The sequence below is a fragment of the Pinus tabuliformis genome, chromosome 3_2, assembly GCF_031772625.1.
Source record: "Pinus tabuliformis cultivar Carrire ecotype Pingquan chromosome 3_2, CPIR1, whole genome shotgun sequence".
In the NCBI taxonomy this organism is placed as follows: Eukaryota; Viridiplantae; Streptophyta; class Pinopsida; order Pinales; family Pinaceae; genus Pinus; species Pinus tabuliformis.
This window is the reverse complement of record NC_142302.1, coordinates 1256273903-1256562260: the sequence shown is the minus strand read 5'-3', so window position 1 is coordinate 1256562260 and position 288358 is coordinate 1256273903. Positions and strand designations below refer to the sequence as shown.

The following is a 288358-nucleotide window of genomic DNA, read 5'->3' as shown; positions in this document are numbered from 1 at the left end:
TCAGTATGTCAGTCTTTTGGAGACCAAAATTTCTTTTAGTGGGAAGGCATGATCCAAAATGGATCTTGGATAGGCTTCTAAGTCTAAAGTGTTCCTCACAGAGGAAAATGAAAGTCCAAGGATGCTCATGGAGATAGTCCCATTGCAGAGATCTTTTCATTCTAAATCTACTGCAACTTGAATGGGCTAAAACGAACTTCGGATGATGAAGTTATCACAAAAAGAAGCTTGTCTTTGTTCCTTTCGAAAGGAGGCAAATTCTTCCAAAAATGGCATAAAAGGCCTTATAAAGGAAAATCACATCGGAAGGGTTAAGCGAAGGACTTAAAGCAAGGGCATAAGGAACCCCCGACTGCAACCTCCAACTTATCACATCGGAGGTAGGCCTTCGCCCGATATTGGGACCCCAGGCATAGTGACATGCGATTGGGTGATATGCGATATGCGATGGAGCGATTGCAATATTAGCGTCGGCAGATCAACGTTGGCGTATGCCATGGTATAAGGGAAGAACCCCTGGGCCATAGCAAATGTGACATGCCGATAGCAACGTACAATCTCATCCGTCTGATCGGGAAAAGGGATCAACGGTCAGGATTTAATCGGCGATCCCCGATGCTAGGGCCAATACGATTACAATAAGCGATAAAGGGCCGAACCCGACAGGTTTATAGACCCGATTTCATAAATTTTGAAATCCGGGAATTTGGGATTTCTGTGTATTCCCGTGTATTGAGATTTTTAGACCTCCCGCCTATGCGATTGCACTATGCCGATGAAATGCAGACCCGATAGGGTTTATAGGGGCGATTTCATAGAATTTGAAGTCTGGATTTCGCGCCCGATAGTGTATTTCTGGTAAAACTCTATGTATTGGAATTTTGTTCCATTTTCAGGTTTTGCCTGAAGGAAGGCCCCGATTCCTTTGTAACTGCCCCTGATCATTGTGCCATGCTGCAAGCGGGCATTTTATAGACAATGATACGTTGTAACGCAGAGAGAGCCACAAAGCCAGATGGCTAGTCAAAGAGACAAGGAGCAAAAGAAGCCACAAAGCCGCAAAGGAATGATTACACGCAGAGAAACGGCTAGGGAAGCCGCAGAGCCGAAAGGATGGCTCAAGAAATCCAGAGAGCTCAATTGACGAGGTAGCGGGAAGCGCAGGCAGCTGAGGGAGTTTTTGGAGTCGCTTGGAGGTCGAGCGAAAAACCAGAGAGCTGAAATTTGCTGAGACAGTCACTTGGAGGTCGAGTGAACTGCTGATAGCTCACAGAGCTAAAGCCGAGAGCCGAGAGCCAAGAGCTAGAGCCAAGAGCCAGAACCAGAAAGCCAAAGAGCTTCAGAGCCAAGGATAAGATGGTGTTCTAAGCCCATTGTGTTCTGTGTAAACCAATGGAGTTGAGCGTGGAGCTTGTAAAAGAACTTGTGCCATAATCCCAGAGAGCCTAGTTGAGTTGACTAGAGCTTACAGAGACGTAGCCCAAGAGTTTTGGGTGAACCCCTAAATAAATTGTTGTCTTATGTGTTTGTTATTTGTTGCACTGTTTTACTGTTACATGTATTCACATATTAGCATAAACAACAGAACTTAAGGCATTTGAACAGTTTAAAAATAAACATAAGCATACACCTATTTTCAAGCACATTATTAATTCCCCAACTGGTTAATCATAAGGTCTTAGGAACATTTAAGCTTTAGAAGTGGGAGAGGTTCTTATAAGCTAGACAAGAAGCCTTTAGTGCCCCATTTTCAGTTCAAGATATCTTCATTGCTTTATATCTGAAAAGGGTCAAATGGTTGCCTCTCGTTGAATGGTGGTATAACACTTCCTTCCATACTCTAGCAAAAATGACCCCATTTATGGTGCTTTATGGATATCATCCACCGTCCAAAACATCATATTTAAAAGAAAATTCTAAGGTTCAAGCAGTGGAATATCACATCGAGCATCAACAAAAAGTTCTCCAACTCTTAAAGGATAACCTCACTTTGGCGCAGAATAGAATGAAACAACAGACAGATCAACATCGCAGCGAAAGAAGTTTTGATGTAGGTGACTGGGTATTTCTACGGCTACAACCATACAAACAAATGTCCCTCAAGTAAGCTAAGAAGGATAATAAATTATCACCAAAGTATTAGGGTCCGTACAAGGTGTTGCAAAAGATTAGTACTATGGCATACAAATTGGAACTTCCTACATCTTTCCGAGTGCACCCAGTTTTCCATGTTACATGCTTAAAGAAGTTTATAGGTGATAAGCTCCCAGTTCAAACAATATTTCCAAAGCTTGATGAGAAAGGAAAAATCATATTGGAACCTGAAGAAGTCACAGAAACAAAAACTCGACAGTTGCGAAATCGATCAATTTCAGAGTATCTCATCAAGTGGAAGAACTTACCCGCTGAATATTCTACATGAGGATGAGAATTTTATACAGAAGCATCTAGAACTACTCAAGCGTTGAGGACAACACTCATTTGAATGATAGGGGCATGTTAGGTACATATAATACTATTGTATTCCCTTATTGTTATTCTCATTGTACCCCTTATTGTTATTGTTATGCCCATGTTGTCCCCATATTGTTATTATTGTGCCCCATAGAAGCCCACTATCGTTATTGTTGTGCCCTTACATTATTATTATTATGTAGGCTCTAATTATATTGTGACCCCTTAGACTCCTATATATAGAAAGGACGTCTTGTCATTTGTATCATCTAAGAATGGTTCATTTGTGTAATGTAAAGGAGGTTGCCCCCTCAAAGAGGCTATGTTTTAAGTCATTGATCTATCTCTTTCTTCTATTTTGTGAGCTGGTTGCATAACAGAACTAAGTATCTTTGTTGGTCATCTTATTTATTTTTTGCTTACAATCAATCTTAGATATTACATTTTGCAAGCATTCACTTTATTTATTCTAAAATTCCATGGTATTTCCTCAAACCATAGGCTAGGAACTTGTAGCAAGAAGTTGTGGGCATGTGGAGAGTATGTCAACCTACTACGAGAGCATGCACACGAGAAAGTGATTCATTCACATTGGTCATACAAGTCTACTAACATGGGGTTTGAGATCCAATTTAGTTTGAACATGATGAAACATACAACATGAGTGCCCTTACATGCTAGGATACATGATGTCCTACCACATATCATATTTTGGAACAAAGTTGTATTAACTACATATAACTTTGAAAAATTTTGGTTCCACTCCCCAATTGATGATTTTTTTGTGTAGATAAATATATGATGTATTGGTATATATGTCAAGACCCTATGGAGGGCATATATGGGGTTCAATGCACATCTAGTAAGTGTTGGCCTAATAAACGGCCTACATGTGTAATGGGTTGGGATATGTATATATAGAGGTCAATATAATCATTATGTAGACATAAATGTACAATTCGGTTAAATGGATCTATCTGGGTTTTGGAGGTTTTTCTCTTAATGTATAAGGAGTTAGTGCATATCTCCTATGTATTGTCTTTTTCGATCCATGCTAAATGTTCACATTTGTGTACATTATGTATAGGTTTATTATGTTATTTTGAGGATTTCGTACATTATAATATACTTAAATTGCAATGCTAAAACAATGAGTGGAGATCAAAGAGATTTTCAATCTTATACCATGATTTCACCTTTATTTTTCTATAAATAATTCTTGGTTGTTGTTAGTTTTGATTTTCAACCAAACAACCACGATATAGAAAATAGAGTACCCATTAATTATATCCATATCCCATGTTACCAATTGTTGCCTATCCAAGGTGCTACCATGATGTATTGCATTTGAAACTAGTGATATCCCATTCTTGTGATAAACTAGATCAAGGTGGATTATAACCATATTATTCATACCATCAACAAAAGTAATAGAGTTTGTCCTCTAAAAGGATATTGGACTTTGATGTCACAATGTTGTTGTGTGGTTAAACTAATGTGCTCCAAGCACACATATCCCTTGGGTTGATGGCATAGTTACCCATTCGAAGCAATTAATGGATCCCATAATCGAAGAGAATAAATTTTGTCAATATCTCGATGTCTACTACTTTAAGGTTAATGTCAATATGTTATTCATGTATGCCTTGATTTCCCTACCTGTAAAGAGTCAGTTGTTGTTTTTTTATCAAATCTTCCCTCATATTTCTCTCAACATTGTGAAGACCATCTCCTATTTATAGTTCTCCCCATCCTTCATTTTTTGTAATATCTAACCCAAATTACCATATTCTCCCTAATATATGCCATGTTGGTAGTTATATCTCTAAAAACTTCTAGTATTATGTCCCCAATGCCTCATTCCATGTTTATGATCCTCTCAAACACTTCCCTTGTCGCAAGCATTCTCCAGGTCATGAAGGGAAGAATAGAGGGACCCTCCATGTTTTCTTTTGTTAACATCATTCTCCCTCTCACTCCAACATTCATGAGTTCCTTAACTCTTTCGTGAACGTGTAATGGGCGATGCATTGCATGTGCTACTTTAATGGCTTTAACCCTTCTAGAGTAACAAGATGAGTTTTCTTTCTTTCAATTTGATCCTCCCAATGGGATTGTTGGTACCTTTGATATGTTATCCTTGCCCTATATTAAGTGGTTTGATATCACTTATCCTTAATGGTAGAGCATCCTTTATTCTAGGTGGCTTATCTCATCCTTTCTTAGTGAATTCCCTATTGGTTGTGGTAGATTACAAGGGGTCTTCTTAAACCTTGTTTTCCACTTTTGTATTTGAGTTCGGTACTACTTGTCGTATTTGCTTCTCCATGATGCCAATTTAGGAACGTGTCAAACATGTCTATTGATTTTGTATGTACACTACCCTCTCTTCCTCTGTAGAATATGTCCCCTTTGTGCTCCTTACCGAAACAAATCATTACAAAAATTTCCAACAACTCCTTGCAAACATCTCCATAACTTGCCCATCTTTCTTGATCACTTCATCCAAATCGTTCTCATGTTTCTTCGACCATCATCACTTAATATTAAAAGCAATGGAGGTGGTTGTGCCCATTGTTGGCTCCACCTCCTTCTCCTTTGATGAAAACATTTCTCTTTAATCTTTTGAACACTAGCTACCTCGCTAAGTGTGCCTTGCCTTATCAACATGCCACTCTCTATGTTTGTTGTATCTACTGATATGCTGATACTACATGCCACCAACTCCTTTTTTGTGATGTGACTTCTATTTACCATCTTTCTCTTCACAATGTTGTTCTGACAAATTTAGGTAGCCCAAGCCACCTTATACCTAACAACAACCACATTGTACTTGATGTTGTTAAGGTTCCTTTAGTGCTTTCATAATGGGGCACAATCGTGGCTTTCACTCCCATGTTCCCTATTTCTCTCTTTTGCGACTAACTTCAAGTTAAAATGATGATGTTCTCATTCCTCTATTTACTTCCACTATGATAATAAAGGTTCGTTATCCAAATCAACTTCAATAAAAACATTGAGCATAGTCTAAACATTCTACAAATTTGCCCCCTTTTTATTTCGGGTAAAATTTTCTATTATTTTTACTTGAAATCTCGCAATACTTTGTTGGAATCGTAATTTTGAGCTATGGAATTTGCATAATTCAAGTGTCTCAAGGGTTTTATACGGTGCCGAATCCATTTATACATTTAAAAATGCAATTCAAACAATAAAAATGTATGATGTCATCGTGATCTGTGTCACCGGATTTCAACCAAAAAAATAAAAACATCGAACACTTAGAGTGCACCTAAGTATTGTCACTTTCATATAACAAAGTAGATTACTGCTTTATTAATCATCCATTACTAAAATATAAATAAATAACTTAACATATAAAAATATATAACGTGGATACTACACAATTAATGAATGATTATTCAATTATAAATACACATATTTTTAGGGGTGGCAAGAGGGGGAGGGGTCCTTTATGAGCTTGGAGATATCAAAGTTTTAGAGTATTCACGAGGCTTGGGGAAAATGACAAATAATCAGGAGGAATTTTATGGTTTACTCCAAGGCATTCTTCTCGCCAAAGAATTTCGGGTCTCTTCTCTCATTTTATTGGGTAACTCCCTTTTAATAAATAAATATTTGATCAAAGGATCTTCCCTTAGAGACAAAGTTATGGATAATTTCCCAAATCATATTATGAAGGTATCAAAAGATATCCCAAAGATGAGTTTCAAGCACATCCTAAGGGATAATAACTAGGAAGCAAATCAATGTGCCAACCATGTTGGAATAATGTCAAAATGATGAGTCTAGATAGAATTGATGAGGTGTGACCTTGTAGTTAGTGTTTGAATCTATCTATCATGAGTTGTGTCTTCGTAGTTTTTTTTGTGAGTTGGTGATCCAAATTATTTGGATCTAGATTATCCTAGAAGTTGTCTATGTGTGCCTATATAATGTACTGGTTGTCCAAGTAGTTTGATCAATGAGAAATGGTTTCAATCTTGTGCATCTCTCTGATTCTCTAATATGGTATCAGAATTAGAGGGGGATATCTAGACAACTTCAGATCTGACATCCAGAAGGCCAAGATATGTGATGGTTGTAAGGTTGTTTGGTACATGTGACGTTGTTTGGTCCCTGTTGTTTGTAAAGTGGAGTTTGCGTCTACCCAAAACCTATGAAGGAGAGATCGAAATTATGATGGGTGAGATCTCGATTATTCGTCTTGATGCAATTCTTTGTTGGTTATAAGTTGTCAGTGAATCTGCATGTAGTTGTTGCAAATTTACAAGTCATTGATCTCCAATTTTTTATATCGTTGGCTAAGATCGTAGTCAGATCTCCGAATGGTGTTGTCCATTGCTTTTGTAAGGGCCTTAATTGCGAACCTTCATCGCACAGGGTCGTGGTTCATCGCTGCCATCTATATTAAATGTTGTGGATCAATGATTTGCAGAAAATTTACAAGATCAGGTTCATGGTTGCAAAGGTGTGATCAGTCTAGTGATTCTTTGCGACATAAAATTGTGGACAGCTTGATCCATTTTGTTGAACCAGGGGTGGTGTGAAATTTGTGGAAGATATTTTTAAACCTCCACGTACATTGTAAAAGGTGTGAGAAGTAGTTGTATATTTTATTCAACTCTTATTCTTTCCGCGATGGTGAGTCAAAAGTTCGATTTCATGTTTCCAAAACCAAGCCAATCCATAAAGTGAATTTTTTTTTATGAAGATTATAGTGCGATAGATTAAAGGAATTATAAGGGATTAGTTTTTTCATGGTGAAAAGAATTTACGAGGTATAAGGAGTTAAATATCCTTTGTTTTATTTGCAAGAGTAAAAAATTGCTAATAAAAAGGTGTATTTGAATAAAAAAGGAAAAATAAAGTTTTGGAAACAGGGGTTTGGTAAAAAAGGAGAAATAAGGAGTGTTTTTTTAAGATTTTATAATTAGCTTTCTTTGAAGTGAGATTGAGTTTTTATTTAGATCTGATACATTTGGTTTTGTATCTGGTGAATTTGGGTGCAGGTCTGGTGGATTTGGTTGCATTTTGTTGATTGGAAAAATATTTTTGTCATCATGTCAATTTTTTTGGCTGAAACTTATTTGAATGAATCCACGAGACTTGATGGAGGAAATTATCCAAATTGGAAATTCAAGGTATTAACAATATTGGAGGGAAATAATTTGTGGCCCATAGTGAGTGGGGCAGAGCCCAAGCCCATTGTTGCTGCAGCCATTCCAGATTGGAAAAAATTGGAAGCAAAAGCAAAAGTATTGCTACGAATGTCAGTTAAGGACAACATCATTCCTCATATTAGGGACTGCAAAACATCCAAAGAAACATGGGACGTTCTCAAAGGCTTGTATGAAACGTTTAATACCAACCAAATTTTATTCTTAAAGACCAAGATTTTGTCAATTAAAATGAAAGCCAATGAAAGTATAAGCAATTTCATTTCCCGTGTCAAACAACTAAGTGATAAGTTAGGAGACATTGGTGAAAAGATGTCCAATACTAACTTGGTCACCATCACATTAAATGGCTTAGTGCAAGATTATCAAATTTTTGTTTCAAGTCTTCAGCTAGAGAGAAACCTCCTACTTTTGATGAATTGGCAAGTATTCTTCTACAAGAGGAAGAGAGGATGAAGAGCTTCAATTTGGGCTCAAAAAGTTCAGGTTTGGCATTGGTAGCCAGGGGTAAGCAACCATACAAAGGCGAGCCATGGGAAATGAGGAAAGTTTCAAGCAAAGCAAAAAGGTATGGCACGATCTAAATTTCCAGTTCATGATAAGAGAAATGATGATTGTTATTATTGTGGAAAACGTGGACATCATGCTAAAGATTCCTTTAAAATAAAATATAATGAGCCTAAATAGAGAAACATAAGGTATAATAGGAATTTTGTGGACAAAGACACCTCAATCAATGATCGATTTAAAAACCTCAGATTGTTTGTTTCTGATGTTGCATTGTTTGCTGAGACTGATGATGTGAATGCTTGGTTCATTGATTCTCGTGCATCACTCCATATGTCTTGTAATAAAGATTGTTTTGATGAATATCATGAGAACATTGATGGAACATGTGTTTATCTAGGAGATAACAGATCCCTTAAAGTTCAAGGTTATGGAATAATAGGTGTGATGTTGCCTAATGGACAAGAGAGATATATCCATGATGTGATGTATGTTCCTGGTATAAAAAAAATAACTAAATTTATGTTTATACTATTGTTGATAAAGATCTAAAGGTGCAATTTGTCAAATCACAGTGTGTTGTTAAAGACATCTAGGATTGCTAAAAGGTTATTGCCACAAGTACCAGAGTTGGAGGCTTGTATAAATTGGATGTGACTGGGACAGGGCATCAAGCATTGGCATCTATAACAATGTCAACTGGAGAGTTATGGCATCAAAGGTATGGACATTTAAATCACAATGACTTAATGTTACTTCAAAGAAAAACAATGGTTGAAGGTCTTCCTGATATGATGAATAATCATGTTCAATGTGATGCATGTGCACTTGATAAGCAACATGGAAAGGAATTTCTTGTACATGAAGAAAAAATGCAAAGAAAAATACATGAATAAATTCATATTGATGTATGTGGACCTATTCAAACTAGATCTCTTGGAGGAGCATTGTACTCTCTTATTTTTGTTGATGATAGATATAGATACACTTGGGTCTATTTCATAAGAAAGAAAAGTTATGTTTTTTAGTACTTTAAGGAATTCAAAAACATGGTGGAAAAAAAGGGTTGGGAAGTACATCAAAATTCTCAGATCTGATCAGGGGGGAGAATACAAATCAAGAGAATTTAATCAATATTGTAAAAGTAATGGGATTCTACAATAGTTTACAGTGCCTCATACACCTCGGCAAAATGGAATTGTTGAGAGGAAAAACAAAACATTAGTGGAATATGCACGAAGCATGCTTCAAGGTAAAAAAATCTCTAATGGATTTTGTGCTAAACCCATTAATACTGTTGTTTATTTGAAAAATAGGAGTCCAACCAAAAGTTTGGATCTGAAAACACCTTTTGAAGCATTTTATGGATATAAACCAAAAGTGAATCATTTAAGAGCTTTTTTATGCAAGGCATTTTCTCATATTCTAAAAGATGTAAGAAGAAAACTTGATGCAAAATCAATTAAGTTCACATTTGTTGGTTATTGTGATGATAAAAAATCATACAATTTGTTTGATCCCAGTTCACATAGATTTCTTGCAAGTAGGGATGTGGTGTTTCATGAAAATGCAAATGAAAAAACGAATAACACGTGTATGGCATGATATTGATGATTATGTTAAAATAGAAGCAATTTTTGAACGGGAACATGAACATGTGCAAGAACAGGAACATGTTCAAGCGTAGGAAGCATCTAGCAGTCATGACACTCCAAGAAGAGAGCAAGAGACTCCACAAAGCAGAAAGAAGGATGAAAGCAGTAAAACTCTAAGGAGGACATCACATCAAATTCATCCACCTAAAAGGTACAAATATTATGCATTGATGTCTCATGTAATTAATGTTGTAGAACCTTCAAGTTATGAAGAAGCAAAAGAATATAAAGAATGGATAGATGCAATGGATGAGTAATACAACTTTCTAATGAAGAATGGCACATGGGAATTAAAAGAATTTCCCAAACATAAAGTTCCCATAGGATGTAAATGGTTGTTCAAACCAAAGTTTAATATTTATGGAAATATTGATAAGTAGCTAGATTGGTTGCAAAAGGCTATTCCAAAAAAGAAGGCATTGATTTGAAGATACTTTTGCACCTGTAGCTAAACTGAATACAATTAGAATTATGATTGTATTAGCTACAAAATAAAATTGGAAAATGCATTAATTAGATGTCAAATATGCTTTCTTGAATGGTGTTAGAAGAAGAAGTTTATTTGGTTTAGACTGAAGGGTTTGCAAAGGAGGGACAAGAGAATCTTGCTTGCATGTTAAAGAAAGCTTTGTATGGTTTGAAACAAGCACCAAGATCTTGGTATGTGAAAGTTGGTTCATTCTTTTCTGAAAAAGGTTTTGGTGAGAAGCAAAAGTGATCCCAACTTGTACATCAAGAAAGATGAAGAGGGAAATATTGCCTTGATATTTTTATATGTTGATGATCTTATCATTGTTGAGAAATCTGGGGCATGGATAGTTAAAAGATTTCTCTTCTTGATAATTGTTTGTAATATACTTTTACTTCTTATCTTATGATATTTTATTCGTTATGTTATTATTGTGTTCTTTTCATAAAGACAATTACCAATATGCACAATAAAAGACAAGTGACACAATATGTAGGCTTGTCAGGCAGGGCCAAAACCTCTCACCACTTGAGAGGAAAACCTGATCAAAATTCTTCTTCTATATCTTCAATTGACAAATACCAAGACCATGACATAGACCCTTGACTCTAGTATCATCTCAAGAACCTTGTCACTATCCTTGATGCTCTTCCTGTTCCCTTCGACTTTCTTTCTAGATCTCGAACTGCTCTCCTTGGCTCCTTTTAGAGAAACTTGGTCTCTATTCTTCACACTGCTCCTTTTTGGCTTCCTCTAAAGAATCTCAGTCTCCAGGATTCTACTGGTCTCCTCTAGAGAAACTTGGTCTCTAGATCTCGGTCACCTAGAAGAATCCTTCTCTTTCTACCCCAGAAGAAACCCTCCTTTGCTTGCCCAGAAGAAACTTTTCTTTCGTTGATCCCAGAAGAATCTCTCCTTCGCACTACTCAGAAGAATCTTCCCTCTGTACTGCCTAGATGAAACCTCCTTTGTACTACCCAGAAGAAACTTCCTACATATTTCCCAGAAGAAACCTCCTTTGTATTGACCATAAGAAACTTCTCTTATCCCTTTTCACACTTCACTTGATACCTTTTTCTTCGCACTTCTTCTTCAACGAATGCTTGTCAAGTTTCTTACCTTCAATGGAGGTTGAGTGTGGTTGTACATGAACCTCCACACATGTCCTTTAAGCTGAAATTCTCCCTAGAGGTTAGGGAGACTTCTTCTGGTATGTTATTCCATCGTTTGTAGGCTGACTTGAAGATGATACGTGACAAGTTCTTGGAGGACACTTTACATAGACAATATTGACCTTTTACAAAGTGTAACATGACTTCATTACATGAAAATGAGTCTATCATTTTATGACAAAATTCCTAATGAATCTCAATGGGAGTCTTGACTCAAAAACAAAACCCCTTGCTCATGAAACCCATGAAGCAAGTTAATATAAATTTATTTTTTTTCTTTACATCACATTACATAAAATAATAATTACATGTCATTATGAAGACCGAACCTAGTTACACTTTTCAACACCCCCTCTTAACAAGGGAGGTATTCATAATGGTTCTTGGACTTTCTCAATCTAAATAATTTCTCATAACAAGAATTCAAATTGGTAACTCATTTGTATAGCATTATATCAACCAACATTGTTACATAGAAAGGCTTTGACTAACAACTACTTATCTCCAAAAGATATGAATCCAATGTTGGTGAGACTAATGATTTATAAACACCCTCATCATTGTCTCTCTCAGAACATACCCCACCCAGGTTCTCTCAGGGTATGTTCCATGAGGACTATTCTTATCTTGGACTCCCCATCCCTCAAAGAATATCGGTCCTCCACGACTACTATTTCTGTTGGATGCCCTATCTCATCCTCAAAGAGCATCAAATGTCAAATGATTACCCAATCTTCCATTCTGTCTTCCCAGGTGAAGACCCAAATGTCATGTCTATCTCTCGCTTTCAAATAGGGAGGTCATATTCCAATAAGGAATGTACTCATTCCTACAAAAGGATTGTACTTAAGCTCCCCCTTAGCTTAGGAATTTCCAAGTTTATTCCAAGTAATAAACTTCTTTTTCCGGCTTCCTCTTAACTAGGAACCTACAACAGCTCCTCATGTGGAACAACCAACTGCCTGAAGAACTCCTCTTTTCTTCGATGTCATCAATTTCTTTTTTCATAGTCTTCATCTTTCCTTAAATTCTTGATAGGGCACAAACCATCCATCAATTTCATCCATGAGTTAGTCATGTCCTCATCTCATCACAAAGTGATCCATCAAATTTTTCATCTGCCCTTTGATTTATGTTATTATACCTTTATGCCATATTTTTTAGAAGGATGTTATATCCTTCAATATGGTCCTCTTGGAAGTCATCCACAGATCTTCCCTTTGGAAGTCCTACATAAGCCCATCCAGATATTAGTTCAAAAATAAGAAATGAACATTTAAATCAAAATTACCTTTGTAATGGTATTTCATCATGACATCTTCCTGTAGGTATCAACATCCTACATGCAGATTGACACATTTCCCAAAGATATACTTTGTCAAGGGTCTCCATCTTTTTCCGACTCCTATCAGAGTCTTCATATCTTTCTGAGAGATATTATAGTAAACTCTTCTTGGTCTCGGATGTTGAATGCCTTCTACCTTTGTTGCATATGATCGCTTCCTTTCTTTTCACACTTCATTCCCAGGTGCTTCCAATCAAAGTTCCTCAATTGTAGTTAGCTTCCTCATGATTCATATGAGAACATATTATGTTGATTTCATCTAGCGTGACTTATGCCTTTCTGCATTCTTTTCAGAGGAGGAGATCCCTTCTTCTCATGTTCATATTTCCCAAGATGGAAATAGTGATCATATTATCTGAAACCATATGACATGACTTTCATAATAATCTATGTAAGCATACATAACTCATATTTCCTTTCGGTCATCCAGACTTCCTATAGCAGCTTTATTTGAATGAAAGAACTTTATCATTTTAGACTTGCTTTCCTGTTGTGTCATCATACCACCATCTCTTGAATCCCATGAGTTGGAATTCCTAATGAAACTCTTGCCTTCCTTTTAGATTGGTGAATCCTTTGATAAGGAATATGTCAGGGAAACTTGAGGATCTTTTATATCCTCACCCGACAGATGTTTCTTTATTGATTATTGTATGTTGATCCCAATCATTGATGGCCCATACTTTTTTCTATAAGTATCACCTAGGATTTCAGTGAGGTTTCCAAGAGCTCTTATTCTTGGTACTCAATAGAATTTCTCTCAGACATTATTTATGTTACTCATGTCATGAGCTCTTACTTATAATGCTTCTATCATGTTGCTATTTTCTAATCTGTTTCATCCTACCTTATATACATTGTTTCCTATCTATGATTTTGAAGTGAAAAGTACCTTCTAATGAACAAGACCATCTCAGTCATAGTAGAGATATTTTACTTCTTCATTTTTACACTTCTTTGACTCGGGCTCTTTCACTCCTTCAGTAATGTGGGCTTCTTCCCTATTCTTCTTGTCCTTACTACATTTAGAACAATATCTTCTATAATGACCGAGTTCTTGACATCCATAGCATCTTTCCTTTGCCATGTTCTTCTTCTTTTTCTTTTGAGCATCAAACTTTCCAAATTTCCCTTTTGGTCTTGTCATTGATTGATCCCTTCTATCTGAGCTTTTGTTACATTCTTTCTTTAACCTGTCTTCTTTCGTCTTGTAGAGATGCCATAAATTGATGAATGGGATAGCTTCCTCTTAACTAGTACATATGAGGTTACCTTGCTCATCAGTCAATGCATTTAGAATAACGAAGATTATCTTGTTATCAGATACCATTTCTCATAGAACCCGCAATTGAACTTTTATTTGAGATGATTTTGAGAGACATGATGATATCCCTTCATCCTTTGACACCTTCAATGTATATATATAATATCTAAGTGATATGATATTTTCTATTGTGCTTTTAGAGAAAAGTTTTCCCAGCTTTTAGAGAATATTTTGAGCCTTGAGATCCCTTTCCCTGTATTTAGATAATGCTTGTTCTTCGAATGGCTTGGAGACCTTTCCATTTACATGATTAGTTACTTCATTTACTTCGAGGACTTTGTTTATTCTCCTTTTCCATACAAGGAAGTTTGATATCCCAACCAGCTTTTGGTTCTCCTTGAAACATGAAGTCATTTTTATTAGAATAGATTATAATAAAAGGTACTTACTTGTGAATATAGAATCTTCAACTTGATGATGAACTTATTGCTTCAGATGATCCCTTTCGAGTGATATTCTTACTTCAATAGAGAGAAGATTGCCTTTCGATCTAATCTTCCTTATATTTGAAGAGCTTCCACTTCTTTGGTGATGCATGATATCTAGAGTGCTTCTAGGGTTTCGGTCTTTCTGCTTACTTCCTTCTTGTAGAAGATTTCAAGACTCTTGTTGGTGTAGATTTCTTCGATCTAGGGTTTTGAATATATTTCCCTTGGTAGCCCTTGGATTTTCTATGATCCTTACTCAAAGCTTGATTTTTCGTGTGTCTACTTGCTTGAATGCCACTCACTTCAACACCTAACCTTTGATTCCATGTTGAGAAATCTAGGGCATGGATGATTAAAAGATGTCTCTGCATAATAATTTCTTGTGATACACTTTGACTTCTTAGCTTATGATATTTTCTTCGTTGTGTTATTATTGTGTTATTTTCATCAAGGCAATTACCAATATGCATAATAAAAGACAAGTGACACAATATGTAGGCTTGTCAGTCAGGGCCAAAACCTCTTACCTCTTGAGAGGAAAAGCCAATCAAAATTCTTCTTCTAGATCTTCAATTGACGAGGAACAAGACCATGACACAGACCCTTAACTCTAGTATCCTCTCAAGAACCTTGTCACTATCCTTGATGCTCTACCTCTTCCCTTCGACTTTCTTTCTTGATCTCGAACTGCTCTCCTGGCTCCTTCTAGAGAAACTCAATCTCTATTCTGCACACTGCTCCTTCTCATCTTCCTTTAGAGAATCTCAGTCTCTAGGATTCCACTAGTCTCCTATAGAGAAACTCGTTCTCTAGATGTCGATCACCTAGAAGAATCCTTCTCTTGCTACCCGAGAAGAAACCCTCCTTCGCTTGCCCAAAAGAAACCTCCTTCATACTACCCAGAGGAAACTTCCTTCGTATTGCCCAAAATAAACCTCGTTCTTATTGCCCAGAAGAAATTCTCTTATCCCTTTTCACACTTCACTTAATATCTTTTTCTTCGCACTTCTTCTTCAATGAATGCTTGTCGAATTGCTTACCTTCAATGGAGGTTGAGTGTGGATATATATACACCTCCACACATGTCCTTTAGGCTAATATGATCCCTAGAGGTTAGGACGACTTCTTCGAGTATGTTCTTCCATCATTTGTAGGTCGACTTGAAGAGGATAAATGACAAGTTCTTGGAGGATACTTTACATAGACAATATTGGCCTTTTACAAAGTGTAACATGACTTCATTACATGAAAATGACTAGAAGACAAATAATTCCTAATGACTCTCAATGGGAGTCTTTAATCAAAAACAAAATCCCTTGCTCATGAAACGCATGAATAAAGTCAATATAAATTAATTTTTGTTCTTTACATCACATTACATAAAATCATAATTACATGTCATTGTGAAGACCAAACCTAGTTACACTTTTAAACACTCCCTCTTAACTAGGGAGGTATTCATAATGGTACTTGGACTTTCTGAATCTAAAGAATGTCTCATAAGAAGAATTCAGATTGGTAACTCATTTGTATAACATCATATCAACCAACATTGTTACATACAAGGCCTTGGCTAAAAACTCCTTATCTCCAAAATATTTGAGCTCAATGTTGGTGAGACCGATGATTTATAGACACCCTCATCATTGTCTCTCTCGGAACATACGCCACCCTAGTTCTCTCAAGGTATGTTCCACGAGGACTATTCTTATCTTGGAATCCCTAACCCTCAAAGAATATCGATCCGCAACAACTACTCTTTCTGTTGGATGCCCTATCTCATCCTCAAAGAGCATTAGATGCCAAATAATTAACCAATCCTCCATTTTGTCTTCCCAGGTGAAGACCAGAATGTAATGTCTATCTCTCCCTCTCAAATATGGAGGCCATATTCCAATAAGGAATGTACTCACTCCTGCAAAAGGAATGTACCTAATCTCCCTCTTAGCTTGGGAATTTCCAAGTTTCTTCCAAGTAAGAAACTTCTTTTTCTGGCTCCCTCTTAACTAGGGACCTACAACAAATCCTCATGTGGAACAACCAACTACTTGAAGAACCCTTATTTTCTTCAATGTCATCAATTTTTTTTATCATGGAGTCTTCATCTTTCAAGGACTTCTTCATAGGGCACAAACCATCCATCACTTTCATCCATGAGTTAGTCATGTCCTCATCTCCTCAGGAAGTGGTCCATCAGATTTTTCATCTGACCTTTATTTTATGTTGTTATGCCTTTATGCCATATTTTATGAAAGGACCTTATATCATTCAATATGGTCCTCTTGGAAGTCATCCACATATATTCCCTTTAGTAGTCCTACATAAGCCCATCCACATATTACTTCGAAATAAGAAATGAACATTGAAATCAAAATTACTTTTGTGATGGGCTTTCATCATGACATATTCTTGTAGGTATCAGCATATTGCATGCAGATTGACACATTTCCCAAAGATATCCTTTATCAAGGGTCTCCATCTTTTTCCAACTCTTATCATAGTCTTCATATATTTCTGGGAGATATTCTAGTTAACTCTTCTTGGTCTCGGATGTTGAATGCCTTATACCTTTGTTGTGTACGATCTCTTCCTTTCTTTTCACACTTCATTCCTAAGAGCTTCCAATCAAAGTTCCTCAGTTGTAGTCACCTTCCTCGTGATTCATATGAGAACATATTATGTTGATTTCATCTAGTGTGACTTATGACTTTTTGCATTCTTTTCGGAGGAGGAGATCCCTACTTCTCACAATCATATTTCCCAAGATGGAAATAGTGATCATATTATCTACAACCATATGACATGCCTTTCATAATAATCTTTCTAAGCATACATACCTCATCTTTCCTTTCAGTCATCCAGACTTCCTGTAGTAGCTTTATTTGAATGAAATAACTATATCCTTTTAGACCCGCTTTCCTGTTATATAGTCATACCACCATCTCTTGAACCACACGAGTTGGAATTCCTGATGAAACTCTTGCCTTCCTTTTAGATCAGTGAATCATTTGATAAGGATTTCGTTGGAGAAACTTGAGGATCTTTCATATCCTCACCCGTCAGATGTTTCTTTATTGATTATTGTATGATGATCCCAGTCGATGATGACCTCTACTTCTTTGTATAAGTATCACTTGGGATTTCAATGACGTTTCCAAGAGCTCTTATTCTTTGTACTCAATATAATTTCTTTCAGACATTATTTCTGCTACTCATGCCACGAGCTCTTACTTCTAATGCTTCTATCACGATGCTATTTTCTAATCTAATGCATCCTATCTTATATAAATTGCTTCCTATCTATAATTTTCAAGTGAAAAGTACCTTCTAATGAAGAAAACCACCTCAGTTATAGTAGATATCTTTTACTTCTTCATTCTTACACTTCTTTGACTCGGACTCTTTCACTTCTTCAATAATGTGGGCTTCTTCCTTATTCCTCTTGTCCTTACTATGTTTAGGACAATCTCTTCTATAGTGCCCAAGTCCTTGACATCCATAACATCTTTGCTTAGCCATGTTCTTCTTCTTTTTCTTTGGAGGATCAAACTTTCCAAATTTCCCTTTTATTCTTGTCACTAATTGATCCCTTTTATCTAAGCTTTTGTTACATTCTTTCTCCAACCTGTATTATTTTCTCTTGCAGAGAGACCATGATTTGATGAATGGAATAGCTTCCTCTTGACTAGTAGATATGAGGTTACCTTCCTCATCAGTCAACGCATTTAGAATAACGAAGATTATCTTGTTATCATATATTGTCTCTCCTAGACCCTGCAATTGACCTTTTATTTGAGATGCTTTTGAGAGACATGATGATATCCCTTCATCCTTTGATACCTTCAACTTATATAGATCAAATCTAAGTGATATGATCTTTTCTATCGTGATTTTAGAGAAAATTTCTCCCAACTTATCATATATTTCTTTAGACGTCTCCAACTCGACTACATAGGATATGAGAGGATCTTTGATAGACTCCTTAAGAATCTTTTGAGCCTTGAGATCCCTTTCCCTGTATTCAGATAATGCTTGTTCTTCAGATGGCTTGGAGACCTTTCCATGGACATGATCAATGACTTAATTTACTTCAAGGACTATGTCTATCCTCCTCTTCCATACAAGGAAGTTTGATATCCCAACCAGCTTTTGGTTCTCCTTGAAACATGAAGTCATTTTTATTATATTAGATTATAATAAAAGGGACTTACTTGTGAAGATAGAATCTTCAACTTGATGATGAACTTGTTGCATTAGATGATCCCTTTCAAGTGAGATCCTTGCTTCAATAGAGAGAAGATTTCCTTTCGATCTAGCCTTCCTTAGATTTGAAGTGCTTCCACTTCTTTGGTGATGTATGATACCTGGAGTACTTCTATGTTTTAGTCTTTCTGCCTGCTTCCTTCTTGTAGAACATTTCAAGGCTCTTGTTGGTGTAGATTTATTTGATCTAGGGTTTTGAAGATCTTGCCCTTGTGTTGACGGTGTTGGACCTGCCAACATTCAGGGGATCACCCCGGTATGAAGTCCCAACTAGACCTCACACCATTTTGTGAGTGATTGCCATCTGGTATGATGGCCCGGTTGTCCTTGTCTTAAGGATTTGCCTCAACTCTTACTTGTCAGCACAGGAGAGTGGTTTGCTTTGTCTTCGAGAAGTGATGTTCGCGTGCCTAGTGAATGCTAGTGTACTTGTGTCAATGGTTCTTTCACTATAAAGGGAGAGGGTCAGAGTGAGTCCCAAGTTGGTTGGGATGAAGTCCCAACTTGGCTAGGAACACACAACACAATAGGATGCACACAGCTTCTGGAGGAGCAGTCCACACGGATGCGATAGTCACAACACACAAGGTAAGATAACACGTACAACACTCAGAGGATGATTTCGCACGAGTGTAATGATTGTTACAACAAGTTTTATGTGAAAGGTTTTTCTGTCGTCCGGGAGGGTAGCCACCACAGGCGAGACAACGTTAACAGCATGAAAAACGCATTTTCATTAACATATTATGTATTACAACAAGTGAAATAAGTTCAAGTGTTCAACACAGGTTAAAGCAACATGCATTACAAGTGTTCAAGATTAGTCTTACAACAGTTACAATACATGTGAGAAAACGTGCTAGCATGTTAGCAGGCTTCTAAATTAAGCAAAAGTTCCAAGACACATCGTTACACCATACATCACTAACCCCGAGCGCGGGGCGTTGAAGCCACTACTTACTCCTCAAAGAAAAGATTACAAACTCTCTCGGCTATGTGGGAGGAGCTGAGGTGAAAAGTCCTTTCCATGTACAAATGAGGGGGTATCTATAGCCAAGGGTGAAACTAACCCTTGTGGTTGTTCAACTACCCTCATGACTGTTTGACTTCCATGACTTTTCGACTTTACATGACTCTTTGTACAACAAGTGGGTCTCTTGGACTTCCATGTTACATTACATTGATTTGACAACATGGCCCATAGTGGAGATGTGGACAACATGACTCATGACATGACTCGACATGCAGTGCTGGTACATTCATGTTGTTTATGGAGTGAATGTTGAGCTACAGTGCTGTTGGGTGATGGATGTCTTCATGGTGTATCAGAGCTTCACCTCTGCATGGCAAAGTGCACGGAGTCTTTGATGGTCATTGGTTCACTTGATGTTGCTTTGGCACGTTGCTCCTTGCTTTTATGTTGGAAGGCTTAACAGGCTCATCTATTCGTGAAAGGTGCATGTTCTTTCGTTCGTCCGTCCATGAGCACATCTTGCATGTTTTCTCGTCCATCCATCCACGAACACATCTTTGCATGATCATCCATTCGTGAGCACATCTCTTTGCATGCATCGTTCGTTCGTCCGTTGGTGATCCTATCCTTCTGCATGTGCTCCCTTTGTTCATCTCGTTCGTCGTCACGCCATGTTTGTTAGTGTACCTGTGCTTACTCATGATGAGACGACATCAAATCCAAAAACCTCCCAGTCTACCATGACACATGATCATTTTGTATGCAAGTGACCGAGAGACGCAACAAGGTTGTGAGGCGGGATGATGGCTCTGGGCACTGCTAACGAAAACTGCGCAAGAGTCACTCGGTAATGAAGATCGACAATCCAAGTTGACAGTGACTATTCACGAGGTCTGGCTTGGATAGAAGGAAAAATTGCGCAAATTTTGGGAGGGATAGTTCGAGCTGTAGGAAGGCAAGGCAAACAAAATCTATGCATTTTCCAGAACGAGCGGGCAGCAGTAGCTGCAAGGCAAAATTTGCGCAATTTTCTGGGGGAATAGGTCAGGCTGCATGGATGATCAACACATAGAAATTGCGCAGTTGTTGGACGAACTGGCCGGGAGCCTGGCAGCCAAAACTGCACAATTCCCAAAGGGACTGGCAGTTGGCTACTGGGTTACTGGTAGCATAAATTGCGCAATTCTCAAGGGGAACAGGCAGTTAGTTGTTGGGAGCTTAGAAATAGAAACTGTGCAATTAATGGAGGGAACTGGTAGTCTGTTGCTAGGAGCTACTGGCGAGAGAAACTACATTGAGGCTAGGAGATTGGCCTACTGTTCATCTCTGCACAATTTCTGAGCTGAGCGGACTGTTGGGTAGCAGAAGGTATGCTCATGAAAACTGCACAATTTCCTCAATGAGCAGTCGGTTGACTGTCGGGAGGACTGACTGGAAAAACTACGCAATTTTCTGAGGGAGACAAGGATGAGCACTTGGTGTCTGTCTGACCTGTATGCACAATTTCCTCAATCAGCAGAGCGGGCAAGGTCGGCAGCCTCTACACACTTTTTTAGGGGAGTCTGTCCCAGGGTGACTGTCGGGTCCGACCCTCTGGGTGGCTAGCATGAAAGTTGATTGAATTGCTTGTGATCAGCGCTGCTTGGAAAGACTTGTTTGGTGCTTCTACGTTGTTCTGGGTGACAATTGATCGAGTCGATGGCAAGGTGATGGTCCAACTGTCAGAGGGAAGTCTGGTCGTCAGAACTGAGCAAGTTGACTAAGTGTGTGAATGAGTGAAAGATGCAAATGTGACCTTACAAACACACACCAACATAACTTGACGACATGACGACTCAAACCAACCAAACACACATGTTCAACATGACTGACCGATGGTGCAAGCGACAAGCGCGACACTCGTGATTGATCATTGATCGACCGTGACGACGCTTGCACGACAGTGAATGTGACTCCATGTGTGAGCACGACAGATGTTTTCATAGCAAACATAACATGTGCACATGAAGCGAAGACCTTGAGCATGACTAGAACATGGTTGCAAGCACGACATTGACATCAACATGCAAAAGCATGAATGGAATGAACAAGCAAGGGGAATGCTAAGACTCCCATGAGCTCATGGAGTGAACCCGAGTGTGTGCAGCCATCAAGTGAAACACTCAAGGGAGGCTCCAAAATTGGGTGCGGGCCAAAATTTTGGACGGTGGTTGTAACCGCTACAACACCTTGGTAGCCCTTGGATTTGCTATGATCCTTTTTGGAAGCTTGATTTTTTGTGTGTCTACTTGCTTGAATGCCCCTTCTTGACTTCAACACCTAAGCTCTGATTCCATGTTGAGAAATCTAGGGCATGGATAGTTAAATGATTTCTCTACTTGATAATTGCTTATGACATACTTTTACTTTTTAGCTTATGATCTTTTCTTCATTATGTTATTATTGTGTTCTTTTCATCAAGACAGTTACTAATATGCACAATAAAAGACAAGTGACACAGTATGTAGGCTTGTCAGCAAGGGGAAAAACCTCTCACCTCCTGAGAGGAAAACCTGATCAAAGTTCTTCTTCTAGATCTTTAATTGATGAGTACCGAGACCATGACATAGCCTCTTGACTTTAGTATCCTTTCATGAACCTTGTCACTATCCTTGATGCCCTACCTCTTCCCTTCGACTTTCTTTCTTGATCTCGAACTGCTCTCCTTGGCTCCTTCTAAGGAAACTTCATCTCTATTCTTCACACTGCTCCTTCTCAGCTTCCTCTATATAATCTCGCTCTCTAAGAATCCACTAGTCTCCTCGAGAGAAACTTGGTCTCTAGATCTCTGTCACCTAGAAGAATCCTTCTCTTGCTACCCCAGAACAAATCCTCCTTCGCTTGCCCAGAAGAAACTTTTATTTCGTTGATCCCAGAAGAATCTCTCCTTTGCACTACTCAGAAGAATCTCTCCTTTGTACTGCCTAGAAGAAACCTCATTCGTACTGCCCAAAAGAAACTTCCTTCGTATTACCCAGAAGAAACCTCCTCCATATTGCCCATAGGAAACCTCTCTTATCCCTTTTCTCACTTCACTTGATACCTTTTTCTTTGCACTTCTTCTTCAATGAATTCTTGTCGAGTTTCTTACCTTCAATGGAGGCCGAGTGTGGTTATATATACACCTCCACACATGTCCTTTAAGCTGACATGATACCGAAAGGTTAGGCCGACTCCTTATAGTATGTTCTTCCATCATTTGTAGGCTGACTTGAAGAGGATAAGTGATAAGTTATTGGAGGATACTTTACATAGATGTTGTAGCGGCTACAACCACCCTCCAAAATTTTGGCCTGCACCCAATTTCAGAGCCTCCCTTGAGAGTTTCGCTTGATGACTGCACACACTCGGGTTCACTCCATGAGCTCGCGTGAGTCTTCGCATTCGCCTTCCTTGTTCATTTCACCAAGTCTTACATGTTGATGTCAAATTCATGCTTGCAACTATGTTTTGGTTATGCTTCAAAGCCTTAGCTTCATGTGTACTTGTTGTGTTTGCTATGAAATCATCTGTCGCATTCTCACATTCTCTGTCGCACAAGCATCGTCACGATCGACCAACGATCAATCACAAGTGTCGCGCTTGTCACCTACACCGTCGGTCAGTCATGTTGTACATATGTGTCTAGATGGTTTGAGTCGTCTCGTCGTCGAGTCATGCAAGTGTGTGTTGCAAGATCACATATGCATCTTTCACTCGTTCACACACTTAGTCATTTTGTTGAAGTTCTGACGACTGAAATCCGCTCTGACAGTTAGATCATCACCTCTCCACCGACTCGATCGACTATCACCCAAAACAACACAAGAGCACCAAGAAAGTCATTTCAAGCTGCGCTTACTACAAGAAAATCAATCAGTTTCCATGCTGGTCAACTAGAGAGTTTGACACGAGAGCCACCCTAGGACTAACTCCCCTAAAAAATTACATAGAATCTGCAAGCATTGCCCGCTCCGCTGACTGAGAAAATCGCGCAGACAGGCCATATAGACACCCAATGCCCGTCCATATCTCCCTCAAGAAATTATACAATTTTCTAGCCAGCCCTCCCGACAGTCGACCGGCTGCTCATCCAGATAATTGTATAGTTTTCATGAGCAAGCCCTTTGCTGCCCAAAAATCCGCTCAGCTCATAAATTACGCAGAGATGATCATAACGTTGGCCTCTCAGCATCAGTGTAATTTCTCTCGCTAGCAGCTCCCAGCAGCAGAATGCTAATTCCCTCTAGGAATTGCGTAGTTCCTGCTGATAGTGACCAAGCAACTAGCTACCATTTCCCTCCAGGAATTGCGCAATTTTCGCTGCCAAGATCTCGGCTAGTTCCCCCAAAAAATTGTGCAATTTATGTCTGCCAATCCTCCTTGCAGCCTGGCCTGTTCCTCCAAAAAATTGCGCAGTTTTTCTACCCAGCCTCGCTGCCCGTTCATTTCAAAAACTGCACAGATTATGCCTGCCTAGCCTTCCTGCAGCCCATACTATTCCCCTTAAAAACTGTGTAGTTTTGTCCTCCATCCGGGCCAGATCTCGTTGATAGTCATTGTCGATCTGGATTGCTCATCTCCATCACCTAGTGACTCTTACACAATTTTCATCACCAGTTCCCGGATCCTCCATCCCGCCTCGCAACCTTGTTGCCTCTCCCAGTCGCCTGCATCCAAAATTGTCATGTACCATGGTAGACTAGGAGGTTTTTGGTTTTGATGTCGTCTCGTCATGAGTGACTGTAATAACAGGTACACAAACAAACATGGCGCGACGACGAACGGGATGAATGAAGGGGGGTACATGCAAAATGACAAGTTCACCAATAGACGAACAAACGATGCAGTTAAATAGATATGTTGCTCGAACGGATGATCATGCGAACATGTGTTCGCGGATGGACGAATGAGTGAACATGCAAGATGTGCTCACGGACGGATGAACGAATGAACATGCACCTTTCGCGAACAGACGATTGTCACACATTCCAACATACAAGTAAGGAGCAACGTGCAAAAGCAACATCAAGCGAACCAACGACCATCAAGGACTCCGCGCACTTTGCCTTGCGAAAGTGAAGTTGTGATACACCATGAGGACATCCATCACGCAGCAACACTGCAGCTCGACATGCACACCAGCAGCATGAATGTATCAACACTTTCTTGTCGAGTATTGTCATGAGTCATGTCGTCCACATCTCTATTGTGGGCCATACTGTCTATCAATGTAATGTAACGTGGAAGTCCAAGAGACCCACTGGTTGTACAAAGAGTCATGTAAAGTCGAAAAGTCATGGAAGTCAAATAGTCATGAGGGTAGTCGAACAACCACAAGGGTTAGTTTCACCCTTGGCTATAAATACCCCCTCATTTGTACATGTAAAGGACTTTTCACCTCAACTCCTCCCACATAGCCAAGAGAGTCCATTATCTTTTCTTTAAGGAGTAAGCAGTGGCTCTAACACCCCTCACACGGGGTTAGTGATGTATGGTGTAACGATGTATCTTGGAACTTTCGCTTAATTCAGAAGCCTGCTAACAAGCCAACATGTTTTCACACGTATTGTATTTGTTGTAAGACTAATATTTAACACTTGTAAATCATGTTGCTTGAACCTGTGTTTAACACTCGAACTAATTCACTTGTTGTGACACACACATGTTAATGGAAATGTGTTGTATATGTTGTTAACGTTGTCTCGCCCGTGTAGACTACTCTCCCGGACATCAAACAAACATTTCATGTAAAACTTGCTATAATAACTGTTGCACTCGTGCGGACTAATCCACTAAGTGTTATACGTGTTATCTTCCCTTGTGTGTTGTGATTGTCGCATCTGTGTGGACTATTCCGCTGGAATCTGTGCATGTCCTGTTGTGTTGTGTGTTCCTTGAAGAGTTGGGACTTCTCCCAACCAACTTGGGGCTCACTTTCACCCTCTCTCCCTCTACAGTGAAAGAACCATTGACACAAGTAACACTTACACTCACCAGGCACACGAACCTCACTTCTCGAAGACAAAGTAGACCACTCTCTTATGCTGACAAGAAAGAGTTGAGGCAAATCTTTAAGATAATGGCAACCGAGCCATCATACCAGATGGGACTCCCACACCAAACAGTGTGAGGTCTAGTTGGGACTTCATACCAGGTTGATCCACTCAATGTTGGTCGGTCCAACACCGTCAACATTTCTGGTGCTAGAAGGAGGGCAGTCAGTTATATATGGTTGAATGTCCTCTCACACTCATTCATCAACCATCTGGTCAAGGCAGTAACTCGCACTCCCTCTCACCTACGCGTGACTCTGTAGTTGGTTACTCCTCACCTCCCAAGACTGAACACAAAATTCCATATCGCCGCCTTCGCTCCATCCATCCCATCACTTGCCAGTTCGCAAAAGTAGTCGGATTAATCCCAGGCATACAACAACTTCCATACATGTCAAAAAAGCCAAAAGCCACTCTTGTAGGGGTTGTTGTATCATCAATGCAATAGGCAATCCTTTCCACACTTGAAGGTATGGAAGAAGTTATTGAAGACAGAGAGGAACCTCTAGTCTTCCAGCAAGGCGAACAAGACACCCTTGTGATCTTGGGATCAGAGTCTGGTATAGGAGGTAGAGAGGGAGGAAGCAGAGGAGGCAGAGGCGAAGACGAACCAATGGACTCAGAGTCGGAACTGTTAAATTCTGAAAGAGAGGAGGAGCACGAAGAAGAAGAAGAGATGGCTCACCCAAATCTGGAATGGATGACTCAGGGACCATTGGCTCTCCCAGCTATTTTGCAAAAAATGCCAAAGAGAACAGAGAGAATGAACATCAAGTTCAACATAGTGAAGGTAAAAGATCATTTGGACAACTTCTACCTGCAGCTACAAACCCTTGAGGTACGACATGACGACGTAGCTTGTAGATTGTTCCCATGCACCTTGCATGGTCGCTCGGCTACATGGTATCACAGCCTTCCACCAAACTCTATACAGAACTAGGGTGCATTCAAACTCATGTTCCTTGAAAATATCGTTGATGACAAGACCCCAGCTATGTTACTGAAAGAACTGGGTAGCCTGAAGATGGAGGGGAAATAAAAGGTAAAAGACTTCAACCAGAGGTTTACATGCATATTGAACAAATTTGCGGTGGACACCAAACCTCATGACTCCATCGCTGTTGATTACTACATGTTCGTACTGCCGACCAGCATTGCGTAGTTCGTCAAGCGAGTTGCGAAACCAACACTCTTGCAAAACTGCAAAGAGGCTATTACTGTAAAAAAAGACCTGTTGTGATTGGAGTCATCAAGGATGATGAACCAACAAAGGACTCCAGAGATGGAAGCAGGAAGTCCTAAGTGATGGCGAGAAAGGGTAGAGATAAGGAAGCAAATGATATTGAAACCCTCACTCGCCTCATCAAGAACTTAACAACAGAAGTGTCCAAGCTTAAACAACGGAAAATGAACACATTTGCAAGTAGTCATCTGCCTAGACAGAGACAGGGAAGTAACTCATTATGCAGCAACTGGTGCGCTAAAAAACTGTGCAGAACTCTGTGTTCAATGTCGATAAGTGCGCAGATCCCGAGTTCTGTTCATTCCACGAAGAACATCAACCCAAGAACTTCTGTTTGGACTGGAAGAAAGTCGCAAACTCAGTATACAGTCATACACTCGATGCAAAGAGCAGTATGCAAGAGCAGCCGTATGATAGAGATAATGATGAAGGTATTGCACCTGATGAAGCATCAAGTTCTGGGCATGTGGTGAACACATATCAGTTCTCGCAAGCAATGTTAAAGACAAACACCGAGAAGAAGCCCCAAGACAAAATGATAGATACAATATTAGAAGTAAAGGGGCTCCCCTTATGCTTGGGGAAGTACAAGAAAAGATAAGACTGTTAATGAGGAAGGTTGATCTACCAGTCGCCCCAAAACAGAAGACACAAAACAAGTCCGGGAAGACAATGGCGGGCAAGAGTACCTCCATGAGCAGCAAACCGCAGAACACTCCGCTGGACAACGCGAACATCAGTCTTACCCCACATACCTCGATGAGTATTCCACCTATTGACTACAACATTTTAGATGACATGAAGAAAACTTGAGCGAACATCAGTTTTTTCAAGTTAGCTAAGATCCAAAGTCAGTGAGACATCTTGGTGCATCCATTAGAACATATGACAATGGACAACACAACCTCTACTAGCAACGGAGCAAGCACACCTCCCGGATCACTTTCTACTGTGCTCAACACACTCTGAATGGAAGAAGCAAACTCAGGTTGCCCTCCATTCTTGCTATCATTTGAAATTTTTAACTGCAATGTTCACAACTGCTTAGTTGATTCTGGCACGGCAGCTAGCGTCATGCCGCTCTCCATTGTGAAAAAGATCAATGCACAATGGAGCGAGACATCCACGCGGATCATCCAACTTGATTGAACATCGTTACCAGCCATTGGTGAACTATGAGACGTGATCATCCGACTATCTCATGATGGTCGAGTCTACCAATGCATCAACATAGTTGTTGTGGACATATCGGAACCATACAGTCTATTAATCAACAGAGATTGGTTAAGCAAATCCTAGTAGTGTTCGAGAAATATATGAAGCACAATGTCACTCCCCTTAATGGTGAGAACGAACTGTTGGCCTTCGCAGAACTCATGTTTGGCAACTAGCTCCTATAAACAACATTGGAGTGTTATCCATCACGACTAGCTCCAACCCCACCAGACACGCAATTGGAACTCCTTCCTTGCCCAACTGATGGTAATGAAACATGTATAGTGCATTGTACCAATAGTAGCAGTAGCAGTAGCAACAGTAGCAGCAGTAGTACTAGCATGCCAAATGGTCCGTGTACAGATAAGTTGTGGGCCATGGATTTTGATGAATCAAAGACACATGACGGCTCAAGGACCGGGTGTATCTCAGTCGCCCAAAATAACAAAAAATGCATGATTTCAAGCTGTTTGAAGTTTGAGTGCACAAACAACATTGTTGAGTATGAAGCACTCGTGTTGAGCTTACAAAGGACCATCAACCTCAACGTGGTCGCACTCAAAGTGATACTACACCCCACAGACAATATTGATGCTTTCAAGGACATAACAACTGATGAAGTTAAGCACGAGTAGCCCCTGAAAACTACAGTTGAGGGCAAGAAAGGCAACCCCAACCCCAAGGGTGTGATTTCCCTCAACAAGCCTTATGATTTGTAGAACTTTTGTCGAGGGCCAAGACACAGCAAAACCCACGGTTCCACCATTACAAACGAATAGAGAAACCTAGGAACCAATCACAATCTGAAGATAGCCAGTCTCGGTACAAACTACACACCGCAACAACAACAAGTCTTTGACCGCTTGATCAAATAGTACCGGGATGTGTCTACATGGGCAGATGATGACCTGAGTACACACTACACGTGAGCAATCCAACACGTGATTCCAGGTAAAGGAGGAGCCAATCCATTGCAACAAAGGCTAGGTAAAACATATGTGTCATTTGAACTCCTTATATAGGAAAAATTGACTAAGATTTTGGATGATTGGATTACTTGCAAAGTTCGTTATCATATTTGGGTTTCTAATTTAAATCTCGCACGTAAGAAATCTGGGGAAATCTGTTTATGCATTGATTTCAGGAACTTGAACCGTTCCCGAAATAAGAACAACTACCCCGTGCCATGTACATAGTCTGCTTGTTGCTTGTTGTTTTCATCTTGTTTGCTTTGCTTAATATCTTTGTTTTCACTTTGTTTGTTCTGCTTGCTATTTTCGTTTACATTTGCTTTGTTTGCTTGATATATTACTATTTTTGTTTCTGAACAAAAGTGCTACCAACTACTACGTTATGGCTTTTGAATAGAGTATATGGTTGAAATATGAAGAGACTTGTGACACTACAACACTTGGCCAATCTTGTGTCCATCTTCTTTGTGCTTGGTTACAACCTTCGGCTGATGAAGTCTTGGCGGAAAATACGAGCCGTCTACAAGGCAAGTTTTGGTCCAACCACGAGCTTGTGTCCACACTGGGAAGCCTCATGCCTACACTCAGCCTTCTGCTATGTGTGTTCAAGCTCATCCAACTAGTATAAACGGAGAAGGGGAAAATCTAAATGAGCAAACCTATGTCAGAGGTCTTACATTCTTCTCTGAAGGAAAAACCTCTTCTTCTCTCAATAAGTCGGGATCCCTCTTTCGCCCCAAAAATAAATAAGTGCCTATGCACAGTCCTCTTGTAAAATACAAAGGCGAAAGAAGAGAAAGGATTCCCGCATAGAGGTGAAGCATGCAACTCCACTAGGGTGCTGACCAAGCTCGCTGGCAGTGGAGCAATGCATGTGTTCCTGCGTGACTTCGCTGGGGTGCAGTCCAAGCTTGCTGGCAGCAGAGCAACACCAGAGATGAAAACTTATACTTTGGAAATCTTCAATTCGCGAGCTAAACTACCCTTCACGAATTCGAAACACTGTAATCAAGCTGAACTTTTGATTTTGTTTGACTGATTTGGAAAAAGGTGAACCATGTATGTCCATGGGGTGAATGGGGAAGCCGAAGTAACTCGCACAATGATTCAATACTCCCGAAAGACCAAGGCCCTGTATTGTCAATGAACCAAAACATAGAAGCTGGAATTCTACCAGTGTGTCGTCAAGTCTTGTAACAGCTACAACCACCCTCCAAAATTTTGGCCTGCACCCAATTTTGGAGCCTCCCTTGAGAGTTTTGCTTGATGACTGCACAAACTCGGGTTCGCTCCATGAGCTTGCATGAGTCTTCGCATTCACCTTGCTTGTTCATTTCACCAAGTCTTGCATGTTGATGTCAAAGTCATGCTTGCAACTATGTTTTGGTTATGCTTCAAAGCCTTTGCTTCATGTGTACTTGTTGTGTTCGCTATGAAATCATCTATCACACTCACACACGGAGTCACATTCATTGTCACACAAGCATCGTCACGACCGACCAACGATCAATCAAAAGTGTCGCAATTGTCGCCTACACCATCGGTCAGTCATGTTGTACATATGTGTCTAGATGGTTTGAGCCGTCTCGTCATTGAGTCATGCAAGTGTGTGTTGCAAGATCACATATGCATCTTTCACTCGTTCACACAGTTAGTAATTTTGCTGAAGTTTTGATGACCGGACTCTCCTCTGACAGCCAAACCATCACCCCTCCATCGACTCGATCGACTATCACCCAGAATAACATAGGAGCACCAAGCAAGTCATTTCAAATTGCATTGCCTGCAAGCAAATCAATCAATCTCCATGCTGGTCAACCGGAGAATTTGACCCGGAAGCCACCCGGGACTGACTCCCTTGAAAATTGCATAGAAGCTGCAAGCATCACCCGTTTCACTGACTGAGAAAACTGCACAGATAGGCCGGACAGACACCCAGTGCCCATCCCTATTTCCCTCAAGAAATTGCGCAATTTTCTAGCCAACCCTCTCGATAGTCGACTAGCTGCTCATCCAGATAATTGTGCAGTTTTCATGAGAAGACCCTCTGCTGCCCAGCAGTTTGCTCAACTTGGAAATTGTGCAAAGATGATTAGAAGGCCGACCTCTCAACATCAGTGTAATTTCTCTCGCCAGCAACAGAATGCCAGTTCCCTCCCGGAATTGCGCAGTTTCTATTGCCAAGCTCCCGACAGCTGGCTGCCAGTTTCCCTCAAGAATTGTCCAATTCCTGCTACTAGTGACCAAGCAACCAGCTACCAGTTCCTTCTAGGAATTGTGCAATTTTGGCTGTGAGGCTCCCGGCCAGTTCCCCCAAAAAATTGCACAATTTTTTCCTGCCAAGACTCCCTACAGCCTAACCTGTTCCTCCAAAAAATTGTGCAGTTTTGTTGCCCAGCCTTGCTGCCCATTCGTTCCGAAAACTGCACAAATTGTGCCTGCCCAGCCTTCCTACAACCCAGACTGTTCCCCTAAAAAATTGTGTTGTGTTGTCCTCCAACTGGGCCAGAACTTGCGGACAGCCACTGTTGATATGGATTGCTCATCTCCATCACCCAATGACTCTTGTGCGGTTTTCATCAGCAGTGCCTGGAGCCTCCATCTCGCCTCACAACCTTGTTGCCTCTCCTGGTCACCTGCATCTGAAATGGTCATGTATCATGGTAGACTAGGAGGTTTTTGGGTTTGATATCGTCTCGTCATGAGTGACTGCAGGAACAGGTACATAGAAAAACATGGCGTGACGACAAACAAGGTGAACAAAGGGGAGCACATGCAAAAGGACAGGTTCACCAACGGACGAACAAACGATGCAGGTAAAGAGATATGCTCGCAAACAGATGATCATGCGAAGATGTGTTCGTGGACGAACGGATGAGCGAACATGCAATATGTGCTCACAGACGAATGAACGAACAAACATGCACCTTTCGTGAACAGATGAACCTATCAAGCATTCCAACATACAAGTAAGGAGCAACATGCAAAAGAAACATCAAGCGAACCAACGACCATCAAGGACTCCATGCACTTTGCCATGTGGAGGTGAAGCTATGATACACCATGAGGACATCCATCACCCAGCAGCACTGCAGCTCGACATGCACACCAGCAACATGAATGTACCAGCACTGTCATGTCGAGTTATGTCATGAGTCATGTCATCCACATCTCCACTGTGGGCCATACTGTCTATCAATGTAATGTAATGTGGAAGTCTAAGAGACCCACTTGTTATACAAAGAGTCATGTAAAGTCGAAAAGTCATGGAATTCAAACAGTCACGAGGGTAGTCAAACAACCACAAGGGTTAGTTTCACCCTTGGCTATAAATACCCCCTCATTTGTACATGCAAAGGACTTTTCACCTCAGCTCCTCCCACATAGCCAAGAGAGTCTATTATCTTTTCTTTGAGGAGTAAGCAGTGGCTCCAACGCCCCTCACACGGGGTTAGTGATGTATGGTGTAACGATGTGTCTTGGAACTTTCGCTTAATTCAGAAGCCTGCTAACATGCCAACACATTTTCACACATGTATTATATTTGTTGTAAGGCCAATCTTTAACACTTGTAATGCATGTTTCTTGAACCTGTGTTTAACACTTGAACTAATTCACTTATTGTAATACACATATGTTAATGGAAATGTGTTGTATATGTTGTTAACATTGTCTCGCCTGTGTAGACTACTCTCTCGAACATCAAACAGACCTTTCACGTAAAACTTGCTATAACAACTATTGCACTCGTGTAGACTAATCCGCTGAGTGTCATACGTGTTATCTTCCCTTGTGTGTTGTGACTGTTGCATCCGTGTTGTGTTGTGTGTTCCTAGCAGAGTTGGGAATTCTCCCAACCGACTTGGGGCTCACTCTCACCCTCTCTCCCTCTACAATGAAAGAACCATTGACACAAGTAACACTTACACTCACCAGGGACGTGAACCTCACTTATCGAAGACAAAGCATACCACTCTCCTGTCCTGACAAGCAAGAGTTGAGGAAAATATTTAAGATAATGGCAACCGGGCCATCATACCAGATGGGACTCCCACACCAATGGTGTGAGGTCTAGTTGGGACTTCATACCGGGGTGATCCCCTAAATGTTGGCGGGTCCAGCACCGTCAACAATAGACAATATTGACCTTTTACAAAATGTAACATGACTTCATTACATGACAATGACTCTATCATTTTATGACTAGATGATAAATAATTCTTAAAGATTCTCAATGGGAGTCTTGACTAAAAAAACAAAATCCCTTGCTCATGAAACCCATGAAGCAATCAATATAAATTTATTTTTCTTCTTTACATCACATTACATAAAATCATAATTACGTGTCATTATGAAGACCAAACCTAGTTACACTTTTCAACAATCATAACAAGTAGTGCATTCAGGTTGATTGAATAAATTAAAATTCAGTTGTCACGGGTATTTGAAATGAAGGATCTTGGTGAATTGCATTATTGTTTGGGTCTTGAAATTTGGAGGGAATATGGTAAGAAAATCATCACACAAAGCAAATATTCAAAGACAATCCTTGAAATTTCCATATGTTTGAATGCAAACCAATGTCTACTCATTTGGAACCAAATGTTAAGTTGTACAATGATGATGGATCTAAAGAGGTGAATGGAACTTTGTATCGTCAATTGGTGGGGAGTTTGAACTATCTCACTACTACCATACCAGATATAGTGTATTATATCAGCGTCCTTGGTCAGTTTATGGTTAAGCCTTGTGAAAGCCATTGGAAAGCAACAAAGAAAGTCCTTTGATATTTGAAGGGAACACTTTATTTTTGTATTTTGTATATTGATGAATCTGATGTTGAGTTGGCAGGTTTTTCTTATTTAGGTTGGGCTGGGAAATCCTGATGATAGAAGATCAGCCTCTGGATATGCATTCAATTTAGGATTGGGGATCGTATCATGTAGCAGCAAGAAACAACCAATTGTTTCTTTGTCATCCACATAGCTAAATACAAAGCTTTGACTAATGCAACTTATGGAGTTATTTGGTTAATGAGGATTCTTGAAGATGTTGGAGAAAAACAAAGAGGACGAATAAGCATCAAATGTGACAACGAAAGTTCCATGAAGCTCACAAATAATCCAATTTATCATGCTAGAACTAAACACATTGAAGTCCAACATCATTTTATAAGGGAAAAGAGACAATCAATTGAGATTCATTTAGTCTATTGTAATACAAGTGAGAATGTAGTTGACATCTTTACTAAGGCTCTTAGAAAGATGAACTTTTAAATATGTAGACAACAACTAAGCATTGTTGAAAATCCATTTCTCCATTAAGGGGGGATGTTGGAATAATGTCGAAATGACGAGTCCAGATAGAGTTGATGAGTTGTGACCTCGTAGTTAGTGTTTGAATCTATCTGTCATGAGTTGTGTCTTTGTAGTTTGTGTTGTGAGTTGGTGATCCGAATTATTTGGATCTAGATTCTCCTAGAGGTTGTCTATGTGTCCCTATATAATGTACTAGTTGTCCAAGTAGTTTGATCAATGAGAAATGGTTTCATTTTTGTGCATCTCTCTGATTCTCTAATAAACCAAAGTTGCAATTTGAAGTTTGGAGAGTTAATGCTTGGTATCGGCTATATTCCTCTCCAGAGGATAATTTTGGTTCTAGAGTCTGTCGATGATATTGAAGATGGAAGAAAATCATAATGTAGCTCGTAATGTACAATAATGATATAAGCACAAATTTGCAGTTAATACAAATATTCTCATTACCGTAAAAATAAAATAAAAATAAATACACATATTTTAATTAAAAATGTCCAGATTAATATATATTTAAAAAATAACATGTTAATGTCTATTTGGCCAAGCCATACACAAAATTTGTGTATGGGACAACTTGTTTATGGGATAAGGACCACCTGTGACTACTATAGTATGGGATAAGGACCACCTCCCCTTTAGTGATTTGACTACTAAAGTTACGAAGATATCCATATATATTTAAATAAAAAATAATATAATTTATCCATGATTATTAAGCAAATCCAACTTCATTGAAATAATTTAACATAAGCATAATATATGTCTTAAATATTACAAAATTAATAAATAATTATTTAATTATAAATATACATTTTTTATTAAAAAAATCATATTAATATATATTAAAAAAAAAATATTAATGTTTATTTAGCAAAACCAAATCCTGAATCCCCATATGAGAACCCTTGTTTGTTTGTGAGACAAAAAACCTATCTCCCCGCAATGAAATAAGATAATATTTCAGCCTGAGAACACCATGGCGTCTCTCAAGGCAGTCGAGAAGCGTTACCAAGAAGCGAAGGAGATTGCGTGCGAGAAATTACAACAAGCCAGAGATGAAGTTGTGGATCGATCTGCCGTCACTGGGGAGAACATATCCAAGAAAGCGACTACCGCCAAGGAAAACACCGCCGAAACGATGAAGCAGGCAAAGGATGCGGCGACGGATCTCGCCAACACTGCCAAGGATTATACTGCTGAGAAGACCCAGGTTGTTAAAGATTACACGATTTCGAGACTGCAACAAGGGAAGGACGTTGTTGTGAACCGCGGGCATGGGGTTTTGAGTTACACTGTGGAGAAGAGAAAGGAGGCAAAGGATACCATGGATGAATAGGTCCAAAAGGGCACTTTTGTTTCCGTTGAGTACAACAGGAAAAAGAGCAGGGATGCCTACGATGTTGCTGCAAGGGAAAGAAGCTGCTGCCAATACTAAATGTTTAAAATGTTAAAAATGACAAGGAAATTTTAGGTTTTGTGGAAACAAATAATTTGGGTCAAGTCAAAATTGATTCAACAGAAAAAACACGAAAGTGGATTTGGGTAAATGCAAAGCAATATCAGGGTATTTTAAGGCGTGGGCTTGCTCTCCTTAAATGGGAACAAATGAGAAGAAAATTGTTCTAGAGAAAGAAAATAAATAAGAGAAACAAAAATAAATAAAAATTAGTCATTTACAGTCCCACATCTACACCTCTTACTTGGTCATCAGATCTATATGTCGAAGAACTGATGAAGGTCATGACAAGGCAGGAGATTTTGGAAGCCAAAGAACAGGAAAGGGACCGCAAAAGAGATCACAATTGCAAACCGATGTTTAATGGAAGGTAATAGAATTCTAAAAGAATAGGTAACAATGTTACAAGAGGCTCTAGAGATAGGAAAAAAAGAATGGCAAAGCATGAAGACAACGTGGCAAAGCATGAAAGAATTAATAACAACAAACATGGATGTGATGATTTATAAATAAACTCAGGTAGATACACAAGTATCTCAACAAACAAACATTTCTAAAGAGAAGGCAAAAAGGAACGTTGGGAAAGATAGTCCAAAAGAAAACAAAGCTAGAGCTCAAGACCTTAATGGTTACATAAGGATAGAGGAAGAAGAAGATGCAAGTGCTTGTAGAGCACATGAAATAGAACACAAAAAAAGTCAGGGCAAGGAAACAAACTTTATTATCAGGGGAATAAGAGATTATGGGAAGAATGAAAGTACTCTCAATGTGACAAGAGACTTTCTGAAAGAGAAACTACATTGGAAAGGGAAAATTTGCCAAGAAAGGAGGGTTGGGAGGATATGTTAAGAGAGGCCTCGACCCATAAAAGTCACCATGGCAGGCGTACAAGACAAACACCAACTTTTGGGCAAAAAGAAACTCTTGAAAGGCTCACAGTTCTTCCTCGATGAAGATTTAACCAAAAAACAACAAGAGGAGAGAAGGGATGAAGTGGAGAAAATTAGAACAGCAAGAAATGAAGGGTAAAGGGCGTGGTTGTACAATGGTAAATCTGCTATTGTAGTGTTTGGGCCTTCGGGCAAAACAAGGAAGCAAGCTGGCAGTAAAGAAAAACAAAGAATTCGATAATAGGGACAAGAACAACAAGAGCAACGTGGATGAAAAGGGGTGAAGACTCAAATTTGAGTCTTATGCACCAAACTGCATAACAACAAATCCTACCTAGGTCTACCTAAGTTTAGCTTGTTGGAATTGTAAAATTTATCCTTGGAGGAGGGGACCTGGGTTAGGGCCTATTGCAGAAGGTAGAGACATAAATTGTCTCACGGAAACTCATGAGCATGATGGTTGCAAAACTCCTATGTTTGACGATTATTTGAAGTTGGCAGTTTGGAACAAGGTAGCAGAAAATGGAAAAGGGTATGGGGGAATACTAGTTTTACTGAAAGAAAAAGAAGGCCATCACATTCAGTTAATTAAAGAAGATGAAAATAAACAATATTTATGGTTGAAAATATAAGAGAAAGAAAATCGCATTTGCAACATGCTATTTTGCCCCTCAAGTCTAAAAAACTTACAAAAATAAGTGGCTTGACAGCAAGGATCCGTATGCAGCTTTAAAATAAGATATTGTCGTGTACTCTTAGCAGGGAGTTCTTTTAGTGGGAGATTTCGATGCTAGAACAACAAATAATTAAGCTAGTATTCTTTGCTGCAAAGAGGATAACAATCCTATTTGGCTCACTAAAGAGGAGAATCCCCAATGGGTGAGGTGTTCAGAAGATGACAAAGTTAGCAATCATTTTGGAGAGGAGTTTCTTACACTGTGTGGGGTTTTCAACTTAATTATTTGCAATGGTCTAGATAGATGGAAAAGGTCTGGGAACTTCACTTGCAACACATACAATGGGGCAAGTGTCGTTGACTATGTGATGTGTTCACAAAGCTTGATAGAAAAGATAGACAAAGTTAATATTGGAGAGCATATTTGGGACTTAAAATCAAACCATAACCCAATTTATATAAGGTTATCATGGTTAGAAGAAAGGCAACATAGGAGGAAAACCCAATGCTCTCAACAATCACTATCAAGGGGAAAAATTCTTCTAACACAAGAAAATTGTACTATCTTCAAGACAATGTTAGAGAGATTAATTCAGAAGGAAAAACTAGCTTCAAAAGCTTCAACAGTCACGAGTTAACAAATATAATTCAAAGTGCACTTGAGAAGTGCAAAAGAGCAAAAGATAGGAAATCAGAATCAAATTGTTTTCCTGTAAATGCTTAGTTTGATGAGGAATGCAAAATGGCAAGGAGAACCTTGAAAAAGGCAGGAAAGGAGAAGATGAATATAAAGTTATATAAACAAATACTAAAAAGGAGAAAAGATGAGTTCATGCAAACAAGGAGAGAAGAGTTGATATATTTAAGCAAGAAAAATCCAAAGCTTTTCTGGTCGGAACTGCAACCAAGGAGGAAGCAAATTGAAAATAATATGCAATCAATGGTTTGAATATGCAAGGCAACTCTATGAGAAAGAATCTTAGGCGAGGCCCCCCTAGGATCAACACAACTTCAAAGTTCTTCATGTTACAAGAGGTGGAGAATGGAATTAAGAAGCTGAAAATACGAAAGGCAAAGGACTTGGTTGAACTTCAAGCAGAGTATCTAAAATGGGGAATGAACGCTCTTGCATCGCACATCATGGATATATTCAACAAGGATTCCTAAGAGACTCGACAACTAGCCTAGCAATACCCCTTTTAAAATTGGAGACATGAATAATCCATCCAACTATAGAACAATTATGATCAATCCTTTGTTTGCAAAGCTTTTCGGCAGCATGGTAGAAAACAAAATTAGTAAGTGGGTAGAAGTAAAAGAAAAGAGCGCAAGAGGACAAGCGGGTTTTAGGTCGAAGCATTCTATAGTGGATCATGGTATCACATTGAGACACATTGTTGAAAAGGTTTGGGAGGACAAAGAAGAAGTATTTTGCTGCTTTGTTGACTTCAAAAAAGCATTTGACACAGTCCTTAGGGATAAGTTGTGGCGTAGAAAGGAAGAACTTGAAATTCTTGTGCATTATAGAGCAGTTGTCCATAGAATTTATGAAGAAGTGAAAGTCAAAATTAGAACCTCAGTAGGTATTTCAAAAAGCTTTAGAAGTGACATTGGAGTCAAGCAAGGTTGTCCTCTATCCCTACTCTTTTTGGTTTATATATTGCTAAATTGGAAGAATGGCTAAATCTGCAAGGTGGAGATGGTGTTCCGTTCGGGGAGTTTGTGATAAAACTTCTTTTATATGCTGATGATATTGCATTGATTTCTAAATTGACCCGTGGATTGCAAATGTACTTATATGTCCTTGAGCATTTTTGTAGAGCAAGGGGGATGCAAGTCAATACTAGCAAGGCAAAAATAACATTTCTCTCTAATCAAATGATCCAAAATGGACTCAGTTTTGCCTCTGGATCAAAGTCTTCAAATGTAGATGAAAGTGGAACCAAGTCAACGGTCAACAATCAATGCCTACGTCAGCAGGACACATGGCAACTCGGGAAGGAGTCACGGGTTCTGGATGATGTCATCAGAGAAGGTGACGTGGCAATTTATGATTGGTTCACACGGGTCAATTCGATGTTGACACATAGCAGCCCGGATTTGTCCAATGCTGGCATGAAATCCCAATGTTGCGAATGAGAAAGAAATTTAGCAGACTGCTAAAATTGACAGAAATCACCGAGAAGTGGTGATCGTCTGAACAGAGGAGATCAACACATATCACATCAGAACACACAAGCAGATTAACATTCTAAACGGACGCGATGTGGTTATTAAAAAGAAGTTTAACTTCTTTGAGTTCTAGCAGGAAAATGGGAAGTGGTATCTCGCATGCCCTAGCGTACTCTCGGTCTGATATCGATCGTGCAAGATTTCACGCGAGATTGCGTGATAGTCGTTCGATTGAATGGGTCACATCGATAATGGAGATCGTCCGAGCTAGTTGGCGAGCGGATGACACGATAGTTGTTGGATCAGATGGGACAAATTGACGGTGGAGATTTGGAGGATATGATAAACTTGTATTTATTTTGGTGTCGGTATTTCCGCCGGAAAAAGGCCGGATGTCGGGGTCAACCCCACGACCGTCGGTCCTCTGATTTTATGTTATCACATTATCCCACATTCACTGCAGATTGCAACTACATGTGGTATATTAATACCATATCACCGAAAGATAACAGACGATTATGGTTTTGGACCATTCTAGGGGGTCTGGAGGTCACAGTGGCCAAATATGGTCAAGTTTATACTCATTTGACTTGAAATCTCGAGCTGAACATAGTGGTGATGTTCATTTTCTTATTTGAGACTCTGTTTTCGAGCTCATACCTGTAACAACAATTTGAAGACAAAATAAAGAGGTCAGCACTGGAAGCGAAAGGACCAGGAGACGTAGCCAAAAAGTCTGGTGAACTCCTTTATTAAATTTAGCCGTGTTGATGTGTTTGAATGTGTTTTCAAATTGTTTATGTGCTTATGTTATTCACAATCTTTTTGATCTGTTGCACTAAGTAACATAAGCAAACTCACACATAGTCTATAATACCTTTTTCATTAATGGATCAAGTGGTATCAGAGCGCAAGGTTTTTAAGGTTTGACAAGTTTGTGTGGAGATTTGAATGCTTACTAGGTTGAGGCTCGGACGAGGTGAAGGTGAAATTGTTGAGGCAAATCCAGAGATTGGAAGGGTATTTTCACAAAGAAGGATGGCAGATCAAACTCCACTTGGGTCAGAATCCCAATTCTTGGATAATTTCATGACGATACATGCAATGGTGGAAGAGATGTATAATGAGTTTAAAAAGGGTAAAGGTGAAGGCACTTCATCACCTAAACTAGACAAAGGAACAGAGGAACCTTTTCTTTTTGTTCCTCCAGATAAAGAGACAAGGGAAAAGCTTCCTCCACCATCTCCTCCATCATCACCATCATCGTCATCATCGTCTTCTTCTCATAAAACTAGTTCTTCTAAAAAGAAAAAGAAGAAATCCTCTTTGATCAAATTAGATGTAAAATTTGATTTGCCAATTTATGATGGAGAACTTAATGCTGAAAAGCTTGATAATTGGATAAGACAAATTGAAGTATATTGCAGGGTGCAGAAAGTTGTTTCAGAAAGGAAGAAGATTTAGCTTGCTAGCCTTTGACTTGGAGGAACCACACTTGTATGGTGGGAAGGCAAGACACAAGCAGATCTCCAAAAGCATGGTAAAATCATTTCAACTTGGAATGAATTTGTTTCTGCTATTAAAAAACAATTTTATCCTTTGGCTTATATGCAACAAGCAATGATGAGTTGGCAAACACTACGTCAATTAAAAGGTCAAAGTGTTCAAAGTTATACTCAGGAATTCCGTAAGAGAGCTTTAACATTAGGCATATCATTGGACTCACTAGAGACATTGTTGAAATACATAGGTGGTCTTCATAGTTATTTGAGGCATACCATACTTATGTTTAATCCAACTAGCTTAGATGATGTATCAGTTCAAGCAACTCATCTAGAAGCTAGAGGTAAAAATGTAACCCAAGAGGTTGGGAAATCATTCAAACCTATTGAAAGCAAGAATAAAGGCAAGAATAAGCTTAAAAGGAAGGAGAAGAAAACAAACACTATGAAGAAGGATAAACCTTCATGCACTCATTGTAAGAAAGAAGGACACAATGAGGCACACTGCTTGTCATTGCATCCGGAATTGAAGCCTAAGAAGTTCGGGAGTAAAGAGCGAAGGAATGTTGCTGCTATTCAAAAGGACTTGGGATCAAATTCAGGTGACAAGACAACGGTTACAACTACAAGTATAAAAGGTAAAGATTCTAAAGCATCTACAAGTACTTCTTCGCATTCTGTTGATAATGATGAGAGGAAAATAAATGAGCTATTTCATATTAGAGTCATTTCCAAGCATACTAAAATTGATACATTATTTGATAGTGGGTCACAAGTTAATTTAATTTCTGAAGCAATTGTAAAGAAGTTGGGTCTAAAAACAAAACCTCATAAAAATCCATATCCATTAGGTTGGGTGTGTGATAAAACTAAGCTACAAGTTACGAAACAATGTAAACTTCGTTTTGCTATTGGGTCAGAGTTTGTAGATGAGGTTGAGTTAGATATAGTCCCATTGGACATATGTGGAATTGTATTAGGAAGTCCATATTTGTACAATAGAAATGCTATCTTCTATCGAACTGAAAAATAAGTATCAACTCACTAAGGATGGAACTGAATATATTGTAAGGGCTCATAAACTCAAAGATAATTTCTCTCTCATAAATTCAGGACAGATGAAAAGAATTGTAAATTCAAGTAAACAATTTTTACTTATGATTGTAAAAGCAAAGGATATTGATAAATCTGATGCTTTCCAAGGCTGTAATCCTAAACAGAAAGCAAATCTAGTTAAAGTTGTTTCCGATTATGATATTCTGTTTCAAGAGCCTAAAGGGCTTCCACCCAAGCGAGAGATAGAACATGAGATTTATTTGCAGCAAGATGCTCCACTACCTAACATTGGAATGTACAGGTTATCAGCTCTAGAGAATGCAGAGATAAAGAAGCAGGTACATGAGTTGCTCGATCAAGGGTTTATTCGACCAAGCACATCACCATGTGGATCACCTATTATGTTAGTGCGAAAGAAAGACTGTCCCTGGAGAATGTGCATTGATTTTAGAGCATTAAATAAAATCACAATAAAGAATCGTTTTCCTCTTCCTCATATTGATGATTTGTTAGATCAGTTAAAAAATGCAATTTACTTCTCTAAATTGGACTTGCGAAGCGGCTACCATCATATCAGAGTTGCAGAGCAAGATGTATGGAAGACTGCTTTCAAAACGAAGCAAGGACTCTATATGGATGGTTATGTCTTTTGGATTAACTAATGCTCTAGCTACATTCATGCCAATCATGAATGATGTATTTAGACCATTCATTGATGATTTTGTAATAGTCTATTTAGATGATATTCTTGTTTTCAGTAGAACATGGGATGAACATGTAAAGCATGTAAAACAGATTTTAATGTTTTGAAAAGAGAAAATATCTATGTAAAACTGTCAAAATGTGAATTTGGTAGAACATCTTTGAATTATTTGGGTTATATTGTAGGGGGTGGTGAATTGAAGATAAATCCCTCTAAGGTCGAAGTCATTGTAAATTGGCCTAAGCCCAATACTGCTACAAAAGTTAGAAGTTTCTTAGGGGCAATGCAATATTGGAGAAAGTTTATTGCTAAATTTTCTTTGATTGCATCTCCTTTACATGCTTTGACAAGTGTGAAACATGTGTTTCAGTGGGGAGGCAAACAACACAAAGCCTTCGACACATTGAAAGAAAGGATCAGTACAACGCCAATACTAGCACTGCCAGATCTTCAACATCCATTTGAGACCAAGACAGATGCAAGTGAATATGCCATGGGGGCAGTGTTGATGCAGCACAAGAAGCCTATATGCTTTCATTCTGAGACATTCACATCAGCAATAGTTAACTATCCTACATATGATAAAGAATAGTATGCATTAGTTCAAAGTGTTAAAAAGTGGAAACATTACATAATGGGTAAAGAAACTATCATACATACAAATCATCAACCACTATAATACTTACACTCACAAACTAAATTGCAACAGTCATGACATTACAGGTGGATGGGTTTTCTACAACAATTTCATCTTGTTATCGAATATAAGAAGGGCATACATAGTAAGGTTGCAGACATGTTATCAAAACCAATTATAAATGCATCCATAATACTTAAGCATAATTTGGTAATTCATGAAAGTTACATCAAACAATATGCTCAAGACAAAGATTTGAAGGATGTATATGCAACTTTAAGTCATGGCAAACAGGTAGAAGAATTGCATTATTTTATAAAGGACAAACTCTTATATCATTTGGGAAAGTTATGCATTCCACAAATTGAAAGAGTTAATATAATTCAAGAATCACATACTTCTCTCATATCAGGTCATTTTGGTGTAAGTAAAACAATTGCACAATTACAAAGATTTTGCTATTGGCCATGAATGAATGAGACAGTTTCTAGATATATTAAAGGATGTACTATGTGTGCTACAAACAAGCCAAGTAATAGAAAATTAGGCTTGTATACTCCACTTCCAATTCCTTCTCGTCCTTGGGAAAGTGTTTCCATGCATTTTGTTGGGGGATTGCCAAAGTCTAGAAAGAGTCATGATTATTTGTATGTAGTTGTGGATAGGTTTATTAAGATGTGTATTTTGACACCATGTAATAAACATATCACAGCTGAACAAACTGCAAAGTTGTTCTATCAAAATGTATGGGTTCATTTTGGGTTACCCACTTCTATTGTATCCGATCAAGATTCTCGATTTGTCAGGAAATTTTGGTCAAGTCTATGGGAGTTAATGGACACAAAGTTAAAAAAGAGCACGACATTTCATCCGCAAATAGATGGTCAGACAGAAGTGGTAAATAGGACAGTGATACAATTGCTTTGAGAATATTGCAGCAAGCATCCCAAACTTTGGGACGAGCATTTGTGTTATGTGCAACATGCTTACAACCATGCAAAACATTCTTCTACTCAGAGATCTCCTTTTGAGACTTGTTTGGTTTTATACCAAAGTCTCCCTTGGATTTTATCTTTGGTAAAGACATAACAGTTGATGGACACAGTGATGTGGACAAAGCAACCAAGTTCATTGAACAAATCTAGGAAATTCACCAGGCAGTACAGGAACAACTGGAAAGAAGCCAAGCAAAGTATAAGGCTCAACATGACAAGCATCGAGTTTAGCATAGTTTTCAAGTTGGTGATCAAGTATGGTTGTACATAAGCAAAGAAAGACTGCAAGAGGAAGGTAAAAAGTTGAAACCAATTAGATATGATCCTTTCAAAATACTTGACAAAATTGGTGAAAATGCTTTCTGCTTAGATCTACCAGCTTATATGCAGATCCATTCCGTCGTAAATGTTGAAAACTTGCGGTTGTATGAACCTTCATTGATTGAAGATCCTGAAGAGAAAGGTCAACTACCTTCCATTGAAGATATTTTACCTCAGTATCTCAATGAGCTACAGGAGGACATAATTATTGACAGGAGGATAAGGACTTCGCGACGAGGAAATGTTGAGTATCTTCGAGTTGGACTCAAAGGTACAAATCCAAGTAAAACACGATGGATAGAGATTGGAAAAGTGAAGGAATTTTATCCTCACTTACTCGACAGCTAAAACCAACTTTTGGTGGACCAAAAGCTTCCAGTGGGGAGGAGTGATCCAAAATGGATTAAGTTTTGCCTCCAGATCAAAGTCTTCAAATGCAGATGAAAGTGCAACCAAGTCAACGGTCAACAGTCAATAGTCAATGTCGACGTCAGCAGGACACGTGGCAACCGGGAATGATTCACGGGTTCTGGATGATGTCAGCAGAGAAGGTGACGTGGCAATTTGTGATTGGTTCACACGGGCCAATCTGGTGCTGACACATGGCAGCCCGAATTTGCCCAATGTTGGCATGAAATCCCAATGTGGCAGATGAGAAAGAAATTTGGCAGACTGTTAAAACTGATGGAAATCGCCGGGAAGTGGTGATTGTCCAAACAGAGGAGATCGACGCATATCGCGTCAGAACACGCAAGCAGGTTAATGTTCTAAACAGACGTGATGTGGTTATTAAAAAGAAGTTTAACTTCTTTGAGTTCCAACAGGAAAATGGGAAGTGGTATCTCGCGCACCCTAAAGGTGGTAAATGATTTTTCAAAAATTCACACGATTAACCTTAGCGTGCGACACGTAGCATGAGAAAACCACTTTTCTTGCGTGCTCTCGGTCTAATATCAGTCGTGCAAGATTTCACGCGAGATTGTGCGATAGCCGTTCGATTGGATGGGTCACATTGACGGTGGAGATCGTCCGGGCTAGTTGGCGAGCGGACGACACGATAGTCGTTGGATCAGATGGGACAAATCGACGGTGGAGATTTGGAGGATATGATAAACTTGTATTTATTTTGGTGTTGGGATTTTCGCTAGAAAAAGGCCGGACATCAGGGTCAACCCCCACGACCGCTGGTCCTCTGATTTTATGTTATCGCATTATCCCACATTCACCACAGATTGCACCTGCATGTGGTATATTAATACCATATCACCAAAAGATAACATACGATTATGGTTTTGGACCATTCTAGGGGGTCTAGAGGTCACAATGGCCAAATATGGTCAAGTTTATACTCGTTTAAATCAAAATATCGAGATGAACACAGTGGTGATGTTCATTTTCTTATTTGAGACTTTGCTTTCAAGATCATACATGTAACAACAATTTGAAGACAAAATAAAGAGGTCAACACTGGAAGTGAAAGGACCAAGAGACATAGCCAGAAATTCTAGTGAACTCCTTTATTAAATTTGGCTGTGTTGACGTGTTTGAATGTGTTTTCAAATTGTTTATATGTTTATGTTATTCACAATCTTTTCGATCCGTTGCACTAAGTAACATAAGCAAACTCACACATAGTCTATAATACCTTTTTCACTAACGAATCATAAAAGGAAGCAGAGCCAACATACTTTCTTCTTTGAAGACAACATTCTTGAAGAAGTAGATGAGTAAAAGTACCTTGGGATTGATTTCAACAACAAACTTAATTGGGAGGACTGCAGAAAGAAGAGAATTTTAGGAGAGTGGAAAGCATTATATGCTCTTCAAAACAGATATAAAGAGGCAAAGTTATGGGATTGGAAAACGATTAAAGTGCTTTATGGACTCCTAGTTTGTCCAGTGATGCTACATGGGTGTGAATTGTGGGCTAACAACACCCCCGTCTCAAAATGGAAACAAATTGAGAAAATCCAAAAACACTTGATCATGAGCAAGTTCAAACTAAAAAGTTTAGTACCTTATGAGATAATGTTGAGTGAAACAGGAGCAACTCTCGTTGAAGCAATTGCTTTGGTGCGGCTCATAAGATATCCAAAAAGAATTGAGCAAATGAGAGTAGGTAGATGACCTAATGTTATCTTCAATGAAGGCACGAGTGAAATAAAAAAAAACATGGATGAAACAAAACTACACATGGATGCAAAAATGGAATATCTACCTCAATGCCTGTCCCACAAATAGCAAGGAGCTAAAGGATTTTGTTATGGAGAAGTTTCGTAAAAAGGTATGGGGAAAAGAGTTGGGTAGAAAGAAGAAATATTACATTGAGGAATTCAACCCTACGTGTGATCTACAACAAAAAGAGTTCATTAGAGCTAGCATTTTGTGGAGGGAAAAGGTTCTTATTGCTCAATTAAGGACCAACTCGCATCAACTTCGGTGTGAAACAGGATGGTGGAAAAGGCCTAAAGAAGCTTGGGAAGAACGAGTGTGTACATTTTGCACGTCTGGGGCTGTGGAATCGGAAAAACATTTCATTTTGGAATGTGATGCATTCAAAGACATCAGAGAAAGTTATGAGAACATGTTAGCATTAGTTTCTTGGCATTATCTTTTTGGCAAGGGGATTGTTGGAAGGTTGGGCCAGCTCATCATCAATTTGAATCGGAAAAGGATTGAATTGCAAAAAACGAAAAATAGAAAACTAATGATCTCATAGACTATTTTTAATCTCGTAGACCTTAAAATATCATTTCATTTCATTACACAAACCCAATTTCATTGAAACAATAAATATTATGCATTTAAAAATACAAAAAACATAGGTTGTATACCATGTTTTACCAAATCAATAACCTAGAAAAAAAAATTTGAAACACTTAAGTTGTCCACCATAAAAACATAGGTTGTACACCATGTTTTACCAAATCAATAACCCCGCAAAAAAAAAAAAAAAAAAAAAAAAAACAGAAACACCTAAGTTGTCCACCATGTTTTACCAAATCAATCACCAAGGCAAAAAAAAAAAAAAACAGAAACACCTAACTTGTCCACCATGGTGTAACCCAAATCCAACGCTAAGGGAAGTAAAGTGGATAAGTGGGTTCAGTTTTGCAAATTTCAGTTTCGCAAGTTTCAGTTTGACCCCAGAAAATTGTAATACCTTCAAAATGACACTAGAGAGACTCTTTGAGAAGGAGAAAATTACAATTCACAACCTTCATAGTCATGAATTAACACATTTAATTCAATGCGCACTTGCAAAGTGCAAAAGAACAAAAATTAAGAAGTCCGAAACAAATTGCTTTCCGGTTAATGCTTGGTTTGACGAGGAATGCAAAAAGGCAAGGAGAATGTGGAAAGAGTCAAACAAGGATAACATAAAGCTCAAATCTTACAAGCATTTATTAAGCAAGAAAAAGGCTGATTTCATGGTTTCAAGGAGGGAAGAACTAATCTTCCTTGGGAAAAATAATCCCAAATTATTTTGGAAGGAGCTCCAACCGAAAAAGATACAAATTGGAAATAATATTACAGCTTCTAAATGGTTTGACTATGCAAGACAACTCTATGAGTAGGTTCCCAAGGTTGACCCTCCCCCCTTGGTCAACACTGATACTAAACTCTTCATGGTACAAGAGGTAGAGACGAGTATCAAGAAGTTGGGTGTTGGAAAAGCAAAAGACTTAGCTGAACTCCAAGCAGAATATCTAAAGTGGGACTCAAAGATTTTTGCACCTCACATTACAAAAAGCTTCAACAACATCATACAACAAGGGCTCCCCACAGATTGGACAATTAGTTTGGCAATACCTCTTTTCAAGAGCGGCGACATCAATAATCCCTCCAATTATAGGACCATCATGATAAACCCTTTGTTTGCAAAGCTATTTGGAAGCATGCTAGAAAACAAAATTAGCAAGTGGGCAAGAAGAAAGAGATAAGCGTGCTAAAGGGCAAGCAGGTTTTATACCTAAGCATTCCACAATTGATCATTACATAGCTTTAAGGCACATCATTGAAAAAGTTTGGGAGAAGAAGGAAGAAGTCTTTTGTTGCTTTGTTGATTTCAGAAAAGCGTTTGACTCGATTCCTAGGGATAAACTTTGGCAAAGAATGGAGGAACTTGGGGTTCCTAAACATTTGAGAGCAGCTGTGCATAGGCTGTATGAAGAGGTGAAAGTCAAAATTAGAACTTCAGCAGGCATTTATAAAAGTTTTAGAAGCAATATCGGGGTCAAGCAAGGTTGCCCACTGTCTCCTACCCTTTTTGGTTTATATATCGACAAGCTTGAGGAGTGGTTAAATTCGCAAGGGGGTGATGGTATCTATTTGTGCAAGTCTGTTATAAGGCTTCTTTTGTATGCAGATGACCTTATTCTGATTGCTAAATCGGCTCTTGGTTTGCAAGAGCACTTACTATCCCTTAAGCATTTTTGTAGAAGTGTGGGGATGCAAGTCAATATCAGTAAAATGAAAGTAGTGGTCTTCTCTAAGAAAAGAAAACATAACCAACATACGTTCTACTTTGAAGGCAACATTCTGGAAGAAGTTCCGGATTACAAATACCTCGGAATTGACTTCAACAAAAGTCTAAGCTGGAATGGTTGTAGAAAGAAAATAACTTTGGGGGGTTGGAAAGCATTTTATGCTTTTCAAAATAGGTGTAGAGAGGCAGAGTTATGGGACTGAAAGACCACTCAAACTCTTTTTGGGCTTCTAGTGATTCTATATGGTTGTGAACTGTGGGCTAGCAATACTTCCGACATGCAGTGGAGACAAATTGAGAAAATTCAGAAGCGTTTGATTACAAACAAATTTAAGATTAAAGGTGCAGTTCCTTATAATATCTTGTTAAGTGAAACAGGCACTGCTCCTATTGAAGCAATTGCTATGGTGCGAGTCATAAGGTATTTTAAAAAAATTGAGCAAATGGAAGAGGGTAGATGGCCTAAGGTTGTCTTTAATGATAGATTGTGCAAGAGCAAAAAAACTTGGATGCAACAAAATAACAAATGGTTTAGTAAATGGGATATTTGCTTGAACGCGTGTCCCATAAACAACAAAGAGATAAAAGCTTTTGTTATGGAAAAGTTCCACAAACGTACTTGAGAGAAGGAGCTAGGAAGAAAGAAAAATTACTATATTGTAGTGTTTAATCCCACTCATAATCATCAACCAAAAGCATACATAGAGGCCAATATCTCTTGGAGAGCCAAAATTCTTATTGCTCAATTAAGAACTAATTCTCATCAACTCCGTTGTGAAACAGGGCGCTGGAAAAGGCCAAAGGAAGTGTGAGAGGAAAGGGTATGCATTTTTTGTTCTTCCGGAAAAGTGGAAACATAAAAACATTTCGTTGTAGAATGTGAGGCCTTCAAAGACAACAAAGAAAGTTATGCAGATACGTTGGCAGCTAGTTCTTGGGATAATCTATTTAACGAGAGATTTGTCGAGAAGATGGGAACATTTATTGTGAAGCTTCACAAAAAAAGACCGAATACATCAAGCATATGAAGAAGCAATCTGTCCCATAAACTATCTTTAGCCTTATAGACATTAAAATAATTTCTTTCGTTTTTATTTTAAATGGCCTATTAAAGAGGCCCGAAAAGAGCCAGTCTCATGTTTGCGAAGATATAGGGAAAGGTTGGAGGGATGCGACGCGCGGCATAGGACAAGACTAAAAATAGAGACAAGTGAACATGTCAAAGCTGAAGGCTGGAGAAAGAAGACCCTCGTTTGTTCCGTGATGGGCAAAGGAAAGCCAGTATATAATTTGTTTGAACGGATTCATTCCACTCCCCAAACGAAAGCGTAAACGACGGAGATTCGAAAGGTCGGGAAACGACTCCGTCGTTGTGGATTGATTCATAGGATCCAGCAGAATTATGGCTCCAGGATTGGACGTTCCTGTGAACGTGGCAAAACAGGCGGAATTACTGAAGCAAGATGGCAATACTTACTTCAAGAAAGATCGTCTATGTGCAGCCATCGAGGCTTATACACAGGTCTTTGCCCTTCTGCCTCTAATCTCACAATGAGAATTGCGAAGCTTTTATGTTATCATAAGCTAATTGCCCCACTATTTCTGCGCAGGCTATAACTCTATGCCCGAATGTTACCGTCTATTGGACTAACAGAGCTCTTTGCCACAGGAAACGCGAGTAAGATAGCTATTTATTGCAGTTGTGGTGATATTTTTACTTATTTAACAGTTTTTTTTATTGTTATCCGCTTCACTTGTCTCCGGCAGCGATTGGGAAAAGGTCGAATCTGATTGCAGGAAAGCTTTAGAGCTCGACGTCAATTCTGTCAAGGTCAGTATTAACGCTGTTTTGAACATGCCATCAAGGAGTAAATGACATTAAATGCTTTCAGCCCTTGAGATTGGCTTTGAAAATATGTAGATGGCGGATGTAGGAAACCCTAAATGGGCATCAAAGGGTTAGCAACAGTAAGCTATACATGGAATGCAGAGGATGTATATGAAGTACATTTAAAAAAATATATTGAAAAACATTTGCTACTGTCAAATATCATGGATATGGTTATAAATTAATGATTTACTTTCTACGCAGACAATCCCAAAAAATGAGTTCTCAAATGTTTTTCATTTTTGTATGTTGTAGTCAATGCTGATCATTCCCATCTATCCGTTTACTCCCTTTTGATTTGCTTGCCTGTCCTTCTGGGACAAATTGGAGGACATATGGGAACATGTATTTAACTTATCCGCAATAGCCTTATGGAATTACATTTGGCTTTGTCCAAGAGGCTTGTTAATGCCTATAGAGTGCCATATTACATTGTTAATATGGATTTTTGCAACTTTTGGGTTGCATCAACCTTCCTGTCTATAGATTTCTATTTGTTTGTGCCCTAGATTCCAATTTGTTGGCATTGATGTTGTGATGCAGTGTTGATGGTTTACATTGATGTCAACCTAATAGCATGAGTTGTGGGTACCATGTGATGCAACATTGATATTGTGGTGCAGTGTTGATGGTTGGCATTGATGTCAACCCGATAGCATGAGTTGTTGGTACCATGTGATGCAGAGGTGGTTTGTGCATTGGTTGCAGACCTTAGTTCAGTGGTTGCAGATGATGGTGCAGGTATTTGGCTTGTATGTTGATGTCTTTGCGGGATGTGGAGATGCTACACCTAGCTGATTTTGATGGAGACTGCCAAGTCATGTTTATGGTACTTGGTGTGGATGTTTTTGAAGGCTTTTAGTGAGTGTCATGATGTTACAAAGTCATGGCCAAGGTTGTCTCAGTGTACCAAGTATCCTTTTGAAGCAGGGCTGCACAATTCTTTAGAGATTTCAGTTTTGGAATGTATATGCTGTTTTGGTGAAGGAAACTAGCATGCATATGCTAGTCTTGTGAAGGAAAAAATTGTATGCCACCTACAAGTGATTTTCCCCGCATTCTTCGCGCTTGTCAGCTATTTTTGGTTTTTCCGGCAGTGTTTTTTCGGGATTTTTAATGTTAAGGTCAGAAAAGGTTGAGGAATCTCTAAAAGATTATCAAAGTTGAAAATATCAAAAGGCTAGTGGAGTAAGTGACTTGATTTGGTCAAGATGCATATCTCAATCAAATATGAAGCATGTGAAAAGGATTTGGGTGAGCTCCATCATCTGAAAAATTTATTGATTTAACCATTTCCAAAAATTACAAATATGAGAAGAAAGGTTGCTCATTGGGTTGGTTCTCTTGTGTGAGAAAATTGTCATAGTGTTTTGGAGAGCCAGTGGTGAGGAGTGTGAGTTTGCTATAGTAGAGTGTGCATGGAGGGGTAGATTTTTTATTTGAGTTTATATATGCTGCTGATATGATTGTGATAGATTGGCTACAGTAGTGTTTCATGTTTTTATATGGCAATTATATATTGCATCATTGAGTTTATGCATCTAGTTTATTTGCAAAAAATGTATTGAGACTATATGAGTTGAGGATGATGTATGAAAGTGAGAGATGGCTATGATTTGAGTTTGATTCAATGATTGATGTTTTTGTTTTGATTATGTGCTATGAAGATATTGTTGTTGTGATGTTCATGTTGAGCAGCTCAAGGGTTCTAGTTTGAAAATGTATGAAAAGTGAACCACATAGAGAAGTGGGGTGGGTGCTCCGACAAAACAAGTATTGAGAACAAATTTCTTCATAAGTCCAATGGGTGTTGGGAAAGGCTTGTTGATCAGATGGGTGTCTGTAGAGTCATGAGATGGAGATCAAAGTTCCTTTCATATAGTTGTCATATTGTACTCTCTATGTAATGATTTGCTTGAGAGATAATAAAATATATTGAGTAGCACAACAACAACAAGGGTGGTTTTTGACCTGGAGGGGGTTTTCCACCAGATATCCTGTGTTCATATGTGGTGTGATGATTTGTGTCTCATTGTGCATTTTTATTTCACATGTTATGGCTCTTATGTGCCGATTGTAGTTGAAGCTGCATGTTCAAATATAGTGCTAATTTGTTAAGTAATGAATGGATTAATATATTGGAGAAATAAGTTTAAAATTGTGTAATTGTTATCACTACTAACACACCCCCCTCTCACTAGTGATCCTAGTTCCAACACAATTTTGTATAGATCATAGATTGTTAGTTATTTCAAAGTGTATATATATATATATATATATATATATATATATATATATATATATATATATATATAAGATCATGGAATCATTTAGCGACTGTTAACATACTATTGACTGTTACTTTCATCAACACGAAAAATTATGCAAACCTTCAACTAACATTGTCCATGTGATTCTATATGTCCTTTGATTGGGGTGGCCGCAACCCAAAAAATTATTAAAAATTAGAAAAGAGAAAAGAGCTCTAAGACAATTTTATCAATGTCCAACAAAATTAGGTCAATGGGTCTAAAGGAGTACATCCAGTGTAGATGCAAAGTAGGTCAATTAGACTAAAAGAGTACATCCAGTACGAAAGTGGCTCCTAAATAATATTGAAAACAGGGAAAGATGTTAATATTACCAATATTTATAGTTACACAATTATATACTATTTAGCAAATTAGCAGTCGTGACTCGTGACAACTAAAATTTGTATGACTTAAGCTATGGAGGACGAAAAACATTTACTCCTTAATTGCTCAACCTACTATCCCATTAGAAATATATTAGAAAACATTAGCATTCATAACCCTCTCCAAGTTAATCCCACCAATACCAATGCGAACTAGGAAGTTTCGTAATTGAAATATTCAACTGGAGAAACGAGATCCTAAAAACCTAGAATTCTTGTTCAAAATTTTGATTAAATTCATTTTTCAATCTCTATCTCAAAAATAGATCCTTGTTGATGTTTGTAGGTCATGCAGGTATTTTTGCATAGGCCTAAGTGTCTAGGCATGCAAAAGTCACCTAATACACCCTTAACCTTATAATTACTTTCATGTACTTTAGTGATTAAAGTAATTTCATTTTATAAGACAAAAGTGAGTTAATCTAATGAAATGAAAGGTTTTTTGCATTAATGAAATAGATGAATCTCAACCGTCGATCTCAAGTGAGGTGAAATCAAATCCCAATTGTCAATCACTTTGGAGATTAGGGTTGTGGATTCAGTCATAACTTGAGTTTATAAAAGCAAGAATAGGCTAAGAGAGAAGACACAAAAGACATCTTGAGCACGAGACACAATGAGAATGAGATCTCAGTGGTTGGATGGAGGACTTCCATTCAAGTATGTTGGGTCTGAGGAAGGTGCAAGGAGTAACAAGGGAGATCCATATGAGCCAGGACAGATTGAAAGATTGATTTAGGGCTTGATCAACTGGATAAGATCTAAGTTCATTGTTGTATATGTAACTTCCTCAATGGTTCATTTCCCTAGTAAGGGAGCTCCAGTAGTTTCTGAGTTATTTTAATGAAGAACTGTTGATTGGGCAGAATATTTGTGTGCTTATGTGATTGGGAATGGTTGATTTAATTTGCTTCTATTGAATATTTTTCTTTATGTTAAGATCCCAATCGTGCTTTTATTTAGTAAATTTGAGATAATATGCTAGGAAATAAGTTACATAAACATAAAATAGCAAATACCATATTATCTGTTTTATAATTATACATTTGTAAAACATATAGCAGGTAAGGACATGAAAAAATGGAAAAAGTGGCTCCGAGGTTCTGTGGAGGCCCTTGTGGCCTCACTCTCCTTGTCCACAAACATATTTTTCACATCGAGGACTAAAGTTTCTTTTCTTTTGCAAAATCAAGCTGGATTTTTGGGTATACTGTCTTTGCTTCACTGGTTTATCACTTTTGACTTTCCATTCTTGGGTTTTACTTTTTTATCTTCCCACTGGGCCTGGCATGGATGATCTTTGTTAACATGGAGTATTGGGGGGTCGATGAGGTGGTCTACTGATCTAGCCCCATTTCCTACCCCATCTTTGTATCTCAGTAGGAATGCACGTCACACCTTTCACTTTCCTCGACATGTCCTGAGGAACCTTCGCTCGTTAACATCCTTTTGCCTCTCTCTACGACAATTGTCCATATTTTGGCTTTCACCCTTTCCCCCTCGAAGCTCAGGTCTTCTTCCCTCCTCAACCAGCCTCATTACTCCTCTCTAGGCTCTGCTCCCCCTTTCGCTCCTGCCACATAGTCACATTGTAACCCTCCTTCTCCCCCTGTCTTCTCTGCCATCCTTGGTTTGTCTCCTACACAGGGTCCAAAAAGTGACTCGGGAAGGCGGAAAAAGAAATTTATTTAGCGTTGACAAGACTAGGTCAGTTTTTAGTGGGCAAAGATATCTCCCTTACCCAGGTTTTGGATTTCTTGAGTAGAACCCTAGTGTGGTGTTTTAGTGGAAGCCCCATAAAACTATTTGGACTAGGGAAATGGCTCGCTGAAAACTGGAAGGCCTCCCTTGGATACCTCCCAACCTTTCATCTTCTTGCTTAGGGGTGGTTGGTTATTATTTTTTGCTCGGTGGAAGATTGCAATATCATCATGGGGCGCCATTGGTCGTGGTGTAAAGCAGGACTCTCCCTCCATCCTTGGACTATCCACTTTGACCCTTTTAGAGAGCCAGTGAAATCATCCATTGTTTGGGCTATCTTGCTGGAGTTGCATCTTCCCCTTTGGAAAGATGACATTCTTGCGGCAATTGGAAACAAAATTGGTACCTTTATTGGTTTGGAACCTGCCTGGGACACAAAGGCCGATCGTAGGTGGCCATGGATACAGGTGGAAGTTTATTTAAAGGAAGGTCTCCTGCTAGAATTGGAAATCGATCTGGAAGGACACAGTTGGACTCAGAAGATTGATTATTGGAAACTCCCTTTCAGGTGTTTTTGCTGCAATGAAATAGGTCATCTTCAGGAATATTGGCAGTCTCGGGGCTCATATTCAACTGCTCCTTTGTGTAGAAAACACATTTCTAGATCAATGCTCTCCACTTCGGTAGGTCCCCCTCCTTCCAGGGTTGTTGCACAGGAAGTTTTGGTTGTTTCTACATCAGTTAGAAGCTCAACAAGTTTGACTCCCGAGGCATCAACTCCTCTAGGTATGTCCTCCTCTTTTCCCCCTTTGGTTCCCTCTCCCCCCAATTCCCTTTTCTCACCCTTCCCTGTCACTTTCTCCTCTGGTCTCTTCTGTTTCCCTCTCCCTTTCTCTTTTTTGGTCTCACTCCCTCCCTTCACCTCAATACTTGACTTGCCTGCTTCCCTCTCTTCCGACCCTACCCCTATATCTATTCCTCCCTTTCCTCCCCCACCCCTCAAATGGAGGAGAAAAGTACGTACGTTCTCCATTGCAGATCTAAACATTAGGGGTGTCGCCCTGTAGTAGAGGTCTTGCTTTTGACCCCTCAATACCTAACCAAGTTGGATGAAAATCAAATCAAAATCAAGAAAGTGAAGCAAGGTCCCATCTCTAGGGCCCTTAGAGCTGGAAGAGCCCCTTCTTCTATGACCAAATGATCACCCTCTCTTTTAACGCTAGAGGGTTGGGGGGTGCTTGAAACTACTAGCCATCAAATGAATGATTATCAGACATGAGCTATATGGCATTCTTATTCAGGAGACTATGTGTCAAAGTGATAAAGCAAAGACAATTCTAGCGAGTTTTAAGGAATTGGTCAATTTGCCACCTGGATGTCGACGGACATTCTGGTGGCCTCATCTCTGGATGGAGCCCTTATTGCTTAGGGATTTCCTCTTATGTTCTTCAGTATGCTATTCTTCTCAAGTTAAAATACAAGGATCTCAATTTTGATTTATTTGTTCTTAATTTATATGGGCCCTATGTTGATTGGACTACATATTGGGAGGTATTGGAATCTGAAGGCACCTTTGTGGACCCTTACACCATTGTGGGTGGTGACCTAAATTTCATGACCTCTTTGGGGGAAGTATGGGGTCCAAACGCAAGGCTGGATCCACAAAGTGACTTCTTTGGAAACTTTATCTCCAACCATGGCTTAATCGACATAGAGCTTGTTAATTTCATGTCGACTTGGAGCAATGGTTGTTTAGATGACAATGAAGTATCAAAAAGGCTCGACCATGTCCTCATCTTGGAGGGCCTTTGGAACACTTGCTACGCCTTCAAATCATTAGCTGAATTGGGGGGTCTCTTTGACCACAAGCCTATTCTTCTTTTTGTTAGTTCTATGGGCATCTCTCAATCCTACGCTTTCCGGTGCAATTCCTCTTGGTTCCAAGAGGAGGATTACCATTCTCTCATTAGATCAACTTGGAGGCACCTGCCCCCTAGGCAGGGTTTGACATATATGGCTCAATTTATGGAAAATATTCATACTATCAAGGAGACGTCTCGCACTTGGGCCAAGGCACACCAAACAAATTTGGACAAAGAGATATTGGAAGTGGAAAGGAAGCTTTTGTGGAGCTACAAAACTCATTTGACACAGAGCTGGTCCCCTTGGAGTCCCTTCTATAGTTGTGCTCACTCAAAGAAAGGAGACACTCTTTACTACTCCTAGAAGAGGAGCGTTGGTGTCTCAAAAGTTGTGCTATCTGGCTTGAATCCAGAGATAGCAGCATGAAATTCTTTCACTAATATGCCAAATATAGGAAGTAGAGGAATACAATCTGGGAGGTAAAAGCTGAAGATGGAGTCAACTTGCATATTTTGGAGGAGAAAGTAGAAGCAGGTGCTGGATATTTTCAATCGCTCTACCAAGCGCCCCTTGGTTGCCCAATTGAAAACATTCTTCAGGTGGTCTCCCTTTTCCCCTCCACTATCAATGAAGACTCGAATGCTCAATTGACTGAAGAAGTCAAGGATTTAGATATCTTTGCAGCTCTGAAATCTATGGAGAAATCTAAAAGCCCTGGCCCGGACAGATTCGCGGTCGAATTCTATTTGGGTTTTTATGATCTCTTAAAAGATGACCTGTTAATAGTTGTTAAAGTATCTAAGGATCATGGCAGAATCTTGGGCTCAATTAATGCCATCTTTCTATGCCTAATCTCAAAGACTCAGGAAGGCATTACTTTTGCTGATTATCGGCCTATTGCATGCTGCAGTGTTATATACAAGCTCATATACAAAATTATAGCTGGGAGGCTCAAGCCCATTCTGAGCTCGTACATTTCACAACAACAATTTGGTTTTCTTCAGAATCAGAACATATTGGACGTTGTGGCTGTAGCTCAAGAGGTTATGCTCCAAATCAAAATATAAAAAATAAGTGTGTTTCTCTTTTGGCTGGATCTTTCCAAAGCATTTGACCAGGTGGACTGGATGTTCATACAGCGTCTTCTCTTACAGATGGGTATGTTCCTTCCAGCAGTTAATTGGATAATGGGATGTATCAAATCCGTTTCCTTTGCAGCCCTTATCAATGGGGCTCCTAGATTTTTCAATGCTACCAGAGGGCTCCGCCAAGGATATCCCCTCTCTCCTTTATTATTTCTGCTTGTAGCTGAAGCTCTCAGCAAACTTATGGAATCACACAAGTATGCTGGTGACATTAAGGGCATTCTCTTCTCTGAAGCAATTCATGTCTCTCACCTACTCTTTGTTGATGATGTACTTATTTGCATACAAGGTACAAGAAGAAATATCTCTGCTTTGAAATTAATTTTGGACTCATCTTGTCAGTTAGCTGGTATGATCATCAATTCACAAAAGTCTGGCACTTTGGCTCTTGAAATTTTTTGTTATTCTGTTAAGTCACTGGAGGAGGGCCTCAAATATCTTGGCTTCTCCTTGGAACCCAACAAATATAGAAAAGTTGACTAGTCATGGCTCATAAAGAAGGTCGAAGCCAGAATTTCAGTCTGAACTCATTGTCTCCTTTCTCATGGAGGTCAACTCATCCTTTTGAAATTTGTCTTAGAAAGCATCCTGGTCTATTGGATTTCCATTGCTCTGGTTCCCAAGGGCATTCTTAACTGCATTCATAGACTAAGTTTCAGTTATTTAATGGACGGGTGCTAGAGACAAACTTGGTATTATACTGGTTAAATGGTCAAAGATTGTGTCTCCAAAGGAATTTGGGGGATGGGGCCTTAAAAACCTTTTCCTATTTTGCTAAAGCTCTAGCAGGCAGGAATATGTGGAGAATGCTGACTGGGGATTCTCTCTGGACGAAACTCACTTCGTGTAAATACTTCAAAAGCTTATCCACTTTTGAATGGATTTAGCTCCCTCATAAATCCTTAGCAGGCACAAATGTATGGAAGACTTTGGTGGCATCCTTCTTTTTGATTGGTAGGTGGATAATTTGGAAAATTGGCAATGGATCCCAAGTCCGAATAGGCAGGGTGTTATATAAAAAATTTAGTATTTTGTAAAACTATTAGTTAATTAGGGCATAGGGCATGATCAAAGATCATGCTGTTTCACCAAGAGGCTCGTAGGGCTGTATTTAAGCCTGAGCCTCTCACTTTGTAAATCATCCTACATTCATTATATATATATATATTATGATACATTGTTGAGTTATTCTACTTCATTTGGTATTAGAGCCGGTGGTATCCAGTGTTGTCGTTCCCCTTGCCGCAAATAGCCGATTCCTTTTCTGGTTTCAGACGCTGCTTTCACCTCTTCACCATACCACGACGCTGTCACCTCTTCATCCACTTCATTTGGTATTAGAGCTGGTGGTATCCAGTGTTGTCGTTCCCCTTGCCGCAAATAGCCGATTCCTTTTCTAGTTTCAGACGTTGCTTTCACCTCTTCACCGTACCACGATGCTGTCACTTCTTCACCCACGCAGCTGTAACCATTCCGCTGTTCATCTCTGCTTGTCTGTGTTCATTACGTCCGACCCGCTTATTGTCATTCCTTGTCTTCTCTCCACTGTTTCACGTTGCCATCGACTAAACCTCATTTCACCTTCGATTTCTGCCTGGAAACTCTGTCGTCCTTCGTTTTCCCTCCCTGCCGCTATCTCTGCCACCATCCTTCCTCCAGTCTCTGCACCGCCCAAACCTCAATCCCCGCATCCAAGTGTCTCTGTTGACCGATTGCTGCCATTAACCCTCTATTCGACTTCCAATCTCATTCGAATTTCACTCCATTAGCGATTAACCTTTATAAAAGTATTATATTATTATTATAAAGTATAGTAATAATATAATTATAATTTATATAATTAAGTTATATATTATATAATTATAATTTAATTATAAAATTAAGTTATATAATATATAATATATAATTTAATTAAATAAAATTTGAAAAAAAATTTATTATTTAAAATATATATATCTATATATATATATATGTGTGTGTGTAACATTGGATAAGTATACCCCACCTCAGACTCGCTCAATGGCTTCATCAATAATGATGGCCGATTTCAATAAAAGACTAGTAGACCTTGAGACTAAGGTGACCGGGCAGGGCGATAAAATCGAAGAGCTCCAAAACACAACAAAGGAAATAAAGAGTCAGCTTGAGGAAAACAAGAATGACTTTAAAAAGGATTAGGCAGACTTTTCAGTTAAGGTGGATCAAGCTATGGTGATGTTGGGTTGTATTTTTACTAGCCTAAAAATTACATCCGATCAAATACCCCAGAATCATGAGGCTACTCAGCATCTCAATTCTCCAAATTCATCAAGATCATCAGACGCACATGAGAAACTTGAGTCTTTGAAGACATCTTCCACACTTAATCAAGAAAATAGTAACACAAATTTTCAAAATAAGCAGCTCGGGAATCCCTGCACCAATATTTTGTTTTCAAATCAATACCCCTTTTTCACTCTGCCAATAGCGACATATCAACGTAGAGCAAAAATTGAGTTGCCCAAATTCGACGATAATGAAAAATGCAGCGTTGCTTGGCTCAATAAAGTAGAAGAATTATTGAATTGAGGCTTCTGTGATCCATATCAATTTTTGAGATAAGTTGGTTCGAAAACACACTTGGATAAACCACACTTGTTGGTTCGAAACGCGCCGACAAATGAATTTTGATGTGATTATCATTGAAAACTTGTCTAAAAAAATAGAAGAATATTTCGAGATTTACGATATTGACAATGATGACGAAAAGATCAGGGATGCCTCCATGAAAATGGAAGGCGAAACATATAATTGGTATATGTGGTGGAAGAAGACGACACTTTCTATTAGTTGGAGGAAATTTAAAGATGCGTTCTTTAAAAGGTTCCAAGGTGTCAAGGAAGAAGAGTTCTTCTCAACACTCACCAAATTACTACAAAAAGGAGATGTGGATGAATACACTCGAGAATGGGAGACTTTAGCAACACGAGTACCTGGATTGTCAGAAACTCGTCTCATTCAATCGTACACCTTGAGACTTAAACCCCATCTTCAAGCAGAACTTGAGCTTCATGACATTATGTTGATAGAAGTAGCAAGACAAAAAGCAAAAGCTGTTGAAAAGAAATTTGACATGATGCTGTGGTCAAAGGCTGAAAGAGTATACATGAGACGAAGATTTCCCCAATCTGCGAATACAGATAACACAAAATATGTTCCACCACATCTTCGTGAAGGAGAAAAAACTAATGTGGAAATGCAAAGGATGAAAGAGGGCAAATGCAAACACTGTGGCGAGAAATGAGACACTAAACATAGGTGTGCTAAAGGAAAAGAGACCAAAAACCTGTATAAATGTGAAGCAACTAATAATTCAAACAATGATGAATCAGACGTTGAAGAAATCGAAGACGCCCCAGAACCCTCTCCAGAACTAGATGACGAGAGCATTCCGCAAGTATCATTATCGACCATGACAGGTATATCACAACCCCAAACATTAAAATTAAAAGGACATATCAAGAAGAACAATGTAATGGTTCTCATCGATATCGGTAGCACCCACAATTTTTTGGACTCAACCATGGCGAAGAGACTCAACATTTTCACATTTCCCATGCCCAACATGAAGGTTATGGTAGCTGACGGTAAGAAAATCGAAAAAGTAGGGAAATGCCATAAAGTCAAATTGTAGATTCAAGACTTTAATTTAGAATCTCTGTTCTACACGGTACCATTAGGAGGAGTGGGTGTGGTCTTAGGTATCCAATGGTTACAAACCCTCGATACTTACTCGACCAACCATCAAAAGCAGTTTATAAAATTTAAATGGGAAGGGAAGAAATACAAATTATATGGGTTCCAAGCACCTGAGAATCAAATCGTATCGTCATCCCAAATGATGAAAATGATTCGAAGAGGAGCACCAGCCTATGTAGTACAATGTCACCAATTAGAAATGTTAACTTCAAAATTGATCAGCGAAGAAGCACTAGAAGTACATGAGCTAATTCAGAAGCATGAAAAAGTATTCCAAGACCTGCCCAAGAAAATGCCTCCTAATAGAGAAATCAAGCATACAATAGAAGTCAAAGCAGGATCAAACCCCGTTAACATCAAACTGTATCGATATCCCCATCATAAAAAAATGGAAATTGAGAGATTAATCCAAGATCTTTTAAAGTGTGGCATCATCTCAAAAAAGTAGAAGTCCGTATGTTGCTCCAGTTGTATTGGTGCGGAAGAAAGATGGATAGTTCAGATTATGCATCGATTATCGAAGACTAAACAAAATAACAATCAAAAACAAGTTCCAAATTCCCTTCATTGATGAAATGCTGGATGAACTACATGGCGCTAGATATTTCTCAAAATTGGACTTAAGGTCAGGGTATTATCAAATTAGAGTAAGGTTGGAAGACATACCAAAAACTGTGTTCCAAATACATGAAGGTCACTACGAATTTAAAGTAATGCCTTTTGGGTTAACTAATGCACCAACTACATTCGAAGCCACTATGAATGAGTTATTCCGTCTCTATCTAAGGAAATTCGTGCTAGTGTTTTTTGATTACATTTTAACTTACAGTAAAACTTGGAAGGAGCACCTACAACATTTGGAGAAAGTTCTTACACTATTGGAAGAGTATCAGTTCTATGCCAAGAATTCCAAATGTACCTTTGGGAAGGAAGAAGTAGAATATCTCGGACATATAATATCCAAAGAAGGAGTTAAAGTAGATCCTAACAAGATCAAGGCTATAAGGGAGTGGCCCAAACCAACTAATATCTCCAAGCTAAGAGGATTCTTAGGGTTGACCGGATATTATCGAAGATTTATTAAAAACTACGCCCATATAACCGCACCCCTATCAAACCTTCTAAAGAAGAACTCATTTTGATGGAATGATGAAGTAGGAAAGTGTTTTGAAGATTTGAAGGAAGTTATGTCTAATGCCCCTGTATTAGCAACTCCAGACTTCTCAAAACCATTTGTAATTGAATGTGATGCTTCAGGTTTTGGCATAGGAGCAGTACTAATGCAGGATGGTCATCCAATCGTGTTCGAAAGCAGAAAGCTCAATAAGCACGAACATCTCAAGTCTACATACAACAAGGAAATGCTTGCTATTATGCACACATTAGCCAAATGGAGACAATATCTCTTGGGAAGTAAGTTCTTAATACAAACAGATCATAATAGTCTTCAACATATTCTCCAGCAGAAAACACTATCTACAGAACAACAAAAATGGATAGAAAAAATCGCTACCTTTGACATGGATATATTACACAAGAAAGGGAAAGATAACGTAGTAGCTGATGCCTTATTGAGGAGAGACGAAGAACCATCGTTACTCGCAATGTTAGTGGTTATTCCCGAATGGCTTAATGAGATTCGAAGCAAATACACAAAAATCCAGAAACAAGTGCTCTAATCAATAATCTTCCCCAGAATTCAAAATTTGAATGGAAGAATGATATTCTATGGTACAAGGGAAGAATTTATTTGAATGCAGATTCCAAATTTAAAGCCAAGGTTCTCAAAGAGTCGCATGATTCACTGTCAGCCGGACATGTAGGATACTTTAAGACCTACTACAACGCACACAAATCCTTCTTTTGGAAGGGAATGAGCAATGATATTAAAAATTATGTAGCCGAATGCAATAAATGCCAGAGAAATAAAAATGAAAATATTATGACACCCAGATTACTTCATCCCTTAAACATTCTGAATCAGAAATGGGAGGAAATATCAATGGACTTTATTGAAGGTTTACCTGTGTCTGATGGTAAGGATAAAATTCTTGTAGTAGTCGACAGACTCACCAAGTATGCTCACTTTATTGCAATGAGGAAATCAGATTCAACAAAACAAATCGCTGAAATATTTTGCAAAAATGTTTACAAATTACATGGATTTCCCAAGGTTATTGTGAGCGATAGAGATGCCAAATTTAAGGGTAATTTTTGGAAGGAATTTTTCAATCATATAGGAACCTACCTCAACATGAGTTCTGCTTACCACCCTCAAACAGATGGCCAAACTGAGGTTGTCAATAAATGTGTGGAAGCCTACCTGCGTTGTTATGCCACAGACAAACAAAACAAGTGGGCTCAGTGGTTACATCTCGTCAAATGGTGGTACAATTCCACTTACCACACATCAGTGAAAATGACTCCCTTTCAAGCTTTGTACGGTTACGAACCTCCGAAATGGAAGGACTTTGCTATCATTGAGACGAAGCTGCTAGTTGTTAAAAACCAGTTAGAAGAAACCCAAAAAGTCGTCCAAACTCTAAAAGAAAATCTGAATAATGCAAGGAATCGTATGAAACAACAAGCTGATTGAAATAGAACCGAGAGAGAATTTGAAGTTGGAGATTGGGTATTTGTCAAGCTCCAACCATACAAACAGCTGTCCTTAAAACAAAAAGGAAAAATAAATTGGCACCAAAGTTCTATGGACCATACCAAATCAACAAAAAGATCAGCCAAGTTGCATATAGTTTAAGCCTTTCGGATAAAAGTCGTGTCCACAACGTCTTCCATGTATCTTGTCTTAAAAGGGCACTTGGTGACCATCAATCAGCACAAACAACGCTTCCATCCTTAGATGATGAAGTAAGGGTCATTTTAGAACTAGAAGGTATCATATCCATGAGGGAAAAGAAGCTCTGATCACGAGTAATCAAAGAATACTTGATCAAGTGGAAGGACTTACTAGAAGAAGAAGCTTCTTGGGAGACTGAAGCATTTCGTCAACAACATCTGTCGTTACGTATGCTTTGAGGACAAAGCATCTTTTTGGGAGGAAGGCAATGTTATATAAATAGTATTCTGTAAAACTATTAGTTAATTAGGGCATAGGGCATGATCAAAGATCATGCCCATTCACCAAGAGGCACGTAGGGCTGTATTTAAGCCTGAGCCTCTCACTTTGTAAATCATCCTACATTCATTATTATATATATATTATATATATATATATATCTTATGATACATTGCTGAGTTATTCTACTTCACAGGGATCCGAGGTGTGCGGCTGGCAATGATTATGAGCTCTCTCTTCCTCTCCTTCAGTTTCGGGAGGCTGCTAATGTACAACACCTTGCTGATGCCATGGTGCAGGTCCCTCAAGTTAGAGGACAGGCAGGTTAGAAATTGGCAGGAATTAGGATTGGCGGGTGATTTGGCGGAGGAATGGGACCGATACATACTTCTCCTATCACAAAACTTTATCATTCTCCATCCAGACTCCCGGGACACTCTCTGCTGGTCTAAAAATCCTAGATCAGGTGCTTTCACAGCCAAATTGGTTTATAAGACGTCAGTCGAGGACAAGTTTGAAGGCCCAAAGTTATGGTGGTGGAGGGCCCTCTGGAAAGTTAGAGCTCCTCTTAAATCTAAAATTACTGCCTTGCTTGCTCTCAGCAACAAGCTGCTCACCTGGGAGGTTCTTATCTCTTGTGGATGGCACGGGCCCAGCAGATGCCCTCTGTGTAAGGGGAAGGTTGAATTCACGCAGCATGTATTTGTCAACTGTTAATATGTGACACTGGTCTTTACTTGTATTCAGTCAGAATTCTCCCCCAAAGCTCGCTGGATTTCAAATTCTCTTGCAGGCTCAATCAGACAGTGGATGTTAGATAAATCTGTCTGATATTTTTCAGGCCTCCTGTGCATCATGATTGATTACATTTGGAAAACCTGCAATGCACCTCTGTTCCTAGACAAGGCTATGACTCCAGAGTTGTGTGCTTCCAAAATTATTGCCCTGGCAAAGGAGCGTAGGACAGAACAGAAATCCTTGCCACAGTGTGTCCCCAGCATGCCAGAATTGATTATGCTATTTCATGGGGGTTCTTTAATGGGACCTGTCAAGGTCACCTGCCTTGTTGTGGAGTTGGTGTGGTCGTTTATTTTAATCAAATTCATTTCTTCTACTGTAGATACTCCTGGCTGAGGATCCAATAATAATGTGGAATTTTCAGGGCTCTGTTTACTTCTTGAGATTGCCAAAAGGAAAAACATCAACAGGATCCAAGTTTTAGGGGACTTGAAGTTAGTTATTGACTGGGCCAATGGGTGGGCAACAGTCCAAAACATTGGCTTAGTGCCATTTATGCAGGAAATTCATCAACTAGCCTCTTCTTTCTTCTTTTGAATGGATGACATACTGTCACATCTTGAGAGAATTAAATGAGGAAGCCGATGCCCTCTCCAAAGAGGCTCTTGACCTTCCTTCAGGATTCTCAGACATATATGAATTCAGCAATGGACAACTACTCGACGCCATGGATTTTCATATGTAAATGTCTGTTTCTCTCATGGCTCCTTTGACTTTTTTGTAAGCTTTTGTTTATGTCTCCCATTTCAGACTGAAGGGAACAATAGAAGAAAATGACAAAACATAGAAGCTGGAAAATGAACAATAGGAAGAAAAGAGAATGTTGGCTACAATTAAGGCCCAAAAGGCACTCGGCTGGTACAGACGGCATTATATATATTGAATTTTATGAATATATAAGTTTATTTTCTTTTGAAAAAAATAAAAAAATATAGCAGCTAAGGACAGCCATATATTGTAAGAATAAAATAGTGAATATCATATGAAAATTTCAGTTCAAGTATTAAACTGAAAACTAACCAACATGTCCGATGGATGCAGTCTCAGCAGTGAACATAGGTAGGAATTGTAGGAGTTACTTGAAAGGCGGAAACCTTTTGAATTCAAGTGATCTGTTTTCGTGGGCAATCAGCTTTTTAATCGACTATATAGCACAACAGTCAAACCTTTTTTTGAGTTAAAGCTTCCTTTAAACTCTATTATTAAGTAAATAAAACAGTGTTTACGACATTTCAATGTTAGTTTTTGGTAGCATTGGATGTGCTCTAGCCATGAAAATTGGTGGAGAGGCTAAGACACATGAGTTCTAAAGATTTAAGAAACCGTTTGGTGAAATTCCACCCGGATTGTATTTTTATTAAAATAATTAATATTTTTAATGGGGTTCCTTAGTCTAAACTTAGAAAAATTAAAATATTAATGAGTATTAATTAAAATATGGGTGAGAATGTTCTAGAAAGCGGATCAAGTCATGATTTAATCTTAGCCGTTGATTAGAGACTTAATCTCGATCGTTGATATCTCAACAAGAAACACATAAGGAGGCTTGGGGTTCATTTGTAACACAGAGAGTTGATCAATTAGTTCGATATTCCTCGGGCAGGGTTTGCTAAGGAATTCGAACAAGTGATCAAGCAGTGAGGATCAGAGACAGTACTGGAAGGAAGTGATTTCCAGTCCCAGTGAATATACTTCAAAGAAGATGATGAAGGATCAAAAGAGCCAGTGCAGTGCCAAGGAGGGACAACGCAGTAACTGGAGGAGGTTGACGCAAATTTGCTGGGGGATAGCAGATGCCAGAGATCAATGTCGGGAATCACTGTGGGTGATGGGCAGGAGAAATCTCGATTTCTCAGTAGCAGAACCAACAATAGCTAGGGTGACGCAGTTAGAGGGAGTCTCCACGCAGAAGCCACATAGTGACTGCATAGGCTCACGCAGAGATTGCGTAGTGGGTCATCCAGGGGCTGGGGCCAATGTAAAATCTCCAGGTTCAGCGTGAGAAAATTCTCACTATTTATCTATCAGTTTTCTTCTCTGAGTGGATTGCCATTCTAGGGCATCTAGATTTTATTCAGAAATTTACTGCCAATAATAGAAACCCTCAGATCTGCTGCATTGGTTTTCCCGCATTGGGTTTTTCCGTGGACGATTGTCCAAAAACAAGTGTGTCAATGTGATTGTTCGTATGTTGTTGTTTCTCTTGCCTATTTAATTTTCAGTTCTTAAATTGTGAAGTCTGCAGCTGAATTTATTTTTTTATTTATTGAAGCATTCGTAAATAACTTATTATTGTAAATAAGTAGGAGAAATAAATCAATCACTGTAGCAAAATTTTCACATGGTATCGGAGCGAGGTTCAGGTAAGATGGAGCAGAGAAAAAGAGCATGGAGAACAATAGGGATCATAATATTTACGAATTAGCTTCCAGGCTGGAAGAGGAATTTGCTTGTTTATCGAGTTTTGCATCAGCTGAGAATTGGTACATTGATAGTGAGGCTTCAACTCATATGACTGGAGAAAGAGAATATTTCTCAAGCTATCAAGAGGAACAAATGAACTTCCAAATCACAATGGGTAACAGGACGAAATGCATCCCAGTAGGAAAGGGAACCGTTACATTCCAAAATCCAAACAACAACAGGAGATAGTCTTTGGGCTACTTACGTAATACATGTGGTAGGTATGGGAATGAATTTGATTTTTGTATCTCAATTACAAGATAACAGATATGATGTGTACTTCATCGGTAACAAAGTATATGTCAAGCATCCTAAGTGGAAAAATAGGGCCCAGATTCGAACTCGAAGCAACAGGGTATACAAGTTGCAGTTCGAGTCTCCTATGGCACTGATAAGCAATAATGTCAGTGGAGAAAAAGACTTCAATGAACTGTGGCATAGAAGAATGGAGCACTTATATCATGGGGCATTAAGGATGCTCAAGGAAACTGTTACGGGGGTTCCAGTGCTTACCACTGTTTTAAAATTCGGCCGAAACGACTACGAAACGACCGAGCCAGACCGAGTCAAAGCCTGGTCGGGTCGGCTCGGTGGCCAGCTCGGTTCGGCTGGCCAGGTTGTTGCCGAGCTGGCCGAGTCGGTTATCGACTTGGCTGGCTCGGTAACAACCCGGTCGGCTCGATCGAGCTCGAGCTAACTTGGCCAACTCGGTGGGCGCGGCCGAAAAGTGGATTTTTTTTTGCTGTTTGATTTTTTGGGGACCCCAAAGCCCATTCTTATATGCCTTTTGACGCAGGAAAAACCCTGCAAAACCCAGAATCTCTCCATTCTCATGCATATACAAAATGCATCTCGAATAATCGCCCAAATAATTCTTCAATGTCCGAGCAATTTCACAAACTATCATATTGCACATGGAAGCTCTTCAACATATGTTCACAAAAACCATACTCTCATAAGCGGAAGCTAATAACATCTGTTTCAACTTTTATGGTTTATGGAAACCATACTTAAATACACAAGGTTCTTTATTAAAACCCAACATTCAATTAACTCATGCGAAAGAAACCATACCCTCAACTATCACCTTTTCATGTGATTAAACCCCTCAATGCATATCATGGAATGAAAATGTTTCAACCTTGTGAATTACATTTCAATAACCATGGATTCCCAATTTATGCAATCCACCATCTGCTTAAGAGTTCGATTTGAACAAATTATGCCAAATGCATATCATTTAAAAGAACATCGCCCACACAACATTACACGTTGACTATTGGAATAACTATGCAACATCAAATTCCATTTGAGCCAACGCTTATGCAAATCCATAATTCACCTTTCATCTATTCAGGTTTGACGAATGCTTCCACACATCGGTTTTCACTATGGCAATTACCAACTCAGGCTATGGTTAAAAATCGAATGCTAACAACAATTGAACCACGCACTTACCATTCCGCCTCTACGCCGCATGTGGACTTGGCAATTTATCACAATTCTGTTCCAACTTCTTACACGCAGAACAAATATACAGAGAATCTGCAATTGATTGCTACCACGACGCCTTTGATTTGATAATCAAACTGGGTTTTAAAACAACATTACCCTTTGTTTATAGACCGGTACTCTACGCCAGCGTTTGTGTAATTGCATAGTTTGCATATGAGACACGTACTGTAAAGAATCGATTTACACAGTAGTTACTCCTGCGTACACTCCACCCACAACGTTCTCACTGTTCGACTCAATTTCCACTGAATTGTTTATTGTTGCTCCTCCACGTTGATATCGACCACCAGCTGCATCAATCGGTTCACTGTTTGATCTGCTCAAAATAGACAGTGCTCAAAACGAGCTCTACGCCCTTTCACGTATGTCAGTCATTCAAGATTATACAATATCAAATAGAATTCAAGAAACCATCCCTACACAGAGAATGTAGACTCAAATTTGCACTGGGCATTGACATTCAACAATAAATCAATTACTCCGGCAACAGAGGTTTAAACCATCGATTCATCCATCGCTTCACTGTTGAACTTGGTGTTTGCGCAGACTCACTGAAAATTACACAGCTATGTACTCAACACAATTTCTTTAACTTAGATCTCGTAATTGAAGTTCGATTTGATCTTTCTTATATGAAATCAATCATTCCAATGATCGATACAACAAATGATATACCTTTCAGCTATGTATACAGTCTCAACAACTTCAATGGCATCGATCCAATCAAGCTCAAGACTAATTTATCAATCACACAATATACAATTCACACAGGAATTCTAAAACCAAAATTCTTCATCAATAAAACCAAATGTAACAATTTCAAAAACCTCTTAGTTCATGACCAGATTTTCAAATCGATGGCCCTTTACAAATGCCCAGAGGCTTACAAACTTTGGTTGTCCAAGCCTCACCTCTCCTCTCTATTCTATTCTACCTTCTCACAAAAACCACTCATATTTATACATAAATAATGAATTTAATTCATTCCAAAAATCTCTCCACCTAATCCTCAACTAAATCTAATTTAAATTCATTTTAGGTGTGGACTCAACTAAGTCTCGTACATAGCATCCCTACTACCTAAATTTTCTACCTAATTCTATTTTCTCTCATATCCTTTTAATTAATAAAAGAATATTTACAAAATCCTCACTTTTATAATTTATCTCCTATTTTATTAAAAATTACCAAATTAATTAATAAAACAATTAAAATGTCACACCCCCTTTATAAAAAATGAAAATTGGCCTTGATGCTCCTGCATCACCTTTGGGTTCTTTGGGGTCCATTTCCCTCTCCCAAACCCTATAAAACCTACCCAACCCTTCTCATTACCTCATAGCCATCTCATTGCACTTGAGTGAGAATTTGTGAGGAGTTTGTGAAGAGTTGTGGAGCTTGTTTTTGGAGCAGTAGTGAGGAGTCTTGGGCAAGCATTGGAGCAAGAGTGAGGAGCTTCTTGGGTAGCCATTGGAGCAGCATTGAGGAGTTGGTTTGTTAGAGCAACTTTGAGGAGGCAGTTTGTGCCTAGAGGTTTTTTTTTTCACTTCTAAAAATCTATTTTTGTTTTTTTTTTTTTTGTGTAAATCTAGAAATTGAAAAGAGTGTTTTTTTGTGAAAGAAATGAATATTGAAGCAATGCTATTTTTTTTTGTTTTCATTTTCAGAATTTTTCCTTTCATTTCCAAGTCAAAAAATGGCTCCTAGAGTGAAAGATGCTGCTTGGGCATATGCTGAACTGGTTGATAGTCAAATGCATTACAAATTTTGCCATAGAAAAATTAAGGATTGTCCTAGGGGCATTAATAGGCTGAAACAACACTTGGCAGGGATTAGAGGCCAAATTACTCCATGTGAATCACCACAAATTGGGGAGATTAGAAAGGAGTTGTTACATTACCTTTGAGAAGTTTCAAGAAGAAAAAGCCAGGCAAAAAGAAATAGAGGATGAAATTGGGAGGAAGAGGAGTATACAAAAAATGATGGCTACCAACCCCCATTTTGATTTTGAGGGTTTTTCTTCTATCCCTTGTATTGATGCATCCAACCCCTTCCGCTATGTTCCTCCCTCTTTGGAGTCTATTCAAGAAAATGGTAAGGATAAAATGAAAAAGAAGGGTGATATGAATATCAAAAGTTATTTCACTGTCACACTCTCCTCTCCATCAGATGCACATGGTCTTGAAGCTAGTAGAACTTTGTAGCCCACTTTAGATGACCATTGGAAGAAAGAATTGAGGGAGATTGCTTGTGATTACATATGTAGATGGTGATGTGATGCTGAACCTATGTTTCATGCCATATTTGTTGCTGGAAAAGGCTGCAAAGGCCCTGCCCTACTATGCATGAGATAAGGGGGTATCGTTTGCAGAAAGAAATTTCCTCCATTAATGAGTATTTGAAAGATTTTAAAAAATTCATGGGCAAAAACATGATGTACCATCATGTCAAATGGATGGATTGATCAAAGGAACCATACCATCATAAATTTTCTTATCTTCTGCCCACAGGGAACCTTGTTTCTAAAATCAGTTGATGCATCTAATAGGGTGAAAGATGGACAATTGTTGTTTTAGCTATTGGCTGAGGTTGTTGAGGTGGGGGTGGCTAATGTTGTTCAAGTCATCACAGATAATGCCTCTAATTATGTTCTTGCTGGTAAACTGTTAGAGGAAAAGCACAAAGCCATCTTTTGGACCCCATGTGCTGCACATTGCATAGACCTCATGCTTGAGGATATTGGCAAATTAGATTGGGTCAAAAACACTGTAGATCATGCGAAAAGCATAACAAAATTTATCTACAACCATTCATGGATTTTGAGTCTGATGAGCTAAGTTGCACGAAACGGGGAAACAGGTACGAGTTTCCGAAACGGGCACAGGTACGAAACGTGACCCCCCCAAATTTTGGAAACAGGGAAACGCAATATATATATATATATATATATATGTATGTATGTATGTATGTATTAGGACATTTAAGAAATATGTGCAATCATAAAGCATATATGATACATTTTAATTTATTACATTATGATTAAATTGTCAATTGTCAATGCATAAACTATAAGTCTCTAAATTTACATCATATTTACTCATGATTCGATGAATGATCACATAATGAAAATAGCAATATCCAAAATCAGCCATGAGAAATTTCTAATTTCTTGTCTCGTGCTTGATTGGGAGTCTCCTCCTACATAGTCGAACGACCTTAGTGCTCTTGATTAAATACAAGTTCCATACCCTAGTATCCTACGTGCTCTTGATTATTGGGAGTCTCCCTTGCATAGAGGGCTTGGTTCTCTTGATTAAATACAAGTTCCATACCCTAGTACATGACAAAATCCAATGGAAACATTGCAATCCCCCCAATCCTGAAATCCTGAAAAACAGATAAGTCTGCTGGATTTTGAGTGAGATCTAAAATTCTACTTTCTCCATATGAAATCCAATGAAGGTGAAACCACTCTCAAACATTCTGAGTCATTTCATGGTAATGTTAAAAATTTAAGTAAACAGATGAAAATGAAAAATAAAGGAGAATGTCACTTTTATTTTAAGAATTTAACATTACCATGAATTGCATATCAACACTAGGGCCATAGGCTTGAACATTAGGCTGCCCCACTCAAAAAAATCCTCTTTTTTGTAACTTGAGAGGCATCCAGAAGATATTTTAGTTGCCCAATAAAAAATTAGAAGCGAAAAAATAAAAAAAAATACAAGAAAAAGTCAAATTAGAAGAGGAAACTCCGTCGTACAGCCTGGAAACGCGTTTCTGGCCGTACTGGCCACGTTTCCTCCTCGAGAAACGGGCCAATACGGCCGGAAACGCGTTTCCAGGCCGTACGATATGAGTTTCCTCGTTTCCGGCCGGAAACAGACCCTTCTCCAACGTTTCCTGCAACTTAGCTGATGAGGAAACACACAGGGGGTAGGGATATTATTAGGCCTACCATCACTAGATTTGCAACTCATTTTTTGACATTGCAATCTATGCTTTCACAACATAGAAACTTGCAAAAGATATTTTCCAGTGATGAATGGAATCAAAGCCAGTGGTCTCTCAAATAGGAAGGCAAAGAATTGAAAAAGAAAGTTAATGAAGAAATATTTTGGAGAAAGGCAGCAGAGATTGTGAAGGTTGCTGAGCCACTGGTTAAGGTGTTACGGTTGGTGGATGGGGAAAGATTGGCTATGGGCTTCATTTATGAGGTTATGGATCAAGCAAAGGAGCAAATAAAGAGGGCATACAAGGATAGAGTGGCTAAGTATGGGCCCATTTGGGCAATCACTGATGAAAGATGGAACAATCAACTTCATTGCCCTATACATGCAACTGGGTATTATTTGAACCCACGGTATCATTATAAAGCTATGGCGGTAGGAGCTTTGAGTGGGGAGGTTACATATGGATTGATTGACTGCATTGATCGCATGATCCCATTGGAGTGTGATCAGCGGGAGATAAATCTACAGATCACAACCTTCAGCAAAGCCACAGGTACCTTTGGCAAGAACCTAGCAAATATTGCAAGGGAAGCAGATGAGCCAGGTAAGCAAAAATTTCAATTTCAAATTCTTAATACTTATTTTGTTAAATTGTTTATAATTTGAAAGTTGGATATAATTTGTTGAAAGTTGAAACTTGAGCTAACTCATTACACTACTATGTTTTTTGCAGCACAATGGTGGGAGGCTTTTGGTAGCCATTGTCCTCAATTGCAGAAGTTTGCAATTCGTATTTTGAGTCAAACTTGCAGTGTTACCGGGTGTGAGCGCAATTGGTTTGTCTTTGAGAGGATTCACACGAAGAAGAGAAACCATTTGGATAAAAAATGGTTAAATGATCTAGTGTATGTCCAATACAACCTGCGGCTCAGACACAACCAATTGCTAAACAAAAGCCTTGATTCAGATCCCATTGTGTTGGAAGATATTGATGCAACATCAGATCGGGTAGTGGAGAGTCATCCAACAGAGTTTGATTCTGATGAGGATCTTGATTTGGATTTACAGGCAGTGGCATCACTTCAAGAAGATGTTCAGTTGAATGTAGATCCACTTGTACCAGCCTCAGGCCCAGCCCCAAGTCCTCCAGTTGCAGGCGCTTCCTCTGCTCAACCACGACGGAAGCACATATCTTGTCTATCTCAACGTCCAGTTGTTGCACATCCTGCTAGTGCTACCAATACTACATTTGCAGTTGGAGATGTTGATGAGGAGGAGCCATGGGTCTAGAAAAGAAGTCAATGACCTAACAAAATCGAGTTTTTTGAGGAATGGTCCAAGATAGTTATTTTGAATGAGAGTTTCTTGAGAAAAATAAAGAAAATATTGTAGTGGTCCAAACCAATTCGGGATCAAAGTTTTGGGTCAATCCAACATCTCTTTCAAGGCAAACATTTACCCTCCTAGAGATCTGTGCAACTCATCAAGGGATCAAAATTTTTTGGCTTGGACCTACCCGTTGCCTCCTTGGATCTAGCTATTTTCACTTGGAGAGGGATCTCTATCTCTAATTTTCTATTTAAAGAGGCTCTAAGCTCCTTATTGTATGATCAACACAAGTTGTAATCAAGCTCTTGGCTACTGAAGCTCTGCTTTGTACTAAATTTTTTTTTTGAGTTAATAAAAGAATGTCTTTGGGGTAAAATTTTTGTGGTGTTATTCCTCCATAACTATGGTAATACTTTTCCAATTCTCTATGCTTAATGTTGTACTAGTGCTATAAATTGTTATTTCCATTTGTTATTTGAATTTATTGGTGTATAGTTATCTTACATTGATATTTGGATTAGAGAAATACTCTAGACATGGAAGCGCTAGTGGGTTTTCGGTTGAACCCCCAGTCTTCCTTTTCATTTTACTATCTAATCCCAATTGGGTTTGACAAAATATTTCGGAAGCATGTAGAAATCTTTTTTATGAATAAGATCTTGAGTGTTTGGGGATCTTTTCGGTTGAACCAATCAAGTCTCAAGGCATAGAGGTGGAAGAACCCACTTAGATCTGTCTCAAAGACCTATCATAAGAATATTTTGAAGGGTTTTCTTGGCCATCTAATAATATATTCTTCAAATTTATTTATTTATGCATTTTAATTGTCAGATCTAGCTACTTAGAGCTTGTATTTTTTGTACCCAAGAGCGAAGTTGTACTCACACTCTTTTAGTTAGCAAATTTCTAATTTTTGTAAATATTACTAAACCCTCTTGTATATAAATTTTATTTCTTTTATATCTATATATTGGGATTTTCTTGCTTAATGTGTGCACATATCTAGTTGAGGGATGAGGTTTTGGGCTTGGAAAATTGTCTTGAATTAAATTTTTGCAGGTGGATGCTTTGGAAATTAAGGAAACAAATTTTTGGAAGTTAAAGATCACCTTGCTCGTGGATAAAACCCCTCCATTTTGCAGACTTTCCTTTCAATCCTAGACGACAAGGGTTCTAGGGCTGTTCATTTTTGATTTTCTTTGAAGAGATCCATCCTCAAAACTTGATCGAAATTTTTGGGAGGCCATTTGCATTTTGAGGCCTATCTCTCCAAGGTGCAGGCTTGGGAAAGATCTCCCCTTTTCTCTCAAGCGAATTCCTCTCAAGGGTTTAAATAATTTTTTTTGAGGTGAGATTCAAATTTTGATTTTGGAAGAAGAGCTCGCTTGAGGTTGGGAAAATATTTTTGTGGAAGCTGTCTTAAATCTTCGAGCCATTTTCTCCTTAGCCACAAGCACAAGGGAAATTCCTCTTTTTTTTCATGAGCAAGAATCTTTAGAAGATTTGAGGGATTTTTTTTGAGAATTATTCAAGTTCAATTTTGAAGAGATCAAGCATTTTGAGATTTTGGAATTTAATATTTAATATTTTGAGGCTTCCATTTCCTAGCGACAAGGTTTCTCTTTCATCCCTTGCATAATTTTCCTCCTAGAGCTTGGTCATTAATTTGTTGGAGCGAATTTCATTTTTAGGAAAATCGATTCCCTTTTTGGAGAAATTTTCTCATTATAAATTTTGTAAAATCGTTATAAGAATTTTCTCTCATTGGTATCTTAAGGAAGGATGTTAAAAACTCCATTTTATAAATCCTCCTTGGGGTTTTAAAACCCTCAGTCTTGTCTAAGAGGATTCTCTTCGTAATTTTAATAAAAGAAGTTTTTCCTTGAGGGAGCTTGTGGTCTCTTCCCCATGGTATCCCACCTCCTCCTTTGGTAGGAGGATCTCTATTTAATCACTAACTTACTAATGTAGCTATTAGATCTCATTGCTAACTTGCTCATTTTGTAGTTATTAGTTCATTGCATCTCATATTTTTGTAATCACTTATCTTCTACCTTGATCTAACTATTTGGTGGTTTCACTAGCTATTTAGTTTAATTTGCATTTCAATAATTTGATCTAATTTGCTAATTGGTATCTCCATTTAAATTGTTCTATCTTGCCATAGATCCAATTGACATTGCTTCATTGATTAATTTTAACTTGCTTCATTAGTCATTGACATAAGCTAATCTCATTATAATATATTAAATTGTGCTCAAAGTGCTAATTTCTAAATTGATCATCAAAGTGAAATGGTATTTACTAATTGATAAATCATAAGATTTTTCATTTTTGAAGCACTTCCCTTAATTGTATCCTTAGTCACCAGGTTCGAGTTCGAGTTCGAGTTCGACGACCATGAAATTCGAATAAAGTTCGGCAACTAAAATTTTGTCGATAAAATTCGACATATAGAAATTCGAAAAAAAAATGTATATATATATATATATATATATATAATCAATTTAAAGTCAAATTCAAATAAATTTTTGGCTTAGGCTTTAGCAAGAGAACAGAGGCTAGACTCCATATGAGAAATGGTATGGCAGCAAACATCCTATTTCACATTTCAAAATTTCTGGATCTGCTGCATCATGCATGGGCTTATGCTCCTAAATTTGCAGTTGTGGCCAAATTATACGATATGAGCATTTTCCACTCAGACATGTCACCTGCAGGCTGCAGGCTGCAGCCTCTAGATGCCATGCAATCTTCCCTGCTTCATCTGGAGGTAAAAATTGTATTAAATTGATTTAAGTACCATTAAAAAATGATTGGCAAAAGGTGTTTTAAATTCAACTCACATTCCAAAATATTGCATGATGATTGCATGAGAATACATTGGAAGTTGGAACCCCGGTAAAATCAAGGAAAAATGAAGCAATGTATTATGTATCGACACAAAATGTTCAGGCACAAAAAAATTTAAAAAAGAAACTCTCCGTTAATAACTAGGCCCTTGCTTTTGTCAATGGAGATTAGAATTAAAAGCCTCAATATAAAGACGTGTAAATTCTTGCCTTATGAATCTTCAAAATAATTGTGACTTTGGGACATTTCTTACAATTTATGACCACATAAAAGAAAATGATAAATCAGACATACAACCTAAAGAATTCTGATAGAGACAAAACTGAAATTCGAGTATGAAAGATCGCTCAAAGAAAGCAATTTATTTATCAATTGTAGACTGGACTGTTTGCGGTGAGTTTGGAGTCTGGACCGCAATGAAATGAAACCCTTCGACGTTCGCACAACCAAACAATGAAACCGACGAGCAATAAAACCCGCGGGCTAAAACGCGAGAAAAAAACGAACCGAAATGAATTTCATCGAACATCAAGTGAATTTCATCGAACTTCAAACAATTTTGTTCGGAAAAAAATCGAATTCGCCTTGAAATTCGAGTTCGCCATAAAATTCGGCGAACTCGAACGAATATATTCATTTCTGCTTAAAATTCGCCGAATTTCGAATTTAATCATTGAAATTCGCTGAATCTGGTGACTAGGGTTGCAGGGTTGCTACAACTGAAAATATTTAACTACTGGGCATGTAACATTAATTAATAACTTTCCCTTTTGAAATGACTATAGCCTATGGGGTTAGATAGGCTACTATGTCCTTCCTTGGGCAATTAACTCGAAGAGGACATTATAGTCCTAGACATTGCTTGTTCTCATGCAACTGCGAACTAGGGTGTTGCAAGATTTGTTCTCCTTCCCACGTGGCATGCTCCTTGGGAAAATATTTCCACCTGATAAGGTATTTTGAGATCATCCTTCCCCTCAATCTCCTCTCTCGGACAACCATTTTAGCTTCTAGAATCAATACTAACTACCCCCCTCGTCCAAAGGGGGTAGCTCAACTGAATTAGTAACTAGTTGACCCATTGCCTTCTTGAGGTATGATACATGGAAGAAATTGTGGATTGTGCTCTCCTCTGACAATTCCAGCTCATAAGCTACTTCACCAATTCGTTTGATTATTTTGTAAGGCCCATAAAAATGTGGTTTTAGTTTTGCTGCACCACTTTTGTTGATTGAAGACTGTCTATATGGCTACAATTTTATGAAAACTACTCCTACCTCAAAGCTATGCTCTACTCTATGCTTGTTCGCATATATCTTCTACTGGTTCTGGGCGTTTTAAGGACCTAAAGGATGTCGCGACTTTTCTGTATCCAATATTTGGCTTTTGGAGCCTTGCTATCTCAAAATGCCAAATCGACAAATGATGGAGCATTGTACCCATATAGTGGCCTGAATGGGGTCATCCCAATGGATATATGGCAAGTGCTGTTGTAGCAATGCTCCTCGATATGTAACCATTTGATCGATGCCCTTTGTTGTCCTGACACATAGTTACACAGATACCCCTCAACCCACTTATTCACAATCTTTCTCTAGCCATTTGTTTGCGGGTGATAACTGGTACTAGGGGTCAATTCCGTGCCCAGCAATCTGAACAACTCTTGCCAAAATGCACTGATAAACTTGTTGGTAGCTCGTGGAGTCTAAACACCTCCTTGAAGAACAACTCTGCCACTTGTGCTGCTTCATAATCTACTGGAGTCGCAAAGAAATGTGTGAGCTTGGTCAACCTTTCAAATATCACTTAGATGCAATCCTTGCCATGTGACTTGGGTAGACCCATGATAAAGTCCATGGATATGCCCTCCCATTTGTTATCTGGAATTGGCAAGCGCTGTAGCAATCCTGTATGAGTATGCTCGAGCTTGTTCTGCTAACAAGTCATGCATTCCCTTATGTGCCACAACACATAATGCTTGAGGCCCTTCCAGGAGAATTATCTCTGATTTTCCCTTAAGTTTTGAAGAACCCCTGGTGCCTTGCTAGTGCTGTGTCATGTGTGACCTTCAAGATCTTCTTTGACTGTGGATTTAGGGACCAAAGAAAATTATTTATAGAAGATGACCCCAGGGCCCATCTACTATTATGTTCCTATCATCATAGATATGATCGTCCATTAACTCACAAGCAAACGTGCATTAACCACAACATTCTTCTTTCCCTTCATGTACTTGATATCATATCATGGGCTTGAATCTTACTTACCCATTTCTGCTGTCTTTCATTCAGGTCCCTTTGTTCTTGGAAGTGCCATAAGCTGTTGGGATCTGTCATGACCACAAACCTGCCCCCTACCAAGTACTATTTGAACTTCGCCAAAGCATGCATCATGGTGAGCATCTCTTTGTCGTAGATGGAATAGAGCTTCTTTGGATCTTTGAGTTTTCAACTTTCGAAGGCTATCGGGTGTTTATTTTGCGTCAACACAGCTGCTATCCCTTCACCCGAATCATCACATTCTAATACGAAGGCTTGGCTGAAGTCAGGAAGTGCCAACAATGGGCAGGAACTCAAATAAAGAATCTCGGTCGTCCTGAACTCACACTTTGATTCCTTGTCATAAAGTGACTGCTCTTTCATAATACCCAAAATCTCATCTAAATGTCCCAAATGCTTCTCCCATGTTTTGCTGTATATGAGGAGGCCATCAAAGAATACCAATAAGAACTTCCTCAACTGTTTGTTGAAGATGTTATTCATGCATGATTGGAAGGTGGCAGGTGCATTGGTTAATCCAAATGGCATGACCAAAAATTGAAAATGTCTATAGTGTCACCTGAAGGCTGTCTTATGCACAGCTTGCTCTCAGACTCAGATTTGATGATAACCCGATCAAAGATTAATCTTCGAGAAATACACTCCTCCATGCAACTCATCTAGCAGTTCATCAATCCTAGGAATGGGGTACTTGTTTATGATGGTATTCTTGTTGAAGGCTCGATAGTCAATGCACATCCTCTAGGTACCATCCTTTTTCTTCACCAAAACTACTGATTGTGAAAATTCCGAACTCTGGAATCCTACTACAGTAACTGATATTATCTCTTCTATTTGTTAAATAAATTAAACAAATTATTTGCAGTTTCTTACAACAAATATTGAAATAAATACACTGCAGCCTTCACAAATTAAATATTGAGGAAAAATAAATGCAAGGAAAATTAGAGAAATGCTAGCACACATATAAGCATATTAACACAATTATTTTTGGACAATTGTCCCCCGGAAAAACCCAATGTGGGAAAACCAGTGCAATAGATGAGGGTTTCTTTCTTATTCTTCAGCAGTACTTCATTTACAAGATATTGGACAACAAAAATAGAGAAAGAAACACTGAGAGAAATTTAGTATTAAATTTCTCACTCTCCACAATGATTCTCCGACCTCGAAATGGCCCCTTTGCCCTTACATTGGTCTCACTGCGTCATCCTCTGCGTAGTCACTGTGCAATGCACTGATGAAATACGTCCTCTCTCATGCTGACCCTTCCAGAATTTATCCTGCACCCTTAGACTACTGCTGACGCCCTCTCTCTCTCTCTCCTGCAACTCACCCTCTGGCTCTATCTTCTCTTGCTGAACTTCAGCTACTGAGAAAATCGATCTGTCGGGGCAACTGAGTGTCTATACTGGTGTATTCTCCATCTAGCCATCGACTTCTTCTTATAATCTTATGTTGGAGCACCAATGGTCAAGATTAAAACATAATCGATGGCCCAGATTTATTCCCTGTCGATCCGTGTGAGTTTCTAGATGATTCTCACCACACTCAATTAATACTGATTAATTAACCATATTCCCTAAGTTTAGACTTAGGAAATAATTAAAAAATTGGTTAATAATCTAATTGAGACACTTTTGGGTGGAATTTCCAAAAACAATTTCTAGGTTTTGGAGAAGTCATTCATTCGAGCCTTTCCACAAATTTTCGTGGCTAGAACACATCCGATGTTACAAAAACTAACATTGATGAAGCAAATGGACTCGAACTAGGTTTGATGTGGCCTATGGTTAGCAGTTCTTTGATGGCCTTTTCTACCTCATCCTTGAATTTATTCGAATGACTGTAAGGTGTGGTGATCACTGGTTTGGCTCCCTCCTCTATCTCTATGGTGTGCTTAAAACCCCTATCAAGGGGTCTTCGTAGGGGGATCTCTTCAAAGACCTAGTCATGCTTATTCAACAATAATTGAATATCTACTTGATACCATTGGCTACTATTTGACGACTTTTGACTTGTAATTAGACATTTTGCTGCGCAAGCTATATCTCCATGCCTGAGCATAACCTCCATTCTTTTAGCTGATGTAGTTCGGGGAGCGCCATTGGACATACCCCGCAACACTACCTTATTGCCATTTGAGGCCCTAAATTCCATCTCCATTACTTGGTAGTTCATCGAGAACTTCCCCAGTGAGTATAACCATTGTACCCCCAATCCAACATTGGTGTTTGCAAGATGCAATACATAGAAGTCGTCAGTGAATGTGTAATTTCCCAATGTCACGTTCAAGCGTGGAAGCCTCTGTATGCATGTCATGTTGTATCCATTTGACACCCTAATGTTAAAACCCTCAAAATCTTCTGTGGAAATGCCCTCTTTGTCACCAAGGATGCATCAATGAAGTTGTGAGTTTCCTCACTAATGGTCAAGGTTGTGACTCGTTGCCCCTGTATGACCCCATTGATCTTGAAGGTGTTGTATCTAGGGACTCCAGAAAGATTGGTGATAGTACCACCCATAATCTACGTACAATGCCTCTCATTTGCTTTAGCTTCCTCACGGTCCACTCCCTATGAAATGGCCTCTTAACTCTGTTGGAAATGTTGAGGGGGGGGGGGTGAATTAGTATTTCTTAGCAATTAGCACTTTATTAATCTTTTCAGAGCATTAGTTAATCTTCAATTATTATTATTATTCAGTAAGAGCAATAAACAATAATGCAAAAATAGAGACAATGGCAAAATATTTTCAGGTGGAAAATCCCCTCCGGGTCACAAACCAAAGAATGCTTTTCTAATAAGTTCTTTAATCTTCAGCCCCAACTGAAAAGAAAGCTACAACTTCCTAGAACTCTAGAAAAACATTCTTCTCCAGTGCCCACTGGAAGGACGCCCCAATGCCCTGGTTTTATCAGCAGTGAGTTGAATGGATGCCCCAACACCCTAGCGAGCCTCAACTCGCCCTAGCACCACCATACCACCCTGAAGTGTTTACAGGCCCCAACCTGTAGGTGACTTCATTCACCTGCCTAGCACCACCCTACCACCCTAAAAGACAAAATAGAAAAAGATGTGGACTCCTGTACAAGGGACAATGATCCACGTTACAATGATGTTCAATACATAATAAATAACACTAGGACCAAACCCTTTATCCCGACATACTTTGACAATAAAACTGACTTTCCCAACAATGCCTTTTACAATTCTTAGGCAATTTGACTCTTTTACAAATATGGGCTCTCATACCAGAGATAATGGCCCAGTTACATTGGTTTGACTCTTGAATTTTACACTGCTTCTTAATACATGGATAGCTGTTGATGATGTGACAAGATAGCTGTTCTGTCTTTAAGAATCATCTCATTGTAATGCTTCCTTCAAGAGATGATGATTTGTCTCTTCAAATTCTTGAATGTCTTCTTGGATGTCTTGAGTCTTCTTTTACCTGCATGCAAATTTTCCCAAACGAGATCCAATCCCAAACAAAAACAAAATACCCTTCAACTTACCTTGTTTGCAATACACATGTAAGTACATAATAGTGAAAGTACAAAATTAAATCATTACAATACGTACCTGAGATGTGCTTGTGTTTTGAGTATGTCCCTTTTGTTCTTGACTTGTTGCAGCAGCCTACACTCTTCTTATTCAACTAGTTCTTAACCAAAACAGACCACGACACTGACCTAGATTCTAAGCAGGACTAGACACCAATGAAGACTGTAGCTATAAGCCTTAGACACAATGATGACAAGGCAGTCTAGACACACTTAGGACAGAACTTACAATAGCTATCAAACTGAACACAACTTACAGTACTAATTCAACTGCAGCTTAACTCAAAACTAGCCTACTACACACTACTGTGCAGTCCTCAATTTAATATAACAACAGTCATTAAAGTACACAATGAAAGGAATTTAAATATGTACAAACCTTGAATTTTAAATACGAGGCTCAAAAGAATTGTCCTGATGCAAGACATGAACTGAGACTTGTTTCAAATACAACTTGAACACAAATTGTATGCAACACAACTTACCGAAATTGGAGACTAGTGCCACGAATATTTGCTTGCAGAAGTTCACATGTATTTCAATGAGGACCTGTGGAAGACCAAGACCTGAAACAACCTTTGGATACCCTCACTGTCCTGAAATAATGCAATTTCCTAAGTGCTGAGACCTTTAGGTGTGCTGTTCCTTGTAGTCCATTTGTTGAAGACTGTAAATAGATTTGTTAACTGGCTTGTTATCCTTCCTTCGCTCCTTTTTGCAGGATAACCTTTGCTGTTGTAAAAATCTGTAATTAGACTTGCATCATGGCTGCTTACAACATGCTCCAAATGACTTCGCTTTCCTTGACAGTCAACAAATATAGAATTTTTGTGACAAATTTTCAAGTCAAATTACAGGTCCGAGTCTCTAGTCTTGGCTGTAGGTTCGCTCCAAAAATTGACTGTGCTCATGCCTTAAACAAAATATCTTGTTACAGGTCCGAAACCCTTGAAGACCATCCTAAATATGCCTTGAGGAGTCTTTTAATCCTTCGCTGCTCATAACAAACATACCCTGCAATAAATCGAATCTCCAAGCAAATCAAAGTTACCAAACCCTATCCCTTAAGATACCTGCGTTAATACTCCTGTAGGGTGACCAAAAAGTTCAGATAGATAATTTTCACAAAGTCATTCGTTTTTCTTCCATCACAATTAGGCAAGACAAAGCTTCTTTTTATAGATTACAAGGATTACTGTTAAGGTTTAGGAAAGGGCTTTATAGGTAACCGTTAGATATTAGAGAGGGAATAGGAATTAACATATTAAAATATTAATTTTATTTATGTCTGTGTGCTAAGGAAGGGAGGCCGTGAGCCTTATGGGAAGAGATAGTATTTGTTAAGGTAGGAGGGATACTTTTTATGGGATAGAATTAATTTAAAATGCTTCCTAAGATGATGCTTTCATAATTACCCTTAATTTAATTAATTACTAACGCTTATTAATATTTATCTAGAAAAATTTTCAATTCCACTAAAATTTTGAAATCAATGATTGGCTTAGTGCATATGGTCCTACCCGAGTGTGAAGTCAATGATTGGTTTACTACCTTTGGATCTTGAAGTTATTCAACTTATACATTGTGAGATTACGGTGAGAATCCCTGTCATATATTGACAACTGTTGGTGAATAAGGTGTCATATCTCTACCTTCTGGGGCTTTAGCCGACAAAACTGGGTCTTCAACTTCAACCTCAATTTCTTCTCAAACCAGGATGAACCACGAGGCGTACCATATATCAACGGAAACATCTCGTCGAGGAGAATCTATCTAGAAGGATCTTGACACAAGATTCCATGAATTGCCATGTCAAATTTGCCATGGAAGATCGGGGTAGCTCCTGGTGCTGCTTGGGTTGACATCAATGACAACCACCTATCAACAAACTATGTTCTTCTAAGTGATGAGTGGTTTGGATGGAAATTTGGCCTTCGGATCTGCATCCTCCATGTCTCATGTCCTTGTGATGGCATCTTGTAAGGTGGTGGGTTTGAAGGCCTTGACTCAACCACGCAGTTGTTTGGCTAAACGTTCTGTGAAGAACATGATCAACCTCTATTCATATATGTCTGTCACCATAACAACTAGTTGAAATTTTGAAATGTAGGCATCTGGTGTTTTGGTCTGCTTGAGTTGTGCAAAGTCCCTGAAGTGTATCTCTTGATCTTTCCTATCAAACTGGCCTATCAACCTTTGTGTGAAGTCCACGTAAGAAGTAATGCTGGAATGTCCTAGGGTGATCAATCTGTGGTACCACCCTTCATGAGCTTCTCCTTCCATATGCAGGGTGGCAAATTTGACGGGCTTTGCTTCCAACATCGGGTTAAGTTGGAAATAAGTGTCAAACTTTTGTACCCAAGACCTTGTCGAGTATTTTGATGGCCCGTCAAAGGATGGGATGGTCAGTGTCTCAACCTTGTGCAGTAGATCAAAATTCTGCTGTGTGCCCCTATTATGATTCCTGGGCCTATTTCTATACTTAATGTTACCGAATTTTGTAAAGCTCATAGTTGCTCGAACATCGTCTCCTAGTGACGTATACACTGGGAAATATTATGGAAATTCTTCGTTTTGTTTTAGTGGCCCATGGTTTCGTGTGCACTGTCAATCCAAAAACTGGGGTAATAAAGGTCTAGGAGTTCTAACACTGGTTGCCCCTATGCTAATTGTGTTGGGATGTTAAAAGGAACATTATTATGGTTGTTGCTTCCCTCTGCCTGACTGCGGTACCTCCATTAGCACCATTGTTTTTTGTATTATTCAGATTTGCCAAAATTTGGGTAAGGCGTTGTGCCATCTGCTGGTGCCCTTGTGCCATCTCTTGAGCCATCTGCTGCTGTCCTTTTGATAGCCCGCCCAGGACGTCCATGGGGTTAATTTCTGGTGGCTGTTCTTCCCTGTCTGCCATGATTGAATCTGTATAATTGTTGTGACCCTTCTTTTTTTGACTGTGACATTCCCCCTATCCTCTGGAAACATCTAGGAATCCTATACTCACAGGCTGGTAGGATGCACAACTTTGATATCATTGTAATATCCCTCTTAGAGAGATTACTGTTGGGATGAAATTCTGAGTTAGGGTTTCAATAAACACATGGCAAAATTATATTTTATAATGGTGTTGCAGTACTTCATCAATTTTGCAGTAAAAAGATCCACAATTTCCTAATAGAGATATCAACACACGCGTAGTTTCTAGACTTACAAAACTGTATGCATCAATAGCTGGGGACACAAATTGCCCTAACCCTTGATTAACTAATACTGCTCAGCTTACTGCTATAATCCTCCAGTTTACTGCTTAGACCCAGAACCACCCTGGTTGAACAAGCAGCACTCTTATGACCCTGTCTTGGCCTTGTGCTGATCTGCTGCCACAAAATCACACCGGTAACCTGGCACCCTGAACTCACTCCTTAGACGCTCGCTGCCTCATCCTTCCACCTGCCACAACCTTAGACATGAGCATGGCCCATTAGGCCACTTGCTGACCTGAACTTTGCCTTATGTCAGTTCGCTATTGCAGGAGACTAGAAACCAACCCCCCGCTGCATCAGACAGTCCACTGCCCTTTGCTGCCTTAGACAACCCAATCTGTTGCCCTTTACTTGCCGTTGCTGCCTCAGGAAATTATATTCCAGCCATCCCTTTTCTTGTCATCCCATCAATGAAGTTGCGATAGTAGTTTGCTCCACTTTTAGAATTAGATTTCATATGATGACAATAGTCACTGTAAAACAATTCCAACTTGTTTTGAACTCTCCATTAGCCTTTTGCAAATTTATTCCTGTGCTGTTTAAATTTACCAAGCATACATTCCCCACATAAACTTTTATCTTCAGAAATGTTTCGTAAACCATAAATCATATTCATGGTAAATTTTGCAACGCAAGAATAGCTAGGAATTTGGACAATCCATTGTATTTTTTAGCTTGTGCTATGACCTTTTAATTTTTTAATTTTTGTCTTCGATAAGACATTGAGGGGGAGAATAAGTAGCATAACTACGCTTCTTCACAAGTGGACATAATTGTTACTAATGATGATAGTTATAAAATATTTTTTGACAACTCTTCAAGTGGGATGTTGACAAATAATCTAGCATCATGTGTCTTTTTAGGAATGTATTAATAAAATGTTTGGTTAAATTGTTATATGCAATTTTCTTATTCATGACATATTCTAGGGATTGCTGATTTACATAAAATTTAAAAGAAGTTGCCGATATAAAGCGTGTGGATTATTGAATGGCTGTATTTATTCTGTAAACATCATGCTTAGCATTATTTTATTTTCTAAGCCATTTCTAGCTTTTAAAAATGAATTTCTGGATCTAGATGTGCATTTTTTGTGGATTTAGTACATATAGATACAGTGACTAGCTTGAAAATAGATGTAAAAAGAACCTCTGTGTATGTTGATATGTTTGTTTAGTTGTCATATTGACTACATTTTGGCATTTGGAAGTTCATGCAATTTTTTTAATATTGTCATGCTTTTTTGCATTATACTTTCATTACAGTCGTATAATCGTATTACAAACCTAGATTTTTTTGGGTCTTGTTTATCATTACCTCTAGATTTCTATGTATCATATCTAATGTTATATGTTTTCTGGTTCCCATTGTCTCTTATTATTCAACATTGGACACCTTAATAGGTTGAAATGCCAGTAGGGGACAAGGTGCAAGTGATATTTTTAGCTTGAAAAGATAATGGGAAAAACTTTCTTATTTTCAATAATAACTAGAAATGTGTTTCCAAGCAACAGTAGTTTCCAAAGTAATAGGATGACAAGCTTAAGATATTATACAAAAAATGTGTAGAAATAGAAAATTATATTCATGGTTTTAATTGTTGTCAGTTGTTGAAAAGATGTTAGCTGCATAAACTGATTGAAGGCTGTCATTAGAGACTGTCTAACCTAAATTTAATATTTTTGGTACTTGGAAGTGTTACAATATACGCAAAGGCATTTTTACTTAACTATTTTTAATTGTTTTCCAGGCTCATTACATGTTAGGTCTTGCATTGCTTCAGCAAAAGCAATATGCAGATGGTTTAAAACAGCTTGAAAAGGTAAGAGTGCATATCAATTTTCAAATATATTTATATGTGAAGTACTTATATTGTTTGAAGAGTTCATTATATTTTATCGCTTCTTTTTATAATGATTCTATATAGTGTTGTTGAGGATTGGTGTTCTATTGTGAAATATGTAACTGGGCATAATTATCTCCTTTTCTTGTAAAAGCATGGTAAAGAGTTATGTTAAATCAGTAACTCAAAAAAGTTCAGGGAACTTGAGCAAGCTATATACATAGTATGCCTCTCATGACAAACTGTCAATTTTCTTATGAAAATGTATTTTGAGAGATAGATGATATAAGATAAAATATTTATATTAATGTTCGACGAATGACCACAAAAGCAAGTCAATGAGACTGAAGAGTACAACTAGTATGAATACAATGTGGGAGCGCAAGCACAACTATTAGAAATGCTGAAAAGAATATAAAGAAAGAAACCTACATAAGTATATCCTCAAATCATATGTAAAAACACTATTAGAAAGGTGTGTTTAAACTTTATACATCTCAGGAACCTATCGAGAGAGAGAGAGCGAGAGTAATATATGAGGGATTCTCCTAGGATTTGAGGTCAAAAGAAGGAAACTCGAAATGGATCTCAGGGTCTAGGAAGTACTCTAACAGGCGAGAAGTGCTCTACTTTGAATTCATTTGGAGATGATCTCTCTAACGCTCTGAGATTGTGTAGCTTGATGTACAGATTGGTATTGCCAAACTGGTCTTGATAATATCATTTGGCTTCTTAGGGGGTAGGCCGAGGAGAAACTTGGGGTCTCACCATTCTGCTGTTCGGTGCACTTTGGAGATCTAGTATAGGATTAGTGTATAATATACGAAGCCCTAAAAGAGGCATATGTAACGCAGGGCTTTAAGATGTAGATCAACAAAGGAATATCTAGGCTTACAAGTGTTGAAATATGTAACTAGGTTTGGTCTTCATAATGACATATGTATTCATGATTCTATGTATTTGATGTAATGAGAAAAATAAATTTATTATTGTTATTCTTGAGGCATGGGTTTCATGCTCAAGGAAATTTATTTTATAGGTCAAGCTCCCATTGAGAGCTTCTAGGGTTTATCATTGAGTCTACAAGTCAAGAGAGTCATTGTCATGTATGAAAGACCCTTCTTGGGCATGTTACATATTGTAAAAGGAATTTATTTGAGTCAAAATCAAGTCAAAAGACCCTCCAAGACCTCGTCATGTTGCAAAGATCAAGTCGGCCTACACAAGTGGACAAGTCGGCCTAAAGGGTGCAATTTGACCTAGCAGAAGGCCTATATATAAGTGAGATTTCGACCTCACTTTAGGCACTCAACTCATTCACTAAAGTTTGATCACAAGAGAGAGAAAGGTGCGAAGAAAAGGATGAGATTTTTGGATTGGTTTTGGGCTACTTCTCTCCACACTTGCGAAAGGATTAGTGCAATTATTGCAGCATAAGAGGCCGAGTTGTCGAAGTCGAGTTAGGGCATCACCAAGGACACTTTGCAAGCCAAGTTCTCTAGGAGAGAGAATCAACTCAACCGAAGAGGAAAGGTGGAAGAAACCATCATAATCTCCACATGTGCTAAGGCTTGGGTTTTTGCAGAAGAATTTATTGGAGGTCGAAGTTGCAAAAGGTTCTGCTGGGGGGTCGAAGTTGCAGAAGATTCTGCTAGGGGTTGAAGTTGCAGAAGAATTTGTTGGAGGTCAAAATTACAGAAGTTGCCAAGGAATTGTTGGAAGGAAAGTTCATCAAGAAGGAAGGATTTGACTTGGTCTTGGAGGGTCTTGGTCAAGGGTCATAGGTCTTGGAATTCGTCAATTGAAGTTCTATAAGAAGAGAAGAATTCTTGTGGGTTTTCCTCTCAAGTGGAGAGGTTTTGGCCCTAGATGATCGCCTACATCTTGTGTCCTCTTGCCTTATTGTTCTTTATGGTTTGGTCGCTGTTTAATGAAAATAACAACAAATATAATCAGAAAAAGAAGCTAATTAAGTTAAGTAAAAACACATCACAAGAAGTTACCAAAGTAAGAGAAATCACCTAATCTAGCCGCCCTTGATTTCTCAACATGGTATCAGAGCTAAGGTGACTACATCAAGGAAAGGCAACTTGAAGAAGGACCATCAAAAGGAGTATCAAGAAAGGTCAAGGTATCAAAGAGGACATCGAACCATCAAGAAGGGATACTTAAGGACCAAAACAATCTAAGGATCATCAAGGAGGACCATTCATCATATTTCAAGGATCATCACATCTCAAAGAGAAGAAGACCTCAAAACCCTAGCTCATTCAAAGAAAGGTTCTACACTTGAAGCATTCTTAAGAAGCTCACACAAAGAAGATCTCAAGGACCCTACCTCCACTCAAAGAAGGACTACACATTGAAGCATCTTGAAGTCTCTACATCCAAGGGAAGCAAGAAGAGGCATTATCATCATCATCAAAGAATCAAGGTGATCTCCCTTTCTTTGAAGGATTACTTTTGAAGAAAGACATCTTCAAGAAGACATCTTTTCAAAAAAGGCATCAAGTTGAAGATATCACCATTAGGAAGCATCTTCACTTGACAAGTAAGTATCTCTATATTTATGTCTGAATCTGCTATCAAAATGACTTCATTTTGCAAGGAAAGCAACAAACTGGTTGGGTCAACAAACTATCATAGAAAAAGAGGACAGATTTGATCCTCATAGAAAATGAAGTCATTGATCATGTTAAGGGTTTAATTGTCGAACTGCCAAAAGAAGAAGCTCAAGCTCTAACAAAATACATGAAGGGGGAAATAAGGGCTCAAATAATCCTTATAGAATCAATCAAGGATTCTCTCATTCCATATGTAGCGAAATTGGAAAAGTCAAAAGACATCTATGACAAACTGGTAGAGCTATTCTCTGTAAGTACTGTAGGAGAAGTAATATCATTGAGAACCGAGCTCTACAAGATGAAGATATCAAAGGAAGAAGGAATAGCCTCATACTTTATGAGAGTATCAGAAATACGAGATCGATTGCAAGAGTTGGGAGAAATAATGTCTGATAAAGAAATGACCACTGTGGTGCTCAATGCACTACCTGATGAATGGGGCAACTTCATATCAAGCATCTATGGAAAGAAGGAAGCCACCCCATGCAATGAACTCTGGTCATTGTGAAAAATTGAAGAAACCAGATTAAAAGCAACAAGTGACGTAGGACCAAGCCAATAAGTTCAAGCATTTATTGCGATGGCTAAGAGAAAAGGAAAGTTTGGGAAGTTTGGTCCTCAGAAAAAGAAGAAGATCAATATGTCAAAGATCCAATGTTATGGCTGTCAGGAATATGGGCACTACAAGAGAAATTGTCCTAAACTCAAGAAGGACAACAAGAAAAGGAATGAAACCCATATCAACGAAGAATTGGAAGAACCTCAGAAGAAGAAATCAAAGGAGCAAGTAAGAGATCTCTACTACGACTAAGATACTTTCTTTCACTGTGTTCTTTTTTTCAGTTTTCATGAAAGATAGCTATCATGGTAAAAACATTTTAAGAATGATAGGATGCATCATATTAGGAGATGGCATCATATTAGAAGCATATGATTGAAGCAATAGCTTGTGACATCCTTATAGAAGCTTGAAAGATCATTGAAGTAGAAGTCTATGTGAATGTAGCAGTCATCATAAAAATGGGAAGAAGCTCTTGGTAACTACATTGATAGATAGTTTATATGGTTGAAAGAAAGTAATCTAGCATGGTAAAAAGAAATCATCATACATCATCATTAGGAAGGAGTATTTGTAGGATAAGGATAATCAAAGATCCTTTGTTGGAATATTCATTAGAAGGTTCACCTCTCTTGGAAGAAGCAAGTGTCTTGCTGATCATTTCACCTTGTGTGGAATCCATTGTTTAGAAGGATGATGGTATGGTGACAAAGGAGTGCAACATGTCAAGATGGTTGAAGTACTTTCAATCAAGGAAAGGAAGTTGTCGAAGGAAGTCTAAATGACCAAAAGGAGAAAAGAGGTATGTATATGTTTAATAGATTAAGTCATGTCATCATATAGTTGCAGACAGTATGGGTAAATGCTCTACCTCATGAGCATGATCAAAGAAAAGGGATATCTTCCTTTGGAAAGATGCATGAAGGCATGATTCACATATTGACAAGATGAAATCAACATAATATGTCCTAATATAGAATATGAGGTAGTTGATAAAAATGACAGAACCTTGTATGAAAGTTTTTGGTGGAGCAATATGTGAAGAAAGAAAGAAGAGATCGTGAAAGATGCAACTATGGTCACATAAGAAAAGGAAATCAACATCCAATGACTAGAAGAATTAGACATGACATCTCCATAGAAGGTATGAAGACCCTGATAAGGTCTATAAAGAATGGAGACCCTTGACATTGAAAGTGTTGGAGATGTGTTTATAAATATGCAGGATGTAGATATTGCAAGCAAGCAAGATGTCATGATGAAAGGCCATCACAAAAGGTAACTTTGATTAGATGTTCATTTTTGAACGACATCTGGATGGGTAGATACAGGGCTATCAAAAGAGAGTTGTAGATGTCACCTACAACTAGCACTCATGTGGTTGGATGAAAGATCCTAAAGGAAACATGACTTGGAAGAGGTAGTTTTGTATTAAGAAAAGCCAGGTGTGGATTGGAAGATCACTTTTTGATGAAGAGAAGGATGAGATGATTGATATGGTTCGTGAAGGAAAGTGATGGATGGCTAGTGCCCTACGAAAGATGAAGGTCCCATAATGAAGAAGATGAAATTCATGACATCGAAAGAAGGTGCCCCCAAGCCACTGATAGTACCATGATCTCCGCCAAAGAGCAGAAAGCTGCTGGAAGCAAGTCCCTATGTTAAGAGGGAGCTTGGACAAGTCCCTAGATAAGAGGTGTTGGAAAATGTAATTAGGTTCGGTCTTCATTTAATGTATTTGAGTCATCTTGTAATGTACTTGTCAAAAGAATAAAGAAAATTATTATTATTATTATTATTGTGACTTATTAAAGCATGGGTTTCATGCTTGGGTCACCATGTTTTAGGTCAAAATCCCCATTGAGGACTTCTAGGATTTATTTTGAGTCAATAGAGTCATTGTATTTTTAAAGAGACCCTTCTTGGGCTTTTGAATCATGTAAAAAGGTTAAGTATTGAGTCAAATATAATTTATGTATCCTCCACATCAAGTCGGCCTAAGGACCCTAATTCGACCTCACATGGAGCTTATAAATACAAGCAAGTCGAATTCATTTGGAACATACTCTCTCACAAGAAGTTCGATATCTCTTGTATTGGAAAAAGTGTGAATTCTGAAGGCGGGAAGCCAAAATAAGTGCGAGTTGGGTGGAGTCTAAGGGAAGAAGAAAATCAAAATTTTGGTGCCTCTCTCTCTCTTTGTTTCGTGCCTAGATTGGGAGATTGTTGTCTTCCAAGTTTCACTGTTGCCGGAAGCTGTTGCCTAGTCGAAGTTGCTGGAAAGGGGTCGAAATTCTAGGAAGCTGACTTGTTGTGGAGGGAAGGTGTGGTCTTTGTCTAGGGTGAAGAGTTTCAAAGAATACTATTTAAAGGAAGAATTTCTTGATTGGTTTTTCCCCTCGAGGGGGCTTTTGCCCTGGCATAGTGCCTATTGGTGTCTATTGTTTTAACTTTTATGTGCTGCTGCTTTGGTAATTTGCTTGATGAACTAAAAGAAAGAAGATATAATGAATCATAATAACAAGAAACATCACAAGTAATTATCAAGAATAAGAAAATCTTTTTGCCTTTCTGATTTTCTAACATGGTATCAGAGCTTTGGTGAAGAAAGAAGAAAAAGGCAGTCTCAAGCACTTGATCAGGGAACCATTCAAAAGGATTATCTCAGGGAAGGAATCCACTATATTCAAGGAAGATGTCTAACACAATCAAGGGAGAGAACAAACTCGAAGGAGCCTCAAACTACATGTCTTGGAAGAAGAGGATTGACCTCATCCTTGAAAAGAACAAGGTACTAGACTTGGTCAAAGGAAAAGTAAAGAAGCCTACAAAGGATTCCAGTGATGATGACAAAGTGAAATTCAGGGAACTAGAATTGGTGGCCATGACTCTAATGGTCGAAGGCATAATGGACAACCTTGTCCCATTCATAGCTAACATTGATCATGCTCAAAAATGTATGTTGCCTTGTCAAAGTTATTTACTATTAAGAACATTGGTCAAGTAGCAAGTTTGAAGAATGAGCCAATGACCACAAAGATGACTAAAGAAGACATAGTGGCATCCTTCTTTGTGAAGATAGCAAGCATTAGGGATGATCTTTTGGCCATTGATGAAATTGTTCCAGACAAAGGATTCGTGATCATTGCCCTATTAGGATTGCCACCTACTTGGGGTGCATTTGCTGCAGGACTTAACAGTTGGAAGGTAGGTCCTGTTAGTGTCAGTCTTGCCAGCCTTCCTCCAGTGATCAAACATGCTCTTACAAAGTGATTTTGAAGTGTCAAGGTCAAATTTTGTCATTTCAGTGAGTCTTCAAGCAAAATTTGGTCACTAGGCATTAGGTCTAGGGTTTGCTTTAACTCTTTCTAAAAGTTGTCCAAATGCCAATCTATGTCACTATTCAGCTGAGTCTATCATCATTCATAAGGTTGTCATTGTCATGTCAGTGTCTAATGAGTCATTTTACATCTTGTTCATGCTTCAGTTGTGCCTAGGCAAGGTCATTTCCCTCTCCTAAGGTTTTGAAGGCAATTTCTCTTGGATGGTCAAATCACCGGAAAAACTTGTTTCCTGATGTTCATACACCTTCCCCTATCCTTAAAGTACCTTATCAAACACTTCCCATCCCTTAGATCCGCCAAATTCCTCATTTTTGCACAAACCCTAGTTTCTAGCTACGAGCTGGCAATTTTCTAGGTTGGGCCTGTGTTTTGCCCTTTTGGACCCCTTCCCCTCACTCAATCTCTGAGATTCCACTTTCCCCTGCTTCCTAACATCCCTCCCTACTTCCAAAAATTTCCCCAAGAATTTAGAAGCCCCCTATTCCCTTCATTTCGTTCCATTTCGACAAAATTCCTTGTTTCACACATCGGGACAAGTCGCACTCAAATGATGTTCCAGAGCAATAAAAGATGAATTTAGGAAAACTGAGAGAGGTTTTTGTCCACAACATGCCAAGGAAGAAAAACCTCCTTCACTTTTTGCACAGGTGTCATGGTTTTAAAGAAATGTCAAAAATACCGGCGAGAACGAAGGTGCTCTAAGGACGGTTGGCCAAAGCACAAAAACGAAGGAAAACGCCCGATCCACTCCAAATTTTGGCCAAAGCCTCTTTGACTGAGCATGGTACTTTATTGGGGACTCTCAGCCCAAATTTCAAGAAATTTGGAGAAAATTTTGTCATTTGTGAATTTTTTGTGCCATTTACAGGTTTTCTCCATTAACGGGTCTCACCCCTCGCGCGACCCTTCATCCCGGCAACTCCATTTTGCAAAAACTCAGCATTTCCAGATTTGTCATGAGAAGTTACATATGCTCATCAATGGACTTGAGATTTTATGAAGTTTTGGGCCTCCAGAAAGTCAAAAAACAAGCGAAAAATGACTTTCTGCCACATTTTTGAGTTGCAGAAAGCAGTTTTGGGAGATTGCAATTTTGGAGGGGCAAATGACCACCAAATTTAAAAATTCCAGTTGGGTTGGAAAGTAGACTCACAGACCTTTCCAACAAGCCTACTCTTGCTCAATTTGGACACCGGGAAGTGCCCCAAATGTGGTCCCAAAGGCGCGCGACCCGTCAGGCAGAGGCGCGCGACCCGTCAGGCAAACTTCTCCAACTTTCACTGTACAGCTCAGAAAAACGTAGTTTGACCTTGTTTGACTTTTTGGGGTGGATTATTAGGCTCCTTGATGTAATTAATGTACTTTTATGACACTTTTACACTTATGTACCTCTTCTAGAAGATTCATTCATGAAATAGGTGAAAATTAAATGAATGAATTGGTTTCCTAGCTTATAGAGGCAAGTTGTTTTGACTGCCTAGATTTTAGTGCTCAGTTTAGAATTAGTTGAAACAGCTCCTAGAAGGATGAGCTCGACCCCTAGAGGCAAGGGAAGAGGTTGGCTTGCCTATATTATGTATTTTCTTAGTCATTTTCAGGGGTTGGATGGTGGGACTCTTGAGGGAGAAGCTATCATTGTATTATTCACTGTATCTCTGCAATTTTTGGCTAAGGAAGACCAGGGTTTTGCAGTCTTTTTTGGGATTCTTGTGGTTACATGTATTGATGGTGTGTTTCTCTATGTACCTGTAAGTGTGTTATGTGAATCATTTCCTTTCTTTTCCTTCTGCACATTAAGCAAACGAAGTGTTAAAGTAAGAATTCATGACTGTCATGCTCTGCTTTTAAGTTTGTTTAATTTCAATTTTTTCTACTGTTTAAGGAGAATTCAAAGTTATTGTTTGCTCTCCTTAGCTCCTCATCTGTCATTCCTGACCATCCACCTCAATCAAAGGCATCAATATTGTCTCCTACCTCGCCCCAAAGAACCCCCTGCAGAAACTGTGTCCAATCCCCGCACCCAAAATTGCCATCCCCTCAATTTTCCACCAAAAACCCTAAAAACCCCAAATCAACCTTTTTGATCAGTTTACTAGCCTAAAATCAGTGTTACCCTATTGGTCATCTCATCCATTGAAGATTTCACCGAGATAGATCGGAGAGAGCCTTCTCCAGCCCCGTAGGGCTAGCTACGAGGCTAAGTGGTTTGATGTTGCCTTAAGGTTTACCTTTCTCAGCCTGAGGTGAAATTTCAAGCGCTAACAGGTCCCACTTTTGAAGAACTATGGACTGTTTGCAGTCAGGAAGAATTAAGGATCTCACTAGCTACCAATCTTGAAGGAGTATCAAATGGCTACATTGCTCAACATAAAGGAAAGAAATAAAAAAGACCAAGGAAGAAAGTCGACATGTGTCAGGTTGAATGCTATCAATGTCATAAGAAGGGTCACTATAAGAGTGACTGTCCTGACAATCCAAGAAACAAGAAGAGAGAGAGATCAAGCCAACATTGCTGAAGAAGGAGACCCAAAGAAAATCAAACCGAAGAATCTGACATTAGGGACTTACACTACTAAGTCCTTTGCTTGTAGCCTTAGATATCTTATTTTATATTTTTTTTGATGTTTTAGAATTTATAGGTTTTTAACATATTTTGGAAAAGGCATTTTTATTGTTTTTATAAGTTTGTAGGTATCCCTCAAGCTTTGGAGGGAGCCCCCAACAACTCCCAAAGATAAGTATCTCATTTCCTTTTAGTTTTTGGTTTCCTGTACTCATTTAGTTTTGATTATATTAAATGCTAATCACCATTCTCCCTCTATTATCTTGATCAGGAAGATATCTGCTATACCCTCAAGGAGTATGGAAAGAAGCCACCCAAGATAAGGTTTGTCAAGAATTAAAGGTATGTCTTAAACTACAAAACATTGAATTCTTTATTGTAAATGTTTATTCATTTGACAATCTGTTACTAACATTGTTGTGTCTGGCTATATTGAATCATATCGATTCTTATTTTGGGTGATTCATCACTTAATAAATCTACCCCACTCCTACTCTTAACTGATTTTATAGAACCATAGACAGGTTCTCAGAAAACCCTAACCTAAGGGTATGCTATTGTGAATGTCTAAAATCCTAAAACTGCTTAGGGATATTGTGGAATGCTATTTAAAGTTTTATTGATGATATCATGTTTGGGATTTTAGTATGGTCAGGGAAACCTAACTTGTTCGGGTTGAATGATAAGGTCTAAAATCTTGAACCTTTTGAAGTTTAGGTAATTTTTGGGTTTGCTATGTCCCTATATTGAAACCCTAACTCATTGGGGTTTGGTGGAATGGGTAAGCAAGACCCTTATAATGTCTTAGAAATGATTTCCTTGGTATGTGGGTGTTTATCTGATCAAACCTGTCTAATCAAGTTTGTTGTATGTCTAACTCTTATTGATATTTTGTAAAGTTGGGTTTGACTAACACATGGTATATATGTCCTTTTGGTCGAAACCCTAGCTTGGTCTAGGTCAGTATATGTCTAATGTATTAATGTTGTTGGACATATGATATGCTTATGCATGTTGATGAATTCCTAGATACATGTGTTGACCTAGTTATTGATGGTCATAAGTCTTAGGTTTCCAGGATGATGATATTTGGAAATCTAGGGTTTTGCAGTTAAACCCTAGTAGTAGTTAAAATCTCTAGTATGTATAATAATCCGAGATCTATTTATATAATGATTGTTGAGATTGTGAAAATGAAATTCTAGGGTTTTGGAGTTAAACCTTAGTAGAAATGAAAATCTTTGATGTATAATGACAATATGATGATTTGAGATTTGTGTAAGATTATTGAAATCTGAGCTTTGGTTGGGATTGATATTTGATTAAAAATCTAGGGTTTGCAACTAACCCTAGTGGAAGCTGGTCATGATAATGATTAAGCTGTGATTGACTTTGATTGATTCTTTTGTATGAAATCTAGGATTTGTATGAAACCTTAGTGGAAAGTCTAACTTATGAATTTTGAAAAGTTACTAGATGCCTTGTAGATCTATATTGTTTCTAGGGTTTGCTATATGTTGTAGTAGGGTATGTCATACCTTTGAAAGAAACATTGAAACCCTAGATAGAATGAAAGGTTGTTATGAAATAGTCTAGGGTTTATGAAAAAGTCCCTAGCAAGATGTTGAAGAGTATATGTCTCTTGTTTGTAATTAAGTTTGGGTATCTGATATGTATAAATTTGAAATGCTTCCATGATTTTGATATGGCTAACTTCATGCTTCTATAGATTTGGTTTTACTTGCTATCTAAGTTGTGCAGTACACAATCATCAATATGGTGAAGATGTTCGTTGATGTGATGAGGATGATGGGGATGATGATAACTTTGATGAAATGATTGGAAGCCATGAAAGACCCTCCGATGTCGAAAAGTAGAAGCCGATCTCCCTGAGGAAGCCTGAATATAAGAGATCTCCCTAAGATTAAGAGGGAGTCTGGATAAAGAGATGCTCCCTGGTTGAGAGGGAGGGCATAGCTTGGTTTTGATTGAAGAATGAATTTCAGAGGATATGTTGTTGCATGAAGAGTAGGAAAAGGAAGTGTATGATTGAGGAATCTTCTGTTAGAGATTTGGTTGATATTCCTACTATGAAAAGTTGAGAAGCAACATCAAGTTGTTTGAAAGACCCCAAAGGTTTGTATTTGTTTATGTACATGTGAATGCATATTATTGATTGGGGTTGTGCTTGTACAGGTGAATCTCTTGAAGGATTTGATAGCATGCTGGTTACTAATCAATTTGACTGGGAGAGATTGATCATCTTTGATCTGTTGGATCAAGGAGTGTTGAGGCTTTGTGAGTGAAGCATTGCTTGGGAGGACATCTGGCTGACACATGTGTTGATGTCTAGGTCCCAAAGTTGGAAAGGTGGTGTTGATCATAGAGCTCTGTTTTTGGATACACACTTGGATCTTTGGGTTAGTGGTTAGCAAGTAAGCGTGATCAGCCACTGGAGACTAGCACTGAGGCAGGAGAGGCATATGCAGGGCATTTCATGCAGACGTAGAGGCAGCAGGAGACTGCGCAGTCATTAAATAGGCCTGCATGGGTGACATAGAGAGGCCCAGGGCTGACGTAGTCAAGCATGGGCTGATGCAGAGTGTCTGGGAGCCACGCAGAGGTTAACCAAGCTGACGCTGGGACTGGGAGAAGTGCTGGAGAATTTTTCTCTCTGTGAGTAAGCCAGTTTGGCACCCTTTTGTACTGAAGAATTGCTGAATAATAAAATCCTCCGTTGCACCGGTTTTCTCACATTGGGTTTTCTCGGGACTGTCGTCCAAAATAACTGTGTCATTGTGTTGATTCTTGTCCATGTATTTGTTTTCGTATTACGATGTGATATCTGCAACAAAATTATTTTAATGTTTATTAAAGGAATTTCATAAATAACTTATTGAAGAATAAGTAGGAAAAGTAAATCAGTTGTTGCAGTGATAGAATTTTTACATGGTATCAAAGGGAGTAATTAGAGACAGGAAGGGAAAATCAGTTATGGGTCGAGACCACGATGCAGAGGCATCTACGTCTGGGGACTCGCACAGATTTTCAGAAGATTGCATAAGAGAAAGAGACTTCGATTTCTCTATGTTGGCTTCCAGGATGGAAGAAGAAGTGGCTTGTATGACTAGGTCTGCATCATCAGAAGTGTGGTATATAGACAATGGAGCCTCGTGGCATATGACGGGAATCAGGGAATGTTTCTCAGAATATCGAGAAGAGAAGATGAACTATCAGATCACCATGGGGAAAAGGGCAAAGTGTACTCCAGTAGGGAAGGGTACCATAGTTTTTCAAACAGAATCGGGAGAACAGTTCCGTACTACAAATGTGCTGCATGTACCAGGATTGGGGATGAACTTACTTTCTGTATTGCAACTTCAACGCAAGGGCTATGACGACTACTTCATCAAGGAGAAGGTATATGTCAAAAACGTGAGCTGGAAAAGAAAAGTGCAGATTGGGATCAAAAGTAATAGGTTGTATAGATTACAACTAGAATCACCAATGGCACTAATAGGCAATCATGGAGACAAGGACTTGAACGAACTATGGCACAGATGAATGGGACATTTGCACCATGGAGCTCTGAGAATTCTAAGGAGCATTGTAACAGGAGTTTCGGATCTGAGTACAGAACGAGATGATGTATGCAGGGGATGCGCTCTAGGAAAGTATGCCAAGGCAACATTTCCTAGGAGAAAACACAGGGCCAAGAGTGTACTAGGATTGATACACAGATATCTGCGGACCTATGTACGTCAAAGCTCTCAGTGGTGCCAAGTATTTCCTTACCTTCATTGATGACCATTCAAGGAAAATTTGGATTTATTTTATGAAAACCAAGGACGAGGTTTTCTGTCGATTCATGGAGTTCAAGGCTCTAGTGGAGAATTTGACTGGGAAGAAAATAAAAGTTTTGCGCTCAGGTAATGGTGGAGAGTATGTCGATAAGGACTTCACTGATTTCTGCGCTAAGGAGGGCATCAGAAGAGAGTGGACAACTCCCTACAATTCGGAGCAAAATGGAGTAGCAAAAAGAAAGAACAGGTCTAAACTCCCAAATATCCTGAAATGACTGACTTTAGGTGTCTTCCCTATGAAGAAAAGAGGAAGAAGCTGGATCAAACTACGGAAAAGGGATATCTGGTGGGATATAGCGAGAATGCTAAGGCATTTAGAATATATCTTCCAGGGAGCAGGAAGGTAGTAGTTCAACGAGATGTAAAGTTCATGGAGGATAGGGCTTTCAGAAAACCTCGTGAGATGCCTTTCGAGGAGCAATCGAAAGAGGAGTCGCTGGTTAAGCCTCTTCAACCAATGGAAGTAAAAAATTCTTCCTCGTGTCAGGAAGATACTCAGGATGAGGAGGAGCTAACAAAAGCACCTGCTGGTAGAGGAAGAACTAGCAGGGAACTTCGTCAGATTTTGCGAGATGCAGAGGACTTCATCGGTGCACCAAGAAACAATAAGAGGAGCGAAAACAACCAGATAGATATCAGGCATTAGTAGCTCAGGATGGAGAGCTTGCCAGTTTCAAGGAGGCAGCTCAACATCAGGTTTGGCTAGACGTAATGGTAGAGGAGTACAACTCCATAATGGTGAACGATGTCTAGGAGGTGGTGCCAAGGCCTCAAGACAGATCCGTGGTAGGTTCAAGATGGATCTATAAGATTAATTACGCTGCAGAAGACAGTGTTGAGAAATACAAGGCCAGGTTTGTGGCTAAGGGGTATGCTCAAAAGGAAGGAATTGACTACAAGGAGACCTTCGCCCCGGTAGCTAGGTATACATCTATTAGGACCGTGATATCTCTTGTAGCTCAGATGGGATGGGAGATTCATCAGATGGATGTCAAAACGACATTTCTGAACGGGGTAATAGAAGAAGAGGTATACATTGAACAACCAGAGGGCTTTGAGACTCATGAGAAGAAGTCTCATGTATGCAGATTGAAGAAAGCCTTGTATGGGCTGAAATAGGCATCAAGAGCATGGTATGGACGAATAGATGGCTACTTGCAGAAGATGGGATTTGTCAAGAGTGACGCGGATCCGAATCTCTACTATCTGGTTGTAGAGAATGAGCCGCTAATCTTAGTATTGTATGTGGATGATCTCTTTCTGACAGGATCATCCAGGCTCATTGGGGACTGCAAGAAGAATCTAGCCACAAAATTCGATATGAAGGATTTGGGACGAATGCATTACTTCCTAGGGTTGGAAGTTTGGCAACAGAGGGGAGAAATGTTCCTTGGGCAAGGGAGGTATGCTACAGAAATCCTGAAAAGATTCGGGATGGATGATTGTAGACCCATGGCTATGCTAATGATCACCAACTGGAAGAAGATTGATGCATCAAAAGACAAGGATGTTGTTCCCACCCTATATAGGGAACTCATAGGGTTCCTGATGTATCTGGTCAATACAAGGCCAGATATTTGCTAGGCTGTCAACACCCTCAGCCAGTTCATGGTGGAACCGAAGAGGGTACACTGGGCAGCAGCCAAACACGTTCTCAGGGATTTACAGGGAACAATTGATTATGGACTTTTGTACACCAAAGGTAAGGATATCAATTTGAGTGGATTTACTGATGCAGATTAGGTAGGAAGTTCAGTGGATCGGAAAAGTACCTATGGGTATTGTTTCAACATTGGATCAGGAATGACCTATAGGTGCAGTAGGAAACAGAAGTCCTTGGCTCTGAGCTCATCTGAGGCAGAATATATGGCGGCAAGTACAACTTTGTGTGAGGCCATATGGCTTAGAAAACTGCTTGTGAACCTATTTAGAAGGAATATGGAGGCGACCAGGATCATGTGTGATAATCAAAGTTCATCAAGCTCTCTGGGAATCCAATGTTTCATGATAGGTCGAAACATATTGATATCCGATGTCACTTTGTCAGGGACTGTGTCCAACGAGGAGCTGTACAGTTGAGCTACACTCCCACAGGAGAACAAGTGGCGGACATCCTCACCAAGGCCCTTGGAAGGACAAAGTTTGACTACTTCAAGGAAAATATGGGGATGGTAAAGAACCGTTTGGTAAAGAACCGTTTTCAGTAGCAGAAATGGGAGTGATAACAACACAGATGCAGACGGAATTGCAGTGCGGATGCAATGTTGGGAAAAAGGACCAGCAACAACACGAATGCAGAGGGAGTTGTCGTACAGATGCAACAGTGACAGTGGCAGAGCCATGGGCAATAGTACATGATGCAACAGTGTAGAGGATGTTGAGCAGGGAGGCTTAGCATCAACACCGGAACCGATGCCGGATGATTAGGGTGATAATCAATTAGGAGTATTGCTAGAGCATATTCCTCGCTAAGAGGGAGTGTTGATTTGGGGTAGCATCGGATGTGCTCTAGCCACGAAAATTGGTGGAGAGGCTAAGGCACATGAGATCTCCAATACCCAGAAAGGGTTTGGGCAGATTCTAAACAGTTTGGGAGATATTAAAATAATTAATATTTTTAATGGAGTCCCTAAGTCTAAACTTAGGGAAAATAAAATATTAATGTGAATTAATATAAAACTGTGTTAGAATGGTCCAAAAGTCATGGATCAAGCCAGATCTAATCTTAGCCGTTGATTAGGGACTTAATCTCGGCCGTTGATTTGTTAACAAGAAAAGTATAAGAGGAGGCTTGAGGGTCACTTGGAGAATACACTGAGGGAGACCAGTTAGTTCAATTTCTGGAGCGGGGTTAGCTGAAGAATTAGAACTAGTGGTCTGGTGAGCAGTCAGGAGGCAGAAAGTACAGAACAGAGAGATAGGATCAGCCATTGGAGACCAGCATTGTGGCATTTTAGGCAGACGCAGAGGCAGCAGGAGACTACGCAGTCACTAGCTTGGCTTGCGTGGGTGACGCAGAGAGGCCCAAGGCTAACACAGTCAAGCAGGGGCTGATGCAAAGTGTCTGGGAGCCACACAGAGGTCAGCCAAGCTGACGCTGGGACTGGGAGAAGTGTTGGAGAATTTTTCTCTTTGTGGGTAAGCCAGTTTGGCACCCTATTGTATTGAAGAATTGCTGAATAATAAAATCCTCCCTTGTTGCACCGATTTTACCACATTGGGTTTTTTTGGGGACTGCTGTCTAAAATAATTGTGTCAATGTGTTGATTCTTGTGCATGTATTTTGTTTCTGTATTACGATGTGATATCTGCAATAGAATTTCTTTTAATGTTTATTGAAGGAATTTCATAAATAACTTATTGAAGAATAAGTAGGAAAAGTAAATCAGTTGTTACAGTGATAGAATTTTCACAGGGACAACAACCATTTTGGCAGCTTGCTCCTTTTCTTTGATCATCTTTTCCATCTCTGTCTCCATTTGCTTCAACTGTGCACTCTGCTCCATGATGAGCTTCATCATATCTGCCTTTTGTGTCTCTGTTTCTTCAATGTCCTTGGCTAGAGGATCTTCTGTGGCTGGTAACTTCAACTGCTTCCTTAATGCTGCTATGTCTATATTCTTTTTCCTCACGAGCTCTTCTACAACATTGATATTGGCAAGATCATAACCTACTTTGATCACCAAGTCCTCCAAAGCTTTGATCCTTGTGTCTTTGGCAAGTGCAGAGACCTTCTCCATCTTCAATTGTGATTGAACATTGGCCAATGTAACCTGCAATTTAGACAAACTCATAGCAGTGTTAGTGAGAGTAGATGAAATCATCTGCCTAGTCTGCTTGTGCATCTCCATTTGGTCAATGGGATGTATGTCTTTCACATCAAATTCAAATGATGTCTTCTTGTAGTTTGATGCTACCTTGGGCTGGGGAATCTGTGCTTGGAGGAATGCCATTTGCATTTTACCTTTCTCTGAATCAAAGGCTGACAACAACCTGCTTTGAGAACTGGAAGTCTGCTTCCAAAACTGAGTGTATGTGTTGATCTTCAAGGCCTCATTCCTCACTTTAATTTCCTTGAAAATGTCAAATATACTCTTTTCTATCTCCCCTGTGGTAGATGTGCTGGTTTGCATAACCTGCTGCTGATCTTGTGAAGTTGTGGAGGTAGTGGGAGAAAGTGTAGTCTGATCACCCACTAATGAGGAAACAAGTGGCTCTTTAGTGGTGATAATGTTCTCTTGCTCTGAATCCTTTCTTAGGCTTAGTTTAGAATGCAGCTTGGCCTTCTTTCTGTACATGATTTTAAAGCCTTCACTAGAAATCTCAGTCACTGAAGGTGACTCTTCTTCTCTGCTCCTCTTTGCTGATTTCTCCTTTGTGATAGGAGTCTGCACTATTGAAGTGGACACTAACTGCTCCTCTGCCTCTTGTAGAGTATTCTCAGTCCATTCTAGTTGGTTTTTATATCTTTCAATCTCTGGTCTGGTTGTGTGAAAATAAGCAGTAGACTTGTTTTCTACCCTTAACTTGGAGATGACCCCTAATGGATCATATGACCAAGTGAAACTAAGGCTGAACTGCATCTCTTTCAGTAACTTATCTGCTTCTTCCCCTGTTTCCCTGTTGTTGCAAATGAAAGGCCCTATTTGAGTTTTGATTTTGAATTGGGATTTCTTCTTGGTAGCTACAAAGTGGATCTCATCCATATTGAGCATTTTCCTGATGTATTCTAGAGCAAAAATCCTCATTGGGAGGAATTTTGGCAGCTTGTAAGGGGAAAGCTCACACCCAAATACCCTCAGCTCTATGTAATTCTGATAAAGGTACCAATCCCTTGTTTGGACTTGGTCTGATAGATGCAAAACTTTCCTAATTTCTTCACTGATCCTTGGCTCTGTCCTGCTGCTTAGGAGACCGAGTGCTGGATGTATAAACATCTCTATGAATTGCTTGTATGAAAATTCCTTTTGTTCCTTCATTACTAGTGTAGTCCAGAAGATGACTGACTGTTGATTTCCTTCTTCATCCAACTTTTGTAAGGCAAGCTTGATGTTGTCTCCCTGAAAATATAAAAACATATAAACCAACACAGAAGCATATTTGAATACCTCCTCAGTCTGGAATTTGATAAACTGCTCATGGATAGAATCTGCAAGAAATTGGCTAAAGTTGAACAAGATTGAAGGCTTGGAATCAACAGAGAAAATGGAAAGAAATCCTATAATTGCCTCATCTACCCACTGATCTGAGTAATAGCCAAGGAGGTAGGAGATGACTGTGATAATTTGCTTGGTTCTCTCAGGGAAAATAGAGGATGGATAGGGAGGATTTTTCTTTGGTAATGGGGCATCTTCTGTCAAGAAAAGCTCAAGGGTTTTGGCTCTCTTAGCAAAGTCCAATTTCTGATACAATTCAACAAGTGCTTCATGGGAAAAAGGAGTGGAATTCTCTACTATAGGAGCCTGCATCATTTGGTCTATAGCTTGGGGAGTGATAGTGAACAGAATTTCTCCAGTGGGGGCAATGATAGCTCTTTGGCTAGGCAGATAGCAAGCATGACACTTCCTAACAAATTTTGGGGTGCTGTGGGTACGGGGAAAAATATAGTGGGGCAAATTAGATTCCCACAGTTGAATATCATCAGAATTCCCATTGAGAGTTTCATGGATCTTATAGTCTCTGTCTGCCAAAGGGATGTGGTGAAAATCAATGGGAGGGTGGATCAGAGGACTCACAGGTTCTTCTGGTCCCTTGTCTTTTGGAGGCATGATTGGCTAAATTGAGAATTACTGGTGAAATCTGGATGGTACAGGCTTACAGTGTGTAGAGAGGATTTGGGATTTGCAGACAGGAAGATAGGGTACTGGCCTGAAATTGAGTGAGAAGGCAATGTTCCTGGCTGGGTGAAATTGTTGGAGTTCGGTCTAGCAAACCTGTGATAGGATAATGACAATGGCAATGTGAAAATCAGTGACTGGTGAATGAGTGAAAGGAAGAATTATATAACATTCTGGTTTCCCTGTTGATGGTGGTGCGGGTCCGTTGAATTAGCAGTTAAGCGAGTTGATTGCTTAACAGATTAATTTTGGAGGGAGCGAGCGTGATTGGTGGGATCAACGGGCAGATGACGTGTCGAAGGGTGAGTGGCGGGAGCGCAATGGATAGAGCGGTGGTATCAGGAGGCAGAAAAACCACTTTTCGAAAGGGGGGGGGGAAGTGGTTAATGGTTTTGGCTAAGGGGGGTGCAAAATCATATGGTGCTGACATGTAGTGGCGGGTGTAGTTTCGAATACCGTCCATTTCGGACCCCCCCGGATGGTAAGGGGGGGCCGAAACGCACTGTGGGCCATCGGATGTTGGGAGGTGGGTGCAGATGAGGGGAGAAGTGGCGGGGTGTTAATGTGATGTGACGGGGCGCTCGGTGGGGTCGGGAGAAATGAATTTAATGCATAGCGGGGAATGGTTGGAGAGTATGGTGGGGTAATGAAACTTAGGAATAGGGGAGTGGACGAAAATATGAGCGGAGGGGTGAATCGAGGTATTGAAACTTTAGGGATAGGGGATAAAATATCAAATATTATTTGATATATCAGACTTTAGAGTAAAACTTCAATCCTTTTGTGTTTGCTCTGCACATGAAATATAATTGAAATTGATCTTAGAATAAAACTTTCATGCTTTTCGTCTAACCACCATAGTGCTTCTACCTACGCTTTTGCATTTCAATTCTTTTTCTAAGCTAACATTTTCTCTTCTTGTTTTGCAGGGTGCATTTAAAATAGCAAACCCAAATCATTTTTCTTTTATAAACATCTACCTTATCCTATCGCTTATTTTGCCATTGACTCAGATTAAACTATTGAGTCAATTTTATTTCTACCTAGCTACTGATTTACCAAGATTAAACTGTTTGGTAAATCTTTATTCACTAACCTATTTAACAAAAATCTAAATGTGTTCAGTCATGATTAAACTGTATGACTTGAACATAATTTCAGTGATTGTGGCATTCAAAAACAATTTGCACACAACCTTATTTGCTAATGAATCAAAAGAACTAACTTATCAGTAGTGGCACTTGGACTTGCAACACTTTCAGTATTATTTTCTATTTTTTCTTTTGTGGGGTTCTTATTTCCTTTTTTCTTATTTATTTTTTAACATACCCTCTTTTCATTTTATTTTTTCATTTTTTTGGAAATCATTTGAATATTGAAATTATGTACAATATGAAATCACAAATACAAAATACTCAATCACCTTGAGATCCTATAATTTATAGGACCCTAACACAATCAACATCAAAACTCCAGAAGATGACAAACCGGTTGAAGTAAAAACATATTCAGATGTTGTTGTTCAAACAAAAAAATTTGCAAGTGAAAATCTAGCATTTAACGAAGCAGGCGAAGGAAATCAGATACTTCCAAGTAAATGAAGATATTGCCACAAACAAGATAAGGGGAAATCAAATGACAAGAACTCCTTATCGACACCCAAATCATGAAAGCAAACATCTCAACTAGTCTGCAAATCCATCACTGAGACCAGAAGCAAGTGACTTATGTTCCCCAAAATATCAATGTCACCATAATTCAATGTTATGTTAAAAATTCATTCGCAGTGTCTAGTGATTGCAAAAATTCCAAACAAGATTGATCTGGCATGGTTAGATGCCTTCATAGTTCGACAATTTTGTTTATCACTCAGAGGATCCTATCATCTTGTATCATTAAATATGACAACTCGAAGAAACTCCAAAAAATGCAAATAGATTACAAAACAAAAAAGAAGAAGATGACATGCCTTGTCAACAATAAGCTTTGAGGACAAAACTTTTCGGAATAGGAAGGCAAATGTAATGAATATAAATAATTAATAATTAATAATGATTAGATACTAAGGAGGCATGTCTGAAAAGACATGACTGTTCATGAAGGGGTACCCACCTAGCTATATAAATGGGACCTCAGTTGTAACCAAATCATATATATATATATATATAGCGTCAATGGACATTTTCATATTCCAAGTGTTATGGAGTATTTAATTTGTGAGTACGAACTTTGTTCGTTACATTGGTATTAGTGTATACGAACTTTGTTCATTACATGGGACACACCATCTCAATCATGGATTCCAAAGTAGTGCACCTTCCTAGTGCCATGGGCCATTAGGGGTGGTTCCACCGGACTAGGATATAGAATTAATCCCCAATTTAAGGTGAGGGAACAAGACTACGACCAAAACCCTTCTTTCTTCCAAGTCACCCCATAATCCATATTAAAATGACCAAATAAAAATAAGCATAGGCACTCGATTGCACAATAAATAAAGTACCTTTTGATCAGAAACCCATCTTCAAACATGTGCTCTTGACAAACGGGTGAGGAATCATATGATTGATGTATATGGAAGAGATATGAATGGCATGCCACATCGGCTATAAGGTGGCTCTCAGGGGCTGTTGGCAGCTAGCTGGAATAGATGAATAGGAGAAAAGTTTCTCCTATGGGTCACCTACTTTTTGGTGGGTAACAAGGGCATGAGTGGGGTCTTAGAAATCTCTATTGGGTGATAGAATTGTAATGTTGCCTTCTTGTCCTTTCCATGGTCACTTCAATTCCCAGCTACGCCCATATCAAATCAAGAAAGGATTTCCTCCAAAGAGTTGCTTGGCTTCTTGGTTGATTCAACCCCAAACCCCTTACCAAGCTAATCTCCTTTTCTTGCTTTATCTGCTTCTTTGAAGACCTCAATTTGTTATTTGAAGCACTTGAAGTGCTTTGTATATCAATTCTCATCATATCAACTCTTTGCTTTCCGTGACTAAGTTTGTTTCTAGACGATGGCTTGTCCTGTCCCTATGGCTTGATGCCTCCTTGGGAGTCTCATTGTCCTTAATCTATCCATGACTCATACCAATATGTGGAGGGGAAATAAGAAGGGATTTATGAATAGATCCTCTTCCTTTCCTACTAAGTCAACAACTTTTTGCTTCCAAATCAATTAAAGAGTGACACGCTTCTTAGATTCCTTAGTTCCTACACTTCTTTACATTTTTTTGTTTCTTATCCACAAACATGGGCATTTTTTTTCTTCTACCATGTGATAACCAAATTGTAACACCCCTTTTTAATCCCCACATTTTGTGATTGTAATTAATTGTGTTAATGATGCTAATGTGGGAAAGTTAATGTAAATCAATGTTGCGAAAATTGCGATTGGGATACAATCGGCAAGGGTCCGAAAAAGGAAAAATTGTAAAAATCAGGAAAAAATCGGTAAAAATTGGTAAAACATCGACAACATTAAAAAGTACAAAAAAATCATTTTTCTTTTCAATTTTGTTAGTATCTAAAGCATCCACGATTTTTACTATTTTATCGCGATTTTTTGGTGATTTTTATGATTTTTGGCGATTTTTACAATTTTCTCGCGATTTTTCCATTCTAGAAAAAGTTCTTGGTGATTTTTTCATGATGTTTTGGCGATTTTTACGATTTTTTTTGGTGATTTTTATGATTTTATCGCGATTTTTTAATTTTGGAAAAATTCACCGATTAAATCGCCATGCGGAAACAATTGTGATTTTTTCAAAAAATCAAGGTTTAATCGTGAGTTTTGCAACATTGATGTAAATGGGTCAAAATACTTGGAACAATTGTAATATTTGTCTTAGTTTAATACATTAAAGTTGAAGAAGACAGAAGCCAACATGGATCATGATGCTTGAGAGAGAAGTTGTAAGGGGGATTTGGGGAAGCTTCCTCTCATACCTTGAATAAATTGTTATGATTTTTAACTTGGTGGTTGAGCGACCTAATTGCTAGCAATTATAAGAAGAGATGGGGGAAGTGGTACCAAACTTCCCTAGAGGTATGGGCCACACAACCATTCTAGAGAATTCAGATTGACCACATAGCCCAAGGAAGGGAACCAAATTCTCTTGATGGACAATGTGTGATTAAGGAGAAGCACACATGGGGGTGTGAAATAGAGAAGAGAATAGAGACAATGCAAGATATGGGGAAAGAGCAAGAAGAACAGAGAGTGTGTGCAAGGGAGCTAGAAAAACCATGGGAATGAAATAGAACAAGATGGGGGTACTGAGATGGAGACTTTGAACAAGAAACTAAAGCCCTTACGAGGAAGTCTTACTATGTGGAGTTGTGATTTTTTGCTAATGGAATACGACAAGATAAATTAGCTAGAAGGCCTTTGACATGAGTCAGTAGGCCAGGAGGAAATTCTGAGTGAATTGTTTTAATTTAGGGACAAAGCACTAAAAATGGAAGTACCGAGGGACTATTGGCTTAGTGAAGGGCTCCTTTTGTGCTGTGTAGGCGTAAAGTGGCCATGTTGTGAAAGCTAATAGACCCCAGCCCCAAAAATTCGAAGGAAAAATCCTAATTCCTGTATGTGAAGGAGAGTGGCTTTCATGTCCTCTACCCTGATGTGAAAGGCATTGGATTTGGCTTAAGGGTGGCCAATTGCAAGAAAGATTGTAGTGGGTTGAGCCTATGGTAGGTTGGATTTTCAACAAAGTTTAAGTAGATAAATGTATTTATTTCCTTGCTAATGAAATGAAATTATTGTTTAGTTTTTTAGGATTATTGCTATGTTGGACTATTGTGTAGGTTTGTAATAATAAACTGAAAGTTAGATTGTAATCAACGACCACGATCTAAACTTATGAGGAAGTTAGACCGTCAACGAGAGTTTATAAGAAGAGATCAATTTGGTGATCATTTGAACAACATATTTGCAGTGATATCAAGGGTGCAGTGATAGCGTGGGAGACACTAGCAGCGGGGTTTTCAACAAGAGAAATTGAGGAGAGAATTTCTAGAGAAATTATTCTCAATGATTCTAGTTTTCCGAGAGCAAGGAGGAGGCCGAATTAGGTAGTGCAAATAGCCAATTTATCTAGTGCGAGTTGCCAAAGGCTAGTTTTTCTTGCCAGTCGTTGGAACAATTTCTGGGATGTAGTGCGAGTTGGTCAATCGAGTTGCTGAAGGCAGTATTTGTGAAATTTTTTGAATCTAATAAACCAGAAATCTTACTGCAGTAAACTGATTTTCATTACGTACTTGTTTTCTTCATTTAACAAGTTATTTTCAGAAATGTTCGGAAAATATTAACGCAAATACACTGCAGCCTACACCAATATACAGATCAAGTACTGAAAAAATAAATGAGACAAGCACACAAAGGGGACACTTATTTTTGGACTAAACGTCTCCAGAAAAACCCAATGCAGGAAAACCAGTGCAACAACTCTGAGGGTTTTCTATTATTAAGCAGAAATTCTGAATACAAATGTTGGATGCCCTCCCGACAAACCAGTGACAGAGAAATACAATCGCGGAAAACTTGAGTGAGTTTTACCTCACTCCACTAGGTAGATTTCGGTTGATCTAGTAGCAAAACTGGCTAGCCCCGACTACCACTGTGTTGCCACTTCGCAGTAACTGCGTGGAGCTCTCTGAGATTCTGCATTAGCACTTTTGCCCACTGCGTCAGGGTTCCCGGCTGTTCCGGTAGCTCCCTGACTTTCTGCGTGGAAAGCAACTCTTCCTCTGCGCTGGCCTTCCTAGCTTTGTGTCAAGCCTGCATGGGCCCAGACTGGCCCAATGTTAGCTCTCTCGGCTACTGTACTGCCTTCACAAGTTTCTCTTCGCCACTCTGTCAGTATTCTCGAACTATCACTGCCCCTCAGCTGCAAGATCTCCCCAATCGATTTCCCTCCTAAGAACTTCTCACCTCAGAAAATCGATTTCCTTAATCTCTCTGTGTATCTTCTCCAATTGACCCCAAGCCTCCATTTATGCTTTTCCTGTTGTTAAATCAACAACTAAGATTAAGTCTCTAATCAACAGCTAAGATTAAATTAGACTTTATACTTTTCGCTTAGAAGCTTCTCACCCATACTTCCATTAATACCCATTAATATTTTAATTTTCCTAAGTTTAGACTTAGGAACCCCATTAAAAATATTAATTATTTTAATAAAACACCATCTGGGTGGGATTTCTCCAAACTATTTCTGGGCCTTGGAGATCTCATGTGTTCTAGCCCCTCCACAAAATTTCGGAGCTAGAGCACATCTGATGCTACCCAAAAATCAATACTCCCTCTTAACGAGGAATGTGCTCTAGTAATACTTCCCAGCAGAAGTATCACACTCATCCATGACATCGGTCCTCTGCGTTGCTGATGCTCGACCTGCTTCCTTTCATCCACTGCGCTATTGCAACATGTACGGCTACCCATGACACTGCCACTGTCACCGTTGCATCTTTACTACAACTCCCTCTCAATATGCTGCATCATGCTGCCCATAACACTACCACTGCTAACTGCTGCACTCCAACTTAGTTGCTGAAAAGTAAGCAATTGAAAATCCACCCAAAGGCTGACATATTGGTTAGTCAGGATGCCCCGTGACGCTAAAGCTACCTTTGCTACTAATCTGTGCTGACCCTTTGATGCTACTACGCTTCTGTTGTATCTGCTCTGTGCCTCTTGCACTACTGCAACAGTCTACTGCACTGCTTCAGACTTTGGCACTCTAGCTTTGCCACTGTTGCTTCATCATCCTTTGCACCAACTGACTCCCGTCATTCTGCGACTGTCATTAAGGGCTCCCGTAGCCATATGTGATCCAAGAGTTTGGGCACCTCAAGGATCTTGCCTGTTACTGTAGCCCTCCGGGCTACAGCTCAATATCGCCCCACCTCTTCTCTAGAGGTGCATGAGCACTCATGGCGCAATCATCATCATCACCCTCTTTGTCAGCTTGCGCTGGAGCAGCCTTTGAGTCAGACTTCTCTTCCTTGCCCTTCTTTCGAAGGCACTGGGTGGCGACATGGCCCAGTTCTCCACATCTGAAGCATCTGACTTTGGATATATCTTTCTTTTTCCTTTTCTGCTGCCCTTGCTGTTCTGTTGATGCAAGAGCTGCATCCTCCTCTTCCTCCCTCTTGGCTCTGATCCCTTTGTCGCAACTTCCTGCCTTGGTCAATTGTCTGATCTCTTATTTTCGAAGAGCTGCCCACATCTCCTCCCAACTGTGGAGAGAATCCCTACCCAAGATGCTCTGGACAAAGGTTTCCCAGTCTTCAGTGATTGCATTCAGGGCAGTCCTGACCATGAATTTAGGATTTGGTGTAGACCCTACGGAAGTTAGCTGGTCTCGGATCCCTTCCAACCTGAGAAGGAAGGGATCAATTTCTTCTCCCTTCTGCATTTGATACTGTCTCAGCTGACTCTCAAGCAACATCTTTCGTTGAACAAAAGTTCCCTCGTACAAAGTGATCAAGGCCTCCCACATTTCCCTTGCTGTGTCCTTCTCAGCAATATGTGGGCTCACATGATCCTTCACCCCGTCCAAGATCATGCACTTTGCTTTTGCCTGAGCCTCCTCGTACTTCTTGAGAGGATCAGCATCAACTGAAACAAAAACCGTCTTCAAGGCATAATCTTTGATGCGATTTTTGTCCAAACCTGCCAGGATCCGGGCCTTCCAGATGAAAAAGTTGGATGCTCCATCCAACCTATCTTGATCCCTCAGTCCATTAACCGCCATCTCTGCTCAAATGAGTGTCAAACAGGTTCTCTTCTACCTCTTTCGTTGCTGCCCTAGCAAAACTTGGATTTGGATTTCCTTGGTGCTAGAAATCCTCTAAAGAACAAGCTTCCTCTGAAATTCGGCCAAAAATTGTCGAATCACCCCTCTCTGATCTCTTTGCTGCTGCTCAACACTGGATCTAGATTTCTTGGCAAGAAATCTTCTGACGAACTTACTCCCTCTACTTTGCTCCTGCCCCACTAGGTACTATTTTGCACCAACAGAATCAACACCCCACCAACAACTCCAGATGAAGTCTGCGCTGCACCTCTAGCCCCGACCACTAGAAAAATAAGATTCAACAGTCTCTGCGTTGGCCCAACAATCACTGCGCTGCTCTCTGCAGTTACAACGTCACACAAACAGGGTGACGCAGGCTCTGCTTGAGCCTCCCTTGGTGACCACGTCACCCCTCCTCTGCTCTCTTGGCTAAAACTTGTGATGTCTCTAGAGACAGTTGTCTTCAACACAGATTCTTGTCTATCCTTTCGCTGGTGGCTTTAGTCCTTGATCAGTAATCGCTCTGATACCATGTGAAAATTTTTGAATCTAATAAACTAGAAATCCTACTGCAGTAAACTAATTTGCATTACCTACTTGTTTTCTTTATTTAACAAGTTATTTTCAGAAATGTTTGGAAAATATTAATGCAAATACACTGCAACCTACACCAATATACAGATCAAGTACTGAAAAAATAAATGAGACAAACACACAAAGGACACTTATTTTTGGACTAAACGTCCTTGGAAAAACCCAATGCAGGAAAACCAGTGCAACAACTCTGAGGGTTTTCTATTTTTAAGCAGAAGTTCTGAATACAAATGTTGGTTGCCCTCCCGGCAAACTAATGACAGAGAAATACAATGGCGGAAAACCCGAGTGAGTTTTACCTCACTTCACCTGGCAGATTCCGGCTGATCCGACAACAAAACTGGCTGGCCCCGGCTACAACTACGTTGCCCCTTCGTAGTAACTGCATGGGCCTGCGTGGAGCTCTCTGAGGCTCTGTGTAAGCACTTATGCCCACTTCGTTAGCTTTCTTGGCTGTTCCGATAGTTTCTGGCAGCTTCCGACTTTCTGTGTGGAAGGGAACTCTTCCTCTGCACTGGCCCTCCTTGCTCTGCGTCAAGGCTGCGTGGGCCCAGACTGGCCCATCGTCAGCTCTCCCGGCTACTGCGCTGCCTCCACAAGTTTTTCTCTACCTCTCTATCAGTATTCTCGAACTATCACTGCCCCTCAACTGCAAGATCTCCCCAATCGATTTCCCTCCTGAGAACTTCTCACCTCAGAAAATCGATTTCCTCAATCTCTCTGTGTATCTTCTCCAACTGACCCCAAGCCTCCATTTATACTTTTCTATTGATAAATCAACAACTGAGATTAAGTCTTTAATCAACGGCTAAGATTAAATCAGACTTGATCCTTGTCACTTAGAAGCTTCTCACCCATATTTTCATTAATACCCATTAATATTTTAATTTTCTTAAGTTTAGACTTAGGAACCCCATTAAAAATATTAATTATTTTAATAAAACACAATCTGAGTGGGATTTCTCCAAACGATTTCTGGGTCTTGGAGATCTCATGTGTTATAACCCCTCCACAGAATTTTGGAGATAGAGCACATCCGATGCTACCCAAAAATCAACACTCACGAGATTGATTTCCCAGAGGTAGTGCGAGTTTCTGGGAGGCCGGTTCATATTTTCCAATCTACCAGTGGAAGTTGCTGGAAGAGGTGCGAATAGCTTAGGAGAGGTTGAGTTGATTTGCAGAGGGAGATTCTTGATTTCCCAGTTCGATTTGGTCAGCTATAGTGAAGAGAAAAATTACTAGAGCTTTGCCAGTGAAAAACAAGCAATTCATGTGATCCTTGATTTGTTGAAGAAATAATATAGACCCTCATTTGTAGAACTGGTTTTCCCTTTAGGGTTTTTCCAGGGACTATTTTGTCGAAAAATATTGGTGTCCAATTTTTATGTGTGTTATTTTCTGAGTAATTGTGATTAATTTTTGGTGAAATTGCAATTGTGTTTTTATTCAATATTTTCCAGAAGCTAATTTACAGAAGACAAATAATATGTGAAGATAGAAGAATAATTACCAGTAACTACAATAGAATTTTCACATGGTATCAAAGCGAGCTCAGTGAAGCACAAATTTGTGGGAAGAAGAATCTCAACACAAGACACATGAAGAGAAATCTAGGGTTTATAAAACCTAGTTTGACTTCAGATTTATTCTGGTTTTGTCTATTTTTTCGAGGGTTTTCAGAAATGGCTTCAACTGGATTAAGAGATCAGGACAGATTGGATGGAGCTTCTAACTTTGGTATCTAGAAAGCCAAAATTTCTTTGTTGCTGGAAGAGAATGATCTCAAAGAATATGCGACAAGTGTTGTAGCTGTACCAACAGATCCAACAAAACTCATAACATACAAGAAGGAAGATGCCAAGGCGAGCAAAATAATACTAGATGGGATTAAGGATCATATTGTTCCAAATACGCAGATTTGGATACATACAACAAAGAATATGTGGGATGCCATTCTAAAACTGTTCCAAGATGCTACCGGTAACGGGAAGCTGATTCTGAGAGAGAGGCTGAGAAATACTTGGATGAATAAGGGTGAAAATGTTTTTAGTTACCTCACTAGAGTTCGACTTGTCAAGGACATGTTGGCTGCTGTCGGAGATCAATTAATCAATGACGAGCTTATGAGAACAACCTTGAATGGGTTCTCAAAGCAATGGGATGTATTTGTTTCGGTGATCAACTAATGAGATACGCTATCGAGTTAGGATTTTTTGTAGTGCGATTTCACTCAGGAGGAGCTTAGATTGAGTCTTGTCTGTGGTGGCAGTAGCAGTAATACCCAAAAATTTGAGGATGACGAGAATGTGGCTCTAGCAGCAAAGGGTCCAAGGGAGACAAGAAGAAAAAGGAATTGAGTAAAATCAAGTGTTTTGGATGCGGTTAGCAAGGACATTATGTCAGTTAATGTTCGAACAAGAAGAAGGATGACAAGAAGAGAGGGAAGCAACAAACATCAACTTCAATGGATAATGACAAGCTATCTTTGAGACTAGAAGATGGGTTCGCTCTCATAACTTGCCTCTCTAGCTCTACTTCCACAGGTGTTTGGTATATTGACAATGGAGCATCATGTCACATGACAAGGGTTAGAGAATACTTCTCTAGTTACCAGGATGAAGAGATAGGCTTCCAGATTCAGATGGGAAATAAGCCCAAGTGCACTCTAGTTGGGAGGGGGACAGTTAGATTTTAGAGGGACCCAGGCAGGAGTACTCATGTTATAGATGTGTTGCATGTGCCAGGTTTAGGAATGAACTTGATTTCAGTTTCAACTCTTCAGGATAAGGGATATGATGTCTACTTTCGAGGGCCAAAGGTGTACATAAAGCACCAAGATTGGAAGTCAGTGAAATAGATTGGTGTGAGAAGCAACAAGTTATATAGGTTGCAGTTGGATGCTCCAAAGGCACTAGTAAGCAATAGCAACAACAATGACATGGGGGAGTTATGACATAGGAGGATGGGACATATCCATAATGGAGCACTCAAATTGCTCAGGGAGACCATGGTAGGAGTTCCAGAAATTAGCGTGGAACATGATGATGTGTGCAAGGGGTGCATGCTTGGGAAGTTTGTGAAAATAGCATTTCCAAGGAGTGACAATAGAGCCAAGGGTGTGTTGGCCTTGATACATTCTGATATATGTGGCCCATTATCTATGAAGTCTCTCAGGGGTTATGAGTATGTCATGACCTTCATTGATGACTTCTCTAGGAAGACCTAGATATACTTTTTGAAGACGAAGGATGAAATCTTCAGTCGCTTCCAAGAGTTAAGGCTCTTATAGAGAACTTGATAGGCGATAATGGAGGCGAGTATGTCAAGAAAGCCTTCAAGGAGTTTTGTGCAAAGGAGGGCATCAAGAGAGAGTGGACAACTCTGTACAACCTGCAATGGGACATATCCATAATGGAGCACTCAAATTGCTCAGGGAGACCGTGGTAGGAGTTCCAGAAATTAGCGTGGAACATGATGATGTGTGCAAGGGGTGCATGCTTGGGAAGTTTGTGAAAATAGCATTTCCAAGGAGTCACAATAGAGCCAAGGGTGTGCTGGCCTTGATACTTTCTGATATATGTGGCCCATTGTCTATGAAGTCTCTCAGGGGTTATGAATATGTCATGACCTTCATTGATGACTTCTCTAGGAAGACCTAGATATACTTTTTGAAGACGAATGATGAAATCTTCAGTCGCTTCCAAGAGTTAAGGCTCTTATAGAGAACTTGATAGGCGATAATGGAGGCGAGTATGTCAAGAAAGCCTTCAAGGAGTTTTGTGCAAAGGAGGGCATCAAGAGAGAGTGGACAACTCTGTACAACCTGCAACACAATGGGGTCATAGAAAGGAAGAACAAGAAGATAGTTGGAGTAGCGAGGGCGATGCTATATGAATAGGACATGCCTAGATTTCAGAACAAGGTCCCTCACAAGGCATTGGGTAAGATGACACTCGTGGAGGCATTCACAGGAAAGAAGGCAAATGACAAACACACCAAGTTCGATTTGACTGTAGAAAAGGGATATTTCATTGGCTCCAACGAAACTTCCAAGGCATAAAAGATGTACATCCCGGGCAGTAAGAAGATTATCGTGAGACGGGATGTGGAGTTCCAGGAGGAGAAAGCCTTCAGGAGATCTCGCAAGTTGCCAACATTTGATCAAAGTGAGCCAGTGGAAGCTCCAAGGGATGAACAAGGATCTCAAGCTCAGGGCACTAGTATGAGTACAATGACCAGTATCAGCGCAAGTACATGTGTAGAGGAGAGTTTGCAGCAGGTGGAGCAACAACAGTTGGATGAGGGGCATGAAGCTCCACCCACCACCAGTGGGGGAAGGAACAAAGGGGTGCTTCAAAGGTTGACAAACGCAGCGGAGTTTGTGGGAGCTCTTAGATCGAGCACCGGGGACAGGAGACTGCTAGAGAAGTATTCAGGAACTCATTGACAATGAGCCTTCCAGTTATCAAGAGGCTGCAGATGGTAGTGTGGAGAAGTACAAGGCTAGGTTTGTGGCCAAGGGATTTGCTCAAAAGGAGAGCATATACTATGAGGAGACCTTTGCTCTAGTGGCCAGATACACATCCATCAGGGCTGTGATCTCTCTAGTAGCACAGATGGAATGGCAAATTCATGAGGTGGATGTCAAGACGACTTTTTTGAATGGTGTAATAGAAGTGGAGGTGTACATTGAATAGCCAAAGGGATTTGAGATGCATGGGAGGGATACCCGTGTATGTAGGTTGAAGGGAGCACGATACAAACTCAAGCAAGTTCTCAGAGCATGGAATGGTCGGTGGGCTTTGTGAAGAGTGAGGCAGACTAGAACCTCTACTATTTGATGATAGGAGGAGAGCCACTCATTCTTGTTTAATATGTGGATGATCTATTTGTGACAAGATCACCAGGGTTCATGGAGGATTGTAAGAGGGACTTGGAAACAGAGTTCGAGATGAAGGATTTGGGGCTGATGCATTATTTTTTAGGATTGAAGGTATGACAGACAAAAGGGGAGATCTTCCTTTGTTAAGGGAGATATGCTATGGAGATTTTGAAGAAATTCAGGATGCTGGACTATAGACCCATGTCTACTCCTATGATTACCAATTGGAGGAAGATAGATGCGTCAGAGTAGGAGGCAATGAACCCCACCTTGTATAGACAACTTATTGGCTCTCTTATGTATTTAGTCAACACAGGACCAAACATTTGCTTTGTGGTCAACACTCTTAGTTAGTTCATGGTTGAATCGAAGAGGGTGCATTGGACAACATCAAAGCATGTTTTGCAGTATCTACGAGGTACAATCGAGTATGGGTTGAGATTTACCCAAGTTGATGGTGTCAGGTTGATGGGTTATACAAATGCAGACTGGGCAGGGAGTGTTGTGGATCGGAAAACCACTTCAGGGTGTTGCTTCAGTATTGGATCAGGGGTTTTCTCTTGGTACAATAGGAAGCAAAAGTCCGTGGCACCGAGTTCTGTAGAAGCAGAATACATGACAGCAAACATGGCTACATGTGAGGCTATATGGCTTCAGAAGCTGCTAGTGGCACTATTTGGTCAGAGGTTGGAGTCGACCAATATCTACTGTGATAATCAGAGTTGCATCAAGCTCTCTGAGAATCCAGTGTTTCATGATAGGTCGAAACACATCGACATCAGATACCACTTCATCAGGGATTGTGTACAGCGTGGATTAGTTCAACTATAGTATGTTTCCACAAAGGCCTTGGGTAAAGCAAGGTTTGTTTTCTTTAGGGATAAGTTGGGAGTAGTGGAGAAGACCTTCCTCCTTAAGAGGGAGTGTTAGTTTTGTAGCTTAGACAGGTGTTCTAGTCTCAGATGGTGTCTATGAGGCTAGAAACACAGGTCAATTAATTATCTCCAATACCCAGAAAAAGTTTCTAAGTGAAATGTCTTAATTAACCAATTTTAGATTATTTTCGAAAGTCTAACTTAGGGAAATGGGTTAATTAATTGGGATTAATTGAGACAAATCAATTTTGCTCTAGTGACTTCTAAAAAAGTGATTTGAGGAAGTCAAATTGATCTTAGCCATCGATTGGAGTTAGATTGTGGCCATTGATTTGTCAATGAGAGATTATAAGAGGAGATTAATGGATCCTTTGGATATCATTTGAACAACAGATTTGCAGTGATAGCAAGGGCGCAGTGAAAGCATGGGAGACACTAGCAACAGGGTTTTCAACAGGAGAAATTGAGGAGAGAATTTCCAGAGAAACTCTTCACAGTGATTCCAGTTTTTTGAGAGCCAAGAGGAGGGCGAATTATTCTGTAGGAGGAAGGCTGAATTAGGTAGTGCAAATAGCCAGTTTATCCAGTGCGAGACACTAATGGCTCGTTTTTCTTTCCACTTGCCGAAACAATATCCTGAAGGTAGTGCACGTTTGTTAGTCGAGTTGCTAGAGGCAATATTACTCATGAGATTGATTTCTTAAAGGCAGTGCAAGTTTTTGGGAGGCTAATTCGTATTTACTAGTCTGCCAGTGGGAGTTGCTGGAAGAGGTGCGAATAGCCTAGGAGAGGCTGAGTTGATTTGTAGAGGGAGATTCTTGATTTATCCAGTGTGAGTTGCCAATGGCTCGGTTTTCTTTCCAATTGTCAAAACAATATCCTGGAGGTAGTGCAAGTTGGTTAGTCGAGTTGCTGGAGGCAGTATTACTCATGAGATTGATTTCTCAAAGGCAGTGCAAGTTTCTGGGAGGCTAATTCGTATTTACCAGTCTACCTGTGGGAGTTGCTGGAGGAAGAGAAAATAGACTAGGAGACGCCGAGTTGATTTGTAGAGGGAGATCCTTGACTTCCTAGTTCGATTTGGTCAGCTATAGTTCACTTTGGTTAGCTATAAACTTTGCCAGTGAAAGGTAACCAATTTATGTAATCCTCTATTTGTTGAAAATTAAACCCTCATTTGCATAAATGGTATTCCCTTCAGGTTTTTTCCAGGGACTTATTGACCACACTTGTCCAAGAAGCAGAGTACAAAATTTTCCAGATCATTGCCCTCATTCAGCTTCCAGTTTCATCATTGTAAAACCAATTTCCGCTTATATATTGTAAATGATTCTAGTATGACCATGTAATAACACCTAGGTCAGCCTATGATTCTTCTCAAAGGGTTTCATTGTAGGGAGTTTTTTAACCTCCCCGAATTATGTGTGTTTGTAAACACGGGTAATCGACATAGTTTTTCTCTCAGATATACCCCAAAGCTAGGGTGGAATTCTTTGACGAGGTCTTAGGTGAATCCTAGTGTTTATTTTTCATACTAGATCATGTGTTTATCGTAGAATTGGGTAATGTCTTGAGGGTCTATATCATTGTGTATTTCTGCTTCTAAGGGTTGATATTGTAATTATTTGATGTAAAATGTGTCTAGGAATAATTTAGTGCATGGTTACTCATATCTAGGCACTATGGTTAAATTATTTTATTATAGGGTGGAAAAATATTTATTTCCCTCGATTCTTTTAATTAATTTTTCTGGCATAAATAATTAGCTAAAAAATTAATTATTTTTGAGTCAAAAATAATTACAGAGAAATTAAATTCTTTCCAGGTGGAAAATCATAAAAAATTTGTGGGTCAAAAAGGATGATGTAAAGATTATCTGATGTACTGAGCAAGGTTTTGCTGGAATTTCTTTGCATTTAATAAAAAGTCTTTGGGGTTCAATTCAAGGTGTCTCTCATTTGCTGATTTGTGGTATGTGCTGGATGTTTTATTGATATGCTTTGAACTATAACATTGATTATTATTTCAATTTCCAGTAGTAGGAACATCTATTGGTATAGGTATCGTGCCTCAGGTGTTGGGCTAGAGTAAGCATTCTAGGTCTAGCAAAGTCTGGCAAGTATGATCTGAATCAGATCCTAAAACACTCTCTAAGTTTTTATAACTCTGTAAAAATTCATGCCAAAGTTTCAGAGACTTACAAAGGTCGAGCTTATCAGAAATACCCTTGGAACAGTTGTAAATTGTGAGCAGCGCGGAGCAATGAGGACCCTCGGTCAAGCACGCGGACCATTGGCCCATGGTAACGCGCGCTACCACGAAACAACGAAACGGGAGGTCTTTTGGATAAACGAGGAAGGTTTCTGATATGCGATTAGCGACAAGTCGCTAATTGCATATTGCCGGGCAAACCCTCAGTGAAGGAAAAGCCCCGAGTGACTCGAACCGGAAAGTCAAAAACCATATGGAATTCGCCGATTTCGTCAGAGGCGGGTCCCACACGAAAATCAACAGGATATCGGAAGGGCTTCGAGCAGTAAGCGGTTTCAACCGAGTCCCGCTCGATGCCACACACTAGGTGCCAAGTGTCCGGCGGAAGAGAGAGAAAACCGCTCACATTGGATGGGTAAATGTCATGCAACTTACTCGCCCGATATGGACAGAGACCGTAGGATTTGGAGGCTCTAGATTGACGGCGGATATGCGATCCGACGGATTATCATATTCAACGGGGTAAACAGGTCGAGTTATATAACGTTTAAAGTCCGGCATGAACGATGAGTTGGCAGAAGAATCGTGTTCGCGGGCAATCTAGGGTTTAAACGGAAATAACCACCGTTCAAACACTTCCAAGAGAACTGACACTCAGTTCGTTATGAAACAGGTGGCCACCTCCCTGTGAAGCGTTACACAGTGATGGTGACGCAGAACATGGGAATTCAAACGGACAGAGGCAGAAGAACTAGAATGCCGGGAAGCAGAAACGAACAGTCAGAAAGCAGATTGGCTTTAAAGACATGAACTGACAGAGAAAAAGTAAGCAGCTAGAAGGCAGTAAGGCAGTGAGGAAAGCGAGTGAGAGAGCTAAGAGTAGAGAATAGAGAAAGTAAGTCGAGCTGACCTGCAGAGAGTCAGAGAGTCTGTGTACTCCAGAGAAGGCTTGAGAGGTTCAAGCGAACTCCTCGGCATAGGCCTGTCATGTATGAGTCTTAGTTTGGGCTCATACTACTGTGACCAACAGTGGTCGAATTTCAATAAGGAGAGTCTGTGTACTCCAGTCCTATTGATTTATATTTGTTAAGTGAGTCTCAAATTGAGCTCACTGTTGTAAAAACTCTGATTAGAAAACATAATAGAGAGGCCACCACTGAAGGTTGGACCAGGAGATAGAGCTAGAGAGAGTCAGAGAGTCTGTGTACTCCAGAGAAGGCTTGAGAGGTTCAAGTGAACTCCTCGGCATAGGCCTGTCATGTATGAGTCTTAGTTTGGGCTCATACTACTGTGACCAACAGTGGTCGAATTTCAATAAGGAGAGTCTGTGTACTCCAGTCCTACTGATTTATATTTGTTAAGTGAGTCTCAAATTGAGCTCACTGTTGTAAAAACTCTGATTAGAAAACATAATAGAGAGGCCACCACTGAAGGTTGGACCAGGAGAAGTAGCCCAGGAGCATTGGGTGAACTCCTTATTAAACTTGTTGTATTTATATGTTTTCTCTAACTGCTTCGATGTCTATGTAATTCGCAATCTTATCGATCCGTTGCATAAAGTAACATAGGCATATCCATGCACACGAGTCTGTAATACCTTTAATTCTTTGTCCTGGATAAATTCCAGATCAAGCATGCAACTTACCTGCCCGATATGGACGGAGACCGTAGGATTTGGAGGCTCCAGGTCGACGGTAGACATGTGATCCGACGGATGACCGGATTCAACGGGGTAAACAGGCTGAGTTATATAAAGTTTGAAGTTCGGCATGAATGATGAGTTGGTAGAAGAATCATGTTCGTGGGAAATCTGGGGGTTAAACGGAAATAACGACCGTTCAAACACTTCCAAGAGAACTGACACTCAGTTCGTTATGAAACAGGTGGCCACCTCCCTGTGAAGCGTTACACAGTGATGATGACGCAAAACAGGGGAATTCAAATGGACAGAGGCAGAAGAACCAGAATGCCAGGAAGCGGAAACGAACAATCAGAAAGTAGATTGGCTTTAAAGCCATGAACTAACAGAGAAAAAGTAAGCAGCTAGAAAGCAGTAAGGCAGTGAGAAAAGCGAGTAAGAAAGCTAAGAGCAGAGAACAAAGAAAGTAAGTCGAGCTGACCTGCAGAGCAAAGGCAGTATCGAGACAGAGCTGGAGAGAGTCAGAGAGTCTGTGTACTCTAGAGAAGGCTTGAGAGGTTCAACTCCTCGGCATAGGCCTGTCATGTATGAGTCTTAGTTTGGGCTCATACTACTGTGATCAGCAGTGGTCGAATTTCAGTAAGGAGAGTCTGTGTACTCCAGTCCTACTGATTTATATCTGTTAAGTGAGTCTCAAATTGAGCTCACTGTTGTAAAAACTATGATTAGAAAACATAATAGAGAGGCCACCACTGAAGGCTAGACGAGGAGACGTAGCCCAGGAGCATTGGGTGAACTCCTTATTAAACTTGTTGTATTTATATGTTTTCCTGTTGTGTTTTCTCTATCTGCTTCGATGTCTATGTATTTCGCAATCTTATCGATCCGTTGCATAAAGTAACATAGGCATATCCATACACACGAGTTTGTAATACCTTTAATTATTTGTCCTGGATAAATTCCAGATCAAGCATGCAACTTACCCGCCCGATATGGACGGAGACCGTAGGATCTGGAGGCTCCAAATCGACGGCGGACATGCGATCCGACGGATTACCGGATTCAACGGGGTAAACAGGCCAAGTTATATAAAGTTTGAAGTCCGGCATGAACGATGAGTTGGTAGAAAAATCATGTTTGCGGGCAATCTGGGGGTTAAAGGGAATCAACGACCATTCAAACACTTCCAAGAGAACTGACACTCAGTTCGTTATGAAACAAGTGGCCACCTCCCTGTGAAGCGTTACACAGTGATGATGACGCAGAACAAGGGAATTCAAATGGATAGAGGCAGAAGAACCAGAATGCAACAAACAGTCAGAAAGCAGATTGGCTTTAAATCCATGAACTGACAGAGAAAAAGTAAGCAGCTAGAAATCAGTAAGGCAATGAGGAAAGCAAGTAAGAAAGCTAAGAGCAGAGAATAGAGAAAGTAAGTCGAGTTGACCTGCAGAGCAAAGGCAGTAAAGCGAGTAAGAAAGCTAAGAGCGGAGAATAGAGAAAGTAAGTCGAGTTGACTTGCAGAGCAAAGGCAGTATCGAGACAGAGCCAAAGAGAGTCAGAGAGTCTGTGTACTCCAGAGAAGGCTTGAGAGGTTCAAGCAAACTCCTCGGCATAGGCCTGTCATGTATGAGTCTCAGTTTGGGCTCATACTACTGTGACCAGCAGTGGTCGAGTTTCAGTAAGGAGAGTTTGTGTACTCTAGTCCTACTGATTTATATTTGTTAAGTGAGACTCAAATTGAGCTCACTGTTGTAAAAACTTTGCTTAGAAAACATAATAGAGAGGCCACCACTGAAGGCTGGACCAGGAGACGTAGCCCAGGAGCATTGGGTGAACTCCTTATTAAACTTGTTGTATTTACATGTTTTCCTGTTGTGTTTTCTCTAACTGCTTCGATGTCTATGTATTTCACAATCTTAACGATCCATTGTATAAAGTAACATAGGCATATCCATGCACACGAGTCTATAATACCTTTAATTCTTTGTCCTGGATAAATTCTAGATCAAAGTATCTCCAAGCTTATAGATCTATTGTGTCAATCAAATCCCTTTTGTTTAATAATATATTATTTGAAGTGCATTGAATTACAGGTTGCTCCAGCCCTTGGCCTCCAAGTTCACATACTGTGAGGGGATCACACCCTTGTTTGGCTCCAAGTCTTGATCTAACGAAAATCTTATGCAGGAGGGCTTTGCAAAAATTTTAAAATTATTTTCTCACTATCTTCAAATTTATTTACTTGTGCCATAAAGTTTAATATGCTAATGAGAGCAAATTTTATCTTGTAAATATTTGTAAATTATTTTTCCACTAACCCTTGTATTTTAAAATACTATTTATTTATTTATTTTTGCATAGTATTGGGGTTTTATTTCAATTTTTGTATATATTGGGGTTCTTGGGTCTTCTCTATTTCATTTGTGCAGGTGATACCTCAAGGGTTTGAAGCAAAAATTGATTTCTATGCCAATCGTTCAAGAAAAGTGTTACAAATAAAATATATATAAATAATGTAAAATAATGTAAACAATAATAATCGTAAATAATGATTATTTAATTAGTAATTAGGTTGAAAAGGCATGTCTAAATGAGACATGACTCTTCATGAAGAGACACTTGCTTGGTATATAAGCAGGCCTCTTGTTCTCATTGTAATCATTCACATTCTCATTCTTATTTAGACATTTTTAATATATAATATTTGTATCCTCATGGATATCTTTATATTTCAAGTCTTCTGGAGTAATTAATCTGTAGAAGGAACTTCGTTCGCTACATTGGTATCAGAGCAGTCGATCCTTTGGCTGCTTCACTGTTGCACAGAGCTCGTTTTCCGGTTCGACTCTTGGCCATCAATTGTCATCAACCTTGTTGCTGTCATAATTGAAGCGTTTCGCTACACGTTGGGAGATTCTCCATTTTTCAGGTCTTTGGCCATATTAAAAAAAGAAAAAAAAGGAAGTAGTATAAAAAGTTAGAAAAAAATATTTATTTAAAAAAAAAAACAAAATACTAAAGTCATTTAAAAAAAACAGTTATATATCTAAAGAAAAAAAAAGAAAGCTATATATAAAGTCAGAAATAAAAAGAAGAAATTATATAAAAAGAGATTAAAAAATTATATTGAAAAAGAAAAAAGGAAAAAAATACTATATATAAAGTCAAAGAAAAAGAAAGGAAAAGGATGTTATAATATATATATATATTACTTACCTGGGCTAACAGCAACTATCGTCAACTATCTGTTGTCGTTGCTAAACGAAGGTGCCAACATCTCCATTGCCCAACAGCAACATCTATAATTATAAACTGAATATCAGCCATTCACCGCATCTCTTGCCACCTTGTCAGCCGCCATACACAAACGTCTAATCCATTGGCTATCTTCCCTGACCCCCGCCACTGAAAGAGCACACACCTTTGTATAACTTCTTTGGCGTCTGGCTACAGGCAGCCCTGCGCTCTTGCTCGCTGCCTCTATCGACCTTGTTTAATCGTTGTTCACTTAGTCACTTAGCCATCGATATTCCATCTGTCGCAATCATTTTCTTTTTCCAAGAAAATTCGCAGCCATCATTTGTATCAACGACAATTCAATTACAAATTTGTTCCTCTATATTAGTTGTGACGGTTTGTACGGACGGATTCATACAAATCCATTTGGTTAAGTATATGAAGATAACCATCATAAGGAGTCCGAGTGGAATTTTATTTAGTGGAAGAATTATTTCAATTTTTATTAAAGTTATATACATCTAGTATTAGACAATAATTAAATTACCTTAAAGTACAAGGAAACATAAGAGAAAGTGAAAGAAGTCATTAATATTAAGGAGGAAGAAATAAAAAAGAAAAAAGATTTGAACATTGGATTAAGGCTCGTAAGAATATAAAAAGGCCAACATATAAAAAGTATTTAGATTATTTAAATATAAAAGGAGATGGTTCAAAATTAAAAAAGAAAGGGTTCATAATAAATAAAAAAGAAGTATTTTTGTTATAAGGAAGTTATCTTTATATAAGATAAAGTGACTAAGAAGAATATTAAAGTGGTCATTTAATACTTGAAGTTATTTATAAGTATTTATAAGAAGAATTATTAAGGTGAAGTGAATTATTGAAGTTAATAAGTGAAGGCTTAAAAAAAGAAAGGCCTTTGACTTTTATAAGTCTTCCCAAATAATAAAGTGAGAAAAACAATATAGTATATCAAGGTCGTTAAGTTATAGAGTTTCATATTATATGAAAAGGATTTAAATAAAAAAGAAGTTAAAGTTCCTAAGTTACCAAAGTACACATAGCAAAAGAGAAGTACTAGTACTTTAATTTATATATATATATATATATATATTAAAAAAAGGGAGAATATTTGAAATATATAAAAAAAAAGTAAAAAGGGGGAGATAAAAGAAGTGAAAAAAAAATATGGAATCTCCAAGTAATAAACAAAAGCAATTCCAAAGAGATGTAGAACAAGTAATCACAGTACTTAAGCGACAATACGCTGAGGAGAAAGAGAGAAGGGAATCCCTATTCCATTCTCTACATCCATCATCACTCCCACAAAATGATGTAATCCAGTGTACTGAGAAAGTGCAAGAAGATTAAGGGAATGGCAAAATAGTCAAAATCCAGCAAAACAAGAAAGTGTTAGAATACGAACATAAAGATCTTGTGGATATGCATTACAAAGAAATAATGGAAAAGGACAAAGAAATTTCTCGTTTTAAGGACCACGTCGAAAAATCATTGGCGCAAGTGAAGAAGACTAAGGTCACAAAAAAAGAACTCAAGAAGCACTTATCAGAACAAGAAGAGGAAACTTTGCGTTTAAAGAACCTTAATAAAAATTTATTAGAACAAATCAGAGATCTAAAAGATGAAAAGCTTAAATTTCAAAACATTGAAAATAAAGTTGATAAATCATAAATCAAAGAACTTTTACGTCTTAGAAACCATAATCAAAGTCTACTCACTCAAATTAAGAAGCTTAAGGATGATAAGAAAGCATTAGAAGATAAGTTGGAACAATTCACTCAAGAAGAAGTATCAAAATCTCCAGTCGCAACAGTTCAAGTTGAAAATAAGGGAACGAATACCGACCCAGTAAATATGACAACTCAAGAAGACAAGTCAATTGAAGAAACGACACACTTAGATGTTGCAGTTCAGACAATAACATCCCCAGTGAATGTTTCATAACCAACTCTACAACATCTTCGCCAGAAGAAAATATAAAAATTGCCGCATGCCCAATAAGGGAAAATCAAACCAAAAAAGTTCCCTATCGGCATTCGAATCATGAGAGTAAACAACTCAACCATGCTATATATCGGGACCATTCAGAATAGAAACAACAAACTGATGTTCTAGAGAAGAGTATTGTAACCTCAATCCAGTCCTACGATGACAAGTCGTTACAAAATTCTAGTGATCAGAATATTCCATAGAAGATTAATCTAGGATGGTCTGATCCCTTCTCAGTGCAACAATTTTGTTTGTCACTAAGAAGATCATATCAACTTGTATCGACGAAGATGACTATTACGAGATGAGAAGACATTCGAACCCGAAAAAGAGATGAAGCCTTTTTCATCGACAAGCTTTGAGGACAAAGCTTTTTGAGGAAGAAAGCAATGTTACAAATAAAATATATATAAATAATGTAAAATAATGTAAACAATAATAATCGTAAATAGTGATTAGTTAATTAGTAATTAGGTTGAAGAGGCATGTCTAAATGAGACATGACTCTTCATGAAGAGACACTTGCTTGGTATATAAGCAAGCCTCTTGTTCTCATTGTAATCATTCACATTCTCATTCTTATTAAGAGATTTTTAATATATAATATTTGTATCCTCATGGATATCTTTATATTCCAAGTCTTCTGGAGTAATTAATTTGTAGAAGGAACTTCGTTCGCTTCAAAAAGGAAGTTGATCTAGGCCCTAGAGGGTAAGATCTAGCCTCTTCAAGCCCTATTTCCTCAACGTCCAGCTGAAAGAAGAGGGCCGCTAGCCTTTGGAGGTCTTTTGCAGTGTTTTCTCGCCATAATTTTGTGTTTGCAGGGGTCCGAGGTCATTTGAAGGCTAGCCGTGGGCATTTTAAGGCCATTTAGGCCTAGCCGCAACCCTTTGTGGGCATTTTACCCTAGCGGCAGCCCTTTAGGGCTTAGCCACAGGCCTTAAGGCCTTTTCCTTGGCAAGCCGCAGGCCTAAAAGGCCTTTGTTTGGGCAGCCGCAGCCTCCAGGAGGCCTATCCCTCCTAGCCGCAGCCCCTAGAGGGGTTTTTCTCCTAGAGGAAACCCTATTGGGCTCTTTCTGGGGTAGCTGCAACCCTATTTGGGCATTTTTCTTATCGTTTCAGTCTTGTATTGGCTTACTTGTGGGGTTTTGCACTTTATTTTGGTACTAATCTTTGTTTTGCAAGCCTAGGGTAAGTTTGGCAAGGGTTTTCTTGTCTCATGGTATCATTGATTTATGCTATGTTGAGCTAACAATTGGTTTTGTAGGCTTCATCACTCATTGAAGGAGTTTTCAAGGGCTCAAGTCCTCTCTAGCCCATCAACCAGCCCTAGAATCCCTAGTCGTCCTCATTAAAGGGCTGATCCATCACTTGGCTTGAGGTTTATATATCTAACATTGGTGTTGCAGGTGTTTGGAAGAGTCTAAGTGCACTCAACAAGCTCATCTAGCCATCTCATAAGTCCTTAAGGCCAAGGGTTTGCTCTCTAACCTTATCTCTTTCCTCACTGTTTTGAATCAGATCTGAAGTTATCTCACAACAGTGGTAAAATCTCTGAATACACATCCTAATCAAGCCCTAAAACACATTAACATAAGCCTATAATCATCACACATTTAATCTCAAGTGATAAGAAAGATTTATGTCATTGCATTTGTGGTGTTCTAAAGTGATTTTAGAGGACTGTCATATGGTTTATGAGGTCTGATATATGCCTTTATAATTCTGATATAAGTCATAACAGTGATAAAAGGGACATCTTAGAAACCTCTAAATTCATAAGAACTCATCTTGAGGCTTTGAAGCATCATTTCTCTTAAGTTATTGGCAAAGTGATTTAAGTGGGCTACTCTAAGGGTTTTTTCATCTTGTGGTTGGACTAATCATTGTGGAAAGAAAAGTGATTGTTGTCTTGCTGGTCATTCCTTGCATTTCCCATGTCTTGCATTGCATCATTGGCATAGTTTTACTCTTGTCTCCATTTGCATCTTAAGATTACATATAAGTACTCTTTGAAATTGTGCCTCATTGTTATTTTCTAAAGAAGTGAACCTAATTGCATATCTTGTTGTAAGAAGTTTGAATGATTGCTAATCCTCTTGGTATTGCATAAAAGAGCATTGTTGCCAAAGAGCATAATTTTCAAGGCTAATTGCTAAAGTGACATAAGATTGCTCTCGCCCCTTATTGTTGAGATTGCTAATTGATAAAGATCATTTTATAATATCTTGCAAGCATCATTTGTGGAGCATTAAGGTAAAATTTCAATAATAAGTGATATTGTGGTCTTAAGGGTGATTTCATTCAAATCTTATGATTGAATAATCTCTATTGGAAGTTACCAATTTTGCTCTTTGCTTTCCATTGTCATTTAGAGCACTTGTCTCATTCGGATTGTTATTTCATTGGCCTACTTTGAAGCACCTTAATTGGCAAATCAAGTGGTTTATTGACACATTACTTTAGTTGAGATTGTTCCTGTAATTTCTCTCCAAGTACTTCATTTACGCTCTTGTGTTGAACATCATAAGACTTGAATCTTAAGTAATTAACTTGAAGTACTTAAAAGTCATTTAATAATCTCACTTAAAACCATCACTCATATCTTGCACCATCACTCATATCTTGCATATCATTCTAGGATTAGAGATGCATCTATAAAATATACCTCCAAGCATAAGCTTTGCTGTAAAAAGATAACATCACCTTTCTCACCCAGCTTGCAAAGTTTAGACCCTCATTTGTGGTTAACACAGGTGACCTTGCAGTTCTGTTGCAGGCAATCCCTTGTTGGAACGGAGGCACTTGGGTGGTTAGAACTCCACAGTATGTATCGTTAATTAGTCCTTAGCCTCCTTCCTTTGGACTTTCCTTACAACCTACATTTGAGATTAACTTCAAAACAGTTGAGAGAAAGGATTCACCTAGAATAGGCATTCTAACTAAAATTTACCAAGAACCTGCATCTCACTCAGTTTTAGGTGTTGCACCTCATATAGGATAGTTCTTCATCCTAGCAGCAACTGTTCATCCGGTAACTTGAAATTTAGTCTATATTGTGCAAGTAAATTGACTCCTAAGGCAGAGGTTTCTAATTGATAATCTTAATAAATCTATTCAAGTCGTGCTAGATAATTAAACTTGCCGGTTATCCTTAACCAAATTGCTAGGCCATTCATTTGTGTCTCCTTAACCTCTTGGTTCCCAACAGGTTGTTAATCATCTATTCCATGGGGACTACCCACCTGATTCTGCAGTTAGGAGACAACTTAAATGGAGAGGGCAGGGATCAGAGTGACAGCCCCTGCGCTGAGCGTTGTTGCAATCCTATGTACAATTCGGGCAATAACAAAACTATTTTCTTCAAAAATATTGGTGTCCATTTTTTGTGTTTTATTTTCTCAGTTCCTGTGATTAATTTTTGGTGAAATTGCAGTTGCATTTTTATTTTGTATTTGCAGTAAGCTAATTTACAGAAGACAAATAATCTGCAAAGATAGAAGACTAATCACCAGTAACTGCAATAGAATTTTCACACAAACATGATCTTTTAGCTTCCTTTTCAACATTTTGATTCCAGCCTTTTGTTGTCTTTAAGCGCATTATAAACTTGAACAACGCAGTGATTCTAAAGCAATGCCAAATTCCCACAAAAAGAGCTCTAGGTAGTGTGAGTCTCCGAACAATGTTGCTCATTGATGAATTTGCCCTTGAAAACGATGTTGAATGCTGATCCTTTAGAGGTTGAAGAGCTTCAAAAGCTTGTCCTGATTCCTTGCACATGATCCGCGACAGCAGGAACCACCACTTTACCAGGAGCCACATGTAAGGCTGCAGACCGAAGAGATGGTGCAGGTATGCCAGCAGATGGAAAGAAATGTTCAGAGTCTGAAGAAAGCAAAGCCAAATCAAGAGCATCATTTTTTTCACTAAGCCCACTTTCACTCATTGTTTGTGCTACAGCAGATTCACTACTATCTGTAACAACTACACTTGCTATTGTTTTAGATGCTAAGGGAGCTTCATTGCTTGGGATAAATTGTTTTATCTCCCTTGTTGATTATGGAACATCAAAAGCAATGGGCAAAGAGGAATCTTGGGTGATGCCAACATCTGTAGGAATTATGGGTTTGAGCACCGTACTATTGCTGGGAAAAGCATTATCAGAAACAGCAGAAATAACTGGATCTGTTTCCATCAAACTCTCTCCTACCTCCAATCTTGGTTCAGCATTCTGTGACTTGTTATGTAAATGCATTGAACCAGACTCTGAAACAGTTGAAACTGCAGAGGATTTCATGTCTACATTTGAAAATGTGGAAGAAACCTCAGTTTCTGAGTATAGTGTACTAGCAGCTCTGTCACTTTCAGATACATTAGACACAGATTTGTTTTCAGTGTGAAATGCAGCAAGAAAAGAGAAATTTGAAGATTCAGATGTGGCTACTGAATTGGGCTCAGAATCAGGCAGAATTGCAAAGCTATCCAGATTCTTAGATATGGCAGTGGTTGTGGAATCAGGAAGTGGACTAGATACCACATCTTTGCTGTCAGTACCTGGCACCACATCAATTGGACCAGATTCAGACTCTTTCAGTTCCACATTTTGGATGGAGACAGCCATAGGAGAAATACTCACATCACTCTCATGCAGATCGCCTGAAACTTCTGCACTTATGGCTGATTCCTCATTCTGCTTTTGTTCATGGACATCATGTGATGGAAGCTCACCCTGTTCCCCAACATAGTCACCATCTGCTGTGTTTGAACTATCAGTAGATAAGGTTTTTTTCTTGCTCAGCAACAAGAGGTGTCATTACTAGCCTCTTCATTCCTGTCTGCATTCACGATTCCACTGTTCATGTTTTGAAAATGTTTTCTGATTGCTGCAGCCAACCAAGCAAAAGCTGCTACTTTAGCGAAAATATGTCTTTCAACAAAGAGAAAGATTCATCCACTAATCCAGAAAAAAAAATTAAACCTCTTTGAGAAAAAAAATGTTCACGAAGGAAAAAGAGCAAACATTGGCAATTAGTTTAACTAGACCAATTAAATATCAATATCTGATGCAACAGCATCAACTTGTTTACTAACGAGCAGAACCAACTATAGCAGACTTGGGTCTAATGTCTAATCTTCATATTGTCAGGTAGAATATGTTTCCATCTGTCCCGACATTGAGTGTCATTGTGGTCAAGACCATTGTTATGATAATGCTGAAATTGTTCTCCATTTCTAAATGGCCGATTTCGTCCTCTTTATTGCACCGCAAGCCAAGTGAATATTTTGCTCAACTAGTTTAGCATTCACAAGTACAAGGGTATCTGAACTTGTCCACTGAACTTTTCCTTATGTTCAGAAGATAGCTTTCTCGTACCCCGTACCTCATGTGGAGTCACATCCCTTGGTTCTGGTTAGATGGAAAACCACAGATTACATCTGCTATAGTTGCCATGGAGTGATTAGCCTGTTGCTCAGAAATTTCTTCATGAATATCACCATTTGGATCATCAGGTCCCATTGGGGGGATACAAAGACTTTCTGAAAAAGGCTCAGACAATATTTTGTCTCCCAAGGACTGGATGTCTTTGTTGGAAGAATAATTTGTTACTGATGTCAAAGGATAACGTAATGAAGATAAGGATGCCATAGATTCAAAGAGTACATTAAGCCCTTTCCAATGAGCTATAGCATGTCTCCTCGCTCCTCTCTGATGAGAAGAAATGAATTTTTTAAGTGAAGAAATCAATTTTTGCCCCCGTCTTCAAGTTGGCCTACTTTAACATAAGTCGATCCCTCTCGAAAAGACACGACGGTTCAATACATGGTCGAATTAGTATAAGTGGACAGTACGACGACTCCATTTGCTCACCCATCTCGGCCAAAGGACAAGACAAGGAGCTCGGACCTGAATTAGCAAGATAAAGTTCATAGCTCATGAGCTTAGAGGCAAGAGAAAGCAAGAATTCGTGGTTTTTATCTCTGTTTTTTGTTTTTGGATCAGGGTTATTTTTTGGTTCAGATCAGGTTTTGAAACTTCCTCTTGCTAGACAATGATCGCCATTTTTGTAGAAAAATTCAGATTTGTGGACCTACTCTCTGCTTACAATTTGGCCTGTGGTAGGACAGAGCGCAGTCCTGAGGTAGACCTCATCCCTGAGGTAGGATGTACCTCAGTCTCCTGCAACTTTCGCCCCTCTGCAACTCTCGGCCTCCTGCACTACTTGCACTGTGACAGAATTAAAGCTCGAACTGTGGATTTTTTATGGTTCAGACCTGAGTTTTAATCGTGTTTTGAGAGCAGAATTGGGTCAGTTTATGAGCACGTTTTGAGCTGAATTTGGAGCTAAGCTTAGACTAGGTTAAGAGCAGACTTGGAACAGTTTTTGAATCATATTTTAAAAGAGCTTTGGAGCCTCTCTTTTGTGGACAAGCTTGATATTTATAAGCAGCTTTGTTGGAGTCTCCCTAATCATTTTTTGGAGCAGATTTGAAGGTTCTTTCGACAGAACTTGGTGGCTGACTTGAAGACATCATTTTGTAGCAGACCTTCAAGATTCTTTGGAGTATTTTCTTCAGGTATTGAAGTAAGACTTTGAAGAATTCTCAGATCAGTTGAAGCAGCCATTGGAAATCTTGTTTAAGCAGATTTGAAACATTCTTGGAGCTGGCTTGAGAAGACCTTGTAGACCTCTTTGAAGTGTATTTGGAGACATCTTGCAGAAGTTGATTTTGAAGACTATTTGGAAAGATTGGAGCCTAGGAAGATTGGAGTCCTCATTTTTACCAAGTTGGAGCTTGGATTTGTTGAGAGGATTGGAGTCCTCACTATCTTTATCAATACAATTATTTTTTTTATTTCATTTCTTGTGTTTTGGTTTTACTTTTGATAAAAATCTTAAGTAACATAATATAACAATTGAAAGACATAATGATTCACCCCCCTCTCAGTATTTCCAACAGTCTACAGTGGCATGTTATGGTGACAACTACAACAGGAATCTTGTATGTCCAGCACAAGGAAAGCCAAATACAATGTCCCAAAAAATTCTGAAAATTTTGGGGTCTACTATTGTTAATTTTAGGTATGTTCTATGCTAAGAGAAATTTACTTCAATTTTTCATTTGGCTCAATATCAATTCCAGATTAGCAATCACATCAGCGTGATAGTAAAGTGCAGATAGAACATTAAACATAAACATCAGAAAACAAGCCAAGACAAGAGGACACAAGATGTGGCGCCAGCCAGGGACAAACCCCAATGTGGGGAAACCCTTGATCAATTCTTCTTATATTCTTCAATAGTTCAGCAGAGAGAGAGATAGTACATATACATCAGAAGTCAACATTTTGACCTGTCAAAAGAAGACCAGAGATCTTCTCTAAGAAGATGACACATGAGGTAGCAGATTTGAACTCAGGTGAAGGCATACTGCTTCAATTGATTCTCCAAGGTGATTCCATCACCATGCTGCACCCATCACTGTGTTGCATCCAGTGTTTTTAAAACTGGCATAACTAACCAGTTATCGGTCTAACCAGCCGGTCAGCAGGGCCACCGATTGGAACCGGCTGAAAAACCCGGTCGAGGAGGCAGTGGCGGAATTTTGGCCCTAAACGGTCCTAACCGGCTGGTTTAGGACAAAACCGACCTGTTTAGGATGGAACCGACGGGTTACATGCCATGCCCGCTGAGGACCCACACAACGGATTTTCCAAGGTTGTTTAGGGGTTTTGGAGGGAAAGTAAGGGTCCTTTCCCTCCAAAAACACCCTCTCCAACCCTTTAAGAGGCCCTTCTCCTTCTCATTTGTCTCACACATCTCATTTGGAGTGTTTATGAGTGTTTGTGAGTTTGCTTGGGAGCTTGGAGAGTGTTGAGTTTTTGTTAGAGTAGTCATCTTGGAGTTGGAGTTGGAGCTATTTTGGAGATAGTTTGTAGCTCTCAGTGGAGTAGGCATCTTCAAGAGGAGGCTAAGGAAGCTAGTTTGCATTTCCAGTTAAGGATTTTCACTTGAAAATTCCTCATTTCACTGTTGTCCATGAATTAAATTTTTTTATGTGTTATATATTTATAAACTTCTCACTTCTATCATCTATGCTATCAAATATGTAGTTCTATGCTATCAAATTTTGTAGCCTACATGTGCATTTGTTTCCCTAAATTTAGTTTTGGTTTTCCATGTTGCTTAGCTGCAATTTCTTTTTTTAAATGGCAGATTTATTTGCAAATTGTAATTATTTCAAGCAAACATGGCTCCAAAAGGAAAGAACAGTGCTTGGGCTCATTGTGATGGAAAAATGATATGCAAATTATGCCATAAATCTATTGGAGGTGGGGGTATTCTTAGATTGAAACAACACTTGGCTGGGATAAGAGGCTAAGTAATGCCATGTGGTGCACCAAATGCAGTGTTAGGTCCTATTAGGGCAGAAGACATTTCCAAGCTTGAAAAGTTTTATGAGGATAAGGCTAGGGAGAAGGCCATCCAAGATGACATTGCAAGGAAGAGGGAATTATTAGAAGCCATGAAAGAGAGTGGGTATGATGATTATGAGATTCAACACTCAACTTCTATCCCTTCCACCAATGACCCCTTTCACTATGTTCATCCTTCTTGTGGCCAACCATCAAAAAGAACAAAGAGAACAAACATCCAAAGTTTTTTCTCATCTTCTGCTAACATTGCCTCTTCTAATCCCACTTCCTCCCAGCGAAGTCGTTAACCCACTTTGGATCAACATTGGAAAAAACAATGCAAAGAAACTTCTCATCAATACATTGCGAGATGGTGGTATGATTCAGATATCCCATTTAATGTTGCTCGCTCACCGTATTACCAAGCTATGTGGGACTCTGTTATAGCTATAGGAAAGGGCTTCAAAGGCCCTAGTATGCATGACTTAGCTCTTTTGCAAAAAGAGATATCTTCCATTGATGAGTATTTGGTTGAGTTTAAAGATTCATGGCTCAAAACAGGTTGTTCCATCATGTCAGATGGATGGGCCAATGGAAAGAACCGCACTATCATTAATTTCCTTGCTTCTTGCCCTCAAGGAACCATGTTTTTGAGATCAATTGATGCATCTGATAGGTGAAGGATGCAACCCTTCTATTTTGGATGACATTATTAAGGAAGTTGGGGAGAAAAATGTTGTGCAGGTCATCACCGATAATGCCTCAAACTATGTTCTTGCTGGAAAGATGCTTCAATCCAAATATAGGACCACATTTTGGACTCCATGTGCTGCACATTGCATAGACCTTTTGCTTGAAGACATAGGCAAAGTGGAGTGGGTAAAAAACACTGTAGAGCTTGTCAAGTGCATTACAAAATGCATTTACAACCACTCATGGGTATTGAACCTAATGAGGAAAAACACTAGGGGAAAAGAGTTTTTTAGCCCTGCAATTACGAGATTTGCAACTCACTTCCTCACGTTGCAATGTCTCAATGGTCAACATAAAAACTTGCAGAAAATGTATTCTTCTGAAGAATGGTCTGAATCTCGGTGGGCTAGTAGACAAGATGGAAAAGACACCAAAAAGAAAGTGTTTGACAATTATTTTTGGAAAAGGTCTGTAGAGCTTGTGAAAATTACCAAGCCCCTTGTTAAGGTGCTAAGGATGGTGGACGGGGAAAAATTGGCCATGGACTACATTTATGAGGCTATGGATCAGGCAAAGGAGCAGATATGGGCAGCTTACAAGGACAGGGTAGCTAAATAAGGCCGTATATGGGAGATCATTGATAACAGATGGAACAATCAACTCCATCGTCCTATACATGCAACTCGGTATTTTTTGAACCCAAAGTATTATTATAATGATCGGTTAGGAGATCTACATGATGGGAAGGTCAGAGCTGGATTGATTGATTGCTTGGAGCGCATGGTCCCTACCCATGCAGACTAGTTGGAAATACATAGACACTTACTGTTTTCACTATGGCAGGTGGTACCTTTGGCAAGAATTTGGCAAAGATGGCAAGAGATGTGGATCAACTAGGTAAGCAATTCCAATTTCCAATTTGTTTTTCTTTTCAAGTTAAAATTGTTTACGTTCTTTACAATTCAAATTATAAACTAAGTTACTGATTAATGTCTTTTTCTTTGCAGCACATTGGTGGGAGTCATTTGGTGGCCAGTGTCCTCAATTGCAATGGTTTGCAATTAGAGTCCTCAGCCAAACTTACAATGCTTCAGGTATTGAGCGCAATTGGTTTGTTTTTGAGCACATACACATGAAGAAGAGAAACCGTTTGGAACAAAAATGGTTAAATGATCTTGTTTTCGTGCAATACAACCTTCGACTGAGAAGGAACCAAATGATGAACAAAACACTTGATCTATATCCCATTGTGTTGGATGATATTAATCCAACATTAGAATATGTGGAGGAGACAAAGCCTTAGCCGCCCAACATCAACTAATTTCAAAGGATCCTAAGAAGCAGTGTCCTAAAAAGAATGTTCCTAAACCAACCAAGGGTCCTAAGCACTTTCAATCTGAAATTGAAAAATCAATTCAACAAAATGATAAGGCAAATAAAAACAAAGGGAAGAACGTTGATAGACATTGCAACTTTTGTAATCGAGATGGCCACTTAGAATCCAAATGCTTTAAGAAGATGGATGCCTTGGAAGTAGCAATGAAGAAGCATAACATCCATTTGGAGCACTCTTCAACTTCAACTTCATCTTCAGGAATAGCACTTTCTGCATGTGGTTGTCAAGCATATCGGTCTGGTTATGCACTAAATGTATCTTCTTCTTCTTAGTCTCATGAGTGGCTCATTGATTCTGGAGCTTCTTATCACATGGCCAAAAACAAAGCCATGTTTTTCTTCTTTAAATGATTGTAACACCAAAAATATATATGTTGGTGATGATAGATCTCTTAGTGTTGTAGGGTTTGGAACTATTCATCTAGACAATGGTCAATTTAATGATGTATTATGTGTTCCTACCTTATCCTTCAACCTTCTATCTGTATATCATATAACTCATTTAGGTGACGGTAAAACCTTTGAATTTTCACTTAATGATGTTGTAATTAAGGACCTTAGAGATCCTAGACAAATTTTAGCTACTGGAATTGCTGATGATTCTACAAGATTGTATAAGTTTAACAACTTTGCATCATCAACTCTTTCCTCGGTATTTTTTGCTCATAATGATGAAGTGAGCAAACTTTGGCATGAGCGATTTGGTCACTTAAACTATTGCTCCCTTCAAAATCTATGTAAAGAAAATATGGTGACAGGTCTTTCTATGGTATCTTGCAAAGATGGTGTTTGTTTCGGATGTGTACTTGGAAAACATCATCGGGATAGTGTTGAAAAACATGCCTCTTGGCACGTGTCAACTGCTTTATAGCTTGTGCATAGTGATTTATGTGGTCCACTTCTAGTTGTTTCATTCTCTGGCTACACGTATTTCTTAACTTTCATTAATGATTTCTCCAAATGCACTTGGGTATACTTCTTAAAACTCAAGAATAAAGTATTTAACATGTTCTTGGCCTTTAAGGCCTTTGTTGAGAAACAATCTGGACATCAAATTCTTAAGCTAACATCTGATAATGGCGGAGAATATGTTAACAACAAATTCATCAACTTTTGCACTGAGCATGGAATTCAAATGCAACATACTATTCCATATACTCCACAACAAAATGGTGTAGCTGAAAGGAAGAATCACACCTTAAAGGAAATTGCTAATTGTATGCTTCAATCTAAAGGACTTAGTCTTAATTTTTGGGCAGAAGCAATTAACTGTGCAAATTACATAGTAAATCGTACTCCTACAAAGGTTTTAAAGAATATCACTCCAGAAGAAGCATGGAGCTCAATTAAACCAGATGTAAGTCACATTCGTGTTTTTGGAAGTGAAGCATGGGCCCATATTCCAGATGAGAAACATAAAGCCTTAGAACCTAAGAGTGAAAAATGTATTTTTGTTGGATATTCTGAAGATGTCAAAGGATATAGACTTCTTTCACCTAAATCCAAAAATATTATGATTAGAAGAGATGTAAAGTATGATGAAAATATATCAGCTTATGAGCCTAGTTCAACTGATGTGCCACCTCTCTCTATCCCTTCTACTTCTGAAAATATTTCTTCTTCAGATGATGACAACGAGGATGACAATCCTCCCCCACCTTCTCAGGATCCTCCTTCAGCTCCTCAAATTCCAAAATGGCTCTATGCTACTCGGGATGCAGCAGGTTCTCTTGTAGGTGATCCTATAGATCAGTGACGTATACGTTCTCAGTTCGATAGATCCTCTTCTTTACTGGCTCAAGCTTCAGTGAATTATGATCCTGACACCTTTGCAGAAGCTTCAGGCCATCCAGATTGGGATGCAACTATGAATGAAGAATATCGTTCATTATTGGCAAATGATACATGGGATCTTGTTCCTCTTCCAAAGGGAAGAAAACTTGTTAGATGTAAATGGGTTTACAGAACCAAGTTTGGACCAAATGGAAAAGTTGATAAACATAAAGCTCATCTTGTTGCTAAGGGCTTTTCACAAGTTGAAGGCATTGACTATATTAAAACCTTCTCCCTTGTTGCCAAAATGAACTCTATCTGTTTTGTTCTTTCCCTTGCTGCCTCTTTCAAATGGGAAGTCCATCAGATGGATGTTAAATCTGCCTTCTTGCATGGGGACTTGCATGAAGAAATCTATATGGAACAACCTCCTGGCTTTATACAAACAGACTCCAGCCTTGTATGTCGGCTTAAGAAATCCCTTTATGGTCTCAAGCAAGCCCCTCGGGCTTGGTATGCCAAAATGGATAGCTTTCTTTTAGATACTGGCTTTTCTAGGTGTCATTCTAACAATACTATCTACACCAAGAAAGTGGGTAACTCTCTTATCATTCTTGTTCTTTATGTTGATGATCTTATCCTTACTGGTAGTGATCCCAACCTTATAAACCATGTGAAGTCCAGCCTTAAAAAGCAGTTTGAAATGATAGATTTTAGGATACTTGCATTATTTTCTTGGTCTTCAAGTCTTGCAATCCAAGGAAGGTATTTCCCTTTCCTAGTCCAAGTATGCCTGTGATATTCTACGCCACTTTCACATGGAAGACTGTAAGCCAACCCCTTCTCCCTTTCAGTGTGGAGCCAAACTTTCAGTCACTTGTACTTCCCCTGAAGTTGATGCTACCTTATACTGTTAGCTTGTAGGAAAACTTTTGTATCTGACCCATACTCATCCTGACCTTTCCTTTGCTGTTGGCCTTATTGCTCGATTTATTCAAAACCCACATGAAAGTCATTGGAAAGCAGCTAAAAGAATACTTCGTTATGTTCGAGGTACAGTTCAGTTTGCGATTGATTACAGTGCAGAAGCATCTCTTCTATTGGTTGGTTTCATTGATTCCGATTGGGCTGGTGACCTTGATGATCGGAAGTCTACTGCAGGTTATGTCTTCACTCTTGGTTCTAGACCTATTACACGGGCTTGCAAGAAACAAAGTGCCATTTCTCTTTCTTCAGCAGAAGCAGAGTATCGTGGCGCCGTAGAAGCTAGTATGGAAGCGCTATGGTTTCGTCAGATCCTGTCAGAGTTTGGCTTTCAACAGCAGCATCTGACTACACTTTGGTGTGATAATCAAAGTGCCATTCAACTATGCAAAGATCTAGTCCAACATCAGCGCAACAAATACGTTGAACTACACATGCACTTCATCAGAATGCTCATTCATGACCATGTTCTTGAAGTGCAATATTGTTCAACAGATGATCAAGTTGCAGACATCTTTACAAAGGCTCTTATAGAGGCGAAGTTTACTAAACTTCGATTTATGGTTGGAGTTTAGGGAGTTGTCACTAAGGGGGGATAGGTTCTAATGCTTCTTTCCTTCTCCTATTGTGTCATATTTGTACATCCTTCAATCCTATCCCAAGTTGTTCTTAAGGGGGGATGTTAGGATATTTCGACACATAGGAAATAGTTAAGTATAACTTGGTCTAGTGTAGAGTTAGGTAAAGTGTGTTTCGTTACTATGTACTTTTGTAACTTACAATCCGACAGTCACGATATGTTCTAGACACGAAGTGATCTAACAATTCGTTTTCTCCTCGGTATTATTGACACTTGATCTGTGGCTTAACACCCGATTGGTCCATGATCTCTATTTAAAGAGCATGGGGGGTCATTTGTAGGGTGACTGTTCATGAGAGAAGCTTATGTAAGTTTTCTTTCTTTTATTAATAAATTGCGTGAAGTTGCCGTGTTGGCTCAAGCCGTGGACGGGTGACTGTTCATGAGAGAAGCTTATGTAAGTTTTCTTTCTTTTATTAATAAATTGCGTGAAGTTGCCGCGTTGGCTCAAGCCGTGGACTGTTTCCCTCTTTGAAGGTTTTAACCACGTCAAGAATACTGATGTATTGATCTGTGATCTGTTTGTGAGCGGTGTCCTTTGGTGTTCTACTTGAGGAACTTACCCTTTAAATTCCTACACATCTGAGGTAGCAGTCAAACCATGAATAGAAACCTCTCTGTGATGCGGATCTGGGCCTTCCTTTTGCTGCGTTTGAGGGTCTCTTGTAACAACGAGTAGACCTCTCCTTTGGATAGCAGATTGAGGACCCTTTGGACAATGTATAAGAGCTAACTCTATGATTGCGGTTAGGGCTTGTACTAACAGCAGTTAGGGCACATAAAAACCCTCCTTAAATTGCGGCCTAGTTTCTGCAAAGATTGCGGATAGAAGACTGAGTCTAGGGCCAGGATTGCGGCTAGATTTTAGTGGCTAAGACACTTCCTTTCTGCGGCTAGGGTAAAGATAGTTCCTCCATGACAACGTTAAGGTGACAACGTTAGGATCTCTCCATGACAACGATAGGATCTAGCATGCTTTATTGACTGTGCCTCGATCTCAATTAGAACAGCAGTTAGGGCATCCCTCATTTAGGACAGCGTTTGGGCTTCTACTTAACTGTAAGTAGGGCTTCCTCATCTCAGCGTTTAGGGCTATTGCAACCAGCATATAAGTCCTTGTTTTACTGCGTTCTAGTCCCTTGTTTGACTGCGTCCTAGTCCCTTTCAGAATTGCGGTTTAGGGCATGGCAGATCTCTTCTTAGGACAATGTATCCTCTTGGGGACTTCCCCTTCCACTAAAACCCAAAACAGTGGAGAGGAAGAGATCACAAGAGGTGAGTCTAAAATGACTTGCAAGGCACCTCTATTTATACTAAAACGTGGAGGACAAGTGGGGGTAATTTGGTTGCTGGCCGACCTTGACGAATTGTCCCATAACACAAATAAATTCATATCTCCATGAATACATGTCGGAATCAGATGATCTTTAGATCAATCCTACACTTCTCGACGAGAGGAATCCAAGAAAAATATCAGCTACCATAAATAAGTAGACCCACATGGAGTTTGGTCCTAGTTGCCAATTTTAACAACTATGGCACGCTTTCTAGCTGATCATGAATGTATACCTGTTCTTTGAATGGAACCTAAGGAATCCATCTTGGCAGACTTCGTTTCTTCTATGCCTTTTGCCCCTAGATCACTTGCTCAGCGTCTTGACTGCAACAAGGACTTGCTAAGCCATCAATGACAACACATGTTCAACACAGTTCTCTGAAACCAGCCAAAGATCTTAGCTGGAAGTTCAAAAATTTAGGGATGACCCTTAGAATTTTAGGGATTATGTATCGGAAGCTTTATAGATCTTGGGATTGGAGTCTTTAGCCCCAACCCCTGTCTATATGATCCAACAAGGGTTGTAACCAAAAGCTAATCGAAAGGTGCTTAACTCCTAAGGCAAAGTATTAGACTGTCATGATATCGGGAGTTGGGGGTAGGGAATACATCTAATAAGCCTTTTACTGCGAACCTTGATACTTACCGATCTTGATATATATTTCAATTAAGGCCCTCACTATTTGTTAGAATTCCATGCACCCCAGGTCTGGTCTATGTTTTGGCGGTTTCACAAAACAGAAAAGATAAACACACTGAAATGCTTAACTTAAAAAAAAAATTTCACAGGAGAAAATGCACCAGCAATTAGATCAATGTACAAAACACATGGTTTAAAACTGGTTTTTAATAAATCCTTTAACAAGAAACACTAGGGCTCTCGTACAAAGGATAATGGCCCATTACAATCCCTGGAAAATGCTCAAATACGATGTCAAACCCTTTGACCAAATCTCGTAGGCTGAGGCCAAATCCCTTAGGCTCTCATCTGCCCAATTATTGCTGTCCAGTGGCTGTCCTTTGCCACCAAGACTTACAACTACCTATTGTAGCACACAGGGCACTCTTTGCCCTCCTTAAACTGCCCAGCCAACTCCCTTTAGGTTCACAATCAGCTCAACAGCAAGCTCTTTTTTCCACCTGACACTGGGCAACCTTAGCACTGTAATTTACCACCAAACTTGGGTTTGCCCTCTTGGCAGCCCTAGACAATCCCACAACTTGCCACAAACCACTCTGTACAAGCCTCAAACAAGCCGTTGTCTTCCTTTACATACTCTTGTAGCTGCAGTCTGCCAATACAAGTGAGACCAACCTACTTCTCAAGCACAAACCTCCCTCAAAATACCACCGCGGGTACCCTACAGGGTGTGGCCTATACCAGGCCATAGTCTCACCCTTCCCCAGGGTTCAAACCTCCCTCAAACTGACTTTGGATGCCCTGCGTAGGCCTTGGCCTACCCTCCTTTGTGCTTCAGATCACCTATACAGTCTAGAGAGTCGTTTCGACTTGTTTCCTTGCACAAGCCCCTCTCCTTTGTGGCCTGTGCCTTTCCTGCAACCAATCAACCCTCCTTTGCTGTAGGTTGTCTCACAACCAAAACCCTTTTAACTTTACCTGCAACCAGCCCAAAACAAAAGACAAACCTTGGCCCTAATTCACCATAGAAGAAGATGCCCTCCAAAACCCTTTGTTGTCCTAGTTGCAGGTCTGCGATGTCCTTGATCATTTTCAGACCTCAATCAAGAAAAATCCATCACTTCCTTTTCATGTGAGTTGCTCCTTATGCCTTTCCATTGATCTTTTATTTATATTTGACCATTGGTCCCTTTGGAAGCCCCCCTTATTCTTCATTTCTTGTGTTTTGGTTTTACTTGTGATAAAAATCTTAACTGACATAATATAACAATTGAAAGAAATAAAGATTCACCCTCCCTCTCAGTATTTCCAATAGTCTTCAGTGGCATGTTATGGCGACAACTACAACAAGAATCTTGTATGTCCAACACAAGGAAAGCCGAATACAATGTCCCAACAAATCCTCCAAAACCCTTTGTTGTCCTAGTTGCAAGTCTGTGATTTCCTTGATCATTTTCAGACCTCAATCAAGAAAAATCCATCACTTCTTTTTCATGTGAATTGCTCCTTATGCCTCTCCATTGAAATTTTATTTATATTTGACCATTGGTCCCTTTGGAAGCCCACTTTATCCTTAAAGAAACCTCTAACATCAAACTCAACATTAAGTTAGAATATTAAATGATCTCCTTGTGTACAAAGCCCACTCACTCGGGTACAAAGCCCACTACTTGGGTGCAAAGCTCACACACTCATAAAATCCCACTTTATGAGTGTTTCCTCTCACAAGCCGAGCACCTGTTGATTTCCTTAAGAAAATTTGATTTTCTAAATTGATAATTACTTACAATGATTTCTTATTCAAGTTGTCTTATGTCACAAACATCATTAAACAATTATACATAAAATATCAACAAAAATGCTATAATGATAGTAGGATCATAAAGAGACAACCAAGCACAAAAGAGACAAATTTTCACCTAGGAAACCCAACCTCAAGGGAAAACCCAACAATATTTTTTAGGAGAAATTGTTCAAGTCAACATAAGTACAATTTGAGTTTCATAAATCAATCTTGTAGCTCCTAAGGCTAAACCACCCTTAACTAGTCCTACCAAACAGAGTAATACATGCTTAGAAAAATAGCCTTTCTAACAACAACCTTCTTTCACCCTTTGCTAGCCTCTCCAAAATCTTGAGGCACCTTGGGATCTCTATTCATAGGAGTTTGTGTTGAGAAATCTAGGGCATTCAATGTTAACAATTTCTCTACTTGATAATTGCTTGTGATATGTTTTTACTTCTTAACTTATGATCTTTCTTTGTTATCTTCTTAGTGTGTTCTTTTCATCAAGACAATTATCAATAAATAAAGACAAGTGACAAAGTATATAGGCTTCTCCATCCAGGGCCAAAACCTCTCACTTCTTGAGAGGAAAATTGATAAGTACCAAGACCATCACTTGGACCCTTGACTATAGTATCCTTCCAAGAACCTTGTCACCCACCTTGATGTTCTGCCTCTTCCTTCTTTTTCCTTTCCTCCTAGAGAAACTCGGTATCTATCTCTTATACTGCACCTTCACAACTTCCCTAGATAATCTCGATCTCTAGGTCTTTTAGAGATAACATCGATCTCTACTTTGATCACTTAGTAGAGTCTCTCTCTTACTGCCCTAGAAGAATTTCACTGCCTTAACTTTTCATTGCCTTGAAGAATCTGTTGCCCAGACTTCGCACTTCCCAGAAGAATCTTCGCTATACCTAAAAGATGATGTCCAAAAGAATCTTCGCACTTCTCTTTTGCTACTCCTTTGCTCTCCTTTTAGCCCTCTTCTTGGTGACTTTCTTCTGCTTCCTTTTCGCACTTATCCAGTGAATGCTTGTCCGAATTGTGTCTCCAAATGAGGCCGAGTAGGGCTATATATACCCTTCTTCGCTGCCCTTTAGGCCGACTTGACAATTGGAGTTTAGGCCAACTTCATCTTGCAGTTTCTTCATAGTTTGTAGGCCGACTTGAAGGGGTTTGGTGACAAGTTCTTGGAGGATACTTTACATAGACAATATTGACCTATTACAAAGTGTAACATGACTTCATTTACATGACAATGACTCTTTTATGTCTAGATGAATAAACCCTAAAGACTCTCAATGGGAGTCTTGACTCAAAAACAAAATCCCTTGCTCATGAAACCCATGAAGCAAGTCAACATAATAATTACATTTTTCTTATTTACATCTCTTTACATAAAATCATAGTCACACGTCATTATGAAGACCGAAACTAGTTACACTTTTCAACAGTATGGGGCCTCTTAGGCTCTTCTAGGCTTGCGACCTAGCACACAACAAGCTGTAGCCTACTCAAAAGTATTGTCTAGAATGTAGAGCATTTCGATCCTTCCTTTTACACTGATCTGAGGCCTTTTGGCCATAATCTAAGGCTTCGGCCCTCTTCCTTAATAAAGTAGAATCTCAACCTGCTACTTAATCAACAAATAGAATACTTGGGCAGCCTTTTCCACTTGTCTAGAACCTCATATAGATATCACAACCTCCTCTTTGTCCTTCTTAAAACATATGCTCTCCTGCTCGACCTCTATTGAAGGTTTGCGACTCCCTTCATGGCTAGATGTTCTTTCACAGGACGAGTTGTTATATATGATGGAAATGAGAAGGGATAATGCCCTTTTATAGTGACTTTGGGTTGCCCAAAGGGGCGTGTCTCTAGGCTAGGCCGACTTGAAGAATTAATTCAAATTTTAAATTTAAATTTCCCTCTTTTAATTTCTTTCAAGGGGCAACTTGAATACTGACCACAACCACCAAAAATCAACAACACCAAGGGCATGTGAGAGTAACTCCTGATGTTACCCAAGTTCAATACTATCATCTTTTGAGTATAGGAGTTACGACAATTGATGGTTAGACAAGCATATTATTGAGTTGATGGGTGTCAATTGTTGGGGTTACATTGACCAACCCCTAATTGCAAACCTCTAATATTAATAGATCCCAACAAGTCGATTGGTTAACAAAAATATTCCCATCTAATTGATGTCCATTGATTGGATCAAGTAGTCGAGAGCAGAGTGTTTGTGCTTTGTTAGTGGGCTGGTGGTCCGATGGTCCGATGATTCGGTGGACAAAGTGTCAGTGAATGGAAAGGTGGATTCCTCAATTGATACTCTGTTATTGATGTCAAGGTCGGGTATTGGGAGGTTGGGACACCAACCTTTGGAGTTTCATCCCGAGACCGATGTAAATCGATAAGGTTTAGATGTGGCATGTTGACATAGCTAGATGATATGTTGTGATGGTGTGGCATGTTGTTGTGGCTAGATGATGTGTCATGGTGACATGGCACATAGATAGGTCTTTGATGACATGGTAAGATTATGTGTGCAATGACGTTGAGGTGGTGGCCAAGTGGCAATTGAGGTAGAGGTGAAGTGGACTTCGCGATACCAAGATATTGGATTATCGAACATTAGAGCATCGAGTGGTCGAATGTCAGGCTTCGGGTGTTGGGTAATGATTCGAGTAACCCACATTGCAAACCCCTAATATCGACGGATCTTGATATGTGTGGTGATTGACAGGGACTATTCTTGTTGATTGATGTTTGTCTATTAGGTCAGGCGAGCATCATGAGCGGGGCCTTATCGTTGTCTAGTGGCCTAGTGACCCGATGGGCTGAAATGTTAGTGGAAGGGTAAAAAAGGGTGGAGTGATGGCTTTAGATAGTCCCTATGTTGCAGGGGAGCGCCCCCCCCCGAACCCGCTCCGGGCGGGAGCGGCTCGGGAGTGCGCTCCCAAAATCGCTCTCGGACGGGAGCAATTTTCGGGAGCGCGCTCCCTCAAAAAAATTTGCGCTCCCTGGTCTGTTCGGAATCGACTTAGGGAGCGATCGCTCCTGCGCTCTCGGAGCGATTTTTAACGCCCGGGAGCGATCGCTCCCGATCGCTCCCTGGCATTAAAAATCGCTCTGGGAGCGATTCGCGCGGGGCCGGGAGCGGGTCGGCGGAAAAAAATTCCGCGGACCCAAAAAAAATAAAATTTTTAATTTTTTTTTTGGTTTTAAAAGGCCAATGGGCCAAAAAATATTCATTGTTACTTCATTGAGCTTGAGTTTGGAGCTGGAGCAAGAGCAAAGGAGCGAGGAGCAAGTGCTGAGGAGCGAGGAGCAAGTGCCAAGGAGCGAGGAGCAAGCCTGCAGAGGTAAGTAACTTAGTAATTTAGTTAGTTTAGCTGGTTAGGTAGTAATTTAGTTAATTTAATTTAGTTTATTGAGTTTAAAAATCATGTATTTAAATTAAATTAATAAATTAAATTAATTAATCCCAATAAATTAAATTAATTTGCAGATTCAAGAATCAAAACCCTACAAACATCAAACACCATGGACCTGGCTATATTTCTTGGCATTTTCCTCTTCTTGGTCCCTTTTATGGTTATTATGGTGCTGGAGAGTAGGAAACAGAGGGGCCAGCCTCAAACTGAAGAGGGGGATGAAGAAGCCGGAGAAAGTCAAATGGGTGAAAACCCCGGTGAGGAGGAGCTGGAGGAGGGTGAACATGACCCTCAAAAAACTAACAAGACCAAACTCCATTGAGGAAATATGTTAACAGGGCTGAAACAGGGAGAGGGGGTGGAACCACTAAATTTCATTGCCCCCATTGCAACACTGATTACACAGGTTCATACACCCGTGCTAGAAGACACCTCTGCGAGAAAAGACCATGGGATGGAGAGAAACAAATAGGAATCAAAACTTGTACAACGGTGTCAGCAGCGGAGAGAGCCAAATACATAAGGGAAGAGGAGGAAGCCCAATACAGAACAAAAAAATCAAGGGGTTTCTTTGAACCAAGCTCACAATCACAAAGAACTCCTTCAGCATCCTCCCAAGGCAGTGGATATGGACATGGAGGCACAGGGTCATCATCTTTAAGGCGTAGAACCATATCAGATTTCCTTGATGAGGGGTGTAGGAATGATGTGGATTCAAAAGTTTACAGGTTTCTCTATGCATGTGGGATACCATTCAATGTTCTTCACTCACCTTATTGGCACGAAATGGTTTCTGCCATAAATGATGCCCCTAAAGGATACAAGAGCCCTGGGTATGACAAGGCAAGAACCGTTGGCCTTGATCATGAAAAAGCAAAAATATCACATTCTTTGAATAAAATGACAAGTTCTTGGACTGACCATGGGGTGTCCATTGTATCTGATGGATGGACAAATGTAAAAGGCAAGCCATTGATAAGTGTTCTTGCTGTGTCTGTTAGTGGTCCCATCTTTCTAGCTGCACATGATTACTCAGACAAGTTCAAGACTGCCATCAACATTGCAGAAGCATTACTTGAAACAATTGAGCGTATTGGCCCATACAATGTCATCCAAGTCATCACTGATAATGCTCCTAATTGTAAGGCAGCGGGAGCAATTATTGAGGATAAATACCCCAACATATTTTGGTCTGGATGTTTGGTTCACACATTGAACCTTCTGTTGCATGATATTGTCAAAAACAAAAATGAACAATACCAATGGATTGGTAATTTGTACAAGAAAGGCAAACAAATGATAAAATTATTACAAATCATAGCAATACCCATGGCCTTTTCCGCAGTCACTCGAGATTGGAGTTGCTGAAGATTGCGAAGACTAGATTTGGTAGCTATTACCTCACCTTCAGGCGCCTTTTGAAGGTAAGAGAGGCATTAGCTAGCATGGTATCAAGTCCACATTGGCAAGTGTTAAAGGAAAGGGCTACAAATGTAGCTGACATGGCAGGTTTTGAAATGGTGGAGGAGGCTGCTCTTGATGGGCAGTTTTGGACAAGTGTGAGGCAGGTATTGGATTTCACCAAGCCAATTTATCACATGATTCGGTTTGCAGATACAGACAAACGAGTGATTGGCGAGGTGTATGAGCAAATGGATACCATGTTGGGGAAATAAAAGACATTGTTCATAATAGAGATCCCAACTTGTACAAACTGATTCATGATTGTGTGTGTGAACGGTGGAATAGGCTTAACCTTCCACTACATTGCTTGGCGTATATCCTTACGCCAAAATACTACTCTACATCTTGGTTGGGCCAACCTGCAGCAGGGGGTGGGGTTAGGACCAAACCCCATTTAGATCCAGAGGTAACTAAAGGATATTTGGAAGCATTAGAAAAGTTGGTACCTGACAGGGAGGAATGTGCAGCTGTGCGCCTTGAAATAGGCAGATACTTCAGTGGCACTGGTTTGTATGGTAACTTCCATGCAATGGACGACAAAGATAAATTTGAATCTCTCACATGGTGGGAAACATATGGCGGCCACGAACTTTTGCTTAAATTGGCAAAAAAAGTTCTTTCACAGGTTGTAAATTCTTCTTCTGCAGAGAGGTGTTGGAGCACCTACAACTATATACATAATGTGAAAAGAAACAGACTTAATGAAAACCGAGCAGAAAGCTTGGTTTATGTGCACTACAACTTGAGGTTGTTGAGTCATTACTGTGATCGGGCTAATGAGGATCCCACATATAAAATTTGGGACAATCACCCAGAGGATGACAATTTGGAGGATGGCATTGTACATATTGAAGAACTAGAAGAGGAATTTGTAAGGGATGAAAATGAAGCAGCTGCAGCAGCCATGCCACCTCCACTTCCACCTCCACCATCCAGTAGCAGTGCTCGAGGTCCGAGTCTTGTTCCTTTGCTGTCGCCACCTCCATCTACACCCTCGCGTGGAGGTTCTAGTTCTGGTCGTCGGTCTGTGCGGGAGACTCCTAGAAGACCACCACGACCTGCTTATACTCCTGGAGACTCTCGTGGCAAGGGCCACATGTAGATTTACAGTTTACTTGTCTTTTTTAGTTTCTATTAGACTTTAGTTTTCACAACTGTTGAGTTTTGAGTCCTTGACTCTTGACTCTTGACTCTTGACTCTTTCATATCATAATGATATTTTTTGTAAACATTATATCACTGTGACAATGAAAATTTGAAGTTTGAAGTTGGGCCTTGGCAATTATAACTCATTGGTAATGATTGTGAATTATGAATATGATGCTTTGTGAAAGACTAAAGTTGTTTCATTTCATCTCATTATTCATGTTTCATTTTATAAATTTTTAACATTTCATATCATGCTAACAGTTAGAAGTTAGGACTTAGAAATATCTTCGATATTACTTCTTGTAATGGTTAAACTTAGCTTACAAGTACAACTTTGGTGATCAATGATGATAAATGTTATTGAATTTTCAATTTTGAAAGCTTGAAGTTGAAACTTTAAGATTGAATTTGATGAATCATGATTTATAAGACTCAATATGTTGCAGTTGTAATATGTATTTTACTAACTTGTGGACATGGTTGATGACGATTATAATTTCTAGATGATTGATGTGATATGGTTTAATGATCAATCTATGTTTTTTAATGTTTTTTTATGTCTAATTCATCATTCTACATGTTTTTGTTGACATATATGTATCAAAAATTAAAAAATATAAAAAATATATATATTTTAAAAAAATCGCTCCCAGATTCGCTCCCAAACTGGGAGCTCCTGAAAATGGTCGCTCCCGCTCCCAAGTAACATTGGATAGTTCGCTATTAGTTCAGACTAAGATTGAACAAGAAGGAAAGCAAACATATTAACTTGATGGTATATTGGCCTAGTTGTTGTGTGATTGATATGAGAACTAATGGATTGGGTAGGCCATCGTGGCAGTTTATAGGGCATGTATGGTGGTGACACATGGGAAAAAGGACTTCCATGTGTCTACCAAGTGGCATGGTAGGATGATGGTGTCGCACTTGAAAGGCAGTGTTTTGGTGGGCATAATTTTGTGCTCAGAGCTCAGAATGAGATGAAATCTATACTGTTGGAAAGTTCTTGACGAATAGAAGATGATAATGGCCTTGTAAATGAGTTTTAAGGTGGTCGATTGAAGAGGAATTTGGACAACCCCACTTCCTTAAGGTGACTTACGAGGTTGGGTCTGGATATCTTGTAAGTTTGTAACCTTAATCAAGCATTAAGGGGCTAGCTATGTTACATGAATGTCATTTCCTCCTCCACTAAAGTTTAAACTTGGTATGTTATCACCTTGAGGAACTTGCAATTTTAGCCCTAGCTATATTTCCAAGTATTTTGGCTGCAATATTAGACACTGACTCCTCAAGAACATTGGAAGCTTTACCTTTGTCTTCTTTCGTGGGTTGTTCCTCTTCTTTATTTGGACAAGAAGAGAGTGGTTTGGTCACATTTTCATCCTCTTTAGCGGCCCCTATTCTGAGTTCTCCAAAGATCTCTTCATTTGGGTTATTTTTCTTAGGGCATGCCATATGAAGGTGCCCATAAAGGTGGAAAACACTACATCTAAAGGGGATCTTACCATTGCCCAACTCCTCCATGTAGGACAAACCTCCTATCTCAATATCGATTCCTCCTGGTAACCCATGCCCTAAGTTCACCTCCACACAAATTCTGATCACCATGGTGCTGCCTGTATTTCTTGTCCTTTTTTATCGATGTCTAGAAGTTTTCCCAATCTGTTCTTCATCAGAGTTAGGGCTCTTTCAAAGCATAGCTTTAGGGGCAAAGAAGGTAACTTAATCCACTTCTCTGCTTCAAAACCCCAAAGAGGGGAGTGTACTCCTTGAGGGATAAGATGGAGCTATCCTAGTAGTGCATACCTTCTTGTATAGTCTCTCTGTCCTTCCTTGACTTGAAGATACACATTATCCAACCCTTGGCTAGAATGTGAAAAATTGGTGCATAATCCAATTGTTGTTTCCAAACTTTGTGAATCCATTAACCCATAGTTTTATTAGAGATCATCCTCCCATGAAATTTCCTCATCAATGTCATCTCCTTATAGACAAAAACTTGCTCCTCCACCACATCAATTCCCATAACCAACTTCATCTTCTCCTTACGCTATACACACTTCACCTTTTTCTGCCATCATTGCTACAGATCCTCATTGTGCTTGCTTACTCCAGCGCTTCTCTCTGCACCTTAATGCCCTTGACTTCCTTTAGAATTCTTCTCAAGAGATAAAGCTACCTGTTCTGTTTTCTGCATGGGTGATGATCATGAAAGTGCTTCTACCTTCCATTTCCATGTTAGATAATGCTACCTCTCTAAAGTTCACCTCCTTCGATGAGACTTGGAGATGATCATCGCTGCATCAGGGAGGGGCACTCTCCTCTAGGATTATCATTGCTTCTGACAACATTAAGAGAGCCTTCAATCCTATCTTTGTATCCCATTCAACCCCCCCAGTGTTGTAGGAAACGTCCCCCTCGGGATCTAAATCCCGTAACGCGATCCGTACAGATGCGTGGGGAAGCACCATCCGAAACACGCTTCGGAAAAACCGAAACGCGTTTCGGACTGATAAACACGCTTCCTGGAAATTCCGGAAGCATGTGCCCGAAGCGCATTTCGTACGGCGCTTCGGCCATACAAAGCGCCGCGCTTTGGAGGATGAAGCGTACGATTCCATACATGCTTCCTCCATTTCCGCCGCGCGACCAAAAAAACATCGTTTTTTTTATTTTTTATTTTTGTGTATGTTGACTTGTTGGGGGTGGGTCCACCTTGGGTTAGGGTGAGGAATGAAGGGATTAAAACTCCCATCCATCTCTTGTTTTCTCACTTTGAGTTTATGAGAGTTGGAGAAGGGAAGAGAGGAGAAGAGAGGAGAGCTTGGAGGAGTGAAGGAGGAGGAGCTTGGAGGACTTCATCTACAAGAGCTAAAGAGGTAAGTGCAAACCCCAAACTCCCATATTTTTTGACATTTTTTTTTGTATTTTTCTCCTCCCTCTCCTACTCTTTCCCATTGTTTCTACTTGCTCATTTACTTGCAGGTTGTCCACCACCTATATCCATATTCCAAGATGGTGTTCTTTTGGCTTCTATGTATCATTCCACTTTTGGTTTTAATGATGGCAAGGGGGAGTAGGAATAGAAGAGAAGAAGCACAAGAGGACAATGGTCCCAATATGAGTGACCCAATGTATGATGAGGAGGAAGGGGATGAAGTTGAACCTGAAGGGGAAACTGAAACACTAGAGGGGAAAGCTGCATTAACACCCTTGTGGAACTATGTGACCAAACTTGAAGGGGGAAAGGGTGGTGGAAGCTACAAATTTTTGTGCCCTCATGGTTGTCACGGAGGAAAATCATTTAGTGGTTCATATACCCGTGTGAGGAGGCATTTTTGTGGGGTGATGGACAGTGATGATAAAAAGGGTGCTGTGGGGATACAAATTTGCCCAAACATTTCATCTGAACAAAGAAGAAAATACATCCAAATAGAGGAGGCTGCACAACAAAAAAGCAAGAAACAAAAAACTCATTCTGAATCAAGTGCAACCTCTATATTTGGTAGCTCATCTCCTTATGGTACTTCTAGAAGCTCTAGAGGTAAAAGAACAATAGGGGATTTCCTTAATGTTGCTGGGAGGGGTGATGTGGATGGAAAGATAGTTCGATTTCTTTGTGCTTGCGGTGTACCATTCAATGTGCTTCGCTCTCCCTATTGGCATGAAATGGTAAAGGCCATCAATGAATCCCTAAAAGGATACAAGTCCCCCAACTATGAGAAAGCTAGAACAGTTTTATTAGAAAGAGAAAAAGCAAAAGTTCAAAGAGCTTTGACACGTTTTACAAATGAGTGGGTAGATTGTGGGGTATCCATTATATCAGATGGGTGGACAAATATTAGAAACCAACATTTGACAAATGTTCTTGGTGTTTCTGCTAGTGGTGCAATATTTATTACATGTCATGACTCCTCCTCCATCAATGCATCTTCACAAAACATTGCAGATCTCCTATTGCAATCAATCAAAGATGTTGGTCCGAATAATGTGGTTCAAGTGATCACAGATAATGTAGCAAATTGTAAGGCAACGGGAAAAATTATTGAGTGTATTCATCCACACATCTTTTGGTCTGGGTGCCTGGTTCACACATTGAACCTTTTTATGCATGATATTGTGAAGCATAAAGAATGTGGGTGGATTAATGAGATTTACAGGAGAGGGAAGTAACTCATTAAATTCATCACAGGGCATACAAGGGTAAACTACTCTATGGCACTTACTCCAAGTTGCAGTTGCTTAAACTTGCAAAGACAAGATTTGCCAGTTATTACCTCACCTTTAGGCGACTAGTGAAGGTGAGACAAGCTTTAACTAATATGGTGTGTGCTGAAACATGGGATGAAATTAACACTGATAGAGATGGTGCTAATGCAGCCAGGGACACTATTCTTGACATGTACTTTTGGTCACAGGTTAAATATGTTTTGCAATTCACCAAACCAATTTATTACATGATCAAGTTTGGAGATTTAGATCGACCAATAATTGGGGAGGTGTATGAGCAAATGGATAGCATGTTGGGGCAGATTAAAGACATTGTTGAGCCTAGAGATATCACCTTGTACAATTATATTCGTGCATAGGTGGAAAAACGATGGGAAATGCTAAATGTTCCATTGCATGCATTAGCATATGTTTTGACACCCAAATACTATCATCCATCATGGCTTTCAACACCAGCGCCGGGTGGGGGAAGCAGGAGAAAACCACACCAAGATCAAGAGGTTCACAAAAAATATATGATTGCATTGAATAAATTATTCCTTGACGAGGAGGAGGCTACCATGGTGTGGAGACAGTTGAGCAACTATACACTTAAGACTGGTCCATTTGGGAGCATGCATGCAATTAGAGATCGAGAGACTTTTTCTTCTCTTGAGTGGTGGAACATGCATGGAGGGGCTACTCCACTTCTACAGACTTTGGCATTGCGGGTGCTATCACAGGTGGTAAATACTTCTTTTGCAGAGACGTGTTGGAGCTCTTATTCTTTCATCCACAATCTTAAAAGGAATAGGTTGAGTTTAGACCGGGGAGAGAGCTTGGTTTATGTTCATTACAACTTGCGATTGTTGTCCCATTATTGTGATGATGCAAAGACTAATAAAGACCTTAAGATTTGGGACAAGAATCCAGAAGAGCCCAATTTGGAGGATGGAGTGTTGTGATTAGAGCAATTAGAGGATGCTCTTATCTAGGTATGTCCATTGTGGTATGAATTTTCCTTTTACAACATTTCTCTAATTCATGTTTTTAATTTTTTTTGTTAACTAGTGTTTTTTTTTGTATGAATTTTTTGAGCGATTCCAGGATGATGATGATCGTGTTGAGATGCCACCCCATCTGGTCCCTTTGTTCCTAGGTTCCATGGTTCAACACCAACAGAAGGGGGTTCGTCTTCATCAGTTTCAGTGCCACAACTTCCATAGGAAGCATCTTCTTCATTGCCACCACGTGGAGGCCCGCTGCCATGTTCTCTTCGTGGTGGAAGGAGGAGAGATTAGCAGATATATTCACAATTTACTACTTTTGTCATAGATTAATCGTTAGACTTGTAGGCTTGTGAATTTGAACTATTTTTGTCTTGGCGGTGACCAAGTGACATATTTTGTAAACATTATTATTTGAATTTTGGACATGACAAATGTTGACAGTTGCTCACTTGCTAGATAAATCATAATATGCTCTATGTTTTATGTTTTATAATATGCTTAAATGTTTTATGTTTTATAATATGCTTAAAAATTTGATGTATGTTTGTAATTGCTAGAATATAGATAGTTGATGTTTGAATAATTAATCATTGATGTACATACTAGTAACTACAATGGAATCATGGATGCCATATCTATCTTGATTTATGCAAAAATATGCATGTTTTCATGTTGTCTACAACTAATTTGGTATTTGGGATGTTTGTTTTGAGTATAAATGCAAAAGAATATATATATATATATATATATATATATATATAGCAGACGCTTATATATATATATATATATAGCAGACGCTTCCGTAGACACTACGCTTCCTAGATTTTTGGAAAATGACGCTTCCATGTTCCCGCTTCCAAAAAACGTCCCCGTTTTGTCCCCGCTTTGTGCAACATTGGATCCCCCTCCAGAAGGGGCTTGGAGTGGGCTGATGTGACTTGGACCTAGTAGGGGCACAACTAGGACTTCCATTGTGCCCTGCGACTTTTAAAAAGGAAATATTAGAGTGGGATGGACTTACCTTGTTGACGATATCTTCCTTCTTTGTATGCCTCTTTTAATTCTAGTTATCTGCAAAAGCCCTTCTCTCTCTCTCTTTCTCTCTTTACACACACACATCAAAGTAAACTGCTGGTTATATACTCATTAATAGATTTTAAGAAATATAATTTCCTTCATATTGTTTTTTAAATATGTAAACTCATTGGTTTTTGTATACCCTTACTGAACGTATACATCTTGAATAAAGGTTATATATTTATCGTGGTCTTAGTTTGCAATTATGATTTTTAAGAAACTGATTTTCCTTCATATATTTTTTTTAAACTGTGTAAGCTCTTGTTGGTTTTTGTAAACGCTTCCTGCGGTTAGGTGCTCTTTTGGATTATGGCTGGAAATGTATTGACTTTGAATCTGATTAGGCTTTGGAGCTTGGGAGAGGGGCAAATCCATCAAGTTATATGGTGGAGGAGATCTGGCAGGAACTTGCAAAAGCAAGATATTTAGAGTGGGAGTCTACTTCACGCCTTCGTCTACAAAAACAACGAGAGTTAAGGTATCTTTGAAACACCTTTGAGGTCTATTTTCTACTACGTGCTTTCATTTTGTTTGCCTACCTATACTTTGGGAGAGATGAATTAATATTAAAATTCAGAAATGGCCAAAATAGGTTAATAGGACTCTAAAATACAACAATAATAGAACTGAACTCACTACCTGCACATAGGTATGGTGGCTTCTGATTCATAATTTATAGATAACTGATCGTCATAACATTGGGGTTTCATATTACAGAGCAATTTGTGAAAGGGCTCTGCAGCACGAATTAGAAAGTACATCCGATAATGGGGTTACAGCAAGCACACAGAGTGATGGTAGAGAATCAAATGATTTGGAAGGAAAATCTGAAAGCTGTGAAAACTCTCTGGAAGTGGAGTCAGAAATTACTCAAAAGGAACGAATGAAATTACTCTCTGACGTGTTTGACAAAGCAGCGGAGGCAGATATTCCTAGTGAGGTAAGAATGTGAAACTAAATTCTAAATATGTGGGAAAACAAACACGAGCCTTTAGATTAAGAACTATTAGATACTGGCTAGTGTGACATTACATCTTTACGACTTATTGATGTAGGTACCTGAATATCTGTGTTGCAAAATTACATTGGACATCTTTCGGGATCCAGTGGTAACTCCAAGTGGAGTTACATATGAGAGAGCAGTTATTTTGGAACATCTACGGAAGGTAATTGAGATTGTTTTTAATATTTTTTAATGAGACAAGTCTAAATGTTTTGTGTTGGACTTTTTTCTGGCAATCATCATTGGAATCTGGCAACACAATTGTTGGTGAAATCACAATTTCACATTGCTTAAGTCACATTTTTGATGCATAAATCAATCCAACGCCCTCAAAAACCCTTAGGGTCTTCAGATTATACAATCTCTACAACTGAAATCTGCAATTCCCACTATCCTTTTAAATTTCTAGCTGGATTTTGGGCAAAACTGGTCCAGAAAAGGTCCAAAACATTGAACGTTTAAGACTACGTGTTTTTATTTTATTTTTAATGTAGTAGTCATTCCTTCAACTATTATTGGTTCCAATTATATTTTGAAAGTTGCCGCTGCTTTCACGGTGTCTTTATTGTTTTGGAAGAGTTCTCCTTGCAGGTTGGCAACTTTGATCCAATTACACGGGAGCCACTTAAAGCTGAGCAATTGGCCCCGAATTTGGCTATTAAGGAAGCTGTTCAAGACTTTTTAGGCAAGCATGGCTGGGCTTACAAAATGATATGAAACTAAAACATCTGGAGACTTCCTTGTATAATAATGTTGACTTCTTTGGGAGCATGAATCAGAGGTTTGGAGTTGGCGTTATAAAATATGTTATGTTAGATGTTCTTCAACCAATCGAGTGGTATTATGGTGTTTAAATTATATTGGTTTATTGATACACTGATATGGGTTCACCACCCGAGGTTTTGATTTTCATCACAAAGATGTAGATAATATCCATCAGCGCTCCAGTCCGTCGTACAATAACGAATGAATTCTTTGATCCATATGTACAGCAGTTCGATAGGCAAGTAATCAATAGTATATCTTGTCCAATTTTTGGTCGAGCTCGGAGTGTAGCATTGAGCAGTCGTCAGCATATTATTTAATTTTATAAACAATTGTCTATAAGGCTGATTAAACTGGTCATTTGTCAATTTATCGGGTTGGCATGCTTCAGGCTTGGAATATCCAATGTTCAAGTTATTTTCTTGGCTTTGGAGCGTTATCTATAATATATACGGTAATGAAATGGCAGTCGTTTGTTCGTTAATTATTTACTCTATTCCTACATCGTGGTGGGTTGGAATATAGAATTGCCATCCACATTTCCTGTTGTTGATGTGTGAGTCTAACAGGCTTTCAACGATGAAATACCTACTTTTGGAAAAAATGATAGACGTAGCTGGATTTTATTAAGGAATTTAGACTTCTGTGATCCATAACATTGTTAGAAAATTTTCGGCAAAATCACATAATCAATCTTTTGTCGACACGTTTCGAACCAGCCAGTGTGGTTCATCGTCAGGACAAGTTGAAGACTAATCTGGTTAAGCTGGTATAAATACAGTATGCAGAGATTCCAACGGCTATAATGTCAACGGCTAATTTTGACCAAAGGTCCAAGTCAAACCACAATTATATTATTTACCACAATTATATTATTAATATTCTTAAAAACCGCTAAAACAAATAATTTATTTATAATAGTTTATATATTAAGGGATTACCTTTGTTACTGTAATAAAATCATCTATATAATTGGTAATTCAAGTATTATTAAATTAGTATTCTTGTTAAATCTATAATATTTAGTTACAATAGGTAAATTCATAATTAAAGAATAAGTTTATTAATAATAGAATATAGTAAATTGTGTATTAATTTAATAATAATTGTTTAAATCTAAGGTCCAAAGATAACCCTTATTGTATTATTTTAATTAATTATGTCAAATTAGCCAAAAAATAATTTATGTTTATTAAAAGATCTATATAATATATAATCCCAAAGTTTATAAAATTAGTATTCTTGACAAATCTTTAATATTTAGTTACATTAGGTAAATACATAATTAAAGTATAATAGAAAATTGTGTATTAATTAATTGTTTAAAGCTAATGGTCCAAAGGTGAACTCTAATATATTATTTTAATTAATTAAATCAAATTGGCCCATTCTAAATAATTTATGTTTATTAAATAATCTATATAATTTATAATTACAATATTTCTAAAATAGTATTCTTTATTATTAAGTTAAATTAGGTAATACCTAATTAAAGTATGTTTATTAATAATAGAATATAGGTAAATTGTGTATTAATCTAATATTAATTGCTTAAAGCTAATGGTAAAAAATAAAAATAATAATTTATGTTAAATAATCTATATTATGTATAATTCCAATTTTTAATTTAATATTCTTGTTTAATCTATATTAATTAGTAACATTAGGTAATTACCATACTTAAAGAATATATTTATTAATAATAGAATATCCAACAAATATAACTAACTTAAACTCACTCACTATTATAGGTATATCATATAATAAAACCAAATTATTATACATAAAATATAATAATTTTTTCTTATTTATTATTTGACATAAAGGTCATTTTCCAACTATATCACTTTCTATAATTCATATTTAAGTAATATTAATTCACTAAAAAGATATCTATGCCACTTAGGTAAATAGATTATTATTAATAATCCAATATAAAAGCAATTAGTTAAAGGGAAATTCAAAAGGAATGGGAGAAATAAATAAAATGCAAAAAAGAAGATAAAAATCTAATCTAAAGGAAAATACCCCATAGAATTAAACGGGATAAGCCCGAAATTGCTAGAAATTAATTCAAAATCCATACACTCCTTACTAATAGGATTAATCCACCAGAAACACACCAATGGAGATGGAGGACAGAGACCCTAGGACCTAACAAAAGGGGAATGAGGAGGCTAGGAAGACAAGGCTGGGACCCAACAACTGCTAATCTTCCAGCCATCATCCCTATTAAGATTGTTCGGCCTTTTCTCAATCTCCAGGGCCTCTCTAAACTTGCGATGGTGAAAATGGGCTACTTTTGCAATGACTTGAGCCTCTTCTATACATACATGATGCATAGTCTTCCCCGCATGCTCAGCCAGGGCTGAGGACTTGGTCCTACCATGCCTTAAGTCCGCCGAATGCTCGCTAATCCGCTGCTTGTCCTGACGATGAACCACACTGGCTGGTTCGAAACGCGTCGACAAAAGATTGATTATGTGATTTTGCCGAAGATTTTCTAACAACGTAGCTGGATTTGTTAAGCAAGGCAATATGCACGGCAGAATGGGAATGACATGCATGAATGCAATCCTTGCATATTATATTTTTCTAGGTGAAAAAGACTATCATACATAAGTTTAAGCTTTTGGTACCAACTTTGAAAGAAACCACATTGAAGTGTTGATAATTTATAAACTGCATTAAATAAAATGACACTTTCATTCAATGGCGATTTTCAAATATTAATTAGTTTATTTATAGTTTCTAATTGTTTGTTTATTCTGACTTTTAAACTTATGTGTCTATCATAAATACGTTGGTATTTTAGTTGTCTACTACTATAACTGATATCTACGGATAGAATGACATAATGAATCCAAACATGCACTAAAAGTAAAATACACTTAGTCACCTACTTCAGTTGTGCGTATCCTTGTAATTTAGGTGTGACATATTCTAATACAAGTTAGAATATAAGAGTGCAGCATTGTGATCTTGGTTTATGTGCACATTTTATGTCAAAATTACATTACTTTACCTGTACACTTGCATGTTTGTTTGTTGATTGTTGCTTTGACCATTTGCACCTTGCAAATCCAAAGAGCTTGTATCATACATGCTTATACTAGCGGTTAACGTGCCAAATAAATGTGATAGTTATGATCTTGTTGAGATTGTTATCTTGTAATGATGTTCAGTTTTAGTTTTAAAATTTAGTAGATTGTCTTCTATTTTGTAATTTAATATTTGGGCTGTTTGCTATATTCAATTTGATATTATTGTATGTTTTGGAATTAAAATAATGCAACTCAAAGAATGGGGAGTTTTAATATATTTTTGTGTATAAATTGGAGTATTATATACTAGGCAATGAGAATTTTTGAAATGATATTTCGACGAAGTTGTTTAGAAAATAGAGTTTTTTTGTGTGTTGTGAAAATGATTATTATTGATGTCAAACGTTGTCTAATTGAAGGAGAAGATTACATAGTCAAATAGTACATTCTGTTATCTTTCTGACAATATGTGGCTTAACTCCTCATGATTGGGGAGATATGAATTTTTGAAGTTATTCATTTATTACCTTGCCAAGCACAAGTTGGTCCAGTCATGGACAAGTTAGCACTGTTTGTGGGGTCAATTGTCTTATATATAGACGTTGAGGAGTCATTGAGGTTATTCGCTCAAGTTGATTTCGGTCTTATTTGAGGCAACAAAGAACTCTGAAATAAGGTCGAGATGAGGAAAGAAGTGGCAAATTGAGCTAAGGGTGAACCAAAGGAAGTAGAGTTGCAACAACTCTATGTTAAAGGTTTTTGGCATAGTTGGGAAGGTTTGTGGGTTAGGTTTGAGGGCCAATTTTTGCTGTTAAGGTGTTGGGTCCCTATAATACTAGTGATTACCCCATTACTATTGTAGTTATACCCCTTATTTATATTGTTGTGCCCCCATTGCCCCCATATTGTTATTAATGTGCCCATAGAATTCCTCTATTGTTATTTTTGTGGTTTTATATTATTATTGTTAGGTCGGCTGGATTATATTGTGACTCCTTAGGCTCCTATATATAGAAAGAAGGTTTTGTCATTTGAATCATCCAATAATTGTTAATTTATGTAATGTAAAGGATGTTGACCCCTTGAAGAGGCTGAATTATAAGGCGTGGATTTCTCTTTTCTATCTTTTTGTGAGCTGGTTTCATAACATTTGGTATCAGAGCTTTGGATTCTAGGGTTTCGCTGCTCCAAACAAGTCATCGTGGCATTTTCGCTATAACTTTTTTTTCTGTGACGTTTCAGAAGTCGCAAAAAAACCCATTTGAGAAGAAAACGCGCTGAACCTTGGGTCCGAATTTCAGAGCTTTTCGCGCGATATTTTCGGAGATATGATCTGAGAAAGTTGGTCTTTTTGCAGACTCTTGAATTACACGCAAAACAGGTGACCTGGGGAAAATCGTCATAACTTTCTTTATGAGCATCGGATTGAAATTTCGTAAGAAGGTACATAAAGAGGATGGACTATAGTTTTCTTTTATATGTTTTTCAGAGTCAAAGGTTGAAACAGTGACACGTGGCACCTCATACAAGTTCGCTCTACTGAACTAGTCTATAATCAGGTCACTGCGGGAGATTGTGCATAACCCTTTCTTGGAGAATCCAATTTGGATCAGACTAGTGGCATTGAAAAGAGGACATAGAAGGCTACTACAGGTCACAATTTCAGAACTGGATGATTCGAAATTACAGAGATACATCAGATTCAATATCAGGCTTCTACAAAGAAAAATGTGTAGTTTTTTTTTTTAAATTTTTGCATAAGCTTGGTTTGAAGGAATTCAAAGGGCATAGTAAAGCATTATTATCGGTAACTGATGCCCCGAGGAAAGAAAATGCAAACACCTAGTAAGGAACCTGAAAACTCTAGCATGACTCATGAAGAAGAAGAAGAAATGTTACATGATATATCAAAATTACAAGAACAAGTGCAACAAATGTCACGCTCACAAAAGCTAACAGATGCTAAGATAAATGGCGTGGAATCTAAGATAAAGGGCATGGAAGCTAAGATGGATGATCTGAAGGTAGATTTGAGGACAAATTTGAAGACAAACATGGCAGATTTGAAGACAGATTTGACAAATTTTCTACAAGAAATACTTACTAATGGTGAAAAGGTTGTAAAGGAAACTCATGATGTGAACAAAAAAAATGTTAATCATGATTCCATAGACTCTAATGTTGGATTGAAGACCCACCATATTCCAAAAATCAATATGAGGAAGTTTGATGGCAAGGATCCCGCCACATGGATATTACAGATGGAGCAGTTCTTCGATCTCAATAATGTGCAAAACACACAAAAGGTACGTATGACAACTTTATATTTGGAACCAAATCAGTTTGTATGGTATCAATGGCTTTGCTCTCGTAAACAATTTATCACTTGGGCAATTTTTACGGAAGAATTGATAGCACATTATGAGGATACAAAAAGCAACACTTTTTTTAGCCAATTGATAAGTCTCAAACAAAAGGGTTCAATAATGGAGCACATTGAGGAGTTCCAAAAATTGAACATAAGGGTAAAAGATATTCCAGAGGAGCATAGGATTGATGTGTTCATTGGGTCTTTAAAGGATAATATCCAACATGATGTTTGACTTTGGGAACCTGATTCATTAGAGAAGGCATTCAGGTTAGCAAGAAAAATGGAAAGCAAAATTATGGCAACCAGGAAGCATACCACTCACAACTATAAAGACGGAAGTGCAGTTGCCCTTAGTCTTCCACAACCTATAAGGTTGACACCACAACAATTGGAAGAAAAAAGAGCAAAAGGGCTTTGTTATAGTTGTGATAGCAAATACACTAAAGGTCATAAGTGTGCTGAGAAGAAACTATTCTACATAGATTGTGAAGAGGAAGAAGAAAATGAGCAAGAAAGGTCAAAAGAAGATATAATCCAGGAACAAAGCCTAGATGAAGAACAAATAAATCCGACCATATCTTGTAATGCATTGGCAGGAATTACCACTCCTCAAACCATCAAGATAGAAGGACAAATCAAGAAGAAAAAGGTAATAGTGTTGATTGATTCAGGGAGCACCCACAATTTTATTCATTGTAGGGTAGCAAAAGAATTGAATTGCTTCCTATATCCAGCACCAGAGTGTCAAGTGATGATTGCAAATGGAGGAACAATAAATTGCTCTGGAAAGTGCCATAATATCAAGCTATCCATGGGAGAATATGTATTGACTAGCCCAATGCTTTCCATTCCAATGGGAGGTGTTGATGTTGTACTAGGAGTCCAATGGCTACAATCCTTGGGTACAATAGCTTTTAATTTTCAAGAACTTTTCATCAAATTTTCTACGGAAGGAAAGGAAGTTGAATTAAGGGGTATTGCAGGGAAACCAGGAAAGATAATCAGCTCTAATGGTATGACAAAGCTTCTAAAAAAGGAGCAAAGGGGTGTAATTGCACAATTATGTTCGCTAGATGTTTCCACATTAGAATCATCTATTTCTCCAGATCTCCAAAAAGTCCTGGACAATCATTCCAAGGTATTTGAGACTCCCAAAGGTCTCCCACCTATGCGTGATCATGATCATGCTTCATCTGATTCCAGGAAGTGTTCCTCCAAACATCAGGCCGTACAGATATCCCTATGTCCAAAAAAGTGAAATTGAACGTATAGTTGTAGAAATGCTAGAGGCTGGTATAATTCAACCGAGTCAAAGTTCTTTCTCAGCTCCAGTAGTATTGGTGCACAAGAAGGATGGATCATGGCGCATGTGTCCGGATTATAGGGAGCTCAACAAGCTCACTATTAAAGATAAGTTCCCCATTCCTGTCATTGATGAATTACTGGATGAATTGCATGGATCAATTTACTTCACCAAGTTGGATCTTCGTTCAGGATATCATCAAATCAGAATGAAGATTGAAGACATTCCAAAAACGACATTTAGAACTCATGAGGGTCATTATGAATTTTTGGTCATGCCTTTTGGCCTTACCAATGCACCTTCAACATTTCAAGGTTTGATGAATTCAATTTTCAAACCATTCCTTAGAAAATTTGTGTTAGTATTTTTTGATGATATACTTATCTACAACAAGTCTTGGAAGGATCATGTTGAACATGTTGACAGGGTGCTACAACTATTGGAGGAGAAACAATTATATGCCAAAAGATCCAAATGTTTTTTTGGAGTCCAGGAGGTGGAATATTTGGGTCATATTGTATCTCATGAAGGAGTTAAGGTAGACCCTAGCAAAATTAAAGCCATTAAGGAATGGAAAATCCCCACATCCATAAAGCATTTGCGCGGATTTCTTGGGTTGACAGGGTATTATCGCAAGTTTGTTAAGAATTATGGGAGAATAGCAACACCTCTAACAACATTATTGAAGAAAGATGCATTTTCATGGACTCCGGAAGCAACAAAGGCCTTTGAACATCTTAAAGAGGCAATGTGCCAAGCACCGGTCTTAGCTACACCAGACTTCACAAAAACCTTTATTGTGGAATGTGATGCTTCAGGAAATGGAATTGGTGCTGTTCTAATGCAAGATGAAAGACCCATTGCTTTTGAAAGTCGTCCAATCAAGGGAAAGTTTCTAAGAAAAGCTATTTATGAGAAGGAAATGTTGGCAATACTCCATGCACTTAAGAAATGGCGACCCTACCTAATGGGAAGACACTTCAAGGTAAAAACGGATCATGATAGCCTTAAATACTTTTTAGAACAAAGATTATCCTCTGAAGAGCAACAAAAGTGGGTCACAAAGATGTTGGGTTATGACTTTGAAATCATCTACAAAAAAGGGAAGCAAAATGTGGTGGCAGATGCACTCTCAAGAAAGGATGAGGATGTGGAAGCATTGTTGTGCGCTATTTCTATCATCCAACCAGATTGGATAAATGAAGCAAGGGAGGAATGGAAGAATGACGAAGAAGTGTGGGCACTTATTCGAAAGCTACAACAAGATTCCAGTACGTCTGATACATTTAGCTGGAAAAATGATTCGTTATGGTACAAAGATCGCTTATACCTCTGTAAGAATTCCCAGCTAAAACAAAAGATTCTTATGGAATTGCACACTTCTCCCTTAGGAGGGCACTCAAGATTTTTAAAAACTTACCACAGGGTTAAGAAGGAATTTTTTTGGGATGGCCTTAAATCAGATATTCAAAAGTTTGTGGCAGAATGTTTGGTTTGCCAACAAAATAAAGTTGAAACAATTAAGACACCGGGTCTATTACAACCTTTATCCATTCCAAGCCAACGTTGGGAGGAGGTATCAATGGATTTTATCACAGGTTTACCCAAGTCTGAGGGAAAGAGTGTCATCATGGTGGTAGTTGACAGACTTACCAAGTATGCACACTTTTGTGCATTATCACATCCATTTAAAGCCAGTACAGTTTCTACTGCATTTATGGAAACAATTCAAAAGCTACATGGAAACCCAAAGATTATTGTAAGTGACAGAGATCCCATTTTCACTGGAAATTTTTGGACAAAATTATTTTCTTGTCTTGGTACTCAGTTAGCTCATAGCTCATCTTATCATCCTCAATCTGATGGGCAAACTGAGATAGTAAACAAATGTTTGGAAGGATATCTTCGTTGCTTTGTATCTGATAAACAGACACAATGGGTCAAATGGTTGCCTCTGACTGAATGGTGGTATAACACTTCCTTTCATACAGCAACAAAAATGACCCCATTTATGGCACTTTATGGGTATCAACCACCATCCATCACATCATATTTAAGAGAAAATTCTAAGGTTCAGGCAGTGGAACATCACATCGAACATCAACAACAAGTCCTCCAACTCTTAAAGGATAACCTCGTGTTGGCACAGAATAGAATGAAACAACAGGCAGATCAACATCGCAGTGAAAGAAGTTTTGATGTAGGTGATTGGGTATTCCTACGGCTACAACCATATAAGCAAATGTCCCTCAAGCAAGCTAAAAAGGATAATAAATTATCACCAAAGTATTATGGTCCGTACAAGGTGTTGCAAAAGATTGGTACTATGACATACAAATTGGAGCTTCCTGCAGCTTCTCGATTGCACCCAGTTTTCCATGTTTCATGCTTAAAGAAGGTTATAGGCGAGAAGCTGCCAGTTCAAACAATATTGCCAGAACTTGACGAGGAAGGAAAAATTAAATTGGAACCGGAAGCAGTTATAGAAACAAGAACTCGACAGCTACGAAATCGATCAATTTCAGAGTACCTTATCAAGTGGAAGAACTTATCCGCTGAAGATTCCACATGGGAGGATGAGAATTTTATGCAGAAATATCCAGAACTACTCAAGCGTTGAGGACAACACTTTTTTGAAGGAGAGGAGCATGTTGGGTCCCTATAATACTAGTGATTACCCCATTACTATTGTAGTTATACCCCTTATTTATATTGTTGTGCCCCCATTGCCCCCATATTGTTATTAATGTGCCCATAGAATTCCTCTATTGTTATTTTTGTGGCTTTATATTATTATTGTTAGGTCGGCTGGATTATATTGTGACTCCTTAGACTCCTATATATAGAAAGGAGGTTTTGTCATTTGAATCATCCAAGAATTGTTAATTTATGTAATGTAAAGGAGGTTGCCCCCTTGAAGAGGCTGAATTATAAGGCGTGGATCTCTCTTTTCTATCTTTTTGTGAGTTGGTTTCATAACATAAGGAGACTGAGTTTAGGGTCTGTTAAGGAGATTGATTTTAGGTTGTTTTGGTCTAAGTTTCAGGGCTGTTCTAGGTTGAGTTTTAGGTCTATTCTAAGTCGAGTTTCAGGCTGGTTTGGAGGCTGCACTAAAGGAGAACATGGCATTACTAAAGGAGACAAGGTTGAGCCTAAGGGTGACAACATTGAATTGAGGAATACAAAGTTGAGAAAGATTGGCAAGTGTTACGTATAAACTTGCCAAGTGGATAGACTGAATTGTTGTATTTTGTGAAGTCAGTCGAGCCTAATTTTTTAGTTATTCTTTGAACAAGAAGTAGATAAGGATCATGACAATGATTTCTGAGTTATCTTTGTAAGTTTCTTGTGTTTAAAGGTTGCAAATAGACATGGTTCTTATGATTGCAAAATATGTGTTTACTATGTTTTGGAGTAGGCCCAATCTACAAAGGATAGGTTGGTAACCCCAAGTGCTCAAAACAATGGCATTTTAGTGGCAAACATAGTAGAACTCACTTTGGTCAAAGTTTTTAAAGAGTAGAAGAGGGTAGTTTATGAATGTATGTAGTGGTTTTTGTGTTATTTATCTTAGAGATAAACAAGGTTGAGCTCTTGAAGTCAACAATGAGGCCTATCCTTACGTCACATACCACTGTGTGGATTAGTAAGAGGATATGGGGCAATGCTTTAGAGAAGCTTCAAATATTCTGAGTTTGGGAAAGTGCTACAAAGTCAGTAGATATAGTGACCTTAGATGTGGAGTGAAGCTTAAATGGTTGGACTCAAGAACTAGGAAAAGGAAAAAGAACATGACAAGTGGTTATGATCAAGTTTGAAGGAGCAAATCTAGGAGTGGCTTGGTGTGAGGATAGTCCGCTGCAGAAAGTGAATTTGTAGTGAACTAAGAATTGTTGTTGACAAGTCCAAGGAACAAATTGAAGTAGGTTGGTGCCTACAAATAGATGAGTTGGTGTTCAGTTGAGGAGATTTGAGCCTCTTGTAGGCTGGTGCCTACAAAGTCGTTGAGTTGGAACTCAGCTAGGACACTGAAATCTCTTGTGGGAGGGTGCCTACGAAAGTTGTAAGTTGATGATTATAGAGAATTGGTGCCTTCACAAATGGTTGTAATGAAATGGAGATTGTTTACAAGTGGTTCTTCAAATTTTGATTTACACTTTGATCTCTATGTTCATACGTTGTGGATGATTGATTATGTGATGTGAATTTAGTTTCAAGAGTAACTAAGTGAAAAATTGTTAAACGTATTGAAACATAAATTCACCTCATTTTTTTCCAGAATTTTGAAGTGACATTTTGATAAAGTTGTTTAGAATGTATATTTAAGTGATTTTTGCTTTACATTATAAATAACCTTTTCTCTATTCATTTCATTATATGCAAGTCAAAACTCTATATTGCTTCCTTTTTTTTAGCTATTAAAAAGTTATGGGTGACTTTTCATTTATCCATCTTAGTATGCATAAGTAAAATATCCACATTAGATGAGTCTAAGCTTTTTCTCCTACACCTTAACACAAGTTAGTTTGTATTAAGGTTATGAAGTCGCCACATTAGAAGTGTTGAGATCTCATTGTACTCGACATTAGCACACATCAGTTGAGAATGTAAAAGGTCATTATGTTTTGTTGATATAAATGCTTAGTTGATGCAAGAGCCTAATGATAATATATTTCTCAAATTTGTTCTCAATATAGTTACGGTACCATATAAATACAACCCCTCATCAACCTTGAGCATGGTTTTCCAATATCAAATATGACAAGGTACTTGAAATCTTTCAACAAGCTTTACAACAACAATTTACAACTTTTTGCAATTATAGTTGATTTTGGTGATTATAAGTTCAAAGTGCAAAGGTTAGGAAATTTGAGGATTAAGAGGGATCTTTGGTGGAAATTATAAAATAATAAAATTATGTCACGTCGTATTATGTTATAAGAGTTTTCTAGTGAATGTTAATCTATATTTTCTGTTGATGTTACCTTCCATGTATGGTAGATTGATGTAAAGTTGTTAGGTTGAAATGGAATTTGTTGAAATTTGATGACTAAAAAGTTTCTTGCAATCCCCACCCAGTTTTAATTTCCCCTTATCACTCCCATTCAGTTAAATTCTTTTTCTCATAAACATACATTCAACATATAGAATTCTGGAAATGAAATTTTTAGATTAAAACACATGGGACTGTCAACGCATGTTGAAAATAATTATGGACATAAATAGACCAACAATAGATAAAAATACACTGATTTTTGGTCAACTTAGACCCAGGCAAAATCCCTTCAATCTTCTCTGGGGAAAACTTGTTAGAGAGCTCTTCAAATTTCTTTATATTTCATGTTCAGGAAAAATACATTTGCAGACAAACCAAACAACAAAATACAACTTAACTCTTCAGCCCAAAACTCTTTGAAAATAGTGCCTACTTTGCTTTGATTTCCATGCCCACTTGAAGCTGAAAATATGTACTGTACGGATACAGATTGTATGAATTGTATAGTATGGATTTTGTATAGATTGTACAAATTTTTCATTTTTTTCTCAAAAAATTCTCTCGAGTGGCATGCAATTCATAACATTAAATGTTGTTCGTACTGTACCTTCTGGTGTATTCTATGCCTTGATTTCTGTGCCCAACTTTGCCTAGAAATCACTCCTTTAGCTTACTGCAACAAATTTTTCCTTCAAAACTTTTTTCTAGCTCTCAGCCTTCTTTCTCCAATTTGTTCATGAAGAATGAATGCAATCTCTTTTTTCTTTTCCCCCTTTTGTTTCCCTAAATGACTTTTGGGCAACCCTAAGATCTAGTGGCGCAGATTCATTTAGACCAAGGGATGTGAATAAATGTGCATTTAGTTCTCACTTTCTATTTTTTAACTCACCGATTAAATAAAGTACTCACATTGTACTTTGTCTAAAGTCACTTTTCACTTTATAATTTAACATTGACTTTACCACTTATAAAGTAACTTTCGCTTTATAAAGTCACACTTAGAAAATAATTATTTTGGACACTTTTTCCTAGGTAGAGACTAACCCATGGGAAACCACTTGTCCAAGGTACATTAAAAATCAACAAAATTATAAGATGAGAGTTAAAGATAATAATGAAAGATTTTGAATTTTGCACACACAATAAATGTCATAATATAGTGCTAAAACATTTTATGTTAAGTCCTATATAAGCCCCGTGTTAACCCTAAAATCCCTTATTAATCCCTAGATATTGAGTGAATACATTTATATTGCTACATTATTATGTAGGTTAGAACTTTTCATGTTCCCATTTTATTATAATTCTATTCTTGGTTTCTGTTGTAGTGAAAATACAACACCCCCATTTTATTTTATCATAATAGACATGGGGACCATTTTTTGCATTGTATGTAGGCTTTGAGTGTGATTACTTCATTTCAAGGTTAATTTGCTTTTTATTTACACTTATTTTATTTCATAGTTTGTTTAAGTTTGATTAAGTTTGTTTGTTAATAAACTTTGTAAATAAATTTTTGTTTTAAATATTTTAGACTAATGAATAAAGTAACCTTCGAGATCATGCTTGTGTTACAACATTTGGCAATGACTCTTTAATAAACAAATAATAGAACTTTAGGCTATCAGAGTATTCTTTTGAAAACCTTTATAACCAAAGTTCGATGAATATAAAGTGAAAACTAACACAAATAACACACAACGCATATAATAAAACACTATTGAAGAAATACCCATATCAGAGATTTTGTTATGTGTCACATTGCGAAATTTGTGATAAACCAAATCGCTGATATCTGTCCCTTCTTCGCTCCCTTATATTGGAGAATCTCTCATATCAGAGTTTTTGTTGTCACCTCTTAAAAGTTCCGATATCATATTTCTCCGATCTCAGACTTCTGATATGCCAATCCCTCCGATCTTTGATTTCCGATATGCCAATCCCTCTGATCTCCGATATTCCCAAACCTCCTATTCTCCAATAAACCCCTCCTATCCATATCATAACTTCGATATCGGATCTTCTTATTAGCTGTCACTCCTTTCAACCTCTGATATCTGCCAGCCTCTGATAAGTCAGACCTAATATGTGTATTAATGTTGGTCTAATCGGAATACCGCGTCTGCCTGTATATCAAAACTTTTAAATGGTAACAATTGTAAAACCCCCGATATCAAATCTTTGATACAAAGCTCTAATATAATGGACCCGATAAAGTTATTAAAGGGAGTTGAATACGATATCACATCTGCTCCATATTGGAGCCGCCCAATATCATAACTATTTCGTTTTGTCTCATTTTAAAAGTTTCGATATCCATTTCTCTGATACCTATTAACATCTGCCACTTGTCATTTGCATAAAGGGTCGCTGCTATATTTATTAAAATCGCTATTTAAATGGTTTTTGGGTTTTATGTTACATATTTGTTTTCAATGCTATTTTAGTTAAGTTTAATAATAAGGCTCTGATCTCCTCTATGATTTGTGTAACATGACATAATGTCGTGCTCAGTCCATGCTTCTAAAGGCCCAATGCCATGTGGCAAACTGTTCGAAATTAACTCGACTATTGTAACAAGCTCCATAACATACCATGACCAATAACAACTAATGGATCCTTCGGCCAACAATAGAGTCAATTGGTTTGACTAATGTAACGATTTCCCAAATTTGCCCTGCATTCAAATAAAACAATTTGTTTTCGACCTGCTGAAGAAAACCTCCAGTTTCAGTTGTTGTTGTTAGCTCTATAAATTTTGTATAAGTACCCCTGTGTTCAATCTTATAAGGAGAGGTCGCGATATACTCAAGGGGGATTCTTTGTAGTTGTTCGATTTGTGCAATAGTACTACTGTTATGTACAAAAAGGTCGTTTACAAAGAAAACAGAGGGTTTATGGATCTATTATCATTGCTTAGAACTATTGCAGGCAATGTGATGATGGGTATGAGCTACTCCCAGAGTGCATATTTTGTAATAAGCTTTGGCACTATTTAATTAATTCTTGTTCTTGTGTACTATTACCAGAACTCAGGGTAATTGTCTCACTATTAAATTTTCATTTTTGGTTCTGATCTTTATTTTAAACAGTGTTATGTTTCTTCGATATTATGCACTATTGCTATGTCATTGACATTTTGTTGTTGAAGCTTTGTTAGAGCTATCTTTGCAGGGCAGAATGAGATCGAAATCAATTTTAATTCATTGAAGTATTCCCGTGGTGTCTGACAACTATTTATTATTCATTTGTAGGGTTATTTTGTTTTCACTTGTATTAGTTCATGTAAACTACTTCCTTTAATTAATACAAAATCACATGATGAATTATACTAGTCCTTCCCCCTGTTTTATTTAATTTTATCTTGGATTGAGAAAGGGCTATCCCATTCTAGTTCGAGATAGGATTTCATGTTTTAGATTAATTTTACATTAGCATCTTAGTCTACATCAAGTCCTATCTTAAATAGGCAAACACATCATTTAATTGTGGTTTGATAAACCTTTAATTCGATCAAACCTTTGTGTCGATTTACTTCTTTAACTTACATCTTTAAAGATCGATGCAAGGGAAATCTAACATGATCTAATATAGGTGTAAATAGATTAATGGTTATTTTAGGTTATATTAGATTTAGATTAGATTAAGTTTTAGATGATAGAGTAAATGGACCCATAATGAGTCAAAACCACCATCTTCAATGGAAAATGAGCTACCTTAAGTTCCCGACCGGGTGGTCTCCCCTAATGTTGACGGAGGACATTTTTGCCGATAAAAAATTATATATATATATATATATATATACGAAGGAGGCCTAGTCTTAAGATCATCAAATATTGTCTTGTACATTGTATTCATTGTAAAATGAGGTTTTCTCCTTAAAGATAATTATAATCATTGGTTTCTTATTACTTTTAAAATGCAAGGTACATAACATTTGGTATCAATGCTTATGATACTAGGGTTTTGCTGGTTCAAACATGTTATCTAAACTTATTCGCTAATTTTTTTTTTTTTTTTTCGGGAGGTTTGAGACAACAAAAACTAGAGAATATTGTGGATAAATCTTGGATAAAATCTAGTTTAAATTTCAAATCTTGGTTCATTATATTTTTGTAGATGTGCTCTAAAGAAGTTAGGATTTATGAATACTCTTGAAATTAGATCCAAATAGGTTAGTTCAACACTTTCCCTAAAACTTTTTTATAAGAGGTTTCAAACCCTAAAATCTCAATGAATATTTGGTTCAAATTTCATATTTTGGTTTGCTATAATTTTAGATACATTCTCTATGGAAGGGGGGGTTTTTGAGCATTCCTGAAATTAGTTTCAAAGATGTTAGTTTGACATGTTGATTTTTTAAACTTGAATTATTATTATTATTATTATTATTTCTTGGGAGGTTTTGAGACCGTGAAACTTGGATCGTATTGAAGAAAAATATCAGGGAACATCTGATTTAAATTTTAGAAGTTTGTTAGTTGTGCTTTCATATATATACTTTGTGGAAGTTAGTGTTTGTGAAGGATCCTAAAATCAATTTCAAACATATCAACTTGGGATTTTGTTATATTTTCTTGGACTTTTCAGATTGTGAAATATTCAGGGGTTTTAGATGATATATAAAAGTACCTCAAACACAAATTTTAGAATTATATTTGAAGAATTTGATACATTGCATGTTATATAAGTTTTCTCATGAGAAGAGGCAAAAAATGAGTAAGTTTTGGGAAAGTTATCACAACTTTCACTCGATACATCAAATTTTAGACAAACATGTGGAATTTCTAATAAGGCTTATTAGAGTATTATAGGCCAAAGTTTTTAAATTCAATGGGATCAAACCTTAGATATATATGAAGAAAAAGTTTAGTTACTAACTTACAAGTGACCTGACGCTTGATTAAAATATCCAACCCTTTTTTAGTGACTGAAAGTTGTGATAAAGAAGAGCACTATTGTTATTTTTCAACATGCTTCTAGAGAAAGCTACTACACCAATAAACCTCTTGAAGGCTCATCTTGGACTCGTGAAGAAAGTGAAAAATTAAAATTTAAGTATTCCCAATTAGAGAAGAAATTTAATGAAACAGATGGTAGTATATTGAAAAAAATGGATCTATCAAGTTTTCAAGAAAAAAACTTAAGAGATATTATGGAAGAAATGATGAATTCCATGGAAAGCTTCTCTTGGAGAGGCTTTCTAAAAGGGATATTGAGATCCAAAGAGATCATGAAAATAAGGAGAACCATCGTGTTGCAACTCAATCACCCATGGGAGATATTGTATGACAATTGGAGAGCACAATTGAATCATTGAACAATAATAATGAATTTTCAGTCCAAGATCTGCATCATCAGAGCTTCAAATCAACACCAAGGAACTACTACATTCTGAAGATCGATATGACGAAATTTGACGGTAATGATCCTATAACATTGGTATTTCAGATGGATAAATACTTTAATCTACACCAAGTGGCAACCTTACAAATGGTAAATGTTTCATCCAAGTTTTTAGAACAAGACCAACATATATGGTATCAATGTCTTTGTGAAAGGAAACGTGATTATGTGATATCTTTGTCCATTGTTATAAAGTAATTGATAGCACATTATTGTGATATTACGAGCAACACATTTTTTAATCAATTTTAGTAAATCTTGAACAACAAGGTCTAGTTACAGACCACATTCAACAATTCCAAAAGTTAAGTCTCATGATACAAAATATTTCAGAGAATAATTTGTTAGACCTATTTATGGGAACTTAAAAAAATCCAACATGAAGTATGTTTCTTTGAACCTAAATCTCTAGAGCATATTTTTAGTGTGTCAATAATAGTTGAAAGTAAAAACACGACCACTAATAAAATGGTCACTAATAATTATTAGAAATGTCAATAATAGTTGAAAGTAAAAACACAACCACTAATAAAATGGTCACTAATAATTATTAGAAATACTGAGAGGGGGTGAATCAATATTTCATCCAATTATTATTTTTTCTATTCATTAGAGTAGATTTCAGCTTAAAAGGAGCCATGAAATTCTCATGTAATTTCCATGTCATAATATGTAAACAAATTAAAATCCTTTAAATTTAAAAAGAGGTATATGTAAATTTTGGAGAGAAAATAAGAAAACTATTTTTAATTTTATTTTTGGCTTATCTCCTCATAGATTTACTCAAATTTTAAGTGTATACACAAGTTGGATGCAGAATTAAATTCTACATCCAACAGGTACCCATTATGCATACTTTTGAGAAGACCCATATTGATAAAAATCAAAGATACATTAGAAAAGTGTGTTCACAATTAAAAAAAATAGTTTTCTTATTCTCCCTCCAAAATTCATAACTATATTATTTTATTATTTTTCCTTGGGAGGCCAATTTTAGGCTGAAATTTCTTCTAATTTAAAAATCTATAAGAATTTGAGACATAAACCAAGCCAAGACAAGAACTAAAAATAAAAAAATCACTTGTATATTTTTAACTTAAATTGCAGTGATGAGGGCACCAATCCTCGTTTAAAAAATTTAGGGTCCAACCTGTCAAATAAGAACACCAATCCTTTTATACAAGCCCAGGCACCCACTTGGCAATAGAATCAGGACACCAATTTGTTAGAAGCCAAGACAATATTGAAGGGGGAGGGGGTTTGGTGAATCAATATTGGAAGAATTTTAAAACTTCCTTTTAATTGTGTAAAAACACCAGGACACCAACAAATACTTTAACAATTAATTCATATGAGCATGACACGAACCAACATAACCAACACAAATAACACAGATTATTCAAACATTTCTACACTTTTTTCACAAGACAAATTACTACTTACTGTTACAAGGTTTTCCGAATACAACCAACATGAAACTACTACTCCCTGATTTATTAGCTACAATTGAAAGGAGCTTCAACCCCTAAATATTTACCAGTAACTACTGGAAGGAGCTAAAACCCCTGTTTTGCAAGCCACAAAATGCTTGACTTCAATGATTCATCTTTCATACAATTTTCATACTCAAATCAAGGTCAATTCCTTACATAAACAATTAAATATGTCTCTTCAAACACTCACCAAAATGTTGAAGAATCTAGTGCAAATATGTGTAGTGTGATTTTTCATTACTTGATAACAATTTGTGGAGTCTCTTTACATTTTCTTGTTAGTTTAATCTTCTTCTTATTATTATTAATGCATGTGTGTGCACTTCATCAAATTGCTAACTAAACATAAAAATAAGAACACAAGGTATTGGCTCTCTACCAGGGCCAAAACCTCTCTTCCCTTGAGAGGAAAACCCTGTTAAACTAGGTTGTCATTCATGTCAATATGGCATTCACTGATGTGCCAATACTCTTGAGAAGCCTGGTTCCAAATGATGATGTCTTGCCCTAAGAAGTTGCCAAGTGTCTGATTGGTGATCTAGTCCCTAGGTACAAGCCCTTGATGTGAAGAACTACACTTAATGAAGCCATACTTGTGATGATGTTATACTCTTATATGTCCACACTTAATGATGGTGCTTATTGAGAGTTGGAAGACTAAGTGATGACGTGACTGATGATTGAAAGAGACTTTCTTAAAGACACTACTTACAACTTATCACCGCACTATTATATGATGATATAAATGCAAAACTCCTACATGATGACACACTCATACATTGATAACAATGAAGAACCTACTGTCCCAAACATTACTCATGCTGTCCTAAACTTTTTATCCATAAGATTTAAGGACTGTCACAAAGAAAAATAATGTTTTCCAACTTAGAGGCATCTTTTCTCAATGGGACCTAGACCATCTTAAAGAGGATTTTTTCCTCTTTCTAATGAGCCCTTACTTGCCCTAAAAATCCCAGTTGTTAGTGAGAAATTGGTTTTTTAAGTTAGAAAAAATTATATGGCAGCCTAGATGACCTAAAAAATAGTCATTCAAGTCGGTCTGCTCCCAGAGACGTTTCCCTTCATTTGGAAGACGAAATCACTATAAATAGAAGTCTTAACACTTTATTTTCATCATCAAATTTGGTCAAAAAACAAAGAAGCAACACAGGAACAGACAAGAGGCTGAGGAAGACATTGAAGTTTACACTTTGGGCATTTTTTTATTGGGTGTACCTTAGGTTTGTGGACAACACAATATAGGAATTTACAGGCTAAGTTCCTCAAATAGAACACCAAAGGACATCGCTCACATACAGATCACAAATCAGTACACCCGTGTTCTTAACGTGGTTAAAACCCTCAAAGAGGGAAACAGTCCACGGCCTGAGCCAACGCGGCCACTTCAAGCAATTTATTAATGTAAAAGAAAGAAAATTTACATAAGCTTCTCTCATGAATGGTCACATTACAAATGACCCTCCATGCTATTTAAATAGAGATCATGGACCAATCGGGTGTTAAGCCATGGATCAAGTGTCGGTAATATCGAGGAGAGAATGAACCGTCAAATCACTTCATGTCTAGAACATATCGTGACCATCGAATTGCAAGTTACAAAAGTACATAGTAAAGAAACACACTTTACCTAACTCTACACTAGACCAAATTATACTTAACTATTTCCTATGTGTCGGAATATCTTAACATCCCCACTTAAGAACAAATGGGATAGGATTGAAGGATGTACAAATATGACACAATAGGAGAAGGAATGAGGCATTAAAGCCTATCCTCCCTTAGTGACAACTTCCTGAACTCCAACCATAAATCGAAGTTTAGTAAAATTTGCTTCTGTGAGAGCCTTTGTGAAGATGTCTGTAACTTGATCATCGGTTGAACAATATTGTACTTCAAAAACATGGTCATGAATGAGCTTTCTAATGAAGTGCATGTGTGGTTCAATGTGTTTGTTGGGTTGATGTTGGATTGGATATTTTCATAGTTGAATGACACTTTGATTATCACACCAAAGTGTAGTCGGATGCTGCTGTTGAAAGCCAAACTCTGACAGGATCTGACGAATCCACATGGCTTCCTTACTAGCTTCTACGGCACCACAATACTCTGCTTTTGTTGAAGAAAGAGAAATGACACTTTGTTTCTTGCAAGCCCATGTAATAGGGTCCAGAACCAAGAGTGAAGACATAACCTGCGGTAGACTTTCGATCATCAGGGTCACCAGCCCAATTGGAACCAGTGAAACCAACCAATAGAGGGGATTCTTCTACACTATAATGAATCCCAAACTGCACTTTATCTTAAACATAATGAAGTATTCTTTTCATTGCTTTCCAATGAATTTCATGTGAGTTTTTCATAAACCAAGCAATAAAGCCAACAACAAAGGAAAAGTCAGGATGGGTATGTGTCAGATACAAAAGTTTTCCTACAAGCTAACGATATAAGGTAACATTAACTTCAGGGGAAGTACAAGTGACTAAAAGTTTGGCCCCTAACTTAAAAGGAGAAGGGGCTGGCTTACAACCTTCCATGTGAAAGTGGCGTAGAAGATCACATGCATACTTGGACTGGGAAAGGGAAATACCTTCCTTGGATTGCAAGACCAAGAAAATAATGCAAGTGTCCTAAGTCTGTCATTTAAAACTGCTTTTTAAGGCTGTACTTCACATGGTTTACAAGGTTGGGATCACTACTAATAAGGATAATATCATCAACATAAAGAACAAGAATGATAAGAGACTTACCCACTTCCTTGGTGTTGACAGTATTGTCAGAATGACACCTAGAAAAGCTAGTATCTAAAAGAAAGTTATCCATTTTAGCATACCAAGCTCGAGGGTCTTGCTTGAGACCATAAAGGGATTTCTTAAGCCGACATACAAGGATGGAGTCTGTTTGTATAAAGCCAGGAGGTTGTTCCATATAGATTTCTTCATGCAAGTCCCCATGCAAGAAGGAAGATTTAACATCCATCTGATGGACTTCCCATTTGAAAGAGGCAACAAGGGAAAGAACAAGGCGGATAGAGTTGATTTTGGCAATAGGGGAGAAGGTTTTAGTATAGTCAATACCTTCAACTTGTGAAAAACCCTTAGCAATAAGACAAGTTTTATGTTTATCAACTTTTCCATCTGGTCCAAACTTGGTTATGTAAACCCATTTGCATCTAACAAGTTTTCGTCCCATTGGAAGAGAAACAAGATCCCATGTATCATTTGCAATAATGAACGATATTATTCATTCATAGCTACGTCCCAATTTGGATGGCCTGACATTTCTGCAAAGGGGTCAGGATCATAATTCGTTGAAGCTTGAGCCAGTAAAGAAGAGGCTCTATCGAACTTAGAACGTGTACGTCGCTGATCTATAGGATCACTTGCAAGAGCACATGACGCATCCCGAGTAGCACAGACCCATTTTGGAAGTTGAGGAGCTAAAGGAGGATTCCGAAAGGTGGCGGGGGATTGTCATCCTCGCCGTCATCATCTGAAGAAGAAATATTTTCAAAAGTAGAAGGTATAGAGAGAGGTGGCATATCTGTCGAACTAGGCTCATAGGCCGATATATTTTCAGCGAACTTTATATCTCTTCTAATGATATTTTTTTTGAATTTAGGTGGAAAAAGTCTATATCCTTTGACATCTTCAAAATATCCAACAAAAATTCATTTTTCACTCTTAGGTTCTAAGGCTTTATGTTTCTCATCTGGAATATGGGCCCATGCTTCACTTCCAAAAACATGAAAGTGACTTACATCTGGTTTAATTAAGCTTCATGCTTCTTCTGGAGTGATATTCTTTAAAACCTTAGTAGAAGTGCGCTTTACTATGTAATTTGCATAGTTAATTGCTTCTGCCCAAAACTTAAGACTAAGTCCTTTCGATTGAAGCATACAATTAGCCATTTCCTTTAAAGTGCAGTTCTTCCTTTCAACTACACCATTTTGTTGTAGAGTATATGAAACAATATGTTGCATTTGAATTCCATCCTCAGTACAAAAGTTGATGAATTTGTTGTTAACTTATTCTCCCCCATTATCAGAGCTTAGCTTAAGAATTTGATGTCCAGATTGTTTCTCAACAAAGGCCTTAAAGGCCAAGAACATGTTAAATACTTCACTCTTGAGTTTTAAGAAATATAGCCAAGTGCGTCTAGAGAAATCATCAATGAAAGTTAAGAAATACTTGTAGCCAGAGAATGAAACCACTGGAAGTGGACCACATACATCACAGTGCACAAGCTATAAAGGGGTTGAGGCATGCCAAGAGGCATGTTTTTCAAAACTATCCCGTTGATGTTTTCCGATTACACATCCAGAACAAATACCATCTCTGCAAGATTCCATAGGAAGACCTGTCACCATATTTTATTTACATAGATTTTGAAGGGATCGATAGTTTAAGTGACCAAATCGCTCATGCCAAAGTTTGTTCACTTCATCATTATGAGCAAAAAATACTAAGAGAATAGTTGATGACCCAAAGTTGTTGAACTCATACAACCTTGTAGAATCATCAACAATTCTGGTAGCTAACATCTGTCCAAGATCTCTTAGGTCCTTAATTACAACACTATGAGGTGAAAATTCAACGGTTTTACCTTCACCTAAATGAGTTATCTCATATACATATAGAAGGTCGCAGGATAAGGTTGGAACACATAATACATCATTAAATTAACCATTGTCTAGATGAATAGTTCCAATTCCTAAAACATTAAGAGATCTATCATCACCAACATGTATATTTTTGGTGTTACATTCATTTAAAGAAGAAAACATGGCTTTGTTTTTTGCCATGTGATAGAAAGCTCCATAATCAATGAGCCACTCATGAGAATGAGAAGAAAAAGATACATTTAGTGCATAACCAGACCAATATGCTTGACAACCACATGCAAACTGTACTATTTCTGAAGATGAATATGAAGTTGAAGTTGAAGAGTGCTCCAAATGGATGTTATGCTTCTTCATTGTTGCTTCCAAGGCTTCCATATTCTTAAAGCATTTGGATTCTAAGTGGCCATCTTGATTACAAAAGTTGCAATGTCTATCAGTCTTCTTCCCTTTGTATTTATTTGCCTTATCATTTTATTGAATTGATTTTTCATTTTGAGATTGAAAGTGCTTAGGACCCTTGGTTGGTTTAGGACCATTCTTTTTAGGATGCCGCTTCTTAGGATTCTTTGAACTTGGTTGCTGCTGGGTGGCTAAAGCTTTCTTAGAAGAGTTTCCAAGATGTAAGAGTTTTTCTTGTTCTCTTATTAAAGAATAAAAAAAGGCATCAAAAGAGGGGGACTTGTAGTCATGTTATTGAGAAATAAAGACTTTTCTAGTAGAATGGAAGGTGGAAACAAACACAGAGTAGATTGGTCCCAAATTAGTAAGAATGGAATAGATAAGGCTACCATCTTCTTTCTTAACCTTAACACTTTCCAAGAAAAGTCTAAGGGCCTTGAACTTGGACAAAAAATCTTCAATGGAATAAAAATTATTGGGGTCCAACGTAAGCAACTCATTTTCGAGTTGATGGGCTCTAATTTCTTTTTTAATTCCAAAAACTTTATTGAGTTGTTTCAGTGCTTCATCAGGGGTATAAAGTTCTGCGATAGGAATCTAAGGTCTGGAGAAATAAACATCCTTATCAACCCACGTGCTTGATCTTGCATATTTTCCCATTTGGCTTGTTTATCTTCATCTTTAGGTTTATACTTTTGGCCTGAGGCTATTCTATAAAGACCTTTACTTCTAAGTAAATTCTCCATGTAGGACATCGATTGAAACTAGTTGGTGCTGTGAATAATAACTTGGCATGGAATTTCCATTTTAACAGAAACTGAAGCTGTAGACGCTAAAACTAAGTGTTCAAATGGAAAGATCTCGAAAAATTAAGCTGATTAAAAAAATCAGCTCTAAAAACGGCTTCTAGATAAAGAAGTTATGGCTTTTTGAAGAAAAGTTGTTGAATATGCCGACGAAATGTGTGAATGTGTGGAAGTGAAAGTCATTTTTACAATGGTACTTTATGACCCACTTTTATAAATAAGTGAAAGTCATTTTTACAATGGTACTTTCTGAGCCACCCACTAAATTGTAACTTAAATAAAAGATAAAGAGACTTTAGAATTATAAGTGACTCATTTTTTATAATGGATGAATACTTTTACATAAAGTAATTTTAAAACATAAGTTACATGTGCTTTTTGAAAAAGTAACTCAACAAAAAAAAAAACTTCAACCCAAGACCTCTATTTTTCATAAAGTAACTTTGGATCAAGTGAGCTAGTTTAAAAGGTTAGTAAGTTATGGAAAAGAGGAATGGTTTTTTTTTTTGAAGCTTTGGAGTGCATGCTTACTTGAGAAAGCCATTTTTTCCTACAAAACAAAAAACCACACAACCCAACACGGACATGCAAAAAACCAAACCTTACAGCTTGAAGTTAGATTTCGCCGGTGTTGGGTGTGGAACTTGATTATCTTCTTTATTCAGAGGTATCACTGCATTGAACCTCAGTTCGTAATGTGGCAACAACGTCCCCGTAATATTTGCGCTACAAGGGGGGTCCAGGGGGGCGGTTGCGATCTTTGGGAGCCCCCCCCATGGCGGGGATGGGGAGCAGCGTCCCCGAAGCTAAAAATAGATGTAAATTTCCCTTGTAAAATGTTGTAATTTCATAGTCAATCTAGGCCGTTCATTAGACAAAGATCTAACTATAGAAGTTATGTTTAATTTAGAGTTTTTTGCCCTAGAAATCAACCCCTCGCTATATATGAGGCAATTGTATTGCGTCTATGTAGATCTGTATTCTGAGTGAGAAAGAGAGAGGAGATCGTGTGAGAACGAAGAGAGAATTACAACGGATCTGCTGTAGGTTGTATTTCTTCATTTTGCTGGATAATATAAAAGGGAGGACTCACTGTTTCTTCGTGGACGTAGCCCAAATTGGGTGAACCACATATATCTGTCTCTCTTGTTTTATATGTTTATATTTCTACAATATATTTTATGTGTTTCATTGCTCTGAAATATATAATTTTTTAATAGCCGAAAATTAAATATTTTCCTCAATGTTTCTGATTTTCCAAGATCACACTAAGGCACAGTAGAAAAGAGCATACACATGAGAAAAATCCTTCATTTTTGTCTCTGATTTGCTCACATCGCTTAGAGTCATGAAATGTATAGATCCGATAATAAAAAACAAAGACATAAATAAACCAAAATAAACAAAGAAATCAATAACTAAAACTGCAAATAAAGATTGTATACCTCAAAATCTTAAAAATGATGTAGCTAGGGCTATCAAAAACCATTTCGCATGAAATGAAAGGGGTTCCTCACTGGAACAGATATTCCTAACACAATAGAGCAATTCTCTCGCCTTGAAAGCAGTAAAAAACAGAATATCTAGGAAACGATAATCAGAGGTAGTTTTATCATCTTCAGATTTCAATCACCAATGGATGTGGCCCTCAAATAGTTTTGATACCATGTTGAAATTTACAGGCCAAGTTCATCAGATAGAACACTAGGAAATCACTCACAAATAGATTACAGATCAGTACATCAGTGTTCTTGACGTGGTTAAAACCCTCAAAGAGGGAAACAATCCACTATGGAAGCCAACACGACCACTTCAAGCAATTTATTAATGTAAAAGAAAGAAAATTTACATAAGCTTCTCTCATGAACGTCACCTTACAAATGACCCTCCATGCTCTTTAAATAGAAACCATGGACCAATCAGGTGTTAAGCCATGGATCAAGTGTCGGTAATACTGATGAGAGAATGAACCATTAGAGCACTTCATGTCTAGAACATATCGTGACCGTCAGATTGTAAGTTACAAAAGTACATAGTAAAGAAACACACTTTACCTAAATCTACACTAGACCAAGTTATACTTAACTATTTCCTATGTGTCGAAATATCCTAACACCTAGCCCAGTTTTCTGTAAACAAAAAAAACTCTGATCTTTAGTGGAATGTCTTCCAAACTTGTGATGACTTGGAATGTCTTCCAAACTTGTGATGACATTTTTGGATCTGCAACTATCTAGAGAGGATTTAGAGCCTTCTCGGTGATTCTCATATGAAGACTATTAGTTTATGATCAGATATGCATTCATGACCTGTAACTTACACGTTTTCCATGTGTTTGACGAAATGCTTATTATAGATTAGATAGTCTAGGTCAAGTTCTTGTTTCAAGTTTGAATGTTTGGTATTGTCATCATGTAAATTATGATTCTAGAACGTTTTAGGCAATTATGGGTAGTAGTATGGAGGTTGACCTGAAAAAGTAGCACAGACCCTGGAACCGCATGCTCAGATCTGAAGGATTTAGGCCATAACCACATGGAAGCAAACCTATCCGTGTGATTGGAGGTCTATAACCGCACCCTTGTCTTGTTATGCGTGTCGTTGGGGTGCTAGGTCAGAGAAAAAAAATTCCAGCTCATGGATTGATCACTTGGAGTGGCTATTCAACTGCTGAGTGATGTGTAGTCCCTATAAGATGTTAATATGTGTTCAGTTTGTAGGCCTCACCTCCTTAACTGGAAGTCAAATGTTGGGTCATGTCATAGTGACACTCATCTCATGTTTACCCTAACAAGCTCATGAAATTGGGTAAATGTGGGAGGAAGCATTACAATCTTGAGAGCCATTGAATGCTATTGACTCACCAAAGCCCTCATTACCCAAGTGCTGCAAGATCATTGAGCTTAACATAAGGAATTGTTAAATAAATTCATGTTGTTTGAAGCCAAGTTTGAGTTTATATGTCAGCGAGTTTTTAGCGTCAAAAGTGAGGTGCCAAATAGATAAGCCATAAACCAAGCTTGTGCCCAAAATTCATATAAGATCCCATTAAAACAAGTCATCATTGATGAAGATGTCGATGTTTATCATCATTGATGAAGATGTTGAACGAAACATCAACAAGGTTACCCCTAATCTTCAAAAGCCCGAGCCTCCGAGGCCTTTTAAGCAATGATTACGAAGTCTTTTACTTCTTTTGTTTTATCATCTTATGATAGTTATGCTTTTCTAAATCATATAACTACTAATTTTATTGTCATCTAAATTGTACAAGAATCTAGACCTCACGAAAATCTAAACCTCAATAAATTAATTAGACTTGGACATAAAAAAGACTCGTATTCTAACATATTCCATATGCTAAACTCTTTGTAACCTAATTTCGTTTTTGAACCGCCATAAATTACTAATATAAATTAAAATTATTAGTACTACAATTTCCTTATCTATTTTTTTAAAAGTTCACTTTCATTATGAATAGGTTCCAAGTCTCCCCACGACGAATTGCTACATCGGAGAAGGGTAATGAAAAACTTAAACTATATGTGCTCCATCGGAGAAGGGTAATGAAAAACTTAAACTATATGTGCTCCATCGGAGCATGGTAATGCAAGCCTTGAAAATGTCATGTGACGCTAGTCCATTTTCAGGTGAATTTGAGAGATTGAAATATACACAGTTACAATAACACTGTTTTCCATATGATGCGCAGCTCATTGCCAAGTATATTTTAAGGAATGAAACATCCAATTACAAGAATACTTTAAAGGCTTTGCTAAAGTAGAATACTCTTCTTTACAATGCTACAATGCCGGTGACCACAATCATATAATGATGAAAGTGAATGTGGTGAAATAGATCACTTGGGCTCCACGGTGTGACGCACTGAATATCCGCCACTGTACTCAAAGGAGCCACCCTTCTTGAGAATGCCATCGTCTGAAGTATAATTACTAGACTGAGTATAATAAAAGCCCTTAATGTTGATGGCACTGGAATCACTGGCGAGAGATGATGCAGATGAGTTGTTGTATGGCCCATCGTCATCCTTGCAGTTGGTGGCAATCGATTCCAGCTCCTTCACTACATCACTCATGCTCGGTCGATCTGCAGCAGATTCCTCGGCGCACTTCAACGCGAGGTTCACAAAGCTTTCAAGGCCTGGAAGAAGAGTACCGTGTGACTCTGATCCGAGTAGCAGGGGATCAACTAATTCGCTAACTAGCGCACCAATTCCACCCGTATCCAAGGCGCTTTTAACTTCACGAACTATGTATTTTCCTCGTTCAATAGGCCGTCGTGCTGTTAAGATTTCAAGTAATACGACGCCGAAACTATATACATCACTCTTCTCACTTAGCTGGTGCGTCATATAGTACTCTGGATCCAGATAGCCCTATTATATGTATAAATGCATATCAATAATATTACCATATGTGAGTCTTCGCTTCAAGCACTAGTCACCATTACAAACGATCAAGCTGAAAATTCAAATAAAGCAATAAACAGGTACTCACCATTGTTCCTTTTACTTGGGTGGACACATGGCCTTTGCCCCCTTCATCAATACCCCCGTCTGTAACGAGTTTCGACAGTCCAAAGTCTGCTACCTTGGCTATCAGATTGTCGTCCAACAAGATGTTGGTTGACTTAACATCTCTGTGAATTATAGGCGGATAGGCAAGCTCATGCAGATAGCTTAAGCCCTTAGCTGAACCCAATGCTACACGAATCCTCCTTCGCCAATCCAAATGAATACCACTTTTACCTGTTCTTTCCCATGAACGCAGGGAATTAGTTACTACTAATATCAGTATGTATGTCGAATCACCAGTAAAGCACAAGTAAATAAACACAGGAGAATACTAATACTTCAGCTGCAAATATTTAACCCACCAGAGAGACTATCCTGAAGACTACCATTTGACATGTATTCGTAAACTAGCATTTGCTCTCCTTGCTCAAAACAGAAGCCAATGAGTCCCACGAGGTTCTTGTGATGAACCCGAGACAGCAGCTCAATCTCGTTCTTAAATTCAGCCCCACCTTGCAGAGACCCTCGTTGCGCTCTTTTAATAGCTACCAGTTCACCTGCACCAGGCAAGATTCCCTTATACACCTGTAATTCAAAATACATAATATCATTCGTTATTTAGAAATAAATAGATGAACAGAGGGTTGAACCTGAAATTCAGAAATGACAATCCGTTGAAGGCTTACAGAAGCAATGTCAAATCTATGATATTATATACCTTTCCATAGCCTCCTGAACCAATCTCATGAGCGTCGTCGAAGTTATTGGTAGACTTCTTAAGCTCTTGACATGAAAACCATCTGGCCCCTTTGAGTTTGGGAGCGCCACCACTATCCGGACCGCTTGTTCCCCAAGAAACTGCTCAAAAAATGGATTTAGAAAACATGCTCTCAATACAAAAGCAATAAACAGGGGAAACTAATCCATAAATGTCCGCGGAACGGGTAATGGTGAAAGTACCGAAGGGTTTGCTTAATTCGATCGCCTGATCAGCTCTTTGCTTCTGCCTTAAAGCGTAAAAAGTCACACCAAGAATGGCAAGTGCCAAAAGCGCCGCACCAGTGGCTACACCAATAATTACAGCCGAGTTCAAGCTGGTCGATCTGCTGTTATCTGAAATAAACAAAATTATAGGTAAGAAAGCCAACAAGCGTTAGTGGTGTACATAAACGGCCACGAACAGATTCTATTTACCGGGAAAAATGTATAGGTCTGCCAGGAAGAAAAAGGGTCCGAATTCGTGGGGTGGTTTGTACGTTTGCTTGCTCAGAGCGAACCCAATCCTCTGGATTTCTTTTCGAGTAAAATACTTGCCGTCCGTAGGGTAAAGTTGTAATTGGATATTGAGGTAGTTGTTATCGTCAAAATGAAGGCAGCAAATGTATACATAGCCTGGAGCAAGGCTTAGATTCTGCCATATTGAAGCCTCTAGCTCCCTGAACCTGGAACTGGAAGCGGTGGACAGATCTGAAAATGACGGAGCCCTGAACACCATTTCGCCCGTAAAAGGGACTTGGCATTCACAGGTCTGAGGATTTACCTTTTGCTCTGCAGTCTTGCACGATTTTATGCTACAGTTTGATGAAGTAGAGTATGATAACTCCATCGCTGAAGGTTGACATACTTTGTTATTTGACAAGAAACTGCCACTATCACAAACCGGGTTCCCCAGCAGCCTGCAGTTATCACTAGCCAAGATTATAATCTTGAAGCTGCCAATGTCAAGATTATAACAAGAATACGGTTACAAAACCGACTTCCTTTTTAAGAATCGAACAGCACACTCACAGTAAAGTCTTATTGTAGAACTTTCCCAAGCTAGCATCAGGGATCTGGTTGAATTCCAGATTCACCAATTGAAGCTGCGGACCTATGTTGGTGCCCATAGAGAGAGACATGTTGAAAAGGTTGTGTCCCAGTTTCCTGCTCCGGTCAAAATATCCAACTTTCATTACTTATTAGAGCTCTAAAAAGACCAAAATGAAAACACTGAAAAGTTTGATCTCATTCATACTCACACGGTCTGAAGTTGAGGCAAGCTAAATAGGTCTTGAGGAACCGAACCTTCTAACCTTCCGTTTTCTATGACGCTTTACAATCAGTGCGAAACGAAAGATTAATATAGAAAATTCGGTCCACATTAAACCATGGAAAACATGTAAGTTTGAAATCCATAATATAAGATATTCATCCCAAACTTACAGCGTCGTTAAGGATTCTAGTTTCATGAACCATTCTGGAGCTTCTGATTCGTCAAATGAATTGTTGCTCATGTCTCTGTACACAATTAGGAAAATTTAAATTGATATTCATGAGAGTCTGCCCGCCAGTAAATTGGGATTTATTGATCTATTATGGAATCTGATCTTACACGTAAGCCAGACTGTTCATCGTTGATAAGTCCGGTAAAGGGCCTTCCAGTCGATTGTGTTCCAGGTGCCTGATGACCAGACGTCCAAAAAATTTATAACTTGATAAATCTTATTCAATTTCTTCACCAGAAAAACTTTCAGATATACAGAGAAATGACATCTTACAGTTGATTGATTTTTGTCAGATTGTTCAGCGACGGAACGGAACCAATCAAAGAATTTCGATCAAGCCTCCTGATGAACGACTATAAAAGGTGAATCATTTAGCAGTCTCTGAGGGAAATTAACGATGCCATGTTTCAGCTTAAAGGAATTTAGAGTGCCCGGGACTTACAGGACCTCCAATGTTGATACCATAGCCACAGTAGAAGGAATCTCCCCCGTAATAAGATTGCTATCAAACAGCCTGCACACAATAAAACAATAATGGATAGTGGTTTCCCTTCGGAAACGAATATAAATTTGAACATAAAACTAACATGTTTGTATTGAGGTAATTGCCGACTCACACGTGAATTAGCTGCATGTTCGGATTGAAAATTTCGCTTGGAATTGGGCCATTCAGTCGATTTTTATTGAAGTGGCTACGAAAAACAAAAAGTACTCTTAATCACTCACCAAAATAGCACACAGTACTCAAAAGGCGAGCGAAACAGAGAGAGATAACTTACAAGTGTTTGGCGCTGGAGAGTTTGTCCAACCCGGGCATAGTTCCACTGGAAACCGGCAGTTGTCCGCTTATTTCGTTATCCGCAATGTCTAACCAGTATAATTGTTCAAGATACCCTAATGACGCGGGTATATGCCCGTTCAGTTTATTTGAATTTAATGCCCTGACAAGAGCAACGTGATCTATCAGGACGATAGGTGGGGTGAATTCAGAAAGGCAATCGAGAGAGAAAATAGTTGAATCTAGAAAAACGCTCTCCCGGTCCTTAGGTACTTACAGGAAAGTCAGATTTCGCAGATTTCCTAACTCGTTCGGGATGGGTCCGGTAAAGCCACAACCGATCATGATCCTAAAAAGACCGAAAATCAGTAATATCAAAGAGATTCCAAAAATGTAAAAAAACAATAAATATTAAATATTAAATATTAAATATTCTAACAAATGTCAGATTGAACTATCATGATTCATGACCAATATGCAACCATCACTAATGAATTTACAGTGCTAGCTTACAACGTATCTAGGTGAATCAATTTGCCGATCGTATTAGGGATTGCTCCAGTCAGACCCTTATTGTACGATAAATCCCTGCGTCACAGCAGAAATTTGTTTTCAGACGGAGAAGGTTGTTGAGGCTCCCTCTAGCCACATTTTTTTCCAAAATAAATTACAGTTTTGCAAACAAATCTGCAGGTGAGCTCTGAGCTTGACTTACAGTGATCGCAGCTCGGTTAGTGAACCGATGTCGCTAGCCAACGTTCCTTTGAGATTCATAGTTGATAAGCTCCTTCACAATACAAAAAAGCCTACATGAGCAAGTGATAAAATATACAAGAACCAACTAAAAGTATGGTAGCTGCATGAAATCCATTTGGGCATTCCTTTCTTCAATGTTTGATGGGTTCAGGGCTGAAAAATAATTACAGTGAGGTAACTTCGGAATCTGTGCAGATAACCCCATCCCAATTGGACGTGCAAGGATCTGAACCCTTCCAACTCGGTGGCGTGTTCTGCCAATCTGCTTGCAGTGCCCTCAGGGCGGCAGCTGTAACATACACAATTGTTGTTGAATGTCGTGATTAATCTAAGGAGCAAGGTTGATAAGAACCCAAAGGACCTAATGTATATCATATACAAGCCTAAAGGAGAAAGAAAGGGCACTTACCATTTTCACTATCTGTTAATCCCGTGATTCCAACGCATCGCAGAGCAACACAAAGCAGAAGAAGCAATGTAGTTGAGGACATGGCCATTCCGAAGAAAGAGGCTGAATGCCAATGCAGTCACTCCCCAATGACTTTCACTTTCAAAAATTATTCAGAATTGGATTATCCGACACCACTGCAACTTATAACAAAAAAATTCCAACTTTCCGCTAATCTGGCCGTATCGAAGGGATTTTGGAATAGGTATGGTTGATACTGAATGGAGATTTACCTCCTACAGTAGTCGATTGCTGCTGACGACCGATCGACATACCCAATGACCAGTCACTCCCAACAAAGACATGCGTATAACTCAATTCTTCTTCTATTTGTAATTACCATCATAATTGCTCACTTGCCTGACTTGCCTTCAAAGTCAGTCCAATTAATCCAGACAAAAAAAAATTATACTTCACTCGCACACCATCCTCCAACAGCTGGATGGAATCATTACTCATTGCCATGCTGCACCAACCAGCATTCATTTCTATTAATACTCGATGAGGCCGTTGAGATAGCTCATCATATATCGCACCAATATGATAGAGAAACAATCAATCAGGGACTAAGATCCCTCCCGGTGATGATGATGATGTGATATATCACTAGAGAAAATATGTATGTATTTGATCCTGCTGTACACCTTTTGGAGGGGAAGGAAGGAACATCTAATACCCTGCATTATACGTAAGTGTAACATCAAAGGGAAAAACATCCAGCACCGCGCATTCCTGTCCGGATTCTTCAATTGGGAAGGTAAAACCATCAATGGGTGGATATGTTTGCCGAGGGCAGGTTTTACTTGAGCCCAATGGGCACACCTTAAATGGGACAGACGTATAACCTCTCTAGGAAAGCATTAAACATCATGCACTTCTCTCTAGGAAAGCATTAAACATCATGCACTTCTCTCTGGAATGAATGGCCAAGGTAAAACCGTGAATGGGTAAACCTGTCAAGGGGGGAACGGAGGAATAATCCCTTCACCGTGGACTGGTCTTTATTTTAGTTTGAGGGACACCTCCAATGGGCAGATTTGTCATTTACAACATTTTTGTTTTGTCCGTCGAATTTTCAGTTACGTGTTTTTATGCTTAAACATGGTGGTTGTTGCAAGTAAAAAAATAATTGACTATTCTATATTTTTAAAGATGGAACAATTCTGAACTTAGCGATGACAATTTGGGATGCAGGCCCATATTTTTAAAGAGGGAAGAATTCTGAATTTAGTTACACCATTTTAGAAAAATGAAAACGATCCAGTGGGTCTTTATGGAAGGTTTAGAGAGGGTATTATTGCTCGATGAAAGACTAGAATTATAACTCTTTGTAAATGGGTCATTTACCATTATGAAATTTTCAATACTTTTGGTAAATCAATGAGGAATTTTGACAAATGAGGTTGGATGCTTTTAAACTTTATTTTCGCTTATATATATATTTTGATATTATTATACTAATATATGATTTAATGGTATTTACATTTAAACAAAGTCTTTAAGTAGAAATCATATGAGAATTTTTTGGCCGCGTTTCAAACCAACAAGAGTGGTTCATCATTAGGACCGAAATTTAAACTAGCATAGGGAAAAGGAATGTTAATTTAAATAGTTGTGTTGTTAAAATAGAAGGGATGTTTTTTTTAAAGGTTCCAGCATAATTAATAGAAAATCTATTTATCTAGAAATAGGAGACATGTAGAGTCAATAGCGGTAACTATTTTCTTATAATCTCATATTTAAACTAGAATGAATGGGACTCGGTAATATTAGAACTATATAACTATACCAAATAATGTTTTTTATGTCAATTTTAGATGTTATATTCCCCACAAATTTTATTTTAGGGGCATTTAGCCTACATCACACCTAAGTCCCATGAAACCTAATTAATTTTTTCATGAGCGTTTATCCTACAATCACTTCTCCTTTGCCGAAGTTAAATGGATGCTCGTATTAGTCAATTGACCTTTAGTCTAGTGCATCTTGCAACTCCTAAGTGAATTGCTTGAGATAACATAGCTTTTAGATCGTTAAGATTGAATAATTGTTGGTGTTTCAAGGGTTTATGAACTTTGAAAAAAATCATGAGATATTGTTGATGCAGGCCTTAACTTTTTAATTTCTATGTTGGCGGGCTTTTTATCCTTTAAGCCCTAAATGTTTCAAATCCATAACCAAAAAAGGGGATTACCTTACAACAAAACCACTAGGCTCAAGCCTTTTTTTTAATAGCCGTAGTAGCCAACACACATGCAATCTACTTCAACTTCAGTGCGAGGAACCGGCCCACATGACTTGACATGTGACCATCGTGCTAAATCTTAGACCTCGCCAAAAACCCAAGTTGTTCTGCCTCTGCTCCAATCTTCTAAAATGACAGACTTTGAGATTCTTTCATCAACTATTGCTCATTTTTCCGTTACTCGCCTTGTTATCTATTGGAATCTTGACGTTTACTCAAAAAGGTTTCCGAGAAGTTTCTTTCGAGGAGTTTTCTCTGAGAAATATGTTTCGAGATAGAAACTTCATGATGGATCATCTCTCGCCTTTTGTCAGGTGTCATCCCCAGCCCTTCTTAAAAGTGTGCGCAAATCTGTTGGTGTACATGCACCTAGATTAGCTCCAGTTGTTGGTGTACATGCACTTAGACTAGCTGTGTTGGTGTACATGCACCTAGATTAGCTCCAGTTAACTTATTGCTTGCATGCGGCACATGTACACATTAACATAAGATAAAGCACACTTAGCTTTAGTTAGCTTTAGTTATTGCATGTACAACTAAGCTTAACTTAGTTGCTTTTATGTATTTATTCTAAAACTGATATTGTAGAATCAATTTTTCATTCTTTTCTCAATTCTTGCTCGCTTCCTTCCTTCTCTTGCAAGCTTGTTTATTGTTTTGCAGATCTAGATCTGTGTATCTCAAAAATCTTACATGGTATCAGAGCACAGGGATTTGTAATCAGTGCACAAGAAATTTTATTTGCAGGTTCAGAAGATTGAAGCAACAACAAAGAATGGAGTCTAAATTGGAGTTTCCACAATCAGCAATTCTCACTCCATATAATTATTTCGAATGGAAGCCAAAGATTCAACTTCATCTCAGAAGTAGAGGCTTATTTCGAATAACCATGGAAACGGAAGTTGAACCAACATCAGCAATGGAGAAAACAAGATATTTCAATCGCATGGACGAGGCCTTCGACATCCTATGTTTATCTATTTCTCCGGAACTGCTATTTCGTGTTGAATCATGTTCAACTCCAAATGAAGTATGGAAAAAATTGGAAGGATTGTTTAGAAAACAGGATGAAATGCAAGGTCACATTCTCGAAAATGAGTTAAACTCATTAGATCCGAGAAACTTTGAGAACATTCAAGATTTTTTCACAAGGTATAAAGCCTTGTTGGTTCAGCTGAAAGGATGCGGGATCGACAAATCCAAGCAAGAAAATCAGTTGATTCTTTCCATTTTATCAAAACTTGGTCCAGAGTATGCAGTATTCGTCTCTACATTCCACACAGTCATATTTGCAACTGGTGCAACTTGGAAGATGCCCTCACTGGATTCTTTTATTCAGTCTTTGATGCATGAGCAAGATAAGCTCATCAAAATGGGCACACTTAAAAATTCCAAAGCGCATGCACTTACTGTGCATGCAAAAGGAAAGGCAAATTCCAAAGACCATCAGAAAGGAAAAGGGAAGAAGGATCCTGATCCAAGAAAGGGAGGACATCCCAAACCCCCTGATGGATCATCTGGCTCAAAGGAAAGGAAAGGAACGAAAGGGCAATCAATGTGCAATTATTGCCACCATGGTTTTCATCCTGAATCTGCATGCATGAAGAAGACTATATATCTTATGGCACAGACACTCCAGCAACACAATCTTGGAGACCACATTCTTGAGAATGCTAAGAAGAAGCCTGGAGAAAAAGCACCAGATCCAAGAGGTAAAGGGCATGCTTTGATTGCTCTTCATTCTGCACCACAAGAATGGATCATCGATTCAGGAGCTTCACATCATATGGCTTCTTCAAAGGAATCCTTTTCTTCTCTACATGCATACTCAGGTCCTCCCATTCTCATGGGGGATAATTCTGCAGTTGCAGCAACTGGACAAGGAAGAGTGCAATTCGAAGATGGAAGTTTTGAAAATGTCTTGCATATTCCAAGGCTTTCTGTGAATCTTCTCTCAGTGTATCAGATGACACACACAGGCAGCGGAAGGAAAGTGAAATTTACCCCAGATTTCGTGAGCATTTATGACATGCAAACCAATTTGAAGATTGCATCTGGCAAGGTAAATGATCAATCTCGTCTGTATACATTTTCTGATTTTGTTCCTCAATCAGATTCTATTTTGCTACTTACGCATGCAAATGAAGAAAGTAGGATTTGGCACGAGAGATTTGGGCACTTGAATTTTAGATATATGCAACAGCTTAGTAAGCAAGGGATGGTCAAAGGATTGCCAACCATTGAATTTTCAGATGGTGTTTGTAATGGATGTGCTCTTGGAAAGCATCCACAAGAAAAAATCGAGAAGGGGCATGCATGGAGAGCCTCTTCACCTTTGGAACTTGTACACAGTGATCTCATGGGTCCATTTCCGGTGCTTTCAATGAGCAAAGCAAGATATGTGTTGTCATTTATAGATGATTACACGAGATTCACTTGGGTTTACTTCTTGAAACTCAAGTCTGAAGTTTTTCAACATCTAAAGATTTTCAAAGCGCATGCGGAAAATCAGTCTGGAAAACGCATCAAAATACTCCGCACAGATAATGGGACGGAATATGTCAACAAAGATATCAAGAATCTTTGTGATGAAGCAGGCATACAATTCCTTACACTCCACAACAAAATGGCGTGGTTGAAAGGAAAAATCAATCTTTGAAAGAGATGGCTAATTGCATGTTGCATGCAAGATCTCTTCCGTCGAAATTGTGGGCCGAAGCTATTAATTGTGCCTCATACATCCAGAACAGATCTCCTCATAAATCTGTTACTGGAAAAACACCTTTTGAGGCTTGGACTGGCATGCAACCTGAAGTTAGTCATTTCCGCATTTTTGGATCTCGAGCATGGGCCCGCATTCCTCCAGAGAAGAGAAAGGCTTTGGAACCTCAAAGCAAAGCATGCATGTTTGTTGGATATTTTGATGAAGTCAAAGGGTACAGATTGCTTGATATCCACACTGAAGAGCTCTTTATTGAAAGGAGTGTAAAGTTTGACGAAGATATTTCGCATGCACCAGTAGATGAACTTGTTACCAAATGTTCATCACCACTCATTGATGAGTATGCAGATGAAACTTCAGACCAGCATTCTGATGAAGATGAGTCTTTTCCTGTGACCCCTGTTAGACCACCAGTTGTTGAACATCGAGATCATACTTCTGCATGTAGTTCGGAAGATTCTCGACCACCTTCAACACAAAAATGGTGCAGCATGAGTGATATCCTTGATGATCCTGCCTCTATCCCTCTGTTTGAGGAAGATCCGCAAGCACTCTTAGCTATGGAGCCATCCATGCCCATGCATGCTTATATGATGCATGGATCTGATCCACAAACTTATGCAGAAGCAAATGGGCATCCTGAATGGGAAGCTCCCATGGATGAGGAATATAACTCTCTCATTGAGAACCAGACTTGGGATTTGGTTCTGCTACCTTCAAATTGCAAACTTGTGAGATGCAAGTGGGTTTACCGGACCAAGAAAGCATCAAATGGCCAAGTTAGTCGATATAAGGCACGATTGGTAGCAAAAGGTTTTCAGCAAGTACATGGTGTTGACTATGATGAGACTTTTGCTCCAGTGGAAAAAATGGATTCCATTCGGCTAGCTCTCTCCATTGCAGCAACAAGAGGATGGGAGGTGCATCATATGGATGTGAAGAATGCCTTTCTTCATGGTGATCTCGAGGAGGAAATCTACATGGAGCAGCCACAGGGATACATGCAAAATTCATCTTTGGTATGCAAACTAAAGAAGTCTCTCTATGGCCTCAAGCAAGCACCTAGAGCATGGTATGCAAAGATGGATTCCTATTTGTTATCTCAAAATTTTGTATGCTGCAAATCTGATTCCAATGTTTATTTTTTGAAGAAAATTGACTCCTTGTTGATCATAGTACTCTACGTAGATGATCTTTTGATAACAGGTAGTTCAGCTTCTGTCATTACTAACATCAAAATTGCATTGCATAAGCGGTTTTCTATGACAGACATGGGCTTGCTAAATTTCTTCCTTGGACTAGAGATCCATCAGTGTGATTCTGGCATTACCATTTCTCAACCAAAATATGCCAGAGATCTTTTGGCACGATTTCACATGAGTGACTGCAAGCCAGCAACCACACCTTTCTTATCAGGGATAAATCTTGAGAATGGCAAAGACACACCATTGGTTGATTGCACATTGTATCGCCAGCTTGTGGGAAGTCTTCTTTATCTCACTCACTCTCGTCCTGATCTCTCCTATGCTATCGGAGCAGTTTCCAGATACATGCAGGAGCCACATGAGTTACACTGGAATGCTGCAAAGCACATCCTTCGATATGTCCAGGGGACAATCACCTATGGGATTCATTATGCAGCCAATTGTTCTTTGAATCTCATCGGGTTCACAGATTCAGACTGGGCTGGCGACACCATTGATCGCAAGTCTACTTCCGGTTATGTACTTAGTTTGGGATCCGGCCCAATTTGTTGGTCAAGTAAGAAGCAGGCTGCCATTGCTTTATCATCAGCAGAGGCCGAGTATAGAGGAGCAGTCAATGCCACTATTCAGGCAATTTGGCTACAACATTTCCTATCTGAGCTTGGGATTAGTGTCCATCATCCAACTGTCATCTGGTGCGATAATCAAAGTACGCTAAAGTTTTGCAGAGATCCAGTGCAGCGGCAGCGTACCAAACACATCGAGATCCACATGCACTTCATTAGAGAACTCATTCATGATGGGATCATCGATCTTCAGTACTGTCCTAGTTCCGAGCAGATTGCTGACATCTTCACCAAGACTTTCACTGAGCAGAAGTTTCGATTCCTGCGAGATCGTCTCGGGGTGAAGGACACGACTGCCTAGCAGTTGTCTTCTCTCTACTTTTGCATTATATTTTGAGGGGGGGTTTTCTTCCCACTGGGTTTTCCATCTTTCCTCCTTTTTATGCATTGTATATGGGTACCTAAAATGGCCGTGTTGCCGGGACTCATTCATTTTGCATCACACTCACCTAAGTTATGCTTAAGGGGGGGTGTTGGTGTATATGCACCTAGATTAGCTCCAGTTGTTGGTGTACATGCACCTAGATTAGCTCCAGTTGTTGGTGTACATGCACTTAGACTAGCTGTGTTGGTGTACATGTACCTAGATTAGCTCCAGTTAACTTATTGCTTGCATGTGGCACATGTACACATTAACATAAGATAAAGCACACTTAGCTTTAGTTAGCTTTAGTTATTGCATGTACAACTAAGCTTAACTTAGTTGTTTTTATGTATTTATTCTAAAACTAATATTGTAGAATCAATTTTTCATTCTTCTCTCAATTCTTGCTCGCTTCCTTCCTTCTCTTGCAAGCTTGTTTATTGTTTTGCAGATCTAGATCTATGTATCTCAAAAATCTTACAAAAGCCTTTACCTCTAAGAGGAGTCAACGGTACTATAGTCCCACTTCACTCCACTCGTTCCACGTAACTAGATTCCATGTCACCCCAACCTTCTCCATATTGTTGCACTACCACGTATGTCGGTCCTCGTCACCCTAGTGCATTCGTTTGTGTGCTCCTATTTTGATCGCCCATGGAAAGAACTCCCGGGACCAGTCATCCTGACGCTGTCAAGTTACGAACTCTCATTGAAACTAAAAAAAAACTAAGTGTTGTGGGGTTTGCCTGCGTAATTTTTTCTCGATTCCTTTAATTGTTTCTTCCTCTCTTTTATCACTCCTACATGCCTCCAATTCGTGCAACCATAGTCCAATTGTCCCTGCCTCTGGTTACGGGGGCTAAAACAAAGCTTCAGGAGTGATCTAAGTCCCCTGCAAGATGTGTGTGTGTGTGTGCAATTAACGAATGACAAATAAATATTGCATAAGGACAAGTTTATAATATTTTCTTGAAAAGAGAAAAAAAAATCTCTCCACACTCTGATTGTTTTTATTAAATCAATGATTAAACAAATACATCACTACAGGTCACTCCAGATCCATAGAAATAGGATCAAATGGACCAATTTAGTGAAAATGAACCAAATCCCAACAATTATCTAATTTAAATGAATTACATGGGAATCCAAACCAACTCTATCCTAACAAACCCGCTCATTGAGGAACCAACTCCTTTGGTAAAATATTTTGACCTCTCGGTCAATAGATTTTACGGATGCCCCTGCGTCATATTCCCAAGGAGGCTCTTGCCCATGATGTCTTCAACAATTTTGCCACTTTTATGTAGTAATATGGCAGTCATCCAAGTTGCATCAGTTACTAGATGGTCCTTCCATTTGACCAAATATTCGTAGTATCCCTTTCCCATGGTATTCTTAATCAATCTCTTATCTAAAATCATTTCTGGTTGCAAAGGATATGTTAATGGTAACTAGTTCTGATCAGGAGCTCAGGACCAACTGTCGTAAAATGGTAAAAAATGAAAGTGCTTAGAACTGATTTGAACCTAAACGACTGGATAGAGCTCGTCTTCCTGATTTTGGCGCCGTGAACGGTTCGGAAAACGGTCGCCGTATGAGAAAGTTATGCCAAAAAGAAGAATTGCCTAATAACATTGAAATTTTGAATTTTTTCAAATTTTTTTTAAAAGAGAATATTCCACAAGATATTCATTGGAATATTCTGTCATGGGCAACGAATGGCAAGCTGCCACGTGGCAGGCGTGGAGGCCGCCACGTGGCCAAGGTGACATCAACACTTTGGGTGCATGTTTAAAAGTTTGGTTGAATTGTGGTTTGAACCCGCGACCTCCTTACCACAAGCCACACGTCTTACCACTTGACCATGGCAAAGGGCTTGTCATGAGGGTGGTGGAATTTGTCTATGAAGTTTAAATTTCATTTGGCCGGGGCCCGAACGGGGCTAGCGCCCCCATGCCATACGACCCAGACCCGGAACCGTAGGCTTAAGCCTACCCGCCAGTGGAAAAACGCCAAGGTTAACGTTTAATGTCCAACGTGGTCACATTTGAAATGAACGCGGATTGAACAACACGTTCAATGGCCAGTCCACAATCAGTTAGTGCAGAATCCAAGGCAACTTAACCTCCGACGAATGTTTGGTCACATGCGTGCTAAAACTAGAGTTAAGGCAGTTAGACTGGCGGGAATATTGGCGGAGCGCCAAATTTGGGCGGTCCCGCCATAATTGGTGGACCTATCTAGACCTCCACTATATTTAGCTAGAGTGATTTTAGGCCAAATTGGAGGAAATCTTCAATAAGCCATAACTTTGGCTAGGAAAGTCCTTTTTGGACGAATTTTTTTTATTTTTATTTTTGGTATCTTCGACCTTCTGAAGCCATTGGCATAGGTTTCACAGCCATCTGAGGTCGTTTGCAAGTGATTTTGCTTCATGGAATTTCCAGGAGCCACCAGGGCCAAATCAGTTTGGGAGCTGCATTGGGAATTGTGTAGCCAGTAAATGTGGGACGAAGATCATTCCCGAAGGTTTCCAGTATTATGAATCCATTTCTACAGCTCGTTTTGCCTTTTGAGGCATTATTCTCACTGTTTAGCTTCAGGAAAGCTTTCAGGGCCACTAGGGCCATTTTAGTGCTTGAGCTGTTTGGGGGTTGTGTTCATCCATTTTTGGTGATTCAAAAGCCTATGTCTGCTATTCTTGACCTTATGAGTCTAATGGCAGAGGTTTCAGAACCAATTGAGGTCATCTTCACCTCAAAATTCTCCATGCAAGTTTAAAGGGCCACTGGGGCCAATTGGGGAAAGTACTGTATAAGGTACAATTTCACTGTTTAGTGTTTGGGAAAGAGCATGTTTAGCTAATTCCTATCTTCTGATTCTATATTTATAGTCAGATCTGTCTGTCGAGACACTCATATCCTTGTATTAGCCTTTGAGAGGCTTGGTCCAGCAAATGTAGCCCAGAAGGGGTGAACTGATTTATCATTTTGATGTCTTTATTTGCTGAAGATGATATGCTAAACAAAACTGATATAAAGTGTTAAACAACAAATATACATAACTTGCATACACACATAATCACCTATTCAGCTGCAGAAATTTATTTGTCTTATTCCGCAAGACATCAAACTTCAAGTATGTGTATGTCAAAGACTTCTAAGTGTTTACTTCGTTATTTCTTTAGGCAGAGCATGTAGAGGGCCAGGTAGCCTCTGGAACTCATCCTCTCTTTAGAGGTGACATGTCCGGTGAATGCCCCTACAATCTATCTCAGTATAAGAAATAAGAAGTTTTCACATTTTCAGAGGTCACTTGGAGTGTATAGCTCACATTTGCAATTATGGGAAATGGATACCTTGCACCCTTAAACAAGTACATTCCATTTTTAGATTAGATGGTATCAGAGCACTAGGTTTGCTTGACTGACATCACTAGCTTGATTGTGTAGCTTGAAAGGTGTCTTAAGCAGTGTTGAAGATTGACTGCTTTATTATTCTGCAAACTACTTGTTGTTTGAGTTTTCTGAAGCTCTTTTGTTCATTTTTATAATGACAACTTCCATAAGTGAGTTCTCAAAATCATACTCCTTCACAAGATTCTTTGATGAAGGCTTGAAGCAAGAACTTTTCATCATGATGAATATGGTGAGAGAAATGTATGAGGATGAAAGAAAGAGCACTAACCTTCAAGAGCAGTTGAATTCCATGAGGGAAGAGAAGCAATTGCTTTTTGACCAATTGCAGGAAATGGAAGGCCAACTTCATATTGCAAACATGAATCTGGAAAGGATGCATGAGTTGGAGACACAACTCCTTGTTTCCAAAGAAGCCTTAGCCAAGTATCAGCTTGAAGAAGAGGTAAACAATTCTAGTTTGTCTTCAAATTCTTATAAGAATGTTTATGTTGGTTCTTTTGAGAAACATACCAGAGACATAGGGTCCAAGTTGATGTCCAAAATGGGATATGAAGGAAAAGGATTGGGTAAACATGCACAGGGTATAGTTGAGCCAATAATGGTTGAGGTAAGGCCTAAGTATTTGGGTCTTGGCTATGGACAATCTTATGGAGAAAGTTCCAAAGCAGCCATGAAGGCAATTGAAACGGTTCCTAGAAGGAGTTTCATTTCAAGTTCCCTACCTCAAGTTGATAAAGATTGTATTCTTGGGGAACGCAATAGTTTGAAACATACCTTGCAAGAAGAAGGTGTGCATAAGCATGCACTTGAACAAGAGAATTGTGAAAGCTCTAAAACCATTGAAGGGATTGATGGTGTTCCAAAAGGAGCTTCTTCTTCGTTTGATTCACCTCCTTATGAAGGTAATATAGGTGAAACAGAAAGGTATAAATCTGATTTCCATCACACTTCCTTTGATCATATAAAGCATGGAAAATTTCCACATAAGCATTGAAAAATAATTGCATGTTCTTTTTGTGGTTTGGTTAACCATAGTGTTTCTAGATGTTGGAAAAGAATGGCAACATACAAGAAACTTTTGAAAGAAAGGAGGCAAGAAGCCAAAGTTCCATTGAACAATGCAAATCATGCTGTCAAGAAGATGAACATGTGTTGCACTTATTGCCATAAGCATGGACATACTGCTGAAAGGTGTTGGACTCTGAATCCAACAATGCTTCCACGAAAATTGAAGAAATTGGAGAAAGAGTATGGCAAGAATGGGAAGGAAGTTTCCATCATTGATATGTGTCAGGATGATACACATGGTGATATCGATGTGCAGTTAAATGAAGCGCCTTTGAAATGGATTGGTAAGAAATGGTTAGAATTCTTATCCAATTAAAGTTGCATGTCTTTTGATTGAATGCATTTCTTTGTTAAGGGAATGCAAGTTGCAGAATGGAAAAGTTGAGTATGCGACTCACTCTATCGCAGCAAAAGTTATATTCATTTCAGCTTTGAAAGCACATGTACATGTGATCGAGGATATTGTACTTATGATTGTACTTAAGAGAAAGTTGAAGGATAAACTGCATGCATGAGAATGATATGCATGAGCACAGGGATCATGATGATTTCCTTGTATTTTAAACATGTATGTGTGATTAACTTGAAGGGTTGATTACTTTGTTTTTAACCATGCATGTAATGTAATATTGACTTGGAAAAGTTAATTTGATCTCCAAGATTGTAAAGAGGAGAAATGATGAAGTGTTTCATCTTTGTAAAAGCCTTCTCATTTGGGAGGTAGCTCTTCTTCTGGAGCGGAGGTGCCATGGATGGGCATCGTGACAGTTGATAAGGCAGGACATTTTGGCATCAATATGCTCTTTTGGCTGACTGGAAGAGGATATTTCTGTTCCTCAAGTGCTGTACAGTTCAGTTCAGAGATTCAGTAAGCTTTTGGGGACCAAAAGCCCTCTCATTTGGGAGGTGTGATCAGGAGCTCAGGACCAAGTGTCGTAAAATGGTCAAAAATGAAAGTGCTTAGAACTGATTTGAACCTGAATGACCGGATAGAGCTCGTCTTCCTGATTCTGGCGCCGTGAACGGTTCGGAAAACGGTTGTCGTATGAGAAAGTTATGCCAAAAAGAAGAATTGCCTAATAACATTGAAATTTTGAATTTTTTCAAAAAAAAATTTAAAAGAGAATATTCCACAGGATATTCATTGGAATATTCCGTCATGGGCAACGAATGGCAGGCTGCCACGTGGCAGGCGTGGAGGCCGCCACGTGGCCAAGGTGACATCAGCACTTTGGGCACATGTTTAAAAGTTTGGTCGAATTGTGGTTTGAACCTGCGACCTCCTTACCACAAGCCACACATCTTACCACTTGACCATGGCGGAAGGACTTGGCATGAGGGCAGTGGAATTTGTTTATGAAGTTTAAACTTCATTTGGGCGGGGCCCGAATGGGGCCAGCCCCCCCATGCCATATGACCTAGCCCCGAAACCGTAGGATTAAGCCTACCCGCCAGCGGAAAAACGCCGAGGTTAACATTTAATGTCCAACGTCGTCACATTTGAAACGAACGTGGATTGAACAACACGTTCAATGGCCAGTCCACAATCAGTTAGCGCAGAATCCAAGGCAACTTAACCTCTGACGAATGTTTGGTCACATGCGCGCTAAAACTGGAGTTAAGGCAGTTAGATTGGCAGGAATATTGGTGGAGCGCCAAATTTGGGCCGTCCCGCCATAATTGGCGGACCTATCTGGACCTCCACTACAGTTAGCTGGAGTGATTTTAGGCCAAATTGGAGGAAATCTTCAATGAGCCATAACTTTGGCTAGGAAAGTCCTTTTTGGACGATTTTTTTTTTTGATTTTGGGTATATTTGATCTTCTGAAGCCATTGGCATAGGTTTCACAGCCATCTGAGGTCGTTTGTAGGTGATTTTTCTTTGTGGAAGTTCTAGGAGCCACCAAGGCCAAATCAGTTTGGGAGCTGCATTGGGAATTGTGCAGCTAGTGAATGTGGAATGAAGATCATTCCTAAAGGTTTCCAGTATTTTGAATCCATTTCTACAACTCATTTTTCCTTTTGAGGCATTCTTCTCACTGTTTAGCTTCAAGAAAGCTTTTAGGGCCACTAGGGCCATTTCAGTGCTTGAGCGGTTTGGGGGCTGTTTTCATACATTTTTGGTGATTCAAAAGCCTATGTCTGCTATTTTCGACCTTATGAGTCTAATGGCAGAGGTTTTAGAACCAATTGAGGTCATCTTCACCTCAAAATTCTCCATGCAAGTTTAAAGGGCCACTGGGGCCAATTGGGGAAAGTACTGTATAAGGTACAATTTCACTGTTTAGTGTTTGGGAAAGAGCATGTTTAGCTAATTCCTATCTTTTGATTCTGTATTTACAGTCAGATCTATTTGTCGAGACACTCATTCTTGTATTAGCCTTTGTAGAATTTTTAATACAAGAGGACAAGCCTAGTTTGAGAGGCTTGGTCCAGCAGATGTAGCCCAAAAGGGGTGAAGTGCTTTATCATTTTGATGTCTTTATTTGTTGAAGATGATATGCTAAACAAAACTGATATAAAGTGTTAAACAACAAATATGCATAACTTGCATACACACATAATCACCTATTCAGCTGCAGAAAGTTATTTGTCTTATTCCGCAATACATCAAACTTCAAGTATGTGTATGTCAAAGACTTCTAAGTGTTTACTTAGTTATTTATTTAGGTAGAGCCTGTAGAGGGCCAGTAGCCTCTGGAACTCATCCTCTCTTTAGAGGTGACATGTCAGGTGAATGCCCCTACAGTCTATCTCTGTATAAGAAATAAGAAGTTTTCACATTTTCAGAGGTCACTTGGAGTGTATAGCTCACATTTGAAATTATGGGAAATGGATACCTTGCACCCTTAAACAAGTACATGCCACTAAATTTTTTATTGTCCACTTTCATCTATTGTCTGCACCTCTTTTCCTGGTCGATACTTGTATAGGGTTACAACAATAAAGATGTGAGAGATGTCAATATATGGTGGCAACTTTATCTCATAAGCATTGACTGAAAATTTCCTAAGGAACTTACAAGGACTGATTTTTTTTAATTTCAGTTTATTGCATTCTCCTTTAGGAAATATTTCTTTCCTCAAATGTGCTAATACTAAATCTGCCACTTCAAAAATTTGTTCTTTCCTCTTGAGATATACTCTAGTCTTAAATTTGAGGTTACTTTCTTGTAGTCTTTGTTTCACTTGCTCATGGATTTCTTGTATAGCTGAAACAAAATCTTCTCCTATTGCACTTCTTTGTTTTTCTCTCCCCAAGTTTCTAAGTTCATGCACTCCTCTCGAATGCATCCCATACATAATTTGAAAAGGACTTTGACCAATGTGTTTTTATTAAGAATCATTGTAGGAAAATTCAACCTATGCAAGCACCTAATCCCATTGCTTGGGATGGTCTCCAAACAAGCTTCTCAAGATATTCCTTAATTTTATGTTCACTACCTCAGTCTTTCCATCAGTTTGAGGGTGATAGTAAGAACTAAAGCTAAATTTCGACCCTAACTTCTTTCGTAAATTCCTCCAGAAATGCCCCAGGAATATGGTATCTCGATATGTGACAATGCTCTTGGGTACTCCATGAAATCTCACCACTTCTCTGAAGAACAAATTAGCAACATGAGTAGCATCACTAGTTTTGAAACAGAGAATGAAATGGAACATTTTTTGAAATATATCCACTATGATAAAGATTGTGTCATTTCCATTTTGAGTCTTTGGCAAACCAAATATGAATTCCATGCTTACTTAATCCCATGGCTTGTCTGGAATTGGTAATGGTGTGTACAATCCTGTATTCTAGCTCTTCCCTTTCACACATTGGAAGATTATACAACTTTTCAAAAACTTTTGCGCATCAGTCCTCATCTTTGGCCAATAATAAAAATGCTTCAGCTACTCATATGTCTTTTCATGTCCAAAGTGTCCACCAATACCTACACTATGCTTCTCTTTAATTAAATTTTCCCTCGTCAAGCACTTTGGAACACTGGGTTGATTATTCTTGAACAATAATCCTTCTTAAAGCATATAATTGAGCCACAGACTTCTATCTTGGTTTGTTGAGATTTTACAAGCTTTGTAAGCTTCTTTAAAATTTGCATCTTCCTCATACATCTCTTTCATGAAGTCAAACCCCATAATCTAGACTTGACTTTCCTGCATAGTTAAATTCCTCCTACTCAAAGCATCAACAAATTTATTAGCTTGGCCATTAATGTGCTTCAAAACAAAAGTGAAAATTTGAAGATATTCAATCCATTTAACATGTTTTTGGCTCAATTTTGGTTGTTGCATAATGTATTATAGGACATGATTATATATGTACAAAATAAAATCTTTAAACGTTAAATAATGGCTTCATTTTAAAGCTTGTATCATAGCATAAAAATCATTGTCATAAGAAGTATGCTTCCTTATGGACTCTTTCAAATTCTTGTTAAAATAGGTCATGGGCTTATCCTCCTAACTCAACACAATGTCAATTGCTTCTCCACTGGCATCACACTTCACTTGAAAAGGTTTACTGAAATATAGAAACACTAGAACAAGTTGTTCTGTAATATTTTTATTCAAAAATTGAAAGGCCTTTTCTGCTTCAGTGGTCCATTGGAATGGTTGTTTGTATTTATTTATGGTCTATCCAATTGGAGCACTCATCCTATTGAAGTTCTTGATGAATTTCATGTAAAAAATAGCCAAACTGTGAAATCTTCTAACTTCAAAAATGCTTCTAGGTGAGGGCCAATCAACAATAGCTCTTACATTCTTAGGGTCCATCTTCAAACCATCCTTGGATATGAAAGAACCCAAGTACACAAGCCTTGTCTTCAAGAATGAACATTTCTTTAAATTGATAAGAGATTTCTCTTGTTGCAGCGTCTCCAATGCATACCTCAAATGCCTCAAGTGCTCTTCTTTGGATTGGCTATGAACCAAAATGTCATCTAAATATAAAATCGAAAATTTTCCTATAAACTCCTTAAACACCTTGTTCATCAATCTCATAAAGGTGTTGGGTGCATTAGACAACCAAAATAGTATGACTGGCCATTCATACAACCCATCATTGGTTTTAAAATTTGTCTTCCACTCATCTCCCTCTCTAATAGTGATTTGGTGGTACTCACTCTTCAGATCAATCTTAGAGAAAAAAACTAGCACCACTCAAACAATCCAACAAATCATCTATGTGAGGTGAAGGAAATCGATATCTAATTGTGATCTTGTTCAGTTCTCTAGAGTTTGTACACTTGCGCCAACCACCATCTTTCTTAGGGCTCGGTACTGTAGGCACTGCACATGAACTAAGGCTTTCTCTGATTAGTCCTTTATTTAACATCTCTTGCACTTTCTTCCTGATTTCTTCGTTCTCCTGAGGGATCATTCTACATGCATCATTTTTTGGTAGACTTTCTCCCAATATCAAGTCAATATGGTGAATTATACTCCTCATAGGTGGAAACTCATTAGGCATGTCATCCACTATAATATGTGTAGGAATTTACAGGGTAAGTTCCTTAGAAAGAACACCAAAAGGACACCGCTCACAACCAGATCACAGATCAATACACCAGTATTTTTGACGTGGTTAAAACCCTCAAAGAGGGAAACAGTCCACGGCCTGCGCCAACGTGGCTACTACAGGCAATTTATTAATCAAAGAATGAAAATTTACATAAGCTTCTCTCATGCACGGATTACCCGAACAATGACCCTCCATGCGCTTTAAATAGAACTCATGGACCAATCAGGTGTCAAGCCATGGATCAAGTGTCGGTAATACCGAGGAGAGAGTGAACCGTCGGATCACTACATATCGTGACCGTCGGATTGTAAGTTACAAAATGTACAACGGTAAAGAAACACACTTTACCTAACTCTACACTAGACCAAGTTGAACTTAACTATATCCTATGTGTCAGAATATCCTAACATCCCCCCTTAAGAACAACTTTGGATAGGATTGAAGGATTTACAAATATGACACAATAGGAGAAGGAAGGAGGCACTAGAGCCTATCCCCCCTTAGTGACAACTTCCTGAACTCCAAGCATATATCGAAGTTTAGTGAACTTCGCCTCTGTGAGAGCCTTTGTGAAGATTTCTGCAACCTGATCATCTGTTGAACAATATTGCACTTCAAGAAGATGGTCATGAATGAGCTTTCTGATGAAGTGCATGTGTAGTTCAATGTGTTTGCTGCGCTAATGCTGGACTGGATCTTTGCATAGCTGAATGGCACTTTGATTATCACACCAAAGTGTGGTTGGATGCTGCTGCTCAAAGCCAAACTCTGATAGGATCTGACGAAGCCACAAGGCTTCCTTACTAGCTTCCACGGCACCACGATACTCTGCTTCTGCTGACGAAAGAGAAATGGCAGCCTGTTTCTTACAAGCCCATGTAATAGGTCCTGAACCAAGAGTGAAGACATAACCGGCAGTAGACTTCCGATCATCAGGGTCACCAGCCCAATCAGAATCAGTGAAACCAACTAATAGAGGAGCTGCTTTGGCACTGTAATGAATCCCAAACTGTACTGTACCTCAAACATAACGAAGTATTCTTTTAGCTGCTTTCCAATGACTTTCACGGGGGTTTTGCATAAAACGAGCAACAAGGCCAACAACAAAGGAAAGGTCAGGACGAGTATGGGTTAAATACAAGAGTTTTCCTACAAGTTGACGGTATAAGGTAGCATCAACTTCAGGAGAAGTACAAGAGACTGAAAGTTTGACTCCAGACTGAAAGGGAGAAGGGGATGGCTTACAGTCTTCCATGTGAAAATGACGAAGAATATCACAAGCATACTTGGACTGGGAAAGGAAAATACCCTCCTTGGATTGCAAGACTTGAAGACCGAGAAAATAGTGTAAGTGTCCTAAGTCTGTCATTTCAATTTTTTTTTTAAGGCTAGACTTCACATGGTTTATAAGGTTGGGATCACTACCAGTAAGAATAAGATCATCAACATAAAGAACAAGGATGATAAGAGAGTTGCCCACTTTCTTGGTGTAGACAGTATTGTCAGAATAACACCTAGAAAAGCCAAATTCTAAAAGAAAGCTATCCATTTTGGCATACCAAGCCCGAGGAGCTTGCTTGAGACCATAAAGGGATTTCTTAAGTCGACAAACAAGGCTGGAGTCTGTTTGTATGAAGCCAATGGGTTGTTCCATATAGATTTCTTCCTGCAAGTCCCCATGCAAGAAGGCAGATTTAACATCCATCTGATGGACTTCCCATTTTAAAGAGGCAGCAAGGGAAAGAACAAGGTGGATAGAGTTCATTTTGGCAACAGGGGAGAAGGTTTCAGTGTAGTCAATGCCTTCAACCTGTGAAAAGCCCTTAGCAACAAGACGAGCTTTATGTTTATCAACTTTCCCATCTGGTCCATACTTGGTTCTGTAAACCCATTTACATCTAACAAGTTTGCGTCCCTTTGGTAGAGGAACAAGATCCCATGTATCGTTTGCCAACAATGAATGATATTCTTCATTCATAGCTGCTTCCCAATGTGGATGGCCTGAAGCTTCTGCAAAAGTGTCTGGATCATGATTTACTGGAGCTTGAGCCAGTAAAGAAGAGGCTCTTTCAAACTGAGAACGTGTACGTCGCTGATCTGTAGGATCACCGACAAGATCACCTGCTGCATCCCGAGTAGCACGGACCCATCTTGGAAGTTGAGGATCCTGAGAAGGTGGGGGAGGATTATCATCCTCACTTTCATCATCTGAAGAAGAAATGTTTTCAAAAGTAGAAGAGATAGGAAGAGGTGGCACATCTGCCGGACTAGGCTCGCAGGCCGATTTATTTTCATCAAATTTTACATCTCTTCTAATGATAACATTTTTGGACTTAAATGGAATAAGTCTATAACCTTTTACATCTTCAGAATATCCAACAAAAGTACATTTCTCACTCTTAGGTTCTAAAGCTTTATGCTTTTCATCTGGAATATGGGCCCATGCTTCACTTCCAAAAACACGAAAGTGACTTACATCTGGTTTAATGGAACTCCAAGCTTCTTCTGGAGTGATATTCTCTAGAACCTTAGTAGGAGTGCGATTGATTATATAATTTGCACAATTAATTGCTTCGGCCCAAAAACTAAGACTGAGTCCTTTAGATTGCAGCATACAATTAGCCATTTCCTTTAAGGTGCGATTTTTTCTTTCAGCTACACCATTTTGTTGTGGAGTGTATGGAACAGTATGTTGCATTTGAATTCCATTTTCGGTGCAAAAGTTGATGAATGTGTTTTTAACATATTCTCCACCATTATCAGTTCTTAACTTAAGAATTTGATGTCCAGATTGTTTTTCAACAAAGGCTTTGAAGGCCAAAAAAGTGTTAAATACTTCGCTCTTGAGTTTTAAGAAGTATACCCAAGTGCGTCTGGAGAAATCATCAATGAAAGTTAAGAAATACTTGCAGCCAGAGAATGAAGCAACAGGAAGTGGACCACATAAATCACTATGCACAAGCTGTAAAGGGGCTGAGGCGTGCCAAGAGGCACGTTTGTCAAAACTGTCCCGATGATGTTTTCCGAGTACACATCCGGAACAAACACCATCTCTGCAAGATACCATAGGAAGACCTGTCACCATATTTTCTTTACATAGATGCTGAAGGGAGCGATAGTTTAAGTGACCAAATCGCTCATGCCAAAGTTTGCTCACTTCATCATTATGAGCAACAAATACTGAGGGAAGATTTGATGACCCAAAGTTGTGAAACTTATACAACCTTGTGGAATCATCAGCAATACCAGTAGCTAGAATCTATTTAGGATCTCTTAGATCCTTGATTACAACATCATGAGGTGAAAATTCAACAATTTTACCTTCACCTGAATGAGTTATCTGATATACAGATAGAAGGTTGCAGGATAAGGTTGGAACACATAATACATCATTAAACTGACCATTGTCTAGATGAACAGTTCCAGTCCCGACAACATTAAGAGATCTATCATCACCAACATATATATTTTTGGTGTTACAATCATTTAAAGAAGAAAACATGGCTTGGTTTTTGGCCATGTGATAAGAGGCTCCAGAATCAATGAGCCACTCATGAGAAGGAGAGGAAGAAGATACATTTAATGCATAACCAGACTGAGATGATTGACAACGACATGCAGAAAGTGCCATTCCGGAAGTTGAAGTTGAAGTATGCTCCACATGGATGTTATGTTTCTTCATTGTGGCTTCCAAGGCTTCCATCTTCTTAAAGCATTTAGATTCTAAGTGGCCATCTCGATTACAAAAGTTACAATGTCTATCAGCCTTCTTCCATTTGTTTTTATTGGTCTTATCATTTTGCTGAAATGATCTTTCATTTTGAGGCTGAGTTGGTTTAGGACCATTCTTTTGAGGATATGACTTCTTAGGATTCTTTGAATTTGGTTGCTGCTGGGCGGCTAACGCTTTCGTGGAAGAGTTTCCAAGATTAAGAAGACCAAGGTGTAAGAGTTTTTCTTGTTCTCTTATTAAAGAATCACAAAAAGAGTCAAAGGAAGGGGCCTTGTAGTCTTTTCCTTGACAAATGAAAGCTTCCCTTGTAGAATGGAAGGTGGAAACAAATACAGAGTAGGCTGGTCCCAACTTAGTAAGGATGGAATAAATAAGGTTACTATCTTCTTTCTTAACCTTAACACCTTCCAAAAGATATCTAAGGGTCTTGAATTTGGACAAGAAATCTTCAATGCAAGAAAAATTATTAGGATCCAATGTAAGCAACTCATTTTCAAGTTGATGGGCTCTAATTTCATTTTTAATCCCAAAAACTTTAGTGAGTTTTTCCAATGCTTCATGAGGAGTCTCAAGTTCTGCAATATGGAATCTAAGATCAGGAGAAATAGACATCCCTATCAAACCACGTGCTTGATCTTGTCTATTTTCCCATTTTGCAGCCTTGTCTTCATCTTTTGGTTTCTTCTCTTGGTCTGTGGCTATTCTGTAGAGACCTTTACTTCTAAGTAAATCTTCCATGTAGGCTATCCATTGAAGTAGTTAGTGCTGTCAAGAATGACTTGGCATGGACTTTCCATTTTTTAAAAAAAACTGAAGCTGAAGATGTTGAAAGTAAGTGTTCCAATGGATAGATCTCGAAAAATTAGGCTGTTTTAAAAAAAACGGCTCTGAAAAAGGCTTCCGGATGAAGAAGTTATGGCTTTTTGAAAAAAAAATTGTTGAAGTTGCCGGCAAAGTGCGCGAATGTGCGGGAATGAAAAAATCCGCCCCTACAAAATGGAGACTTGAACCCAAGACCTCTACTCTCTTAAAATAGCTTTGAACCAATTGATCTATACAAAAAATTTGAGAGAGAGAGAGAGAGAGAGAGAGAGAGAGAGAGAGAGAGAGGTGGGGGGGGCTTGGTTTGCGTACTTGCCTTGAGAAAGCTCTTTTTCCCTACAAAACACAAAACCCAACACGAATATGCAAAGAAAAACGAACCTTAAGGCTCGAAGTTAGCTTTAGCAAAAAAACTAGATATTTAAAAAAAATCTCAAAGTTAGCTTTAGCCGAAAAACTAAATATTTTTCTCAATGTTTCTGATTTTCCGAGATCACACTAAGGTGCAGGGAAAAGAGCATACGCATGAGAAAAATCCTTCCTTTCTGTTTCTGATTTGCCCAGATCGCACAAAGTCGCATGGCAAAGAGCATACGCAGAGATGAAAGGTATAGATCCGGTTAAAAAAAAGGGCTAAATAAACCGAAACCGAAATAAGCAGAGAGAAAATAACAGTAAACTGCAAAAACACTGTATACCTCCCGATCTGAAAAATGACGCAGCTAGGGCTACCGGAAACCTTTTCGCGTGAAACGAAAGGGGTTCCTCACTGGAACAGATGCTCCGAACGCAACAGAGCAGTCCTCTCGGCCCGAAAGCAGTCAGAAACAACAGATCTAGGAAACGACAGCCGCATGCAGTTCTACCGGCTTCAGATTTGGATCACCAACGGACGCGGCCCTCAAATAGCTCTGATACCATGTAGGAATTTACAGGGTAAGTTCCTCAGAAAGAACACCAAAAGGACACCGCTCACAACCAGATCACAGATCAATACACCAGTATTTTTGACGTGGTTAAAACCCTCAAAGAGGGAAACAGTCCACGGCCTGCGCCAACGTGGCTACTACAGGCAATTTATTAATCAAAGAATGAAAATTTACATAAGCTTCTCTCATGCACGGATTACCCGAACAATGACCCTCCATGCGCTTTAAATAGAACTCATGGACCAATCGGGTGTCAAGCCACGGATCAAGTGTCGGTAATACCGAGGAGAGAGTGAACCGTCGGATCACTACATATCGTGACCGTCGGATTGTAAGTTACAAAATGTACAACGGTAAAGAAACACACTTTACCTAACTCTATACCTAACTCTACACTAGACCAAGTTGAACTTAACTATATCCTATGTGTCGGAATATCCTAATAATATGATGATACTCATTCAAAATATCTTGGATCTCAAAAAAAAATCGTTTATAGCAGTGGAAGTAAGAATAACCCTAGGAAAATGTTAATGTGAATTTATCAGCCCGGGCTCTCAACCTAGCTCTTCCTGCGCACTTTCTCGCTTCCTTGGCCTCTAGCCACAACCATGGCCCCTCCGGATGGGGTTTTCCCTCTTGCATCTTCTCTCTCGGTTGAGCATCCTACAGAAGATCCTGCCTCTGCCTTCACCTCCTTGATATATTCTCTTGGTCCTCCTCGATCAAGGCCATCTATCTCCAAATTTGTTAAGAAACTTGATGACATTCTAGAAATTGTATCACCCCCCTCTCTTCCTCAGTGAGTTTCCCTCTCTCTTTTAGAGCGTTTACAAGCCTCTGGCCTTCTCCTAGATCAGTGCAAAAGTGGGTTGAGTGGAACTGGTCACCTTCAATCAATGGGAAAATCTCCATTCGCTTCTGTGGAAGAGGATATTTCACATTCCACTTCGAAACCAAAGAAGACAGAGATCTCATATTCAGGAATGGGCCATATTTCATGGACACAAGGGGACTTTATCTAAATCGATGGACACCAGATTTCGACCCTGAGTTGGATGTTCTGAATGTTGTTCCAGTTTGGGTTCACCTCCCCCACCTCCCCCTCCACTGCTAGGGAGACAAATCAATAAAAGCAATAGGAAATGCAGTTGGAAAATACATAGATAGAAGCGAACCAAAGGAGAACATGCACGCTTGTGCAAGGATTTGCATGGAAGTCGATTTGGGAAAAGGCCTTTCGGAAGCAGTAAAGATCAAAGTCGATAGCTGGATGCACATTCAACAACTAGACTATGAAAAAATCTCGTTTAAATGCAAGGTATGTCATGAGTATGATCATTTTGCTAATAGATGTCCAAAAAAGAAAGAAATTGATGAAGTAGAAGTCCAAGAAACCAAATGGGAACCAGTAAAAAAAGAAGAAGACAATGAACAAATATTCCTCTTAGCAAGCCCCATCCCAATCAGCTCCTCTGAATCCCTCCCCCTCTCTTTCAGCCATCCCCCAACCTCCCCTCCATGACCCCAATCCCTTCGGGCCCCTTGACCCCTCCTTCGATCCTTCTTTGGCCCTAAATGATCCCCTCATCCTCTCCCTCCTCCTCCCCTCCTTTTCCTCCCTCCCTTCACCCTCTCTTCCTCCCCAAACATTCCTCTCAGCCCTCCCCCCCAATCCTTTGAGAGAATACTCACAAGGAATCAATCCTCCCTCTCCTCCTCTGACCTTCACAAAAGACAAGGAAGAAGAACCAACAAGGAAGTAAGAGACGATGTGGAAGCAAAGGAAATGGAAATGGGAACACAACAACCGATGGATTCCTTCCTTGAAAAAAGTACGGGAAACAAGGAAAAAAATCATCATTCTAATCGAGGGAAAGGTCCCTCCGCCTCAACCCAAAATAAATAATGATCTTGGTCTCCTAGAATTGCAGAGGATTGGGACACTCCTCCAAATTCAATTCAGTCAAAGACATTCTATCAACTGAGAATCCAGACATACTCATGATCTAGGAGACCAAAATAAATGAACAAGAAATGGGGAAAATTATCCAAAAAACAAGGAACTATGATGGAACAGCTCTCCAAGCAACAGGGGCATCTGGAGGAATCTGCACAATATGGAGAAAGGACATCTGGGAACTACAACACCATCAGAAAGATCTACATTGGATTAAAACAAAATTAAGAAATAAAACAAATGAAGAGCAAATCTGCCTCTTCAATATCTATGCACCAAATCACTACAGAGAGAAAGAGTTATGTTGGAACTCTCTCAAAGACACTTTACTTCAGGACCATAACAAGAACATCATTATAGGAGGCGATCTAAATTTGGTAATGAATGCTGAAGAGAAATTTGGAGGCACCTTCCATGTTGATCCTTCTCGTGATTTGCTAGAAAGTATAATCGAAATTCAAAATCTTTTGGACATTCCTCCAAATAACGGGAAGTATACATGGAGAAACAAAATAATAGGCCAAAGCAATATAAAAGAAAGGTTGGATTGAATTTTAATTCAGGACAACATTATAGCCAAATACAGTTCAGTTATATAAAAAATTATCCATACTTTTGCATCCGACCACAAACCTATTGTAATAATCTTAGGGAACTTGGGAAATCTGGGACCTCTTCCATTCCGTTATTGCCCATCATGGAACAACAATGAATCAACAAAACAAACAATAGCTAAAGCTTGGTCGCAGGAAATTATTGGATCCCCAAACTTCGTCTGGGAAACAAAATTAAAAGCAGTGAAAAAAGATTTAAAAGTTTGGGCCAAATCCAACCACAATGAATCAAACAACAAGAAAAAAGAATTGCAAAAAGAAATGGATACATTACAGGAAAGGAAAGAATGCACAGAAGAAACAAAAAGAAATCCAGATTAAGGAGAAAGAATTATTCTGGGAAATCTACAGGAATAACATAAAGGAGGAAGAGGAATGGAGACTTAAATCTAGGAGCCTATGGATTCAAGTAGGGGACAAGAATACAACCTTCTTCCACAACACAACAAGGGTGAGAAGAATAATGAACAAGATTGACACTCTAAATGGTGAGGGAGACCATGAAATCAAAGGGCAAGAAGACTTGAAAAAATAAGCATTCACCCATTTTAGAAATCTTCTAACAGTTGATCCAACAACTCTTGAATTCAAGAACTTCATCAAGCACATCCCAAAAAGAATATCTAGAGAATTAAACTCAGATCTTTTGAAAGAGGTTGAAGAAAGCGAAATCCAAAATGATGTTTGGAGTCTACAGCCTGACAAGGCTCCCAGACCAGATGGTTTCTCAATTTCTTTCTACTGACACAATTAGGCCATCATCAAAAAATACCTCATAAGAATGATTAGAAATTTCCTTAGGAAAAAGAAGATAGGTGGATACACAAACTCGACATTCCTAGCCCTCATTCCAAAAGAACCTAACCCCTCATCCTTTAGTCGATTTCACCCCATCTCCTTGTGCAACTCCTCATATAAAATTATCACCAAAATCCTTGCTAATCATCTAAAACCTATTCTCCCCAACCTTATCTCTAAAAATCAAGGCGGTTTTGTGCCTAATAGACAAATCATGGACAATATCATGATTGTCCAAGAAGCGCTGCACTCAAGTTTAGCAAAAAATGAGCAAGGCATCATCATAAAACTCAACATGGAAAATGCCTTTGATCGAGTTAATCTATCCTTTCTAGCAGTTGTTCTTAAAAAAATTGGCTTCTCTAAGGAATTTATAGAAATCATAAAAGCTTGTATTGTTGGTCCATGGATTGCACCCCTCATCAATGGAAGACCAAGTGAGTATTTTCAAAGCTCCTGAGGGCTGAGACAAGCTGCCCTTTGTCTCCCTTTCTCTACATTCTTATTGCAGACTCATTGAGTAGACATCTTGAAAATTGCAGAACTGATCGAACCTTAACTGGTTTAACAATAAGCTCAAATACCAAAAGCATAAATCATTCCTTTTTTGCAGATGATACCCTCCTAATGGGAGGAGCATCTTGCATAGTTGCATGAAGGTTCAAAAAAATTCTAGACAACTTCATGGAGGTCTCAGGAAGTCTTCTCAAAAATAAAAAAATTGTAGGAATTTACAAGGTAAGTTCCTCAGACAGAACACCAAAGGACACCTCTCACAAACAGATCACAGATCAGTACACCAGTATTCTTGACGTGGTTCAAACCCTCAAAGAGGGAAACAATCCACGACCTGAACCACGCCACCACTTCAAGCGATTTATTAATAAAAGAATGAAAATTTACATAAGCTTCTCTCATGAACGGTTACCCTACAAATGACCCTCCATGCTCTTTAAATAGAGATCATGGACCAATCAGGTGTTAAGCCACAGATCAAGTGTCGGTAATACCGAGGAGAGAATGAACCGTTGGATCACTACATATTGCGATTATCAGATTGTAAGTTACAAAAGTAAATAGTAAAGAAACACACTTTACCTAACTCTACACTAGACCAAGTTATACTTAACTATTTCCTATGTGTCGGACTATCCTAACATCCCCCCTTAAGAACAACTTGGGATAGGATTGAAGGATGTACAAATATGACACAATAGGAGAAGGAAGGAGGCATTACAGCCTATCCCCCCTTAGTGGCAACTTCCTGAAATCCAACCATAAATCGAAGTTTACTAAACTTTGCCTCTGTGATAGCCTTTGTAAAGATGTCTACAATTTGATCATCTGTTGAACAATATTGCACTTCAAGAACATGGTCATGAATGAGCTTTCTGATGAAGTGCATGTGCAGTTCAATGTGTTTGTTGCGCTAATGTTGGACTGGATCTTTGCATAGTTGAATGGCACTTTGATTATCACACCAAAGTGTAGTCAGATGCTGTTGCTGAAAGCCAAACTCTGATAGGATCTGACAAAGCCACAGGGTTTCCTTACTAGCTTATATGGAACCACGATACTCTACTTTTGCTGAAGAAAGAGAAATGGCACTTTGTTTCTTGCAAGACCATGTAATAGGTCCTGAACCAAGAGTGAACGCATAACTTGCAATAGACTTCCGATCATCAGGTTCACCAGCACAATCGGAATCAGTGAAACCAAAAATAGAGGAGATGCTTCTGCACTGTAATGAATCCCAAACTAAACTGTAACTTGAACATAATGAAGTATTCTTTTAGCTGCTTTCCAATGAATTTCATGCGGGTTTTGCATAAACCAAGCAATAAGGCCAACAACAAAGGAAAGGTCACGACGAAAATGGGTCAGATACAAAAGTTTTCCTACAAGTTGACGGTATAAGGTAGCATGAACTTCAGGGGAAGCACAAGTGACTGAAATTTTGGCTCTAGGCTGAAAGGGAGAATGGGTTGGCTTACAGTGTTCCATGTGAAAATGGCGTAGAAGATCACATGCATACTTGGACTGGGAAAGGGAAATACCTTCCTTGGATTGCAAGACTTGAAGACCAAGAAAATAATGCAAGTGTCCTAAGTCTGTCATTTCAAACTTCTTTTTAAGGCTGGACTTTACATGGTTTATAAGGTTGGGATCACTACCAGTACGGATAATATCATCAACATAAAGAACAAGAATGATAAGAGACTTGCCCACTTTCTTGGTGTAGACAATATTGTCAGAATGACACCTAGAAAATCCAATTTCTAAAATAAAGTTATCCATTTTGGCATACCAAGCTCGAGGGGCTTGCTTGAGACCATAAAGGGATTTCCTAAGCTGACATACAAGATTGGAGTCTGTTTGTATAAATCCAGTAGGTTGTTCCATATAGATTTCTTCATGCAAGTCCCCATGCAAGAAGGCAGATTTAACATCCATTTGATGGAATTCCCATTTGAAAGAGGCAGTAAGGGAAAGAACAAGGCGGATACAGTTCATTTTGGAAACAGGGGAGAAGGTTTCAGTATAGTCAATGCCTTCAACTTGTGAAAAACCCTTAGCAACAAGATGAGCTTTATGTTTATCAACTTTTCCATATGGTCCATACTTGGTTCTGTAAACCATTTCGCATCTAACAAGTTTTCGTCCTTTTGGAAGAGGAATAAGGTCCCATGTATCATTTGATAATAATGAACCATATTCTTCATTCATAGCTATGTCCCAATCTAGATGGCTGAAGCTTCTACTAAGGTGTCAGGATCATAATTCGCTGAAGCTTGAGCTAGTAAAGAAGAGGCTCTATCGAACTGAGAACGTGTACGTCATTGATCTGCAAGATCACCGACAAGAGCACCTACTGCATCCCGAGTAGCACGGACCCATTTTGGAAGATGAGGAGCTAAAGGAGGATCCTAAGAAGGTGGGGGAGGATTGCCATCCTTGCTGTCATCATCTGAAGAAGAAATATTCTCATAAGTAAAAGGGATAGAGAGAAGTGGCACATTCGCTGAACTAGGCTCGTAGGTCGATATATTTTCAGAAAACTTTACATCTCTTCTAATGATAACATTTTTGGACTTAAGTGGAATAAGTCTATATCCTTTGACATCTTCAGAATATCAAAAAAAAATACATTTTTCACTCTTAGGTTCTAAAGATTTATGTTTCTCATTTGGAATATGGGCCCATGCTTCACTTCCAAAAATACGAAAGTGACTTACATTTGGTTTAATTGAGCTCCATGCTTCTTCTGGAGTGATATTCTTTAAAACCTTAGTAGGAGTGCGATTTACTATGTAATTTTCACAGTTAATTGCTTCTACCCAAAAATTAAGACTAAGTCCTTTAGATTGAAGCATACAATTAGCCATTTCCTTTAAGGTGCAATTCTTCCTTTCAGCTACACCATTTTGTTGTGGAGTATATGGAACAATATGTTTCATTTGAATTCCATTCTCAGTGAAAAAGTTGATGAATTTGTTTTTAACATATTCTCTGCCATTATCAGATCTTAGCTTAAGAATTTGATGTCCAAATTGTTTTTCAACAAAGGCCTTAAAGGCCAAGAACATGTTAAATACTTCACTCTTGAGTTTTAAGAAGTATACCCAAGTGCGTCTGGAGAAATCATCAATGAAAGTTAAGAAATACTTGTAGCCAGAGAATGAAACAGCTAGAAGTGGACCACATAAATCACTATGCACAAGCTGTTGGCATTATGATACAGGTGTTGTCCTTGATGGCAACTCACTCAAAGGTATGGTACAAGTGGCAACTCAATCAGATGACAGATCATAGTACAACAGGTCAAGAGAGAGGTATACACAGGTTAACCTTAATGAAAGTGCGTATACACGTGGGCGAGAAGAACAAAAGGCGCGTATGCGTACACACGCAGGTTCACAGAAGGAAAGGCGCGTACATGTCAGAAAACTAAGTTTTGGTTCGTGGTATTTGGTCCATGGTATTTTGGTATTGGTCCATGGTATTTGGTCCGAAGTGTTGATCCCAGGTATTAGGTCCAAGGTATTGGTTCAACATGGTTTTGGACCATGGTATTGAGAGAAGCCTAAACCTATATAAGGAGAAGATCATTAGGCCAAAGGGGTAAAGTGCGCAAGGATTGAATATCTGATGAAGTGTGAGATCTAGTATGCTGGTCATGGGTTTGTGATGCTTAGCTTGATCTGAACCAAGGATGCACTCATGTGGATGATGATGAACAATGGATCGGGATCTTAAGGCTTGGAATGTTTATCATTATATGGTTTGATTATGGATAGACTAGATCTGAATTATTGACGCATGTTTTATTGTATGAATGTTATGATCTGGGTATGACTGATGTCTGGAACAACTACAAAGTTATGAGTAAGTATTTGCAGATCTGTACACAGGTTGGCTTTGGCAAAAGTGCGTATGTACACTGGTTTGGTTCTTCATAGTAGCATATACATTATAAGATATGATATTTGAAGTTGCAGTTGGATCTGGTTATTGTTGCAGAGTTCTGTTGTTTGTTCTGTGTTCTGGTGACTGTGTTGTTGACAGGGTTTCAGTGGTTCAGTATTGGGTGATTCAGAGATTGATGATGCAGGTATAAGTTGATGATTGTATTGTAGTGGTGATTGTTTTGTATTTATGGATCCAGTATGAAAATGTATGAAACGTGGTCCTTGGAAGATCGTAGAGTTCAGTAGGTCGGCACCTACGTACTGGTAAACATATCGGCCAGTACAAGAGCCAGGGGGTTGTAGCTCCCTTCCAGGAGCAGCTGGAAACGAGTGAAGGTTGGAGCCTTCAGTAGGCCAGCGCCTACGTACTAGTAAATGGATCGGCTAGTACAAGAGCTAAGAAGGTTGTAGCTTTCTGCAGGTAGAAGCCTGCGTACTAGTATAAGACTGCACCAGTACTATTGCAAAAAGAAGTTTCTTATTAAAGGAAGATAGAGATGAATTGCAGCAGGTGGTTTTCACCCACATTGGGTTTCCACCTTATATCATGGTGTTCATGTGTGCTCCTTATGTGTGATGATCTGTTCTGTTTTACTGCACCTGTTTACTATTAATATGGTTAATAATGTTCTGATGCACTCATAGAAGATCAACTAATTGAATCATAATTTTACTGGATATACGCTAGTTGCATTAAACACAGTTGCGTATATACGCGAGTATCCTTAACTGAAGTAGCGTATATGAATCTAAATATGGAAATGAAAAAGTTATATTGATTAGATAATACTGATTCACCCCCCCCCTCTCAATATTATTTCCAACAATTGGTATCAGAGCAGGTCCTTTGGTAGAAGCTTGATCGCTTAAAGGAGATCCGTTGAAAAATGGGAAAGAAAGAGCGTCAAAAGAAGAAGACGACTCCAAGGAACAATGATAGCCTGCTGTTGAGTGGAAGTAAGTATTCAGATCCTGAATCACTTCAGATTGAAGATGGACAAGCAAATGAAGCATCAGATAAATTCATAGATCAACAAGATCTACCTAGCAAAAGGGAGAGTGCCCTTAAAGAAGAAATTATCAGCTTAAAAGCTCAGCTGGAATGTGCCTTCAGAGTTCGTCAAATGCTGCAGGAGCTGAATGAAGAACAAGAAAAGGAGATTCTCAAACTAAGGCAACAAATGGAAGAAGGAAGAAAGTCTGAGGAAATTTTGAAGAAGCAATGTCTGGAAAAGGAAGAACAACATCAGGTTGAGGTAAATATCTTGAAAGGTAAATTAGAAGAAAAGGATAAACTATTACAATTTCAAGACAGTACTAAGATTTTGGATGATATTCTTAGTAGTCAAAGGTCGCCTGCTATCAAAGCTGGTCTTGGTTTTTATGAATCTGTTGAAGGTGAGGCAAGGAACTCTAATGAGAAATCTGAAATGCTTAACAAGGAGATGAGAAGACAACCCCATCAACAGCTAAGGAAAGAAATTCCTCAAAGAATATCTTTTGCTCCTAACTGTGGAAGTGATAGACGATTATTTCCTTCGATGAATAATGTTGAATGTTATGTATGTCATAATCTTGGACATGTTGCAGCCAGATACAGAAGTAGAATGGTTCAAGACCATCACTCAGAAAGATCATCATGTTCCAGATATTTTAAGGGATATTGTTTTTCTTGCAATATGTTTGGTCACAAAGCCATTGATTGCTACAGAAGGAATATGAAACATGTAAGATTTTATGCATGTAACAAGCTTGGACACAAAGCAAAGGAATGCAGGAGAAGATTTTGGGCACCTTACCAGGAGAAAACATCATCACAGTTGAAGATATGGAAGAAAAAGGAAGTACAGCCAGAAAGATGTGGCATAGCAGAGTACACAGACATGACAGACTCAGAGGAGGCTGAAAGTGTGGAACATCAGTGTTCTAAATCTCATACGTAGGTATCATGAAGACAAGTCGCGTATATACGCGAGTTAGATGCTGCACAGTCGCGTATATGGAGCTCTGAAGAAAAACAACAGAACAAGACTCAGGAAATGGTTCTATCGTGGTATATGATGGTTGGCACAGGCTTAGGGGGAGCATATGCTTCGAATAATGCATTGTTGGAATTATGGTTAGAAAGTCCTTGGTGATGATCCTTATTCACATATCTTGCTACTGATTGACCAAGAGAATGGATTGCAGGTTAAGATGCTTATAGTGCAGATCATATAGTGAATGATAGCTGCTGATAACTGTCATGGTCTTTTCTAGGTACTTGGTCTTTGTGAGTCATATGATGTATCTTGTTACCCACTATGCATGGGATGGATGATGTAATGGTTCTTGTGTTTGAGTAAAAAATGGTGTATCCCCACTTGGTTGTGAGATTGACGTATGTATGAGTCTTTAGGAAGGTCATTGGCAATGTATGTATAGGGTCATGTTATGCTTTTGTAGACCTTGCATGTGCTCAGGGGGAGCATGGACGGATTGGTACAAATTGGCATGTACAAAGGGGGAGCTCAATCAGAAACTTCAGCATGTACTCAGGGGGAGCATGGACAACAGAATGTATATCAAAGAAGAGAATATCTTGGTCTGCCCTTTGCCCTTGATGTCAAAGGGGTAGAGTGACTTGGTGTGGTGGTTTCCATCAAGTCCAAAGGGGGAGATTGTTGGCATTATGATACAGGTGTTGTCCTTGTTGGCAACTCACTCAGAGGTATGGTGCAGGTGGCAACTCAATCAGATGACAGACCATAGTACAACAAGTCAAGAGAGAGGTATACGCAGGTTAACCTTAATGAAAGTGCGTATACACGCGGGTGAGAAGAACAAAAGGCACGTATGCGTACACACGCAGGTTCACAGAAGGAAAGGTACGTACATGTCGGAAAACTAAGTTTTGTTCTGTGGTATTTGGTCCATGGTATTTTGGTAGTGGTCCATGGTATTTGGTTCGTAGTGTTGATCCCAGGTATTGGGTCCAAGGTATTGGTTCAACTTGGTTTTGGACCATGGTATTGAGAGAAGCCTAAACCTATATAAGGAGAAGATCATTAGGCCAAAGGGGTCAATTGTGCAAGGATTGAATATCTGATGAAGTGTGAGATCTAGTATGCTGGTCATGGGTTTGTGATGCTTAGCTTGATCTGAACCAAGGATGCACTCATGTGGATGATGATGAACAATGGATCAGGATCTTAAGGCTTGGAATGTTTATCATTATATGGTTTGATTATGGATAGACTAGATCTGAATTATTGACGCATGTTTTATTGTATGAATGTTATGATCTGGGTATGACTGATGTCTGGAACAACTGCAAAGTTATGAGTAAGTATTTGCAGATCTGTACACGGGTTGGCTTTGGCAAAAGCGCGTATGTACATTGGTTTGGTTCTTCATAGTAGCGTATACATTATAAGATATGATATTTGAAGTTGCAGTTGGATCTGGTTATTGTTGCAGAGTTCTGCTGTCTATTCTGTGTTCTGGTGACTGTGTTGTTGACAATGTTTCAGTGGTTCAGTATTGGGTGATTCAGAGATTGATGATGCAGGTATAAGTTGATGATTGTATTGTAGTGGTGATTGTTTTGTATTTATGGATCCAATATGAAAATGTATGAAACGTGGTCCTTGGAAGATCGTAGAATTCAGTAGGCTGGCGCCTACGTACTGGTAAACATGTTTTGTATTTATGGATCCAATATGAAAATGTATGAAACGTGGTCCTTGGAAGATCGTAGAATTCAGTAGGCTGGCGCCTACATACTGGTAAACATATCAGCCAGTACAAGAGCCAGGGGGTTGTAGCTCCCTTCCAGGAGCAACTGGAAAACGAGTGAAGGTTGGAACCTTCAGTAGGTCGGCGCCTACGTACTAGTAAATGGATCGGCTAGTACAAGAGCTAAGAAGGTTGTAGCCTTCTGCAGGTAGAAGCTTGCGTACTGGTATAAGACTGCACCAGTACTATTGTAAATTTTTTTTTTTTATTAAAGGAAGATAGAGACGAATTGCAGCAGATGGTTTTCACCCACATTGGGTTTCCACCTTATATCATGGTGTTCATGTGTGCTCCTTATGTGTGATGATCTATTCTGTTTTACTGCACCTATTTACTGTTAATATGGTTAATAATGTTCTGATGCACTCATAGAAGACCAACTAATTGAATCATAAGTTTACTGGATATACGCTAGTTGCATTAAACATAGTTGCGTATATACGTGAGTATCCTTAACTGAAGTAGCGTATATGAATCTGAATATGGAAACGAAAAAGTTATATTGATTAGATAATACTGATTCATCCCCCCCCCTCCCCCCCCTCTTAGAATTATTTCCAACACAAGCTATAAAGTGGCCGAGACATGCCAAGAGGCACGTTTTCAAAACTATCACGATGATGTTTTATGAGTACACATCCGAAACAAACACCATGTCTGCAAGATACCATTGAAAGACCTGTCAACATATTTTCTTTACATAGATTCTGAAGGGAGAAATAGTTTAAGTGACCCAATTGCTCATGTCAAAGTTTGCCACTTCATTATTATGAGTAACAAATACCGAGGGAAGATTTGAAGACCCAAAGTTGTTAAATTTATACAACCTTTTAAAATCATTAGCAATGTCAGTAGCTAAAATCTGTCTAGGATCTCTTAGGTCCTTAATTACAACATTGTGAGGTGAAAATTCAGCGATTTTACCTTCACCTAAATGAGTTATCTAATATACAGATAGAAGGTTGCAGGATAAGCTTGGAACACATAATACATCATTAAATTGACCATTTTCTAGATGAACAGTTCCAGTCCCTACAACACTAAGAGATCTATCGTCACCAACATCTATATTTTTGGTGTTACAGTCATTTAAAGAAGAAAACATGGCCTTGTTTTTGTCCATGTGATAAGAAGCTCCAGAATCAATGAGCCACTCATGAGAATGAGAAGAAGAAGATACATTGAGTGCATAACCAGACCGAGATGCTTGAAAACCACATGCAGAAAGTGTTATTCCTGAAGATGAAGTTGAAGTTGAAGAGTGTTCCAAATGGATGTTATGCTTCTTCATTGCTACTTCCAAGGCTTCCATCTTGTTAAAGCATTTGGATTCTACGTGTGGTAATGTCTATCAGTCTTCTTACCTTTGTTTTTATTTGCTTTATCATTTTGTTGAAATGATTTTCATTTTGAGGTTGAAATTTCTTAGGACCCTTGTTTGGTTTAGGACCATTCTTTTTAGGATACTACTTCTTAGGATTCTTTGAATTTGGTTACTGTTGGGTGGCTAAGGCTTTCTTAGAAGAGTTTCCAAGATTAAGAAGACCAAGATATAAGAGATTTTCTTGTTCTACTATTAAAGAATCACAAAAGGCATCAAAAGAGGGGGACTTGCAGTCTTGTCCTTGAGAAATAAAGGCTTCTCTAGTAGAATGGAAGGTGGAAACAAACACATAGTATGCTTGTCCCAGCTTAATAAGAATGAAATAGACAAGGCTACCATATCTTTCTTAACCTTAACACTTTTGAAGAGAAGTCTAAGGGTCTTGAAATTGGACAAAAAATCTTCAATGGAAGAAAAATTATTGGGGTCCAATGTAAGCAACTGATTTTCGAGTTTATGGGCTCTAATTTCATTTTTAATTCCAAAAACTTTAGTGAGCTGTTTCATTGCTCATTAATAGCATCAAGTTCTACAATATGGAATCTAAGGTCTGGAGAAATAGACATCCCTATCAACCCACGTGCTTGTTCTTTCCTATTTTCCCATTTGGCTGCCTTATCTTCATCTTGAGGTTTGGTTTCTTGGCCTGAGGCTATTCTGTACCTTTACTTCTAAGTAAATCCACAATGTAGGACCACCATTGGAAGTAGTTGGTGTTTCAAGAATAACTTGGCATGGACTTTCCATTTTAACAGAAATTGAAGCTGTGGGTGCTGAAACTAAGTGTTTTAATGGAAAGATATTGAAAAATTAGGCTGATTAAAAGAAAACGTCTCTGAAAACGACTTTCGGATGAAGAAGTTATGGTTTTTTTAAGAAAAGTTGTTGAAGATGCCGACGAAGTGCGTGAAAGTGCATAAATGAATGATAATGTTATATTTAAAAAAAAATCCCCCTCCCCCTTTCCAAACATAATTCTAATTAGCTCACTTCTAAAAAAAATTGTGTGACTCACTTTTATAAATAAGTGAAAGTCACTTTTACAATGGTACTTTATGAGCTACCCACTAAATTGTAACTTAAATAAAAGATAAAGAGACTTTACAATTATAAGTGACTCACTTTTTATAATGGGCGAGAACAATTTTACATAAAGTAACTTTAAAACATAAGCTACATGTTCTTTTTAAAAAAGTAACTCAACAAAAAGAAAGACTTCAACCCAAGACCTCTATTTTTCATAAAGTAACTTTGGACCAAGTGAGCTAGTGTAAAAGGTTAGTAATTTTTGGAAAAGAGGAAGATTTTCTTTTTTTAGTCATTGAAGCTTTGGGGTGCATGCTTACTTGAGAAAGCTTTTTTTTTTTTTTGCCTACACAACAAAAACCATAAAACCCAAAACGAACATACAAAAAAAAAAAAACCTTATGGTTTGAAGTTAGCTTTACCCGGAAACTAAAAATTTTCCTCAATGTTTCTGATTTTCCGAGATCACACTAAGGTGCGACAGAAAAGAGAATATGCACGAGAAAAATTCTTCATTTCTGTTTCTGATTTGCCCAGATCGCACAGAGTCGCGGGGCAAAGAGAATACACAGAAATATAAGGTATAGATCCGGTAATAAAAAACAAAGAGATAAATAAACCGAAATAAACAGAGAGAAAATAACTAAAAACTGCAAATAAACACTATATACCTATAGATCTTAAAAATGACGTAGCTAGGGCTACTAGAAAACTTTTTGCGTGAAACGAATGGGGTTCCTCACTAGAACAAATGCTCCTAACACAATAGAGCAGTCCTCTCGGCCCGAAAGCAGTCATAAATAGTAGATCTAGGAAAGGATAGTTGGATGCAGTTCTACCGGCTTCAGATTTGGATCACCAACGGATGTGGCCCTCAAATAGCTCTGATACCATGTAGGAATTTACAAGGTAAGTTCCTCAGATAGAACACCAAAGGACACCACTCACAAACAGATCACAATTCAATACACCAGTATTATTGACGTGGTTAAAACCCTCAATGAGGGAAACAATCCACGGCTTGAGCCAATGCGGCCACTTCAAGAAATTTATTAATAAAAGAATGAAAATTTACATAAGCTTCTCTCATGAATGGTTACCCTACAAATGACCCTCCATGCTTTTTAAATAGAGATCTTGGACCAATCGGGAGTTAAGCCACATATCAAGTGTTAGTAATACCGAGGAGAGAATGAACCATTAGATCACTACATATCATAACCGTCGGATTGTAAGTTACAAAAGTACATAGTAAAGAAACACACTTTACCTAACTCTACACTAGACCAAGTTATACTTAACTATTTCCTATGTGTCGGAATATCCTAACAAAAATGTCAGATCTATGGATGGAATGCACCACCCCGAACTCTTCAAAGAATTGCACAAATTTTGGAGATTCCCCTTCAGATTCGATGGAGCCACTTCTTATATCTAGGCCTACCTGTATCCAAAGAAAACCTAAAATCAGAATTATGGACCAAATTCATTGAGAAAATGAAAAAAAAAATCCAAAATTGGGGAATGATTTGGCTAAACCTAGCAGGCAGAGTAACTCTAATCAAATCATTGTTGTCAGCTCTACCTATTTATCAATTTGTAGCAATATTAGCCTCGACAAGTATCCACAAACAAATAGAACTAATCATAAGGAGCTTCTTGTGGCAAGGAGGAAAATCAGAAACAAAAAAGTTCAGTCTAGTAAAATGGGATCAAGTAACTTCTCCCTATGAGAATGGAGGACTTTCAATTAGACTGTCGGGACTAATGAATCTAGCCCTTGGAGCTAAAATTGCCTGGAGATTCATTACTGGGGACTACTGCTGGTGGAAGTAGGTTTTGGAGTCCAAATATCTAAATCACTCATGCTTCTCCCTCCTTTCAGAAAGAACTCCATTCAGGCCTTGTACTCAAATGTGGAAGCTAATAAAAAAGGTCCTTCCTCTCCTCAAGGAAAACACCTCAAGACTGCCAGGGAATGGTCGTGAGATCAATGTTTGGAATGACAGAATATTGGGAAAGCCACCATTAGCTGATCTTCCAAAAATTCAATAGTTAAGAAGATGGATGAGTACAAAAGGGCTCACCTCACTTGAGTCTATTTCACAATGGCATCAAGTTGACAATACATGGAAAAATTGGAATGCTCCCAACCTCCCCCACAATCTCAAAGATCAGTGGGAAGCATTAACCTCACATCTTAAAGGAGTTGCACCTATCAACCAAGATTCCCAGGATTCTTTTATCTGGGATCCCTCTGGAGTTGACTATACAGTGAAGTCGGGATACATGAAACTCCAACAACAGCAAGGGAATCAGGATTGGACCCCTTGGAAGTCGGTGTGGAAAGTTGAAAGTTTGCCAAAAGTCAAAATTTTTATTTGGACCCTTCTCAAAGGAAAAATTCTCACTGCTGAAAATTTAAAAAAAGAAGAAGGAATTTCTGGACCCTCTTGGTGCCCTATGTGCCACAAGGCTGAAGAGAGCATTCAACATCTTTTCCTTGACTGCTCATTTGTAAAAGAGTGTTGGACCTTGTTAGCAAGTCCTTTGGATCTAGATCTGAATTTTTCACACTCATTCAATGAGTTCTATCTTTCTTGGGGGAAATATTACCCATACTCTCTCAAAAATAAACACACCATCAAAAGATATTGGACTAGTATCCCCTCCTTCCTTTGCTGGAAAATCTGGCTTGCTAGGAATCATAATATCTTCAACAACCAAAATTCAAAGGGATTGAATTCTAAGTTTCTATCACCCAAAGGAAAGAAAGAAATTGATTTTAATCAACTTTAGCAGGAGGAACGAGTCTAGATCTCCTATGCAAACAACAGACCCAATCTTCCATCCACTCCAAAAAAGAAAGATACCTGCATGAAGTGGAAAATCAGACTTAAAGAGGAGGACTTCATCCTATGGATGAATTCCCTCAAAAGATCGTGCCTATTCTTTGATGGAGCATCTAAGTCAAATCCTGGGAAATCAGGAGTAGGAGGCGTTTTATATGAATAGGGCAGGAAAAATCCCATTGCCTTCAAATGGGGATTGGGCACAACTACAAATAATAAGGCTGAGGCTTACAACCTCCTCTTGGGTGCAAAAATATTAAGAAAGAGAAACATTCTGAATCCAATCATCTTTGGAGACTCAGCCATTCTTATTCAAACCATGGTCAATAAGACCAATCCAAAAAATGTTGCATTGAATCAAATATAAAAAAGGATTAGGCACCACCTAATCAATCAAGGACAGGTCACCTTCATGCACATTCTAAGGGAGAACAACAAAGAAGTTGACATTCAAGCCAACAAGGTTGTGGCATGACCTCCTGGAGAAGTTTGCATTATACATGATTCTTTTCACCTCCCAATACCATAACACTTCCACCTTCCATCCAATCCAATTAGTGTCTTTTCGTAATCTGGGTTGGCCTACCACTAAATCTGCACCTATCTTATCAATTTTGAATCATAATCCTCCTCAAATCCTATTTGATATTATTCTCTGGTCATGTTCGCTCTCCAAGACTGACACCCTCCCCTTTGATTCCCGTGACTCCCCTCCCTCCCCTCCCATCATGTTATTTCCTCTCAGTCTCCTTGGTTATTTATCCTATTTCTTCCTCACTTATTCCCTCACTTCTCTCTACAACTTTCGCCCCCTCGACTCTCCTTTCCTGAGCTCCCTATGGCTTTATTCCTTCCCTCTCTTCAATCATGTCTTCCCCTGTTTTTACTATTATCGGTCTCTCTTCTCTTTTTGTGATCAAGCTCGCCTCTCTTTCATCAGTCTCTCTACGCTTTTCATTATTGGTCTCGTTGTTTTACTTTGCCATTGCCAGTCCTCTCTTTGCATCTTTGTTATTCTTCCCTGTTGATATTTCTAAGCACCCTTCTCCCTTACTATTTATCCTCCTCCTTTGTCAAGAATATGTTCCCTCTATCGCTCATTGGATCTCTTCGACCAAACCACTACATCAAAGGCAATCCTCTGCATCAAAGACCGCCATCAACATCAAAGGAAGCTCACTGAATCAAAGATCATTTACAACATCATGATAATTATGGATCCACTGGAAGCAGCATCTAAGAATGACAAGTGTGTTTATTGTAGAGCGAACAAATTCATGATCGATCAGCTCCGAGAGACTATCAAAGACATTTGGTTCTAGGCAAGGAATGAAAACTCTCTACTCCTCAACAAACTTGCCAGTCAAAATTATGAAATCGAATCTCTCAAAAATCGTTACACTCACTTGGAGGAGACCATTGCCTATCTGAAAGGAATTCTCCTCAATCAGTCTGGAGAGAATTATGGGCATCAAAGCAACAAAATCAAGTCAAAGCAAGAACCATCAGTAAATCAAAATTAGGGGCTATCAATAGTTCTAATTACGTTATGTTTAACTTCAGTAGTCTCCTATGAAATGCAAATGTAATATTTTATATGTTTTAGTTTGTAAGGCTCTATAAACAGTTTGTAGTAGGCAAACTAGGATCATACGACCTCAGCCTCCATGTTGATTGGGTTTTTTTCTCCTTGAATTCCTTCTCAGCTTGGCTGGCACCAAAATCTTTATAACGGGAGTCCACTCCCACATCTTTTTTGAATGAAAATTAGTAACTGATTGTATTAAAAAAAATAATAACCCTAGGTTTACATACCCGAGGAAATATTACCTCGTTATCTTCCATTTGCTGCAAAAATTCTTATTAAATTTGGAAACCTGGGATAAATTCCCTAATAAAAAATTATTAATTAAATTCTTTTTAGGATCAAAAGAAATTTTACTATGGTTGGCTTCAATCCATTTGGAGGGAAAATTTTGGAAATTTGAGTTGGTCATGGTTGTGCTTATGTCGGCTCATTCCTTCAATATACACGTCTCTTCGATCTTACAAACAAATATATATTCCCCATTGATTTGATTAGGGTACTTCGATGTCATGGACGGTTTTGAGGTTTCGTATGGGTCTCTCTTTCATGACTCAGGTTTTCTGCTCTTGGTCTCTTAGCATAGGTCCTTCACTCTTGACATGGATCAATATATCTCTCTTGCTTAGCCTTAGAACTATTGCAGGACTTCACTCTCATGTATACTCTCTTGATTAAGCAACAAATCTATCTGAAACACTATACATATTGCATTCTTTAATTGTGTGGATTCACATGATTGTTATATATTAAATTTTTGGATCATGTGTTTTGTTTCTCACTGGAACCACACCATGTATATACCTTGCACCCTGATATTTCATTACAACATTCAAAGATTCTTCTCGTTGCATGACTATTCTACAAATCTCTCGATTCATTCCCGCATTGGTTACACTCTGCTTTGGTTATAGGTATTTGGATCACTCTTGACAGTCACGACATCATTACAATTTCCATGACATCTTTGTGATACTTATGGATGCATGGCCCAACGATACATGGATACATAGCCCATTGATGTTGGATAACATGGCCCTTGATGTGGCATGGCAACATTGCAGCATGGCCAAGTGGTGTTGGCAGCATCGCCTAGTGGTAAGGCATCATGGCCCAGTTGTGTTGGCAACATGGCCTATTGGTAAGGCAACATGGCCTAGTGGTAAGGCAACATGGCCCACATGGCCCAATTGTGTATATATATGGTTCTCATGGCCCATAGATATATGACATGAAATATGATCCAATAATGTAGTTTCATGACAACAATGTGATCATTATTATTTGATAACAGTATGGTATGAAAGTATTAACAATAAATCTTGTTCACAAACAAAGTTGTGAACAAGATATGTATAAGCCCTAGGTAATCTTATGTGTTGGACTCTGTCTCATGGTATTGATACTTTGTATCTTAGTTGAATTGTTTATGAAATCTGATAGAATAAGAATAAGAATTATGGGTTTCCCCCTTGTGGTATTTTTCCCTGGTCTCTGACCAATCCTGGTGTCTCTATGTGTGTGTGTGATTTTCTTCTTATGCTTCTCTTATTTTCACTACGTTGTTGATGATGTTATTCTTTCTACATAATTTCATATGATGTGATGATGTTATGGGGTTAATGAATATGTAAATGATGAAAATCATATATAAATGAAATTATCAAAGCAAAGAACAATATAGCTCTAAGGTAAATTAACATGGTATCAAAGTTGGGCTAGAGGAAAAGTCTTTGAGATCACCCCCTTTAAGACACCATGATGAAAGAGTTGAAGATATTGGAGACCTAAAAGAATGCTAGGGTTTGAAGGAAACCCTAGGAACCCTTGCTAAGAGGAGTTAGGGTTTGGTATATAACATGAGGCTAAGGTTTGAGAGAATCCCCTGAAGTATGCTTGGAAAAAGGGCTTGGATATGATCAAATCACACAAGTTTGAAGTTGGTTCGCAAAGTAGTTCATGGAGGTATGAAATTGCAATGTTCGATCTTTCACATGAAAATAATTGTGTCTATGGGTGCAGGGTTGAATCACAGAGATCTTGGCCAAAGCCACACACTTGATAAGGTGTTTCATGCATTTGGAAAGCTTGAGTCGCATGCATGGTCACTAGCTTCGTGTGGCTGTGACCTAGGGTTTTGTTGACAGTTGACCGTTGACTTTGACCATTAACTGAAGGATTGGAAACCTTGATCTAGATTTGATCTATCCATGGGGCTTATCGCTTGGATATTGTTTGGTTGGTGTTGCTAGATAGTCTCTTGAAAATTCAGTATAACCCTAGATGGGCTAGTCTCGTTTGGGCATGATAAAATCGATTGATGATTCCAGTTGAGGCATCCCCTATTTTGTTGATATATTATTGATGACTGGTGGCACCTCATGACAGGTACTCTACTGATGCATTTCTTCTACAGGAAACATTGACTCTTAGATACTGGATCAAGAGGGAGTTGATCACTTCCTTCAAATCTCATTAAAGATAATTACCTTCTAGACTTGTGTTGTTTTTATATGACACTTATTTTGTTTAATTTTTTTGTTTTAATCATTTTTTATTCCTCCTACATAAATATTTGAGTACTTCTAACTTCCTGATGAAGAGATGATAAGAATATCCTTCTTGAGGATCATCCGGATGATGAATGTGCAGGAGAAGATAGTTGGTGCTAGAGTTGTATGCAAGCTCTACATTTTTTATTTGAGTGCTACAAGTTGCTAAAGGTATTTGAATATTACAAGGTATGTATAGTATATTGTTTCAATGGAAAGTTAAGCCTTGAGGTATGACAAGAATATCACCCTTATATATGTCTTGACTTATGCTTGTCTTTCGCACACACATGTAAGTGAGTTTTATTCCTAGTACATGTGATATACTAGTAGTAGTTAATATGATATCTCTAATACATGGAAAGAATCTAACTTGTCATGTAACCTTTTTGGATATCATGATTTTTTCTAAGATAAATCAAGGCTAGAAACATCGATTTTTGACAGTGTTGACAACACTTGTGATGAGTATGACAACCCTATTAACAATAGTATGATTGTAAGATTGGTACTCAAGATCTACTGACTATTATCTTGTTGATTTTAATAAGGCCTTGATAAAGTTGTAGCTTCTATGATGTCCTAACAACATGGTAAATTTAATGTGACAAAATGGATGCCCTAACTTGATGATGTTAAGACTTTAATGAAAAATTTGTATAAGGTGATAAAGAAGTAATTTTACCTCTAACCTTTGTTGAACGTTTGATGATATGTCCATATGTGAAAGTGAAGCCGTTGATGGTGACTTGTCATGACTATGAATATGATATATATATAGTTTGAATCCATGATCTGATAGTTTTGTTGATACATGACAAATGATAGACATGTTGATGTCTTGATTGATGATGATTGAAGAGGCTTCCTATTCAGGGGGAGAGACCCTTAATTATTCCCAACAACTACTACTTATTTACAGTGGATTATTGGAAGTCCCATGATTGCAGAATGAAAAGAACATCTAATGTCATTAAAAGTATGCCTTTGATTATTGATTTTATGAGCTAACAGTGCTTTGCTGGCAGGATTGGTTTATCCCATGTAGTATCAAGATCCATCTCTCGTATAGAAGTGCTTTTGTGACATTTTGGATTGCATTGATAGATTATTGTTACTAGATCCTTGTATGCACTTTGAGTTAGACATATTCTAGTCATATATAGATGGAACAAAGATATCTTCATGGATTGAGATTATGGTTAGGCTTGTGGTTACTGCCTCCCTGCATGAGAAGGAGAAAGAATGAATATGGTATTCTCTTCTTTATGACATATATTTGCTCTAACATTTGATGTACTATATGAACATGATAACAAATAACTACTGCTCTTAGGCAAGTTGCTTGAGTCGATACTTGATATGATCACTTTGACATGTTTCTCTAGAGAGCAGATTGGATTGAAAGTAAGGTTATGGGCTTATGGAGAACACTGAGTGATTCTCTTTCCCCCTGTTTGAGCTCCTAGGGTGATTAATTGAGTCAATGACCTCCTGGGGTTGAAGGAATTCATGGAAAATAGGCATGTCTGATCCTTACCTCACGGCAAGTGTATATATCCCCTATTTTTGTTCCATGGTGTGTTTGATCCTTACCTTATGGTAAGTTTGTATCTCCCTCTGTCGAGTATACCCCAGTATGCATCCTTCCCACAAGTTGGGCTTGCCAGGATTGTTACTCCCCATTTGGCCAATGGGTTGAGAGGTGACATGGGCGTGTCTGATCCTTGTCTATGGAAAGTGTGTATATTCTCCCAAGGTTTTGGATGTAGGTTTTCTACCACTAACTCTTGAGGGTCAAGTTGGGAAGATCAACGAACAATAGGAGACTTGTGATCCTCACCTCTTGATGGGTAGACCTATTGTTTCAGTAATAGGAGGGTTGTGATCCTCACCTTTCAGTGAATTGTACCCTCCCTATTGTCTACCAATAGAGGGTTGAGATAGGATCCATGTTGTAGCTGGTGCAATAACCCCTCAAAAATTTCATGCTCTTCAAAATTTAGGAGCCCATTTTATATTTTCATGATTTTTCCTCATCCATAGAGTCTGTTTAAGAGCTCGAGACCCCAAAAAAGAATCGTAAGAACCCAAGGATTTCTTCCAAGTCAAGAGAAGTTCGTAATCTGGTCCAAGCCATCCAGTCATAGCTGCATGATTCAACCTTTCCTTCGCCTACGACTAGTGCAACCCATGCGACCTGGGTATCCCAAGTTGCATAAGTTGCATAAGTCATATTTGTAAAAATTGCGACCCTTGCGACCTATGCGACTGCGTGACCAAGATGTCGCTGGGTCGGAGAGGTCATGTGGGACCAAACAACCAAACATGCGACTTGCGTGACCTTTGTGACATAGAGATCTTTGGGTCGCAAGGTTGCATAGGTTGCAAAGCCCAATCACCCTAGCCATGCGACCCTTGCGACCTAGCGATCTTGGAGGTTGCATAGGTTGAAAAATCGCACTCTTTCCCGATCCGAGATTTGCGACCTATGTAACCCCGACACGTGCGATCGAAACTATTTATAGGTCTATCGCTCAAGCTCATTTGGTAACGGTTCTTGGGTCGCACAAGAGACGAGGGGGCTTTGTGACCAAGGTGCGCGCCCATTTTTCTCCAGGTAGGTGACCTTTCCTCTTCCCCAGTAATCATTCTTTCCATCCAAATGTTGCCCTCTTCCACCCCAACCCTGCAAATTCCAACCCTGGGGGTTTTTATTTGAATTTCGACCCAGGTTGCACCATGAATCTCAAATAAATGTATTTTTGCCTCATGATCCCCCATTGCTTTCACTCACATCCATTCTTCGCCCTTAGTCCACCCCATTTTTCCCCATGTGCCTAACCATTTCGCCCTGAGGAGTTTCAAGGACCTCTCTTAAGTCTCAGTCTTCCTTTTAGCTTGCCCAATGCACAGGTCGCACTGCCAAAAGCCGCGATAGCCAAAATATTGCGACTTGTGTGATCTAGAGACTAGCACGACCTCATGACTTGATCGACCTCATGACTGGCTCAACCTCGCGACTGGTGCGACCCATGTGACCCATGACTTTGCTCATCTTACCTAGTCTCTAGGTCGCACTCCTCTCTATGCGACCATTGTGACCTCTTTCCCTTGCAACCTGCCTAAAAAACCTCCTCATAACCTCTCAAACTGATTTTGTTTTTAAACATTGTCTTTTATTTTCATGTCGTCACTCTCATCGTGGGATTGATTTTTAGACATGCCAAGTGACGTGAATCTCGACTGCATCTCCATCTTCTCTTTCGAAGATGATATGGCACCCCCAATTACAAAGGTTGCTCGTAAAATCTTACCGAGTAGTTCACTAGAAATATATCAGTATGAGGAACCACCTGTCTATGGAGACATGACCTACAATATTAATAAGAACACGAGGCTCTCCTTGTACAACATTTATGAAGAGTTCGCCAAGCCGAACATACCAGAAACCCAGGAATACTTCCCAGTGTACCCTGAACATCAAGAGGTCCAAGCTCCATAAGATAGCGTCACACCCTCCCATTTTTCCATGTGCTGAAACCATCATTTGGATCTTGCAAGCATAGATAGAGATTCATGGATAGTGAGGGACCATACTTGCACACCCTTACCAGTGATCTCTTCTATAGACATTGCCACTCACCCTGAGAAGCATGAAAATTTCAACACCTAATGGATCTCCAGCTTCATGACGCCTACCAAAGACATCTTGAGGGAATGGTTGCAAGACCCATCTAAATTTCGGGTTAGGACAGATCATGTGTACATGACAGACGGTTTGGGAAAGGCTTATCAATTGATTTCCGCCATGTTGTGCCACATGTATGGAAAAGCATATTGTGATGTATTCCACGGTACTTGGATCCCTCTCATGTACGTCATCACCACCCGTGGAACAATCTTCAACTGGGCAAGCATTCTTGTGTCGGCCCTGAGGAAAAACATCATTGTAGCAAAGTAGCCAAAGCTAGAGTAACCGCCAGAATTATACATGGCCTCATACCTCTTAGATGTTGTGTGTGAAAGATGTTAGTTTGACAACTGGAGCTATAATTGGGATACATCCTCAGCCAATCCAATGAACCACCACTATAAGATAATTTGGGACACTGCCTATAAGGGTATGATCGATGTCACTTCTGAGTCTTTTATCGCCTAACTATACTAGCGACTATTCAGAGAAGAGCCGCCGTGCATGTCGAAGAAGGCCATGGAAACCATTGCCAAGGTGGAACATTGGTTCCCCATCTATGAAGGTACGTTCATTAGAGTTTTCAGTTCCCATAAGGCCTGCACACTTTGCCCAGGTTCGTCACAGGTAAATTACTCCTACGAGAAGCATGCTACCAGATGACGCAATGATTCTCGAGGGTACTAAGCAAAGGTAAGAAGAAACCATGGTTGACTTTCCCACTCATCATCAGAGCATATGTAGTTGAGAACTTCAGGCAAGTAGAGGTTGAGGCTGAAGCTTTGAAGGGTAGTCACTTTGTAACCCTGAAATATTGTACATATGACCCTGAGAAAGTTGTGGCTACTATGTTGGGAACAGGTCCCTTGGGATCAATTTTGGGGTTAAAAGCCTAAGTTTTGGGGGTAAAGGCCCAAGTTTTGTGTAAAGAATGTAAATTCTCTTCATTTTGTGGCCGTGGAGCGCGAAGATGTAAAGAGTTACTAAGGGTTTTCTACCCTTCTTTTGTATAATTCATGTCGGCTTTAAAGATCTACCCATGGTCCACGAACCAAGGGATTGTATAAAAAGGGAGTCTTAGAAGAGTCTAAGGCAGTGGAGTTTAGTGGAGTCTTGTTATGTTTTATGTATGGGTCTGTGAGAGCTAGGAGAAAAGAGTCTTAGCGTAGGAAGAGGCTCTGCAGCTGAGTGTGCAGAGGCCTAGGGTAGAAGTCTACAGCTGAGTGTGCAGACCCCTGTAGCTGTGTGTGTAGGGTAGTCAGAGTTTGTACTGGAAATCTGGATTATTAATAAAGACTAAAATTGTACAATTATCTGTGTATGCGTTATTTTAATTCTATTATGAATATTGCGATTATACTCGAGTATGAAGTAATGTTATATTGATGCATGAATCTATGTATTTTACTTTTTCATATGAACGCAAATAGGAATATCTATTTACATGAAGATAACTGTAATACATGTTAAAGTAGCCAATACTTAAGTGAATCTGGGTAGATACATAAGTAAGATTAATTACAAGGTCGCGTATGTGCCTCATCTATCTATTTAGGGTCCGCGAAGGACGATTAGAGACTTTTGCGGAGGCTTTGAGGATGAATAAGAGAAATACTTTGATAAGCCCTAAAGGGATTATCGATCTGTGCGAAGGAAGGTTAGGGAAAATAACCGACATCACAACCATCTCAGGGTGCAGAAACTTGGTTCCTGCATCCCCCCATACTGCTTCGGGTGATACTTCAGTCTGCGCTCTGTGGATTGATGCCGAAAGGGCTAGTGGTGTAGGGATTTTCTTGGCTACCTAACGCTAAACTTGGGTCAGGGACCATCAAGCCAACAAATGGTTCCGTTGTCGGGACCGGGATCTGCGTAACGAGATGTGTGATGTCGCATCATTGGAATCCAACTAAGAAGGAGATTGAAGACTGGTTGGATAGAAAGATCCACGAATTTGTGACACAAGGAAACATGAATCCACGATTGATGAAAGAACAGTGGTTGGACAGATATATATACACAGAGATAGACGAAATATTCTTTTGTTCCTTCCTAGTTGAATTATACGAGTGGATCGCGAAGTTGGCAAACGACCAAGGAAGGTGGAGGCTTGAAGGTCCGATTGTCTGGACCCTGGAGTTAGTACAGAAACTGGAAGCCTCTGAAGATAATATCATGCGTGCTATCGATCATTGGCTCGACTGTATCATTGGAGGGTTTGTGACAAAGTTCGTGGTCGATACTTCGATTAGTTGCAGCGAAGCAGAGCGCCACTTCTTCAAGGGGTTGGAGGTAAGTATTTGAAATCATTAAATACTTAGACTAAGATTCTCTTGTGTGAAAAGTAGGTTATGCTGTTACCTTGATGTTTAGGGCTACCCGAAGTGGAAGGAATTTCAGGGATGGAGGAAGAAAAGGCCCTGAATATAGCTCGTTGATTGAGCCTCCTTTGAGTGACAACAAAGGAGCAACACAAGCTTCTCCCCTAAGCACTATTCAGTTGATAAGACAAGGATTCCCATGAATACCTACATTGCCTCCATCCTCACCTCATCCATCCACACCACCTCCATCCTCACCTCCACTACTGTTCAACATGGCGAACTCTGTAAAGCTACTTGTGTTCAAGGGTGTAGGAAATGAAGATCCAGAACAATTTTGGTTCATTGCAAAGGTTGTGTAGGAAGTTCAGGGTATCATGGATGATCAAATGAAGAAAGAAACTTTAGTTAGTGTTTTGTAGGACCGCGCACTAACTTGGTACATTAAGTACTGTGCTGATAATACGACATCCGCATTGGCAGATATCCAGGCTGTGTTGAATAAGGAATTTAGTAGACCTAAGTCTGAGGCGTAATCAATTGTGGAATTCAAGGAGATCATGATGAAGCCTAGAGAGATGCACTGGGATTTGGATCAAAGACTGAAGTGTACGATCTGTGAAGACAACATGAATCTGACTAATGGGCAACACTTCAATGGTTTGTGGCCTCGCTCCTGCCTCATCTAAGGGTTGCGCTATCACAACAGAAGATCGGGACCCAGGTGGAAGCTCTGGAAATTGCGACGAGATTGCACGAGACACCAATGCAGGATGCTAATCTGGGGTTTCAACAGATTCACCCACAGTTGTAGAACCTTTTCCTCGAAATATAAAGTATGAAGAAAGAAGAACAGCTCGTCCAGAGGTGCGCGAAGAAGTGTGGTGCCTAAAGTGAAAAATCCAAGGGCATGACAAAAATCACTGTCTTGTTTTCACAAATTATGTTGCATCAGGGGGGCCAATTCCTCTGAGGCTGGAAGCTACAGCAGGGCCAAGTACAAGGCCTGTGCTATGGTGTGCTATCTGTCAGGTAGCTGGGAAACATGCGACAGACAATTGCCATTTGCTGCAGAAATTCGTACAAACACCGCAACAACTCTTCTGCAACTTTTGTCAATCTGTGGGTCATGATGAGCGCAATTGCCAAAGTTACGAATTAATGATGGACAATACACCTGCATACAAGGTGCAGGCATAAACGCAGCCTCCGGACCAAGGTGCTGGAGGAGCGCGACCGAGGCTGAGGTGGAGGAGGACCTAGTAGAGGTCGAGGGTAGATTATTTGTTACAATTGTGGAGGACCAGGATACTACGCGCAAGACTGCCCAAATCTAACGCAGCTATCATGTCGCTAGTGTACCCAGTTTGACAATGCAACAGAGGATTGCCCTATATTGTTAGCCAAGATACGTGAGAAGGGGGCACAACCTCAACAACCGACTCAGAACCTGTAGATGATGAGGGCTGAGCCTCGTGAGGAAGACCCAATGATAAATATTATGCTGTGGAGTGGAGTGATGAATGGTGAGGATAAGGGGAAGTAGCCCAACGAAGGCGAGTGGGTCTGCAAGGCACCAAAAAAGGAGAGCGGGTTTGATCTAGAACGTGTAAAAGAAACATTTATGGAAGCAAAGAAAAGTTTTTCTTAGGCCTATACCTTAGGGAGTCACGAGAAACCGACTGAAGAAATGGACCCATCCATGATTACCACATTCTTGGAGACCTGAATGAAACTCCATGATAGTGAGTTTGTGAAAGGACCACAAGAGCTGATCAATAGGTGCATTGGCAAGGAAACCGCTATTGATATACCACACGTAGTTAGGAAGCTTGATAAGAATAAGGCACGAACTGGATGTGAGATGAGACTCACCATGCAGATAGGAGAATACGAAATGGACCAAGTTATCTTGGACCTAGGGTCTGACGTGAATGTTTTGAAAAAATAGACATGGGAAAGAATGGGGAGAACTGCACTACAGTGGTCTCTGATTCAGTTAAGGATGGAAAATCAACAGAAAGTCATCCCAATGGGGAGGTTGCATGGGGTAACAATTGATATCGAAGGCGCGAGCACACTAGCGGATTTTGAAGTGATAGAGATTGTGGATGACATCAATCCATACCCCACACTCCTTGGGATCGATTGGGCCACTGACATGAATGGGGTAATCAACATGAAGAAGGGAAATATGATGTTTGAGAAGAAATCGCTCCGCGTAGTGGTGCCATTGGACCCTATAAAAGGACTGTGTTATACTGAACCAGTCCACGATTATGAAAGTGATGACAATTTGGACCAGATTTACAAGATAACGACGTGAGATCAGGATTGGGTGAATCTGACAATAGATGGACGTATTACATGGGACCGCAAGAGCTCTTGCACATCAGACTTAGGTGAAGAACTTGAGCACTGGAAGAATCGACTGCATGAAGTATCTACGTTGTGTTGTAATATGATGACCAAGTCGTTGCGTTGTGTATCATTAGAGGTAAGAAATCTGCCTCACTATGATGGGTTAACTGATGTTGATCACTTTTTGGATGCATTTGAAAGGGAAGTACCAGAGAAGCATCACTTCTAGGCATTAGATTGGGCATTGTGTGCTATGCCCGCAAGATGGTGGGGTACACACAAAAATAGTTTTGATGATTGGCGCAAATATAGGAGGATGATGAGGGTATGCTTTGGTCATCCGAAGGTGCGACTAACAGAAAAATATGATGGGAGAAATGATCCACACAACCATTTGGCCAAGTGGATTGAAGTGTACGGAGCGAAGCCTCAATCAAAATGGGTTCATATGTTTTGTCATACCTTGGATGTTATACCAATGAATTGGTACTTGGAGACGGAACTCTGCCATGGCACCGAAGAATGGGATATTTTGCACTAAGGATTTTTGATGACGTTCAATTTTGAGGATGGATTTGAATCTATCGATGAAGCATTGTGGGAGGTTGAGATGATAATTTTCAGGATACCGCAGGATCCTCTAGATTTGATTCAACCTGATTGGACCACCCAGCTGAGCCACGCGTTGGAGTGCTACAATGTCACAGTGGAAGAAGAAGACAAAGACCCGAGGAAGATTAATATCCAAGAGATTGAAGGTCCTCGTGAAGTTGAAGGATCGCAACTAGAGAATCCAGACATAATTGAGCCACTCAAAACCAGACAATTGAATATTGGCACGGAGGCAGAGCCGAAGTTTGCAAATATTGGAGACTATTAGGACGATGTGAAAGTAGATAAGGTCGCTGAACTATTCCGCGAATATCAGGATCTGTTTCCCACGAAATTTTCAGATCTAAAAGGAATGATAGGAGATCTGGGTGTCATGAAGATCACCCTAAAACCAAACGTGAAACTTATGAAGCAAAGAACTTACCGCCTCAATCCAAAGTAAAAAGAAAGGGTCCGACTAGAGTTAGACAAGATGCTCGTGGAAGGTATTATTGACCCAGTGGAAGAATTTGATTGGGTGAACACAATAGTGGTTTAGGAAAAGAAGCCAAAGGAAGAAATAAGGATATGTGTAGATCTCAGGAAGTTGAATGATGCTTGCGTGCATGATGCCTTCCCAACTCCGTTCACCGATGAGTTCCTGGATAATGTTGGTGGCCAGGAAGTGTATTTGTTCACTGATGGGTTCTCTGGGTACCATTAGATCAAGATCACGCCAGAGGATAGAAGTAAGACGACCTTTGCCACTGAATGGGTATGCTTCCAATATACAGTGATGCCTTTTGGGCTGAAGAACATGCCAACAATATTTTCGTGCGTAGTCATCACTGAGTTCAAGGACTTCATTCATAAATGTATGGAAGTATACTTCGACGATTTGACAATATTTGGACTGGTAAAGTTCCATGTGGAAAGTCTGCGCTTGATGCTAGATACATGCCGAAGGTACCAGATCACACTCAATCTAAAGAAATGTTTGTTTTGCGTCCCATTTGGGATCTTGCTGGGCTATGTGGTATGCAGATAGGGCTTGATGGTAGACCCAAAGAAGATCACAGGCATAATCAATTTGTAGGGCCAAGGAGTGTGAAACAGCTGTGTGCTATGTTGGGACATACGAGATACTATAGGAAATTCATCAAGAGATATGCCCAGATCATCGCGCTGATGGAAAAACTACTAAAGAAGGATGTTATGTTCTGTTGCAATAAAGAATGGTAGAAGAGCTTGGATGTGCTAAAGGAGAAAATGGTCACCGCGCTGATCCTAGTCTTCCTAGATTGGAAGAAGGAATTCCATGTGCATGTGGATGCGTCATGTGTTGCGCTAGGAGTAGTATTGACACAGGTCGATGAAGGGGACTTGGATCATCCTAGAGCGTTCGTAAGTAGGAATCTGTCCAAAGATGAGAAAAATTATTCCATGACAGAGCGCGAAGGATTATCTATGGTTTATGCACTCCAGAAGTTCAGGCATTATTTGTTGGGTGGACATTTTAAGATGTATACAGGCCATTCTGCATTGAAATACATGGTCAATAAGCCTGTGTTGGGGGGAAAGATATGTAGGTCGCTGTTGTTGTTCCAGGAATATGATTTTGAAGTCATTGTGAAACTAGGACACTTGAATGCTGGATCGGATCATCTGTCGCACATTGAAACAGGAGAGGAACCTACAAATTTGGAGGAAGGACTACCTGACACGCAGCTCTTTGTAGTACATGTCATGGACAACTACTTTGAAGATACTATACACTTCCTGACGATAGGTACGACTTCGAAAGGATATACAATCCAACTGATTTGAAAGTGAGATCTTAAATCAATATTAAGGTATTACATAATCATGTGCGGGAACGCCTATATTATTTAGTGAAACGGATCGAAAATATTGCAAATAATATAAAAAATGAATAGTTATAAAACATAGTAAACACACACATCAACACAACAAAATAGTCAAGGAGTTCACCAGACTTCCTGGCTATGTCTCCTAGTCCAACTTTCAGTGTCGACCTCTATATTATGTCTTTAAGAGCAGAATATTATAAGTGTGAGCTCAAATAGAGTCTCAACACAATAGTGACAAAACAACATGGATTTACTCGAAATCCTCAATTCTAAAAGAGTGCACAGACTCTCCCTCTTTCTCTTTGTCTTCTGCTTTCTCTTGCTCTCTTCTTTGTCTCTTATTTATCTGCCATAGAGTTGCTTTTAAGCCACTCGGCTTTGTCCATTCATCTACATTCTTAGACTTTCTAGCTCCCGGCCGCTGTCCATTCAACTCCCTGTTGAGCGTTAAACAATCATTGCAAAACACTCTAAGGTATTGTGGCCACCTGTTTTCAAACGGAAAGGACCACTAGCATGGGTGAAATCCCTAGGAATAAGTTCCTCTGTTTACACATAGAAATACACCAAAAAAGTAAGAATTTCTGCCAAGCCGGACTTCAAATGATATTGAATCCGACCTATAATCCTATTGGGTCCGTTGTTGCATCGCTATCACAAGTTGCAAGTGCTATGGTCATAATCCCTTTGTATTTGGTCCATAGTGGGAATACATAGAAATACATATGAAAACGCTTATTATCGGACTTCAAATTTTATATAGTCGCATCTAAAATTCCTTTCGGGTCCACCCTGATCGCAATCGCATATTGCATTCATTGATGCCTGTTACAACCCCATTTAACGTTTGCGATACGAATAAATCTCCGTCGTTCGTCTTCCACCATCAGATCGATGATTGATGTCTTCTCGATCAAACAAAACTTTATTGGCAATCCTTCACCGTTGATCTACACTTAGTGAATCCAATGGCCCACAACGATTTTGGGTGAACAACTTTCTCGACACTTAACCAACTTTACGGACTCGATGAGAATTATAAACTCCCAATCTATTAAAGTTCAGGTCCAATTACTTTAGCACCCGATATCCATTGGATGATGAGATCTCTCGATCCCGCGGTCTACGGGTATTCAACATACACACGTTTTAACTTCCCTTTGGTTCCATGCTATGTGATATTGGTAGTTGATCTGGACCGTTGATCTGCATGCTCGCTCAATGGTTCACCTTGTCTCGCTTGTATTGCTACCACATTTTTCTTAAGGCTAAGGCCCGTTAACACTGCTTGGCTTTCTCCGATGCAATATCTTGATTTAATCCGAGTCGTTGATCTGGCCTATCCGACGGCTCCGGTGCAACGTTAATTCAACCTTCGCTTTACTATGTTTTCCGCCATTCTTCATGGTTTTTCTTTTGCGATAGTGTTTTCTGATAGTATTAAAGACTTAGACTTAGACGTTTTAGGATCCATTTTAGATCACGCCTTCCCACTGAAAAGATTTTGGACCACCAAAAGTTGGTTTTTAGGCATCGATCAAATGAGGATACAACTCCCTCACTTGTTTAACTTCTATCCATTGTGCTTTGCTTGGATTTGAACCTTTGAGCCCTACTCTCAGGTACTCAACATCCCCTCGACGCATAGTTCTCACCTTCCTGTCCAGAACTGTGTATTCTTGTAACTCATTGAGATATTCAGGCAACAGATCCTCAATAGAAGGCAACTAACTTTGCTCTTCAGGATCTTCAATCATTGGTGGTTCATACAATCTCAAGTTTTCTGCATTAACAACTGAATAGATCTACATATAAGCTGGTAAATCAAGGTGAAAAGCATTTTCACCAATTTTATCAAGTATCTTGAAAGGTCCATACTTTATTGGTTTTAGCTTCTTACCTTCACCCTGCATTCTGTCTTTGCTGATGTACAACTAGACTTTATCACCAACTTGAAAACTATGTTCAAATCGATGCTTATCATGTCTTGCCTTGTACTTGGCTTGACTTCTTTCCAGCTGTTCCTATACTACCTGGTGAATTTCCTAGATTTGTTCAATGAACTTGGTTGCTTTGTCCAAATCACTATGTCCATCAACTGCTATGTCTTTACCAAAGACAAAATCCAAGGGAGACTTTGGTATAAAACCAAAACAAGTCTCAAAAGGAGATCTTTAAGTAGAAGAGTGCTTGGCACGGTTGTAAGCATGCTGCGCATAACACAAATGGTCATCCCAAAGCTTGGGATGCTTGTTGTAATATCCTCTGAGCAACTAGATCACTGTCCTGTTGACCACTTCTATCTGACCATCTATTTTTGGATGAAATGTTGTGCTCTTCTTCAACTTGGTGTCCATCAACTCCCATAGATTTGACCAAAACTTACCAACAAATCGAGAATCTCGATTAGATAAACAGAAGTGGGTAAACCAAAATGAACCCATACATTCTGAAAGAACAACTTTGCTATTTGTTCAGCTGTAACTTGCTTGTTACATGGTATCAAAATACACATTTTACTGAACCTATCCACAACAACATACAAATAATCATGAACTTTCCTAGATTTTGGTAACCCCCCAACAAAATCCATGGAAACACTTTCCCAAGGACGAGAAGGAATTGGAAGTGGAGTGTACAAGCCTAATTTTCTATTACTGGGCTTGCTTGTAGCACACATAGTACACCCTTTGATATATCTAGAAACTGTCTCATGCATTCTTGGCCAATAACAGAACCTTTGCAATTGTGCAATTGTTTTACTTACACCAAAATGACCTGATATGAGAGAAGTATGTGCTTCTCGGATTATGTTAACTCTTTCAGTTTGTGGAATGCATAACTTTCCCAAATGATATAAGAGTTGGTCCTTTACATAATAATCCAATTCTTCTACTTGCTTGCCATGAATTAAAGTTGCATATACATCTTTAAAATCTACATCTTGAGCATATTGTTCAATGTAACTTTCATGCATTACTGAGTTATGCTTAAGTATAGTAGATGCATTTATGATTGGTCTTGATAACATGTCTGCAACCTTATTGTGTATGCCCTTCTTATATTTGATGACAAGATGAAATTTCTATAGAAAACCCATCCACCTATAATGTCTTGATTGCTGCAATTTAGTTTGTGAGTGCAAATATTGAAGTGGTTGATGATCTGTATGTATGATTGTTTCTTTACTCATTAGGTAATGTTTCCACTTTTTCACACTTTGTGCTAATGTATACAATTCTTTATTATATGTGGAATAATTAACTACTACAGAATTAAATGTCTTAGAATGATAGCATATGGGTTTTCCGTGTTGCATCAACACTGCTCCCATGGCATACTCACTGGCATCTGTCTCAATCTCAAATGGATGTTGAAGATCTAGCAGTGCTAGTACTGGTGTTGTACTAATTTTATCTTTTAAGGTGTCGAAGACTCTCTGCTGTTTTCCTCCCCACTGAAACACTTGTTTCAATCCTGTTAAAGCATGTAATAGAGTTGCAATCAATGAAAAGTTAGCAATAAACTTTATCCAGTATTGTGCTTCCCCTAGGAAACTCCTAACCTCTGTCGCAGATTTGGGTTTAGGCCAATTCACAATGGCTTCAACCTTAGAGGGATCTATCTTCAATTCACCACCCCCTACGATATAACCCAAATAATTTAAAGATGTTCTGCCAAATTCACATTTTTACAGTTTTACATAGAGATTTTCTCTTTTTAAGACATCTAAAGTCTGCTTTACATGCTTCACATGGTCTTCCCATGTCTTACTAAAAACAAGAATGTCATCTAAATAAACAATTACAAAGTCATCAATAAATGGTCTGAGTACATCATTCATAACTCTCATAAATGTAGCAGGAGCATTAGTTAAGCCAAAAGGCATAACCAACCATTCATAAAGTCCTTGCTTTCTCTTGAAAGCAATCTTCCATGCATCCTGTTCTGCAACTCTGACCTGATGATAACCACTTCGCAAGTCTAACTTGGAAAATTAAACTGTTTCTTTCAATTAATCTAATAAATCATTAGTATGAGGAAGAGGATAATGATTCTTGATCGTTATTTTATTTAGTGCTCTATAATCAATGCACATTCTCCACGAACCATCTTTCTTTCTTACTAGCACGGTTGGAGATCCACATGGTGATGTGCTTGGTCATATAAACCCTTTATCAAGCAACTCCTGTACCATCTTCTTTATCTTTGCATTCTCTAAATCTGATAACCTGTACATTCCAATGTTAGGTAATGGAGCATCTTGCTGCAAACAAATATCATGTACTATTTATCGCTTGGGTGGCAGACCTTTTGGTTCTTGAAATAGAACATCATACTCTAAAACAACTTTAACTAAATCAGCTTTCTGTTTAGAATCACAACCTTCAAATGCATTGGATTTTTCAGGATCCTTTGCCTTTACAACCATTAGTAGAAATTGCTTACTTGAATTCACAATTCTTTTCATCTGTCCTGATTTTATGAGAGAATAGTTATCTTTGAGTTTATGACATCTTACAATGTATTCTATTTCATTTTTAGTGAGTTGATACTTATTCTCAGCTCTATAAAAAATAGTTTTTCTAGCATACAAGTATGGACTTCCCAAAACAATACCACATATATCCAATGGAACTATATCTAAATCAACCTCATCTATAAATGTTGATCCAATAGCAAGCCTAAGTTTACATTGTCTCGTTACTTGTAGCTTTGTTTTATCACGCACCCAACCTAAAGGATATGGCTTCTCATGAGGTTTTGTTTGTAATCCCAACTTCTTTACAATTTTTTTAGAAATCAAATTTACTTGTGATCCACTATCAAATAAGGTATCAATCTTGTTATGCTTGGAAATTACTCTAATACAAAAAATCTCATTTCTTTCCCTCTCATTATTTTCATTATCAACAAATTGTGCAGAATTACTTGTGGATGCTTCAGAATCTTTACCTTTAATGCCTATGGCTATTATTGTTGTTTCATCACCTGAATCTGATCCCAAGTCCTTCTGAATAACAAAAACATTCTTCTTCTTCTTTCCACCGAACTTCTTAGGTTTCAGTTCTGGATGCAAAAACCAGTAGTGTGCCTCATCGTGTCCTTCTTTCTTGCAATGAGTGCATGAAGGTTTATCCTTCTTTACAATATTTTCTTTCCTCTCCTTCCAATTCAGTTTCTTCTTTCCCTTATTCTTGCTTACAGAATATTTCGGTGATCCTCCAACCTCTGGGTTTACATTCTTACCTCTAGCTTCTAGATGTGTGGCTTGAACTGATACATCATCTAAGGTAGTGGGATTAAACATGAGAATAGTATGCTTTAAATAGCTATGAAGGCCACCTATATACTTCAATAAAGTCTTAGGTGAATCTAATGATATACCTAGAGTTAAAGCTCTCTTTCTGAATTCCTGAGTATAACTCTGTACACTCTGACCCTTCAACTAATGAAGAGTTTGCCAACTCATCATTAACTACTGCATGTAAGCTAAAGGATAGAATTGCTTTTTGATAGCAGAAACAAATTCATTCAAGGTAGAAATGATTTTACCATGTTTTTGCAGATCAGCTTGTGTCTTGCCTTCCCACCATACCAGTGCAGTTCCTCCAAGTCGAAGGCTAGCTAGCTGAATCTTCTTCCTTTATGAATCAACATTCTATACCCTGCAATATACATCAATTTGTCTTATCCAATTATCTAGCTTTTCTGCATTGAGTTCTCCATCATAAATTGGCAAATCAAACTTCACATCTAACTTGATTAAGGAAGCTTTCTTGTTTTTCTTAGAAGATCTAGAAGATGATGAGGATGTTGAAGTGATGATGGAGGAGATGGTGGAGGAGGCATTTCCCCTTTCCCTTTGCCTTCTGGAGGGGCAACTAGAAAAGGTTCCTCTGCTCCTTTGTCTGGTTTAGGTGTTGAAGTGCTTTCACCTCGACCCTTCTTAAATTCCAGATACATCTCTTCCACCATAGCTCGGATTGTCATAAAACTTTCTATAAATTGAGATTCTGATCCCAATGGAGTTTCTTCTGCCATTCTCCTCTGAGAATAGACTCTTCCAATCTCTGGATTAGCCTCAACAAGTTCTCCTTCTCCTAGTCTGAGCTTTAATCTATTTAGCATTCAAAATCCAGCACAAGCTTGTCTAACCTTAACAAAACCAAAACCTAACGCTCTGATACCACTTGATCTGAAAATGAGATCTTAAATCAATATTAAGGTATTACAGACTCATGTGTGGGAATGCCTATATTATTTAGTGCAACAGATCGAAAAGATTGCGAATAATATAGACAATGAATAGTTATAAAACATAGTAAACACACACATCAACACAGAAAAATAATCAAGGAGTTCATCAGAATTCCTGGCTACGTCTCCTAGTCCAGATTTCATTGTCGACCTCTATATTATGTCTTTAAGAGCAAAATATTACAAGTGTGAGCTCGAATAGAGTCTCAACACAACAGTGAAAAAAAAACAGGGATCTACTCGAAATCCTCGAGTCTAAAAGAGTGCACAGACTCTCCCTCTTGCTCTCTATCTTCTGCTTTCTGTTGCTCTCTTCTTTGTCTCTTCTTTGTGTGCCATAGAGTTTCTTTTAACCCTCTCGGCTTTGTCCGTTCATATACATTCTTAGGCTTTCTGGCTCCTGACCGCTGTCTGTTCAACTCCTTGTTGAGCATTAAACAATCATTGCAAAATGCTCTAAGGTATGGTGGCCACCTGTTTTCAAACGGAAAGGACCACTGGTGCGGGTGAAATCCTTGGGAATACATTCCTCTGTTGACACAGAGAAATACTCCCAAACAGTGAGAATTTCCGCCAAACCAGACTTCAAATGATATTGAATCTGACCTATAATCCTATTGGGTTCGTTGTTGCATCGCTATCGCAAATCGCAAGCGCTACGGTCATAATCCCTTTGTATTTGGTCCATAGCGGGAATACATAGAAATACATAGGAAAACTCTTATTATCGGACTTCAAATTTTATACAGTCACATCTATAATTCATTTCGGGTCCGCCCTGATCGCAATCGCATATCACATTCATTCACGCCCGTTACAACCCCATTTAACGTTTGTGATGCGAATAAATCTCTATTGTTGGTCTTCTACCATTAGATCAATGACTGATGTCTTCTCAATCAAACAAAAATTGCTCAACAGTCCTTTGCCGTTGATCTACACTTAGTGGATCCGACGGCCCACAGCGATTTCGGGTGAACAACTTTCCCGACACTTAACCAACTTTACGGACATGATGGGAATTATAAAATCCCAATCTATTAAATTTCGGGTCCGATTTCTTAATTAAAGTCTGCTTACTTTAGCAGCCGATATCAGTTGGATGATGAGATCTCTCGATCCTGTGGTCTGCGGGTATTCAACATACACACATTTTAACTTCCCTTTGGTTACATGCGATGCGATATTGGTAGTTGATCTGGACCGTTGATCTGCGCACTCGATCAACGGTTCACGTTGTCTCGCTTGTATCGCTATCACATTTTTCTTAAGGCTAAGGCCCGTTAACACTACTTGGCTTTCTCCGATGCGATATCTCGATTTAATAAGGGCCGTTGATCTGACCGATCCGATGGCTCCGGTGCAACGTTACTTCAACCTTCGATTTTCTATGTTTTTTACCATTCTTCATGTTTTTTCTTCTGTGATAGTGTTTTCCAATAGTATTAAAGACTTAGACTTAGAGGTTTTAGGGTCCATTTTGGATCACCAATAGAATAAGGAACTGGTGGTGTGCGGGGCAGACTTTTCTATCATTGCAGGGCACTTGTACAAAATGGGTTTAGATGAAATATTGTGATGTTATTTGCCAAAGTTTGAACAAAACAACATCCTTGCTAAGGCTCATGGCGTAGTTGTGGGAGGTCATTATGTAGGATAAGCAACAACGCAGAAGATTCTACGCACTGGGTTGTGGTGGTTAACCTTTCATAAGGATTCAAAAGCGTATTGTAGGGCATGCAATGCATGCCAAAGGACTGGTAGACCCTCATGCAGGGTTGAGCTATCACCAAATTCGTAGATATCACTACAGCCCTTCGAGAAGTGGGTGATTGAATTTGTAGGGCCAGTGCAGCCTCCAGGGAAGAAGACGAGTGTGCGGTACATCATCACCACGACTGAGTACTTAACTAGATGGGTGGAGGAACAGCTTGTGAAGGACTATACAAGCACGAAAACAACCAAATTCATCTTTGAGTATGTGCTGACAAGGTTTGGTTGTCTGAAATTTTTAATGAGTGATCGCGGTACACACTTTCTTAATGAGACGATTAGCGTGATGATAGAGAAATTTCAGGTCTACCATCAGAAGAGCATGCCATATCATTCGTAGGCTAATGGGATGGTGGAAGCGTTTAATAAAATATTGGAGAGCGCACTAATAAGGTTTGCAATGCTCAAAGAAACGACTGGGATGTTCACATGCCCGCGGTGCCATGGGCTTATAGAACAACTTGCAAGAAGTTGAATGGACAAATGTCGTTCATACTGGTTTATGGCATGGAAGCTGTGATTCCCATGGAGTACATTGTACGTAGTCTGCGCATAGTGGCATTCACAAGAATGGTGGATCGCGGAGCCCTGGAGGAGAGGCTCACGCAACTAACAGAGCTTGAAGAAGATAGATTTCTAGATGGATTCCATCAACAAGTTCAAAAGGAGCGCGAAAAGGCATGGAATAATCGACACATCAAACTATGCACCTTCAAGGTAAATGATTTAGTTCTATTATATGACAGCAAGTTTGATAAATTTCCAAGAAAATTTCGGATGCATTGGCTGGGGCCATATGTCATCAAGGAGATTACCGATGGTGGAGCAGTTCAGTTGGTAAAGTTGAATGGAGAACCATTCCCAGGGTAAGTGAATGGTAGCTGATTGAAGCCATACATTGGCGATTTGGCTAGATGACTACATGGTGGAAGCACAATCTTATCACTCCAGGTAGTTGAAAGGAGGCGTAGGACTATAAAATACACTGCCCGAATTGGGGAGCTGTGCGGAATGGAGGAATGTCACAGTGTTAGAAAAAACACGCATGGAGCTACATTATCCAAGAAGGGACCGCGCAGGGCAGTCAGAAATTTAGGACAAGCAGAAAGTTGAGGGAGCTGCCCCAGAGGTGGCAAGCATCAAATTACTCGGAAAAGTGACTAAATCACTGAGGTCGTTCAGGTCGAGGCCTACACTGAATAAAGAGGGCCCAAAAACAAAGAAGGACAAGCAGAAAGTGCCACATCTGATGTGCACATTACCTAGAAAGCACCTACAGAAGGAAAATCCCACCGTGCAAGAGAAGGGAAAGCTAATTGACCTGGAGCCTAAAAAGGATGTTGAAGAAATACCTATGGATGAGGAAGACATTGACATGGGGGCGAAGGACATTGATGTTGAGGGGTCGACTCTGAACTGCCCGAGTACATTCCTCCCCACAGAGGCAAGACAAAGGTTCCGAAGGACATTGATCAAAGCAAGGTCACGCTGCATACACCCTTGCTGCTAGAAAAAATTGTCTTTGAGGGACCACTCTTGGGGCGTGCCCCCCTTTTAAAATTGGAGGATTGGGATTTGGTTGATACAGAGTGCTTTCCTCACTTAGTGACAGATCAAATCATGCACCGCGTATACTATAAAGACTCTGGTGTGACCACACTGGAGCCAAGAAAGTGGGCAAAAGGGGTGGATAAGGCTGGTCTGTTAAACATGTTGTGGGTACCGCATTACAACCGCATGCACATAACCATGATAGTAATCAAGAAGCTAATGTGCTTGGTGCACGATGGGTGCTTGTGGCTAGAGGAGCCGATACCAATCACTGACATGCTAATGCATAGGATCAGTCGGTTGTCGCACGCAGGAGAAAATTCAGCCATGGCATTTGGCAGAAAGACAGGTGAGCATGACCTCGCTGAAGAAATGAAGGATAAATTTAAGCTCGCTAAGAAGCCGCTCGACTACTCCATCACTAGCATAACCAACCCCGTGGTCAAGATAGCCGCCTAGATCCTGACAAGAAAGATTATGAGGAAGTGTCGCGCATATGAAGTGCCGACACCAATAGTGTCACTAATGGCCCAGTGCGTGGAGGGCGTACAGTTCAACTGGGCGCGCTACGTTTGCGGTGAGTTCCTCGCGAACTGTAGAGAGGCATAGGATCAAAGCAAAACGTTTCACTATGCATGGTTGTTGTTGTCCATAGTGCTGGTTGCATGGTAGTTACCAGAGGATAGTCAGTTTCCTCCAGTCATGCAGGACCTACCGAAAGCAGCGAAGTTCACTTCGCTCTAGGCTACAAAGGACCCCTAAAGGGTCAAGGATAGCAAGGTCTTTTGGATCTTGATGGAGATGAGTATTCACATGGCCATCAACCGCAAGCCGTGGTTGTCGCCGATAGTTTATGATCAGCTGACAGAGTATGTGGAATTCAAGGTGGACTTCCACCATGTCTCCATGCGCGTGTAGAAGGATCTTGAACAAAAGTGGTATGACCTTCCATACCTGGCCACAGACGACACGTTCACAACGATCCTCCACCGATGGATGACAGATTTGCGCATTGCTTCGGACTTGACAGTTGGGTCTAGCAAGTTTGCAGCGAAGCAAAAAAAGGAAGAGGCCAGGTTGAAGATGGAACAATTGGCCGAGAAAAGGAAGAAGGAGGCTGAGGATAAAACCAAGGTGGAGCACGCTGTCGCGAAGCAAACAGGAGGACATGAAGAAGAGGAGGAGCGTGGCTCTGACATGAGTCAGAAGTCGCATTCCCTAGAGACAGAGGAGGAAGAACAACAATTATAGCAGGGAGGGGTGGACCTCGAGGCTACCCCATTCCAGATTAAGTGCACCATGGAACAGGAGAAAGTAGGGCTGTGGAAGAAGTCCAAGGCCAGCAAGACTTCCCTCGACCCAATCACCTTGACTGAAGGTGATTTGAACGACATTGGTGATGCGGTGAGGGATGCGACCGCGGAATTGCTGCAGCAGTTCGAGCAACAGCAAAAACAGGCCTTGGGCACCATTTAGATGGGTCTGTTGCTGTAGATCGAGGTGTCGCAGGTATAGAACAGTGTGGGATGGAGCAGTGCAGCGTCAACTAGTTTGGCACTTGGCACCTTAGAAGTAGCAGGGATGGTGTGCACACTAGACCCCCGGGCAATAGCGTTGCCGGACGGAGGGTTGACTATGGAAGCTGAAGCTAACAAGGCCACTATCATTTCCCTTAAGGGGGTTGGACTTAATCTAGCCGCGTTTCCAAGTGAAGCTCTTCACACTTTGTAGGATGGTGTGATCGCAGAACTTTAGGCCCACAAACAACGCGCACTAAACTTTATCAGTGAGCAGAGGGTGAACAACGCTCAGATGGCTGCACAGAAGAACTATGTTATTGATCTCTTTAAGGCTATTAAGGACAAGAATGAGTGCATGGCCAAGGTAGTGGCTGAGGCATGTAGGTCTGTCCCAGAACTGGAAATCCCCGAAGATGAACTAGTGGATGTGTGAATTCAGAAGCTCGTCGCCGGAGTGCACAATGCAAGAATAGAGTTGGCAAATGTTTAGTTTGAACTGAACCTTAATATTGCAGAACTTGAGTTGAAGGCCCAACCTTTGACTCCGCCAGAAGTCAGAGAGTAGCATGAGGCAATTGTTAAGGATGTCGTTGCAGCCATAGATAGTGTAGTGAAGGATTGCACTGTGCTCTTCGAGAGTCACTCGAAGTAGTCACCAGCTTATAGGAGGATCCCAACGTGTAGAGGCTGGAAACAGAGATGTGGGAGCTGCAACAAAAATATGACGAGGTTAAAGCGATGGCGCACACCGTTTCCATTACCCAAAGGCTAGAAAAGTTGCAGGAATCAAAGGCATTGAAAGAGCAGGTGGACTCAACACAACACAAGGAAGCAATATTAAGGGCTCGATTGAAGTTTTGGCTAGACGAAGCATATGTGCTCACGACCACCATTCAAAGAAAATTGGTTAGTCTATAGGAAACACAGTAGAACGTACAAGTAGATGGCATAGGGCCAGTAATGGAGGAGCTGGTCCGACAGATGAAGTAGGTGGAAACACAGTGCACTGCCGAAGTCGCAGTGGTACAAGTGGAGTTGGGAGGTCTTCGCAATAGGATCTCCATGCCAACAGAGTGACTCGAGGGCGAGTCACCAGATTTGTGTTGGGGGCCTATTGGGAATGGGTCCCCTGGGGTCAATTTTGGGGTTAAAAGCCCAAGTTTTGGGGCTAAAGGCCCAAGTTTTGTGTAAAGAGTGTAAAGTCTCTTCATTCTGTGGCCACGGAGCATGAAGATGTAAAGAGTTACTTAGGGTTTTCTGCCCTTATTTTTTATAAGTCATGTCGGCTTTAGAGATCTACTCATGGTCCGTGGGCCATGGGATTGCATAAAAAGGGAGTCTTAGAAGAGTTAAGGCAGTGGATTTCAATGGTCCGAGTCTTGTTATGTTTTATGTATGGATCTATTAGAGCTAGGAGTGAAGAGTCTGAGCGTAGGAAGAGGCATTCCAATTGAGTGCACAAAGGCATGGTGTAGAAGTCCACAGCTGAGTGCGCGGACCCCTGTAGCTATGTGCACAGGGTAGTTAGAGTTTGTACTGGAAATATGGATTATCAATAGAGAGGAAAATTCTACAATTATTTGTGTATGCGTTATTTTACTCCTGTTATGAATATTGCGATTATAATGGAGTATGAATTAATGCTATATTGATGTGCGAATCTATGTATTTTACTTTTTCATATGAATGCAAGTAGGAATATCTGTTTACGCGAAGATAACTGTAATACATGTTAAAGTAACCAATACTTAAGAAAATTTGGGTAGATATAGAAGTAAGAGTAATTTCAGGGGTGCGTAAGTGCCTGATCTATCTATTTAGGGTCCGCGAAGGACGATTAGAGACTTTCGCTGAGGCTTCAAGGACGAATAAGAGAAGTACTTTGATAAGCCCTAAAGGCCTTATCGATCTACGTGAAGGAATGCTAGGGAAAATAACCGACATCACAACCATCTCATGGGGCAGAAAATTGGTTCCTGCATCCCCCCATGCTGCTTCGGGTGAGATTTCAGTATGTGCTCCATGGATTGATGCTGAAAGGGCCAGCAGTGTAGGGATTTTCTTGGCTGCCTAACGCTGAACTTGGGTCAGGGCCCATCAAGCCAACATACTCACTCCAAGAGAGCTAATTTTAACTGGTCATATTCGAACGTTAGTCAGGATCATGAAGACGGGGTCAAGAATTGGTATACCGCCACTAGAGAACTCGACCCCAGTGAGAAACAGGAAAGAGATGAGGAGCACCTCGAACACTCTCAGGAGAATGTTAGTCTGTAAGAGAGGTCCTCCACCTTGAAGAAGAAACAATAGGAGAAACATAAGGCCACTGGGAAACCCAAGAAGCAGAAGGAGAAAGAGGTCAAAGATGTCCCAAGTGACTCAGAAAATGGGGGTGATAATGAAACGTTGGAACAAAGTAATTTCACCTTGGCAAAGAAGAAACAAGAGCTCAGGATAAAAAGGGAGGAGGATCTCAAGCAATCACAAGAGTCAAGTGACTAGGGCTAGCTCGAAAGGAAGAGGCAATAGGAAGAGGAAGTGTTACACAATATTTTGGTCACGCCTCCTGCACTTCCCTGTGACATACCCTGAAGTGCCTGAAACATGACCATTATACAGTATACGCATCTATGTATACAACTTAGATCCCTCCTTTAACTTTGCTTGGAAAATGACTTGAGCTTTCCCTGAAGAAATAACTCTTAAAACCCTAAAATGAGAGTCATCGCTCTTTTGAGGCTCAAAACAACGATGGTCACCTATTGCACAGTGTTCGAATGGTGATGGCATAGCTCTGTTCCCTTGAATACCCGCGATGATCCCAAAAAGGTAATTTTCCCAAAGAGGATGAGAAGCTTCATGATCTAAAAGCTTCCAGAGCGGCAAGATGGAGTTGGTTTCACATAGATGAGGTTGAATCCTCCTAACTTGAGCTCTTTGTCTTATCCCTATGAGCTACCTCCTTGAGATGTGGGCCTAATCCTATCTATGGAGAAGTCCAAACTCCCTCGACCAGCCTATAAATTCCTTTTCTCCCATTCCCAAATGGTTGGTCTATATCCTTTTGCAACCTTATGCTGAGCTTGTGCCCAGAGGCTATTCATTAGATTTGGAGAAGGATTGTTTGGAGAGTTTCTTGGTTTGGACTTCGATTACCACTCAAGGAGAGCCTCTCAACATCAAGGCTATGGTTGTAAGCTTCCCCTTATTCCTTAAATAATATACAAATGCTGGTTCATTTTCCCAAAATATATATGTTCGTGTATTTATTATCTTGACATTCCTTGATTAGTTAAGTATGTTGTTATTGGATTTTCTATTCGTTTTGGTATGCTTTGTTGTCTCTTGATCACTTGTGCAGGCACATAAACGCTGAGAGAAGTAGGAACAAGTTCGTGACACAAGCGGTTCAAGGTCCTCAACAAATGAAATCAGAATAGAATCAGAATGAGGTAGGTCATATCCATTGTTCTACTTTGAATCAATTATAACCTATGAAGATGTCTAGTTGATTGTCACTTCAGTTTCTAGACCCACTCATTGGGCTAGAGGGATCATCTTTGTCCGCAAAGAGGATTAACCTTGTCAACAAAATGGCGGCTCCGCTAGGGAGCCTATGACCCTTTCCTTCTCTTCCTTCACCTTGTCTTTTGATGAGTTTGATCAACCATTCATTTTTAGACTTCATTGCTTGTTTGAAGTCAATGTCACTTTCTGGTAGATGATTGAAGGTTGTTGATTTGGGTTGTTCTTGAAGATTTTGAGTTTTTTCTTTGTTTTTCTCGAGCATCACGTTTTTTACCCTAACAACCACAATGACATTGCAGGTTTGTTGATTACAATAGCGATGATCGGTACTTTTCCATTAACAGGTGCGATGATTGCAGAAGATTAAGAAATTTAGGATTTGTATTATTATTTTCAGTGTTTTTTTGCCTTCTCCCAGTGATTTACCAGTATGATATCATTTGACTCTATCATTATTTGGTTGCAATCGCCTTTTAAGTTGGTTTGAGTGTGCTTGAAGCTTGATGATCCTTTTAGGGTTTTTAGGTCTTCTAGGTCAACCTTCATCCACTCGTTGGTCCTCTCATCAGAGATCATAGATCAATTACCTGTGTTGAAGAGTCTTTTGTGTGTTCAGACACCTTTTGTAGATCACTTGTGGTTCTTGTGTCTTAAGTTGTTTTCATTAGTAGATACTGTGAAATTCACTTAAGTTCTGTTTGACGAACAATAGACTACAAATTGATTGTCTCATTTGAATCAAAAGGACGTGTTTGCTTTGAGTGTTGTGTTTCAAAAAGTGAAATTTGAAGCGTTAATCTTTACATAGTTTTCGAAGCATTTTTGTATTGCATTCAAATCATTAATGTGAAAGAGATTTTCATGTTGTTGGCTTGTTTTCATTCTCTTTTGATTTTGCACTAGATTACATTGATTGTGTTTAAGTAAAAAGAGAAAAAAATCATCATTATATCTTAAGGTAGTTTTGTTTTAAGGTTTGTTTTGGCATTACATTTGCTTATCATATGAAAGATTAGATTTCATATTTTGCATTTAACGTTTGAATATTGTCATGGATGCACTTTTGCATTTGGTTTGATGCATGGTTTGAGTGATATTCTTCCCTACATATATAGCTTTCATCGAATTGAAAGATTTCATTTCATCATCTAGTTGCATTTTAGGAGCAAGTAACATTGTTAAGGCCTTGAAATTGAAACATAATTCCAAGATCAACTTTAAAAATATATCAATCAATCTAAGAAGCATTTGAAACATTAACGTTCATATTTAGTGGTGTAGGTTAGAGACGTGTTTCGACGTCTTTAAAACTTAGCAGCTGTTGTTCTCTTTGGCACTAGACAATGCTAGCATAGAATTGTGCTCCCCGTACCATCGCATATATAAAGGGATACCTGCATAGGTTGCAAACCTTTATCCATAGGAAGTCGAGTCTACCGCACTGTAAACGTGATACGTTGAACACGACTTTTGGGGAGATTGCCTACACATACGTCAAGTCCTTGGTAAATTTATTTTCTAAGGTGTGTATTGTAGTTCACGGTTACTTGGTACTCCTTTTACCTAGATTCACCTGAGCAATCATTTCAATATTTTTAAATATTTAAATTTGAAAAGATCATCGAGAAACTTGTCATTTCAAGCTCGCTAAACCATTGAAAGCGACTAGAGTCACCTTTTCATCCTTTTCTTGACTCTTAAAAGATGAAAAGGAAAAAGTTTCTAATAATAACTGCCCACGATAAACATGTCAAACCCAAGCAGTTTCTTCTTGGACCAATATTGAGTAATTCATTATTAATTTCAAGATTGTTAAAAGCCTTAAAGGAATCTCCTTTCCTTCTTTTCTTTTGAGAGGAAGTCATCATGGCTGAACCATTGAGTTCATCTCATAGTTCCCCTTCATTATCTGATATTGAAGGGTCGTCCCAAGGAGTTCATACAAAACTTCCTCAATCACTTGAAGATCAAGGTTTTGAATTTGGGATTATTCCAAGTATCCAACCTCTGTCTTGTCATTCACCTCCATCGTATTCATGGTCACCTCAAGAATTTGATCCTGATACCCCTGATAATCCTATTCAGACCCCTGAGAGTTCGCAGACTCCTGAGAGTCTACAAAGGCTTGTTGACTATTCGTCGAATCCATTATTCGATTTTGTTGTGATATATCCTCAGCATCCTTACAGTCCTTACAATCAGCCTGGTATTCCTTTGGGGCTATCTCGTACATTTCGGTTTCCTCGTAACCAGTTGTTTCCATCTATGTAGTCAGAAGGTGAAATCACAGTCTCTTCTCTGAGTCATTCGAAAGTTTCTGCTACCCATAATCCTCACATCGATGATGATCAAGGGTATGAATTTCCTCCAGAAGGATTTCCTTATATAGGAAGAGTCTCGTCTCTCACCTATCCTAAAACTAGTGGACCCATGTTGCCACATGGTTATACCACCTTATCTCAGTTAGTTTCAAGTACTCCTAGTGCCTCATCATTGTATCAAAACCCCATTTGGTCTTCCAATTCTATTCCTACATCTGTTCGGTTCATTCCAAACACGACCTCTCAAACTTCTGTACAAACTAATGTCACCTCAGTTCCTATTCAACCTACCATTCTATCACATCAAATTTCATCATTTCAACCAACCCTTTTGGTACAACCGATTGGTTTAGGTCAGGTTTCAATAAGTTCTTCTACCCCTCCATCAAGTGGACAGAATGTGCCACTGCCTGGGGGGCAAGATCTGAATATTCCTCTTGTGTCACGCAAAACCATAATGAGTGGATTACAAACTCACATGGTTGGAGTTAATCAACCTTATTATGGAAATATTCCTAACCCTGTTGTTCCATCCGGGTCAGGTAACATCCAATATCAGCAGCCTTATATGGCTCAATTTCCACTCCAACAAGCTTATGTTCCATATGGTTCACAAGCCTTGGTTAATCCGGCTTACATTCCACAAGCAGGAGCTTATGTCCATCCTGGTCAATCTGATATTCCTAGTGGATATGGTCAGATTCAATTCAGGAACTATCAATACCCTTAAGGTATATCCCAAGGAACTATCTAGCTACTCCTGCAGCAATAAGGACAACCTTTGCAGTAACAAGGAAAACCTTTGCAACATCAAGGGAAACCTTCACAACAGTAAGGGAAATCTTTACAGCAGCAAGGGCAAGCATTGAAACAACAAGGGCAACTGTTACAACGACAGGGGAAACCTTTGCCATAGTCGCATCAGCCTTTGCAACCACAAATTGATTTTGTTCAATATTTTACCCAACCTTTGTCCTTGCAAGTCTAACTTTGCAGCAGCAAGGTCAACCTTTATAACAACAAAGTCAACCTTTGCAGCAACAAGGTCAACCTTGGTAGAAACAAGCTTTATATGCATATCAACAAGGTCATCCTTTGCAATCTCAAGGTTAACCCCCGCAGCAGCAGGGGAAATCTCCTTACATTCAGGGTCAACAGGTTCAACAACCTTATAACTTGTATGCCGCATACAATTCTTATCAGCGGCCTATGGTAGGGAAATATGAACCTTACCATGGACCAAATCCACCTTATGGTCAAGGTAACCCTCAGTGGGGACAAAATCAGGTCCCATATGGACAAAATCCTCCACTGTGGGGCCACAGCAAGGATGGACTCCGCAGTTGGGTCTCCTCAAAGACCCTATATGCCGTTTAACACGCAATTGCCTTTCTTGGCTATGTTGGAGCTGCCCGATGTCTTGAGGCTCATGAATAATCCCATTCCTCATTCGCCTTACTGGTCTCCAGTTCCAATGAAAATTTCCAAGTGATTTCCTCAAATTCGAGGGAAAAGCTGAGGATCCACAAGCCCACGTGAAGACATATCACCTATGGTGCTCCTCCAATTTGTATGTCGATGATTCTATTTGTCTTCGACTCTTTCATAGAGATCTCACAGGTGCTGCCACTAAATGGTATATCGAGTTGCCTTGAGGTACCTACGATGACTTCAAATCTCTAGATATGGCTTTCCTCACTCATTTCCAATTTTCGGTTCGATATGAAACTAGCACTCATTTGCTTACATCCCTTAAGCAAGACATCGCGACCCACATTTCCGATCATATCCATGAATGGAGACGTCAACGTCGCCTCATCAAATTTGAGATTGTTAATGAGTTGTTGACATAATGGTTCACAAAATCATTCGTTAGCAAGATTTCTAAGGACATAGCTATGGGTTTATGTGTTACTGAAGAGAAAGCTATCACTCGTGCCCAGTATCTAGACCTATTCTATTCATAATCTGGAATGTTGTATGAGATGTTGCATGATGCTCTGAGACCATCATCGGATCTGACATCATCAAAGTCTCCTGTGCACCACCTGTTGATGGTCTGATTGGTTCCGTGTCTCAAAATTCCAGGAAAGCTTCTTTGAAGTAGAAATCTGTCTCAAGCACTGGTTCTAATAATCCCTCCAAAAGTTCATCCAGTCTTGGTAAAACTTCTGAGGTGCATGTTGTTCAGTCTACTGCAGCAAATAAGGCCTCTAAAGGTAAAAACAAGGGAAAATGAAAAGCCAAAGCCGATGCCCCAAAATGGGACCCTCCTAAACCATCTACTGATGACACTTCCAAAAGAAAGACGAAATATCCTTGCCTCATCTGTGAGGAGGAGCATTACACCAAGGATTGTCGCCGACATTCTGAAGTTAATTACTTGTTGAAAGGGACTCACGTTATCTTAAAAGAACCCTTTGCATGTCAATAGACGCAGTTGGTAGACCAACCTCATAAACTTCTTCCTCTGGTTCACAGGTCTTCATGATGTATGGTTCATCACCTATCTCGATTGCTACTCGAACTAAGGACTATCAAACTACGCATAACCAGACGGTGGAGAAAGAAGCTACCGATATTCCTCCTACTTCTACTCCATCCTTTTTTGGTCTGATCCATATTAAGCACCCTAACAATGAGTCCGTCATTCGACCACCTCCCAAAGGTGTTCTTCAAAAATCATCTTTTAATGATCCGAATTGGATCCATGAAAAATTATCAAAATGCTATGACTATATCAAATCAGGATAGACTTCAAAAACTTGTGAACAAAGAGCTATCAGGAAGGACCTCTGAACAGTGGCAGTTTGCAGCCAACAAGGAATGACGAGGACCTCGGTCAAAGCGTGCTGATCGAGGTCCATGGAGACTGCATAGGACGCAAACTAGGAGTTAGGAAGTCCGGATTGGAAAATGGAGGCCGTTCCTGATGCACGATTATTGTTGGGAAAAACCCCTCGAGAAGGAAAGGCCCTGAGCGCTCAGTTGCATGGGAAGCCAGGAAAACCGTAGGGAAAGCGCCAAAGCGAAAGGCGGGTCCCGTGCTCTGAAACCGTTGAAATATCAGAGGCACTTTGGGGTGGTAAGCGGATTTTGCAGAAAACGAGTGATTCCACACATTGCACGACATGTGTCCAGCGGTTGAGAGAGAAAACCGTCTCTCATCGTGGGCTAATGGTCGAGCAAGTCAACCGCGCGATAAGAGCGAACACCGTAGGATCTGGTGTCCAGGTCTAACAGCGCAGATTGTGTCCGATGAGAAATCGGATCTGGAGGGAGAAATAAGCTACGACATATAAAAGTCTAAAGTCCGATTTGACCGCTGAGTTGGCAGATGAATCATTACACATAGTAACCGAAATACCGAACTGTTGAGGAAGAGTTGGTGCAGTTCGTGGGAGGACAAGTGGCCACTTCCCTGTGAGACGTTACGCAGTTGCGATGACGCAAAGGCAGGGAACTCCAAGTGAACAACAGCAGGCAACCCGAAGGGGCGGAAGAGGAAGCGAGTAGTCAGAGGATGGATTGGCTTTAAGCCATGAACGAACAGATAGAGAACAGGCGAATAAGCAAGTGAGAGAAGACATCGAAGAAGGAAGAAGGAGACAGTGAAGCAAGAAGCAGAAAACAGAGAGCCGAGCTAACCTGCAGAGTTAAGGCAACATAGAGTAGACAGAACCAAGCTTGAGAGGTTCAAGCGATCCCTGTGAGGATATCTGTTGGGAACCGAGTACCAAATTGGACTCATCCCATTAAGACCAGTGAGTTCGAGACTTGGTAAGGAAGAGTTTGTGCACTCTAGTGGGTTGGGGAATCCAAGAACCACCCTACTAAGCACTATCTGTTTCAGGAGACTGAAATTGAGCTCCTCACTGTAAAAAATCCGCTTTAAAGACACAATAAAAAGAAGGCCACCACTGAGAGCTGGACCAGAGATGTAGCCCAGGAGGATTGGGTGAACTCCTTATTAATTTGTTGTGTTCTTGTATTTGCTTACTGTGTTTCTCTTACTGTTTTCCATTTTCCAGTGTCTGTGTATTTTGCAATCTGATCGATCTGTTGCCTAAGATAACATAGACACACACCAACACATGAGTCTGTAATACCTTCATTCATTAATTAATTAACTAAGATCACTCACGAGTGATTTTCAGATCAAGTGGTATCAGAGCTTTAGGCTGATAAGGTTAGACAAGCTTGTGTTGGATTTAGCTGTTGAATGCTAACTAGATCAAAGCTCAAATTAGGAGAAGGAGAGTTGGTCGAAACTAATCCTGAAATTGGGAGAGTCTATCCTCAGAAGACAATGTCAGAAGAAGGTTCTATGGGGCCAGACCCTCAATTCATAGATAGTTTCCTAGCCATAAGGTCCATGGTAGAGGAAATGTATAAGGATTTTAGAAAACACAAGGATGAAGATGCATCAGGCTCCAAACAAGACAAAGGAGAAGATGAGTCTTTCCTCCATGACCACTCAAAAGGCAAAGGGAAAGAAGAAAGCTTTCTCACACCTCCTAATAGCCCTGAACATAAAAAGAAGGCATCTTTGATTAAGCTAGATGTTAAATTTGATTTACCTATATATGATGGAGAGTTGAATGCAGAAAAGCTAGACAATTGGATTAGACAAATTGATGTTTATTGCAGAGTGCAGAGTATCGATTTAGACAAGAGCAAGATTTAGTTGGCAAGCCTACACCTTGGAGGCACTGCCTTAGTTTGGTGGGAAGGCAGGACCCAAGCTGACATGAAGAGACATGGTAAGACTATCTCTGTTTGGAGTGAATTTGTTTCTGCAATCAAAAAGCAATTCTATCCATTGGCCTACATGCAGCAAGCCATGATGGGCTGGAAAAATCTTCGACAGTTGAAAGGCAAAAGTGTACAAGGATACACCCAAGAATTTAGGAAGAGAGCATTGATTCTATGAATCTCATTAGACTCACCGGAGACTTTGTTGAAGTACATCAGTGGTCTACATAGCTACATGAGGCACACTATCCCCATGTTTAATCCCACTAGTATAGATGAGGTATCTATTCAGGCTACTCATCTAGAAGCTAGAGGAAAGAATGGTAGTCCAGAAATTGGGGGATCATCCCAACCCATTGCAAGAAAAAATAAGGAGAAAAGAAAACAAAAATGGAAACCAAGGAAGGCTAACGCTGCACAGAAGAGCAAGTCTTCATGCACTCACTATAAGAAGGATGGGCATGATGATGAGCACTATTGGATTTGTATCCAGAGCTGAGGCCTAAGAAGTTCGAGGGCAAGAAGAAGAAGATTGATGTAGCCATTCAAAAATATTTTGGGTCAGACTCAAGAGATGAAACAACTATTGCAACCACAGGTATAAAAGGTTTTCCGCTTTAGAGAATGATGAAATCAAGAAGCAGGTGCAGGAATTTCTTGAGAAGGGGTTCATCAGACCTAGCACATCACCATGTGGATCTCCAATCATTTTGGTGAGAAATAAAGATGGCTCGTGGAGAATGTGCATTGATTACTGAGCACTGAATAAGATAACAATAAAAAATCGTTATCCCCTTCCTCGCATAGATGATCTTTTAGATGAATTGAAAGAAGCTATTTATTTTTCCAAGTTAGACTTGCATAGTGGATACCATCAGGTCAGAGTTGCAGAAAAAGATGCATGGAAGGCTGCTTTCAAAACAAGGTAGTGATTGTATGAGTGGCTGGTTATGCCTTTTGGCTTGACTAATGCTCCTGCTATTTTCATGAGAATAATGAATGATGTAATAAGACCTTTTCTTGATGATGTTTTTATTGTGTATTTGGATGACATTATGATATTTATTAAAACATGGGAAGAACATTTAAAGCATGTTAAACAGACACTAGATGTTTTGAAAAGAGAAAAACTTCATGTTAAAGTCTCAAAATGTGAATTTAGCAAAACATCTTTGAATTATTTGGGACATATAGTAGGGGGTGGTGAATTGAAGATAGATCCCTCTGCTACAGAAGTTAGAAGCTTCTTAGGAGTAGCACAATATTTGAGAAAGTTCATTTCTAACTTTTCCTTAATTGCAACTCCCTTACATGTTTTGACAGGATTGAACAAGGTGTTTCAGTGGGGAGGCAAACAACAGAAAGCCTTCGACACCTTGAAAGAAAAGATTAGTACAACACTAGTACTAGCACTATCTGATCTTCAAATACCATTTGAGATCCAAATGGATGCCAGTGACTATGCCATGGGAGCAGTGCTGATACAGCATGGTAAACCCATATGTTATCATTCTGAGACATTTAATTTTGCAGTAGTTAACTGTTATAGATCTAACCCGGAAATATATGATAATGGAAATAAACCCAGAAAAAATAAGAGAGAAATAGTTAGAAATGCTTCTTTATTAGTCAAACCATTAAGGTAGGGCAACACCATATATTCACTCCTTAAGGAAGGAGAACACTTCACAAGCCATATGCCTGTTCATACAATAATCCTTGACTCTCTTCCTTGACTTGGAGTCTCTAGCCTCTATATAGGCCTCATACATACAATACCATGGGTCATTACCATGGTTCCCTCATACCATCAAACTAATACCATGGGCCCATTACATTATTACTAACTACTTGTGGTCCCTTACATGATATGGGTTAACCACCTTATTTATTACTATGGCCCATCCCATTATTACATTATTACCTTGGGTACCTCCCTTGGTACCCCATATTATCCCGGAAATATATGATAATGGAATAACTCGGAAATATATGATAATGGAAATAAACCCATAAACAATAAGAGGGAAATAGATAGAAATGCTTCTTTATTAGTCAAACCCTTAAAGTAGGGCAACACCATATATTCACTCCTTAAGGAAGGAGAACACTCCACAAGCCATATGCCTGTTCATACAATAATCCTTGACTCTCTTCCTTGACTTGGAGTCTCTAGCCTCTATATAGGCCTCATACATACAATACCATGGTTCCCTCATACCATCAAACTAATACCATGGGCCCATTACACTATTACTAACTACTTGTGGTCCCTTATATGATATGGGTTAACCACCTTATTTATTACTATGGCCCATCCCGTTATTACATTATTACCTTGGGTACCTCCCTTGGTACCCCATATTATCTCGAAAATATATGATAATGGAATAACCCGGAAATATATGATAATGGAAATAAACCCAGAAACAATAAGAGAGAAATAGATAGAAATGCTTCTTTATTAGTCAAACCCTTAAGGTAGGGCAACACCATATATTCACTCCTTAAGGAAGGAGAACACTCCACAAGTCATATGCCTGTTCATACAATAATCCTTGACTCTCTTCCTAGAATTGGAGTCTCTAGCCTCTATATAGGCCTCATACATACAATATGATGGGTCATTACCATGGTTCCCTCATACCATCAAACTAATACCATGGGCCCATTACATTATTACTAACTACTTGTAGTCCCTTACATGATATGGGTTAACCACCTTATTTATTACTATGGCCCATCCCATTATTACATTATTACCTTGGGTACCTCCCTTGGTACCCCATATTATCCCCCCTAGGTATATAACATTCCACCCCCCTAAGCATGTTTCGTCCCCGAAACATGGGAAGAACACAAATAATAAGATCTACTCAAAAGAGTAGTCCACTGGTACCATGCACGTGCATCTAGCCATCCAAGAGAAAGGTGAACCCTTGATCTCGCTGGTGCCTCGCTCACTTGAGATGGAAGTTGACCGTGGCAGCTCTTCTGTGTTGATGTGTAGTAGGTGGATCTAGGCTCCTTGCTATCCATCATACGGGGGTTGTTGTCCTTGTGGCTAGTTGATTGCCATCTTGTTGGTTGTTTTCTTGCGGGGTGATGTGTGTGATGATATGTTGAAGTTTTAACCCACGGTGTCTTTTTCTTTAATTCACCCTGCTGTGGTGCCTGTTGTCATGTCTTATTTTCCAATATGACTTCAACCACTGAGCCCTCCTCTGATGTATCAGCACCTGTAACCTTTTTTGCTTCAACCTCTGTTTGTGTTTGATTGTCGATCATTAAAGGCTCATCATCTGATATGTCAGTCCCTGGAACATCTTCTGCTTCAGCCTCTACCTGTTTATTGATGGAAATATCTTGTAATGTAATTTTCTTCTTTTCATATTAGATCTTCAGGAATTTCTTCTGCACATTAATATTTATAGTACCCACTGATTCCATCCAAGGTTATCCCAAAAAAACATCCATGTTATCCATATCTGAAGCATAAAAATCACCATGAAACACATACTTATCCATAGAAAGCTTCAAATCCTTATAAATTTGAACAACCTCATCATCAACCTGTGTATTTTCAATTTGTTTTGCTGGAACTTGCAATTTTTTTGCCAAGTTGACATTTATGAGATTTTTCTTGCAACTCGGATTTATAGACACAATGATTTTCTCCTTCTGAATCAATCCATGAACCTGCAGTAAGGAGACACCCGTAGCAATTAACCCCTTATGTGTCTCATTTTCCTTTTTTCTAGCCCGAGACCATTTGTCCAAAAAGATTTTTTCAAATTTTGCATCTGAAAGTTTGATCAACTGCATTAAGTCAAGTGATGAATTCCACTTTTGAGCCTCATATCTCATATTAAGCACCATTGGAAGCTTCCAATATGTCCCATGTGTGGACTTGTATCTTTGTATGAATTCTTCAATAGTAGGACCATCATCTTTTCTTGTAAAATATAGAATCGCCATGAAGAGGGTTTGAGAAAAAATTCGCTTACTTGGCGAAAATTTGAAATTGTCATAGTTTAGTCAATATTGCTCAGAATCCCTATTATGACCTATTTTTAGAAATGGAACAATCATTCTGCATCTACCCATGTGATAGAAATCTTGATCCAGGCACTAGATTTTCAAATCTGCGCTGCTACTCTCCCGCCGTAACCAAAATTTCTACAAAAAGAGCTGATTTTAAATCAGCGATATCTCCCTCATCCGGACTCTGATTCGACCGATTTTTTTTGAAATCAGGTATTTTTTCACATAGAATCTAGATCTACAATTAGATTTTGCAGATCTTGCACCAGGACGTCCAGATTTGCGCCGCAAACTCGTTGGCCTGAAAAATTGTCTGCAACCCCACTGATTTTTAGATCAACGATATCTCCTTCATCCGGACTCCGATTCAACCAATTTTTTTTTTGAAATCGGCTATTTTTTCACAAAGAATACAGATCTGCAATTAGATTTTGTAGATCTTACACCAAAAAATACAGATCTGATCTGCAAACTCGCCGCCCCCGAAATCCTGAAAAAATTTAAAAAAAAAATTCTCCACTTTTGTGCCCAAGAAAGTGCTCTGATACCACTTGTTATAGCTCTGATACCACTTGTTATAGCTCTTATACCACTTGTTATAGATCTAACCCGGAAATATATGATAATGGAAATAAACCCAGAAACAATAAGAGAGAAATAGATAGAAATGCTTCTTTATTAGTCAAACCCTTAAGGTAGGGCAACACCATATATTCACTCCTTAAGGAAGGAGAACACTCCACAAGCCATATGCCTGTTCATAAAATAATCCTTGACTCTCTTCCTTGACTTGGAGTCTCTAGCCTCTATATAGGCCTCATACATACAATACCATGGGTCATTACCATGGTTCCCTCATACCACCAAACTAATATCATGGACCCATTACATTATTACTAACTACTTGTGGTCCCTTACATGGTATGGGTTAACCACCGTATTTATTACTATGGCCCACCCCATTATTACATTATTACCTTGGGTACCTCCCTTGGTACCCCATATTATCCCCCCTAGGTATATAACATTATCTACCCTACATATGACAAAGAATTGTATGCATTAGTACAAAGTGTGAAAAAGTGGAAACATTGCTTAATGGGCAAAGAGATAGTAATACATACTGATCATCAACCACTTCAATATCTACACTCCCAAACTAAATTGCAGCAATTGAGGCACTATAGATGGATGGGTTTTCTACAACAGTTTCATTTAGTCATCAGATATAAAAAGGGCATACATAATAAAGTTGCAGATATGTTATCTAGACCCATTATAAATGCATCTACTATACTTAAGCATAATTCTGTGTTATATGAGAGCTACATTGAACAATATACTCAAGATATAGATTTCAAAGATGTATATGAAACTTTAAGTCAAGGCAAACGAGTAGAAGAATTGGATTATCATGTAAAGGACCGGCTCCTATATCATTGTGGGAAGCTATGCATTCCACAAACTGAAAGAGTAAAGATAATTCGAGAAGCACACACTTCTCTAATATCAGGTCATTTTGGGGTAAGCAAAATAGTTGCATAGCTACAAAGATTTTGTTATTGGCCAAAAATGAACGAAACAGTTTCCAGATATGTAAGAGGGTGTACTATATGTGCTAAAAGTAAGCCCATCAACAGAAAACTAGGCTTAAACACTCCATTACCAGTACCTTCTCATCGTTGGGAAAGTGTTTCCATGGATTTTGTTTGAGGACTGCCTAAATCTAGGAAAGGTAATGATTATCTGTATGTTGTTGTGGATAGGTTCAGAAAAATGTGTATTTTGATACCTTGTAATAAACAGATTATTGTTGAACAAACTGCAAAACTGTTCTTTCAACATGTATGGGTTCATTTTGGATTACCCACTTCCATTGTATCTGATCGAGACACCCGATTTGTGGGGAAGTTTTTGTCAAGTCTATGGGAACTGATGGACACCAAACTGAAGAAAAGCACATCTTTTCATCCACAAACTGATGGCCAGACAAAAGTAGTTAACATGATAGTGATCCAGTTACTCAGGGGATATTGCAGCAAGCACCCTAAGATTTGGGATGAAAATTTTTGTTATGTGCAGCATGCTTACAACAGAGCAAAACATTCTTCTACATAGAGATCTCCGTTTGAGACCTGTTTCGGTTTCACACCAAGGTCTCCTTTGGATTTTGTCTTTGGTAAAGACACCATAGTTGAGGGACATAGTGATGTGGATAGGGCAACTAGGTTCATTGAATAGATCCAAGAGATCCACCAGGCAGTACAGGAACAATTGGAAAAGAGCCAAGCCAAATACAAGGCAATGCATGACAAGCATCAGATGGAGCATAGTTTCCAAGTTGGTGACCAAGTATGGCTGTATATCAGCAAGGACAGGGTGCAAGGTGAAGGTAAAAAGCTAAAGCTTATCAGGTATGGACCTTTTAGGATACTTGAGAAGATTGGTGAGAATGCTTTTCGCCTTGATGTACCAGCTTACATGCACATCTACTCAGTCATAAATGCAAATTGCTTGAGATTATTTGAACCTTCACTAACTGAGGATCCCGAAGAGCAGATTCAATTGCCTTCTATTGATGACCTACTACCTGAATATATTAATGAATTGCAGGAGGACACAATTTTGGACAGGAAGGTGAGGATGACGCACAGGGGAGATGTTGAGTACCTCAAAATTGGGCCCAAGGGTTCAAAGCCGAGCAGTGCAAAGTGGATAGAGATTGGACAAGTAAGACGATTGTGCCCTTACTTAGTCAATGCTTGAAAACCAACTTTTGGTGGTCCAAAAGCTTTTTTCAGTGGGAAGGCCGTGATCCGAATTGGATCCATGAAAAATTATTAAAATGCTATGATGGTATCAAATCAGGACAAACTTCAAAAACTTGTGAACAAAGAGCTATCAGGAAGGACCTCTGAACAGTGGAAGTTTGTAGCTGGCAAGGAACGACGAGGACCTCAGTCAAAGCATGCTGACCAAGGCCCATGGAGACCGCGTAGGACGCAAACTGGCAGTTAGGAAGTTCGGATCGGAAAACGAAGGCCATTTCTAATGAAGGATTAGCGCTTAGCACTAATCACGCATCGCTGGGCAAAACCCCTCGAGAAGGAAAGGCCCCGAGCACTCAGTCACATGGGAAGCTGAGAAAACCATAGGGAAAGCGCTAAAGCGAAAGGCGGGTCCCGCGCTCTGAACCGACGGAATATCAGAGGCACTTTGGGGCGATAAGCGGATTTGGCAGAAAACGAGCGATTCCACACATTACACGATGTGTGTCCAGCGGATGAGAGAGAAAACTTCCTCTCATCACGAGCTAACAGTCGAGCAAGTCAACCGCACAATAAGAGCGAACACCTAGGATCTGGGGGCTCCAGATCTAATCGCAGAGATTGTGCCTGGTGAGAAACCGGATCTAGAGGGAGAAATAAGGTGTGGCATATAAAAGTCTGAAGTCTGATTTGACCATTGAGTTGGTAGATGAATTATTACACAGCGTAACCAAAATACCGAACCATTGAGGAAGAGTTGGTGCAGTTTGTGGGAGGACAAATGGCCACTTCCCTGTGAGACGTTATGCAGAGGCAGGGAACTCCAAGCGAACAACAACAGTTGACCCGAAGGGGCGAAAGAGGAAGCGAGCAGTCAGAGGATGGATTGGCTTTAAGCCATGAATGAATAGACAAAGAACGGGCGAACAAGCGAGTGAGAGAAGACAACGAATAATGAAGAAGGAGACAGTGAAGTAAGAAGCAAAAAACAAAGAGTCGAGCTGACTTGCAGAGTTAAGGCATCATTGAGCAGATAGAACCATGCTTGAGAGGTTCAAGTGATCCCTGTGAGGATATCTATCGGGAACCGAGTACCAAATTGGACTCATCCCATTAAGACCAGTGAGGTCGAGACTTGGTATGGAAGAGTCTGTGCACTCTAGTGGCTTGGGGAATCCAAGAACCACCCTACTAAGCACTATCTATTTCAGGAGACTCAAATTGAGCTCGTCATTGTAAAAACTCCACTTTGAAGGCCACCACAAAAAGCTGGACCAGAGACATAGCCCAGGAGGATTGGGTGAACTCCTTATTAATTTCTTGTGTTCTTGTATTTGCTTACTATGTTTCTCTTATTTTTTTCCATTTTCAAGTGTCTGTGCATTCTGCAATCTGATCGATCCATTGCCTAAGATAACATAGACACACACCAACACATGAGTCTATAATACCTTCATTAATTAATTAATTAACTAAGATCACTCATGAGTGATTTTCAAATAATTTAATATGAATGTTAGAGCTTCACAACTGTTATAGACATTTTTGGGCCCTACAACCCCAAGCATAAATGTCCATAAACTAAGGGCTCCTAAGTCCCTAAAGGTGTTGTTCCAACCCCTAAAAGAACAAGGTCAACTGATTACAGCTTCTCCCAGAAGTTCTCCATGAAAAAATACTCAGAACTGGTCAAAACTGTATCATTGCACTTGCTCCATGGCCAGAGTGCGATGCATTGCACCTTGTACACACGGGAAGTGTGTTGCATTTCAAAAATCCCTTCTATGGGGTGCGATGGACGAGAAAAGACAAGTGGCGGAGACAGTTTGCGAGGTGGATGATCATGGAATCTTCCAGAAACTTCTCCTGGGACACTTGCCTCTCAAAATCACCCAAGGATGAGTAAGAGATCAATGAGATCTCCAAGTGGCATCAAGAACTATCAGAGAGAAGACACTAATCAAAAACCCAGAGCTGACTCACACCTCTGCAAATATCTATATATAGATCTCTCATCCCAGAGATCTAGAGGTTAGAGGCTGGAATTTTTCATTTTGTAAGGAATTACTGTTGGTTTCTAGAGACAAACATCAGATTGTTGGGTGATTTATGCTTTGTTTGAGGTGAAGAGGGGCTTCTTTGCTGGGCGGTTGATGCTGGGTCGGAACCGCTGGTTGTAACTCCTCCTGGATCTTTTCTTGTTTATCAATAAAAACTATTTGAGTTTTCCTCCATGCTTTTGTATCATTGATGCTTGTTACATTTTGTATGGTTAACTTAAATCTGATCCTAAGTTGTTTATGAATATAGATCCATGTCTTTGTATAGTGCTCTTCTTCTGTGATCTTATAGGTACTTTGTGAAGCTGGGCAAGCAAGGGAGCAGGTAGCTGGAGACTATCAAAGAAGAGAGGGATTGGATCAAAGGATTAGCGCAAGACACAGGTTGGTTCTTTCTATTCCTCTCTATCTATAATTCATAAAGGAAATACAAAAGTAGTTTTTCTCTGTTTTTTTCTAAGGCAGCTGTCACACCTTAGTGGGATAGAGCAGTTCTAAATAGACACTTTTCCCGGTAACAAAATGGCGACTCCGTTGGGGAATGTCTAATTAGTTTGTTTATGTATCTATTTGTTGTTTGTTTCATAAACTTATAAGTAGCTTTCGAACTGCATTTGCCATAACAAATGCAAAGTAGATAACTGATGCTTTAATCCATTCACTGGATCTGTTTATGATTTAAACAACTGATTCACAAACTATCTGATTGCCCTTGTGATAGCTCTTAGATCCTCCTTAGATCTACCCCTGGTTGTTGCATTACTGATTGCTTTTTACTCGGCCAAAAACCAAGGACTGAACTGCAAACCAAGGACAATTCCTTAGGGTGAAGGGAGTCATTTAATTTTGTCTTTATGATAGTACCGTAAAAAGTATTTTGCAGTTTTGCGATTGGTTTGGTACTCCCTCTACCTAGATCTCCAGAGTAGTCCCTTTCGTTCCTTTTCAGACTCCTTAACGGAAAAGGTCCATCTGAGCACTTGTCACTTCAGGCTCATTAAAAATCGAAGGAGACTAGAGTCATCTTTTGTTTTTTCTCGACTCTTAAAAACTGAAAAAACAAGTTGTGTCAAAGCGTCTAAAATTCATTTAATTCAGAAACATACTTCCCCTTTATTTTAGTTGATCGAGTAATCCGCAATCGTGGAAGAAAACCAATTGAAACCCCGTAATTCGCGAAGGCTTACGAGTCAACCGTCTTTGTCTCTGGAATTGAATCAAGTACGGACAAAGCGAACTCGTTTAACCGGTTCCAAATCTCCTATTAAAGTTAGAACAAGTGTTCCAACGACATCAGAGACTCCGGTTACTCCAAACATTTCTGGAATCCCTGCCTCTACAGAAGAAGTTCAACAGCCATAGAGGGACAATGATACTGATCCTAGTCTGAGAGTAAACACTTGTGTTACCGAACCAGTTCCATCTACAACCGGTTCGGAGAGTCTTGCTCTTCAAACATCTGTCGCTGCCGATTCCATATCTTCTTCGGCACCAGAAATATTCTACGGACCTGACGGTCTTCCCCTTCCACCTGGTCTGATTTCCATAGAAGAAATTGTAGAAGATCCTCCAACAACTACTCCAACGCAATTTGGAGTCGGGATCACTCTATATCCTTCTTCATCAGAAGTTAGTCTACCACCAGCGGAAGCTCCTGTAGAATTGCTAGGTAATCCTTTGGATAGACTACAAATGTCTGAACAACTGTCAACATCTAGGACTGTGTCGTTTGACACAACGACGGCAGAACTCCCTGCTATCACTCCGACAATGTTCGCTGGTATACCATCTGTCCCGACTAGCTCTCAACCGCTAGAAGGAGCCCACTTAGGGGCTACTTCGACAATATGGTCTGTTCCTGTTTGTTCATCCAGAATAATATCCGGAAACTCTTATGTTGAGTCTCAACAGATTGATCCATTTGGAAGTCAATTTGGGCAGTCCGGGCCCCAAGGGCAAACAATTCCCTTGAGTTCTGGATTACCACCGTATGGGGGGCAGTATACCCTTTCATTATCCCCTCCGGGAGGATATCCATACGGGAGTTCACAACAACATTCAGGTTATACTGGAATTACCTCAAGCGGTTGGGTACCAATACTACCTCAACAACCAAGAGTTGTATACTCGATGCAACAATGCTTACCTATGTGAAACATACCGACTACACCAACTATTGTGACGGTGTCGCAAGTTCAAGCGCTACCTGTTGTATGCTAACCTCAGGTTTCTCAGGTTGTAATGCAACAACCCCTTGACCCTGCGACTCAACCACAATCGCCGACTGGTGGAATGACACAGGTTCAGACGGGTACAATTACCCCTCATCTTGGTCAAACTGTTAGTATCAGTCAACAACACATGGCTTCACAACCATGGCTAGTACAATACCAAGAACCGCAATTCCAACAAGTATAGCAAGGTTCTGAGCAACAAATCTTTGCTAATAGTGGGCAATCGTACATTCAAAATGGTCAAAATCAACCATTTTACAATGGTCATTTCCACCAACCTTACTAAACATACCAGCATCAGATGCATTATGCCGGTATGCAAAGATCAACTGCTCAGGCAATCCCATATTATCCTGGGTATGCTTCACCTAACCTGAATCAGCAGTTACCCTTTGTGGCAACTTTAGAGTCACCTGATTTAGATCGGTTAACAAATGATCCAATCGCTTATGCCCCTTGGTGGCCAGCGATTCCGCATAAAATTCCATCAGATATTCCTAAATTTAATGGAAATCCGGGTGAAGATCCATCGAATCACGTGATGACCTTTCATCTATGGTGTTCATCAAATACCTTAAATGATGATTCAATAAGACTTCGCCTCTTTCAGAGGACGTTAATGGGTTCGGCGGCAAAATGGTACATCGAATTGCCTAGAACTTCGTTCGACAACTTCAATACCTTAGCCACAACCTTTTAAACCCATTTTCAGTTACCAATAAGGTACGAAACGGGAACAGAACTTCTTACCAACTTCAAACAGACAACGGCCACTCACATATCTGATCATATACATGAGTGGCGACGTCGTTGTAGGATGGTAAAAACGTACGTCCCCGATAAGCTCTTAGCTGAATTGTTTATCAAGTCATTACTGCCTTCCATCACGGAAGATGTGGCAAAGGGGGGAGTCGTAATAGAAGAGCAAGTTATCGCTCGTGCGAAATATCTGGACTTGATTTACACTCAGTCTGGCACGCTCTACGATAAAATACCTGACGCCCCTAGACCGGAATTCTCAATTCCTCCTCCTCCTAAATCAAAAAATGAATCTCATGCTGGCGATGGTGTGATTGGCACAACAGACACGAGATCGACAAAGGCTACAACTAAAAAGGCCCGTAAGATTTCTAGTCAAAATGCAAATGAGGAACTTCTTGCCTCGGAAGTAAATGCCGTGTCGACCGACAAGGGCAAACAACTGAAGCAACCAGGGGGCAAGAAGAAAAAGAAAGGGAGAAAAAAGAAGTAGGATGAGTCATCTCCTGAAAAAGATTTTGCAGACCCTTTTGGGCAAAGGAAACCCCCTGTGGGGTGTCACATATGCGATGAGGATCATCGGACGAGAGATTGTCCACATAAAGCTGAAGTTAAGAAACTCTTTAAGAGTTTAAAAACCTCAGTGGTATTGACTGATCCATTTCCAAACCCGGGAACCAAACTGGTTTCTAATCAAAATGCTTCCCGATCCCAAGTGCTTATGTTGTCTATCCCAAAGCAGCAAAATGATGCTTTGACAAGGAATAAAGATTACGGGAATCCACAACTGTCGAATAACAAGGCTAGTGAACAACCTAGTAGTTCGACAACAAATTTGACTGAAGTTGTGCCACCCATCATTCCTGAACCAATGATAAAGCCGCCAAAGGGAGTAGTACACAAATCGACATTTAATCCTTGTGCCAAAGTAGCACAGAATTATAATATAGTAGAGGACCTGGCCCAATCGCCGTCCGCTATGTCAACACTTGAGGTACCGCAAAATTGCCCCTCCCAAGAGCAAGATTTATTATCAGCAATAGGTGGGATTGACCCAATGGATTCCAATATTGTGGCCTTTGATCATAAAGGATATGACCCTCAGTTACCAGCTCAACTAGCTTTCCTTATTCAAGTGAAAGCCCTCAACAAAACTGTTCATTGAACAATTATTGATGAGGGGGCATCTACATGTATTATGTCGATGAGTTGCTGGAAAAATTTAGGCTCACCACCCTTTTCGAGATCGTCAATGACATTAAAAGCATTTGATGGACGATCATACACTCCATACGGGATTTTAAGTAACTTGCAAGTTGAACTGGGGGGAAAAACAATAGAAATTGATGTTGAAGTAATCGACGGAAACCTCGATTACAACATCCTACTGGGAAGGCCCTGGATATATGCCATGGCCGCAGTTGTGTCGACCTACTTCAGGAAGATTGCAGTTCCCTTTCAAGGAGGAATTACAATGGTCGACCAACAAACATTTTTCCCCAATAGTTCACAAGTTACGGGAAGCATTCCAATGATCCATGGGAGCAATCATTCACTTAAAAATGTTGGAGTAGGCCTCCTAAAAGACCCTGCCTTAATGGGTACTTTTTCCCTACCGCCTCCAAGTAATTTGGCGGAAGTGGCCACAGTGGAAACCTGCAATATGAAATCTTCTATATCTAATGGATTCAGAAGATTTCTAAACATTTTGTCAGCATGGGTCATCGCCATTTTAGAAATATTGTAGCAATCAATTTTCTTGGCTTGGGGGGCAAACCCAAATCAACGCTCATCAAGCGTTTGGATAGATAGGTCTAAGGAATATGGCACCCCTTCAGATCCTTGGTCGCGAGTGCATGACACCGACGAAGGAATTGTTCAATCAATGGTAATTGAAGGGGCACCATGGGAATATTACCACCATCATTCCCTTCTTTCGGATTGTGAAGAAGATACTCCTGATGACCTTTATCATCCTTCAGTTTTTGATTTTCTATCAAATACTGTAAATACGGTGGATTTCGAGGATGGTTCTTATCTCGTGTCAACCTCATTAAAAAATGAAATAAGGAGTCATGAGGATAGTTCTTTTACTGTGTCAACCTCATTAAAAAATGAAACAAATCCCCTTTCCAAATCTCAAAGGTAAACCTTCATTCCAACCACCGAGTTGAATGCAATGAAGCTTGGGGGGCATGCACCTCGATTTGCGTTATTATGCTGGGGGCATGTAAACTTATCATGAGCAGTGTTACTGTAGGGTTCAAGCTCGTTAAAAAATAAACCCACCACGAGCAGTGTTACTGCAGGGTTCAAGCTCGTTAAAAAATAAACCCACATCGAGCAGTTTTAGCACATAGTTCAAGCTCGTTAAAAAATAAACATAAGACATGAGCAAATGTTTCCCCCCGCGTTTAAGCTCATTAAAAAGTGAACTATTCCTCGGTAAATAACCATCGTGAATGTAGTACTTCAGCCGTTAAAGCCTTGGTCGTGTTTGCACCGTCACCTCCACTTTTTCATTGGCCGATCATTCACCTCCATTTGATTGTTTACCCATTTTGAGGAATAGCTGTGAAGAGTGATTTCACTAGCCATCCTTGTGACACTGTCGTGATTGGAAAATTCCAAACCTTACCTGGAATTAGCTGCTACCCATTTTATCACTCGTTCCTCAAAAGACGAGTCTCCTTTAAGCTCCTTTCAACTGACTCGTAAAATATGAAAAGATTGCCGAGCCATTGGTCTCTCCAGCTCGTTAAAGGGACAGGAAGTGCTATCCCTCCTCTAGATTTTAATCTTTTTGGACCTGAGGGATTATTACACAAAAACATCGAGCGCTTGTTTTTTCGGCTCGTTAAAAGTATCGAAAATTCATCCCTTCTGTATTGTTTTATACTTTTTTGGACTTAAGGGATTAGATGACCAAAAAGGAATTTTGGAGTTTCCTTTACGTTCCTTTTCAAACTCTCTAAAATTGAAAAGGACCGAGTTATCTTTTTCGTTAAACTCGTTAAAAAGATTAATAGCGACAAACTTGTCTATAGACGAGAACGAGCTTCACTATCGCTAGGCTCGTTAAAACATAGTGATGGGTTTGCCCGAAGGGCAAATTATAGAACAAGCATATGTTATCCTCCTCAAGCTTGACAAAAATAAAGAGGTACTGGTCAGCAATGACTGGGGAAAAATTGGGAAGAAAACTCAAAGAAACTTTGTTGGTAGCAAGTCGCTCTTGAACATGACACTTCCACTTCGTGTCTGAGTCAGGTTGGGTTGTTTCATTCACCGGTCACATCACCATGGTCACGCATACCATCCAAATTTGGGGTTAATGCTACCAATCCATCACATCAGTGTCGCCGATATGTTCAAGAGAAGTCATTCAGAGAATTCACCTGTGTCTCACCCACTACCATACATTATATTCCATTCTTTCATGACCGCCACCCTGAACCTTATATCACCAGATCGTTTTCACCTTCATCAAAATCATTTGCTCCATTCCGTGTCATTGATGTGGGATTCATTAAGGCCCTCCTGTGAAAGATCACTTCTTGTCGACATCAGCTCATTATCCAAGAAGTTGATCTAGGAACACCCCATTCAGTACTTTGAAGCTTGCATGCCTCAATGGCAAGTTTCTCACTTCCAGCAACAGGTTCACATCAATGGCCTTCGAACGAAAGATTTTGCGTGGTGTTCGATGCCAAGTCCTTT

At 39.1% G+C, this 288358-nt stretch overlaps 2 protein-coding genes across 2 annotated transcripts; one reads left to right on the top strand and one right to left on the bottom strand.

Moving 5' to 3' along the window:
- Positions 1-50672: 50672 nt before the first annotated feature.
- Positions 50673-163779, top strand: CHIP (carboxyl terminus of HSC70-interacting protein). The gene is made up of 8 exons (XM_089417891.1): positions 50673-51031; positions 51120-51187; positions 51277-51340; positions 89384-89455; positions 161888-162021; positions 162261-162483; positions 162599-162709; positions 163138-163779. Exons 1-8 carry the CDS (start codon positions 50912-50914, stop codon positions 163261-163263), a joined length of 918 nt encoding a protein of 305 aa, XP_089274017.1. The 5' UTR covers positions 50673-50911; the 3' UTR covers positions 163264-163779.
- A 27608-nt stretch (positions 163780-191387) lies between these two features.
- LOC149185297 (Leucine-rich repeat protein kinase family protein) lies at positions 191388-196990 on the bottom strand. The gene is made up of 19 exons (XM_089417890.1): positions 196513-196990; positions 196272-196392; positions 196063-196134; positions 195861-195935; positions 195625-195696; positions 195349-195510; positions 195187-195261; positions 195012-195083; positions 194843-194911; positions 194677-194745; positions 194508-194582; positions 194324-194395; positions 194094-194228; positions 193500-193981; positions 193266-193418; positions 193024-193163; positions 192668-192890; positions 192289-192539; positions 191388-192167 (listed from the first exon to the last, which is right to left on the bottom strand). Exons 1-19 carry the CDS (start codon positions 196598-196600, stop codon positions 191631-191633), a joined length of 2943 nt encoding a protein of 980 aa, XP_089274016.1. The 5' UTR covers positions 196601-196990; the 3' UTR covers positions 191388-191630.
- Positions 196991-288358: the final 91368 nt, after the last annotated feature.

Excerpts from the sequence above, each read along its gene's own strand:
- CHIP (XM_089417891.1), top strand. The coding sequence starts at position 50,912 with ATGGCTCCAGGATTGGACGTTCCTGTGAACGTGGCAAAACAGGCGGAA. Across the intron at positions 51,341-89,383 it reads TCGACGTCAATTCTGTCAAG|GCTCATTACATGTTAGGTCT; the intron begins GTCAGTATTAAC and ends ATTGTTTTCCAG. Across the intron at positions 162,022-162,260 it reads CAAAAACAACGAGAGTTAAG|AGCAATTTGTGAAAGGGCTC; the intron begins GTATCTTTGAAA and ends TTCATATTACAG.
- LOC149185297 (XM_089417890.1), bottom strand. The coding sequence starts at position 196,600 with ATGGCCATGTCCTCAACTACATTGCTTCTTCTGCTTTGTGTTGCTCTG. Across the intron at positions 196,135-196,271 it reads GATTCCGAAGTTACCTCACT|GAGCTTATCAACTATGAATC; the intron begins GTAATTATTTTT and ends TGTATTGTGAAG. Across the intron at positions 195,084-195,186 it reads AACATGCAGCTAATTCACGT|GCTGTTTGATAGCAATCTTA; the intron begins GTGAGTCGGCAA and ends TATTGTGTGCAG.